A 288358-nucleotide genomic window follows, 5' to 3' on the forward strand; every position below is an offset into this window, starting at 1 on the left:
TTGTTTTGTCATGTTGGCCCTAATAATCTCCCATACATTTTAGCCTAAACTATTGTTTTTTTTATGTTGGCCTTAATAATCCCCCCCCCCCCCCCCCCATACATTTTTTAGCCTAATCCATTGTTTTTCATGTTGGCCCTAATAATCTTCCATACATTTTATCCTTTTTTATGTTGTCCCTAATATGTTCAATACATTTTTAGAGTAAAACTTTTGTTTTTCATGTTGGCTCTAATGTTCTTCAATACATTTTAGCCTAAACCTTTGTTTATCATATTGGCGTTACTGATCTTCAATACATTTTAAGTCTATTTTTTTTTTTAAACTTTGGCCGTAAAATCTTCCATACATTTTTGCCGTAACCCTTTGTTTTGTCATGTTGGCCCTTATAATTTCCCATACATTTTAGCCTAAACCACTGTTTTGTCATGTTGGCCTTAATAACTTCCCATACATTTTAGCCTAAACCATTGTTTTGTCATGTTGGCCTTAATAACTTCCCATACATTTTAGCCTAAACCATTGTTTTTCATGTTGACCCAGTAATCTTTCATACATTTTATACTTTTTTTTAATGTTGTCCCTAATAATCTTCTATACATTTTTAGACTAGACTTTTGTTTTTCATGTTGGCTCTAATGATCTTCAGCACATTTTTAGCCTAAACCTTTGTTTTTCGTGTTGGCCTTACTAATCTTCAACACATTTTAAGTCTAGTTTTTCCAAAACACTGGCCCTAATAATCTTCCATACATTTTGGCCTAACCCTTTGTTTTGTCATGTTGGCCCTAATAATCTCCCATACATTTTAGCCTAAACCATTGTTTTTTTTATTATTATTTGGCCTTAATACCCCCCCCCCCCCCCCCCCCAATACATTTTTTAGCCTAATCCATTGTTTTTCATGTTGGCCCTTATGATCTTCAGCACATTTTTAGCCTAAACCTTTGTTTTTCATGTTGGCCTTACTGATCTTCAACACAGTTTAAGTCTAGCTTTTCTAAACACTGGCCCTAATAATCTTCCATACATTTTGGCCTAACCCTTTGTTTTGTCATGTTGGCCCTAATAATCTCCCATACATTTTAGCCTAAACTATTGTTTTTTTTATGTTGGCCTTAATAATCCCCCCTCCCCCCCCCATACATTTTTTTTAGCCTAATCCATTGTTTTTCATGTTGGCCCTAATAATCTTCCATACATTTTATCCTTTTTTTTATGTTGTCCCTAATATGTTCAATACATTTTTAGAATAAAACTTTTGTTTTTCATGTTGGCTCTAATGTTCTTCAATACATTTTAGCCTAAACCTTTGTTTATCATATTGGCGTTACTGATCTTCAATACATTTTAAGTCTATTTTTTTTTTAAACTTTGGCCGTAAAATCTTCCATACATTTTTGGCGTAACCCTTTGTTTTGTCATGTTGGCCCTTATAATTTCCCATACATTTTAGCCTAAACCACTGTTTTGTCATGTTGGCTGTAATAATTTCTCATACATTTTTAGGCTGAACCATTGCTTTGCCATGTTGACTATAATAATCTCCCATACACATTTAGCCTAAACCACTGTTTTTCATGTCGGCCCTAATAATATCCCATACATTTTTATCCTAAACCATTGTTTTTCATGTTGGTCCTGATAATCTTCCATACATTTTTAGCCTAAACCACTGTTTTTTATGTTGGCCCTAATAATATCCCATACATTTTTATCCTAAACCATTGTTTTTCATGTTGGTCCTGATAATCTCCCATACATTTTAGCCTAAACTATTGTTTTTTTTATGTTGGCCTTAATAATCCCCCCCCCCCCCCCCCCCCCATACATTTTTTAGCCTAATCCATTGTTTTTCATGTTGGCCCTAATAATCTTCCATACATTTTATCCTTTTTTTATGTTGTCCCTAATATGTTCAATACATTTTTAGAGTAAAACTTTTGTTTTTCATGTTGGCTCTAATGTTCTTCAATACATTTTAGCCTAAACCTTTGTTTATCATATTGGCGTTACTGATCTTCAATACATTTTAAGTCTATTTTTTTTTTTTAAACTTTGGCCGTAAAATCTTCCATACATTTTTGCCGTAACCCTTTGTTTTGTCATGTTGGCCCTTATAATTTCCCATACATTTTAGCCTAAACCACTGTTTTGTCATGTTGGCCTTAATAACTTCCCATACATTTTTAGCCTAAACCATTGTTTTGTCATGTTGGCCTTAATAACTTCCCATACATTTTAGCCTAAACCATTGTTTTTCATGTTGACCCAGTAATCTTTCATACATTTTATACTTTTTTTTAATGTTGTCCCTAATAATCTTCTATACATTTTTAGACTAGACTTTTGTTTTTCATGTTGGCTCTAATGATCTTCAGCACATTTTTAGCCTAAACCTTTGTTTTTCGTGTTGGCCTTACTAATCTTCAACACATTTTAAGTCTAGTTTTTCCAAAACACTGGCCCTAATAATCTTCCATACATTTTGGCCTAACCCTTTGTTTTGTCATGTTGGCCCTAATAATCTCCCATACATTTTAGCCTAAACCATTGTTTTTTTTATTATTATTTTGGCCTTAATACCCCCCCCCCCCCCCCCCCCAATACATTTTTTAGCCTAATCCATTGTTTTTCATGTTGGCCCTTATGATCTTCAGCACATTTTTAGCCTAAACCTTTGTTTTTCATGTTGGCCTTACTGATCTTCAACACAGTTTAAGTCTAGCTTTTCTAAACACTGGCCCTAATAATCTTCCATACATTTTGGCCTAACCCTTTGTTTTGTCATGTTGGCCCTAATAATCTCCCATACATTTTAGCCTAAACTATTGTTTTTTTTATGTTGGCCTTAATAATCCCCCCTCCCCCCCCCCATACATTTTTTTTAGCCTAATCCATTGTTTTTCATGTTGGCCCTAATAATCTTCCATACATTTTATCCTTTTTTTTATGTTGTCCCTAATATGTTCAATACATTTTTAGAATAAAACTTTTGTTTTTCATGTTGGCTCTAATGTTCTTCAATACATTTTAGCCTAAACCTTTGTTTATCATATTGGCGTTACTGATCTTCAATACATTTTAAGTCTATTTTTTTTTTTAAACTTTGGCCGTAAAATCTTCCATACATTTTTGGCGTAACCCTTTGTTTTGTCATGTTGGCCCTTATAATTTCCCATACATTTTAGCCTAAACCACTGTTTTGTCATGTTGGCTGTAATAATTTCTCATACATTTTTAGGCTGAACCATTGCTTTGCCATGTTGACTATAATAATCTCCCATACACATTTAGCCTAAACCACTGTTTTTCATGTCGGCCCTAATAATATCCCATACATTTTTATCCTAAACCATTGTTTTTCATGTTGGTCCTGATAATCTTCCATACATTTTTAGCCTAAACCACTGTTTTTTATGTTGGCCCTAATAATCTCCCACACATTTTTTAGCCAAACCATTGTTTTGTCACATTGGTCCTGATAATCTTCCATACATTTTTAGCCTAAACCATTGTTTTGTCATGTTGGCCCTAATAATCTCCCATACATTTTTTTCCCTAAACCACTGTTTTTCATGTTGGCCCTAATAATCTTCCATACATTTTTAGCTTGCACATCTATTTATTTATTTATTTATCTTTATATTGGCCCTAATAATCTTCCATACAAACGACGGAGAGTTAGTAACTCTCGGCGGCCCAGCTCGACGGAACCAGAATGGTCTGTTGTGCGTAACTTGACGCTGGCGCTGAGGACGCAGAGGAGGGAGCCGTGGCTATTTAAAGAGGGTCATCCAGTCACGGATAAATATCAGAGGGTCCACGGCGCTGACTAACCGTCTGTAAATGGTCTTCATCGTGCACGCAGACTGCTTATTGTTTATTAATCCGGACTGAGGCCGCGTCGTTACGCACTGCTGTCACAGATCCATCGACCAGAACCATCCAGCTACCGTCTAAAGGGACTGATTTTCCTCTTTATCACCCCCTTCCCCTGACGGAAAATCCTGAAAGAAATGGGTAAAGATTACTATAAAACATTGGGCATCTCCAAAGGTGCCACAGACGAGGACATCAAAAAAGCTTACAAAAAGCAGGCGCTGAAATGGCATCCGGACAAAAACAAATCTGCGGCCGCCGAAGAGAAATTTAAGGAAATCGCCGAGGCGTATGAAGTCCTCAGTGATCCGAAGAAAAGAGAAATCTATGATCAGTACGGAGAGGAAGGTAATGTGATGTGTGTGACGTTATACAGCCGTGAAAACAGTTGGCTTTAATGTGCGCGCGCGATGCATCCAATACGGCGGTTTCATCTTTTATCTGTGACATCAGATTTGCAGTCCACATTTTAAATCCAGGCCTTTATCCTACCATTCACACGACAGTATTCAGCAAACATTGGAAATTGTGATTGGAAAAAAAAAAAAAAAGGTTTTGTGGCTAATTGTGACGATGAAAAGACCCCTTTTAATCGGTTACACCTACAGCAGCTGAAGAAACTGGATTATTTTTTCAGGACTGAAATTGTGGATGGGCAGCACCTGCAATAAAACAATTTCAAGGATTTTTTTTAAAACACCAAACACAACGTAAAACCTAGTCTTACCATTGGCAAAATACATAGGCGGCTCTAGGTTGGGGCTTGGTGGGGTTGTAGCCATCAATTTCTATTTAATCCACTAGATGGCGGATGCAGCCTATGAGCTGTTGCCAGGCAGCCGCCATCTTGCTTAGCATCATTGTGTATCCTCAGTCATTAGATTAAATAGAAATCAATGATGCACTGACTTAAACTTAGGTTGAAGTGATCTGAAAATGCTGTTTTGTGTAGCGTTCAAGTGCTGTGACAAGCTGACAGAGGAGTAGCAGCTGGTTAAATAAAGCTTTCATATGTGTGTATTATATGTAATATAAATGATGTAGGGAAATGACTAAAATCGCTGTAAAAAGGTTGGAAAACTAGTAATTTTTTGTGTGGATTTGTATTCTGTAAAGTAGTGACTTCAGTTTTACTGACTGAATGCTTTAGATGGTAGATAGATAAATAAATTTACTTGTGTGAGGCACCTTGAGGCAACTTTGTTGTGATTTGGTGCTATATAAATGAAAATAAATTGAAATTGAAAAAATAAATATTGCACCATTCGTTTAATGATTCAGTTAGAAGTTTCAATCAATCAATCAATCAATCAATCAACAACTTTATTAATCCCACAAGGGGCAATTTCATTTGAGCAGTTTAAGAAAAAATAAAATAACAATATATAACAACAATAAAACTAATAAAAACAAATAAAACAGACTTAAGAAGTTAAAATGAATAGCAAGAATAAATAAATAAATAAAAACATGGCAGACCTACAGAGCATTTAAAAGATGAATTGCACTTCACTTTCATAAGGCTCAATTTATCCCTTTTGAATTAGCTTCGGGTTTTTTATTCACATCAGGTTTTCCATGCTGCAATATTCTGTAAGAGCAAATTTATAAAAAGGAAATGTCTTTTCTCTCAATTTGGTGGGTTAACTTGGTCCAGAAATTATTGTATAATCTTACTTTCACCCTGGCTGGTGTGGCTGTTTTATTTTATTTACGAGGTCTGTCCATAAAGTATCGTACCTTTTTATTTTTTTCAAAAACTATATGGATTTCATTCATATGTTTTTACGTCAGACATGCTTGAACCCTCGTGCGCATGCGTGAGTTTTGTCTATCTCGGCTTTCAGTGCTTACCAGTCGAGTGAGTATAAAAGAACTTGTGGAGAGCTGGACATGTCCCAACTTGTCCTCTAACACTCCGAAACGGAGGTGTTCCTTTGTATCGCTTCATCAGCGAATCCAGACCAATGCTTTGCACACTTCCAGAAGTCTTGCACACAGCAGAATTGCAGCATGGCCCAAGCCCAAATCCAGAATATATCCAGTACACATACTGTTATTATTATCTCCCTGCTGGCCATTAGGCCAAAAGGGGGTATAAAAAGTACTCAGAGAGTGTGTGTCTGTATCTGGGCACTCACACTTACTTGTGCCCATGATAGCACCAAATTTGACCTGGACATCCTAAATGAGTGTATCTCAGATGAGATTAAATATGAATATGACCAGGTTTCACCAAGAGCCCATAAGTCAATGCAGTGGTATACGGGGGATTGTCGGTGCATGAGTGTGTGCTCCTGTATGCTAGCGTGATTTAAAACTTATTGTTGCCTTGTCAAACTACCTATTCTGGGAATGAGACCCTGATAAAATGAGAAAGGGGAGGATAGCATTCCAATATTCAGATACTGAATCATGCAGGTGAGCCATTCCAGATTTTTGATAACCTGTTGTCTACGTTTTTAGTGCAAAAACAAATTGGATACCCAATTTGGGCCCAAAATTTGGTGTAATTGTTGGTAAACATGATGGTAAAGAACATGGGATAAATTGTGATCCACAAATTGTGAATAATTGGATTTAATTGGTGCAGATTAGAAGTAATATTCAGTTACACTTGTATGTAAGTGGATGTAAAATGGTAGGTAACATGAATTTTGGCAACTATTTAAAAAAACTCTGGCTCATTTTCTTCAATTTTGCAGTCTGGATGGAAATTGGGGCCAAAAACCAGCAATCAAGAGACCACCCTAAGTGGCAACATCCTTCCAAAGACTTAGTTTTTGCTACAAACAGATATGATTTTGAGTACCTCTGTGATAATTATACTTGGGACAACATATGTTCATTCATGTCATCCCTACACAAAGGCTGTAACTTCAATGTCAAAAATATGGGTGCGGTACTGTATTGCAAAAGGTAAAAACAAAACAAAACATGCAGAAATGGAAGAATAACAAATGGTACTTTTTCACTTCTTGTGTCAATCTCTTTTTACAGTCACGAGTCAATTTTGTATTTTTGTCTCTCGGTCAGACAAACATGCTCACAAACCTTCACCAATAGATTTGTTGGTTTATTCTTATTTGTGTCATTCTGGTAGCTGTGCATATTGTTTCAGAAGCACCATCTTTCTAATCCATACTGGCTCCATTTGTTCATAACACTCAAAGGCTCTTTTATCTGTTTGAACTAAAAATGAGTGTTAAAGAAGACAAGCTTCTCTCCAGTTTATGCTGCACACTCTTAGTTGTGTCGTTTCTCAATTATTCTGCGTTTAAAATTTGCGCATTTTCCAGATTTGTGTGTGCCTTGTGATTCATTCTATTTTTTAAGCAACACGATTGTGAGTTAATGTGTATTGCACATAAAAATTAAACAGTCATGTAGTAAACACTTGAAATTATTTTAAAATGCATATTTGCACATTTACTACAACTTTTGTAGCTCAACTTTAAATAGTCGTACCCTCATGTAGCCCCACTAAGAAAAAAAACAAAAAACTTCTGGCCACTGTCTATTTGAGCGATTGCATCTCTATTTTTTTTAACTATTTTTTGCTGTTTTTTTGTTTTACTATGTCTTTTATTTGTTTTATTGCCCGTTGCAATTTTATTGTTATTTTGAATTTATTTTTTTGATTTGGGGTAACTTGGTGCCCATTTTTCTATTATGTACAGCACTTTGGTCGACTGCTGTTTTTTTAAACGTGCTTTTGAAATAAAGGTTGAGTTGAGTTGTGTTGCTTTGAGTCCATAAGGATGTTTGAAAACAATAGCTCTTTGTACCTTCTGGATAAGAATCGTTTGTGTGTGTACAGGTCTCAGATGTTCTCCCTTGCTGTTTTTATATTTTTGTGTGATCAAACATCTTGTGACAGCAAGCGTCAGTAAACATTGCCACCATCTGCAGAGTTTGCTTCATTTCCAATTCCATCCTTTTGACATACTGATAATCAGTAAAATCACCTCAGAGTCTTTGGTTGGAATAAAAACCTGCAGACTCACCCATGACACACGATTATTCCACCCCAGACTGAGCCGAACATATCACAGCTTCCATCACGAACATAAAACTCTCCAACTGCTGCTGATGATGTTAGAATGACTGATGACTCATGTCTCTCACCCATCAGGTCTCAAGGGAGGAAGCGGGCCCACTGCTGACGGACAGGGCAGTACCTTCACCTACACCTTCCATGGGGACCCTCATGCCACTTTCGCCACTTTCTTCGGTGGTGCAAACCCCTTTGATATGTTTTTTGGGCGCAAGGCCAGCGGAAGAGATGATGATGACATGGAGGTGGATGGAAATGATCCCTTCAGCGCTTTCACCAACTTCAACTTAAACGGTTTCCCTCGGGAGGGACACATTGGCCTCGGAGGGCAGCAGCGACGGAAGCAGGACCCGCCAATTATCCATGAACTGAGGGTCACCCTGGAGGAGGTCTTCCACGGGTGCACCAAGAGAATGAAAATCTCTCGCAAAAGGCTTAATCCTGATGGCAGGACCATGCGCACCGAGGATAAGATTCTTACGATCGAGATCAAGCGAGGCTGGAAGGAAGGAACCAAAATCACCTTTCCCCGTGAGGGGGATGAGTCACCCAATACCATTCCTGCTGATATTATTTTCGTCATAAAGGACAAGCCACACCCACACTTTAGGCGAGAGGGCTCCAACATTGTGTATCCTGTGCGTGTAAGCTTACGACAGGTGAGGTATTTTCTGTTTTGAGCATCAGTGTGGAGTAATATTTACAGTGTCTCACATGGATTTGTCATCGATTCAGAACGGGCACAAATTTAGCTGAGTGTCGCTTTAAATACTCTGATCCTCAGTATCCCTAAAAAATGGCCTTCCCTGTTAAATACAATGAGCATAGTATTGGAAAAAAAAAACATTTAGCTGAGTACTTATGTAATGTGGATCATCAACATTGAGAAACAAGAGCTGGATCTCAGGGAAGGCAGTGGCCGCCCACGTACACACGGTGCAAGATGTACTTATGTGGTTCCTCCTACTCTCCTCGGCACACAGTGATAGATCTCACTGCCTCATCTCTACACATAGTATGAAATCAACACCAGATCTACATGGTAGGAGTGAAATCACATTTAAGTCTCTTTTTCTACAGAGAGAAGAGGTAAAACTCACCAGCTGTCTTACAACCTCCCCACCCCCCAAAACGTTTACTATAAAATTATCTTGTGATTGTATTCAAGTACCTCTTAAATTGTCTGTGGCTTCCACACCTTCATTCAAAGGTGTCAAATCCTGACGTTTCTATGGTTACTGACACCTTTATTGTAAATTGTCAAAATTTTTGGAGTTCTATTCAAACTGGGTGTCGCCGACCGAAGGGTCACCCCTAAAAATCGGTCCGCCCTGCCTTCACTGCGAATGCGTCATTCCAGAGCTCAGCAGTGTCATTTCTGAGCGTCACCAGTGTTTCACTGATTAACACCTCATTTCTGCTTAAAACCTCACTCCAGTCGTCATCTATCTCAGCAACAGATATCTGAAGCTTTTGTACAACAATCATTTCCACATAAATTCAGCATTAGTGGACCGATCAGAGCGCACAGCAGCTGCTGCGGCACCAACATCATTTCAGAGCGTCAATAACGACTTGTCAGTTATTGCCTTGTTGTCTGGTTAAAACTGACTTTAGAATGATTTAAGAGGTTTTACCTTGTCATCTGATGGTTAATACACACATTAACCCATTTGATCACTTTGGGTGTAAAGAGTCACTCTCAGACGTGCTGCTGTGGTCCGAAATGACGCATGCGCAGTGATGGCAGGGTGGACCGATTTTTAGTGGGGGGGTGGGGGCGCATTCAGAGCATTCGGTCTGTGACACCCGGATCTCAAGATGTAAGGCTTCATCATCTGCCTGTCTGATTTGTCCCTTTGTGTCACTTTTGTCTTGCTTCTCCCTATGTGTTTTTCTGTCTTGTTGACACACGTGTCTCTTATGTTGTCATCAGTACACGAGTATAGAAAAAGAAGAAGAAGGGCCTTGTCATTGGTACATACACACATACAACCCCAATTCCAATGAAGCTGGGACATTGTGTAAAATGTAAATAAAAACAGAATACAATAATTTGCAAATCCTCTTCAACCTATATTCAATTGAATATACCACAAAGACAAGATATTTAATGTTCAAACTGATAAACTTTATTGTTTTTGTGCACATATTTGCTCATTTTGAAATGGTTGCCTGCAACACGTTTCAAAAAAGCTGGGACAGTGGTATGTTTACCACTGTGTTACATCACCAACGCTCAAAGAACACCTGTTTGGAACATTCTACAGTTGAACAGGTTAATTGGAAACAGGTGAGTGTCATGATTGGGTTTAAAAGGAGCATCCCCAAAAGGCTCAGCCATTCGCAAGCAAAGATGGGGCGAGGATCACCACTTTGTGAACAACTGTATGAAAAAATAGCCCAGCAGTTTACGAACAATGGTTCTCAACATTCATTTGAAAGGAATTTAGGGATTCCATCATCTACAGTCCATAATATAATCAGAAGATTCAGAGAATCTGGAGAACTTTCTGCACGTAAGCAGCAAGGCCAAAAACCAACATTAAATGCCCGTGAGCTTCGATCCTTCAGGCGGCACTGCATTAAAAACTGACATTGTGTAAAGGATCTTACTGCGTGGACTCAGGAACACTTTAGAAAACCATTGTCAGTTAACACAGTTTGTCGCTACATCTACAAGTGCAAGTTAAACTCTACCATGCAAAGTGAAAGCCATACATCAACAACATCCAGAAACGCCGCCGCCTTCTCTGAGCCCAAGCTCATTTGATATGGACAGACGCAAAGTGGAAAAGTGTGCTGTGGTCTGATGAGTCCACATTTCAAATTGTTTTTGGAAATCATGGATGTCGTGTCCTCTGGACAAAAGAGGAAAAAGACCATCCAGATTGTTACCAGCGCAAAGTTCAAAACCCAGCATCTGTGATGGTATGTCGGTGTGTTATTGCCCATGGCATGGACAACTTACACATCTGACCAATTTTATTCACTTTATACATGCTTCCCTTAGGCAGTATTATTAGACGGTATTGCTTAAATTTTCATTGTTACGCAGATGATACCCAGCTTTATCTATCCATGAAGCCAGAGGACACACACCAATTAGTTAAACTGCAGGAATGTCTTACAGACATAAAGACATGGATGACCTCTAATTTCCTGCTTTTAATTTCAGATAAAACTGAAGTTATTTTACTTGGCCCCACAAATCTTAGAAACATGGTGTCTAACCAGATCCTTACTCTGGATGGCATTACCCTGACCTCTAGTAATACTGTGAGAAATCTTGGAGTCATTTTTGATCAGGATATGTCCTTCAATGCGCATATTAAGCAAATATGTAGGACTGCTTTTTTGCATTTGCGCAATATCTCTAAAATTAGAAAGGTCTTGTCTCAGAGTGATGCTGAAAAACTAATTCATGCATTTATTTCCTCTAGGCTGGACTATTGTAATTCATTATTATCAGGTTGTCCTAAAAGTTCCCTGAAAAGCCTTCAGTTAAATCAAAATGCTGCAGCTACAGTACTGACGGTGACTAGAAGGAGAGAGCATATCTCACCCATATTGGCCTCTCTTCATTGGCTTCCTGTTAATTCTAGAATAGAATTTAAAATTCTTCTTCTTACTTATAAGGTTTTGAATAATCAGGTCCCATCTTATCTTAGGGACCTCATAGTACCATATCACCCCAATAGAGTGCTTCGCTCTCAGACTGCAGGCTTACTTGTAGTTCCTAGGGTTTTTAAGAGTAGAATGGGAGGCAGAGCCTTCAGCTTTCAGGCTCCTCTCCTGTGGAACCAGCTCCCAATTCGGATCAGGGAGACAGACACCCTCTCTACTTTTAAGATTAGGCTTAAAACTTTCCTTTTTGCTAAAGCTTATAGTTAGGGCTGGATCAGGTGACCCTGAACCAGCCTTTAGTTATGCTGCTATAGACTTAGACTGCTGGGGGGTTCCCATGATGCACTGAGTGTTTCTTTCTCTTTTTGCTCTGTATGCACCATTTTGCATTTAATCATTAATGATTGATCTCTGCTCTTTTCCACAGCATGTCTTTTTCCTGATTCTCTCCCCTCAGCCCGAACCAGTCCCAGCAGAAGACTGCCCCTCCCTGAGCCTGGTTCTGCTGGAGGTTTCTTCCTGTTAAAAGGGAGTTTTTCCTTCCCACTGTCGCCAAATGCTTGCTCACAGGGGGTCGTTTTGGCCGTTGGGGTTTTTCTGTAATTGTTGTATGGCTTTTGCCTTACAATATAAAGCGCCTTGGGGCAACTGTTAGTTGTGATCTGTCGCTATATAAATAAAATTGATTTGATTTGACTTGATCTGTGATGGTACCATCAATGCTGAAAGGTACATCCAGGTTTTGGAGCAACACATGCTGCCATCCAAGCAATGTATTTTTCTGGGACGTCCCTGCTTATTTCAGCAAGACAATGCCAAGCCACATTCTGCGCATGTTACAACAGTGTGGCTTCATAGTAAAAGAGTGTGGGTACTAGACTGGCCCGCCTGCAGTCCAGACCTGTCGCCATTGAAAATGTGCACCGCAAAATACAACAACAGAGACCCCGGACTGTTGAACAACTGAAGTCGTACATCAAGCAAGAATGGAAAAGATTTCCACCTGCAAAGCTTCAACAGTTAGTGTCAAAAACAATAAAGTTTATCAGTTTGAACATTTAATAACTTGTCTTTGTGGTGTATTGAATATAGGTTGAAGAGGATTTGCAAATCATTATATTCTGTTTTTATTTACATTTTACACAATACATACATACATATTGTAAAAAGCAATGTGATTGTTAAGACTACTTTTATATTCATCATCATACAAAATATTGCAATGATAGTGAAAGAAATGTAAGTTATAATTGTTCACCAGTGCTTACATGAGGGGGAAAAAAAATTCTGTTAGGTTCCATTAGGTCCTTGTGTAATGTGTACTCTAGCTTTCACAGGCTTGGCACCTTGGTGGCCACAATTAGAATGGAAATGCGGTCAAAGTTGAACTCATCTGAGATTTTAGTGAGGTGACATTGCGTTCTAAGTTTCACTGTGATACATGAAGTCTTTGCCAAGATATCGGATGCACAAGATATCAGAGACTCTGTCCCCTGTGTGGGCATGTCTCAAAGGCCACAGACTGGCTCAGAAGGTGTGTCTTACACAGAAAACATCTATGACATATGTCACCAAGATCAAAAACGAGCTGTTTCAGGCTTAAATTTTGTTTAGAATTGTGGAGATCCTATATGTGCAGTTGTAGGTGTGTGGAACTTTGAGGAAGTTTAACATGAAGTGACAATAATTTTTAAATGTAAATTGTCCATGAAACCAGATTTTGCATCCGATGACACCTTTAACACTTGATAGAAGCAAAAGTACAGATGGTGAATTACAAACACAACACAGACAAATATAGTTTTGGGGTTATGACATGAGGAGACCACCATATACACCTGCTTTTATTTATGTTAATATTTTGAAATTCATAGAAAAAAACATTACAAATTAAAAGAACGTTGCATTATTCTGAATAAACGAACAGAACCATCACCTTTTTACTGCACTCAATCTGCTGTTGTCCCGGTTCATTGACATTATGCACCTCTGATTCCCACTGTCATTTCTCTGCAGTCGCTGTGTGGATGTTCGGTTACTGTGTCAACGATAGATGGTAAGATGTGCAACATGAAGATTACGGATGTCATCAAACCTGGGATGAGACAGACAGTTGCTGGCCAGGGTCTGCCTTTCCCTAAAAACCCTGAGCAGAGAGGTGATCTGGTGGTGGAGTTTGATGTAAATTTTCCTGAGACATTGCCCAGTAATGCCAAGGACGTCCTGAAACGTCACTTACCCATCTAGGACGACGGACATGAGCAGAGAGGCGTGATAACTGCACGTCACCCTCATTTCCAAACGCACTCACACCAGAACAGTAACTGACATTTGACAGATGGATCCCCTTCTAAAGAATGTGCAATTTCTATTTTTGACCTATTTGGTGTTTTATTTCATTTTATAACACGCATGCTGCCAAGCTTCTACAAATACAAGTGAAAGGCTGATGAGATAGCTGATTTCTGAAAGTACATAAGTATGAAAGAACATTTTTATTTGTTGGGCTTTGCCACAATCTCTTTAACTTTATGTTTGTTGTACTTGAACACCTCGACAGTGAAGGGAGCCAAAAAAAAAAAAACTCTCTTTAGAACAGCGCACTGTCTCCTGCACATACTTAGATTTGAAAAGGTCTTTCATTACAGAAATTTGTTATTTAGATATTTTGATCTATGATTATTTTGCTATGAGAAAATACAAGCTTTAGTTTGTTGGCTGTGTTAAACATTTGTGTATAGCTTATTTCAACGGTTAGTACGTTTCCTGAACCAGCTGAAATCGTGGACAATCGTGCATTTTAGAAAATTACATGTGATGGCATTAAAACTTGAAGTTTGAAATAAATATTTCCACATGAATTGACCTTTTGATGTTTTGGTCCTGCACAAGCATTTAGCAAATCATCCTACATAATACTACAGTATTTGATGTTCATTTGGTGTGTGCATTTTTTCCCCCCACTACTTCTCTGAGGTGCTTGGGCCAGTTTCCAACAAACATATGTGGATAATGGTCATCCCCAGAATTGTCCTTAAAAAAAACTATAAGGGCTATTTTTAATTATTTTTACAGATAGTTTTTTTTTTTTTTTTTTTTGACAAGTCAGAGGATAACTACAATGAACATTTCCAATCACTAAATATATCTTGGACTTAATTTACATAATTCATTAAGAAATATAAACAGTATGGTACTGTATGCTAAATCTGCCCAGAGTAGGTGGTTCTCAAAAACTGTGACTGTGCAAGAAGAATACAAGTGAGGGAAGCCACCAACACAACCAAACAACTCTGAAGGATTTACTGGCTTCTGCAACTGTGACTGGAGAAACCATGCATGGTGGAACTTTTGGCATCACCAACAATACAGATTCATGTTGGAGTAGCAGAGAGGGATCCTCTTAAAAAGAAAATGTGAAATTTCAACCACAGTTTGCCAGAAAGCGCAAGAGGTTCAAGCTCAGATTTGATGTTTTCATGCACTCAAAAAAAAGAAAAAAAAAAAAAACATCATTGGATAAAATTTAGTTATACATATAGTAGAGAAGCTTGAATCTTCAACTGGACTGGGTTGCTTGATGCGAGGACGTTTCGCTTCAAATCGCAGAAGCATCCTCAGCTAAAATTCTTGCTCTGGTAGTCTGACATCTGTCTTGACCCTTGTAGAGAAGAACAAACAGAAGCCACAAAAGCTGGAGTTTTAAACCTAACCAGACCCCTCCTACCGAGAGGCAGACTGCTATTGGCTAGTGACTAAACAATTGCTTTAATTAGCACCTAATGCCTCCTTCACCCATCTCTCAAACCAAGGAGGCATTGTATGTGAAACAGTTGAAACCCAGCCTTAACTGGGGAGGGGGTATGAGATACACTTTGTCCCCTGTTTACAATGGGGTACTCAGGTCAAAGCAGTTTCAGTCTTTTGTTCATGGTAACGAGTCATTCACGTCATCAGGAGAGCAGTCAGGAAAGGCGTCAGTCCCATCGTTAAGAGGGATGGCTACCCTGTCATTAGGAGGGTGCTAACTAGAGCACAATAGGTGCTAATTAAAGCAATTGTTTAGTCACTAGCCAATAGCAGGCTGCCTCTCGGTAGGAGTTGTCTGATTAGGTTTAAAACTCCAGCTTTTGTGGCTTCTGTTTGTTCTTCTCTACAAGGGTCAAGACAGAAGTCAGACTACCAGAGCAAGAATTTTAGCTGAGGAAGCTTCTGCGATTTGAAGCGAAATGTCCTCGCGTCAAGCAACCCAGTCCAGTCGAAGATTCAAGCTTCTCTACTATGGAAACCACCTGGACAACTGAGAGCCTACACAGAAACAGTTATACATATGCATATTTACAGGCTGGAAATTACACCCAAATTTGAATTGAGTTCATCCAAATGAGTGTTTTTTTTTTTTTTTTTTTTTTTTTTTTTTTTTTTTAGTGCGCATGGCAAAATTATTTTACAAAATTTTACCAAAATTGTGTACCGTACTCCAAATATTTGGTGTGTGACCTTGATTATTTTTTCAAAATCAAATCTCTTTGTCTGACCCTTAATCCTTCCAGCAAGCGTGCTCCAAATCAGACCATAACTCCTTGAATTATTGTGTTCACATGCACACACACATAGGACAAAAAAAAAAAAAAAAAAAAAAAGTCCTCCTACATGCGTTTTCACAGTGTGCAGGTGTAAATATAGCCTTCTGGTCTCAGCTGTTGAATATCAGCTGCCAACACAGAGGCATTTGTTTGTTCCCACCAGGGGACGCCACATCGCTCATCACAGCTGAGAGGCCTGCAGAGGTAAAAGTGCATGCTTGACAAAGAGGATCACTTAGTTACCAACATTTGGACTTATTTCAGATGTTAACTGCAGGGGGAATTCCATTTAAAAATATGGCTTACAGACAAAAAAAAAAAAAAAAAAAAAAAAAAGGTATTTATCTCAATAGATGCATCAATCTTATAAATTTTTCAGTTATAAACAAATTACTGTTCATATTATTTGCAGAAACACTGGCGCAGCCCACTGGTTGCACCTTTTGTTCACTATGCCTAAAAATACTTCTGTCCACATTCATGTCCACATGATAAAACCATGTGTTAGTGATCAGTGCAAATGATGAATCACAATTAACCAGGTTGAGTGGAGGGTAAACACAGCTGCTGCACACAGCCTGATGCAGCTTACCGGGGTCACGTACAAAATTCTGGGGCAGAAAAATCATAGCATGTGATACAACAGTGTTCGGACCTGACTTTTGATCACTGTTATGTTTTTCTGGATGCCAGTATTTGCCAGCATGAAGACGACAACTTGCTGAAGTTCACGGCTTAGACACATTCGATACTGCTGCGAGTGTGTCATTTTGTTTGACATTTGTCTGTGTGTGTGTGACCTGATGCTGTTGCTTGCACATAACCTTTTTTATTTTTTTCATGCTCAGTGTGTCATGGTTTAAAAACAGACTAACCATTTAAGCCTCTTATATTTAGTGAGTGTAATTAACATATAAGTAATAATAGCACCCATGGGCATGTTGACAGTAATAGCTCTGGTCCCAGTGACCTTCATCTTCCTCAGGTTGACCTTGCCAAGGCAATACTGGAATCCACCTAAATGTGTGCCACATTTGGTCCAAATTGGACTGAAAATCCACGAGAGAGATATACTTTATTGATCTCACAGTGGAGAAATTACGTTTACACTTCAGTTACCTCAGACAGCAATTAGTCCACAATTATTACTTGTTTACCGTAATAATGGCACACATCAGAATTAAAGACAACACATACACATTTGACATTGTTTATGTGCACTAAGTTTGAAGAAGTCCGTTATCCGAATTGAGGCAAGTGGGTGAAGGCCACGCAGCAACGCTGAGATGCGCTGTCGTCGGCTTGGGGGGAGTAATGGGGGCTGCAGCTAAAACTGCACCGCCCCCGCAGAAGGGGAAAGGAGTGACGTGAGCAGACGCCAGAGTGGGGAGTGTTGATGGGGGATAGGAGGGGGTGGTGGGAGGGAATGGAGCATGCTTCAGTCCTGTGAAAAGTAGTTTGTCTTTGTGAGTTGAGATAAGAAACAGCCAAATGATCCCCAGGCTGAAGAAATTCCTCTGGAGGAAAAACAGTCGGGCAATTTGACCTTCAGGCATGATAAGCCTGTAGTGCTATGGTTTGAGCAGTGAAAAACACTTTTTAACAGTTCCACTTGAACAACCAAATCCCAATTATGAATTAAGAATATTCCCAATTATGAATTAACAATATTCACTGCCCTCTGAAATCTTCAACTGCAAGGCACGCATCTGCTCCAAGATGTCCTCCAATTTGCGTCTGATTTCAAGAGTCATCGCAGTCTGAGAATGCATTGCCTTGCCAACCTCGTTAATCATGATGGACAAGCGAGGGGCCGTGGTTCTTGATGCCGCCGTCTTGCCAATTTTCTGGTAGATCAGGGCAGCACATAAGCCAAAAAGTACCAGCCCTGCTACCATAAGACCAAAAATGAATAAATCCTCAACTTACTCAATGGAGAAAGGCACCAAGCATGCCACACGCCAGGAACTCCAGGAGTCGAGAACATAGCCCGCAGGATACGTTCCATCCGGGCAGGTAGGATCCCCCAGTGCTGACCTTCTTGTACAAAAAAATGGTGTCAATAGCGTTCAGAGACCAGCTGATCAATTCCATGGTTAATCCAATAGTAGTCCAATAGATACAGTATCCAATATAATTTGAGGAATTCACAGTCTGGTGAAGTAGGGACATGAAGGTTAAAGCAGAGAACAGAGATAAGGGAGAGTGGAGGAGATGACTTCAGCCCAGCGATTGACATTTGGTAAATTTGGCTTTGCTCGGGCAATTCTAGAACCCACCTACATATGTGTGCCAGGTTTATTGACATTGGAGTGAAAATGATAATGATTTTGACCTTTGACCCCAATGACCTTGACCTTTACCATAACAAAACACCTCAAGGGCAATTCTGGGGTCAACCTACATACACACAGCATGTTTGTCAGAAACTGGCCCAAGTACCTCAGAAGAGTAGTGGAACAAACAAACAAAAAACAGAAATAAATGCTTCAACACAGTTTAGGCTTATTTATAGTCAGTAATTAGTCAGGCTAAATGTGGGAAGATGGTCAAAGTTGGGCATTGTTATGTTTTACTGGCTTCTTAGTTCAAAGCATGGCCTTTAAAAATATACTGTACATACAGTGCTGTCAAAACATTTGTGCCCACATTCACGGTAAAAATTATCAGGGTGATTCAACTCAAAAACTTAATTGCTGCTTTAAAAACACATGTAAATTCAATTTCTAGAAAAGCTTAAATGAACATTTAAAAAAAAAACATACCACGTTTAATGTGTTATCTGAATAATTGTTTTACAGCCATGCTCCCTGGTGGCGTGTGTGCAGGTGCACTGAAGACAAACTGCTGCCCTCCTGAGCCCGGGTTCGACCCAGTGCGCGTGCGCCGCGCAGCACGCCGGGAGAAAAACAGAGTGGCTATTGTTAGCAGGTAGTGTCAGAGTTTATCTCACACTCGCCTCCTACCTGTTGAATATTTACTCAATTAATTTGCAAACGGGGGCCGAGTCACTGTCCAAGAACAAAGTCAAACCTCCTCAGCAGTCGGCAGGTGCGGAAAAGGAAAGACGGCGCGTGAGCAGCGGAAGAAAAGAAGGAAGTGAAATTAGGGGAAAAAAACAGGACCGCCGCGGTGCCAGGAACTCAACAGGTTAGCTACTTCGATGTTTTAATAGAAGCTCGGACTTTTCTACAGCAAAAGAAACGAAGGCCCCCCCCCCCAAAAAAAAAGAAAAAAAAAATGCCGTTGGGACCATGGAGAAAGAAAAACAAATCAACGAAGGAGCATTTGGTAGAAAACGAGGAAGTAAGCGGCGGACCAGCTGGGATTTTAGGTAAATCCCCCGTGAACGGCGCGGGGCTGCCGCCTCCACCTGCCAACCTGCGGCCCAAGCTGGTGTTCCACACGCAACTGGCCCACGGAAGCCCCACCGGCAGGATCGAGGGATTTACCAACGTCAAGGAACTGTACGCCAAAATAGCTGAGGCTTTCAATATGAGCCCACCGGAGGTAAGATTTCACCTGCTGTGTGGCATAAAATAACACTTTAAACCGCTACAGCTTCGTTGGACTCAAAATAAGTGACGTTTATGAGGTCATACCTGCGTTAAATAACTATTCTGCTAATCAGCCCACAGTAAAGGCTTGTTTGAGTTAGATAACAGAGTAACAAATGGCTGTTCCGGGAGATCAGCCCAAGTGAACCATAATTGTCTTGTGTTCAAGCCTGGGGGTGCTTGTAAAGACACGCCCTGCAGCTTGCACACATTTACCTGCGTGGTTCGGACTACGTCACGCGTGTACATGATCATCATTTACTCATTTGTTCATACTCATGTCATTTCATTCGTTTCTCATCCACATAAACACACATCATGAGCAAAAAGGAGCAGAAGGAAGATAAATCTTGTATTTTCAGTTCCTTGTAACAAAAATAAAAAACAAAATAAATAAATAGAGACAGAAATCCACTTGTCACTTCAATTTCATCCCCCAACGCCGCTCCCTTATCAAGCCACCAAACATCATCAACATCAACATGATTATCCTACATTTCAACATCCACATTCACACATCAGCAGCTGTATTCATTTTTCTTCTAGTTTACTGTATTCTCTCATAATTTCATCTTTATACATTGTTGAACTTGTGAACATTTGTACAACATTTAATTTCTTGAGTCAGTGCATTCCAAAGCTTAACTCCATATACAGAGGGACATTTTTGTTTCGTAGTAGTTCGTGAGTACGTAATCTGAAAGTTATATTTTCCTCTATGGCAAATCGCCTGTGTAACAAAACTGAGTAAATTTCGGACCTCCTCTTGTAAAATACCATGCTTTGCTTTCCACATAATAAGTGCAATTTTTGAGTCAACAATATCTTTAAATTTTAACTGATTGGTTGCAATAAACAGATTGTTAGTATGCTCTCTGTATCCTTTTTTTTAAGGTTGGTGGACTGGGTCCCTGTGTGAATTTTATTTATCCCTCTTTCTCTGCGATTCAGCAGATGCATTTTAGCTGGATGTTGAACATGCAAGCCTCGCAGTCACTTTTTAAATTGTTGTTATTTTTTTATTTAAGTTACCGTGTTTGTGAAGCGTTGCGTGTTGCCTAAAACCGCGAAAATTAAAAAGCGAAACACTCAGTGCGAGTCTGAGCAAAACACAGAAGAGTTGACTTCTTTCAGAGACTGTTTGTCAGTGTGGCCAGGGACGGAGCTGTGACTCGCCTGGTGTGAGGGGAGTGCTGATCCTCTCACACCAGGCAGAGAGAGGCAGCAGCTGGCTGCTGCGTGAATAGCCACTCCTCACATAGAGTGGAGAGCAGCCAGCGGAAGAAACATTTTTTTAAATTTTATTTTAAATGTGCAGTAAGTCTATTTCAGATGATCAGCATGGACCGTCTTTCTCCTAAAAGGCTTTATTTTACTCTGTTTGTCTTGTTGGAAAGCTGTAGCTTTTGTGGTAAATTCATTTGCGCTTACATGGCTCATGCGCATGCTCTAATCTTCTTCTGTTTTTTTTCTGGGGACATTACTGCGCCACACACAGGCCTGGCATATGTAGTACAACGTTAAACGAATCTTCGAGGCACAGAATTTGCCTCAAACATTTTTTGTAATCAAATTATTCGAGTTACTCAACTAATCATTTCAGCCCTAAACCTGACTGATGGCCACATTCTGCACCCACCCAGTAGACATCCAAACTCTATGTCTTCAGGACTTCTGTGTAGGGTGATGTAGTGTTGATAAAGTAGTTGAAAATGTGTGGATATTGCACATCTGGCTTCCACTCAGAATTGATAAAACTGGTGAACTTCTGAGGGAAATATTGTAGGGATCCACGTTGTTTCTCTGTGTTTTCTGTAACTACCTCTTCTGATATTTAGGATCGAGTGCTTTAGCTTTAGCTATATTGGACAAATTAGCTTGGCTGTCCATGACGATCCAGCATCAGCTATGATATGGTGTACACGGAGCTTGCCGTCCAGTATGACTACGTAAACAAAACTGCATGTTGGGTCTGACATTACTGCAGACCATCTATAGGCAGTCCAGCTCCTTATCCACTCAGCTACCTGCATTACATTGTTTCAGTAAAACCAAGCGGTAAGCTTTGATTGTCTCAGATGATGCCTAACTGGAAAAGAAGAAAAAGTTGCAGTTCCTTGACTGGCCACCTGAGGCTGCCTCCAATACGGAGCATATTCCCATAGGAGACCATGTTAAAAAGTTTAGAGCAGAAATAAACATGTTTGCAGCTTAGTACAAAAGCTGTTTTGGTCTCTATGGATAGTTTTCTCTCCCATGACAACTGTAAGATACTTAAGATATTTTAAGCCATAAAGTTCTGTGCAGTTTGAGGTGTGTTCACTTTGAGTGATAGTGGCTGAGCCCAGCATCTCCGCCTCTCGTACTGTCCGACTGTAACTCAAAGTCACCTAGCTGGAGGCTGTGTCTTTGGAGTATTTTATTGCAAACAGCAGGAATAATGTGGCTGCGTTAATGTCAGGACTTGCCTTACCTCTCATATTTTATCCAATATATGGACTGCTGTGTGTCATAGGGTCCCCTGTACATACGTAGGTTCACTGCATTGCACTGCATCCCAAACTATCACCGGTAATGATGGCACTGTGGGGTTTTGTGCTGTTCTGTTTATTCTTTTTTTTTATTTTATTCTGTTTTTATTTTTACGTGTTAAGTGTTGTGTTGGTATTGACCTGCACTGTGGGTAGGGATGGGACCGTTCCGATACCGACGTAATTCATGTCTTGGAAAATACCGATCCAACCCGCGACACTTTCCGATACCGGAGAAGAGCCACTGTGACGCCTCTCAACTGCTGTTGTTTGCTCTCTGCTTGTTTACTGCTGAGTGAGAGGAGGGGAGAGGGGGGAGGTTTTCTGAAGACCGACTATTTGAGAGAGCTCTCTTCCACAGTGTTCTAGTTGTGGTTAGCGGCAAATTTCTGCTTGGCTCTCGGGTTCAAATTATGTGTTTGTTGAGCACGGATTTTCCGAAAAATTAACTGAATGGTTGCTGAAAATGTGTGCTAAAAAGTTAGCTGCTTCACTGTCTCGAGGCTGTAAAACGCTATGAAAAGCCAGCTGAGCTCAGCGTGCAGCTGAGGAGAGGCCGAACAGACATTAAAAGGTATTGTGCTGAAAGGGAAAAAGTCTCCATTGAAATCCTGCACAAGCGTTTATGACGATACATCTATTTTACTGTTGAAAGGCTTCGTGTTACCAAAAAGTTCGAAGTTTGCGCAGCATGAAAACCGCTGTTTTTGAGAGGAAGAAAGAGAGAGAGAGCGAAAGAGAGAAAGCAAGTGAGAGAGACAGAGAGAAAGAGAGAGAGACAGGCAGAGAGAGAGAGTGCTGTCTTTTTCTCTTTAAGTCTATTAAAAATAAGGCTATAAAAGTCTATAAAAACAAAAGTACTTAATTCTTTCACCAAAACATCAAATCTAGGCTTTCATCTTAGATGCACCTTCTGGCAAATTGTAGCTGAACTTTCAGGTCTCCTTTTTAAGAAAATCCTCATATAAAATCAGCAATAATGATGATAATAATAATAATATTAAAACAACCAGAGCTCTGGTATCAGATCGGGAAAGTATCGGTATTGGCAGATATCCAAATTCAGTTATCGGAATCAGATCAGAAGTGAAAAATTGTGGATCGGTGCATCCCTAGCTCTGGGTAGTTGACCTGCGTTCAGGAGTTCCTGTTCTCCAAATGTACACGAATCATTCAAGCCAGCTTCGTACCACATTCTGGGTATTCAAATGCCATTCGTACTCGGCTGTATAAATGTCTGTCCTATAGGAATGCAGCTTGAATTCTGTTTGCTTTTCCACGTCGTGTGATGCATACGACATTCGTGCTCTAGTCTGACGGGGCCCTTAAGAAGGAAGATGCAAACCTGCATCTCTGCAAGGCTATGTCTGAGGATCCTTGAGATGCAGTGATTTATATTTTTTCTGTCCACTTCAGGTGAGCTGTTCTATTATTGTTGTAGAGCGGGAACAGCAGAAGATCTACTGCACCTTACCAGGGTAAAGAGAGTGTGTGCGTAGTTTTGATCACTCAGAGCGTATGTGGAAACATTAAAAAGATAGTTACAGTGTATGTATTGTTAGTTGTTGAACTCAGCAGCTATTGCCACAGGAACTTTCTCACATCCGGTTCACTCAAATCTAACCTGATAACTGTCCCAGAGGATCAGCTCTGCCCAGGGCTTCCTCCCCCGACAAACATCACGATACCTCACTGTGAAGCTCAAGCTGACTGTATGCAACAAAACACGTCAAATTAAGAATATCAGATTTCTCCCAAAATGTTTTAGGAAAATCCCACAATTGAGGATATAGAGAAACGCACACACATAAATGCATACATACATGCATACAAAGTATTGGAACACTTGGTATTTCACACATTTGAATTTGTTTATGCCTTTTCAAATACAAAAATAACGCAATGCTAAAATACCTTCAGCCGTATGAGCATTGTGTTGTGTATAATTTGCAGTTGTTTAAGTAATTACTAGGTTCCAAAAACTGAGTTTGGAGCTAGCAACCAGACTTGACATGCCAGACATGATGTGCAGCTCGACTCTGATTGGCTGTCACCCCCGCCACTCAAAAACTAAACTGAACGCTAACGTCTGCTAAACGTCTTTGAAATGACTTCAGAGGTATTATTAGGTTCTAAAAGAGCGTTATCAATTTTAGAAGTGTTTATTTCTCACTAGCTTTTACATAGTATATGACAAACAGGTTATATTTACACACAAACGAAATGGAGTTCCCACCTAGCTAGCAGCATGTGACGTCACCACGCTAACGTCTGCGAGATCATGCCATAAAATTAGGTACAGAATGCAACTTTTTAACCTCTTAAACTATGTCAAGTTTAGCCATCTTCGAAATGTTCCCCGTGAATTTGAAGACTGTGGTAGTAATAGGACTGGACGGACGGACGGACAGACAGACAGACACCAGGTCTTCGCAATACCTGATGGCCATATGTTGGCCTCGTGTAAAAGGAAATTTCTAAAATTAGCTTGCTTAAACTCAAACTGAAAGCAAATCTTTACAGTTTGATACAAGTTAATTAAAAATATAAAAGCCAAGATGGTTGCATAAGTAATAGAATGCTTTGGTATAATACCTGTGAATAATCAGTTTTATATAACGGCTGAGTGGATTCTTGTCATTTCATTGGTGCTTGTATGTCACATGACATGGATTAATTCATCCCATTTGTGTTGCATTGCATTCAGAGTGCAGTTTGGTTCCATTTAGAGTGCAAATTTGGTTCCATACATTTGGTACCATTGCACTCTCACGTGCACATGCACGACCTCGTGCACGCGCGCACATGTGATCACGCATACGTGTGCACATCCTCATGCGCGCACGTACGCGCACACATGCTCGTGCGCACGCATACTCGTGCACGATCACATCGCTAACACGTGCTCGAGTACATGCGCGCCTGCTCGTGCGTGCGTGCACGCACACACCAAACCAATCCTGGTTGTTGGCAGGAAGAGGACTCATTTCTGACGTGATTTTTTTAAATTTTTTTTATTTTTTGCTGCACTGAGGACGTATACAATCTTATTTTTGTTGTTCACACACACACAAGCGCCGACCAGGTTGCGTGTGTGTGCGCACGCGCGCGGGGGACACAACTCTCTGTAAATGCACCTTGAGACATAATTTGAGCTAACTGACACTGCTAATTCTTGTAAGATACAGACACACACACACACACACACACACAAAATAAATCCACTGTGCTGCCTGTTAGCAGAAAGACAAAGAAAACCTGGACTCATTTCTGACGTGACTTTTTTTTTGCTGCACTGAAGAGGTACAGCTGGACCGAGCGACATGATGATTTGATTGAGTTAACTGACGCTGCTACACACACACACACACACACACACACACACACACACACACACACAAAATCCACTCCCCTGTAAGCCGTCTGGATGCATGAAGAGCTGCTAACATGAAACGCTGATGTGATTTTTGGCAGGACTTTGGAAGAACTACACAGTCCTTTTTTTTTTTTTTTTTTTTTTTTTTTTTTTTTTAATGGAAGTCCGAAGTCAGTGCACAGCATCACTGGACTACACGTCACAGTGGAACACCAAAATGTAAGTCCCTTTTCTATTGTTTATAAATTAATAAAATATCAAATGACAATGATCTATTTTAGCCATTATATAAAACAAATAATGAATGTTTTTACATTCTTTCAATGGTACGAATATAATGGTATATAATGGAATATAATGGTACGAACATACCATTCAGCGAGGCGAAGCTGAGTTGAATGGTATGTTCCAGCTTTCACCTCATGAAATATTCGTACCATTGAACTCATAAACATTCATTATTTGTATATTATTGCCAGTTTTCTTCAGGCAACTTGGGATGGATACATGAACATTTCCAAGTCACTGAATATGTCTTGGATTTTATTTATATCAGTTATGAAGAAATGCAAACAGTGTCATATTTATATTTTTAATTAATTCATAACAAGTTGTTTAGATTTGCTTTCAGTTTGAGTTTAAAGAAGATAATTTTAGAAATTTTTGTTTTTTTGTATTTGAAATGGCATAAACAAAATAAATGTGTGAAATACCAAGTGTTTCAGTACTTTTGGAGGGTACTGCACATACATACGTACGTCTCTCTCTAGTTGGTGAAACCCATCCTGACCAGGTCCGCATAATCACGGGTACACCTCATCAAAAGTCTATAACTGTATTTATATATATATATATATATATATATATATATATATATATATGCAGGATCATTTCAGAATTGACCTGTCTTATGCTGGCAAAGAATGTAATTACTACAATGTATTTCTGTAACATTTTGAATAAAATGTGGGGAGTTTGGTGAATTTAAAGGCTTTTATCACAATAGGGGTTACCACTGTCACTATCATTATGGTATTAATTACTGGTAATAGCAGTAATCATGTTCACAGCTGAGCAGAAGCTTCCAAACTTAACCATAGAGGAGCAATGTCATTATACTAACTTTAGATTGTGACATCCCTGTAAATGAAGCGGGGGAATAATACGTAGATAAGCAGGGATAAAAACCATAACTGTGGCTGTTTGTACTGCTCAGTAAATTATGTAATTATTGTGGTTGTGCTTGGTTTGCTCTTGCTTATAATTAGTTCTGCATTTCCTTTCACACAGACATTATGTTGTGATTTATTAGCATTGGATTCACTGTATGTTGTTTTATGCCTTAATTATACACCAAAGTTACACCAACAGTCAGAATCAGTTGCTTTCTTTAGAAAATACGACTGAGTGAATTAGGATTTCTCTTCTTGATCTTGATGCATAACATGAAATTTTGAAAGGTCTTACAGGCAAACATTAAGCAGACATACAGTTATTTCAGATCTGTATATACCTATTAGTTGACTGTGGCAGACGGTATTCCCCAAGAAATATGCAACATGGGCCTTTTTGTGTTCAATCTGTGGAGGTCAAAGTTTGTTTATTGGCCTGAAGTTGTCAAGTTTAAGGTGTGGCACTGTGACTGTGCTGCATGTCCACCTCTTCCAGTGAGCATGCTCCCTGCTCACCTGAAATGTGATCATTTGCTTAGATTTTGAATATCTAGATTGGAGTTGTCTTTCAGAGGCACGTGTCTTTTGCAAGGACAGTCTAGTAGGCATTTTGTGTTTGCAGCCAGACATTTAATAATTTAATGAGTGGGCAACAGTCACTGAGGTCTCAAGATGTCCTGTTATTGCTCTCTGCTACGTTTTATGCATTTTATAATTTTATACCAAATGAAATTCTGTGATACCTCTTAATTGGGCAGCGCAGTGTCATTTGAGGGTGGGTGCTAAAGGGTTAAAATATCATGCATATGACACAGTCTTCCTACATGTGGGGACAGCCCTCTCTGAGGTTTTGGGCAAATTACATGGCAAACAAAGTGAAAATGCAAAGAAAAAGTGACATTGCGGTGGAAAGTGGACATATGTTACGTTTTTTTATGACCTGGAGCTCAAACATGTCAAGGCGTTGTGCAGGCGAGAGAACCCAGCTCCGGTGAGCTGTGTATGTTGACACTTACCGACACAACCTCTCTCATTTGCCTTGTCTTCCCTTCTCCACTGGGAGCCGAAAAAAAACTGCACTTTTTGCGACTGCTTTTGTGATTGCAGCCGAAAACAAAACAGTACACCATTTACCTGTGTTAAGTTCGGCTGTGTTTGTATTGTGCAACGGGAGGATGTCCCCAGAAGTAGTCAAATCCCACGATATCACGCAGGGATTCACATTAGACTGTGGTGCCCTATTGTGCCTCACTTCTTTTTTGGACAAGATGAGCAGTGGTATTATAGATTATTTATTTTTGCAGGATGTAGTCTATGTATCGTGGACATTTTAGGCAGAGCAGCATCTTCAGGCACTTCATTGACAACAACAGGACTTTCCTTCCAAGATTTTGAAAGTCCTGATTATTGAATGTACTAATGAATGAGAGAAGAGAAAGTTTTTCCACATTGCCTATAATCATTACACATAGGCCATTTGATAACTGTAATAAGAGACTGTAGTCTCATTTGAACCATCCGTGATATCGGGGGAATTGACCACTTACAGGGGCCTCCATTTAATATGCACAGCATAACTTCATATGGATAAATGGTGTACTGTTTAGTTTTGGTGCAATCACCGAAGCAGTTGCGAAGTTTTTTTTTTTTTCGTTTCCTGGTGAAGAAGAAAAGGCGAGGAGGTGGGAGACGTGTCGGTAAGTGTTAGCCTACATAGCTAACCAGAGTAGCTGCGTTCTCTCGCCTGCAAAACTGCCTCAACACGTTTGTGCGCCGGATCATAAACAAACCCAACACATGTCCACTTTCCCACCGCATCGTCCCTTTTCTTTGCATTTTCACTTTGTTTGTGTGTAATTTGCCCAAAACCCCATTGAAAATGCCGTGGTTTGTACTCCAGAAGTAGAGAAAATACATGAGATGCATCATATTTCACCCCTTTAGCGCTCGCCGCCAAACAAGACTGCGCTGCCCTATTCTGCCACCTGATCTGGGCAAAACCTGATAGACTTATTGTTACATTGCAGTGTTTATAAATACCAGCTTTTACTGAGATGTGCTATGGCTGTGTGGTACGATTTTGTCACACTGTTATGGCAAAGCACTAGAGAGGCAGTGGTGTGGTTTGTGTTGACTTCAGGAAGGCCACATGATGTACACCAGTATGAGAGGAGTTCATGCTCTCCCAAACAATTTTTATTTATTCATTTTTTTATATGTCTGATCACCAACAAGCAGTGATGGCTGGGTGGCAGCCAGACTTAGATTTTGAAAATGAAAGAAACTGATAAACTTACTAGCAGGGTTCTCCTTAAGATTTGTAATGGCGTTAGGTCTTCCACCATTCAGAAGATTCAGACGGCTTTCGGTGGCTTTTTAGTTGAGTGAGTATCCGAGAAATTGTGGAGAGCTGGGCATGTCACAACATGTCCCGTGAGACTTCCAACACGGACTTGCTTTTGTTCTCCGCCATTGCGGCTTCGTCCCGACGTGCGAATGCCTCCGCACGTCTTTCATTACAAAATCTCCTGTAACAGTGCAATCTGATGAAAAATGGCTGATGTCCACCTTTTCTGCCATTTCTCTGGTAGTCACACGACGTCCCGGATCAACAAAGCCTTCACTTTGGAAATGATCTGGTCATTCCAGCCTGTCGATGGCCGCTCGAAGCGCAGCGCGCCCTCAGCCGCTGTGGGCCGTCTTTAATCCGGTTGTAATGCTCCTTAATCTGTGTGATGCCCATAGGATTTTCACCAAAAGCCATCTGAATTAATGGTTTCCACCTGGCTGTCTCACACAGTTTCTTGAAAAATTTGATGCAGCGCTACTCCAGCCATTCAGACATTTTCCTGACAATGAAAAGCCGACGAGAGGGGTGGACCAGTGCTCACTCAAAGCCTGCCCACAGGCGAATGACGCAACCAACAGGCGTGAAAAAACTCACGCATGCGCACGAAGGTTCAAGCTTGGCTGATGAAACGCACATGATTCAAATCCATATAGTTTTTGCAAAAAATAAAAAGGTCCGATACTTTTCTAACAGACCTCGTAAACTGCAAAACCACACGTTGAGAGAGACAGAATATGTTTCAGCTTTGGAAGCATTCAGACAAAATAATTTCTTCAGGGTTGTGGGGAGTTGTGACCATATTAAGTAAGTTTTAGTTTGTAACCACTGTTAACCAATTATCAGAATTAGTGAAGTTTTGCACATAGGTGCATCAAGGTTCTCCAAAAGGATTTTACTCATTACCTTACAGTCAGATTTGTTCCTGGGGTGTGGCCAAATCATGGTTACTTGAGTGCTCAATGTTTATTGATCAGAGGTAGGGATGAAGTCCCCGGTGAAGTCTCAAGTCAGCTTGGAAACAATTGGTGGTCATTTTTACTTGAGACCTGGATTGGGACTTGCTGATTCATGACTTGAGAGTGACTTGATGGTGACTTCGTCCCACCTCTGTTAATGATATAGTATAATGGACTGAAAAACCTGACACTGTCACATTGAGTTTTTCCGCATGCTTGACTGCTTAAAGGAACCAAAGTTTGCTTGATTTATTTCAGTCAGTCTTTCACAGTGATGTTCCTGTATTCCCAGTTAACATGCTAACATCTCTGTAAGATGTCTTGTCAGTCACCTAAGAGGTATTATCTGGTTACATGAGCATTTTTGTAGTGTTTGTTTATTGCTAACTTTTACTGAATGTGTGAGGTAGCACTGCCAGTCATATCACATTTATACAGAAATATTGCTGTTTCCGAGCATATTTCAACATCTTGGATTATTTTGTTTCAGCAAGCAACCAGCTGACATCACACAGCTTTCACGCAGATTGGTAGTTGTCGTGTCGCGTCACTCAGCATTTACATCAAATAGATTTCTCTTTTTGGCCCCACCTAGCTGGCGGCATAGCGACCATTGTCTTGTTGCAAAACGCCCACTATGATTGAAAATGAATGACAACTCTAATCTTTGCCTCTGTTGCTTGTAGCTAATCTGATCATAGTCATCATAGTAGTCGATGGGTTTTATTTATTTCAACATACACATGCAAAAATATTTGTTACTATAATTTGAGGGCACCATTTGTTGAGTTTAAAGCAGTGTTTCATTGAGATAAATAGATACGTTATTGCAAGGAAAATAATTTTTCTATATAAATATTTCCCCACACGAGTTTATAACCTGAAAGTCAAATTCAACACTATCAATGAGTGTGTCATGCCGCAGGAACAACCCCAGTTCAGTTTTATTCTGGTTTGAGTGGTTATTTGTTACCAGTAGCAAGGCACCAAAAAGTGTTGTTGGGTGATTCTTAGACTACGGGCACTTATTATGTCCTTTGATCATATTGTATGAAAAACAGGAAAAAGGGGAAATTTCACACTTTTATAGTTACCTTTAGAATGAAAGTGTGTTAAGAAATTTGTTCTAGTAGTCTGTGATGACTTTTTCACCTTTTTTCAGCATCATTATATGCAAATATTGCCGTTTTGTGCTTGTCCCACACCCAGACTTTTGATCTTCAATGATAAAAATGAATGGTAAAGAAACATTTTTTCTAATGTTTTAAAATATCTCTGAATAAAATATCAGTAAAATAATCAAAACATAATTGGGGTATTCAGTGTCATACAACTGTTGTGATTTTTTTAAACAAAATGTAGTTGTCCCACACTATTGCCGTAATTTCCACCACAACACTGTAATGTCCCTTTAAACAGTTTGTATGAAAGATTGTTTGGGTAGTTTCTATGGAGATAAACAGTGACATCAGAGCACATGTATATAGCGCCAAATCACAAACAGTTGCCCCAAGGTGCTTTATATTGTAAGGCAATGGTGTGGTGGAAATTACATTTACAAGGCCAATAGTGCCCATAGTTAAAGAATCACCCTGTTACGGCCCTGTGTCACACGGGTTATTAGAGGTCTGTTTCCAGCAGTCTCTGAAGATTCATGGGATGTAGACAAAGCAACTGTGAATAAAAAGAGCAAGCTTAGTTTTGCAATTACCTGTATGCACCTTAGAACAATATTTGACCTGTAGTTCTCTCCCTTAATGGGCATGTGTCTCTCAGTCTAGTCAACACAATTAAAAAAAAACAAAAAACAGTTCTATATCAAATTAAAAATCATTGCTATCAAGTTTTTAACTTGTGCAGGCCCCGATGTAGCTGATAAAAATAATTCAGAGTACGTCTTAAAAATACAAGGTAGATCCATAGCCATTTCGATCCAAAATTGTGACATTACCTTGGGGATGGACTTTAGCTACCTGAAGGTCAGAATGTGGCCAGTTGCAGTTAACTTCATACTGGGACTTACACCAGTATGTACAGTCCATCTGGGTTGCTTTTGTATACAAATGTAATATGACTTTCAAATCAAATTCTTGTATTTTGCCAGTCAGCTTGTTTCCGCCTCCTTTATAACCAGCTGTGTATTCAGGAAAAAAAAACATTGAATACATATAAATAAGATTGAATAAGCAAAGTAGGAATAAATGCATAACCCGAACGACACCTGAATTTGCTGATTTTACTCCTCCTGTGTTTGTACACAGTTGTGTGGTGCTGCTCCCTTACCACACAGCTCTATATGTAAACAATCCATTATCTCCTTTCAATACTTCCAAATTGTACGAGCTCCACATGACAGTCGGTAAACATCCGATCCCCATCATCATGTTTGTATTGCTTGATTCTGTCAGTTGTCCATCTACAGACAATGATCCGTCACTAACACATGCACGTCACTAACGCAAATGGCTAGGAGACGATCCCATGTCCACATCACAGCTTTCCCATTAAGATCGCAAACAAACCCATCTACCGTCACCACTCGCCATCGCTTGCTCTCCAACTCTTTGTGGTCACACACATAAACACAGTGACAAACTTGTGTGGCTTTGTCTGTGAAACTCACCCACTCCCGGCATAGCTTGGCGTAGCGTGGGAGAGACGATGTTTCATTTCTGTGATAGCGTCACAAACACAGCCCATTCCACGCTTTCGGGAGAGGAAACATGCTGTGTTAGAGTTCTGCTGCCCACAAGACATGCCTTGACATGTCCTTCTTTAGATCTGTTTTTTGAAGCCAATTTTCCCATTATGCTTGTTGCGTTTCTGCAGTCTTTCTTGAAGGTATGTTAAACAAAACAAAAAAATGCTGTCACTTTTCCCCTCAAAATCTTGTCCTTGGGAAAACTGTGCACCTAATAGTCATCATGACTGGTGTTGCTCGATCATCCCACAACACACCTGCTCACCGTTTCGATGTATTCGATGTGAAATTCCACTAAAAACACCTAATTCCAACTGTAAAAATTTGCTTTCTTCCCATATGTTCCAATACACCTGCCAAAATGGTTCTGGAGGGAGGTCCCAACAGTGACTTCATGCAGATATACATTTCCTGCAGGCTTACAGTTCTAGCTGTTTCAAAACAACAGATGAAATAAAGCTAAATTCTCTATGTTTGACTTAATATCTCAATGCATATGGGACCAAAAATAAAACACAATGCACCAATATTTTCATAATTCTTTGTGTTTTGAATACTCAGCTCATTTGACATTTAATTAACCACTGATATGCACTTAAAAAACAATCTTGTCTGAGAGCTGTCAGCAGACACTCTGCCTCTGAAGTTGCAGAAAAACGTTAAGTGTTTTAACAACAGCCCCTCACAGCACCAATTTCTATTATATTTGCATTATTTTTCCGGGTCTTGACACACATCCTGTTGTCATTCTGAAGAATTTTTTGTTTGCAGACAGGTGAATGATTACATTAATTACATTAATGAAACATTAATTGAGTGATTCAAACACAACCATGCCTCAGTATACACAGTTCACATCAGCATTCCTAGACCTCCCCATGAATTCCTCACACAGAAGTCAGATACTGTAGATTCAAATTTGCACTGTAGAACATTGTGATGTTAAAGTTTTAAACATGTTTAAAAATTTGTGACATCAGAATAACTGTTGAGCCAAAAAGTGAATAATCCCATTTATTTGGTGTAGATGGGGTAATCTTCTATAAAAGCTGACAAGCAGGTATGGTATGCAGTAATCAGGACCTGCTGCTCTGTGAGCAGAAGCCTCCTTCTGATCCTCCTCTGTAACATGAAACCCATGAAAAGCATGTAGTGTTCTTCAACAGAAGACATTTTTGAGATTTTTAACAGCGAAATTATAGTTTTTTGGAAAACTGTGGGGAGGAAAACTCAGAAGTAGTTTTTTTGTGCATGCTGGCATGCACAAAAACAATTGTACTATGGGAACTGTATGTAATCTGGTGGATGGGGCAATAATTGGTTCCGATTCTATGTAAGTGGATAAAAAATAGTAGGTAATGGCAAAAAAAATCTGTGAATTTTGGCTACAATTTTAAAAACAGGCCTGTGTTCCGCAATTGTGAAACCAGGACATAAATATAATTTATTTTGGCTTCTCCCCTTTTCACTGTGTCACAATAGCAGATATGGTATGGAGCTGCATCCCAGAGCTGCCAACTGTCCCGCATTGTGTGATATTTACTCCTGTGTCCCGCATCAGTGTGTGTGGGACGCCCATTAATCCCGCAGTTGTGTGGATCCAAACATGCTCCCGGACCTCCCTATTTACGCTTCATGCCGTTGGCGCTTGCGGCCACGCGTGGGTGTCCCGCATTAGTACATTCAAATGTTGGCAGGTATGGCATGTTGATGTGGCAAAAGTTTTGATCTAGAGTGAAACAAAGGCAAAGCTGAGGGGACTTAATATACGCTTGATGCCCTTGGTGACGCAACTCAGCGTTACATGGAGAATGGGCATTTACAGTCATTATGTATGTTTAAAAAATGCCAACATAGTTTGTAGTTGTGTTATCAGACAGCTGTGCTAAAAAAAATGGCAATGGGAGACAGCCCTTATTTGCAGAATTGCAGGGTCCTGGTGACCTTAAAGGTAGCTTTTGCTTGTTTTAAAGTGAAGCATTGTTCCATAATTAGCTCTGCACTGGGAGGTGATGAACAGATTGCAGTTCTCTTCTTCGGCTGTTTTTGTTGTGGTTATTAAGGTTTTGCTCAGTATGGTGTGGGAAGCCGGAGGTGTCATGTCTGTTCCTGTTAGTTGGGGTGCCATCAGATAGATGGGTGCTGCTGTACGTGATGCTGCTAACTGCATGCTGGTGACACATGGTGCTGTGAAGGTGCTGTGGCTGTCAGCTCAGCAGGAGACAAGTGCTGAGCATGGCAGAGAAGCTGTGGAGTAAAGGCAGCAGCCTTGGTAATGGGTGTAGGTGTTGGGTGCTAATTCTCCCACTTGGACACCCTTTTGTGGGAGGAGACGGTGTTGTGTTATGGAATAAAAAGATGAAAGCAGAACAATCTATTCAAATACAATACGCTACATCCTTGCTGCTGACATCAGTTCCTCTTATGCTCTTTTAGATTCTCCTTTTGTCTTCCATCTCTAGTTGTCGTCTTTTTTTTTTTATTCTGGTAACCCAAGGCAACTAACTGCCTGTTGCAAAGACAAATGGAAAGGCTAAATGTGATGGGCTTCAATCCCAGTCCCTGATTGGACATGAAGGTCTTCTGGCTGGTAAACTAGTGCACATTACACTCCATCTGCCATACAGCCTGGAAGTTAGTCAGTAAATCCAAACTTTTTTTTTTTGTTTAAGTCAGACTAGCAAGCTGATCCTGCAGGAAGCTGGTTCCAGTACTTGTTGGATAGACGCTTATCTGAGTGGACTTTGTATAACTTAAAAGGTTTTAAAGTAAAATGTATTAACCTTGTTATGCTGTATTCAGGTGTGGTAGAGTGGAATAAATAATTTACCATCACCTCTTCCTGCTGTTTACTGTCTAGTCCCTGTTTTAAAGTGTTTTTAAATCAGGCAACTTGTGTATAATATTCACCATGTTCACGCTCCCCTGCCAAAACATTATAGCCACACATAAATGAAGCCAGATTTGAACATTTCTGGATTCACCAGTCTGGTCTTGCCTTAGCTTCACGTGTGTCTACTGATGCCTCCATGGAGTGGAAGAGGGTGTAACTGAAGTAAAAATGTTGCTCCCCAATGATTGCTGCATTTAGCATACTGACGCAGTGCTCTGCTATCTGCATTTTTATTTTTGAAACCAGCTCTGTTTTCACTCTGACTAAACAGGACTTATATTTTTAATTGTGTGAAGATGGAGGCTCAATTTTCCATGTGCTGCCCACGTAACAGAACTAACTCTTTTATTCCCATTTCTAATATGAATCAGGATATTATTAGTAGTATTATTGTCATAGTTGTGTTTTAATATGATCATATGTCGTGTATGCTTCTCCACAGATTCTGTTCTGCACTCTGAACACACACAAGATTGACATGGACAAGCTGCTGGGTGGCCAAATCGGACTTGAAGATTTTATCTTTGCCCACATTAAAGGAATCAAAAAGGAGGTGGAGGTGTTCAAATCTGAGGATGCTCTGGGTCTCACAATCACTGATAATGGTGCAGGCTGCGCTTTTATAAAGGTGAGCGGGGGGGAAGGGATCACCTCACTGTGAACACATATATTATACAGTCTGCGCAAAATATGGTTTGGAAGACAAATGCAATAATTCCACAGAAGAAAGAGGCCTCCAGGTGTGTTTGTTTTGCTTTGGTAATTCTACTTGTGTACCAAAACTGTAGTTTGTTTATTTTGCTCCCACCCCCAAATTTGGTAATAAGAAAATACCAAAAATATCAGTCATTTCAGTAATTTGTTGGTACTGGCGTAAACATTTAACTAGGAGACTGGGCACTATGGAATTTTTCTGAAAATGTAGTTTGCCTTTTTTTCTTCTTCCTACGTTAGTGGGTCTAAGGAAATCGAAATTTTAATATCTAACATTTTTTAACAAAAATCAAATGAGATTTTGTTTTTAAATGCCAAAAAATACCCTTGTTTGCTTTGTAGGCCTACTGATCATTATGTGCCAGCAAAATCTAGCTAAGTTGCATTTTGCTTATTTATATTTTTTCATAAATATTACTTATTTATGAATTCTTTTCACTTCAAATTTTAGGTTTTTGCTGGTGGACTGTAATATCGTCAAAGTCTTTTTCTGTTTTTTTGTTTTGCAAAATTGAAAATTTTTAGTCTTTTGCTTGATCTTTCTTGTTTTTAGTATGACCTAAGCAGTTGGTCACCCTTCTGAGTATGGTCTGCTTGAGATTTCATCCTCAAAAAATGCCAGAGGGAGTTTTCCTTACCACTGTTGCCTTTGTTCTTGCTCAGCGGAGTTGGTAAAGGTGGACCTTCCCCTTGTGAAGCCTAGCACAGCAGTCATAGGGGGTGAGTCGGGGTACACCGTGTACAGGATGACAGTCTATTGCAGGGACACATATAGACAGACTTAAACATTCACATCTGTGGTCAATTTAAAGTCACCAATCCACCTAACCTGCATGTCTTTGGAAGTGTGAGGAAGCTGGGGCACCTGGAGGGAACCTACGCAAACATGGGGGGGGGAGAAGGTTGGGGCATGCAATCTCCGCACAGAAAGGACCATATGGAAAGCAATCCCAGGACCTTCTTGCCATGAGTTAACCATGCTAACCACTAAGCCAACATGTTGGTCCCTGCAAAGGATATTCAGTAAAAACAAACAATTTTTTTTCAGATATTATTTTGACAGTTTATGCAAAAATTGCAACACTTTTATTTTTCTGGGTCTCAGGAGGATATCCCGTAATTTCCGGACTATAAGCCGCTACTTTGAACACTGCGGCTTAAACAATGATGTGGCTAATTTCTGGGTTTTTATAGGCTTTCTCATAAGTCAAAATACGTCAATTGATGCTGTCCATTGATTGGCTGAAAGCTGCGGTTCTCATGCGACGTAAATTCACACACAGAGTAAATATAAGGTATTACCTGTTCGTTTTAGTGAATTCATTATACTTTAATTCCTTGTCGTGCCTGAATAAAAGTCTCTCTCCGGCACTTTGTGCCAGAGTTGCTCTGTTAGATCAGTCAGCAGAGCCTTCTCATCCCCCCTTCCCCACCGGGTCGCTGTCTTTGCGGCACAAGTTGAAAAAGTCACAGCACCTCATTAACGTCTCATTTACCACAGACTCCAGGTGATCCTGACTGCACACGATGAAATTATCTCATGATCCACAAAAAAAAAAAAAAAAAAGTTTAAATTTCTCAGTTCTCTGTGTGGAGCAGAAACACCGCGCGACACAGAGCGCGTCAATATTTACATGTAACACCTTCAGGGAAAAAAAGCATTTATGGTACATATTTAATTAAAAGTTAAAAAAATCTTTCTAACATCTTTCTGAGTAAGTATCTCATGTTACAACGTGGAGACCTGTGGCTTATAGACAAGTGCAGCCTATTTATGTACATTTTTTTTGTCTTTTTAAAATTGGTGGGTGCAACTTATATTCAGGTGCGCTCTATAGTCTGGGAATTACGGTAAATTGAATTATTAAATCTTGCTAAAATGTTTGTGTAATACAGTATAGCACTTGGAAAGATATATTTTAGTATAAGAGGTTCAAGGTTGGTTGGTTTGGAGTTAAAGTTCTTGGTCCAAGCAAGTGTTTTATTGACCAGTTTCATAATTGGACAATTTTGTTAAATATTAAATTGATATGAAAGTAACCCCCTCCCCCCTCAAAAAATGCTGTTCCGGGTTACTGTATAATTTATTAAAAATTCTGAAGTTGTGATAGACCTTTTGAAATAATATACCATATGGAGCCTCAGGACAAGGATCTCATAACACTTTCCTTACAGAAGCTTGTAAGGAAGCTTAAATTTAAAATAGGTTAAGCGTAAATTTGGTAAGATTGTAATTCACGTTGGCAGTAATGACACCCGGTTACGCCAATCGGAGGTCACTAAAATTAACATTGAATCGGTGTGTAACTTTGCAAAAACAATGTCGGACTCTGTAGTTTTCTCTGGGCCCCTCCCCAATCGGACCGGGAGTGACAAGTTTAGCCGCATGTTCTCCTTGAATTGCTGGCTGTCTGAGTGGTGTCCAAAAAATGAGGTGGGCTTCATAGATAATTGGCAAAGCTTCTGGGGAAAACCTGATCTTGTTAGGAAAGACGGCATCCATCCCACTTTGGATGGAGCAGCTCTCATCTCTAGAAATCTGGCCAATTTTATTAAATCCTCCAAACCGTGACTACCCAGGGTTGGGACCAGGAAGCAGAGTTGTAGTCTTACACACCTCTCTGCAGCTTCTCTCCCCCTGCCATCCCCTCATTACCCCATCCCCGTAGAGACGGTGCCTGCTCCCAGACCACCAACAACCAGTAAAAATCTATTTAAGCATAAAAATTCAAAAAGAAAAAATAATATAGCACCTTCAACTGCACCACAGACTAAAACAGTTAAATGTGGTCTATTAAACATTAGGTCTCTCTCTTCTAAGTCCCTGTTAGTAAATGATATAATAATTGATCAACATATTGATTTATTCTGCCTTACAGAAACCTGGTTACAGCAGGATGAATATGTTAGTTTAAATGAGTCAACACCCCCGAGTCACACTAACTGCCAGAACGCTCGTAGCACGGGCCGAGGCGGAGGATTAGCAGCAATCTTCCACTCCAGCTTATTAATTAATCAAAAACCCAGACAGAGCTTTAATTCATTTGAAAGCTTGACTCTTAGTCTTGTCCATCCAAATTGGAAGTCCCAAAAACCAGTTTTATTTGTTGTTATCTATTGTCCACCTGGTCGTTACTGTGAGTTTCTCTGTGAATTTTCGGACCTTTTGTCTGACTTAGTGCTTAGCTCAGATAAGATAATTATAGTGGGCGATTTTAACATCCACACAGATGCTGAGAATGACAGCCTCAACACTGCATTTAATCTATTGTTAGACTCGATTGGCTTTGCTCAAAATATAAATGAGTCCACCCACCACTTTAATCATACCTTAGATCTTGTTCTGACTTATGGTATGGAAATTGAAGACTTAACAGTATTCCCTGAAAACTCCCTTCTGTCTGATCATTTCTGAATAACATTTACATTTACTCTGATGGACTACCCAGCAGTGGGGAATAAGTTTCATTACAGTAGAAGTCTTTCAGAAAGCGCTGTAACTAGGTTTAAGGATATGATTCCTTCTTTATGTTCTTCAATCCCATATACCAACACAGTGCAGAGTAGCTACCTAAACTCTGTGAGTGAGATAGATTATCTCGTCAAAAGTTTTACATCCTCATTGAGGACAACTTTGGATGCTGTAGCTCCTCTGAAAAAGAGAGCCTTAAATCAGAAATGCCTGACTCCGTGGTATAACTCACAAACTCGCAGCTTAAAGCAGATAACCCGTAAGTTGGAGAGGAAGTGGCATCTCACTCATTTAGAAGATCTTCACTTAGCCTGGAAAAAGAGTCTGTTGCTCTATAAAAAAGCCCTTCGTAAAGCTAGGACATTTTACTACTCATCACTTATTGAAGAAAATAAGAACAACCCCAGGTTTCTTTTCAGCACTGTAGCCAGGCTGACAAAGAGCCAGAGCTCTATTGAGCGGAGTATTCCTTTAACTTTAACTAGTAATGACTTCATGACTTTCTTTGCTAATAAAATTTTAACTGTTAGAGAAAAAATTACTCATAACCATCCCAAAGACATATCGTTCTCTTTGGCTGCTTTCAGTGATGCCGGTATTTGGTTAGACTCTTTCTCTCCGATTGTTCTGTCTGAGTTTTTTCATTAGTTACTTCCTCCAAACCATCAACATGTCTATTAGACCCCATTCCTACCAGGCTGCTCAAGGAAGCCCTACCATTAATTAATGCTTCGATCTTAAATATGATCAATCTATCTTTATTAGTTGGCTGTGTACCACAGGCTTTTAAGGTGGCAGTAATTAAACCATTACTTAAAAAGCCATCACTTGACCCAGCTATATTAGCTAATTATAGGCCAATCTCCAACCTTCCTTTTCTCTGAAAAATTCTTGAAAGGGTAGTTGTAAAACAGCTAACTGATCATCTGCAGAGGAATGGTCTATTTGAACAGTTTCAGTCAGGTTTTAGAATTCATCATAGTACAGAAACAGCATTAGTGAAGTTTACAAATGCTCTTCTTTTGGCCTCAGACAGTGGACTCATCTCTGTGCTTGTCCTGTTAGACCTCAGTGCTGCTTTTGATACTGTTGACCATAAAATTTTATTACAGAGATTAGAGCATGCCATAGGTATTGAAGGCACTGCGCTGCGGTGGTTTGAATCATATTTATCTAATAGATTACAATTTGTTCATGTAAATGGGGAATCTTCTTCACAGACTAAGGTTAATTATGGAGTTCCACAAGGTTCTGTGCTAGGACCAATTTTATTCACTTTATACATGCTTCCCTTAAGCAGTATTATTAGACAGCATTGCTTAAATTTTCATTGTTACGCAGATGATACCCAGCTCTATCTATCCATGAAGCCAGAGGACACACACCAATTAGCTAAACTGCAGGATTGTCTTACAGACATAAAGACGTGGATGACCTCTAATTTCCTGCTTTTAAACTCAGATAAAACTGAAGTTATTTTACTTGGCCCCACAAATCTTAGAAACATGGTGTCTAACCAGATCCTTACTCTGGATGGCATTACCCTGACCTCTAGTAATACTGTGAGAAATCTTGGAGCCATTTTTGATCAGGATATGTCCTTCAATGCGCATATTAAGCAAATATGTAGGACTGCTTTTTTGCATTTGCGCAATATCTCTAAAATTAGAAAGGTCTTGTCTCAGAGTGATGCTGAAAAACTAATTCATGCATTTATTTCCTCTAGGCTGTACTATTGTAATTCATTATTATCAGGTTGTCCTAAAAGTTCCCTGAAAAGCCTTCAGTTAATTCAAAATGCTGCAGCAGCTAGAGTACTGACAGGGACTAGAAGGAGAGAGCATATTTCACCCATATCGGCCTCTCTTCATTGGCTTCCTGTTAATTCTAGAATAGAATTTAAAATTCTTCTTCTTACTTATAAGGTTTTGAATAATCAGGTCCCATCTTATCTTAGGGACCTCATAGTACCATATCACCCCAATAGAGTGCTTCACTCTGACTGCAGGCTTACTTGTAGTTCCTAGGGTTTTTAAGAGTAGAATGGGAGGCAGAGCCTTCAGCTTTCAGGCTCCTCTCCTGTGGAACCGGCTCCCAATTCGGATCAGGGAGACAGACACCCTCTCTACTTTTAAGATTAGGCTTAAAACCTTCCTTTTTGCTAAAGCTTATAGTTAGGGCTCGATCAGGTGACCCTGAACCATCCCTTAGTTATGCTGCTATAGACTTAGACTGCTGGGGGGTTCCCATGATGCACTGAGTGTTTTTCTCTTTTTGCTCTGTATGCACCACTCTGCATTTAATCATTAGTGATTGATCTCTGCTCCCCTCCACAGCATGTCTTTTTCCTGGTTCTCTCCCTCAGCCCCAACCAGTCCCAGCAGAAGACTGCCGCTCCCTGAGCCTGGTTCTGCTGGAGGTTTCTTCCTGTTAAAAGGGAGTTTTTCCTTCCCACTGTCGCCAAGTGCTTGCTCACAGGGGGTCGTTTTGACCGTTGGGGTTTTTCCGTAATTATTGTATGGTTTTGCCTTACAATATAAAGCGCCTTGGGGCAACTGTTTGTTGTGATTTGGCGCTATATAAATAAAATTGATTTGATTTTGATTTGATTTAAATGTACTCATTCACTCACTAACTTACAGTTAGTGTGTGTGTGGATGTCATGCTCATTGTCGAGTTCCATACAGTATAAAATTAAATAGTTGTTCATTCTACTGATGGAGATTGGGCTGCAGCATTTCTTGCATGAACATGCTATACTGACAAAGTGCTCACGTATGCCATCCTGTGATGATCAAGCAGCACTGCATGCTGCACAAGTGCACCGATGTAGTTTTCACAATAGCTTGACGACACTGGCCATTGTTTTCTGATTCATGCAATGGAGAAACCAAACAAACTGCTGTAACTTTTAAAATTTCTTCACAACTTTAAAAATTTCCAGAAAGAACTACAGTACTCCAGCAAAATTACACCTTTCTATGACATATGGACTTTTTTTTTCATATTACACATGGTCAGTTATGGGTTCTTCAGGGGTTTCATGTATTGTTTCATGCTGACAGCAGCACAGCAGTGATGTATATCGCCAGACAAGGCTGAGTGAAGTCTGACTTTATGCAAAGTGAAGACTGAATGCAGAGGTACCAAACAAGTCCATCAGTAGATTTATTTCGAACTTGGGAGAACACTCTGTGTCAAATGTTCTCTTTCTTCGAACGGTATGCTACACAGAGTGGATGTTCTGCCACACAGATAGCCCTGCATTCTTCTGTATGGATTTCCCACAGCTGTTCTGATTATTATTCCCCTCCCCTATTTCCTCAGTTATTTTGTCATGTTCAAGATAAATTCAGCAAATCTTTTCCCATGCTGCATAACAACACAAGGCTTAGATTTCAGAAATGCGCAAGTTATTTCATTAAGAAGCCTATCTGCTGGTTGATTACCCATAATACTATTTACTATGTGGCTCAAAAGCCACATTGAAGAGCAGCAATGCTGTAGTGTTCACTGGTCTTTAAGAAGAGATGTTTATTTTTGAATAATGTTTATCATAGTGTCAGCTCAGTATACTTTAAGGGAGGTCACATGACACATACCTTTTCCATCAAATCCTGGCTGCAGTAAAGTGATATAAAATTCTCATGCTACTCTGAGAATTGTGGCTATTGCTTATAGAGTGCACATGCTTTTAATAAAGTGCATATAAAAAGTTTTTTGTTTTTTCTCCCCTTCTAGCTGCCACCTTATCGTGATGGGGGAGTTTGCGTACCCGGATGATCCTAGGAGCTATGTTGTCGGGGGCTTTGTGCTCCCTGTAGGGTCTCCCAAGGCAAACAGGTCCTAGGTGACAGGTCAGACTAAGGGCAGTTCAGAACCTCCATTACCAGTAAAAAATCAAGGACTGAGATGTCGCCCAGTATGGCAGAGCCGGGGCCCCACCCTGGAGCCAGGCCTGGGGTTGGGGCTCGCGCGCGAGCGCCTGGTGGTCGGGCCTTAGCCCATGGGCCCGGCCGGGCTCAGCCCGAAAGAGCGACGTGGGCTCGCCCTCCTGTGGGTTCACCACCTGCAGAGGGGGCCATGGGGGTCGGGTGCAGAGAGGATCGGGTGGCCTGGCGGCCCGGTCCATGCTCACAGCCCGTGGCTGTTGGGATGTGGAATGTCACCTCGCTGGGGGGGGAAGGAGCCTGAGCTTGTGCGGGAGGTTGAGAGATACCGACTAGAGATAGTCGGGCTCACCTCCACGCACAGCTTGGGCTCTGGTACCCAACTCCTGGAGAGGGGCTGGACGCTTCATTTTTCAGGCGTTGCCCACGGGGAGAGGCGGAGAGCTGGGGTCGCATTGCTTATTGCTCCCCAGCTCAGTCGCCATGTGTTGGAGTTCACTCCGGTGAACGAGAGGGTCGCGTCCCTGCGCCTTCGGGTCGGGGACAGGTCTCTCACCGTTGTCTCGGCCTACAGGCCAAGCAGCAGTGCAGAGTACCCGACCTTCCTGGAGTCCCTGGGAGGGCTACTAGATAGCGCTGCGACTGGAGACTCCATTGTTCTCCTGGGGGATTTCAACGCCCACGTGGGCGGCAACAGTGAGACCTGGAGGGGGGTGATCGGGAAGCACGGCCTCCCCGGTCTGAACCCGAGTGGTGTTCAGTTGTTGGACTTCTGTGCTAGTCACAGTTTGTCCATCACGAACACCATGTTCGAGCACAAGGGTGTCCATAAGTGCACGTGGCACCAGGACACCCTGAGCCGGAGGTCGATGATCGACTTTGTAGTCGTATCATCTGACATTCGGCCACGTGTCTCGGACACTCGAGTGAAGAGAGGGGCCGAGCTGTCGACCAATCACCACCTGGTGGTGAGTTGGATCCGCTGGGAGGGAGGAAGCCAGTCAGACCTGGCAGGCCCAAATGTATTGTGAGGGTCTGCTGGGAATGACTGGTGGAACCCTCTGTCAGCGAGGTCTTCAACTCCCACCTCCGGGAGAGCTTCTCCCAGATCCCGGGGGAGGTTGGAGACATGGAGTCCGAGTGGACCATGTTCTCCACCTCCATTGTCGATGCGGCCGCTCGTAGCTGTGGTCACAAGGTCTCAGTTGCCTGTCGCGGCGGCAATCCCCGAACCCGGTGGTGGACACCGGAAGTAAGGGATGCCGTCAAGCTGAAGGAGGAGTCCTACTTACCTTTGTTGGTAGGTGGGACCCCCAGAAGCAGCTGACTATCGGTTGGCCTCGAAGAGATTCTGGCAAACCGTCCGACGCCTCGGGAGGCGGAAGCAGCTCTCCACCAGCACTGTTTATGGTGCGGGTGGGGAGCTGTTGACCCTGACTGGAGATGTTGCCGGGTGGTGAAGGAGTACTTCGAGGATCTCCTCAATCCCATCGTCGCGTCTTCCGAGGAGGGGGCAGAGACTGGGGACTCAGAGGCGGACTCATCCATTACCCAGGCCGAAGTCACCGAGGTGGTTAGAGAGCTCCTCGGTGGCAAGGCTCCTGGGGTGGATGAAACCCGTCCTGAGTACCTTGGGTCTCTGGATGTTGTGGGACTGTCTTGGCTGACACGCCTCTGCAACATCGCGTGGCGATCGGGGACAGTGCCTCTGAATTGGCAGACCGGGGTGGTGGTCCCTCTGTTTAAGAAGGGGGACCGGAGGGTGTGTTACAACTATTGGGGGATCACACTCCTCAGCCTCCCCGGTAAGGTCTATTCCAGAGTACTGGAGAGGAGAATTCGACCGATGGTCGAACCTTGGATTCAGGAGGAGCAGTGTGGTTTTCGTCCTGGTCGCGGCACACTGGACCAGCTCTACACACTCCATCGGGTGCTCAAGGGTTCATGGGAGTTCGCCCAACCAATCCACATGTGTTTTGTGGATCTGGAGAAGGCATTCGACCATGTCCCTCGGGGCACCCTGTGGGGAATGCTTCCGGAGTACGGGGACCGGGGTCCTTTGCTAAGGGTTATCCGGTCCCTGTACGACCGCAGCAGGAGCTTGGTTCGCATTGCCGGTAGTAAGTCAAGCCTGTTTCCAGTGCACGTTGGCCTCCACCAGGGCTGCCCTTTGTCACCGGTTCTGTTCATTATTTTTATGGACAGAATTTCTAGGCGCAGCCAGGGTGTAGAGGGGGTCTGGTTTGGGAACCACAGAATCTCGTCTCTGCTGTTTGCGGACGATGTGGTTCTGTTAGCTTTGTCAAATCAGGACCTTCAGCGTGCACTGGGGCGGTTTGCAGCTGAGTGTGAAGCGTCCGGGATGAAAATCAGCACCTCCAAATCCGAGGCCATGGTTCTCGACCGGAAAAAGGTGCTTTGCCCTCTTCAGGTCGGTGGAGTGTCCTTGCCTCAAGTGGAGGAGTTTAAGTATCTCGGGGTCTAGTTCACGAGTGAGGGACGGATGGAGCGTGAGATCGATAGACAGATCGGTGCAGCATCTGCAGTGATGCGGTCGCTGTATCGGACCGTCGTGGTGAAGAGAGAGCTGAGTAGGGGGGCAAAGCTCTCGATTTACCGATCGATCTACGTTCCGATCCTCACAGATGGTCATGAGATTTGGCTCATGACCGAAAGAATGAGATCGCGAGTACAAGCGGCCGAGATGAGTTTCCTCCGCAGGGTGGCTGGGCGCTCCCTTAGAGATAGGGTGAGGAGCTCATTCACTCGGGAGGAGCTCGGAGTCGAGCCGCTGCTCCTCCACGTCGAAAGGAGTCAGTTGAGGTGGCTCGGGCATCTTTTCCGGGTGCCCCCTGGATGCCTCGCTGGAGAGGTGTTCCGGGCACGTCCCATTGGGAGGAGGCCCCGGGGAAGACCCAGGACACGCTGGAGGGACTACATCTCTCGGCTGGCTTGGGAACGCTTTGGGGTTCCCCTGGAGGAGCTGGGGGAGGTGTGTGTGGATCGGGAGGTCTGGGCGGCTTTGCTTGAGCTGCTGCCCCCGCGACCCGACTCCGGATCAAGCGGAAGAAAATGGATGGATGGATGGATAAAAAGTTTTTAAACTTTGGTAGTCTTAAACATTTCAGTGTGTCTAAGCAGTTTTTATTAATGTATAATTTTATGTTCTGCTTAGTCACATTGTTTCGTTACATTGGACTCATAACCAAGTTAATTTTTTACACTTGCTCTGCTTTGTGTTTTTAATCATGTTATGCTGAGTCCTTCAGTGTAATAATGTTCTGTTACTTCTTTCATTTCATGGCAGCGAATAAAGGAGGGCAGCGTTGCGGACGGAGTGAAGTTGATCTGCGTTGGCGACCACATAGAGTGCATTAATGGACGTAACGTTGTCGGGACGCGGCATTATGAGGTTGCCCGCATGCTTAAAGAGCTTCCTAAAGATACACCATTCACCCTCAAGCTCATTGAACCTATGAAGGCCTTTGGTGAGTGAGAAGCAATATACACAATCATGAAATTAGTTACAGTCGCTGACAGCTTTGTTAATAAATTACACAATGTAGCTGTTTGACACAGAACAACTAATTCACCTTCAGAATCCTCTCACTGGGTGTGTTTGGAGTGAAAAATATTCCTTTTTCAGCAGGAGAAGATCACAGACTGGAACTCTGTATTATTGAACTTCTTTAGCATTTCTCTCTTTTCTGACTCAGAAATGCTCGAGCCCAGATCAAAGGGTGCCAAACCCACCAATGACAACAGGATTGGCACAGGGAGAGAGACTTTGAGACTTCGCTCCAAGGGCCCCGCTACGGTTGAGGAGGAGGTACTTTATCTGTATATGGGTCTGCACTGATGTCATCAAACCACGTCCTAATATGGTATACCTCCATGTTGAATGGATAACTTATATCCTTATATAAGGATATCCTTAGTCTGGATGGCATTACCCTGACCTCTAATAATACTGTGAGTAATCTTGGAGTCATTTTTGATCAGGATATGTCATTCAAAGCGCATATTAAACAAATATGTAGGACTGCTTTTTTGCATTTATGCAATGTCTCTAAAATTAGAAAGGTCTTGTCTCAGAGTGATGCTGAAAAACTAATTCATGCATTTATTTCCTCTAGGCTGGACTATTGTAATTCATTATTATCAGGTTGTCCTAAAAGTTCCCTGAAAAGCCTTCAGTTAATTCAAAATGCTGCAGCTAGAGTACTAACGGGGACTAGAAGGAGAGAGCATATCTCACCCATATTGGCCTCTCTTCATTGGCTTCCTGTTAATTCTAGAATAGAATTTAAAATTCTTCTTCTTACTTATAAGGTTTTGAATAATCAGGTCCCATCTTATCTTAGGGACCTCATAGTACCATATCACCCCAATAGAGCGCTTCGCTCTCAGACTGCAGGCTTACTTGTAGTTCCTAGGGTTTGTAAGAGTAGAATGGGAGGCAGAGCCTTCAGCTTTCAGGCTCCTCTCCTGTGGAACCAGTTCCCAATTCAGATCAGGGAGACAGACACCCTCTCTACTTTTAAGATTAGGCTTAAAACTTTCCTTTTTGCTAAAGCTTATAGTTAGGGCTCGATCAGGTGATCCTGAACCATCCCTTAGTTATGCTGCTATAGACTTAGACTGCTGGGGGGTTCCCATGATGCACTGAGTGTTTCTTTCTCTTTTTGCTCTGTATGCACCACTCTGCATTTAATCATTAGTGATTGATCTCTGCTCCCCTCCACAGCATGTCTTTTTCCTGGTTCTCTCCCTCAGCCCCAACCAGTCCCGGCAGGGGACTGCCCCTCCCTGGGCCTGGTTCTGCTGGAGGTTTCTTCCTGTTAGGGGGGGGTTTCCTTCCCACTGTCGCCGGGTGCTTGCTCACGTTTTGACCGTTGGGGTTTTTACGTAATTATTGTATGGCCTTGCCTTACAATATAAGGCGCCTTGGGGCAACTGTTTGTTGTGGTTTGGCGCTATATAAATAAAATTGATTGATTGATTGATTGATAACAGCTGAAAGAAATCAGTTGTTTAGAGCAGCTGAATGTTCCAAAATTCCACAACCTAAGAGCAAAATTCTTTTTTGTGGAGAAGTCAGTGGAGGATAGGTATATGACGAACATTGTGTGGACTGGCCTTCGGAACCTGTATTTTTTTATTTTTATTTTTTGCAGATGTTTTCGGAGCTGCATATATGTCCCTGATATTCAGAACCCGGACATCTACAACAATTTTGTCAAGGATACACATACTTCATTGCGGTGTCCGTGAAAAAGATCATCATAACACATGTTTCAGATCATCACAACAAAGGGGAGTTGATTTGTGCACAGTTTTTTTTTTTTTTTTTTAAATGGCAGCAATAAAAATAATGCGCATCCACAGCACACGTGTTAGTTTATGTTGGTCCTCCTGCTTAGCAACGCATGCAGGTAAAATACATGATAAATATTTTTCACACCAAATTAACTTTTCTTTAATGATGTCATTGTTTTGTCACAAATGCACGAGTTTTTGCGTTTTCCGACGTTCATTCACAAAACACTGGGTCGGCTTTAACAGTCATTAAACAGCTTCACGGAACTGATTGATGGCATTTTTTCTGCTTGAGTTTGAAACAGTTTGATTCCTGTTCTCACACGTGGACTGTCCCGTTGTACACATTGTGAGATCCGACGCAGGTAGTTCGGCTTTAATGATCGTTAATAAAACCGGTGCGAGGACAGGTTTAAAACAGTATTAAAGCCGTTTGATTTGTGATGATTTCAGTTTGAGTCTAAAACTGTTTGGTTCCTGTTCTCACAATGTGGACTGTCCCACTGTCCACATTGTGAGAGCTGACAACACAGTTTATGGACAAGTGAACTCAACTGCTGTTGCTTTGTTTACCATCCACCATGCCACTATACTGCTGGCTTTGGGGTTTGACTACGTCGCGTGCACACCCCCGATTATGCATAGTAGAGTAGATCTTTACTGATATTGAAATGTTATTTGTTGCACATACCAAGATAAACATGGCAAAGCACAAATGTATGAATGTACTTCTGCAGATGGTACAAACCCATTCACTCAAACCATATGGACTATTTCCCACATCAGAAATAAAACAAGCAGCAGTAGCCTTGGTGGCCACCATACATCGGCTTTGGAAATGAAAGAAACTGACTTATTTCAAGCGACATGTTACTTCAAAACCTAACATATTGAAAGGGAGAGAGAAGAAGGATCTGCTTTGGCTACATTCATGCACAATCTTTTCTGCAGGGTTATGTGGATTTGTGACCATCTTATTTAAGTTTTAGAATCTTACTACTATTAAACAGTCTGGAAATAACGGGTTATTTTGCTGGTTTAGTAGGTTTCTGTGTAGAAACTGTCTTTCTCTCACTTTCTCACCCATTAACTCCATTCTACACTTAACAACCTCCCTAGTGCTCTGTTTTATAGATAAATTCATACAAAATCCTTTCTGCAGGGTTGTGGGTGGACTGTTATTTAAGTTTTAGAGTGCATCCACTGGGACTTGATCTCAACAAATCTGTTGTAAAACCCCCACATAAGCATGTGTTTCACATTAAAATTTCTCAGGATGGAGGATCATGATTTCCATAATCAAATGATGAATTGGTCAAGTGACTAAGATTACAACTCACTTCATACCCTAAATTAAAGATTATGTCACTGTTTTTTTTTTTGTGGCACCACTTTATTTTGTTTTTCAAATGATTTAAAATGTTATGCTAGTGTTCTTGGTACATTTGGATAGAAAACACCATTTTGCACACATTGGTACATTTTCTTTCAAATGTGTATAATTTCAAATATTGCATAATGCACGCTTGAAGCACCACATTCTGTGGTGCAAAAACACTACAGAATTTGGTTGCTTGGCTGCAAAGACATCATTAAAAATGTTTAAGATCAGCGACTAACACTTTAAATTGTTTCTGTTTTAAAGCCAACAGAATTTGAGGAGAAAGCAATAAAGAAAGTGGATGATCTCCTGGAGAGCTACATGGGCATCAGGGACACTGAACTTGGTGAGGCAAAATTTCTATGAGGGAGTTTAATCTCCAGCACTACTAATTTAAGTTAATCAGAACTATACTACTGTAAGACTGTTACAATATGGTATAAATGTGATCCTAGTCTTTTGAGAACACCTGCCAAAATAAACAGTCATTTATAGTGTTATTTGGATTTGAAGTCTTCTACATATTTTGGCCTGTTTCCACTGCAGGAATTCTGCAGGTATCCATATCCGCTGATGTAGATTTTTGCTATTCTCCTCAAGAATTCAAATCCTTGGTGAACCGCCTCGTCTGTTAATCTGTCGCCTTTTCTCTCCATTACGGTTATTTTGCTAGTTTCTGTTTATTTTAACTTTCACAAATGCCACTTGGTGTTGTTGTCACCTTCCCATGTGTGCGTTTGACTAGTAAGCATCGAGCCCCACCCAGCGTCGCTTCACCGCTGTCAGAAGTACACATCTTGCAGGAGGAACTTTCCTGACCCTGAATGAAGGATCCACAAACTCACATTTCAGAGGGGTCACTGCAGTGGAGACAAGTGGAGCCCACAAGTTCCTGCGGTGGAAACAGGCTTTTTTGGTCAAGTCTAGGCTTTCATAGTGATTTCAGTAAGCGATAGTTGTATAATGAAAATGCTAAGGTCATAGGAAAAGTTTAATGTAGAAATCGGAAATCTTCACACTTGCAAAATGTCAAGTGATGTCACTGCTTTTCCCTCTCTAGCTGCTTCGATGGTAGAGGTTGGCCGTGACAAAAAGAACCCAGATGAGTTTGCCATGGCACTGGACGAGACCCTTGGAGACTTCGCCTTTCCGGATGAGTTTGTTTTTGATGTTTGGGGGGCAATAGGTGACGCCAAGCATGGAAGATTCTAGTTTTTCCTCCTCAAAACACACACACACACACACACACACACACACACACACACACACACACACACACACACACACACACACACACACCTCAACACTTACTGTACTCAGAAGCCAATGGGACAAACTTTGCCAGCATAAATGGCTTTGGCAGAAGTGTTCTTATTGTCACACTACTCTTTTAAGTGCAACTTTACACTTGAATGGTCTTAATAAGGTTAAGTAAAATGGGTGTACCACCATTTTGGTGCAGTTTTCCAAAGATACCCCCTGGAGCACAGTTCCTAAATGTAGACCTGCCTTTAATTCCAGATAGTCTCTGAACTATTTGTAACATTATCTTAGTGTAGTTGCGTCTTACGGGAGCGCGCTCCATCAGGACAGCAAAACTAGTTTACATGTCTCTTTAATGGTACGTTCACACCTCTGAAAAGGCAACATATTTTTAGAATCACATTTTACAGCTGTGTACATTCCTCACACAGGTTTTTATAGGAGTTTGATGTGTTAGGGTGCTGCTGTTTTTATCGCAGCAGCATTGTGTAATTAGTATAATTGTAAAGATTGTAGCAATATTTCAAACACGTTGTTTTTTTTCCCCCCGATGACCTCATGTTTTAGGAAAAATCTTACTTTTGGCCACAGTCATGTTGTTGGTGTGTGTTCACTTTGTATGTGTGCTCTTACACTTTCAACCTGGGTCTCAATTCCATTCATTAATGGCTGGATTTTACAGCCAAGATAGCAATACGTACAGCAGACTTTTATCATTAAAGAACTTTATCTATGTTGATGGCACACATTCAGACGCCCAATCCCAACTGTCCCCTGAACGGACTCACAGACTTTAAAGTGCATTCCAACTAGGTGTGTGGGCTTACGGCTATCTGTCCATTTTCTTTACCCAATTACTCCAAATAAGGGTCACGGGGAGACTGGAGCCTATCCCAGCAGTCATGGGGTGTGAGGAGGGGTGCACCCTGGACAGAACGCCAGTCTGTTGCAGGGCCACATACAGCCAGACAAACACATTCACACCTACAGTCAATTTAAAGTTTCCAATTCACCTAACCTGCATGTCTTTGGATGTGGGAGGAAGCCGGAGCACCCGGAGGGAACCCATACAAACACGGGGAGAGCATGCAGACTCCACACCGAAAGGGCGGGAAGCAATTCCATGACCTTCTTGCTGTGAGGCAACAGTGCTAACCACCAATCCACTGTGCCGTCTTAGGGCTATCCCACTGTCAAATTGCACGGGCTCTCACACAGACATTTTATGCACTTTTCCCATAAGTTGGCATTTTTGCAGACTTTTGAGTTCATAGTATGACCTTAAACACAGGGTTACTTGGGGAAGCCTGGAAATGTAAAAAGTTAAACAACTTCATACTGCACAGGGCAACATGCCTGAATCTAAAAAGAAATAATGGTTTAAGATCTTAAACATGAAAAAACATGAAGTTAAAGGAATAGAAGCATATGCTATATTTTTCAACACGATTCCATTGTTGATCACATTAAATTTTTTTTTCCTGTTGATACTGTGACGAGACAAGCGCCTAAAACATGTTCAAATCAGGTAAAATGTTATGGAAGTAAAACGAGCAAACACATAAAATGAAGAAAAACATAATTTCCCCCTACTATGATGGTACATCATTGTGTATGCTTTCCATCCATTTGATTGTAGTTTTACCAGACTTTGTGGGGTTTTTATGCTTGTCAAACATACTGTAAATGAAATAGGTATGAATGAGATGTATGTAGTCACAATCTTATAGCCTCTGTGTTTTACATAACTACATAAGATTTATGTATTTATCATAAATTAAATGTTTCAAATTCATACTAACCAGTTCAACTGATGTCTCCTTCATATTAAGTTTAATAGTTTGTTAAAACGTCAGTCCATATGGATACATCCTATTCTTCTTTATACTGTTTTGAATCTTTGCAGCATCTTGCACTCTTTCCAGGTGATGGCATTAAAGTCTGTAAGGGTTCAGGAGTCATGGCTTAGGTGGACTGTTGGGATTGAGACAACATTCATTAGAAGTCTCAGTATGTCAGGAATTTCTGTATTTTGTAATTAAATCCTATGCTGTAGAATTTTTATTTTACAGACAGCCTGAAAGTCCTTTACTTAAGGTGCCTTTTTAAGACTGCTGGTTTAATGGTATCACTTACAATCCAAATGTCTAAACATGTGTATAATGTAACTATTTAAATCACTGTCAGACTCACTTAACTTGTGACTTGAATAATCATGTCAGCAATCATTGTAAACTAGTTGAAGAGCAATTCTCAGCAGTTACATGTTTGTACTGTAAGGGACCAATGTTGGTAATATAATAAACTTTATATTCTGATATTACTACTGTGTAAGGTATGCCTCAGACTCACAATTAAACAAGTCAATACAACAAACTTTATTTGCACATTTGGCTGTGTACATGTATAAAATACAGAAAGAATTTTTCATTCCTCACCCTTAAACAAAGGCCACTAAGAAAAGAAAAATAATAGAATACAAACAGTAGCATAAGTATCAATACAATGGCAGGATTAAATGAATATTAATTTTGCAGAGTGTGATAAGGACACTCTGTAAATCAAGTACAGAGCTGATCTCAGTGCAGTGTTAAGTACGATGTCATCTGCGTATTGTACAGAGCATCTCTGGAAGCACAACACTGTAGATATGGCAACATCTTTACCATCATGTACTGTATTGCAGTATTTTATTAGTGCTGACTAAAAATATTTTTATATAAATGCAGTAATAGTACTTTAAGAATACATTCTATGTTTGTAGGTATCTTCAAATACACTGCAAAATATCACATGGCTTTTTTCAAAACAAAACCTTTCAGGTTTTTGACTTATTTTGTGTCTTAAATTCAGTACTATTGTTATTTAACAGTGTAGAACATATTGCTGTTAATGTGGCTAGTTGGAGTTGTACCGTTAGATCTAAACATTTGGACACTTAGAAAGGTTAGTGTTGCCATTTATCACAGCATACAGAATTGGAAGTTGAGGGGCGTGCACTCACACACAGTGCTGTAATTCATACTTTCATCTGATTTGGATGCAGTTACCCTACATTTTAAAGCTCACTGTCTACACTACAAGCAGACATGCAATCAACTTTCCAAACTTAGTTTACTGACCAGTGGGGGGGTGGAGGAGATGGCGCACGAGAACGTTTATACAGATAACATGAGGGTGCCTGAGACTTCTGCACAGTACTGCGTGTACATACACACATGCAGACCTAACAGTGTTTTATTTACAGGCAGTAAATGGCATTTAATCGACAGAAGATTGAACTTATAACTTGTCAAAGGATGACAGGAAAAGTCTGAAACTTAAACATGTGCCAGTATTAAAATGTGTACTGGATGGAAAAGGAGCACCAGTGCCTGTAACGCTTCATTTCATCAGAGACGTGTACGCCCTCTGTCAGGGTGCGCCAAACAATGAAGCAGGTTGTTGTGGGTTTTACAGTAGTGGAAATGTAGCCCTTTCAGCCTGATGTCCAACTTCTGTTCCTCACAGCTCATCTCCGGTGTGATGCTGCTTGAAAGCATCTCCTGTAAGCTTCTCCTGTGCCTCCTTCATGCCAGATACAACTGAGGTGAAAAGATTAAGTTTAGAGCGGCTGTTAGAAAAGTGGTAGACTTGTCAAAATGGAGGGCTTTTTGTCTATTGTGAAACAGTCACTGTTGTTACCGTGTTCTGCATTGCTGTAGAAGTACTTAAAGTTGGGATTTCCATTTTTATTGATGATTTCTGGGTGGACTTTACCACTGGGGTCTGTGGGAGGAGTTGATACATGTTTAACTCTTAATTTAAATCCAGACAACATTGTAACATGCAGAGCAGCAATTTAAATGGAAACCCAGCGCTTGATATATGATGGGATTACTGCACATGGACAGAAGTGGGTGACACCGGCTTCAGTGAGTCAAGGTCCTATCTACCACGTGTTCCATCCACCTGCTAAACCAGCTGATTCTAATTTGTTCAACTTTTTAGGCTGTAGATGAGCCAGTTGATGAACTCGCACCTGTTGTGGGTGCATAGAAAAAAGCAAATACATGGTAGTACTTTTACTCACTGAAACTGAGGTTACGCACCTTGACACATGGTCTACCTACTCAAAAAAAAAAAACAAAAAAAACAAAAAACAAACTTTAATAAGAAATTGTTTATGCAGAGAAATTATTGTACTTCTGAAAAGCTGCGAATCCCTGTTTAATGGTATTTCGTTTTCAGTCTGGTTTCTGCCTGTGTATTTCTGGCCCACATTTGAGATGCACCAGCGTTAACTTGTTTGTGCTCTCTGGTCACACAAGGAGTAGTTTACCACCAATTTTTTTTTTTTTTTTTTTTTTAAGTGCGACTACATTGGTATATCAGCACACTGATGCTGGGACAAGTTGGCTGCCGATTCCATTTAAACACAGCTCAGTACAACTGCCGTCACGTTAATCAGGTGTTGCCACTGTGCAAATGGTCAGTCCAAAGGAATCCCAAGAAGTGTTTACATGAACTTTCTGCATACCAAGGAAAAGAATCCTGGGAATGTAACTGCCATCAGGCTTGAAGGCTTCTTCCTTTGGCTCCTCCTCATCCTGTTCAAATGAGAATCAATGACCTACAAGCCTCTAATTTTACCAACACACTGCTAACTTTGGTTATTGAAAGATAATAAAAGTATAGTGTAAAAGAAAATAAATTGCATAAATTTAACACATTTGCAAAATACAAAGATAATAAAAGTATAGTGTAAAAGAAAATTGCATAAATTTAACACATTTGCAAAATACAGTCACATTTTACATACCTCTAAGTTGACCATGACAAAGTTGTGTGCAAGTTCAGAAATTTCCTTGGAATCTGCAAATTGAGGCTTCAGAGCTGGACAAGAGGAAAGTGTTATTTGCATCCTTCCTCCACACATAAATGACATCACAGTCACACAACTGAGCGTGATTCTTTAAAATTAAACCAACCACAGTATCCTGACCTCTGCTATGGACTGATTGGTGCAGAGTTTTGCTAATGTGTTAAGATCAGAAGCATACAAAATTGAAGATGTAACAGGAAACTGTTTGGAAAAAATCTAGTTGGGTAACTAGTTTCAGCCTTTCAAATGAAGTTGCCCTTAGACAATGCATGCAAGTTGACAATCTAATTTTGACAACCAATGTATAATCTCCCACCAAATGTTTGAAAGCAGTTGAATTTTAACAAGTTGTACAACAAATAAAAGAATTCTTAGAATTTAGAGGTAAATCTCAATGCAGTCACACAGTAGGTACAAAAGCCTGGTTGAACCCTGACACCCAGTTGTGTATTGTGTTTAATGAAAAACAATGCTACATTCATTATGGATAATGGCTCCATTTCATGTCAACCAAAATATTCTGTGATTCTTTTCATTTTATAATAAATTGCAGTCATTTTCATTTGATGCCTCAAGATAAACGGGGATCCACATAATCAAATTCGGGTGAATGAAAAGTCAATGCAATTGACAATTCTTTATTTTACTAATTTACTAATCAGACAAGCGTTCGAAGCACTTATTTATGAAAGATTTTAACAACACAGTATTTGTTTCGAGTACTTTTTTTTTTAGTAAGTATGAAAAGCTGCTTTACACAAGTACAGCAGGCGGTTCTGTAGTTTAGGTTTTAACACCAAGTGTTTGTGCTTCCCAGCTGTAAATGGGTACCAGCCTTGGCTGTGGAACTGGTGTCCCATCAAGGGACAGTACCATCCATACCCCATTAATGTTTCTGCAATGTAGAAACATATTTAAGAAGAGTCTCAGAACACAGCACACATATTACGCTGCAAGGACAAGCAGGAGCTGCATGCAGTGTTGCACAGATTCCCCCCTGGCTGATGCAGAGCTGTGTGGAGAGGGGAGGTAATGTATGTGCAAAAGACTTAAGTTATGTTTTCCCTCCAAATTTTACTCACAACGCCCCATAATAACAACATGAAAAGGTTTTGTTTTTTTTCCCCTTTCAGAAATTTTTGCATATATATATAAACAAACCACAACAACAACAAAAAAAACCTAAGAAATCACATCAGGGTTCTCACCAGCGCAGTTGAGTGTAGGAGGCCCCTACATTGTGATTCAACCAGCGTGGGAGAGGGGGGTCTTTTTTTTTTAAGGACACGTTGCATGTTATTTAATGTCCCAGTTAGCAACACAAAGTATTCATGATTGTAAGTCTATCTGCACACATAATTAGTGGTCGCTGATATATTTTATCCCTCTTTCTCAGCAATTCAGCAGATGGATTTCCGCTGGAGGTTTAACAAGTCTTGCAGTCACCGTGTTTGTGAAGTTTTGTGTGTTTCCAAAAAAGCGAAAGTTAAAAAGCGAAACAGTCTGCAAGCAGTGTTGCCACAGTTACTTTGAAAAAGTAATCCAATTACTGATTACTCCTTGAAAAAGTAACTTAGTTACTTTACTGATTACTCAATTGTAAAAGTAACTAAGTTAGATTACTAGTTACTTTTTTAGTTACTTTCCCCAGCTGCCGACAACAACCCACGTCAACATGACAATGATACCTGTTTTGCCAAAACTCACTTTATAGTCATCCTTTCTTGACTTCAATGAAAACAAATACTTGTTTTATAAAAAGTAAAATAAAGACCTCTTTCTTGACCTCATATTTAACTGTTGACAGCACTGTAACAGTAAAACTTGCAATTTCAAACCTACATTGTTTATAAATGTAACTATTAAATTCTAACATTTAAATTCTCTAAACATTTTACTTGTCGAAATTATTATTATTTTAAGCAGTATTAGTAGTTGTAGTAAAAAATGGCTTCAAAACTGGACCTTTAATCTAGGGGTGTTGTGGGGGGCACATCCTTGCCCCACGCCCCCATTCCATCTGGATTCGCCCCTGCTTTGGCGTTTGAGCACAAAGAATGGATAACATTTATTTATGCAGAAAACATGACCAGATTTACAGGTAAGAAAGTTTTATTGCGTTTTCACATCATGTGGTCCTCAGAAAGAGAGTTTAGGTGCATTTGAGTGGAAAACAGTGTTAGTTGTTGACGCGTCGCGGAGGATCAGCTGTTTTTAACGAGACGATACAGAGCGGCTCAGCTCAGAATTCTAAATAAAGGAGGGAAAAAAGTATAAAAATGTCTTTGCAAAGCTCAGTGCAGGTGTGCTGATCACCGCGCTTTAAGAGGTGAGGACGAGTCGAGCAGCTGCAAAAAAAAAAAACGCGGATGAAAAGCTCACAGCTCGCTGAAAGTGGGCAGTTCAGTCAAACCCCGACCTCCTGCCCACGGACCAAGTTTAATGCTGCTATCGACCCACAATGAAAAATAATAACGCACAGTGACATGGAGAAGTAACTTTAATCTGATTACTGATTTGGAAAGATTAACGCGTTAGATTACTCGTTACTAAAAAAAAAAGTGGTCAGATTAGAGTAACTAAGTAACGCGTTACCGGCATCACTGTCTGCAAGTCATAACCACAAGATTCATGAGCAAAAAGCAGAATTGATGGACTTCACCCTGCTGTGAGGAGCTTTTTTCAGTGACTGTTTTTCAGTGACCTGAAGGGGCTCGCCTGCCCACAGAGCCACACCAGTCGGTCAGGCAAAGAGAAAGCAGCCACTGTGATCAAGCAGACACACGCTGTCCGAAATTCTCTACTTTGACATGTACACACACCCAGTTTGAGCAATGGAGCTTCTGCAAATTTGTCTGAGGTGAGTATGTAATCTGACATTAGTGCTGTGCTGAAGTTTGTCAGCAGAGCAACGACTTCTACTGCAGTTGTTCTGCACACCTTGCAGTAGCATTCGTGTTTCTGTATGGTTGTGGCAAAATGCACATTGATATCCCATCATTGTGTAGCAAGTGGCCAGCTTTAGACGCTCGCCTGCTTCACTCTACGGGATCTGGCGATAAGTACCGTTCCAATGGGCCTCTAGGTCTGTAGAGGAGTTACTTCTACTTTTTTCTTATATACGTATTTTTTAAATACTAAAGAAAACGCACACTTCAGGCTTATTCAACAAACAAACAATAGGTGTGTTTTACATATCCTGAAGGTGAACCCTTTCAGCTGCTTACTGGAAACAAATTTAGTAGAGGATCTAGCTGAGACATGTATGCACATCATTTAGGAGAGGATAACTCAACTGTTCTAGACTAATATGACCCCAATGAACAACTTAGGATATGTGCCAAAATCTATCCGGGATGAACAGCCCGAAAATGACCACACCTTCTTTTGTCCTTAGCATTACTACACAGAAACCTTACACTCTTCTATGACCTTTCTAAACAGGTACTGGTTCTTCTGAACATGCTGAGTGCCTTGGAAAATCTGTAGCTGCTGCAGTTTAGAAAATACAGCTGTATTGGGAAATAACACTTGGGACGATAAAGGGCGTGGTCATTTTTGGACTGTTCGTCCAAGATAGGGATTTTGGCACATATCCAAAGTTGTTCACTGATTTGACTTTTTTTGTTTTTATCCTTAGCAGGTAATTGTGCCACCAGAAAACCATCCTAGTCAAACAATATAGGAGTAAGATGTCATTTTACCTTTGCAGGCTCCACACCAAGTCTTGTGGATGATGACCATAACTGGCAGTCCACTGTGAAAGAAAACATCTGTGATCATCAAAAAACAAACATGTTCTTGGAGAAAACATGACTGTGCAAGATACTCGGTAGTCTGCTAATGCTGCGTTCGATGGTACTTGGAACTCGAGGGTGGGTGGGGGTGAGAGCTAACTTGGAAAAGTGCAATAGAACGGCCATTCAAGTCTGATTTCTAAGTTGGCTCTATGAAGACCGGTTTTCTCACCTGATGTCACAGCAATGTGGCACAGTGGCAAACAGAATAGCCCTTTGGTTAATTTTTACTTGCATGTTGCGTTTAATGGTGAGTTTATGCAATAAATGTATGATGGGTCTTGACTTCAGTTGTGGACCTTGGTGTTGCTCTCAGTATGTGGGTGGTTTGCATACTTGTGACAATAACCCCTCCCAAGATGGAGAACAAAAATTACAGAAAGGAGCTCAATGTCCTTTTCCAAACAGATGCAGTGGAACACATTTAGGCAGACTTCTGGCTTGTAACTGAACATAGAATAAGGGAATGTTAAGTTTTTTGGTTTTTTTACATTTGGCCATATGGTTGCACAAAAAAAAAAAAAAAAGCTCAGCAGAAACACCTGAAGTATTTGTTGGAGTTCAGCTTTGTGTACTCACCTGGCCTCTGCTTCTTTTTTGCCGTCCTCCAGCGTCCTCCAGTGGATGTTATCACCAAATCCTGTGGGTGAGACAAATTTGAGAGGACAGCAGCACTGAGCAGGTCGCGTTAGATTTCTTTAAGGTGTGGCTGCCCTAAATACACAAGGGACTGTTTGGAAACTGAACCTCTGACAACTGAATATCCACGTACACGGAAATATGACTCAGGTGCATGCATCACCTGGAACCAAAGGCTTGTTTGTCAATAAATAAACCAATACACACCTTCAAGCAGCCATACATTCATACACAAACATACAAATTTTATTAAAATATTAAAGATGTTTTCCTCTTTGGCTACAGAAATCATCTTACAGTTATGGTTAATAGTCTGTATGGTCACTGGCTCACATGCACAGTGACGTGTGCACAGCTAACTGGTTACTTGAGTGTCTGTTATGGAGCGGCTATAAATTTCGGCTACAATTAAATAGGCTTGATACCAGATTACCAATGTATTGTAGTTTAAGGTTTTAGGTTTAAGGTTGGAATTGGGATAAAATTTTTCTGAAATCCATAAAAAGTTTGCAAACATGGAAAATATTTAAAATTCCAGACCATTCATTGGTTGGTCTATTTCTTTAAGTACAGTATTTCACTGTGGCAGAATTACAATATGGTCTGGGTATAAATCCAGAATATTTCTGATTGATAATGTGCTGAACACGTGCACAGCTGGACGCACCAGAACAATAGTTGGTCTGTAATACAAACAAAAACAATTAATGTGATGTTACTAACGTTTGATTACCATTGACCTTTCACTTTTCGAGATCCTGGTCTTTCATGGCCGATCGAAGTCCTTAAATAATTAACATAATTAATAATCTTTTATAGTTGACTCATTTAACAGTTTAAGTAATTTATCAAGCAGGAAAAAACTCTGGTCCTTCCAGCTTCAACTATGAGGATTATTTTTTTTTTGTCATGTCATTAATTGAAATCATTTTATGGATTAGTCAATTACTTAGTAGCTCAATGATTTAGTCGACAGACTAATCAATAACGGAAAAACAACAGAGATGGGACAGTTTGAAGAGCTGATGGAGCTGAACAGGATTACGGATCCAGGATCAGCGACCGGCTGAACTCACCTCTGCTGCTGGCCGCAGTAACAACCTCTTCAAAACACAACAAAGAAAACCACAGCTGCAAAAACGAAAACATCACAACATTAACAACAAACAGTTTCATTGTGTCTGGCCTTTTCGTGCAGCCACAGATAGCAGGTGGTGGCGATGATTGATCGTCAAACAGCGACCCGGAACTGGGAAAATGAGAATGACGCGTCCACGCTTCACAATAAAAGTCCCGGAAGGCTGAAAACAGTTAATGAATAAAGAACTAAATTACAAGTTCTCACAACTACCTCTTTAACAATATATATTCTAGACAACACCCACGTTTTCTAGCATCATGAGAAAACAAAAAGCAACAACAAAAAAATTTACTCCGCCATACTAGCCCAAATTTAATTACATTAAATGGATTGTTATTTAATCGTCGAATGATGGTAGGCATGTTGTTTGAAAACTTCTACTTTTATTTCTGAATGACAAACATCACGAGAGGCGGCAGTCCCTTTGGTAAACGTTATAATAATTTTATTATTATGTAGTGCTATTTGTGTTTGCTGAAACAGGTCAGCTCAATCAAATACAACTGAGATTTCACAGTTAAAAAAAAAAATGAGAGAGCCTTTATGTAAATTCTAACTCAAAATAGCTTTACTTTATTAGGGTGATGGCATCTTTCCCCATTAATTATAGTTATTCATTTTGAAAAAGAGAGGAACTAAACGTTTTGAAGTACATTTAATAATAAATAAACAAATAAATAATTAAATACTTGGAATACTTGGTCGTTTTCCATTTCCGGGGCTGTCCCATTAATCTACTTCGTATGACATCACATCCATGTAACCGCGTGTTCCTTGCCTTAAGTAAAGTTACACAACAGAATTCCGACCGACAGGAAATACGCAATAAATGTGTTTCAAATTAATGCTACATTCAGAAACAGCGCACCAATTACACCTCATAAAAACGATATTTTGCTGATAGAAGTCTACTTTAATGTATATTATTTCATAAATTTTACTTCCGCTGAAAACGTTTGGGGTTTACGCTTGGGTGATTATTTAGCAGTTTTATTTTGGAATTCACTGCTAAAGTAGAGTTGTGTTGCTTCATTTTTGGTGCATGTTTTAGCACTGCTCATAGCTGCTGCCTGCTACAGCTTCATTAGTGGCGTGAAACACTTCAAGGGTGAGGAATTAATTCTTTATTAAATATAAACGTTGAATTGATTCAGTTGTGTTCGCGAAGCTGTTTTGTCGTTTATTTCGTAGTTAACGTCACCGAGTCATTCTACCAAAAAAGATAAGTCATTCTGCCGTGTTTCTGTAGCCATTTTGATTTTTTCCACATTATGCTAATACTAGCTGTTAGCCTTTTAGTTGTCAGCTTCATAAGCCCAGTGTCACACGAAAATTGGACAGACATTTTATTTTAAAATGTTTTTCTTGGTGAATTCCTTGACTCTTTGTTGATGCTAGGTGCCTGCTAGGCTCAGTGCTAACGTGAGGCGTTCACAACTGTTGGAGATAAAGTTCCTGTGATGCATTCAGTACATGAAGTCAAAGATGTCCTCTATATTAATTATTTAATCATAGTATGGTTTGTCAAATAATTTACTTCAGCTCTGTATTTTTCTTTTATTTGCTGTTATGTGAATTATATGCATAGGATGATTGTTGCTGTTGGTTTCCTTTCTGTTACTTATTTGGTCAATAAAATATCAGAAAATTACAGTGACTGGCTAACTGGCTATCTTTCCAGCTGCTGAAACAACAATAGTCTGTTTTTCTAGCTGCTGTCATGTGACCACATTTACAGTGGTCATGCTATCATGATGGAAAAATGACCTATGTAATATAAAGTAACTTTAACCTAAAAGACTGGAAAACTGCACCAACAACACTGTGTGATGCTATTGCCAGCAGAACTCAAACTGAAGTCACGTGATGGCAGCTAATATCTGACAATATATACAATGCTTGGAAAAATACGAGGGCTGTCCATAAAGTATAGGTCCTTTTTATTTTTTTTCAAAAACTATATGCATTTCATTCATATGTTTTTACGTCAGTCATGCTTGAACCCTCGTGCGCATGCGTAAGTTTTTCCATGCCTGTCGGTGACATCATTCGCCTGTGAGCACTCCTTGTGGGAGGAGTCGTCCAGCCCCTCGTCGGAATTCCTTTGTCTGAGAAGTTGCTGAGAGACTGGCGCTTTGTTTGATCAAATTTTTTTCTAAACCTGTGAGACACATCGAAGTGGACATGGTTCGAAAAATTAATCTGGTTTTCAGTGAAAATTTTAACGGCTGATGAGAGATTTTGAGGTGATACTGTCGCTTTAAGGACTTCCCACGGTGCGAGACGTCGCTTAGCGCTCTCAGGCGGCGTCATCAGCCTGTTTCAAGCTGAAAACCTCCACATTTCAGGCTCTATTGATCCAGGACGTCGTGAGAGAACAGAGAAGTTTCAGAAGAAGTCGGTTTCAGCATTTTATCCGGATATTCCACTGTTAAAGGAGATTTTTTTTTAATGAAAGACCCGTCCGCGCGTCGGGACGCAGCCGGCGCGGTGCGGCGGCACAGGAACAACACCTCCGTGTTGATAACCATTTGTAAAATCCAGGCGGCTTTTGATGGCTTTCAGTGGAGTGAGTATATGAGAAATTGTTTAACAGCTGGACATGTTCCAACTTGTCCTTAAGGCTTCCAACAGAGGTGTTTTTCCTGCGGACCCGTCCGCACGTCTTTCATTAAAAAAATCTCCTTTAACAGTGGAATATCCGGATAAAATGCTGAAACCGACTTCTTCTGAAACTTCTCTGTTCTCCCACGACGTCCTGGATCAATAGAACCTGAAATGTGGAGGTTTTCAGCTTGAAACAGGCTGATGACGCTGCCTGAGAGCGATGCGCGACGTCTTGCACCGTGGGAAGTCCTTAAAGCGACAGTATCACCTCAAAATCTCTCATCAGCCGTTAAAATTTTCACTGAAAACCAGCTTAATTTTTCGAACCATGTCCACTTCGATGTGTCTCACAGGTTTAGAAAATAATTTGATCAAACAAAGCGCCAGTCTCAGCAACTTCTCAGACAAAGGAATTCCGACGAGGGGCTGGACGACTCCTCCCACAAGGAGTGCTCACAGGCGAATGACTTCACCGACAGGCGTGGAAAAACTCACGCATGCGCACGAGGGTTCAAGCATGTCTGATGTAAAAACATATGAATGAAATCCATATAGTTTTTGGAAAAAATAAAAAGGACCTATACTTTATGGACAGACCTCGTAGATGTTACTCTCTACCCACAGTGCAATAGTCTGCCATCTTGACAGGCTAGCCAAAGTGTAGATACATCTGTCACATAGGCTGACACGCTCTTATCTACATGCTCAGTTATGGTGGATACTTGTGCAGTGTGGGATTTTTGCAAACCAGTCGAATGTCGGAAATACGAGCTGAGGGTATTATGTTATGCTGAAGGGCATCACTCATCTTGGAAGGCAGGCTGAAGAGTTGTCGAGGGAGCGAAGAAGAGTGTGGCTAGCCAGAATAAACCATCAGGATTTCGAACCTTGATCCAATCAACGTCACTACAAAGTCTGTTATGACCACTTCGTGACTGGTCCGTGCATTTTAAAATAGTACACAGGAATAGTTGTCACCGTTTAATTCAGTTTGTATACAGTGGTCTTTTATATCAACGTAAATATTATATTGTGTAATCAGAAGCAGTATGAGTGACTCAAAGGACAACGTGAGGAAAAAAAAGTCCAAAGCAGAGCTTGCTCTGCGAGATCTGAAAAAGGAAAAGATGGTAGTGCTGAGCTGGATCTGACATATGATATAGTGCAGATTCCTGTATTGATGACTCGTTGCCGACAACAGAAGCCATTGGTGCAGCTGCACACATTGACCTGGAGAATGTAGAAGAGACAGAGAATGCAGGCAGAGCTTCAACAGCTCGCCACAAAAAAAAAAAAAATGTGGAGTTGAAAGAAAAGTTCAACTTGTCAAGATAACACACTGAAGCAATCCCTTCTACAGATTCTCCATACTTTTTTTTTATTCCACTGTGTCACTCTCACAATCATGATGAATTGAGCTGTTCTCACTTTGTCTCTCACTTCGCTGACTAATAGCAATGAAGGCTTAACTGTCGAGATGGCCAACTGCGAGGGTTTGTGGGTAATTCAGGACCTGATGAAGAATAGTCTGTAGACTGAGCCTAATTGTTTCAACATCCCGGAAAGATAGCCACTACAATACCTTAGTGTCTTATTTTGGCCAACCATCAGTGGAATGTATAAAGTGATATAAAATGACAAATCCTCTTAGAACTAAAGAAAGTTCGATTATTTATTAAAAAAAAAAAAATCACTGTTGGGGCATAACATGCAGATTGTCTTTTTATTTTCCCTCACAGAATTATGAATCAAGAGAAGCTTGCCAAACTTCAGGCACAAGTCCGAATAGGTGGAAAGGTACTTTCAGTGTTTGATGTAAACCTCTCTTTCATGTATTTTCCCACTGTTGTTTGGTGAGTTTGTAATAAGAAGTTTGATGTGTTCCAAATTTGTCAGGTCGTTCCCCCTGACCTCAGCATTCTCTTTATGGGTGAAAGCTTTGACTCATTCATCTGTGGCCTCTTTGGCTTTGTTCCCATTTGACTGAGGGTTTCTTTCTTTTCAAAATTGCACACTAGATGGCAGAATTTGTTCTTTTGCAGTGCTAATGTCAGGAGACTTCCAGTACCTTTGCAGATTGCTCCACAGTGTCATGCTAAGATGGATACATTTATTTTTATTGCATTATTGTTAAGTAAAAGAGTAAATATACAGTCTTAAAATTTTACTTTCGTAAAAGCAATTGTGGTACACCATGAGTGTTTTTTTTAATCTCAGTGCCAATATTTGGAAAACAGTGACCGATTATGATGCTGATATATATTGCATCTGATAAAATGACATTTTAATAATAAGCATGACATTTTTATTTAAATGAACATTTATTTAACACTATTATTGTCTGCAGTCTTCTTATTGCTTATGTAGATCTGCACTCTGCAATGCTTCTGTTTTAAAGATTGTATCGCCTAAATAAATGCCCAAAGGTGATTTTTAAAAAAGCAAACCTAAAAAGGAAGTTCACACACTTCCTAAAAATGAATGTTCCTGTTTGGCTGTTATAATGACCTCTGTGATAATACATTTGCCATAGCTGACTAACACCCATTTAATCTGCTGTTGTTAGGTCACTGATTGTATAAGAAGTAGAATTTGTGCAACGTTGCTTTAGTCTACTGAAAAAATGCCATTTAATTGGCCCGATTGTTCAGCTAACCACTGAATCTGCTGACTGCTGAAAAGCAAATTGAACTTTTAAAATGCTTAAAGGTTGCTGTGGAATGGGCAGCTGCAAACCAGCAGTCTGCAGGTTTTCCTTCAAAGGTATGACCTCAGTAGGTGATATCACTAATCAGTCCCCCCAGTTTTTCAGCGGCATTTATCAGTGATATCACCTGCTGAGGTGATAGTTTGTAATGAAAAGCTGCATAGGGAGTTAAATTTGTCTCATTAATACCTGCAAATTCAGAGTGTGATGTATAAATATTCCTTGATTTTTACATGTGTTTTGCGATCCACAAACACAAATTTCTGATTTGTAACTTGTTGGTTTTTACAAATAAATGTGTATTTGTAAACAATTTTTTTCATTTGGGGAAAAAAAGGCATTTGCAAAACTGAAAATTCTGTTTTTGAAGCGTGATTCAGCATTAGTGGATCAGCGATCACACGCATCATTTTCATCATTATCATTTTGCACTACCTTCTTGGCACAGTTGCGGAATTTTGAGACATTCTAAGCACAAAATTGCACAGATTCACAAATATGTAGCTCGCTATTCACACTGCCATCCAGTTTCTGCGTCACTATCTGGCTTTTCGAGACCCACTAAACAAGTAGGAAATCATCTTGGATTTCTGCCAGGAAAAAACCTTTGACCTTGAAAATTGAATCTGTTCTTGCCTATCAGGATATGAATCCTCTGTAAAATTTTCATAACGATATATGAAAAATTGTGGATTACAGGCTGTTCACAAACGGGTGAAAACATAACCTCTGCCCAGCTTCGTTGGCAGAGGTAAAAATAGCTTATGATGTCTAGTAATTAATAAACAATGTGCCCAAGATGGGGTGCAGAATGTGTGTGATTGAAGTTAAATAACGTCTGATATGACTTATGATATTATACAACCCCTGGCAAAAATTATGGAATCACCGGCCTCGGAGGATGTTCATTCAGTTGTTTAATTTTGTAGAAAAAAGCAGATCACAGACATGACACAAAACTAAAGTCATTTCAAATGGCAACTTTCTGGCTTTAAGAAACAGTATAAGAAATCAGGAAAAGAAATTGTGGCAGTCAGTAACGGTTACTTTTTTAGACCAAGCAGAGGAAAAAAAATATGGACTCACTCAATTCTGAGGAATAAATTATGGAATCACCCTGTAAATTTTCATCCTCAAAACTAACACCTGCATCAAATCAGATCTGCTCGTTAGTCTGCATCTAAAAAGGAGTGATCACACCTTGGAGAGCTGTTGTACCAAGTGGACTGACATGAATCATGGCTCCAACACGAGAGATGTCAATTGAAACAAAGGAGAGGATTATCAAACTCTTAAAAGAGGGTAAATCATCACACAATGTTGCAAAAGATGTTGGTTGTTCACAGTCAGCTGTGTCTAAACTCTGAACCAAATACAAACATGGGAAGGTTGTTAAAGGCAAACATACTGGTAGACCAAGGAAGACATCAAAGCGTCAAGACAGAAAACTTAAAGCAATATGTCTCAAAAATCGAAAATGCACAACAAAACAAATGAGGAACGAATGGGAGGAAACTGGAGTCAATGTCTGTGACCGAACTGTAAGAAATCGCCTAAAGGAAATGGGATTTACATACAGAAAAGCTAAACGAAAGCCATCATTAACACCTAAACAGAAAAAAACAAGGTTACAATGGGCTAAGGCAGTGATTCTCAACCGGGTAGGGTGCCGTGATCGATCGTCAGGGGTGCCGTGGGCAATTACCAAATATCACCATTATCGGGTGTATATGCTGTAATAGTGTGGCAGATGATGTAATGCTCTTTTATTCCAGTAGATGGCAGCAAAGCGCTGTACTGTAGTATAATAGACATACTTGCGCACATAGCGTTGTGCGTCTCCATGGTTATGGGTTGCTGACTACAGCGTGAATCTCAGCTGCTCACGGCGCATTGGTCCTCTGGGGAAGGAGAAACCACGTTGGCTGTGGAGGTGTGCGGGGAAGGCGGCCTGACCTCCGTTGATGTCACCGTGGTCAGACTTGGGCCTTCTCGCTCACAACTGGGTTCGCTGAAGGCAGCCTCTGCGCTCCGTGAATATTAGAGTGGCAGATTATTGTGAATAAAAGTGTCGACACGTCTAAAAAAAAAAAAAAAAACACTTGATTAGGGCTGTCACAATTATTACAATATTCGTCAATCGCGATTATTTTTCATATTCGCGATTACCGTGAATTATTTATTTTATCCACAAAGCATAAAACGACTCAGAATCTGACATTGTGCTGCAGCCTCGCTCTTGTCTTAAGGCGGGACAATAACATGGAGGCTGAAGAGCGATCCGTCCTGCCGTTTGGAAGACGGCCGATTAAAACAGTGACCGTGTTCTTCAAAAGCCGTCTAAAATGCGGAGTTGTCGGGGTGTGTGTGTGTGTGTGCACGCGCGCAGTCAACAGGCTGCAGACTGCAAGGGAGGGGGTGCGTGAGGGAGATTCCTGAATGCAGGCGCGACACATTACAGTCTGAGAACCATCAGTGCGCAGCGAGCGCGGAACAGAGAGAGGATTTTAACCCAAGTGAACATATTAAAAAAAAAAAAAAAAACGTGAAGCTGCTTTTACTTCTCTCTGAACTTTCTCTAAAGGTGTGATTCTGCCGTTACCATCCTGTTCACACCATGTGCGCGTCGTATGCTGAATTTGAGATCATGAGATGAAATAAACGGTCAAATATCTTTAAAAACATATTTAAAAAATGAGAATATATGAATGAACTGAGCCACAAAAAAAAAAAAAAAACAAACCCTGACATGGAGAAGCTGTGGTGATGTTCAGATGCACAGATCACAAAAAGCAGGTGAGAACTCTGAACTTTAACAGCTGTTCCTTTCCAAAGGTATTTATTTGTTCAATATGGGCTTAATGCAGTGTTTAAGCACAAAACGTGACTGATGAGGAGAAACAGTTGCAGAAATGCAACAGAAACAACCACAAATCAGAAAAAGTTGGGACTGTATGTAAAATGAAGATAAAAATAAAAATGTTGCACTATTCCCAGTTTCTCCACTCACAGAAGCCAAACGTTCTTCCAGAGTTGTGTAATTATACTACAATAGTAGAATATAAAGAAGTGAAAAAAAATAGACAATATATTTGTCAATCACAATTATTTGTCTGACAATTAATCGTCTCCAGAAATTCCTAATTGTGACAGCCCCACTTGAGATCAGAGCGCAAAATGCTTGAGGGTTTTCGAAATGCGGTGTTTTCTGTATCGATTTTCTATTGCGATAATTGGGTTTTGCGCAAAACCAGAGGTAATAGAATTATAATATTATTTTGGTTGGTGGTGTGCCGCAGGATTTTGTAAATATAAAAAGGGTGCCGCGGCTCAAAAAAGGTTGAAAATCACTGGGCTAAGGAAAAGCAATCGTGGACTGTGGATGACTGGATGAAAGTCATATTCAGTGATGAATCTCGAATCTGCATTGGGCAAGGTGATGATGCTGGAAGTTTTGTTTGGTGCCGTTCCAATGAGATTTATAAAGATGACTGCCTGAAGAGAATGTAAATTTCCACAGTCATTGATATGGGGCTGCATGTCAGGTAAAGGCACTGGGGAGATGGCTGTCATTACATCATCAATAAATAAACAAGTTGACGATATTTTGGACACTTTTCTTATCCCATCAATTGAAAGGATGTTTGGGGATGATGAAATCATTTTTCAAGATGATAATGCATCTTGCCATAGAGCAAAAACTGTGAAAACATTCCTTGCAAAAAGACACATAGGGTCAATGTCATTGCCTGCAAATAGTCCGGATCTTAATCCAATTGAAAATCTTTGGTGGAAGTTGAAGAAAATGGTCCATGACAAGGCACCAACCTTCAAAGCTGATCTGGCAACAGCAATCAGAGAAAGTTGGAGCCAGATTGACGAAGAGTACTGTTTGTCACTCATTAAGTCCATGCCTCAGAGACTCCAAGCTGTTATAAAAGCCAGAGGTGGTGCAACAAAATACTAGTGATGTGTTGGAGCGTTCTTTTGTTTTTCATGATTCCATAATTTTTTTCCTCAGAATTGAGTGATTCTATATTTTTTTCCCTCTGCTTGGTCTAAAAAAGTAACCGTTACTGACTGCCACAATTTTTTTTCCCTGATTTCTTATAGTGTTTCTTAAAGCCAGAAAGTTGCCATTTGAAATGACTTTAGTTTTGTGTCATGTCTGTGATCTGCTTTTTTTCTACAAAATTAAACAACTGAATGAACATCCTCCGAGGCCGGTGATTCCATAATTTTTGCCAGGGATTGTGTACACAACAAAAATATAAACGCAACACTTTTGGTTTTGCTCTCATTTTGTATGAGATGAACTCAAAGATCTAAAACTTTTTCCACATACACAATATCACCATTTCCCTCAAATATTGTTCACAAACCAGTCTAAATCTGTGATAGTGAGCACTTCTCCTTTGCTGAGATAATCCATCCCACCTCACAGGTGTGCCATACCAAGATGCTGATTAGACACCATGATTAGTGCACAGGTGTGCCTTAGACTGTCCACAATAAAAGGCTACTCTGAAAGGTGCAGTTTTGTTTTATTGGGGTGGGGGGGATACCAGTCTGGTGTGACCACCATTTGCCTCATGCAGTGCAACACATCTCCTTCGCATAGAGTTGATCATGTTGTCAATTGTGGCCTGTGGAATGTTGGTCCACTCCTCTTCAATGGCTGTGCGAAGTTGCTGGATATTAGCAGGAACTGGTACACGCTGTCGTATACGCCGATCCAGAGCATCCCAAACATGCTCAATGGGTGACATGTCCGGTGAGTATGCCGGCCATGCAAGAACTGGGACATTTTCAGCTTCCAAGAATTGTGTACAGATCCTTGCAACATGGGGCCGTGCATTATCCTGCTGCAACATGAGGTGATGTTCTTGGATGTATGGCACAACAGTGGGCCTCAGGATCTCGTCACGGTATCTCTGTGCATTCAAAATGCCATCAATAAAATGCACCTGTGTTCTTCATCCATAACAGACGCCTGCCCGTACCATAACCCCACCGCCACCATGGGCCACTCGATCCACAACATTGATATCAGAAAACCACGACGCCACACACGCTGTCTGCTATCTGCCCTGGACAGTGTGAACTGGGATTCATCCGTGAAGAGAACACCTCTCCAACGTGCCAAACGCCAGCGAATGTGAGCATTTGCCCACTCAAGTCGGTTACGACGACTAACTGGAGTCAGGTCGAGACCCCGATGAGGACGACGAGCATGCAGATGAGCTTCCCTGAGACGGTTTCTGACAGTTTGTGCAGAAATTCTTTGGTTATGCAAACCGATTGTTTCAGCAGCTGTCCGAGTGGCTGGTCTCAGACGATCTTGGAGGTGAACATGCTGGATGTGGAGGTCCTGGGCTGGTGTGGTTACTGCGGTTGTGAGGCTGGTTGGATGTACTGCCAAATTCTCTGAAACGCCTTTGGAGACGGCTTATGGTAGAGAAATGAACATTCAATACATGAGCAACAGCTCTGGTTGACATTCCTGCTTTCAGCATGCCAATTGCACGCTCCCTCAAATCTTGCGACATCTGTGGCATTGTGCTGTGATAACACTGCACCTTTCAGAGTGGCCTTTTATTGTGGGCAGTCTAAGGCACGCCTGTGCACTAATCATGGTGTCTAATCAGCATCTTGATATGGCACACCTGTGAGGTGGGATGGATTATCTCAGCAAAGGAGAAGTGCTCACTATCACAGATTTAGACTGGTTTGTGAACAATATTTGAGGGAAATGGTGATATTGTGTATGTGGAAAAAGTTTTAGATCTTTGAGATACAAAATGGGAGCAAAACCAAGAGTGTTGCGTTTATATTTTTGTTGAGTGTATATGTGTGTATATACACACACACACACACACACATTAAATCATCTCATTCTTTCTTGGCATTAGGGAACAGCCCGCAGGAAGAAAAAGGTTGTTCACAAAACTGCGACGGCAGATGACAAAAAACTCCAGGGCTCATTGAAGAAACTGGCAGTGAACAACATCGCAGGGATAGAAGAGGTAAGGACACTCCAAAATCCCAAAGAGAGTCAATGCCACGTTTATTTATCTTTTAAAGATCTGATCCTTTTCTCTTTCAGAAGGAAACATAAAAGAAAGAACTATAGCAGTTGTCTAGTTTTATTTTTAGAGCAGCTTTATTCAGCAGGTTGGTGACAAAGAGAACAAGGCACGCACACACAAAAAAGACATCAAATCAGGTGGTTAAATACCTGCTTGGTACAGAAACATACTTTATTCTTGTGCGTTAAAGCTGCAGTAGGATTTAGGTTTGTTAGCAGAAATGAAATATAGCATTGAGGTCATTAGTGTATAATTACTTGCAACAATGAATTGATGTTTTCAAAAGCTTAGAATAACCCTTTCATATTTATGTGGGAGTGGGCTCCCCCTTTTCAGTTGACCAAAAGGGACGTACTTGCTCTGTCTTTTGCATTTTCGCAGCATGGTTATAAGACTAAAGAGAAAAGAAGGGTAATCAGTGGTTTCTCACTTACGCTGTTCACTGGTTGCTAGTGCAGGCTAACAAGTTTGAGAGCTCTTATTTTTATGAAAAGAAGGATAATACATATTGCTTCTCAAGGCAAGGGAGCATGAATCCCTGTCATTGAAGAAGTGGTGGTATGATCAGTAGCATGAAAATTCAGTAAGGTATGTCTTTTATAATACATTCCAATTCTAAGGTAGAACTACTAGTGTATACTAAGGTGTGTATATATATATATATATATATATATATATAAAAAAGAAGAGTAGAATAGTGTAGAGCCACTTAGGTGTCTGGTCTTGAGAACCCATGTTTAACTTTGTGCCTATATTAAGGTATTGCTATCATCTCTGTTTTAGTTGATGTCTTTGAGGATTAGGATGTTAGGTTTTAGTTTTTATGAAATGCATAAGAAGTGTGGAATTCTTAAATGCTTCTACTTCCAGACCACAGCTTTTGCACACTTCAGGGAGTCTTATGCAGTCGCCTAATTCCGATATGGTCAAGGAACAACGTATCTGGAGTTATACCCGTTTTATGATGTTTTTTCTTTTTTATATTTTATTGTTTGCTGTACTGCATGCTCAACATCAGTGATGAAGAAACTGGTCTGAATTATCTTTGCAGACTGATGATGAAGCCATATGTTAGAAAAGAATGAACCAAGTTTGTATTTCTTCAGAGTTTGTTGTAGCACGATAACTAACACTAAGATGCAGATGATTAGAAAGTCAGTTGAAATTTATTTTGCTGCTATTTTGAATGGTTGCTAAATTGTTGACACTTCCGGGGGGATGCTGCTGTTACTCATTGATTTCTACTGAAAATAATTTTTCGAAAAAGGACCTGCCACAGACAAAACAATCAACACACAGGAGTGCAGTCCTCAGAGACCTGATTGCTAGCAATGTTTTAACATGACAAGTTTCAATTTACATTACTCTGGGTAAATGCATCATCTGTTACTTAAACTGACTTTGCTTTACTAATTGCTGACGTAAGTATACGGTACATCTGGAAAGTTTTCACAGCACTTCACTTTTTCCACATTTTATGTTACACCCTTATCCCAACTGGAGTACATTTTTTTTCTCTCAAAATTCTGTTCACAGCACCCTATAATGACAACATGAAAAGTTTTTTTTTTTCAATTTTTTGCAAATTTATAAAAAAAAAAAAAACTAAAATTACGTGTACATAAGTATTCACACCCTTTGCTCAATACTTTGTTGATGCACCTTTGGCAGCAATTACAACCTCAGGTCTTATTGAATATGATGTCACAAGCTTGGCACATCTATCTTTGGGCAGTTTTGCCAATTCCTCTTTGCAGCACCTCTCAAGCTCCATCTGGTTAGAGGTGGAGCATCGTTGCACAGCCATTTTCAGATCTCTCCAGAGATGTTCAGTCAGATTCAGGTCTGGGCTCTGGCTGGGCCACTCAAGGACATTCACGGAGTTGTCTTGAAGCCACTCCTTTGATGTCTTGCCTGTGTGCTTAGGATCATTGTCCTGCTGGAAGATGAACCATTACTCTAGTCTGAGGTCAAGAGCGCTCTGGAGCAGGCTTTACTCTAGGATGTCTCTGTACATTGCTGCATTCATCTTTCCCTCAATCGTGACTAGTCTCCCAGTTCCTGCCGCTGAAAACATCCCCACAGCTTGATGCTGCCACCAGCATACTTCACTGTAGGGATGGTGCCTGGTTTCCTCCAAACATGACGCCTGGCATTCACGCCAAAGAGTTCTATTTTTGGTTCATCAGACCAGAGAATTTTGTTTCTCATGGTCTGAGAGTCCTTCAGGTGCCTTTTGGCAAACTCCAGGTGGGCTGCCATGTGCCTTTTACTAAGGCGTGACTTTCGTCTGACCACTCTACCATACGGGCCTGATTGGTTGATTGCTGCAGAGATGGTTGTCCATCTGGAATGCTGGAGCTCTGACAGTGACCATCAGATTCTTGGTTACCTCCCTGACTAAGGCCCTTTCCCCTGATTGCTTAGTTTAGATGGGCAGCCAGCTCTAAGATGAGTTCTGGTGGATGCCAACTTCTTCCATTTACGGATGATGGAGGCCACTGTGCTCATTGGGACCTCCAAAGCAACAGAAATGTTTCTGTACCCTTCTTCAGATGTGTGCCTGGAGACAGTCCTGTCTGAGGTCTACAGGGAATTCCTTTGACTTCACATCATCATTATGGGGTATTGTGTGTAGAACTTTGAGGAAAAAATGAAGGCTGTAACCAAAAAAATTAGAAAAAGTGAAGTGCTGTGAATACTTTGCAGATGCACAGCAGCGGTGGAGCCTCTAAACTGAGCTGCTTTAACATGTATATTTTGCGTCTTAGGTCAATATGATAAAAGATGATGGGACGGTGATCCACTTCAACAACCCGAAGGTACAGGCATCTCTGTCTGCCAACACCTTTGCCATCACTGGCCACGCTGAGACCAAGCAGCTGACAGAGATGCTGCCGGGGATCCTGAGCCAGCTGGGAGCTGACAGCCTCAGCAGTCTGCGCAAGCTGGCCGAGCACTTCCCAAGGCAGTGTGGGTACACACACACACACACACACACAAAATGGTGTAAACAGCTGTAAAGTTGGGGTTCCTCATTTCAGGTCCGATCACAGTTACCGTTTGTGCTTTAGGAAATGACGCTGCCTTTTGCGTTTTGGCATCAGTTTTAGCTACCAGCTTTCCTCAGAAATGTTCAGCAGTACAAGAAAATTTCAGCAAGGAAGCAGTGCCTAAACAACGTCTTTAAAATAAGTATTTGGTGGAAAAATTAACACATGCAATCATAAACAGAACCCTTGAGTGAACCCTTCTAGATGTTTTGCTGGATTTTTCATTCATGGTGGTTTTTTGTTTATTATATTGCAGCAATGGAAATGAAAACCGTCAAGGAGGATAATGTAGAAGAGGAGGATGATGATGTACCAGGTATGACTGCATGTGCAGACTTTGCTCTCATCTGTGCCAGTAGTTTTATCTTATTTTTGGTCACCTTTGTTTGAAAAACAATCAGATTGTCTTTTAAAATGTTAACAAATCAAGATTTTTTGTGGAATTTACAAAAGAACATCACTTGCTTTTCATCCTTCAGAAATCATCAGCATCACTTTTATCACATGGCGCAGGTCAGCTTAAGTAACAAAGCCTTGATGATGTTGTGTTTTTCTGTTTCTCAGATCTCGTGGAGAACTTTGATGAGGCCTCAAAGAATGAAGCAAACTGACAAATCCTTTATCTTCTCCAGCCGTTTTTACCTGTTGTGGACTCGCAAAAGGCATTTTTTTCCTTGTGAGGGAAACGGTTGTTTAAGGTGTGCAGCAGCATCATCATCTGCAACAGCACAAACCTTTTTGGTTTATTCTGCCGCAACACGCAGATACAGTAGATTCTGATTTCAGTAGGTTTAAATATCGTGAACCCACCTCGAGAGATCAGAATCTGTACAACTCTCAGCACCCAAAGGACTCTACTGCTTTATAAATAAGCTTTCGACATGCATAATTATGGCTAGTATTTAACAGATTGTTTATTAAATGACAATAAAAGCAACTGAAGCCTTCACCAAACATAGTGGTGATCATAAATTTAATAAGGTTTTTTTTTTTTTTTCTGGCTAGTGATTCTTTCCTTTATTACTTGACTTTTTTTTCAGTGTCGGCCCTGGAAGCATATCTGATAATGGAAATCCAAAAAGAACAAAATGGCAGTATTTTATTTTCATATAATTTTGCTGTGATGGACAGTTAGAGTTAGTGGGTGCAAACTTTACATGTGAAGTATTTGTCATTGTTGCTCATTTTATAAATGGAATAAACACAGTAACAACTAATGCATTTACTTGGCTGCTTCCTTTGTTACTTTGATTTTCATAGATATGAAGAAATGGTTACCTTTAATTATGCTGAAAAAGGAACATTATTTTCCCCCTTTTTGTTTTGTATGATAGATGTTAATTTGATATCAACCAGTCTGTTGTCTCATAACGTTAATGCAGATTCAATTGGCTGAAAGAGAATCTGATTTCAAAGATGTAGTCTGCTTTGTTTTTTTTGTTTTTTTTTTTTTTTGGGGGGGGGGGGGGGGGGTCATTAAAAGGGATTTTATTGAGCACCACTATAATTGTATTCATAGTGAATCCTTTATTTTAAAACTAATTTGACATCACTAAATGATTTATAATTTTAACTTGTGGATTGAAATACAACAGATCACCATGACACTCTGTGGTGACATTATAGTTGGTGGTTGGGGAAGGTTTTGGGCTGCAGCATAGCAAACTCGTCTGCATCAGCATTGTGCTACTGAAAAAAAAAAAAAACAGTAGACCTTCATTTGTGGCTGAAACTGCCAAAAGTAAAATTTAAGCAGAAAAAAAGCTGTGGACACAGATGGGTGACTGGATATTTGTGTTGTGAACTGGATAAAATCTTGACAAATTTCACTCGAAGGTTTTGCTGGATATCTGCTGGACAAGTGAAACAACACAGGTCTGCTGTGTCAGGAGTAACATTACAGTTGCAACATTGGTACTTTGTTTTCCAAAATGACTTAGTGGGGAGAAGGTTGTACATATGGTCCAAAGTGAACTTTGAAGCAGTTTGCACATGCATATCCTGCTTTTGTGTTTCTGCAGAATCTTAAAACTATATGATCTCACAAAAATAAGTACGAGCGATGAAATAAGGTGTAATTTTGCACACCACATAAAGGTACTTTGTAGTAATTCGTTGTTGATATCCAACATCAAACTTTTCAAGAGAATGCATTTCGCACTGATAATATAGCATATTTATGTTTGCCACCAATCTCAAAATACTCTTCAAACATCCCCCCACCCCCCATAATTTTCTTAACTGGGAGGCAGAGAGTGATCTTTTATTTGCACAATCCCTGCTTCATGAATATCAGGCTTTACATCATTAACCCATCTTTATGACACCACTTAGTTATTTAGGGGCATTAAGTTTTCACCCTGTCCATCCAGGTGGGCAATTCCATGAAAAATCAGACATGACCTGGCAAAAATATATCTAATAGATTCTGAAAAAGGTGTAACTTAGTTATAAACCCCCACTTTACAAATTGAATTCATTAGGAAATATCCCATTCACACGTGAATTTTGAGTGTGGAATGATAGTTCAATTGTTTGGTTATTTATTTTTTTTTTTTTTTTGCGCCAGATTTTTATTTGATTTTGGTTTGACAAATGTTCTTATTGCATGTATCTCTAGAAAGATCGGCCATATAGGGGGAGTGTAAACCATTTTCTCAGATTTCCTAAAACCTTTTAAACTAAGAAAGGCATAAGAGGATGTAACTTGATGTCAAAACTGTCAATAATTGGATTATTTTGTTTTTTCCTATGCAAATCAGGGAAATATTTCAGAAAGTGTCTTTTTAATCTGCAAGTCACGTTAATGAATTAACCCTGAAACCAGTGCTCCCAAATGCTTCAGTATTTGTTCTTTACTGCAGTCAGTATATTAGCAAGCCTACTCCCTCTATATACCTGAAGTTCAAAATCATGATTCATTAATTTTCATAGAATTTTGAAGTAATGTTTGAGGAAATTATCATGTCCTTTTCTTGAAACATCTTTCACACTCAACTTTGTTTTGGTAAAAAAAAAACAAAAAAAACACACACAGAAGCATCACTGGATATCTTTTTTCCCCTGCCTTAATATCTCAAGACCTTAACTGTGCCCACACACAAGATTAGGGACTTACAGCTTCAACTTTTCGTGGGAGACTGGTTAAAATGTCTCAAACTCCTTACAAATGTAACACCCATACTGCAAAATAAGTCTGATGGAAACCATTTATTGTTTATGTATTGCATATCCTTTTGAAAATGGGGGTAGGGTACACCACATACCGATTCTAAAGCAGCAATGTTTCACTATATACAAATAGATCATATACTATCTTGACAGCACCTATAGAAATAATTTCCAGACTTTTATCACCTCTACTATTAAACCACTAGAGCTCTTGGTGAGATTCTATTGTAACTGCATTAATAGTAAATGTCCACCAGGTGGAAACATTGCTCCATTTAAAGAACCTAGAATACAGGCTACTGTGGGACATGATCACAAACCTGTTGCTTACAGTAGTAGATGCATCAATTTAACATAGGCCAGGCTTTGCTTTGCTCCTTAACTAGATTTCAACACTGGACAACTTTGTAGAAAATCAAAGCCTGCACCTCACACACAATGGCAGCTTTTCATTGTGCATTCACTAACATACTGCATATATATATATATATATATATATATATAAAGTAGCTGTGTTGCCTCGGTTATGTAAAAAGGAAGCAGGTGAGGTGCATTTGGCACATCACTGCATAAGGTCCCGTTTTGGTGACGCTGTGCTGCAGCAGCAGCGGATCAGTGAGTTGCTGTCACTCCCCCTGAATCTGACAATGATCAGCGGGATCGATGCCATTTTGGAATTAAAACTTCATACAGCAGGGCAGGACACAGATGCAGATCCATCCGAGGGGTGGTTTGAGCCAAAATGTCCCTTCAGGGCATCTGCGGCTGGATAGTAGCATAAACCGGTGAACCTTTTGCCTTTGTAAAGTTAGGTGGCACGCGCAAGCACAAACCGGAAACTGACAAACAAAAGTAATATTTTTAAAAATTGACTGGTTTTTGTTAAAAAAAAAAAAAACGCATCTAAAAATGGTTTTAAATAGATCTGTGATCTCGTCCTAGTTTTAAAATGCAAAGGATAGCTATATAATCACCAGGATTACCTTTAATTTGAAACGATTTGGCAGAAGGTATGCATTTGTTTTGTCTGTCTTGGCGATCCTGATTCCCCCCAAATATTAAACCTTGGGGAAGAAGGAATAGTGTCGCACAACTACGTCAGACTCTGGATTGTACTTTTCTGGCGCCGTGTGAGTAGCTGTGACTAAAAAAAAAAAAAAAAAAAAAAAAAAAAAAAAAAAAAAAAAAAAATTAGCTTTCAAATGCGATTAATTGTTTAATAATGACGGACACCCACAGGCAGCTCTAACTGTACGTAACGATGAGGATTCCGCCGGTGAGTCACTGGATTTGTCATCAAATTTAGCAAACATGAATTGCCGTTGTAGCGGCGACATTAAATTTAAGTGAAGAATGTATGTTGTGACAGGAGCTAGCTAGATGTTGGAGACGTGCAGGATTTTCTCATAAAGGTCCTCAGTAGCTAAACACTGCGACTAATGTATAAAACATCAGTTTAGCTGGGCACAAACTATTATTTTTTAAATTTCTGTTCATGAACTGCCTAGTTTTGGTTTGTATGTATATTGTATAAGCTGTAAAACTGGTCGTTACCCACAAAATCTTATCGACTCCGTGACTGTGTGATCGTCCACCGGAGGAGCGACTCGCTGCGGTCACTCGGAGCACGAACAGCTGCTGCACCGCGGGAGCTAACAGTCAGCTAGCTGCTGTCCGGTGCCCTCCACTACACTGCTGCTAATCTTTGTTGTCTTGAAAAAAAGAATAAGAAAAAAAGTGCCTTTTTTCCCTTTAGATTTTGCCCAGGTGACTGAGAGGGATAGGTTTAGGAAAGTTATGCACGGCCTTTGGCTGGCTGCTGTAGTGTGGAGGGTGAATTTAAGCTAGCAGCTCAGCTAGTCATCAACTTAATTCAAGTTAGATTACAAAGAAATCTCAGCTGTTGTTTTTTTTTTCTGAGGCGTCACAGACGATTTTTTTTCTCCACTCCATTTGTTTACCCTGTCAACCGCTGAGTAATCGTCATGTGAATGTGATGATTTTTGGCCTGCAGGCATAATGAAAGCTATGGTCATCTGTCTGCCTGCTCATGGGTTGATTTGTGAGTTGTTTTTTTGTTTGTTTTATTTTTATTGGTTTGTAGGCCTCAGTCAGGTTGTGCAGGTGATTTTGTGAAGAAACAGCAGAAACTTGCTTTTTGTAGCTGTACATTGATTTGCCGGTTATGGAAAGAAACACTGCTCCGGAGTGTCTCGCCCTTATTTATGTTTATGCATCATTGTGTAGTGGTAGGACATGAACCAAGAAAGAAGTCATTAAGTACCTATAATGTTTGATGCAAACATTTCTTGGGTCAGGCATTATAAGGTTAAACCTTTGTGTAGATTCCCTCGAGTTCTGTGTTGCACACCTGTCAATCCTTCACATGCATTAAACACGGGCATAGATTTGTTAAAGTAAAATTGCAAAGATCTTTATGCATGTGTGCTCAAGATTAATGGTGCAGGCTTCAGAAAAATGGTGACATGTTCATGTTCAATACTTTTTTTTTTACCAGGTGCGAGGTGCACCTGGTTGTGGCCGCTTTATGGTGTAATGATGGTCTTTCCACTTCCGGATTATGGCTCCAACAGTGCTCACTGGAACATTCAGAAGTTTAGAAACTCTGCTGTAACCAATGCCATCGGTACGTTTTGCAACAGTAAGGTTGCGAAGATCTAGAGAGAGCTCTTTGTTTTATCCATCTTGAGATGTTTCTTGTGTGACAAATTAGTAATGAGACACCTTTTTATAGGCCATCACTTGAAACTGAACCAGGTGATATTAATTTGCACTGACAAGGGGCAGGATTGCTTTCATATTACTGATAGATTTCAGCTGGTGTCTTGGCTTTCCATGCCTTTTTGCACCTCCCTTTCTTCAGGTGTTAAAAACTTTTTTCCTGCATCACTTCACATTATTACACATAACTTCATTTGTGTACTTGTTTGTTTTGGTTTCTATATATATATATATATATATATATATATATATATATATATATATATATATATATATATATATACGTGTGTGTGTGCTACCATCGACATTAACGCCTGTCCGATTGTCCGGGACAAGTGTAAAATGTGATCGGACAAGCAACAGCTCTAAATCGTTGTCCGACCGGACAAGTGGCATTTTTTGGGGGGGGGTTTAAAATGTTCAAATTCTTCTTGCACCTTGCGAGAAAGCGTCTTCGGTTTTTCCTGCCACTCTCCACGCAGCGGACAATCGGAAAACATGATAACACAGGTTCTCCCCAGACAATGGAACAACGGCGCCACGCCACAGTGTTCTGACAGCGCCGTCACATGCTGCACTGCTATCAGGTAGTTTTTCTAAAATACAGCCAGCCTGTTTGTGCTGCTCTGGCTGCTCCCCACTCCTCCGCAGACAGAGAGCCGAGCAGCGCTGCAGCGGGAAAAAACTGTCTTCAGATAAAACGAGCTCCTTCTGCTTGCATAGCTCCAGAAATTCATTTATAGGCTTTATTTTACAGTTGAAAGCCTTCATGTTTCCAAAGTTTGCTCAAATACGGTGTGAGAGTGAAGAGACTCTCGAGAGGGGAGGGGGAGAGAGGGAGGGGAGAGAGAGAGGGGACAGAGAGGGGAAAGGGGACAGAGAGAGAGGGGGGGGGGGGGGGGGAGAGAGAAAAAGAGGGAGAGAGAAAGAGGAGGGAGAGAGAAAGAGGAGGGAGAGAGAAAAGAGGGAGAGAGAAAAGAGGGAGAGAAAAAAGAGGGAGAGAAAAAGAGAGGAGGGAGAAAAAGAGGGAGAGAAAAAGAGAGGAGGGAGAAAAAGAGAGGAGGGAGAAAAAGAGGGAGAGAAAAAGAGAGGAGGGAGAAAAAGAGGGAGAGAAAAAAGAGGGAGAGAGAAAAAGAGAGGAGGGAGAAAAAGAGGGAGAGAAAAAAGAGGGAGAGAGAAAAAGAGAGGAGCGAGAGAGAAAAAGAGAGGAGGGAGAGAGGAGGGAGAGAGAAAGAGAGGAGGGAGAGAGGAGGGAGAGAGAAAGAGAGGAGAGAGAGATGAGGGAGAGAGAAAAAGAGAGGAGGGAGAGAGGAGGGAGGGAGAGGGGAGAGGAGGGAGAGAGGAGGGAGAGAAAAAGAGAGGGGGGGAGAGGAGGGAGAGAGAAAAAGAGAGGAGGGAGAGGAGGGAGAGAAAGGGGAGAGAGAAAAAGAGGAGAGAGAGATGAGGGAGAGAGAAAAAGAGAGGAGAGAGAGAGGAGGGAGGGAGAGGGAGAGAGGAGGGAGAGAAAAAGAGAGGGGGGGAGAGGAGGGAGGGAGAGGGAGAGAGGAGGGAGAGAAAAAGAGAGGGGGGGAGAGGAGGGAGAGAGAAAAAGAGAGGAGGGAGAGAAAGGGGAGAGAGAAAAAGAGAGGAGAGAGAGAAAGAGGAGAGAGAGAGGGAGGGAAGGAGGAGGAGGAAAAAGTGTTATTAGATGTAAAAAAGCAGCGAAACAATTTTAATAAACGATCATCTTCACCACACAGCCTCGGTGAAACACTGATTCAAAAGTGTGAAAAACTGATTCAAAGTTTTTTTTCATCCAGGATTCATCTTTAAAAGAGCAGATTTACTCCTTCTTCCAGAATTATTTTTTCATTTTCTTTTTATTATTGTTTTTTATGCACCAATGAGACCAGATCAAATTACTTGTATGTGAGAACTTACTTGGCAATAACTTTGATTCTGATTTGACAGTCAAATCAGTCCAGATTTAGCTGTTGTTCAACAAGACCATTAGGGGTTTTTATTTATATACAACCCCTGGCAAAAATTATGGAATCCCCGGCCTCGGAGGATGTTCATTCAGTTGTTTAATTTTGTAGAAAAAAAGCAGGTCACAGACATGACACAAAACTAAAGTAATTTCAAATGGCAACTTTCTGGCTTTAAGAAACACTATACGAAATCAGGAAAAAAAATTGTGGCAGTCAGTAACGGTTACTTTTTTAGACCAAGCAGAGGGGAAAAAATATGGAATCACTCAATTCTGAGGAAGAAATTATGGAATCATGAAAAACAAAAGAACGCTCCAACACATCACTAGTATTTTGTTGCACGACCTCTGGCTTTTATAACAGCTTGCTGTCTCTGAGGCATGGACTTAATGAGTGACAAACAGTACTCTTCATCAATCTGGCTCCAACTTTGTCTGATTGCTGTTGCCAGATCAGCTTTGCAGGTTGGAGCCTTGTCATGGACCATTTTCTTCAACTTCCACCAAAGATTTTCAATTGGATTAAGATCCGGACTATTTGCAGGCCATGACATTGACCCCATGTGTCTTTTTGCAAGGAATGTTTTCACAGTTTTTGCTCTATGGCAAGATGCACTATCATCTTGAAAAATGATTTCATCATCCCAAAACATCCTTTCAATTGATGGGATAAGAAAAGTGTCCAAAATATCAACGTAAACTTGTGCATTTATTGATGATGTAATGACAGCCATCTCCCCAGTGCCTTTACCTGACATGCAGCCCCATATTATCAATGACTGTGGAAATTTACATGTTCTCTTCAGGCAGTCATCTTTATAAATCTCATTGGAACGGCACTAAACAAAAGTTCCAGCATCATCACCTTGCCCAATGCAGATTCGAGATTCATCACTGAATATGACTTTCATCCAGTCATCCACAGTCCACGATTGCTTTTCCTTAGCCCATTGTAACCTTGTTTTTTTTCTGTTTAGGTGTTAATGATGGCTTTCATTTAGCTTTTCTGTATGTAAATCCCATTTCTTTTAGGCGGTTTCTTACAGTGCGGTCACAGACCTTGACTCAAGTTTCCTCCCATTCGTTCCTCATTTGTTTTGTTGTGCATTTTCGATTTTTGAGACATATTGCTTTAAGTTTTCTGTCTTGACGCTTTGATGTCTTCCTTGGTCTACCAGTATGTTTGCCTTTAACAACCTTCCCATGTTGTTTGTATTTGGTCCAGACTTTAGACACAGCTGACTGTCAACAACCAACATCTTTTGCAACATTGCGTGATGATTTACCCTCTTAAGAGTTTGATAATCCTCTCCTTTGTTTCAATTGACATCTCTAGTGTTGGAGCCATGATTCATGTCAGTCCACTTGGTGCAACAGCTCTCCAAGGTGTGATCACTCCTTTTTAGATGCAGACTAACGAGCAGATCTGATTTGATGCAGGTTTTAGTTTTGGTGATGAAAATTTACAGGGTGATGCCATAATTTATTCCTCAGAATTGAGTGAGTCCATATTTTTTTCCCTCTGCTTGGTCTAAAAAAGTAACCGTTACTGACTGCCACAATTTTTTTTTCTTGATTTCTTATAGTGTTTCTTAAAGCCAGAAAGTTGCCATTTGAAATGACTTTAGTTTTGTGTCATGTCTGTGATCTGCTTTTTTCTATAAAATTAAACAACTGAATGAACAGCCTCCAAGGCCGGTGATTCCATAATTTTTGCCAGGGGTTGTGTGTGTGTGTGTGTGTGTGTGTGTGTGTGTGTGTGTGTGTGTGTGTGTGTGTGTGTGTGTGTGTGTATGTATATATATACACACTCAACAAAAATATAAATGCAACACTTTTGGTTTTGCTCCCATTTTGTATGAGATGAACTCAAAGATCTAAAACTTTTTCCACATACACAATATCACCATTTCCCTCAAATATTGTTCACAAACCAGTCTAAATCTGTGATAGTGAGCACTTCTCCTTTGCTGAGATAATCCATCCCACCTCACAGGTGTGCCATATCAAGATGCTGATTAGACACCATGATTAGTGCACAGGTGTGCCTTAGACTGTCCACAATAAAAGGCCACTCTGAAAGGTGCAGTTTTGTTTTATTGGGGGCGGGGATACCAGTCAGTATCTGGTGTGACCACCATTTGCCTCATGCAGTGCAACACATCTCCTTTGCATAGAGTTGATCAGGTTGTCAATTGTGGCCTGTGGAATGTTGGTCCACTCCTCTTCAATGGCTGTGCGAAGTTGCTGGATATTGGCAGGAACTAGTACACGCTGTCATATACGCCGGTCCAGAGCATCCCAAACATGCTCAATGGGTGACATGTCCGGTGAGTATGCTGGCCATGCAAGAACTGGGACATTTTCAGCTTCCAAGAATTGTGTACAGATCCTTGCAGCATTATCCTGCTGCAACATGAGGTGATGTTCTTGGATGTATGGCACAACAGTGGGCCTCAGGATCTCGTCACGGTATCTCTGTGCATTCAAAATGCCATCAATAAAATGCATCTGTGTTCTTCGTCCATAACAGATGCCTGCCCATACCATAACCCCACCGCCACCATGGGCCACTCGATCCACAACATTGACATCAGAAAACCGCTCACCCACACGACGCCACAAACGCTGTCTGTCATCTGCCCTGAACAGTGTGAACCGGGATTCATCCGTGAAGAGAACACCTCTCCAACGTGCCAAACGCCTCGAATTGGAGTCAGGTCGAGACCCCGGTGAGGACGACGAGCATGCAGATGAGCTTCCCTGAGACGGTTTCTGACAGTTTGTGCAGAAATTCTTTGGTTATGCAAACCGATTGTTTCAGCTGCTGTCTGACTGGCTGGTCTCAGACGATCTTGGAGGTGAACATGCTGGATGTGGAGGTCCTGGGCTGGTGTGGTTACACGTGGTCTGCGGTTGTGAGGCTGGTTGGATGTACTGCCAAATTCTCTGAAACGCCTTTGGAGACGGCTTATGGTAGAGAAATGAACATTCAATACACGAGCAACAGCTCTGGTTGACGTTCCTGCTGTCAGCATGCCAATTGCACGCTCCCTCAAATCTTACAACATCTGTGGCATTGTGCTGTGTGATAAAACTGCACCTTTCAGAGTGGCCTTTTATTGTGGACAGTCTAAGGCACACCTGTGCACTAATCATGGTGTCTAATCAGCATCTTGATATGGCACACCTGTGAGGTGGGATGGATAATCTCAGCAAAGGAGAAGTGCTCACTATCACAGATTTAGACTGGTTTGTGAACAATATTTGAGGGAAATGGTGATATTGTGTATGTGGAAAAAGTTTTAGATCTTTGAGTTCATCTCATACAAAATGGGAGCAAAACCAAAAGTGTTGCGTTTATATTTTTGTTGTGTGTGTGTATGTATATGTATATATATATATATATATATATATTTTTATAAGTATGCAATTCCACTGAAAAATTTAGAAAAAAAGCTAAACTGTCAACGTGGCAGTAAAAAAAACTGCCTAGACTCTTACTGGACTAAAGGTACAGTGTGTCATTTTTTTTTAAAGAAGAGAACAAATGTTATGTCCATCAAATATTAATGTGTTTTTAAACTTTTCAATGTCATTTATTTTCTTAACATAGACAGAAAAATACAAAAAAGAACTTTGATATTACGACATAAGTGTAAATTTTTTTTGTCTGTTATTCTTGCTTTCAATGCATCTAAAACTAAAACCAGTCAAAATGACTCGCAATGCGCACCTCCTCGGGCGATAATTGCCAACAGCACCGCTATACTAAAAATTTCTGGGGAGAACCCTGTATCATGTGTGCACGAGACCGCTGTATGGAGTGTGCGTTTATAGCATCTTCTTCTAAGATGCTGTGGCAGGAAACATTAGATAATGAACATCACATTGATCAACACGCCTTTTGAAGAATATATTGAACAGAACGTCTTTTCTAAAACCTCCGAAACCGGGCCACATACCAGGGAAAACACCAGTCAAATGCAAAGCATCAACCCCTGCAAGTGTAGAAGCTTTAAAGAAGATGTATGAAGAGAAAGGAAGAGAGAGGAGGTTTGTGAGTAGCTGAACACAGGATTATCCATGGCTGGGGCACAAGGAAGAGGACAACACAATATACTGCCATGTCTGTCGGGATTTTCCTTCAGTTGCGAACCAGTACGTCATTTTTAAATGTTGAAATAAAATAATTTGATTTGCTTTATAAAATACATACTGCAAATGATCATGCATTGAACAGTGATGAATTCAGAAAACGTACAGGAGAGAAGCAGATGCATATTGGCATTTACCAATTATTTTAATTTTCCCCAATTATGAACAATCGCAGGAGAGAAACATTATGAGCTATGTCTTGGTTAACGGATTAAAAGGCTAGAGGCTATGCATGCAATATGCAATAAAATGTATTTTTTGGAAATTCAATTTTACCACCCACACAGGAGAGAAGCAATTTATGAAAGTGTGTAATTTCAGTACTTCCACAGTAGCATGCCCCCAGACACCCCTAGGTAACACGCGCCATTGGCGTATGTATCGCGTGCCTTTGGCACGCTTCACACAGCTCGTGCCTGCGGCACTCGCTTCTCCGGACAGCCAGCTTTTCTATAGGACAAGTAAACCGCCAGGGTTAGAGGTTCAAATCCCAGCCTGACTGGAAAATCACTAAGGGCCCTTGGGCAAGGTCTTTAATCCCCTATTGCTCCTGGTGTGTAGTGAGCTCCTTGTACAGCAGCACCCTCACATCGGGTGAATGTGAGGCGTTATTTGTAAAGCGCTTTGAGCGTCTGATGCAGATGGAAAAGCGCTATATAAATGCAGTCCATTTACTGTGGCTGTGCATAACACACACACACACACACACGGTCAGCCTTGTATATTAGATTGTCCCAGTCCCAACTTTTTTGGAATTTTACAGGAATGGATCTACGAGGTTTGTTAGAAAAGTATCCGACCTTTTTATTTTTTTCAAAAACCATATGGATTTGAATCACGTGTGATTGCATCAGCCAAGCTTGAACCTTCGTGCGCATGCGTGAGTTTTTTCACGCCTGTCGGTTGCGTCATTCGCCTGTGAGCAGGCTTTGTGTGAGCAGTGGTCAACCCCTCTCGTCGGATTTTTATTGCGAATAAATGTCTGAACGATTTGGAGCTTTGCTGCATCAATTTTTTCCAGAAACTGTGAGAGACCTCCAGGTGGACACCATTTGGAAAATTCAAATGGCTTTCAGGGACGATTTTATGGGGATTACACAGAATAAGGAATGCTCCAGCCGGTTTAAAGACCGCCCACAGCTGCTGAGAGCGCGCCGATCGACAGGCTCAAACCCCGCTGAAACAACCAGATCATTTCCAACGTGAAGGCTTTGTTGATCCGGGACGTCGTCTGTCTTCCACAGAAATGGCAGGAGACGTGGACATCAGTACTTTTTCGGCACATTCCACTGTTACAGGAGTTTGTTTTTTTTTCATGGAAAGAAAAGCGGACAATGCGCTACAGAGCCGCTCATGGCACAAAACCACCTCCGTGTTGGTCTCACAGGACGGCTTTGAGATGGCTTTCAGACGGCTGTCGGTGGGTTTTCAGTAGTGTGACTAACCGAGAAATTGTGGATGAGCCTGGACATGCCAGAACATGTCCTGTGAGGCTTCATCACGGCGTTGCTTTGCGCCATGCAGCTCCACCGCGACGCACAGAATTCCTCCGCACGTCTGTCTCAATGTGCCGAAAAAGTGCTGATGTCCACGTCTTCCGCAATTCCTGTGCTAGTCAGAGGACGTCCCGGATAAAACACAGCGTCCAGTTTGGAAATTAATTGCACATTCCACTGTTACAGGAGTTTTTGTCATGGAAAGAGGAGCGGAGGAATTCCGCGCGTCGGGACGGAGCTGCATGGCGCAAAGCAACGCCATGATGAAGCCTCACAGGACATGTTCTGGCATGTCCAGGCTCATCCACAATTTCTCGGATAGTCACACGACTGAAAACCCACCGACAGCCGTCTGAAAGCCATCTCAAAGCCGTCCTGTGAGACCAACACGGAGGTGGTTTTGTCTCGCGCCATGAACGGCTCCGTGGCGCATCCGTCTGCTTTTCTTTCCATGAAAAAAACTCCTGTAACAGTGGAATGTGCCGAAAAAGTACTGATGTCCACGTCTCCTGCCATTTTTGTGTAAGTCAGACGACGTCCCGGATCAACAAAGCCTTCACGTTGGAAATGATCTGGTTGTTTCAGCGGGGTTTGAGCCTGTTGATCGGCGCTCGGAGCGCTCTCAGCAGCTGTGGGCGGTCTTTAAACCGGCTGGAGCACTCCTTAATCTGTGTAATCCCCATAAAATCGTCCCTCAAAGCCATTTGAATATTCCGAATGGTTACCACCTGGAGGTTTCTCACAGTTTCTGGAAAAAATTGATACAGTAAAGCTCCAAATCGTTCAGACATTTTATTCGCAATAAAAATCAGATGAGAGCGGTGGACCACTGCTCACACAAAGCCTGCTTACAGGCGAATGACGCAACCGACGGGTGTGAAAAAACTCACGCATGCGCACGAAGGTTCAAGCTTGGCTGATGCAATCACACGTGATTCAAATTCATATGGTTTTTGAAAAAAATAGAAAGGTCGGATACTTTTCTAACAGACCTCGTACATGAACAAATACAATGAAATTGAGCACTCAAAACATGAAATATCTTTGGTTGATATTGTCTCCAATGAAATATAAGTCAAAGTAAATGTATGAGTCACTGTTTGTCATGGTTTGTTTCTTGTTTTGTTTAATTATTTAATAAGTGAGTTACTTGGTTCAACTTTCAAATAAGTCTTGGTTTACATTGCTCGACTCACATCATTTTGCTGTGCTGTGTTTGAGAAAGCAGAAGACCACCATCTCTGCTCTCCCTGTAACACAGCACTGCTGAGAAGAAGTAAATCCTATAGACCCTGCGGGTTATTTGTTCTGGTGCTTATCTCCAGATTATGTAGCATGAAAAGGGCGAGAGTCTGCGTCCCCCAGGTTGCGACACCAGTCTGACACAGGCTCCTTCCCCAGGCTAGGCCGGTCCCCATTTATAGCTGGTTGGAATGACACCATGCAAATTAAGTGTTTTGTCCAAGGATGTAGGACTGTTAAGAAATATTCACATTTCACAAGTTGAACCCTCTCACCTCTGCGCTTCCATTAATGATGCCTCATAAAATTTGTTAAAGTAGCAAATTGTGCTCTCTTATGCAAAATACATTTGGTTCTTGAATTTGATGTCTTTGAAACTCCTTGAATTTGATGTTAAGCAGGGCATGGGCGTCTGGATTCAATCACTTTTATCCCCTCAAATCATGGAAGTTAAACTCATCAAACACTTGTGGGTGCCATTTTCACATAAGTCGTGTCCTGTGTTTTTATTCATGGGCCTTGGGCTTGAGTTCTGCATGTGCAAACTGCAATTAGCCTTATCAAAGAAACCAGGCCACTCGGAGAGCACATAACAGTACCTATGCCAAAGGAGTAATAATGGAAAATGCCATTATGAGCTGAATATTCATTTCACTACCCTAAGATGCAGCTGGGAATTTGGCATTACATCCAACTGGCCTCACAATTTGTAACTACGCCAGTTCCGGACAACTGCATCTGGCTCCTTTTGTCTGAGAGACTGTACAATAATCATGCTCTTTATTCAGCATCTTGATATACTATTCCTGCCAGGTGGCTGGATTATCCTAGCGCAGTTGAAGTGTTCACTAATTTATTTCAACAAATTTGTAAACACAATTTGAGAGAAACAGGCCTTCTGTATGTATAGCGCAAACCTTCGATCTTTTACTTTAACTCATTAAACATACAAAAGTGTTGCATCTATATTTTATTCAATTCAATTCAATTTTATTTATATAGCGCCAAATCACAACAAACAGTTGCCCCAAGGCGCTTTATATTGTAAGGCAAGGCCATACAATAATTACGTAAAAACCCCAATGGTCAAAACGACCCCCTGTGAGCAAGCACTTGGCGACAGTGGGAAGGAAAAATTTTAGAGTGTAAATGATGAGTTTTGAAAGATCCAAAACTGGTAAGGAATTTGTTGATATATTTTGTTCTTCTTTCTTCTCAAATATTAAATTTCTTATATATGCGTATAAGAAAACTCACATGGAAGAGGTAAAACAACTCCCAGTCAGAACATTAAAGAAATATGCAAACTATATAATGGTGTCATACCTTTGCAATGATGTTGTTAGAAAGTAATGTCGGTCCATTCTTAAAGACGGGAAGTGATCAATAGTACTTTCCTGTGTTCACCCTGAGGAGGTAGTGTCTGAAGTATGTAAATATGGATATGGATCTAAAAATGTTGCCTTTTCAGATGTGTGGCTGCCTTCCTGGGAAAGTTGGAGCACAAGATCTACATAAGATGTTGTACATAAGATGTACAACAAAGTAAAAGTCACAACCATCTTAAGAAGGTAAAAAATATATAGGGCTCGAAGCTAAAAGTAGGTTGGTGAATTTTAAGCTTCACTTCTAAGTAAGTGTCGCAGACCGAACGGTCCCCCCAAAAATCGGTCCCCCCCTAATGACTCGGTTCACAGATTAACACCTCGTTTCTGCTTCAACCTGCACATCAGTCATCATCTGTCTCAGCAACAGATATCTGAAGCTTTTGTACAACAATCATTTCCACATAAATTCAGTATTATTTCATTACAAAAGGTGGCGGAAGCGATCAGAGCGCCGGCGGCTAAACGAGGTGCTAGCTGATGCGTTTACTGCGCATCGGGCATTTCAAAGCGTCACGGCATTTCGCTTAGTTTCTGCTTAAAACAACTTTGTTTCTGCTTAAAACTGACTTTAGAATGATTTAAGAGGTTTTACCTTTATCATCTGATGGCTAATAATCCCATTAATCCATTTGATTGCTTTGGGTGAAGAGACGCCGTCTCAGATGTGCTGCTGTGGTCTGAAATGACGTGCAGATGCAAAAGGTGGACCGATTTTTAGGGGCGGACTGTTCGGTCTGCGACACCGGATTAAAAGATGGATTTGATTAACATCTACCTGCATACCCTCCATGAAACATTACGGTAAATCCAAGTGTCTGCCAATGGAGGCTTCCAAAGGTAAGACATAAGGGTTTGGGCTGCAGCTCTTTTTATTTATGTGATTAATCAATTGAATGGTTTGTATTTAAACTCTCTCAAAAGCATTAAAAGCACAATGCGATGCATTCAGAGACATGTTTCCTCTGATTTGGCAAAAGCCTGTATGTGCAGTGATGTTGATAGTCACAGCGTGTTTTGTGACGTTTGTGAAATTAGTTGGTTAAATTATGCTTTCTTGAGATTTTTCAGATCCACAATTTTCTGTCAGTGGCACATCATCTGAAGCATATGTCTCTCCTTTAAAGCATCTTCCAAAGTTTGCTTGTCTAAAAATAAGATTTCTTTACCCACTTTGACTACAGATGCATTATTCAAAGTCTCTGCAGAGTAATTAAATCTTAATCAGCACTGGTGTACTTGTCTCTCTGTGTGCATTTGTCCACATGTGGATGAGTGTACACTGCTCCCAGTCCACTGGAGCTTTACACACTCGCATAGCACAAGAGATTATGACGTCTTGCATTGAGTGCTGAGGGGAATCTCTTTATTCCTAAAGGGTAAAAGGCTGCAAGGAGCTGCTAGGAGATACACAGTGTTGTTAGCAAAAAATGATAGAATTTTGTATGATGTTGCTCTTGTTCAGTTATGATCATTGATGCTGATTTACTGATTAATATAATTCTTTTAATGCCATATTATTAAAGAATTGGTGTGTATTTGGGGAATAGGGGCTCTTACAACATCTGAGTACATTTCACTCCCTCTATAATATTTACAACCACTAAAAACATGCATGCTCAGATTTTATTTATCAGTTGCTGTGCAGTAAACTTTGCACAAGCAATGCATGCAAGTCAGAATAGCAGCAGACCTGGCAAATATAACCTGAACCATGTCAAAGTGCTATACAAAAGGAACGTCAAGATTAGATTTCTTAAGTATTGGTTTAATCACTGCAGATTTGAAACATTTAGGAACAGATCCAGAGGTTAATTGCAAATTAATAATAAACTTATAAAATACAAATTTTATATATATATATATATATATATATATATATATATATATATATATATATATATATATATATATATATATATATATATATATATATATATAATAAATAAATTATAAATAGTAAAATTAATAGTAAACTCCGCGGACGTTTGAGCCAGCCGACCACCATGTTTGTACTCCTCATAGAAGCTGTGTGATGATGTGTGCAATGTGAGTGTCCAATCAGGAATTGGTTCACCTACACATGGTTTTCCAGTATCCAGTGGATGAGATACTTCACTATTTGTTGTGAATGTTGTTATGATTGAATATGGCTCTTGTAATTGATGCATAAAGAGCAATAAAACGCACAGACCAATTTGTATATATTGTTCAAAATGTGCATTTGTTGTTAGAACCTTTATTTTTTACATTCTTTTGTACAAGACTCCCAAATAACTTTATAAAGTGTCAAAATAGTTGTTTATTATAGTTTGCTGTGTGTTTTGAATAAATGTGTGTGAAAATTATTTTCTGCTTTATTTTTTTCTTATTTCTGATTGTAAACCTTTATTACTTATAAAACACCACTATAGCATATATACTCAACAAAAATATAAACGCAACACTTTTGGTTTTGCTCCCATTTTGTATGAGATGAACTCAAAGATCTAAAATTTTTTCCACATACACAATATCACCATTTCCCTCAAATATTGTTCACAAACCAGTCTAAATCTGTGATAGTGAGCACTTCTCCTTTGCTGAGATAATCCATCCCACCTCACAGGTGTGCCATATCAAGATGCTGATTAGACACCATGATTAGTGCACAGGTGTGCCTTAGACTGCCCACAATAAAAGGCCACTCTGAAAGGTGCAGTTTTGTTTTATTGGGGGGGGGGGGATACCAGTCTGTATCTGGTGTGACCACCATTTGCCTCATGCAGTGCAACACATCTCCTTCGCATCATCCATGAAGAGAACACCTCTCCAACGTGCCAAACGCCAGCGAATGTGAGCATTTGCCCACTCAAGTCGGTTACGACGATGAACTAGAGTCAGGTTGAGACCCCGATGAGGACGATGAGCATGCAGATGAGCTTCCCTGAGACGGTTTCTGACAGTTTGTGCAGAAATTCTTTGGTTATGCAAACCGATTGTTCCAGCAGCTGTCCGAGTGGCTGGTCTCAGACGATCTTGGAGGTGAACATGCTGGATGTGGAGGTCCTGGGCTGGTGTGGTTACATGTGGGCTGCGGTTGTGAGGCTGGTTGGATGTACTGCCAAATTCTCTGAAACGCCTTTGGAGACATTCAATACACGAGCAACAGCTCTGGTTGACATTCCTGCTGTCAGCATGCCAATTGCACGCTCCCTCAAATCTTGCAACATCTGTGGCATTGTGCTGTGTGATAAAACTGCACCTTTCAGAGTGGCCTTTTATTGTGGACAGTCTAAGGCACACCTGTGCACTAATCATGGTGTCTAATCAGCATCTTGGTATGGCACACCTGTGAGGTGGGATGGATTATCTCAGCAAAGGAGAAGTGCTCACTATAACAGATTTCGACTGGTTTGTGAACAATATTTGAGGGAAATGGTGATATTGTGTATGTGGAAAAATTTTTAGATCTTTGAGTTCATCTCATACAAAATGGGAGCAAAACCAAAAGTGTTGCGTTTATATTTTTGTTGAGTGTATATTCTGAAAGTACAGGTTGTCCTGAAAAAAAAAAGGCATACTACTTGACTGTGGGATGCAGGGTGAGCTTTTAACAGCAATAATAAAAAAATTAAGCCAGGCGAGTGAACTGTCCAAAAAAATGCCCTCGGACCCCAGAGGGTTAAACAGTTTTGTTGGTATGGGATCAAATAAGCAGGTTGTGCCTTTTGTAGATGTTACAAGTTTCGTCAGCATGCCTAGTGAGATACTATAAAATTCTGTAAATTGAGGTAATACCTCAATAATGGCACCTACCTCAATAGCAGGGTGTAGTGGCTGGGTTAAGGCATGCTGGGATATGTTTAATTTAATGTGGTCTGTTTTCTTCTCAAAGTAATCCAAGAAATCCTGTGCTGTAAAAGGAGAGCGACTTACAGGTGGTTGTCCACAAATAAGGGCCCCTTCACACATAACACGAAAGATGCAGAAACCGGCGGAAAATCTGTGACCCAAACACGAAATGGGGAACATGAACCATCGTGCATGTGCACAAACATAGTGCGAGCAGCTGGTACGTGTTGCACCACATCGCGTCGCTGATGTGGAGAAAAATAAAATAACCAGCTGTATCATTAGTGAATATCACTGGGTTGATATAAATAATAATAAAAGGGGAGGCAATACAGAACTCTGCAGTTAAATAAAAATAAATGCTACTCATGGGAGTCGAACCTGCAATTTACAAAAAGCTCTGATTGCCAGACGGAAACTTTACCACTGTGCTACAATCAGTGTCTTATAACAGGAGCATAAAATGGATAAAAATCAACAAGGAGACGATGTATTTTTCCAAAAATAAAAAAAGAGAAAATGTGCCATAATAACTGCCAAAGTGACGTTTGTTATGGAGTATTTTTGGTGATACGTGACTGAAAGTGGCGCTGTTGGCTTGTCATATTGTCATAGTCCTGTGATGTGTGTGTTCTGCCGGACACACGTGATATTCAGATCGCCTGCTGCGTGATCTGATGGTCCTTTTCACATGGAGTAGCCTGACGATTACTGTTACTGAAATTGTTTGTCTCACTGTGAAGTCCTATGCTTCACAGCTTGTGCTGACGTCATGTCCATGGTTGCATCTTAAACTAAGCAGAAAATGTGTTGACTCTGCTTCTTTGTCCCAGGCCTTCGCTCTGCGGAATATTTGGTCTCTGGTGTAATCCGTGGCTGCTCTTGTCCTTATGAGAATGACCCTGGCGATCAGCCTTGTTGTTGCTCATTTTCAGCCACAAATATATAAACACACATACACAGCACCACTGTGTCTGTGCTGCAAGGTCTCTCCATCAGTAACGACAAGCCGCAGGCTTACTGTGTGCATTTTCAGGCATCGGCTTTTAACCTTCATGACTGGTTTGTCGAGCTTAAATGGATAATGGCTGTCCATGATAACATACATAAAAAACAAAACAAAACCTGGAGCTTATGATATGTGGCTCATCATGATCCAGTTGTAATGACACTTATTATGATATGACACGTACTGTGATACTTTGTAATTTACTGCAATTTTAAAGAGTTGAGAATACAACTTGTGGTCTATTTACATTACATTATACCGATAATTCTGCAGACAGATTGATTCAGATCAGTTTCATTTGAAATTTGTAGTCCAGTTTTGTAATATACTGTATCACTTAACACAGTGAAAATGTAATACGTCATATGAAGATGAAGTGCAAATATTGTTTTATGACCAAGTCAAGCCCAACCAATATAGATTTTTTTTTTTTTTTTTAAATGGGGGGGGGGGGTTCGATATTAGGAAGTGGGGAAAAAATTTACGATAGATATTTATGTGAATCATAAAAACAACAGTTTGATTCAGATCAGATGTTTTTTGTGCCAGGTATTGGATATATATATATACTGCCAAAAAAAAGACGTACAGTTATTGAGGATGCACCGATCTACACTTTTTTCACTTCCGATCCAGTCCTGATACCTGAATTTGGATATCTGCCAGTACCTATACTATTTTGATACCAAAGCTCTGTTTGATTTAATATTATCATTATTGTTGATTTTCTATGAGGAAATTTTGTATCCCCACTTATACAGTTTGAAGTGGTATGGAGGAGGATTTTCTTTATTAGCATGCACTCTTGCACTCTTAAAATTTGTTCAAAACAGCCAACAGAAACATGGGATCACAAGCCACATTGACACGCATGAATTTGATCCCCGCACTGGCACACAGTGTTGCGTACCGAGTAAACTCGTCGTAAACTGTGTGAGGCCCTGCACGCAATGACACGCAGTGTTTGCGAATAGGTTGTGAAGTGCGTGTATAATATTCCACCTTCTATTGTCTCTCTATTTTATGTTGATCTTTAAATATTCCAGTAACATGTTTTATAAATTAAAAGGTAATCAGAGAAAAATACAGTGGGGGGGGGGCTATATCCATTCTGTCTTAGGCTATTTTAAACCCTAGGGTGTAAACCAGGCTAGGCCATTTTACACCCTGGGGTTTAAACTGGGCTAGGCCAAATTAAACTTGGGTTTATTCTGGTGGTGGGTTAATCTGGGCTGCTACACCAGCTCCACTTATGGAGACAGTTTAAAGTCATTTCTGCATGTTGTTGGTGTTAAAAAAGTTTAATAATTTAACATTCAGTCAACATTACTCTAAGTGTCCTAGCTTTACTACTGAAATGCTGCACTCACTGGAATTGATGAGCCATATTACACCAAAAAATGTTTACTTGAACTTAAAAAAAAAAAAAAACATTCAGGAACAGCTTGGGTGGCTTTAATGTGCTTGCAATATGCTCTGTGCAAGTGTAATATTTTAGAACATGCAAATATCAAGTGTGGATTCTGTATCAGCAGATACTCTGTTTTAAATGAATTGGCTTGAGATCTGAGTACAAAAAACAAACCTGATGGGACATGCTGAATCATCTCTCAACTTAAATGGACATAAATAAAAATAAACAAAACGGTGTTTCGCTTTGAAGTTATTAATTCAGACTGGATTCTATCGTTCTAACTTGACTCGGCAGAGCCGCGCAGCGTTTGGAACTGTGTTAACAGAACGGAGGACGATTCTCGTTTCTTTCTCGCAACAAGACAGGACTCCCAGTTAGTAACTTTAATCCGCACAAAAGTGGCTCACGATTTCACATATTCAGGGATGAAAGTGGTGAAAAACAAAAAAACCTGAAACCCAAAATCCTCCCCCCCCCCCCCCCCCCAACACCACATACACGAAAATGTTTGAATTCTAGAAGCTCTGAAATGCAATCTGGGACTGTTCCAGACAATAAACTGCAGTGAGTGCAGCATCCATTTTGGTGAGAAAAAAAAAAACAACTTTCCTTGTTCAAATTCATTCCAGTAGTATTCTGCTCTTACTAGGATGCAGCAGTTTTCTAACTTGGCAGATAGTTCTGGAGGAAATCACTGAATAAATTAACACATTGAAAACATGGTTTGACCGAAACAAACTGTTATTAAACTTAAATAAGACAGGGATGAAATGGAGGTGTAAGAGTCACTAGGTGTTTACAGGAAACACTTATTTATTTCTGTATGTGTGTATTTATTTATGTATGTTCATTGTTAGTTGGTTTTATATTTTCTGTTGTTTTTATTCAGGTTCTTTTTGTCTCTTTCTCTAAAATTATATTTAGATTAGTTATTATTACTATTATTGTTGTGCTTGCTATTATTATTAATATATAAACAAAAATAAATTGAAAAAATATTACAATTTGTAATACATTTGACTCTTTTACGACAACAAACGCTTGACAGCTGCAACTGCTTAATGCTAACATTAACATTGAAAATGCCATAGACATGCTAAAGTGTTAGCATCGGTCCCATTTTTAAGTTATAAAATACATCAAAAGGCAGCATGTTTTAACACAACAGTTGGGAAGCAGCTCTTTACTGCATTTTCTCCCCCTTGCTGTTAAGGTGTGGGCTTTGAGTTCTTGCCAGACTGGGTGAAGTAAGAGCCGAGAGAAACCTGCTGAGAATTACGCCACCTGGGACTGCTGAAGAGGACCTCTTTGCAGGTGAGGACTAAAGAATGTGTATCATTATGGCAAATGAAGAGAAAATATTCACAACAAAGTATTTAAAATATCAAGTGAAATGCTGGCACAGGTATATTAAACTTATATAGCCTAGTGTAATATTGAATTGCACATTCACCCATCAAAAGAAATGTGCTGTTTCATAATTTTTGCAGAATTATTGGTGCTTGTGAATTTTGAAATCAAGTACATAAAGTGCATCCAGAAAGTATTCACAGTGCTTCACGTTTTTCCACATTTTGTGATGTTACAGCCTTATTACATAATGAAGTAAATTTATTTCTGTTGGGTATTTTCTCCTCCAAACATTCTTTAAACATGGTGTCAAGAAACACCAGTGAGACAGAAAGTCAAATTAATCACGCGCGGAGTGCAGTCCAGGCTGTACACCAAGGCTACACTAAAGTCTGGCCTGTGCTCCCGCTCTTTTTATTAGAGATGCCCTCATTACATCATAAAACTTGTCCTAAGGGGGGGGGGGACAACGCGAGACAAGTTTCTTCCCGTAACATAAACACATACGTCAATAAGCACAGCTGTAAGGAAAAACAGTTTCTTTCTTTTACTCTTATCGTCGGAGGTCAGCACATCTCGTTCGTCTGTTGCAGTTATCAGCTGTTGTGCATCTGCCTGGAGTGTCCTGGTCTTCACACTAAGCATCACATCACAACAGTCAAAACAACCTTCAGGTCTATTACTCCCAGTTCATGACTGACCCCGTCATGCTTCACTCCCAGTCGTTAGCGGCTACAAAAACAAGTTGTATAATAATAATAAGTACATCCAGCTCTTCATTCCCAGTTCAGATTGACCCCAGCATGCTAAAACAAGGTTGAATAACACGTACATTCTCAGGGTTAGTGCAAACAGCACAACACCGTTCTCATGAGAAAGAAGACAAAGGTCCAAATGTTTAACAGTGATAACATATATACAAAATCTTTAACATTCCCCTCCTGTTTATCGCCTGTTAAACATACAGTAGTAGTTATCACCTAGCTTAGCACTTCTTTTTGAGATTTTCACTAAGAGGTTCATCATGGTATGTTCTATAGGCTTACACCCCAGAGGTGATGTCATCATTGTCACCATCATCGGCGTCTGGGTCATCATACTTCCATTGGTCTGGGTACAGGTCATGGGAGTCATCGTCCTCCTCGGTGTCGTCTTGCCCCAGGAGTGGATATGATGCTGGTCCCCCTCCTGGTCCTGGACTTATTGCTGTGGTTATCATTCTATTTACAAGGCCTCGGAGACATGGAATACAACAACATCCACACAATGTTAGAATTGCAGCAAATACTGCTATAGACACTAATAGTGAAGAAATCAAAGACCTCCATCTTCCCATCCCTTCCAGCCACCAATCCCAGCCTTCGGTGTTTACTCCACTGTGCTCTTTCATCTTCCTGTTCAACGTCCTCAGCCCGTCAGTGGCTTGAGTGAGACTGCCGTCTGCAGCCGTGTTGTTGGGAATGAATGTGCAGCATTGTTCTCCGAACATGGCACAAACACCTCCTTTCTCCGCCAACAACATATCCAGAGCAATACGATTCTGGAAGGCCATAAGGGACGTGGCTTCTAACTGAATGGACAGCCTTAAATCCTTCCTCAGTCCAATTTCCTAATTTCTGTACATTGTAGTGGATGTAGTTTATTCTGTCCATGTTTTTATTAATTGAACACCACCAACAGATGGAAGATTCGAATCCAGCTGCTATTTGATCAACCAGTTTATACTCGTCAGGCACTCCTCTGGGGACTCCTATTGCGTCAATATATGTTGGATTTCCTACTCCTTTCCACTCTCTTTTTACTCTATGTCTGGCTATGCCTTTCTGCCAATCTTCAGGAATAAGAGAGGCTGCATATGTCGTAACGTCTTCAGGGGTCATGGGTATGGCTTTAACTGGTAACAATAATGATATTAATGCACAATAACCTGACACATTTCGTGGCAGTCTGTCAAAGATTCTGTTATCACCACACCACCACCATACGTCACTCCTCCCGACAGGTTTGAATGTGGGAGTACTACGGACCACATTCTTACACCAGGCAGTGTGGCTTAAGCTACCCAAAGTCTTACTTGTCCCTGTCAAGTGTACACATGTATGGTTAGCATGCCCAAGTTTGCTTGAAAATAAAGGTTTGATCTTAGTCAATTTGGTCAATGGATAGATCTTGTCCCACTTAGAACAATTGTTGTTTGCTGCAATGTATGTCTGTGTCATAACAGTCAGCAGACAGTCTTTGGGTAATGCTGCCGGTATCACCTGTAATATAGGTCTGGGTCCCATACATACAACACAGTCCTTCTTTGCTGCTAGTCCTGCTTGTTCTGCCATTAAAAGCCAATTGTTATTTTGTCCACTAATTCCTGTAGTTACTAGGAACCAGTCATCTGCCTTCATGTCTTTTGTGCCTTGTACAGACATCCCCTTTGCTTGTATGGACACCCCCTTTGACGTACTTAATTCTGTCAATATTGGTAGCTGTACTCTATCTGTTTCACAGAGGAAAAAATGGAAATACGGATCTTTTCCTGGTTTGTATACCCAAAGGAGGAACAACCAACAGTCTCCCTCTATATCAGGTGGGAATATGGTTCCTTTTTCTGTGGTATTCACCACTATAGACAGCTTATCATCTGTTTGATACAATTTGAGAATTTGACTCTGGTACTTAGCCCACTCGGTTTGTGCCCATCTTGGTGTCCATCTACTCCATTCATCGGCTACCAACGTTTCCCATCTCTTATCTTGTTGATCATTGGTCATATACCATGAGAAACTATTTCCGTAATTAGTCCCTCTGTCACCATCCCCACCATCCCATATTCCATGGGTAAGAGCACTATATGGTACAGAGATGACCACAGAAGCTTTTCTAGGAATGCAGGCTTGTATACCAAATCGGTACGCATTGTTCCTATCACAGCTATGTACTGTGGCATTTATTATTGGACTGGGGTCTTCATTACTTCTTTTTGGTCTCTGCAATCTGCGGAGGTGATCCTTATTATCATGTCCCGTGCTTATGGCTTTTAATAATAAGCCCAATCCAAAAAAGAAAAGTAGCATAACAAGGACTGTCCATGGGGTCCAGAAACCCTCGTTCTTTTGTTTTTTTTCTTTCGCCATTTCTGCACACTACAGCACACCTATGTTCAGAACAGTGGCTTCTTAATGTCTTCTGCTAGCTTTCGTGTCTAACCTGGATCTTAACACCAAGCTCACACACTATTACTAGTCTTGTCCTACTGTTCTTACTGTTTGTCTGTGTCTGCAGAAATGACTTTCTTACAGTGAGTTAAATGAATCCATGTACTTCTTTCCCCAATTTTCAAGGCTGTGGGTGTTGTGAGTAGTACTTGATGGGGCCCTTCCCATTTAGGTGAATGCCAGTGTTTTCTCTTGATGCTTCTTATCAACACCCAGTCTCCAGGTACCACTTTAGGGTCCTCCTGTGGAGAAATGGGATCATCAGTGTTTGGAACTCTCCCTCGTTGTCCTTCTAACATTTTTCTCATGTAATCCACCAAATTGGCTTCCTCAGGTACATCCCAAATTTGCCCATAATATGGCAATCGATATTTTCTGCCAAACAATGTTTCATACGGTGTCAACCCCATGGTACTAGTTATGTTTATATACATTTTTACCAAATCTACACAATGTGTCCATGGTCTGCCTGTTTCCTCCATTGTCTTTCTAAGTCTGTTTTTTACTGTTCCATTCATCCTTTCCACTAATCCGGCGCTTTGTGGATGATAAGCACAATGATTTTTGAGATTGACCTGTAGCGCTTCTCCTACGTATTGCACTATTGTATTAACAAAATGCGCTCCATTATCTGAATAGACTGTTTCTGGTATTCCAAATCGTGGAATGATGTCTTTGCATAATGCCTTAGCCACTGTAAGTGCATCTGCATGTTTTGTAGGGAACAATTCTACCCATTTTGAGAAGGCATCAATTATGACTAAACAAAATTCCTTCCCTTCATGTTTACTCAGCTGTATATAATCCATATGAATCACTTGAAAGGGATATTGTGGTGTTGGAAATTTGCCTCTTTGGGGTCTCAAATTGCCTTGTGAGTTGTGTTTTGCACATATCATGCATGCTCTACAATGCTGTTTTGCATATGCATCGAACCCATAAAGACAAAAAATAGATTGCAATTGCGATATCATACCCCCTGATGAGACATGCGTCACGCCATGGCTCATAATAGCTGCCCATTTAAACACATTTTTTGGCAATATGGGTTTCTTTTGTGGTCATACGTACAAATCATTTGCATACGTAGCTCCTTTATTTATCCACATCTGTTTTTCTCTTTCAGTTGCCTGCTGTTGCATGTCAGCAAGCAGTGTATGACCTAAATGCAAATATGGAGTAGTTTCCTGTACAACAAAAATAGAAGAAGCTGCTGCTGCCTCTTTTGCTGCTCTGTCAGCAAAATCATTTCCTTTTGAAATACTGTCAGAGCCTTTGGTGTGAGCCGCACATTTGCATATAGCAATTTGTTTAGGCAATTTCACAGCCTTCAGTAGTGCAGTTAGGAGTGTGGCATGAGTCACTGGCTTTCCAGATGATGTCACCATTCCACGCTCTTCCCACAGTTTTGCAAACACATGCACTGTGCTGAAAGTGTACTGGCTGTCTGTATAAATTGTTACAGCCGTACCTTTAAACAGATAGCAAGCTGCAGTTAAAGCAACTAATTCAGCTGCTTGTGCTGAAAATGACGATGGCAATGAAGCAGAATCCAATACTTCTGAATTTGTGACAACAGCATATCCAGATTGTGTTTGTCCGTAAGCGTTTTTAGTGGAAGAACCATCCACATACACAATTGTACTGTTTGGGATGGGTGTGTCCTGGAGGTCTGGGCGTGCTTTCGTACAGACCGTAGCTACATCAAGACAATTGTGCGGCTCACCATCCTCAGGTAAAGGTATCAATGTGGATGGATTCAATGTTGTACAGCGCTCTACCGTAAGATGTGGTTGTGATAATAGCAAGGACATACACGAAAGATGTCTTGCTGGGGACAAAAGGCTCATGTTTGTCTGCAACAGAAGTGCAGAAACTGCATGTGGAACTTTCAGTGTCAACTGATGGAATAGAACAACATTACTGCTACTTTGAACAGCCATAGAGGCTGCAATAACAGCTTGTACGCATGGTGGTAGAGCACTTGCCACTGCATCCAATTTAGATGAGTAGTAGGCAACTGGCCTCAATTTTGAGCCATACACTTGAACCAAAACACTAGTCATGAACTTATTCTTACAATCAACTGTTTGAATGAATGGTTTACTATAATCTGGTACTGCCAAAACTGTGGATGACACTAATGTTTGTTTTACTTTTACAAAAGCTTCCTCAGCTTCTTTGTTCCATTCCAACACGGTTGACATTGAAATATCATCCTTGTACATCAAATCAGAAAGTGGACTAGTCAATTCTGCATAGCAGGGAATCCATGCCCTGCAGTAATTAGTCAGTCCAAGAAATGACATCATCTGCTTTTTGGTTTGTGGTTTTGGAGCGTGCAAAATTGCTTCCTTCCTGTCAGACAGGATCGTGCGCCCTGTGGCTGATAATTCATGTCCTAAATATTTTACTTTATCCCTACACAACTGAACTTTGTTTTTACTCACTTTGTGGCCATTATCAAATAAGAAACATAATAATGCTACTGTGTCAGTTATGCAATTTTCTCGTGTGTCAGAGGCAATCAAGATGTCATCAACATACACCAATAGTTGGCTATCTGCCGGTGGAACGAAATTGGCTAAACATGCTGACATGACTTGAGAATAAATAGTTGGACTCTCTGCGTAACCCTGCGGTAATCTGGTGAATGTATATCGTTGTCCTTTAAAGGTAAAAGCAAACCAGAATTGACTATCTGGGTGTACTGGCACAGAGAAAAATGCATTACTTATGTCAATTACTGAGAAACTATTAGAATTTGGTCTCAGCGAATTTAACAAGGTGTGTGGATCTGGGACACATGGTGCTCTTTTAATCACAGCAGCATTTACTGCCTGCAGATCTTGAATCATTCTCCACCCCACTGAGGGCGGAGCCTTTTTCACAGGAAATATGGGTGTGTTACATGGTGAATCTGGACATGGCACTATTACTCCTGCTGTTAATAAATTCTCTATTACTGGCCTGATTCCTTCAATTGCATCAGGTTTCAGTGGATACTGTCTTACACATGGTCTGTATTCTGTTTTTGGTCTTATAACTACAGGTTGTGCATTTTTTATCAGTCCTACGTCTGAAGGACCTGTTGTCCACAATCCTGATGGTACCGAAGAGAGAAAATCATCTTCTTCAGGACTCAACTGAAACACTCAGGATTGTGAAGTGGACACATCAATGTGTGTTCCAGCTGTCAGCACCAATGAGACATTAACTGGCACTTTATACAATTTAGTTGATGGACTGAACTCCGTTCGTGGTCCAACTCTGCTCCAATCAGTAGCTGACAAAGCTGTTATGACTGTCAGTCCCAATTCTTGCCATTCTGTCAAATATGGCTTACAAAGTGACACATGCAAAGGCATACCTGTGAATCTCAATTTTAAAATGTCTTCAGTGGCACCTGTCACTGTTATGACAGCTGTTGAGTTGCCATCATGAATCAAATCGGTCATTGTCAGCTTCACAGGTGAAACGTTTTTCAATTTGTTTTCATAGTCACCATCCGGACCTGGAGGATCTTTATGCCACATTGTGACATGCAGGTCAGGTGGTGACATCTTTTGTTCAGGATTTTTTAGTAGGGCTGTCGCTTGCAAGACGACATCTTTACCCCATCCTGCAGCATCTTCTTCTGAAATGTCAAATGTATAGTAATAGTGGAATGTGGGGTCATCGCTTTCTTCTCTTACCATGTTAACGCCTCCTGTGCGTTCAACAACTAATTTCCCTTGTTCCACAATTATGGACAAGCCCAATGCAGTCAATCCGTCTCGTCCTAAAAGGTTAACTGGACATTGTGGCATGTTCAACACTGACATAGTACATGTCAGGCCAAATGGATCTGTCAACGTTATGGGTTTAGTGATAGGGACGTCTGATGTTTGTCCATTTGCAGAGCGAACCCTAAAGATTTCGTTGCTTAATTGATGGACAGGTATGTTGTCATTACATGTGGTTCTACATGCTCCTGTATCACAAAGGAATGTCACTGGTCGTCCATTTACCAACAAAGTCACTTCTGGTTTTGGTACCGGATTTCCCAGTAAGGCACACAGATCCATATCACAATCAGACTGCCTATCTGATGTGGAATCATGGATTATGGATTCTAGTCATTGTGGATACTGTGGCTGCGGAGGATTATTCCGTTGTGGAATTCCTCCTGCTGCTCCCTCAGTAGGTGGATTCTTACAATTTCTATACATATGTCCCTCTCTTCCACAGTTCCAACAAATCAGGGGACCACGTGGTGGCCCTCCCTGTCTGTGCTGCTGTTGTGGTTGCCATGGTCCTTGACGTTGTGGCTGTCCACCTTGTCTATTTTGCCATGGCTTTTGGGGGCGTTTGCACTGCTTCTGCTGTCTTAAGTTACCCTGTTGGTAACATATTTCATCATCTCCGTGTGCTACATACACTCCTTTGTTGCTGTTCCCTGTCTTTTTCTGCTTTAAGACTCCTTCTGCATGACAGCAGTGTGTATGTGTTTCTTCCAATGTGCCTGTAGGCAATCCAATCCAATGTTTCTGTATCCAAGCTTTTATATCCTTATTGGAATGTTGGATCAGAGCGTTTTTCAATTGTTGTTCATACACTGGTGTTCCTGGCAATATGCCACTATGGACCCTAAATACACTCTCAAATCTGCATCTAAACTCTGTCCATGGTTCTCCTTCTTTCTGTGTTGTCCTGGTAATTTCAGTATAATTTATCTTTGGTCCTAACACACCTTTTGCACGTGTAATCATAGCTTCCACTCTTGTTTTCAAGACTGGATCATCATGTGGCAACGGTACGCCATCCTGGTCTGCAGGATTCCAGTCTCCACGTATCTGACTCCATTTAGGGCCACATGCTTTCATCCACACCTGTTGGACTTCAGGTCCATTAAGGTGGTAAGAATTTCTAATGTTTTCTATATCCTGCATAAATCCCTCAATATCGACATGTGGCGATGGTATCATGTCGACTGCTGCTTTGATATCATCAGCATTCCATGTTCGATATACGAGCATGGTTGATCGATGTCCTGCTGTTCCTGCACGAGGATTTGGTACTTCTATCATAGGATAGGCACCTCCCTGGTCACTGTGTCCCACCATGGGAGGGGCTGTAGGCACTTTCGCTTGACTGCGTGTTTGTGGTTTTTCTGGTTTTTCACTTTTTACCTTAGGTTTTACTGCCAAATCATACTGTGGTGGCGGTACATCGTCATCCTCTGGTAGAGGAGATAAAGGTGTTGTTGTCACCGACGATCCAGCCGGCGGTGGTTGTTGAGGCTGTTCTGGTTCTCTGTGCTGAATTATCACATCTTCTTCTGCCTTACCTACAGCTTTCTTTTTCCTTGCTTTCTCTAATCGTCGCTTCTCTGCTCCCTTCTGTCTGTTCTCTGCTTCCTCCTCCCAAAATGCCACTAAATCTGCCCCTACTTTCTGCATCTTTTTCTCATCACCTTTATGTTCCTGTTCTAACTCCTTCTTTAGCTTCTGTATACTGATCAGGTTCAGTCGTCCGTCAAAGTCATGTTTATTTATCCAGGTCTCCAATTTCTTTGTTGCTTTTGGATTTTTTGCTTCCATAAATTTCCAGTCGTCAGTTGATAAATTTTCCTTCTTTTTAGACGTCTTACCCCCCATTTTTATTATCTCTTGTTATAATTTGGACTTCAGACGGGGGCACACCTAGGGTGTTCTAAATCTGAAGTTTTCACACTTTCTTTGGACGTGACAATTAATTTGCCGTCGTGTGGTTGATTCCTTTCACCTCCCCGTAGGAAGCGGAATCACTTGCCTTCGCATCCACACACACGGTTGTCACTAACGTTGTCCAAAGTATTGCACTTTCACACAGTTATTTACACTTACACAAAACACTATTTACACATAGAAACACTTTTAATAATCGTACGCGTATTCTTAGGCCCGGGGAGCTCGCCCTCCCGTGAAATTTAACTAATGTCCTGCATTAGGGGACTCCGCCGTCCCTGCCAAATTTAACTGCTTTTTTACAGTGCACGTATTTCTACCCGGGATTTTCTTTACGTATTAAAACAGAGGAGTCCGTACCCTCCTTCCGGAATTTAACTACGGGCGTCCCTCGCAACCGTAGAGGAGTCCGCCCTCCTCGCGGATTTTAACTGCTTTGCATTAACAGACGATTCCACGCCATCGCTTACGGAGTTTAACTGTTTTATGTGATCACTTTTATCCCCTACCGGTACGCGTATATAAACAGAGGAGTCCGCACCCTCCTTACAGAGTTTAACTGTGTTTCATTAACAGACGATTCTGTATCATCGCTTGCGGAATTTAACTGTTTATGTGATCTGATCACCACTCACTCAGTACTGTTTACTCACTGACTCGACTTCCTGTCTGTCTTCTTCGGGAAAATCTCGTCAACCAGACGATGCCAACGGTGGTCGACAATTGCAGACACGATCAATCGATCGGACCTTGGCCAAGGATTTACGTCTGGACTTGGCGACCTCCGCCGGACACCTCCGGTGTTGTTGAGATCCCGGACGTAGCCCCCAGTCAATGTTGGGTATTTTCTCCTCCAAACATTCTTAAAACCTTTTATAAGACAAACAGAGTCAAGAAACACCAGTGAGACAGAAAGTCAAATTAATCACGCGCGGAGTGCAGTCCAGGCTGTACACCAAGGCTACACTAAAGTCTGGCCTGTGCTCCCGCTCTTTTTATTAGAGATGCCCTCATTACATCATAAAACTTGTCCTAAGGGGGGACAACGCGAGACAAGTTTCTTCCCGTAACATAAACACATACGTCAATAAGCACAGCTGTAAGGAAAAACAGTTTCTTTCTTTTACTCTTATCGTCGGAGGTCAGCACATCTCGTTCGTCTGTTGCAGTTATCAGCTGTTGTGCATCTGCCTGGAGTGTCCTGGTCTTCACACTAAGCATCACATCACAACAGTCAAAACAACCTTCAGGTCTATTACTCCCAGTTCATGACTGACCCCGTCATGCTTCACTCCCAGTCGTTAGCGGCTACAAAAACAAGTTGTATAATAATAATAAGTACATCCAGCTCTTCATTCCCAGTTCAGATTGACCCCAGCATGCTAAAACAAGGTTGAATAACACGTACATTCTCAGGGTTAGTGCAAACAACACAACACCGTTCTCATGAGAAAGAAGACAAAGGTCCAAATGTTTAACAGTGATAACATATATACAAAATCTTTAACAATTTCCCCCCCTCAAAATTCTACTCACAACACCCCATAATGACATGAAATTTTTTTACAGGGGCTAGAGACAAGTAGTTACCTATGCTGCCAGCTGGTGTGTCCAAAATACACGAGAAGTCCATTTTATGCAAATATTGAGTGATGTGCTGCAACTACCAATCTGAGTGAAGGCATAGTGATATGTTGGTTGGTTTTATAATAAAGTTCATATTTAACTAAATTATTAAATTTTTAATGATATGAGATAGGAACTTCCTTTTTTTTTTTTTTTTTTTTTTTTTTTTTTTTTCTGCAAAGTAAAGTCCGTGGACTTTCGAGCCAGCCGTCCACCATGTTACAACGTAGAAGCTGTGTGATTGCGTGTGCAATGTGAGCAATCGGAATTGCTCCACTGTCACATGGTTTTCCAATATCCAATCGTAGGGCAGAGCAGTCGCACATGGTAGGCCAAAGATTGTTAGGAGCAACGATGCGTTACTCTTTGGTATGTGAATGCTGTTTGAATAGCCCTCTGGCTGCTGGCTCCATGCGTAAAAGCGCAGCGTTGCGCATACGAATGGGGGGAGGGGTGTTAACAGGGCCTCAGACTGTGAAGATACGTTGTTTACAGTGCAGGAACACCTTCCAAGAGGGAGTCAAACTCCATGGAAGTAAAAATTTTGTGTTGTAAGCCTTTGTATAATAGCAGAAAGAAATTGCTTTGAGATGTGGCATAAAGACAAACAAAACGCATAGACCATTATGTATATATTGTTCAAAATGTGCATTTGTGTTTATTGTTAGAACCTTTATTTTGTACGTTCTTTTGTACAAGATCTCAAACCACCTTTATAAAGTGTTAAAATCGTTGTTTATTGTAGTTTGGTGTGTATTTTGAATAAATGTGTGTGAAAATTTATTTTCCGCTTTACTTTTTCCTTTCTTATTTCTGATTGTAAACCTTTATGTAAGCCTGCTGAGTCTCGGATTGTACAGAAGTGGTCTGCAGAGACTGAGGCGACACTTAGACTGTTTCAGCACAACTGTGTGGTCCGAACTCTGTGACCCTCACAAGGAGGACATAAACGCCATGACAGAATGCATCACGGACTACATCAACTTTTGCTTTGAAAACACCATACCTACCCGGACAGTGCGGTGTTTTTCGAACAACAAACCATGGATTAACCCTGATATAAAGACTCTGCTGAAGGAGAAGAAGAGAGCCTTTAAGTTAGGGAACCGAGAGGCTCTGAAGAATATACAGAGAGAACTGAGGAGGGAAATTCGCAAGGCTCAGACCACCTACAAGAGGAAGTTGGAGGAGCAGCTCCAACACCAGAACATCCGGGGGGTGTGGAGCAGCTTGAAGACCATCTCTGGGTTCAAACCCCCTCCCAAACAGGTGGAAGGTGACCATCAATGGGCAAACGACCTCAACAAGCACTTCCTGAGGTTCGACACAACTCCTCCTCCTCCCCCTGCTCTGTCTTCTGTGCCTCTGCCCAGTATCCCCCCTCCCTCTACTTACACTTGCTCACACCGCCGCCTCTGACTGCTCCATTCCCAATACACATCCTGGCACCAGCCAGACCTCCTCCCCCTCCTCCACCCCTATCCTTCCCCCCCACCTGCTCTCTTCACGGCAGATCAGGTCAGGAGTCAGCTGAAGAGGCTAAAGAGCAAAAAGGCAGCAGGCCCAGACCAGATTAGCCCGAGGCTCCTCAAATCCTGCGCAGATGAGCTGTGTGGGGTCATGGAGCGGGTCTTCAACCTGAGTCTGAAGCTGAGGACGGTGACACACCTCTGGAAAATGTTGTGTGGTCCCAGTGCCCAAACCACCGCACGCCAAGGACCTCAACAGCTTCAGGCCAGTGGCACTTACATCCCACCTGATGAAGACCCTAGAGCACCTCGTCCTGTGTCACCTCCGGTCCACGGTGAGCTCTGTTATGGACCCACAGCAGTTTGCTTACCAGCCTGGCATCGGAGTGGAGGACACCATCATCTCCCTGCTGCACCGCTCGCTGTCCCACCTGGAGATGCCCGGCAGCGCTGCGAGGATTCTTTTCTTTGACTTCTCCAGGCGCTTTCAACACCATCCAGCCGCGGCTCCTGAGGGACAAGCTAGTGATTGCAGGAGTGGACGAGGCTCTGGCTGAGTGGGTCCTGGACTACCTCACAAACCGGCCCCAGTTTTTGAGGACCAAGAACTGCGTGTCTGACCTCCTGACCTGCAGTGTGGGGCCCCCCAGGGGATGGTCCTCGCGCCCTTCCTCTTCACTCTTTACACTACAGACTTCAAACACAACACGGACAGCTGTGTCCTGCAGAAGTTCTCTGATGACTCCGCCCTCATTGGACTCATTATGGACGACGATGACGCAGAGTACAGAGGACTAATACAGGACTTTGTGGACTGGTGTCAGAGGAACCACCTCCTCATCAATGCGGGGAAGACCAAGGAGATGGTGGTGGACTTCACCACCTGCAGGACGTTCTGTGTGCTCTGGAGAGCAGTTTCAGTGACAGACTCATCCACCCTCGCTATGTGAGGGAGAGATTCCGCAGATCGTTTCTCCCGGCTGCTGTCAGACTGTACAATGAACAGTGCTAGTACTGTGGTAACCATAGCAACCAGGACAATAATCATGTCATTACCTGCCGTATTTATTAGGTGCAATAATTTAACTTATGGTGCAAACTCAAGTCACTTTACCTACTATATTTTAACCTGTCCATATTGTAAATATCAGAGTAACTTATCGTACATTTCACGCTGAAGTCACTTTATCTGATCACTTTTACATCCCGACAGTGTATAATATTCCATCAGTGCAGCATTGAACTGAACAATGGTTACCTTAGCTTTACCCGGCACTCAGTGCTTTTTTAGTTCTTGTTTTTTAAGAGATACTTGTTTGTTTTATTGCATGCCCTTCTGTCTATTCCTACTGTTCTATGCTGCGATGTGACACTGAAATTTCCCCATTGAGGGATGAATAAAGGCTTTTCTTATCTTATCTTATTACACTTATAAAACACCACTATAGCATATATATTCTGAAAGTACAGGTTGTCCTGAAAAAAGAGACATACCACTTGATTGTGGGATGCAAGGTGAGCTTTTAAACAGCAATAATAAAACATTTATGCCAGGCGAGTGACCTGTCCAAAAAATGCCCTCAGACCCCAGAGGGTTAAACCATAAAACATCAAGCCTCAGTGACATCTTTGTCATAACAGTTTAATGAAATATTTGAAATCATGGCCATTTTCTTATGTATGTATTGGTATCGTAATTGTATTAATTTTTTTTTCTGTAATATCGGTTTAACTCCCCCCCCCCCCGCAACAATCTATATCAGTCAGGCTCTAGTTCCAAGTTAGCGGTACTAATTTATAGATCCACCAAGTTTTGGCACCATTTCCAGCCACACATTCTGTCTATTGTTTGAATTCCCACTCTGTTGCATAGTTTGTCTATAATTTGCCCACATATTGGGTATCATATTTCTTTCTTTGGTTCCTAGCTTGTTAGCTGTGCGGTGTGCTCAGCATAGTGTTGAGCAAACACCATGTTCGGGAGGTAGACAAACTACATGTATGTATTAACTGCAGCTGTTTGTAATTTTTTACAATTTGTTTGTGACGGCAGGTGCCTATTATCCCCTCCAGCTGGTGGCAGTATGTTAAGAGGATATTACACAGGTAAAACTAAGTTGTTCTTTCAATGGATCTGGTACATCAAAGTTAACTAGGTGTTCACCAATTCCAGAATGATAGCATTTGTTTTTGACTTATCTTCTCAAGATGGCTGGAATGGATTAACTCACTCACTCATTGACATACTTGGCTGTCCCAGCACTACAGTGTTAGCACGGGTCTTATGTTCACGTAATATGGTCTTGTTTATTAATTTTGAATTATATAAAATGTCCACGCATTTCTACATGAGATGCTACAGCTTGTCAGTTTACTGCAACTTGTCAATGAAGGTTGAAGGCAGTTGACATGAACAGGCTCAGCAAGCTCATCAGTTGAGCTGGCTCTGTCCTGGGGGTTGAGCTGGTGTCTGTGGTGAAGGTGTCAGAGAGGAAGATGCTGAGGAAGCTGCTCAGCATCCAGGACAACCTCCCACCCCCTGCATGCCACACTGATGTCCTGTCAGAGCACCTTCAGTCATAGACTGAGACCACAGAATGCCACAGGAGGTCTTTCCTTCCTGTGGCAATCAGACTGTATAATTCCTCCCCCTTCTGCAGGATGAATACAACCCCAATTCCAATGAAGTTGGAACGTTGTGTAAAATGTAAATAAAAACAGAATACAATGATTTGCAAATCCTGTTCAACCTATATTCAATTGAATACACCACAAAGACAAGATATTTAATGTTCAAACTGATAAACATTTAAAAAAGCCAACCAGCGCATGTATTTTTTTACGGAAGCTTTGGAACTTTCATGTGGACACTTCTTTTATGAAAATATTCTATTCATGTTTTATTGAATCCATTTTAACCTTTTCTTACATTTGTTGGTTTGATTGTTTGTCCATCAAGCAGCGAAATCGTCTTATGGACATTGTGAAGGTGTGCTGTAAAATCACCAGAGGCTCACTTAACGATCTTAATGAAATTTTTAAGGTTAGATGTCTTAAAAAAGCTAAGGCTATTATAGCTGACCCTTCTCATCCTCTTTGGCATGAGCTTTCACTGCTCCCATCCGGCTGCCGTTATGTTGTCCCTCGGTGTAGAACTAACAGGTTTAAAAAGTCCCTGATTCCAAATGCTATTCGCTGTCTCAATGCACATTTGTAAATGTTTTAGTTGTACTGTTGTTGTGTTTGTTTGAGTTTGTAACTACTGCTGCAAACAAATTGCCCCACGGGGACAATAAAGAAACCTTGAACCTTGAAACATTATTGTTTTTGTGCAAATATGTACTCATTTTGAAATGGATGCCTGCAACACGTTTCAAAAAAGCTGGGGCAGTGGTATGTTTACCACTGTGTTACATCACCTTTCCTTCTAACAACACTCGATAAGCATTTGGGAACTGAGGACACTAAATATTGAAGCTTTGTAGATGGAATTCTTTCCCATTCTTGCTTGATGTACGACTTCAGGTGTTCAACAGTCCGAGATCTCCATTGTTGTATTTTGTGCTTCATAATGCGCCACACATTTTCAGTGGGCAACAGCTCTGGACTGCAGGCAGGCCAGTTTAGTACCCACACTCTTTTACTATGAAGCCACGCTGTTGTAACACGTGTAGAATGTGGCTTGGCATGAAGTTTGAAGTTTATTGATCACTCTAACAACCCCCACATGGGGTATGAGAGTACAGAATACAATAAATATATAAAACAATAACTGTACAATAAACATATATAGCTCACAAACAGTACACACACAGCAAAATGTAATGCAGAGTTTCAACTCTGCACCCTTAAATAAAATGGGTAAAATAAAACAAAGCAAAAGTAACTGTTAACTACTAGTAAGCCCTATGATGCATTCAAGAACACTAGTAAGTCCCTTCGCCTGCTCCCTTGTTTGCACTCGGGGTCGCCACAGCAAATCCAGGGTGGATCTGCATGTTGAATTGGCACAGGTTTTACGCCGGATGCCCTTCCTGACGCAACTCCACATTACATAGAGAAATGTGGCAGGGTTGGGATTTGAACCCGGAACCTTCTGCAATGAAACCAAGCGCATTAACTACTTGGCCACAAATAAATATAAGTTTAACCTAACCGGACGAATAACTGGTCTGCCACAATTTGTAGTAGTAGAAGTACTTGTTTGAGATAACTCTGGTTGCACGACATTACATACGAGGGCTGTCAATAAAGTATAGGTCCTTTTTATTTTTTTCAAAAACTATATGGATTTCATTCATATGTTTTTACGTCAGATATGCTTGAACCCTCGTGCGCATGCATGAATTTTTCCACGCCTGTTGGTGACGTCATTCACCTGTGAGCACTCCTTGTGGGAGGAGTCGTCCAGCCCCTCGTCGGAATTCCTTTGTCTGAGAAGTTGCTGAGAGACTGGTGCTTTGTTTGATCAAAATTTTTTCTAAACCTGTGAGGCACATCGAAGTGGACACGGTTCGAAAAATTAAGCTGGTTTTCGGTGAAAATTTTAACGGCTGATGAGAGATTTTGAGGTGATACTGTCGCTTTAAGGACTTCCCACGGTGCGAGACATCGCGCAGCGGTCCCAAGCGCCGTCGTCAGCCTGTTTCAAGCTGAAAACCTCCACATTTCAGGCTCTATTGATCCAGGACGTCGTGAGAGAACAGAGAAGTTTCAGAAGAAGTCGGTTTCAGCATTTTATCTGGATATTCCACTGTTAAAGGAGATTTTTTTTAATGAAAGACGTGCGGACGGGTCCGCGCGCCGGGACGCAGCCGGCGCGGTGCGACGGCACAGGAAAAACACCTCCGTGTTGATAACCATTTGTAAAATCCAGGCAGCTTTTGATGGCTTTCAGTGGAGTGAGTATATGAGAAATTGTTTAACAGCTGGACATGTTCCAACTTGTCCTTAAGGCTTCCAACAGACGTGTTTTTCCTGTGGCAGAGCGTCGCAGCAGCTGCGAGCCGACGCTGCAATCCGTCCGCACGTCTTTCATTAAAAAAATCTTTAACAGTGGAATATCCGGATAAAATGCTGAAACCGACTTCTTCTGAAACTTCTCTGTTCTCTCACGACGTCCTGGATCAATAGAGCTTGAAATGTGGAGATTTTCAGTTTGAAACAGGCTGACGACGGCACCTGAGAGCGCTGCGCGACGTCTCGCACCGTGGGAAGTCCTTAAAGCGACAGTATCACCTCAAAATCTCTCATCAGCCGTTAAAATTTCCACCGAAAACCAGCTTAATTTTTCGAACTGTGTCCACTTCGATGTGTCTCACAGGTTTAGAAAAAATTTTGATCAAACAAAGCGCCAGTCTCTCAGCAACTTTTTGCACAAATATTTGCACAAAAACAAAACAAAACAAAAAAATGTATCAGTTTGAACATTAAATACCTTGTCTTTGTGGTGTATTCAATTGAATATAGGTTGAAAAGGATTTGCAAATCATTGTATTCTGTTTTGTTTACATTTCACACAACATCCCAACTTCATTGGAATTTGGGTTGTACAGAATGAACAGAGCTATTCAGAGTTATGTGCAATATTGTCATATATCTTGTGCAATATAGCGTCCAGTCATTTCACATACATTTGTTGTACTTATTGTAAAAAATAAATAAAAAATTGTTGTTTTTTTTTCCTCTCTATTTCATACTAACACTTTCTGTAATTGACATTCTCACCATTGTTTACTGTGTCTGTACTCTCTGAAAATTTTTGCTTCATTATGGATTTCAACTTCTGATTACTTAAAAAAATTCTTATTTAGTCTGTTGACTTCAATTCAAACCTGAGTTAGCTTAGGTGTTATGTTTGTGGGGGAATAATTGAGAACAAATGACATTGTAGGAGGTCAGGAGTCTTGTTGCTATAGTCACCAAAAGTCTGTGACTGATTTCAATGATGCATGATGCTTTTATTCAGTCTAACCTCCTCAGGTTTTTAAATGCTAGATTTCCACGTCATTGCAAATAGGATCTGAATTGTCTGACTTTAGCTTTTTGTTCTGTATCCTTTCCTAATTTCCTTTTTGTTTTTGAAAATAAAAATGTAAATTAAGACATGATAGTGCAATCTGTCTGATGGGTGTGGTGCATCCTTTTTAAATGTCACCGTGACAATTTGTGGAGTCACAATATCTTTCCTCTGGTAACGGATCATCTTGTGTAATGTAGGTTTGAAGTAAGATGAGAAACAGAACACTTTTTTTTGGCTGTTCTCTTATCTTTCTGTAGTCTGTCATATATCCCAGTCGGAATGCTTTAAATCAAGTCCACACCTCCTTGCCATTATTCCCGTGACCTTAATCTGATCATAAGTGACATGACTGCAAGAGCGGGAAATGAAAGGTACGTCAGAGAGAGGTTATATTTGCCACTGTCCTGTGTCCAGGTTCACACATCCATCAGCAGGGTGAGGCTTCCTGACCCATGGAGAATTACTTCCAAGCCGAGGCCTTCAACCTCGACAAAGTGCTGGATGAGTTTGAGCAGAATGAAGGTGAGTTATGAGCAAACATCTTAAAAAGGGGTAGTCAGAGTAAATTGTTTGTAATAAGCGTGCATGTGTCAGACAGTTGGCCACCACCTACTGAGGTTAAGAAACCTTTACAGGTGGTGACGTAAGGTGAGCAGAAAAGGAATAAGACTATTTGCAAATCAAACTATTTATAATCTGTCTGCCTGTATGTAATTGAGGTTCTGTTTTTTTTTTTTTTGTTTGTTTGTTTGTTTTGTTTTGGGTTTTTTTTGTGTGTGTCATCTTGGATGATTCCAGAAAAACTGTCAGTCTTGTGGAGACGCACGTGTTATTGAGATGACACTGTGAGCTCAGTGTGTTTTGGCTGTGAGTGATTATCTGTGTGTCCTTTGCCAGAGATCCTGCTCGGCAGATTAACTGTGCGCATGCTTGAGACTGGTACATTACAGACTGAAACGGCTTAACATGAATTCCAGCAGAGCGAAGAAACCGGAGTACAGTAGCAATTACTCTGCATATTATTTTCTTTACTGACATTGGCTATGTGAAATAAACCTTCAGAGAATTTTCGCTGTTACAAATCACTCTGGTGTCAGCTTGACCGTTGTCTCCCAGGAGCTCAATTTATCAGATTTTCCCAGTCTGTCCACACACTGATTTCCAGCTCGGTGCCACCCTCACTTTTGCAATTTGCTCATGCCATTTTTAGCTTTTTCAATCACTGAAGAGTGTGTCACTTTGTATTAGAGCTCTGTAGTGGTTCATCTGGGAATTCCAGTCCTGATATTATGGTTCATGATCTCTTTGCGAGTTGACACCTTGATTTTCTGGCATGTCTTTAATGTTATATGAACCCTACAAGATGGCAACAAAAAGGATAAATTTGTGCATTTTCCAAGTTTTTGCTATGATCACAAACATAATTATTAGCTTTCTTCTCTTCTTTGTATGGCAGATGAGACAGATACTCCCATTCTCTCAGATGCTAAGTGGACTCAGATCTTGGCCCCACCAACTCACCTGCTGTCACTGAATCCCGCCCTGGCACACTCAGACTTGAGCCCCCAGGAGAGTCCGCTGCCCTTCAAAACCCTCCCCGACTCCTCCTCCAGTGTCTCCCTAGGGACTGACCCTAAAAGACATGCTGGCCCTGAACCTCCGTCCTGGGTGGAAGAGAGGCCTGCAGATGTCCACAGCCCACCCCTCCCCCAGCCCAACATTGGCAAACTGGTGGGCACGGATGATCTTTCACCACCTTCTGTGACACCCTGTAGAACAGTGAAAAATGGCTGCTCCTCTGACCCTGCTAGCCCACAACCTGATGGACTCTGCAAGGACACCAGTTCTAATCCAGAAAAGCAGCAGCAGGCTAACTCCCATGAGGAGCAAAGAACCATTTCAGCAGAGGTAACGGACTCTGTCAGTCATACCCACTTTACCTTTGAACTAGGATTTGGAAATGAAGAAGCTCCAGCTGAGAAAATTCTTCCAAATTTGGAACCAGCAACACAGGACAGGAACAGTGTTACTGCAGAGTCTGTTACAGCCACTTTACAGGATTTTGATCAAGAAAGACTAGCTGGAAACTTCAAAGGTGAGCAAGAAGAAAATCTGAATGATGGAAGGAGCATTCAGGCAGGTTTTGAGGCAAAGGAGAATGGAATATCTCCTGATGCAGAGACAGTGGTGGAGAGGAATAACCCAGGAGGACAGATAGACCAGCTCTGCAGGTCAGTGGTGGAGAGGAGTGACCCAGGAGGACAGATAGACCAGCTCTGCAGGTCAGTGGTGGAGAGGAGTGACCCAGGAGGACAGATAGACCAGCTCTGCAGGTCTATGGTGGAGAGGAATAACCCAGGAGGACAGATAGACCAAGTCTGCAGGTCAACAGGACTTTCTGATAGTTTAGAGCAGGAGCGCAGCAGCCTTTCTAAACTTAAAGAGAGTGAGGAGATAAAGAAGGATGAGGAGCAGGTCATTTCTCCCAGTTGCATTCCCTCCAAGGAAGACTCTGTTACTGAAGAGAAAGAAATGGAAGAGAGCAAACAGGAAAGCAGCGACGGGACAGCGGGATCAAGTAGCATTCAACCAAAACTAAATAATAATCGCCTGCAGCCAGTCAGCGTGCCCTTTGGTGGGGCACGACCAAAGCAACTGGTCAACCTCAAGCTCCAGATCCCACAGCCACTTTCTGACCAGGTACAAAATCATCTTGGCCCGTCCACCGTTAGCAAGAACAAAAACCTTGAGAACCAGAGTCGGAGAAGCACTACATTTGAAATATCACACAGTGGGGCTGATCAGACGGTGATTCGGGTCAACGGGGAAAGTGTTGTGCACTCTCCTTCCTTGAACCCCACAGAGAGCCCAGATAATGATGTCCAGGCAGGCCAGCAGGGCGCTTTATGCAGGAAACCTTCCAGTTCTCTGGGAGAGGTTGCCCCTGTGTGGGTTCCTGACTCCCAGGCTCCCATTTGTATGAAATGTGAAGCCAAGTTCACCTTCACCAAGAGGAGGCACCACTGTCGGGCCTGCGGCAAGGTCAGTAAAGTTCTGCTGGTAATTAAAAATGTCAGTCCATGTTAAAACTTCCAGAAAACAGTTTAGATTGTGACTAGGGTGATGTACCTTACATTTTAGCATGCATATTATTACTTTTTTCTGTATTTCAGTATGTTTGTTCACCCCTAATTACTAAAAATTGCTCCATTATAAACCATGGGCTCTACAGTATCTTGACCATCTATAGCAAGCGGTCTAAAACTCATACTGTCAAATGAATCTGGGCGTGCCCAATGCCATTTTTCTATTTACATGCCATGTAATCTAAGCACAAAGTAAGGCACAGGGTGCAAATTATTTATTTATCTATTTAGTTTCTCAGTTAATGACACATCTGCCCACAAAGAGCAAATCAAATCTGTTACAGGAGCAGCAACCTGCAACAACATCTCCTTCTCTGCATCCCATCAGGTGCAGACAGACCCTTCCATGGCCAACCCCATCTTGGTGCTCCCTGCTGGTGAATATAGGGAGGAGAAAAACCAGCACATAAATATGCAAATGTTACAGTTTAATATTCCCTTAGTTTTTACTTTTGTCACTTAAAATTTTTGTTTTCAGTTTGGTTTTATTTTTAGTGAGCAGAGCAATCGGAGTGCTAACGTGCATCCCTGTGTATACAAGTGGAATACATGTGCATCGGGAACCTGCCTGTGTAAAGCGTATCTGAATATTGCACCATTCAGAAAATCTTTCCACTAAACTTTAGACCAGGTTTTTACGACTGAGCAGCAGTGGTTTAGATATCACTATGCAGACAGTCAGTCAGTCATGTGACATTTCACTTAGTGAGCGCCTGCATGGCAGCACCCTGACATTGGTGTGTGTGAATGGGTGAATGTGAGGCATCATTGTAAAGCAGTTTGACTTCTAATTCAGATGGAAAAGTGCTATATAACAGCAGTCCATTTACCATTTATATGTATTACATATAGTGACCCCAAGAAGCCTGTTGGGTTTGGGCTCAAATTTCAAGGAAACTGGCGTGAACTTTGTAAAATAAAATGTTGTGAGCACAATAACCTCTTTGTTAATTGCCTGATTGTCACCAAACCTGGTATATGTGTTAGGTGTGGCACCCCCTAAAAGCCTAATGATTTTGGAGTCAAAAGGTCAAAGTCACCAAACAGCACTTTGAAAAAGCCTTCTGGAGAAGCGCATCACTTGCCAATGGCAAACTTATCAACTTTTGCCCAGGGTGCTGTCCTCATGCAGACTATCTGCTTGTTATTAGTCTGTGGGGTAATTACTTTCTGCTGCCTTAAAATGGTGATGCAGCAGCACTGTGCTGGGTGGTGCTTTGCACCGTGTGTGATGTAGAACTCATTGTGTTTTCACTAAAATTAAAATGGATGCTTGATTGTACATTTCATCAGCAATAACTGTCAGTTGTTCAAGAGGCTTAATTTTTTTTAAAAGACAAGTTGTTTTAAAATTGTTGAAAATGTGTCAGTCTAACACAGAAGACAATTTGCAAGACAATAGATTTGATCTTCACTAGAGTCTCCCATGTGCCTTTGAGCAAACTAGCTGACACTTCATGTTTTCCTGTCCAGAAAATCCTTCTGTCTCTCCACCTTGAAGCTGTATAAGAGGTGGTGCAGGAGACAAAAGTCGAACGATGCACATGCTCTCTGTTTACAGTCACATAACCCCAGATCTCTTTCAAAGTTATCATGGGTTTCTTGGTGGCTTTTCCTCACTAGTCTGCTCCTTGCATGGTCACTTGGTCTTTGAGAGCGGCCTGGTCCAGACAAATTCTTCATTTGTGACAATGAAGAATTTGTGAAGTTATTTGGATGCAGCAATTTGATAGATAAGCTCCTTTTTAGGCCATTCTGTGGATATAAATACAAGGGATGTGTAGGTAGGTTTATAGCATTTTAGCCACGTAAAACTCTAGATTCTGCAAAAAATGTTTTAAAGAGAACACTTAGTCTCTGCTACACTGGCTGATTGTGGAGCTTCTTACTTAATTTCCCATGGTAGTAAACTGACACGCACTCTGTCACTTGAGCCGGGAAGAACTAGCACTGCAGTAACGATTACACCAGCACTGTGACGCCGAATAGTGGACGCGATGAGATCCTCAGTCCACTCGACTAAAATCTGTACAAACATATTTGCAATTATGTTGAGGCTCTGAAATGAAAAGGAACCTCTGTGTAACCATTTACATGATAATGGTGTGTAATTGGAATGCTAAGTGTGGATATTTCTGGGAAAGAGCTAAAATTGTGCAAAAGATTTTCCTTGACAAAAATGCTGTTTGATGTGAATTGTTTCTTTGATTTCAAGGTTTTTTGTGCGACGTGCTGCAGTCTCAAGTGCAGGCTCGCATACATGGACAGGAAGGAGGCCCGTGTGTGTGTCACCTGTCATTCTGCTCTAACATCAGGTGAGGGTCACAGAGAAAGTGTTAATTCAGTGCAATTGAATTAAAATAAATTGTCTTTAAAATAACTGTTAATGACACAGAACAAAAGATTACTAACTAAAACACATAAGGTTGCCTGATGATGCATGTCAGAATTAAACATGTGACCTATTTAGCCTGTCACGTGACTGACGTGCAATCACCTTTCTTTAACTCGACTGAATATGTCTTCCTGTCTCTCAGCTCAATCGTGGGAGGCCCCAGTGACTGGAAGTAACCAGAGTCCGAACCCCAACAACCCAGCAGAGTATTGCTCCACCATCCCGCCGCTGCAGCAGGCACAGGCCTCTGGGGTGCTCAGTTCCCCACCTCCCACTGTCATGGTGCCTGTTGGAGTCCTTAAGCCGTCTAACTCTGAGGGTACAACCATGATCTAAATAATTGACATTTTGGGTTTTGGATGTCCAATCTAAAACCGGTGACATGGTGGATTAGTGGTTAGCACTGGTGTCTCACAGCAAGAAGGTTGTGGGATCACTGCCCGCGCTTTCTGTGTGCCGTTTGCATGTTCTCCCCGTGTCTGTGTGTGTTTCCTCCGGGTGATTCAGTGTCCTCTGACAATCAAAAACATGCTTATTTAGGATCTGCTCCTTTCTCTGCCCCTGGCCAAGGCAGCTTCTCCACATCTGGAGTTGGTCCCCTGGCGCTGGACTGTGGCTGCCCACTGCTCCTAGTGGTTGGATTGTGTCTAACTATAATTAGGATGGGTTAAATGCAGAGGACAAACTTTGTTTGTAGTTACATTGACAGATAAAGGCTATTATTAATCTGTTCTGCGACATAAAGTTTATTTTGCCTTTCAGATAGTTGAAGGGGAACTCTGGGATTTTACAACTTAGGCTCTATTTTTATGTTTTGGAGGGTCGTCTTTTCACTTGTGGAAAAAACCAAAATGCATCTGGAATATTGGTTTATAACGCAAGCACCATTACAGGCTAACCAGTTATGTATAATTATTGGATAGAGGAAGCTAAAAACACTCAGTAAACAGCTTTTTGTCACCTGCAAAAGTAAATGTGCATGTTTAATTCATTAAACTTTGTAAAATGACAGATAATAGAGTAACCACTTACTTTAGCATCACTGTCCTTCACTTGCTTTGCTCTAAACTGAGTCATTACAAGTCAATTGCCAATAACTGATGGCAACAGCGTGTGTGGGCAGGCTTATGGCATTAATTCTTTCTTTTCATAATTAGATGCATACTATCATTTTGCATTTTAAGGTATTTCAAACTTGCTCTGCTTTAAATGTGGAATTTCACGTAAGGAAGACAACGGAGGTCAAATTAAGCAGCTTGACGGCTCAAAGGAAACCCAGCATCACCCTAATCCACCCAAGTGCTCTGGTTTCTTGATATCCCCACCCACCCTCACAGTTTGAATTCCCTAAGAAAGCATAGAAAAGAGAACAAAAAACAGGTTGTGTAGTTCTACAGGTCTGGTGATTTTTCTGTCTGTGTCTTCCTCTGTGCATGCATAGTTTTCCAGATATACTTGTTGCAGCATCACTGTCATGACAATCTGGTATCATTATCACCTGTTACTGAGTCTGGTGGCTTTCCCCCCACCCCACCATGTGTACATATCAGTCCAGCCAAATTACAAGTAGAAACACACCTTCATAAATCTAGTTTTTAAAATGTCATAATATACATATCATATACTTTACAGTTTTCCTCACTGTCATCACTGATTGTTCTGGGTTTTCATTGTACTTCATTCACATTCAGGGTCCCTAACAAGAGAGCAGAGGAGGGTGTGGTTTGCCGATGGGATCCTACCGAATGGAGACGCAACAGAAACACCAAAACCTCCGACCTCTGGACCTGCTCCCTCTCAGTCTTTGGCTATATCCACATATTCAAACAAATCTTCTACTTCTGAAACTTTGGAGGTAAGCTTCTCATGAAAGGTCATTTTATCAATCACCAAACTGTGGGCACATTTGGTTGAATGGGGCCATAAAGACCCCTTTCTCTGGGGTTATTGTTGGTCTGTGGGCTGGGTCATGGACCACGGTAAACCAACAGCAAACACAGTTCGGGGAAACCTTTATCTTAGATTATAAAGTTCAGTGTGACAAAGGTTTGCCTGAAAGCCAGCATCAGTGGCTAACTTGTCAAAGACTGTTGAGCAAATTGGAAGTTTTAGTTGTGCTGTACACTGGACTCGAGCGCTAAGTCCCGAATGACTCCTTGCCTCTTGAATAAACTGATTGTTGCACTGCTTAAACAGCATAATCTCAGATGACATGCTTGATACACATTTGCAGGTCTAAAACTTGAGCATGAAATCAGGTTTACACATGACGCTACATCTGTGAAAGTAATACTAGCACGAAGCCAGTAACACGTGAAATTGAAGTGGCTGCCAAATTTTATTCAGTGTGAGATGAGTTCTGCAGTAGAAAATTCAAACTGGTGAATTACTGCTTTACACACCACTAAATTATAGAGCCCGATCATATATCGGCCGATATAAGCCCTTTTCAAAGTACTCACTATCGGCCAAAACTTTGCCGATAGAACGCCGATAATTTCTCAAACAGAGCAGTTACTGAAATAATGTTTGTGTCGCCAATATAAAATGTCCTTGCACTGTTTGTCCAGTAAATGGAGCTCTGACTCATTCAACTGAGAGCTGCTTACACCCCTGCTTAAATGTGTTCATCACCGGCCCCCGTAGTTTGCCATCACATTGCACTGATCGTCTGACAAAAGCATACAAGTAAGTTTATAAGGATGTTGTTTGTAATAACTTTGCGATTACATTCACCCCACATTTCTCCCGTTTCAGTTCAACTCAGTTTGATTAACTCAGTTTATGTAGTAATGTGTATGTGCTTCATTGCGTCGTTCACAGTTTTTATAAAGCCCACGTTGTGTAGACCTTGTTTCTAGCATGAAAAACTTTACTGCTAAGAGGTTGAAACATTTAGCTGATCAGCTGATTTATCGGCTATCGGCAAATCAGCCGATTTATTGATTATCTGCATTTTTTTCATCCAAATATCGTTATCGGCATCGGCCTCAAAAAATCCATATTGGTCGGGCTCTACTAAATTAGCACCATAAAATGCCCATTCTCATGTTTAAAAAAATAAGTGTGTCTTATAGACAGGTGTGACTTTTTCTTTTCTTCTTCATGCGGCATTTTTGGACAAATGCAACTCGTACCCCAGTACAAATAGGAAAATGGAGTAAGCTTTACATTGCCTCTCTAGTTGAGGAGAGATCCCATAGAATGTTGTTCAGACTATATTTTTGACGATTCCTAACTTTTGACTAAAAGACATCTGGAGTCATTCACCCAAGGAATGTTTCTACCATGTTTGGTTATTTTCTGGCTGGTTCCTGCCTCCTCCACTAGGGTAGAAAAGGAGGCAGACGCACACTGTCAAAACGGGCAGAAGTCTGAACATGAAACAACTGCGGTTCAAAATAAGAGAATATTGAGAAACTGGGTTTAGTATTTGCAAGTCATTGCAGATGGAGGTGACATTTACTTGAGCTAATCACATCAGCTGCAAAGGGTTTGGATGGAGTTAAGTTGTATGTGTGAGGTTTTTTTTTTGTACACTTCAACTAAGGAACCAAGGATCTCGTGGATTGCTTGGTTCACATTTGCATCTTTGCACAGTCTGTATCCTCGTGTAATGATTCTCCTTATCTCAGGCGCTAAGAACCTCATGGATATTCCTCTATTACAGGTCATTGTTGCTTATTCTTGATATCTAATCCAACACTCTACCCATCCTCTGTGCCTCCAGGCAGCACACACTCCTGTTGCCCCGGTGGGCAGCCCTGTGGGTAGCTCCCTCAGTCTCATTCCGGAGGATGGGCTTCCTCCCATCCTCATCTCCACTGGAGTCAAAGGAGGTACGGGAGGCCACATCACAGGTGCTTGCCCTCATCTTCACCACTCCACTGCCTCCTCATTGCTCCCGTGTTTGTGCTTGTATGGTTAAATGCTTTTTATTTTAATCACAGCTCAGATTTCAGCCACTCATTGCATACAAGCAAAGATGATAATCTGTCTGAGATGAATCCATTTTGCTGTGTAGTTTAAGTGAACTTTTAGTTGCCCTTTTCTCATGCAACTCCTTTATCATCTTCACCTTCCTCGTGATTCCCTCTCTTTCACCCCCTCTCATCCTCTGTTTTCCCCGCCTGTTTATCTAACTTTGCCTTGATTCCTCCGTTCTATCTTCTTCATTTGTGCCTGCCCTCAGACTATGCTGTGGAAGAGAGGCCGTCTGAGGTTGTTCTCATACAGCAGTTGGAAGAGGGAGGTCCAGATCCTCTGGTGTTTGTGCTCAATGCTAACCTGCTCGCTATGGTCAAGTTGGTCAACTGTGAGTTCACCCACTGACCATGTGGGTTTTTTTTTTTAAGAATTCCTCAGCTTTAGACCTTTGTACTCTGCTTTATATAGTTGATTGATTAACCCAGTCAAACTGATCAGCTGCTGCCCGCTGCCATGAAACCATACGCTAGACTGGAGAAGCACATTTTGATACCATTTATCATAAAATTAGAAAGAAATATTGAAAATTGGCATTCAACATAATATTGCATACATTTCCCAGAGTGCCACAGCTGAATTCTTTCATCCAGTGGAGCCTCATCTGACAGTGTGAGTGGAGATGATTAATGAAGGTTCCCTGGTTTTACTCGTAGTACTCACAAATGTATGAAATCATCCTTGACAGGACATCGTATACAGAGTGTAGTTTCACTTGAAAATACTTCACTTTTTATGTGATCATCTTAAGTTGGGACATACTGTGTTATGGTTTGTCTATTGTTTTTTTTTTTTTTTTTGTGGCAGTCATACCTTGTCCAGACCATTTCTTGTGACCCATAAAATGGATTTGAATGAAAGCGTACGCAAATATTCACTACCCAGTGCATTTAAGCACCTTTACCATAACCTTAACATACTTTACCATAACCTTAACATACTTTTCAAGATCACAGGCAGCATTTTTGTACTCATGTGGTGCTGTTGTTTTCTACTCAAGACACTGAGCTGCAAGGAGAAACATGCCTAAAGTTCTAATAATTTTGGGGGGATTTGTTAAATGATTCTGGTCCTTGTCTCCATTCTTTTAAAAATAATTGTCTTGTCAATACTTTCCCAACTTCCAGATGTCAACAGGAAATGTTGGTGTGTGACAACTAAGGGCATGCACGCTGTTGGCCAGGCGGAGGTGGTCATTCTGCTCCAGTGTCTGCCTGATGAGAAAACCATCCCTAAGGACATCTTCACCCACTTTGTGCAGCTTTACCAAGAAGCCCTCAGTGGTAAGGACACAGCCAGAAAGTGTAAGCTGAGCTCATCTTCTTCACGGGTCCTTCTTGTGGGGAGTGACTCCTCATTAGTAGTGCCGCCTCACAGTCTACAGGTGAGTCCACCTGTCTCTGTTTGGTGCTGCCAGGTAAAAGGGGAAAAAAAAGAAGAGGAGGTAGCTGTAAAGTAATGCAAGAGGAAAGAATTCCAGCTCAACTTCATGCTCCGCTGAGATGACAGGTGCACATAGTTGTCCTTTTTTTGGAAACCAGGTTGGTGTTCGCAGCTGCTGCACACTGTCTGGGCCTCATCCCGACAAATGGTCTGAACATTAGCGTCTGGCTGTCAGATGGCCTCTCTCCAGGCTGGACTCCTCGGTGCTGCTGGTCTTGCATTTTGCCTCCATATGCTGCAGAATATAAACTGCTGCTGTCTGATGACTTTGACTTCCTCCTCCCCTCAAGCAGACCCCTCCCCCCACCCTCCAAACAATATCCAAGGTAGTGGAAGACATCCAAATTGTGTAATTTCAAATTAGATATCAATCAATCAATCAATTTTTTTATATAGATATGAGATTCTTGCCTTGGGGCACTCCAACCCCTCAGCTTTCTAATACACAGACATATTAGTGGTTGTTTTAACTGTCACATAAAACAGTTGATCTGTCCCAGAGTTGATTGGTAACATGGAGCCTTGTGGGTAAAAATGAAGGTGTCGGGTAAAACCCCCTTTACACAGGGACAGGGTCTGTCCAGCAGTCCTTGTGCTGTCGTGACGCTGAAGAAATGCTCAGCTTTCACCAGGACTGTACAAGGTCCAGTCGGTATCCTCTCACAATCCGCCATGAAGTATGAAGCTACGCCTGGTTTCCGCAGAAGAGTCACCAAGCCCAGAAGATGCACAAATACCACACATGCCATGCAAAACACCTCACAGAGCACCCCATGACTGCCCAAGGGGCACGCATGACCACGGAGTTTTCGCCGCAGCAACAGCAGATCATTCACTGACAAGACCGGAGCGACGTGAGTTTGGATTTGAACTCAGGAAACAAAACGAGCAGTATTACAGCCAATGGGCATGCGATGATCAGCTGATGTCCACAGAGTTCATCAGAAAGTTTTGTGCGTGTTCAAATCTGAACAGATCAGGCAGACAGATTTGTCTTGTACTTTTCCTGTGGCTGATGGTTCATTCTGGGCTTCTGAAAGTTCCTATGTAAATTTGGCACAAGCGGACATGCAGCTTGGCTGTCACCGACAGTGCGCATCACGTCAGACAAGTATTCTGCACCCCGATTACGGTTATGATGACAACCTGTAACACTAACTAAAAACCTGTCACCTTGGAAGACAAAACAAGCTAAATATTAAATGAATCCTTTTTCTGTATGTGCACATTCAGTCTGGATTATGATATATAAATAGGTACATTAAGTTCAATGTAGACCACCACAGTTTTGTCCTTTTTTCCATCAATTATATAATCCATACTGTGACTTCACAGAACTCTGTGGAGCGCTGGTCCGGTCAGAGGAGTTCAAAGTGAGAACAGGACAGCAGTTACGCAAGTTTTCTCAGTCCCTGGAATGGTTTAAAAAAATCTCTATTTTTCATGGCTCAGGTGTTTTCCACCCATTTAAAAAGTCCAGAGAAAGGTGTCCAGTGATGTAATTTTTCTGTAGATGTAGCTGACACTGCCCATGAATGACAGAGAAATGCGCATCCACACAAGATAAATCCAAACTGACGAGTGTGAAAAATTAACCATTTAATATTTAGCTTCTCTCTCCTCCCTCACAAACAGTGAGGAAATTTGACATATATGTCAAAGCAGCAGATCTCTGGGGAAATGTGATGTCGTCTGTAGCACACAAACTCCACGTGAGGCAACAACACGCACAAGGGCCACTGAAGTGGTTACATAGAAAGGCGGATCGGGTGCGTTTTAAGCAACACAACAGAATCACACCTGCTGCCATCCTGTGTAAAGGGGCCCTAAGCGTGCACAGGAGGGAGAGTGAGGTTGGTCAAGATGACCGCTGTTAAATGAAATGTTTCTTATCCACAGAGGATTCCTCGGAGAATGGGAGCTCTGCTTTCTCTCCTCCTTCCATCTCTCTAAAGCTTCATTGCTTACTTTTTCTTTTGCTCTTCTCCCCCTCTTCATTGCTACACCTTCTGCCTCGTAGGCTTACATCTCCTGCATAACTTCTCTTTCTTTGTCTTTCCCCAAAAGGCAGTGTGTTGAGCCACCTGAGCCACTCCTTCTTCACACAGAGCTTCCTGGGCGGTAAGGAGCATGGCGGCTTCCTGTACATCAGCCCCTCCTTTCAGTCCCTACAGGATCTGCTGCTGCCAAATCCACCCTACCTGTTTGGGATCCTGATCCAAAAGTGGGAAACTCCATGGGCCAAGGTCTTCCCCATCCGCCTCATGCTCCGGCTGGGGGCAGAGTACCGATGTGAGTGAGGAGGATAATTGGGGATGACGATGCTTGCCTTTGATTGACATGTACAAATGAGTGTGCACATTCAGTTTTATTATCTGTAACAGAATTAACTAGGGATGTGAATCATACAACAACACACGATTCAATTCGATTCCGATTCTTGGGGTGACGATTCGATTCAAAGAGCTCTGAGAAATAGTTATATTACTTAAAAAATGTTTATGTTTAAGAAAATGCAGGTTTACAAGGTTAATGAAGTGATTCTAGATGTAAATTTACTTATCTGCTTTGCTCGTTCGGAGTTGGCTGGCAGTTTAGCGAAGCGCTGGTCAGTAGTTGGCAGATACTGCTGCTCCGCTTCTTTTAGCTCCGGGTGATGGCGTAGCATGTGGGCTTGCGGATTTGAAGTGTTTCCGAAGTACTTGACTTTCATTTTGCAGATTTTGTACACTGCATAAGTCATGTCAAGCTCCTTCTTATGCAGCAAATAATAAAATCCAAAAATGCGCTCAAACATTTGCCTTCAGCAAAGACGGTGCTGGCTGAATTAGCTCTTCGCCCACCATGCTAAGCTGCAGCTCATGAATGTTTGAAGCACACTGGACCCTCCCCTCGCAAGGACGCTGTAGTACGGAAGCCGTTGCCTGACAAACAGTACACGCAGCGAGTAAGCAAGAAAATGTTTTAAAAAAAAAAAAAAGCTTTTTAAAAATCGATTCTTGGACATTTTGGATCGATTCAGAATTGTAATAAATAAGAATTGCGATTCGGACGTGAATCGATTTTTTTTTTTTTTCCCAACACCCCTACAATTAACTTAGAGATGCAAAATATGTAGAAGTATTGCATAAAGCATTTAAAACCAATCTCATTAGACAAAAGTTAAAGAAGCATTGAGCATGTCTGCGTCTGTCACTGTTTTGTAATCCTGTTCCATATTTCACTTCTGTTTTCTGATTTTTCTTATTGTGGTGCCTTATTTGGCAACAAAAGTGTTTTATTGTTACCTGTGCAGCATTTCAGAGGTTCATAGCTGAAAATTTGAGACTAGTTGAATTGTTTACTGGATTTATCAAGTGATTTGCTGAACAGTAAGTCGTGAGCGCTAGCAGAACCTAAACTGAAAGTGGTGAAGAGGCAAAGCAGAATGCCTTGATTCACTGCACCCCACCCCCAATCCATGTTTTATCATTATAGTGAAATATTAAGATCCAGTTTAAGCTTTAAAGCTTATTATTAACTATCAGGAGCCTGTAGGTTTGGTTCCAGCCTCCTCACACGTCTCACAGCTTCCCAAAGGAAGCAGGATGTCTTTATATGGAATATTATCAGAGAAGCTCCTCTCATGGCCAGACCTACCAGCACAGAGCGAAGCCTGGATCTCTGCTAAGCCTCTTGCGTGCTCCCAGTATGCACATATGTACATGAACACAGCTACATACAAAAATACAAACTATTTGCATCACATTGACAGAAATCTGCCTCTTACCTTTGTGGTCTGTCAAGTAGATACTGTAGTTACGAGGTCTGTCCATAAAGTAACGGTCCTTTTTATTTTTTTTCAAAAACTATATGGATTTCATTCATATGTTTTTACGTCAGACATGCTTGAACCCTCGTGCGCATGCGTGAGTTTTTCCACGCCTGTCGGTAACGTCATTCGCCTGTGAGCACACCTTAGGAAGGAGTGGTCCCGCCTCCTCGTCGGATTTTCATTGTCTGGAAATGGCGGAATGAAAAGGACTTTTTTTCCATCAGAATTTTTTTAGAAGCTGTTAGAGACTGGCACCTGGAAACCATTCGAAAAATTTATCTGGCTTTTGGTGAAAATTTTACGGGCTTCACAGAGAATAAGGTCTGTTAGTACAGCTTTAAGGACCCGTTTAAAGACGCTCGGTGCACCGCGCTCCGAGCTGCGATGACGCGGCACAAGCCACCGGAAGAAGCTCTTCTGTCCTTCACCTGTTACCTATATTAATGGCACCTGTTGGAACGTATCTGTATAAAAGACACCTATCCACAGCCTCAAACAGTCAGACTCCAAATTCAACCATGGCCAAGACCAAAGAGCTGTCAAATGACACCAGGAAGAAAATTGTAAATGTGCACCAGGCTGGGAAGACTGAATCTACATTAGTCAATCAGGTTGGTGTGAATAAATCATCTGTGGGAGCAATTGTAAGAAAATGGAAGACATACAAGACCATTGATAATCTCCCTCGATCTGGGGCTCCATGCAAGATGTCATCCCGTGGGGTCTAAATGATCATGAGAACAGTGAACAAAAATCCTAGAACTACACGGAGGGACCTGATGAATGACCTGCAGAGAGCTGGGATCAAAGTAACAAAGGCTACACACTACGCACAGAGGGACTCAAATCTTGCATTGCCAGGCGTGTCCCCCTGCTTAAACCAGTACATGTCCAAGCCCGTCTGAAGTTTGCCAGAGAGCATATGGATGATCCAGAAGACGATTGGGAGAATATTGTGGTCAGATGAAACCAGAATAGAACATTTTGGTAAGAACTCAACTTGTGTTGGGAGGAAGAAGAATGCTGAGTTGCATTCCAAGAAAAACATACCTACTGTGAAGCATGGGGGTGGAAACATCATGCTTTGGGGCCGTTTTTCTGCAAAGGGGACAGGACGACTGATCCTTGTTAAGGGAAGAATGAACGGGGCCATGTATCATGAGATTTTAAGCCAAAATCTCCTTCCATCAGTGATGGTATTGAAGATGCAATGTGGCTGGGTCTTAATGATCCCAAACACACCGCTCGGGCAACGGAGTGGCTCTGTAAAAAGCATTTCAAGGTCCTGGAGTGGCCAAGCCAGTCTCCAGACGTCAACCCCATAGAAAATTTGTTGAGGGAGTTGAAAGTCCATGTTGCCCAGCAACAGCCCCAAAACATCACTGCTCTAGAGGAGATCTGCATGGAGGAATGGGTCAAAATACCAGCTACAGTGTGTGGAAACCTGGTGAAGACTTACAGGAAACGTTTGACCTCTGTCATTGCCAACAAAGATTATGTTGCATAGTATTGAGTTGAACTTTTATTATTGACCAGATACTTATTTTCCACCATAATTTACAAATAAATTCTTTAAAAATCCTACAAAGTGAATTCTTGGATTTTTTTATTTTTTTTATTTTTTTTTTCTCATTTTGTCTCTCACAGTTGAAGTGTACCTATGTTGAAAATTACAGCCCTCTCTCATCTTTCTAAGTAGGAGAACTTGCACAATCGGATATCTGATGAACTGAATGATGCATTATACTGGTGTATAGTAATACCAGAATGTGTCTTTAAAATGTAAATGAGACTGTTGGATGACAGTAATCTAAGGTGTGTTGTCTGCTGGAAGAAAAACACCTATTTTTCACTTGTGGATTAAGAGCATTTTTCTTAACTGCAGGCCCAGTTCATTGTGTTTGACGTTTGTGTGGGCTCCCTTCAGATCATTTGTATTTGAGTGACAAAAAAAAAAAATTGCTTGCAAAACAAAAAAATATTAAAGACCGGGATCCTCAATTACAATGTTGTGCATACTGAAACCTAAAAGATGCTACTACAATAGTAACGCATACATTGTGATTTATAAAAACAAACTAGACTTCAAAATGTTTGTGTGTGTATATATATATATATATATATATATATATATATATATATATATATATATTCATCAAACCACATGTTTAATAATCGGCATACTGTAGTAGTGGTGGGCATGACTGGATTATCGCCTTCATTTGGACAAGGTCCTGCCTGCAGCTAATGGCATAAAACAAATCATGTCCCTCCTGCAGTTATACAATAAAATGGGCCCACATTATTTTGCTCAAATTTTATGAGAGACTTTATCTTAATAAAGACAGCAACATGGTGACGTCACAGCTGCGTAAAGGATTCTGGGACAAGTGAAATGATAAATAATTGTCTAGTTACTCTGTTAATTGGATGGTTTGATGCTGGATCTTGTAGTGGAATTTCTAAGGCTTGTTGAAGTTGTGAACGTGATGTCATAATTAATACAAAACCTGCAAGTGTCATTATGAATGTTTCTGTTCAAAAGGATTTGTGGGCACCTTTGAAAATAGTGTTACCACTTACTGTATTTATTGTTTCGTTTTAGTCATTTTTTTATTATTTTATTTATTTAGCTTTTATCACAGTCTTTTACCTGTGAAGCACCTCGAGATTTGTCTTGACAGATGGGAAGCACTATACAAGCTTAATCTATTATTATCCCACTGCTGTGATCATGCACAAGGATCTTGATTACTGTTTAAGAAGCATTTCTTTTCCTGATCTTTCTCTTGGCAGCTGTGATAAGTACACTTTTCAGGCTTCATGTGTATGTTTGAATATTGATGAGGTGTTTAACATTGACTGTTTGTAGTTGAATGTGGGAGTGTAGAAGGTGGGATATGAGACAGATCCATCTTTGCGCAATTCAAAGTAGTGTGAGATTTGTGAACACAATTTTGATTGTAGGTGTGACTATGAAATGTATTTACTGTCGCTATTTTTGTCTTTTGTGCGTATGCTTTTAGCGTTAATTCTACATAATGTTTTAATAATGAGACCCCAGGGCTGGTGGACTTACTGCAGCTAAAATAACTATTTTTCTCAATAAATATATTTGTGAAAGTGCTATTGAAATTTTCACCACGTTAGCATCCACCCAAAGTAATTCACACATACAACGAAATCAAGCCATAGAGGTCCATACTTTGTGTAATAATGTGAAATGACGCAGTGAAAAAGTATTGAATGCTTGAATAAAGGGAGGTATAAAAAGGCATGGAAAGCAAAGACGCCAGCTGAAAGCTATCACTAATTACAAAGCAATCCTGCCCCTTGCCAGTGCAAATTAATATCAGCTGATTCAGTTTCAACTGATGGCCTATAAAAAGGTGTCTCATTACTAATTTGTCACACAAGAAACATCTCATGATGGATAAAACAAAGAGCTCTCTTAAGATCTTCGCAACCTTACTGTTGCAAAACATACTGATGGCAATGGTTACAGAAGGATTTCTAAACTTCTGAGTGTTCCAGTGAGCACTTTTGGGGCCATAATCTGAAAGTGGGGGAAAAAAAACATCACTATAAACCAGCCATGACCAGGTGCTCCTCATAAGATTTCTGACAGAGGAATGAAAAGAATTATCAGAAGAGTTGTCCAAGAGCCAAGGACCACTTGTGGAGAGCTTCAGAAACACCTGGACGCTCACCATGAAAGACTTCATTGCTGAAAATAAAGCATGTTGAAGCTCATTTAAATTTTGCTGCACAACATTTAGGCCTGTGCAATAGTGGGAGCATATAGTCTGGTCAGATGAGACCGAAATTGAATGCCAAAATATACACCATGTTTGGAGGTCAAATGGCACTGCGCATCACCCCAAAAACACTGCCAACGGTGAAGTTTGGAGGTGATAACATCATGGTGTGGAGCTGTTTTTTCGATATGTGGCACTGATAAACTTCATATAATTGAAGGAAGGATGAGTGAAAAAATGCACCGAGATATTCTTGATAAAAATCTGCTGCCATCTGCCAGGATGATGATGAAACAAAGGTGGACTTTTCAGCAAGACAATGATCCTAAACATACAAATAAATAAATACAGCCAAGGAAACTTAAGTTTGCTTCAGAAAATGAAAATGAAAATAAGGCTGCTAGAATCATCCAGCCAATCATCTGACTTGAATCCAATAGAAAATCTATTGAAAGAACTAAAGATCAGGGTTTATAGAAGAGGCCCCTGAACCTTTAAGATTTGTAGACTATTTGTGTGGAAGAATGAGCTAAAATCGCACCTGACCAATGCATGCCACTGGTTTCTCCATACAGCAGGCAGACGTCTGGGCTGACTCAGTGCTGAGCACAGCGAGAGCCTGAGGAGCTTAGCGGTGTGCAAACATATTCTTAAATTCAGTGAAAAATTGCGTCAAGAACTTGTCAATTTTTTTCATCTGACGGCACTTTAACAGCCACTAAAGATGTCTCTGCAAACACTGCGGCTGCTGGATTTTGCTGCATCTTATCATGGAGGCATTTTAACGACAAACTAATGGAGCCGTACAATAGGACAAAAGAGATGAGAGGGGAAAAAAAAAAAGCACCCTTGTGCCTTCACTCGCACAGTGGGACAAATAATGAATGTCATGTGACATACAGAACACCAATCAAATGACAAAGATCATAACCATCTGTTTATTAGTGTCTAATTACCTTCAAAAATGAATCGATGTGTTTTCATGAGCTTTGAATGAGCTTTTCATATCTACATGGGAGCAGGTTCCCCTCATGGAGGCTGCACCACCTTGTTGATACAGTAGCCCAAAAGGGACATACTTTCTCTGCCTTTTGCACTTTGCAGAGCAACTGGAAGTGTGAAGAAATGAGAAGAGGAATCTGTTTGCTCCCCTACAGACTGTCTGCTGGCTGCTTGTGCAGGCTAACAAGTCTGAGAACCCTAATTTTTATGAAATGGAGGATCGTGCATATTTATTATTACAGGGGAAGCCAAGGGAGCAGGAATCCCAGTTACCAAAGAAATGAAAATGTGAAGTGACACAAAATTGACAGTTTAATGCAGTGTGCAACCTTGCCACTAGATGACACTCGATCGTACACACTGTAGCTTTAATAAATCCTTTGAAAACTAAACAAGACGATGAATGATTAGAAAGTGAAAATGGTAAAAGGTTAAAGCAAAATATGAACGTGTTTGTTGGTAACAGTTGCTGTACCTTTAACAATGAAATAATGTGTGTTGCAGTTTATCCGTGCCCGCTGTTCAGTGTGCGTTTCAGAAAACCCCTCTTCGGAGAGACTGGTCACACTATCATGAATCTGCTTGCAGTAAGAACTCTCTTTTTCTCCCTGCCTCTATTTTGATTTATGTCATGCATGTGGACTTATTGTAAAGAAATGTATGACAAGTTCATTTCAAGCTACGTGTAACTTCAGTCACACCTGCTCCTAATTTCCATCATCCATATGTTGTGATTGTTCCCTGCAACGGAATACGAGTCCTGTTCCATTAAATCATGCCTCAACGTTAGCCAAATTTTATTAGTTTATCTTCATTATATGCACTTTTAATTTGGAGACAAAAGAGATGATGGTTTTATTATTATTTATTGTTTTTGAGTTGATGTTAGCAAACTGGATGGGATGGATTCTATTGTCTGTTGACCCAACCCACCACATTTTACAGGGTACATGCCCTTTCTTACTTTTTTGGGGGGGTAACTGGTGCTGTCTCTCACCCTGGTGTAGGATTTCCGTAACTACCAGTACAGTCTGCCAGTGGTTAAAGGTTTGGTTGTAGACATGGAGGTGAGGAAGACCACCATCAAGATCCCCAGTAATCGCTACAACGAGGTGAGCATTGTGCATTCGGTGTATCCATGGCAACCTCCCGTGTCAGTGTAACAGCAGAATCAAAGCAAACCTTTATTAGTCAATTCCAGTAGAAGAACAGATTCAAAATTCAGAGAATAGGGAGCTTTGTATTGCACATGGAGGGACTTTTCTTCCAGGATATTTATTTGATGCGCCGGTGGCGTAACACCGTCTGTGGGAAAAGAAATAAACCAGATTCCAATTCAAAATATGGTTGGTGATAACCACTTATTTAAAGAACTTAAAAATAGTATGGATCCAATCACAATACACATATTATATCTGTGGTTTAAATTACTAAAAAAATATAAGATCCAGAATGATGTAAAAAATATTAAAATGAGTAGCATATGATAGCGATTTCAACCTGGCAAAATATGATCAAAGGTTTATACAATGGAAAGAAAAGGGAATAACAGCCTGGTTTGTGTTAGAAAATAAAGGGGAGCTGGTGAGTTTTGAAAATCTTAGAAGACAATTTGACTTAGATTCACACGAACTCTATAGATATTTTCAAGTGAGGGACTATTATAAAAAGGAGATCAAGTTGGATCCTTCCAGGAAATTGAATATCATCCGGATCATAGCTAAAGCATATCAGGGAGTAACATAAAAATAATTTCATCATTATATCGAGGTCTGAATACCAACAACAACCATTCAACTGAATATATTAAGATAAAATGGGAGGAAGAACTTAATGTGGAAATTTTAGATGAGGATTGGCACAAAATGTGGAAGATACATCACTCATCCACTAATTCACGAATCTGGAGAGAATTTGCATGGAAGAATCTGATCCGTTTTTTATTACTCCAAAAATGAAAAGTAAACAGCTACACATACGACAGAATTGTTGGCGAGGATGTGGATCTTTTAATGTGAATCATTCTCACATTTTTGGGAAATGTCCAAAGATAACTGTATTTTGGGAAATGATGTATAAGGAGCTGCAACGGATATTGGGTTATGAGGTACCAAATACCTGTTTAGTGCTTTACCTATGTAAATTCTCAGACAAGACTGTTGCCACTGATGATGAGTATTTGATCAAAATATTGTTGGTGGCAGGCAAGAAAGCTATTGCTAGGAACTGGGGAAAGGACATACCACTAACAAAAGATCAATGGATAACAATTGTGGAAGAAATCTTTTTGATGGAAAAACTGACACACGTGCTGAGGCTACAAGAAGAACAACTGGACAGGAAGTGGAGAAAATGGACCCTTTATAAATCTCTAAACAATGACACTGGACCAGAATAATGAACCTGAAAACACCAACTTACAAGACTTTAAGAATATGATGTACTCATCAGGCAGCCTACTGTTCAATTTCTATGTTTTGGAATTTGTATTTGTCTGTTGTTGCAATAATTTGTTAATAAACATTTAAGTGACAAAACACACTCTGTGGGGGAGGTGCTTTTGAGGTCCTTGAATATCAGCACACACGTTCAGCCGGTGTAGGTGACATGTGACTAGCCGCTCAGGCACTGTGCAGTGGAACATTAGGTGCGGGCGGCTGTCTTGTACCTTCGCTGCCTCAGGGTGTGAATGAATTTCTAGCAGAAGCGACGCACACGCGGCCCCCTTTGGCCGAGAAAGTAAATTACGGCGGAGATGGTGTCGCTGACTGGTGGTAGCGTTTGGCTGCTGACGCAGTGACAGATGGGATCCCAGAAATGTGAAGTGGTAACCGTTTCACGACAGCTTGCAGAAGTCTTTAGCGCAGCAAGAGGCTGAAGTGCTCCAGATTTTCAGTCTTACTTCTGATTCTCAAAGGATTCCTTCAGAGAGATGGAGGCTGAGGATTTATTGGAATTGTGTGGGACTTTTGTGCCCTTGTCGGTGTCTTTCTCCGCAATCTGTCATCTCAGACTTTTACCCACAAGCCCACTGCAGTTTTGCTCCACACCCTCAGGGCAGTTTAATTAAACATGGATCTTCTTATTTTTGACCTTGTAGCTGATGAAGGCCATGAACAAATCCAATGAACATGTGCTGGCCATGGGGGCGTGTTTCAACGACCGGGCCGACTCTCACCTGGTGTGTGTTCAAAATGATGACGGGAACTACCAGACGCAGGCCATCAGCATCCATCAGCAGCCACGCAAAGGTGCTGACAGACCACAATAACTTCTTTTTTTTTCTTTTTTCTTTTTTTTTTTTTAATGCTTGCCCTTTTTACTGTATGTGCAGATTGTCGTCTGCTGACTCTGCGTCTCTGAAAGTCTATTTGCTGGCCAGAACTGAGCATTCATGAAAAATTACACTTGGCCCTCCTGAATGACAGCCTGCCCAGATCCTTATGCCAGTCTCTGTGTAAATGTGATTAAAGTCCAGTAATGGGCAGAGTTTCTGATTCCAGTTTAGACATTACAGTCATTTTTGCACACAGTCTCTCCATTTTTAGATGTCACAAGTAATTGGACAAACAAAAGCTAAAGATTAATACAAATAATCACTTACAGCTAGTCTCCTTTAGACAAGTCAGTTGATGGATGCATGAATGTTTCCAAGACACATCCATCACTGATTCAGAAATATAATCAGTATGGTACGGTATGGTAAAGCGCCTTGGGGCAACTGTTTGTTGTGATTTGGCGCTATATAAATAAAATTGATTTGATTTGATGGTGCGTACATATGCATTTAGCAGGTTTTTGTTTTATTTTTCAACATTTGTGTTGCACGGTTACACTAATAAGCGTCATACAACTGTTTAAAAGTACCTGCTAGCTGACTAATGAGCAAAATGGCAACGTAACGTAGTGCTGGGCGGTATGACCAAAAATGTATATCACGGTATTTTTCTAAATTATATCGGTTTCACGGTATTTGACAGTATTTTTTCTTTTCAAGCACAACTGGGTGTTTGCCTTATTTTCTAATGATTTAGAGAATAATTACTGCAATAAAATGGCTTGGAATGGTGTATTCTACTGTTATGAGGAGTGAATATTGTAGAAAAATGAATGTCCACACTAGTATTAATGAAGAGGAATCAGAATGCTTGATTGTTGTAGTCAAAATACAGACCTTTTTATTATGCAAGTTTTCCAACTTAAACATCTTTTGAAAACAATGTAAACTATGTAAACTATATGACTCATGTAACGCCAAAGTAAACTTAGTAACTCCAAAGTAACTGAAGTAAAACTTCTTTATTCCCTGAACATTCAGTAAGGAATCATCCATAAATAACATAAACAGAAAAGGTGTGCAGCTTCCTTTAACTTTACCTGCAGACGAGGAGGACGAAGCTCGTAGTTTACATTCCTGATATTCCAGGACATGTTTGCGGCTGAGGTGGTGGAGTAAATTGCTCGTGTTTCCTCCTGCTGCTACAACTTTAGCGTGACAGCATTTGCATAGTATTGTAGTTTGGTCGACGTCGGACTTTTTAAACCCAAAGTACTTCCAAACAACGGACACAGCTCCTCGTTTCTGTACAAGTTCTTCTGTTTCAGTTTCTCGTTCTGGTAAAACAGTTTCAGAACTTTCCCCCTGTTTTGCCATTATGCTCACCGCTAAACATCCATTCACTCTACACGGGCTGTACTCATGCTGCTTGTTTGGTGCAACCGCTAAACTGTCCCCACTCAAACAATGCCCTGCGGGCACGGCGTTCCACCGCTCTGCGCAACACACTCACTGGTATGGAGGTATTTCTAAAATTCATATCATAGAAAAAAAAAAAACACCAGTATTCGGTATGAACCGGTATACCGCCCAGCACTAACATAAAGATTCACCGCAGTGACATCTGAGATATCTGGAGTACACAAACATTGCATCACATTAGCATCTTAAGTGTTGTGAAACTGATCTTTTGGATCGGCTTTTGACCATCATGTTGGCTTTTGTTGTGACACTGAGGTTTTTGTTTGCCCCCCGTTTTCAGTTACCGGCGCATGCTTCTTTGTGTTCAGCGGTGCTTTGAAAGTCTCATCAGGCTACTTAGCAAAGACCAGCATCGTGGAAGGTGAGAACAAAGCTGTGGCAGTCACAGGTTTGTCTGACAAACTGCGCTGGTGCAAAGTTTGGGTGATGGATTTGTTGCCGTTGCGTTTGTTGCTAGATGGTGTAATGGTGCAGATCACAGCTGAGACGATGGATTCACTACGGCAAGCCTTGAGGGACATGAAAGACTTCACCATCACCTGTGGGAAAGCCGACCAAGAAGAGAACCAGGAGCTTGTCCATGTGCAGTGGACGGAGGACGACCACAACTTCAACAAGGGGTGAGAGAGGAAGCGAAATTCTTCATGAGCAGGAAAGACTTGAACTGATAACTTCCAAAAAGCTGTTTCCTTGAATATTTGTACATCTGTGCATCTTCAGAAGCAAAATCTGAGCAGGTGGAACGATGTGATTTGATACCACATTATAATGCAGATGAGCACAATCGGTTTTGTGATGTTTTTGCCATCTAATATAAGTGACGGCTTTCACGGCTACTTCATTAACAGCATAGACTTGAGTTTGCTTCAACAAGCAAGTTCTTTTTTTTTTTTTGAGATCTTAAACACTTTAAAACTTAGCCTTTATTCTAACAGTGCCATATAAATAAGTTGCTTGACCATTAACATCTCTTGTTTGGTTTGTCCACTTACTTTCTTCAGCTTTACGCTTGCTTTATTTTTTGTAAATTTCTTTTTCAGTGTAATCAGTCCAATCGATGGAAAGTCTATGGAGTCTATCACCAGCGTCAAGATCTTCCACGGCTCAGAATTCAAAGCAAATGGCAAAGTCATCCGTTGGACAGAGGTAACGTACACCTGACAAAGCAATCTGCTTACCATATTTTCTGAACTGTACGCCACACTGGAGTACTGGTCGCATGTGTTCATAAATGTGTCATGAAGGGCACAAAAGGCGCACCAGTCTATAAGTCACTTTTATTTTAGAACATGGTACTACTACTTCATGCAACAAGAAGCAAAATGAATTTAATTAGATCATTATTTATTTTGACCACAAACACCATTTTAGCAAGCAGAGGCTAAAGGGCTAAATAATGTTAAAATATAAGGCACAAATATCTTTAGGTAACTGTCAACACTGAACAGATGAAAACTTCAAGAAAAAGTAAGCATGTGCACATCTGCTTCACCAACTGGAATTTAACTTTTTAATTAGCCTTACTTTAGCCTAGCCATCCCCCTTGTTACAAATCCAGCTGTCCCATGAAGTGCAAACATATGGCATGCCAAATAGTATGGAAGTTATTTCCTGTCTTTATCTGGGAAGGTATAAAGGTTACTGTCGTTATTCAAGAACATGATCTTTCAGCTTGAAAGCATGATTTATTAATTTTGCTCATTCTGTATGACCCAGTACTTCATCCTCATTCTTAGCTTCATGTTTAAAGATTGTTGGCATCCAGCTTAATGGTGCATTACTGCCATGTTTTCCTCTGGACTGTGGGTCAGACAGGGTGCTTGTGGCTGAAAATGATAATGCAGTATTTTTTGAAATATACATTGCTTTGAAATATAGCAAGTTAAAAAAAATACAGAAAAGAAAAAAAACATGACTTTTAGTCCAGAAAGCATGGCATATCATTCTCATAAAGAAAAATTTGACTCAGCCTGAGGTTTGTGAAGAGAATCAGACCATGATCTCTTAAACAGTGCCCAAAATGTTATTTTGAGACATGGACATTTAGTGTCTGTAAATAAAGGGAATATGAAAGCAAAAGTATGTTACTGTCTCACAAAGTGCAGAATTAATTCTTAAATTCACCAACAGTCTTTCAGCCTTCTATACTAGGTCCTCTAAAAATCAAAAAAATTAAAGCTGCAGTGTGTAGAATTTAGGGGTGTTCATGAACAGAAACGGAGTATAGCATTCATAACCATCGGTTCCTTAGAAATAATGAGCTCTACATATCTACATGGGAGAGGGCCCCCTAATGGAGACTGCCATGTTGCACCACCATAACCATATTGATACAGTAGACCAAAGGGGACATATTTACTCTGACATTTTGTAGTGCGACCAAGACTGACGAAAAATAAGAGGAATTAGTAGTTGACCTCCTGTACTTTGTCTACTTGTTGCTAGTGACGGCTTACGTCTGAAAACCCTCCTTTCTGTCACATTGGAGATTATACATATTACACAAGAATGCAAGGGAGCATGAATCCTTGTTTTCAAAGACAAGCAGAATTGTTACTGGTGGTGTCATAAAGCAGTCTGTATTCTCATTATATAACAAAATCCAACACACTGGAGCTTTAATGGAAAGTTAGATATGTTTTGGATAAATCTGTCCAATATTGCATGAAAATGAGAGGAAAAATTCTCTTCCTATTAGTCCGAAGCATGTGTTCGATTTCCTTGTTCTGGTTGTGGTCTGAAACTCTGATACAGTCCTGGTCAGTATTATTGATTCTCTGTTCCACTCCACCATGAAGCTGTATAACTGCTGATGCAACAGACAGAAGTTGCACTTTGCAGCATTTCTCCAATTACAGCCACAGAAGCCTGTAATTCCATCAGCGTTACCTGAATGTCTTGGTGGCTTCTCTCACAAATAACTTAGTTTTTGACAACTGCCTACTACAAACAGATTTTGCATCCAGTACTATATTAGCGGAATTTTTTTCCCACAATTATTGATGTAAATAAAGTCCACGATGAGCAGTGATTTGTAAATGTTCATGTATCTATCCCCCGAATTGTCCAAAGAAAACTGGCTGTAAAAGTGATGTTTCCCATTTACTATCACATATTTGTTTTTCATTATATTGCAGCATTTTTGTCCAGTAATGCTGAATATTTTATTAACTATTCTGATAATAAAATTGGTTCATTTGTATTAATTTCTGGAAATATTTGAAAATAAGTCGTATGAGCCATTCTGAGCAGGACAATGTGTAAATCGATGATGAATCAATTATTTTTGTTGGGCTACTAGACTGAAGAATTCTCTCCAGATTCATCACAAAGACACATGAACAGACATGGGTCCCTTGCCAATGATTTTCTACTTGTATGAAATACTAGCCCATTGCCTGTGGGGATCCATAGGCTCTAGATTGGGTCGTTTTTATAAAATTAGGTAGCTGACATTTTTCAAGGGTGGCAGTAAATTCTGCAAAGTTTCTATAATAATTTGGAATGGCGTGAGACCAAAATGTAATTAACGCCCAATGTTCACTGTTGTTGCCTATTATCCATAGTTAATCCTATTAACGTTATGTTTTCACGGCGTTCATCCTTAACCCAAAATACATGAGCATACCAAATGGCAAATGTCAGCTCTTTCCAGTTTCTCCATGATTGATGACACACACACACACACACACACACACACATACACAGAACTATTACATACACATACTATTGCTCCCGGTGTGTAGTGAGCACCTTGTATGGCAGCACCCCGACATCGGGGTGAATGTGAGGCATAATCGTAAAGCGCTTTGAGCGTCTGATGCAGATGGAAAAGCGCTATATAAATGCAGTCCATTTACCATTTACAGAGGCCACTTGGCTATTAATATATAAATTAGGACCATAATAAATCCACAGAGGAGCTGTTTATAGCTGTGATTGGTTTGTCCTCAGGTGTTCTTCCTCCAGAGTGAAGACCAGCCCAATGGTCTGGGCGACCCGGCTGACCACAGCCGGCTCACAGAGAATGTGGCGCGAGCTTTCTGTATGGCGTTGTGCCCACACCTCAAACTGCTGAAGGAGGACGGCATGGCTAAGCTAGGGCTGCGGGTCACTTTGGACTCTGATCAGGTAGGACAAAGGCAGCAGACTGGTCTTTGGTCTGACAAGAGATGAGACACTAGTCTACAGTAACACCGTGAAATAAAACCATTTTACAGCAGTTTGGTTATCTGTGTATTGAGGAGAAACTTGGTACATAACAGCTCATTTTGACTCTATACGCTTTTGGGTCCAGGTGCTTCCTTTCCCACAGCCAATAGGCCCATTTCCACTGCAGGAACTCGACCTACTCTGCAGATTTCAGGAGCAGTTACAGGAACTGCCTGTTAATTGGCCGCCTCAGACAATATGTCACAACTGCACTGAAGAACCTACCAGCCTCGTACTGACGGCAAACAACTGATGTTAGTGATGGCAAAAAAAAAAAAAAAGCTGCCTTTAATGTTGGTCCGGCGCAGGTACCATGTAGTGTAAGCACTTTAATGCTACCTCACTGACACCTCAGACAATTTGGAAGTTGAGTGCATTTTTTATTCTAATTGTGCCCAGCAGGGGGCAGAATCTTGGCGGCTTTGCAAATGTGGTATGTTGACAAAGATATCATGTATCAAGGTGGCAGGGTGTCGTTTGGATGTAAACAGGATAAAATAAAGAGCTGAAGTTGTTTATGTGAAACTTCCCTGCAAAAATCGGTTTGTGTGCAGTCAGATTCCCACAAAGTCTCGCACTAAAACATCACAAGATGACGCCACAGTATAGTGGTGCTAGATGGCAGCATAATGGCGGGGCGTTGTTATTCCATTGTTTAGGGAGAACCTTTCCACTGATCATCCTTGAAATGTTTCTACAGCTTAATTGGAGTCCACCAGAGGTAAATTCCCACAGTTGACAGTGCATGTCAGAGCACAAACCAAGCATGAAGTCAAAGGAATTGTCTGTAGACCTCTGAGACAGGATTGTCTCGAGGCACAAATCTGGGGAAGAGTACAGAAACATTGCTGCTGCTTTGAAGGTCCCAATGAGCACAGTGGCCTCCATCATCTGTAAATGGAAGAAAGTCAGATCCACTAAGACTCTTCCTGGAGCTGGCTGCTCATCTAAACTGAGTGATCGGGGGGGACAAGAACCAAGGATCAAGGTAAAAGATGGAGCAGAAGGTGACCCCATTAAGACTTTGAACATGTTTGTCTGGTGCATTTCAGTTGATGGCCGAGTCTGTGAATCTTAGTCTAAGAACTCAAGAAGGTCTTCATGGATTGTGATCAAACTTGATAGTTTACAGATTATACCTTCGAGGTTTGCCTCAGCGATGCAGGTTAGGCTAAATATTCCTCGTTATTTCCAAATGAGAACACAAAAGACCTGCTTCAGTGTCTTAATTTATATATAACAAACACCAAACCAACTGAATGTTGTGGTGCATGTTAGTGGCGGCTGCGTGCTCTGTACTGACTGTGTGCACTCTGGCTTGGTTTTGGAGAATCCTTCATTAAACAATATGTGTGCCAAGAAATGGCCACTGAAAATAATAGTAAAAAAAAAACAACTAAATTGTCACAAAGCTGCACAAACTGAGTTGATTTTAGAGGTCACGTCTTTCTTGCAGGTGGGCTACCTGGCAGGAAGTAACGGCCAGCCGCTGCTGCCTCAGTACCTGAGTGATCTGGACAGTGCGCTGATCCCAGTCATCCACGGAGGGGCGTGCCAGCTGAGCGAGGGCCCGGTTGTCATGGAACTAATTTTCTACATCTTGGAGATTATCTCGTAGACAGACACTAAGAGGCGGGATGCCCCCTCCACTCTCGGGTTCAAGTTGACCTCTGCAAAGATCATAACGCTGCTCTCCTACAGCGCTTGGGTGTGGCTTTGTTACATTTCTGGACCTGGATATTTTTCTCTCTCTCTCTCTCCTGGATTTGCTGCATGAAAGTGAAGGATCCTGGGTAGTGATCCTCAGCGTGATTGACACAGACTGACTGACTCAGGTCTGACATCATTGCGTCTTTTTTTGTGTGTGTGTGTACCTACTCTGTCCAAACTCCACCCCTCCATCACTGTGGCAACCAGGTGAACTGAAGCGCAGGCTTCTGGGTAATCTCCCACAAGGCCTCTGTGTAGCACAGATGCTGTTTGTCTCCTTCCATTGCTGAGAAGTCTGAACGTGTTGTGGATTAAAGATATAAATCATTGCACAGTGCCTGCAGCAGTGATTCACTTAAAAAGAAAACAAAACAAACTGCTTCAGACCTCTGAGCTTCGTCCATCGGCTGTTTGACTTCAGTCATAAATACACTGGCATGTTTGTAGGTATTTTTATAGCCTGAACTGTTTCCACTCAGCACAAAACTGATCAGACAGCTCTGTAATTACACACTTATTACAAAGTCCAAAAGCCTTTTGATCATCAATGTAAAGTCCTGGATGAAGAAAAGGTTCCAATGCTTTATCGATGAACAGTGGTAGTTTGTAATCGCACAAGTCATCTCAATCCTTCAGTGCTTAATGTTAAAAAAATAAATAAATACAGAACCTGTCTTTTTAGTCACAGAGAAAATATGTGTAGATGTGTATATACGTGTAAAAACAAACACTGCACGAAAAGCTGCGGTAAACTGGATTCTAAGCCATTTCCAGGAGAGTAAACGTGCTGGGTTTCCACTACGTCCGAAAGGTCACTAAATCAAACTTTTTCTTCTTCCAGTTTGACAAGAAGCTGAATGTAACATGTGTCTTTTCCTGCCTTCACACACTGATGTTGTGAACATGCAGACAAATCGTATATATTGTTTGTCTTCAAAATGTTTTAAATGTTTTTGCTGATCAGTGAAGCAGCGCTCACACCCGGCTGAGTCTTCCACAGTCACAACTCTGCACAGCTCATACAGCACGAGTCGGGAACGGTCAAACGTGTTAGCTTTAAACGTGTTCATTGCCGTTCAACTCGCTTCACTTAACTCTGTCTCAGCTCAGAAGCATCCACTTTCAAGCAGAGCAAGGAACGAGTTATTCCAAACTGTCCAGGAGTGACTAAGTGTAGACTGGAGTTAACCCGCAGCTACAAGTTTGGAGTTCAGCACAACTCTTGAAGAAGTTGGTCTGGAGCGTAGCCCGAGCTGAACTGTGCTCCCAACCGTTCTAAACATGTTTACACCCGGTATGACTTCAGCTGACCTTTTTCAGATTTGTGCCGAGTTCTGCCCTCTGTTGTATACAATTGTAATGCCACTCTGGGGAGACTGCCAGACTCGTCCGGGTGTGAGAGCTGCTTAAAAACAGTCTATTCTAAACCTTGAACTCTTCTCCTTCACAAACATGGACCTGCGTGGGGAAAAAAAGAATGTATTTTTTATTATTATTTCTGTTCAAATGTGGGTGATTCTTTAACTATGGCCACTACTGGCCTTGTAAATGTAATTTCCACCACACCATTGCCTTACAATATAAAGCGCCTTGGGGCAACTGTTTGTTGTGATTTGGCGCTATACACGTGCTCTGATGTCACTGTTTATCTCCATAGAAACTACCCAAACAATCTTTCATACAAACTGTTTAAAGGGACATTACAGTGTTGTGGTGGAAATTACGGCAATAGTGTGGGACAACTACGTGTGAAATTTCCCCTTTTTTCTGTTTTACATACAATATGATCAAAGGATATAAGTGCCCGTAGTCTAAGAATCACCCATGTATAAAATCACCAAAAGTCACTATTGTGTCTCAGGATAGGAATTGAGAACAGGCTCATTCAGAATCTGTTTCAGAGTTTGCAGTCAATCGGAATCATGTGCTTCACTAATACCAATGCTGGCATGTTTTCAAACTTTGCATCCAGGAAAACAGTTGCATTGATGCTGAGAATGTCTGCTGGCCTTCATCAAGAATTGATAAGGGAATCAGGAAAATAATCTACCGGCAGAATCAGTAACTGTATCAATAGTGATTTAAGCGTTATCAATTCCCATTCCTTGTCATGTCAACACATTCTGCACAGCAGGAAGTGAAGCATTTCTCAATTAAGAGTGAAACAGCTGTTAACAATGCAGCAGGTTTTTGGACAATGTTTAAAAAAAAAAAATTCCACAATCAGCTGCGTCCACACTAAGACAATCACATCACCTCCAGAAGAGTCTATCATTGTCACAAACGGTATCAAATTCTAAATTAGACATCTAGCTGTTTATTCACTTATCTGAAATGTTTTAAAAAGGTGACTATAGCAAATTAGGGGTCAGGGGTCACCTGCTTGGGGTTAATTACTGTGATCATGCAAAAATCACTGTGTGACACACATCTTTATAAGATAGCGTCTGTTTTTGTGTGCGCGTGGTTCCTGTTGGCCTTTTTCTAACGTGCAATGTATCCCAATCAGAAACCGTGCAGTTAGTTTGAAGGTAGCAATTTTTTTTTAACTCATTTGTCAGACAGTAACACTGCATGCAAACACGAGTTCAAAACATGGATGAATGTTTGGTCATTTAGTTTGTGGGTCAGTCTCATTAACTGCTTGTGTTCACACTTTTTTAAAATTTCAACATCTGTCAACTATTTCAAAAGCCAAAAACCTTGTATGTCCTTTTTTTTCCCTTTACACTGCAAATATTAAAAGTGGTCTCTCAAAAGCCTGTAGTATATGTATAATAAAAACTTGTACAAAATCAATTTGCGTGTTTTTGTAGACTGACATTTTTTAACAGTGACATCACTAAAAGAAAACTCAAGAGAATTAAAATGAGGTGGTTTAATGTTACTTTTTGGAAAGGACAAACTGATGACATTGAAAAAATATGAAGCCTTAATTACGTGATTCTTAAGACTACGGGCACTTATGTCCTTTGATCATAGTGTATGAAAAACAAAAAAGGGGAAATTTCACACTTTTATAGTTATCTTTACAATGAAAGTGTGTTAAATTTGTTCTAGTAGTCTATGATGACTTTTAAAATATCAATAAAATATCAGTAAAATAATCAAAACATAATTGGGGTATTCAATGTCATACAACTGTTGTGATTTTTTTTTTTTTTTTTTAACAAAATGTAGTTGTCCCACACTATTGCCGTAATTTCCACCACAACACTGTAATATCCCTAAACAGTTTGTATGAAAGATTGTTTGGGTAGTTTCTATGGAGATAAACAGTGACATCAGAGCACATGTATATAGGGCCAAATCACAAACAGTTGCCCCAAGGCGCTTTATATTCTAAGGCAATGGTGTGGTGGAAATTACATTTACAAGGCCAATAGTGCCCGTAGTTAAAGAATCACCCAATTACACTGTGACATTGAGGTTTATAAACAAATCATTCAGGGGGGGGGAAAAAAAAAAAAAAAAAATCAGTGGGTAACTTTATATTATATGACGGAGTTTGAGAACTGCAGACTTCGAGAATAAAGTCGTAATATTATGAGAAAGTTGTATTTATACGAGAAGAGATAACCCTGCAGACTGCTGATTTCAGCTCTCAATGTGGCCCTAAAACACTGTTGTAATATTAAACTGCCTCGTGTTTCACTGACTTAAAAACAAAAAACTGGATAAAATAGGTAGAAAAACATGGAAATGTTGGAACCATGGTAAGTTTGGGACACTAAAGTTGCAATGTTTGAGGTAAACCTGTTGAGATTTGATTGGCTCAGAATGCTGATGGCTTCCTTGTACATCATTTGGTAAAATGCTCCACTATGTTAAAGGACAAGTTAATTACAAAAAGTGACTCATCTCCAGTTGCGTCCAGCCATCATGTCGATCATTTTGATGCTGAGGCACGACGTTTCTACAAAGACGTGATGCAGCCACAAAACCTCAGTACAAAAAAAACTATCAACTAGTTAGTTATTCTGCAACAGGAGGCAATTTGTATTTAAGGTGAATTTACCATTAACACACACTAGATAGCTGATGCATAGTATTTAATGTAAAATATATAAATATAACTATAATATAGCACACGTTTAGCTGAAAAGGCTACTGCAGTTGAAATGCTTAAAATTTCAGAAACAAATTCACCTGTGCAGTGATGGATTTCTCTCCCTAAAGCAAAAAAATAAGTAAAACCACCAACATCGGTGAGTTTGACATGCACAGACTTGTGATTCAGTGTAAACACAAAACAAAACCAAGGAAAGGTTTTTAGACTGTTTCATCACCACAGCTGGTGCGCGCATTAAAGTAAAAATAATTTTGAACAGTCGTACCTTAAATGGGGGGAGGTCCCCCAGCAGTCCTAATGACACGAGAATAATGAACCCGAAACGTCACACATATTAATCTAATGTAACCAGTTTGGCAGCAGTTCAAAGATGCAGGACTTTAACAGCAACAGTGATGACTTTGGTATTCGTGTGTGCGACTGTAAGTCGGGCAGCAGCTTCAACGCTGGACTCCTCTGACGTCAGTGGATGCCTCGTCTGGCAGTGACGCACGGGGCAACAACAATGGCCGCCTGAGTAGTTTCCTCTTGGGAGTCCCACGGGAAGCCGTCGCTTGTTGCAGGCAAATCTGCCTCCTGTATCACGCTATAATCTGCGTTCTTTCTGACCTACTGAAGTGGCTCTACATCACCTCCTGGTGGATGCCTGTGTCAAAGCAGGCATGTGTCTTCAATGTGCAAAAAATTTTTAGAGGTCAAAGGTCATTGTAGTCTGCACCAGACAGCCAGAATGTGCCGGCCTGTCCTCATCAAGTGTCAAACCCACGTCTTCAGTGTTCAATCTCCACTCAGATATTTTCTGATTGAGTGCTGGAAGACGAACAAACACACCAACAGTAAATAAAACAAACGGAAAACCTATTAATCGAATGATCTTAAAATAAGGCAACAGCTGATGAAACGAAGGAATGTTACCTGCACCCTGTGAGCTTTAACCTTGCACCAACACCTAAAGGTGAACCTTGGAGACAAAACAAACATAATTCATTTTCTTTTTTTAAATAAGGTGAAGGTTCATTTATTGTCATTCCAAGCACATAATACATGAAAGGAATGAAATTCTGTACTCAAGGCCCGGTGAAAAAAGTAAAAGGTATGCAAAATATGTACAAATAAAATACACAATAAGTTAAAAATAAAGTTAAACAGAAGAGCCAGTGTGGTGAACTGCAAAAAGTGAGTTCACATGTTCCTTGTTTTTCCTGTAAACGTACTGATGAGGGTCGACAGTGATACTGATGGTGGATTTAAGTGAGTACCTGAGCCTGGTCGAGCACCAGCCAGCGTTCTGTGCTCGTCTGCAGGTCTTGTCCACTCAGGGGTTCCCGCAGTCGGACCTTCACCTCAACACGACCGCCTGTGGGTTTGCGACCATCCATCACCTGTTGTGGGAGACGTAAGCGCATTACGAACTGAAATTGACACTTTTTAGTTTCCAGAAGACCAGATTTGATTCTTTCTCTGTCCCTTTGATTAACAAACCATACTGAAGGCCACTTAAAGGCTGCTCACCTCCACGATCTCCCTGATTTCGCTCTGTGACTCCAGTTTGTCCAGCTTCACTGTGGCCGTCCCGATCGGCTTGTCGCTCCGCAAGAATCCACTGTCAACAACAAACAGCTTCACTGTCTTTTCTTCTTTTTTTTTTTAAACCTGCAGTTAATCATGTGAAGAGACTTTGACAGTTTTTAAACATCGTGATGCAGCTATACAGCTCTTGGAGGAAACAGGAGTCGCACCTCCGTTTAATCAAGCAGCCATAAACTGCTGGTTTCGCCTTCTCTGCTCCTTCCACCACAACACTGCTCTGAATGTGTTTTTAGCTCCATTTTCTTCCGTTTAGAGCACGTCGCTAACATGCCGTCGTATTCCAAAGCTGCACCACAGCTTCAGGGTTTCCTTCCTCAGTGTTGAGCGGGCACTTACGGCTACAAATTCTAATTTTTGTTTTCACTTGCTGAAGGGGGGGGGGGGGGGGGGTGTTGTAATACGGCGGCTTTAATCTCGGTGCCTGCACACTCCGCACGTGTAAATGATGGTATCAAAGCTTACTGGGTGAGGAGCTGGCGGTGGGCCTGAGCAGCTCTGGGTGTCACTCACCCTTTGTGTAGCAGCTCCAGTTTGAGGCTTTGGAATTAACCACCCGCCTGAAGCCGCGGGTGGTTACGGTTGACTGACAAGGTGAATTTCTGGTTGTATTCTGGTGGGAACAAATCACAGAAAAAGAACTGCAGGGTTCTCAACATATAAAATTGATCACTTGACGACTCAAAAATATTATCGTAGATTTGAGAGAAAAGCCGTTTATAAAAGTAATAGCAGAAAATATAGTTCAACAAGAACGTCAGTAAAATTTTCTGATAAAATCTTCACACTTGTGATTGATGTATTTGTGTGTGTGTGTGTGTGTGTCTCTCTGACCTGGGGAGTTGGTGTTCTTGATGACAGCAGTTTTGTGTCTCTGCGATTGCTCCTGTTGGTAACAAAACAAAAATATTCAGTCTGAAATGTCGCCACAGGCTGTGTGAGCTGTGAATAACAGAAAGAAAGAGTATGAAAAGCAGACGGCGGTGTCTGAGCGCTCTCACCGCACTGGGGTAGGGGAAGTCAAACTTTATGTATGCATCCAGGTCGTTTGTTTGGATCCCTGCAGGAGGAATAGAAAGTGACATATGATGCTTTTCTATTTTTCTTCATAAAAAGAAAATGCTCAACTTCAACATGTTCTATATAGAAAATACTACAATATTTACCAGCTTTGGTGACACAGTTACCCAAATAATTTAGAAGAACTCAAATTTATAAACTCTGGACTATAATTCGCTAAAGTCCAAGTCTGTGTTAATCTGTCTGTCTGGTGAAAAACTCATACCATACCATAAACATTTCCAGTCAACAGTCATTTTTTCAGGTAACATTTAAGATCACCTGAAGATGTGCAGTAACATTTTTCAAATCAAAAATGATGTCGTTTCTTCAGCACATTATGAATCCCACTGCATAAAATGGAAACACTCAGCTCAAGGTAGGGTTGGGTCCGGTGTCAGCGTCTGGACATCACACACAATGCTAAGCTAGCACAGATCAATTATAAGACATATAGAGATTAAACTTTATTAAAATGAGGTAATTATGCTGAAACTGCAACTGGAACAAATGTGTATAATTTAGAAAGTTCAACAGAATGATTCAACAGATTACAGCCAAATTTATTGGCTGTGATCAGAATAAAATATATTTTATTCATCAGCTGATACTCCATAAATACAACGACTAAAGAAACAAACTAAAATAGTTAATTATGGTTATTTGGGAGACTCTATATACTTCACTACTCCTCCAAATGTGCTGTGCACGTGCACGTTGACCCCAACACTGCCCCTAAGTGGTTTGTTTTGGTAAAGGTCATTTGGCTCCAAGGTCAAAATACTGATTTCTCCGTCTGTTCATCTACTCCGACATGATCCTTTATCTGATTTCCACCAAACTTAATATGTGGATGAAGATCAGCCCCGGAATTATCCAAAACTAGGTTGTTTTGGCAACGCTCAAAGTTAATGGGGTCAAAGACCATAATTATGTTTTGTTTTTTTTTTACCCAGATATCCACTAAACGTGGTAGAGATATGGAGATGGTTTCTGGAATATCCCAAAGAAACAAGATAGACAACATACAGTGTGAAACAAATTGTGGCTCAGTTTTTTCCACAAACCGGTAGGTTGCTTCTTCAATACCAGTCTGTTTCTGTCACATTGCAACATACAGAAATGTATTTGAATGACTTTATTTTTGATGACTATTTATTACCACAATGAGTTTTCATACACAGTTCTTTCAAATCGTAAGATTATTAACAGAAATTTAAGACTTAAAACATTGTGAGGCCTTGATTTTACACACCAACTGACAGATTTTAGGACCTGTGGAGGAACAGAAGTACACTGATACAGCAGCAGCACGTGTATTTTATTAATGTTTTGTTAAAAAAAAAAAAAATTACCACTGGGAGCAGGAAGATTCATTCCTTTGACAATAACAACAACCATCTCTGTACTGCTCAGCTCCGGGAAAATCCTGGAAGGAGAAAAGGCAGAAATAAAATACAAACAAAAGGGAGGAAAAAAAGTGATGACTAACTTTGTTTTCCTCTCTTTGTATTTATGTGGAGAAACAAAAACCATGAAGAAAATGTGAGCAGCTGCATTTATGGTTTGAGGGGACAGAGGGAGGAATGATGTCATCATTTCATTCTCTTCCCTCACATCACGAGTGCTTCACCACATACAATCCTGACAATTATTGCAGTAGAAATGTGTCAGATTCCTCTGGTTTGAAAAACTAACATCAGGTTGTGATATTGTTTTCACTGTTGTGGAAAACCGAACATGATGTAATGTGTATCAGACTACAAAGTACACACCCGACTGAGGGACTGTGAGCATTACTAAATGAATGAATCTTCACCAATTTCTTTTCAGGTTTAAGTCTGAACTGAAACGATGATGAAAACATCTTTCCCCACCTGACAGTGTGATACTTCTCTCTTCAAAGTGGTGTTTGGGAGGAGCCAATCCCCTTGCCTGAGCCAGCTTCAGCACCTCCAGACTCTCTTACAGCTTTCTGCCATCTTCTCAAACCTACACAATCACCACAGAGATTCAGTCCAGATCATAACCACGGGCACCCCTAAAATACAAGCACTGAATGTAAAGTATTTTCTGAAATAAATGCAAATAAACCAATTGTCTATGCTGGACTTAACACACTGCAACACTTGTTGGTTGTTTTTTGCTTTTTCGACTGGTCCCACGAGTTATATTTTCAAATGATTCATTTCAAGAAATACCACATCATCATCTATGGCCACAAGTTGGCACCATCTACACCCGTTACAAGTTGATCCTGTATACTGATCTGACTGAGGTATTGTCTGATCCACACACTGGAGCACAGGGTGGTGATAATGCACCATTAAGCTGGTTGCCAATGTCAACGAAGAAAATCTGAATAAGGGGGATGTGCTGTGTATTCAAGAATGAGGTAAATCAACTCTTGTTCTCAAACTGAAAGACCACATTCTTGACTAGAGAGGGAGCAACCTTCATGTTACTCAGTGATCCACTTGTTTGTACTATGTGGGACAGCCAGAGGACAACGAACAGGACAGCTCGGCGAAACTCAGGCCAACTACAACGTTCTAAACATGTATAAAACCAACTTTAAAGTTTATTTACATTTACTTTGGTAAACACATAGTAATCATCTGTTCTGTGGTGAGAACAAAAAGTTGACTCTTGAGATCTTTGTGCTTCATAGAATAACATTAATTAGTCCGTTAGCTTTTTCACTAACAAGATGTTATCAATTAAATTATATATAAATAAATGATTAAATTAATTCTGCTTCTTGTTGCATAAACTGGTACCACCATGTTCAAAAATAAAGGCGGCTTACACGGATGCAAATTTAAAACATTTTTTTCTCATCCTACTCATCCTAGTATTACTATTTGGTCATAGTAAGTAAAAAAAAAACACACAAAAAAAAAAAAAACAGGTATCACAACATTCATAAAATATCTTAAGTTATTGAATAACACAAAAATGCTTTTATACATGCCAAATTAAAAAATACAGTCAAGCGATGCACATTAGAGTTACTGGTGCACTTTGAGCCACCTAATAAATGTCTGAGTGTTGCACCCTTTTGGGTTTTTTGGTGGACGAAGGCAAAAATGCTTTCTGGTGACAGACAATACAACACTTCAGCTCTGCATCTGTCCACACCCCATTTTTTAGACCAACATGCCCAGAGTGCAAGTGGCATCAGGACCTACAGGATGTGCCTGATGGAAATTAGAGGATCGGCCCTAAATTCATGAAAGCATGCTAATAACTACACACACCGGTTCTTTATTAGGTACACCTTGCTAGTACTGGGTTGGACACACTTTTGCCTTTAGAACTGCCTTAAGGCTTTGTGGCATAGATTCAACAAGGTGTTGTAAACAGTCTTCAGAGATGTTGGTCCACACTGACATGATAACATCACACTGTCGCCCATTCAACCAGTCTAACCATTCTCTCTGATATCAAGAAGGCATTTTCATCCACACAACTGCACTCACTGAATATCTTTATTTGGGAATGATTCTCTGTAATCCAGAGATGGTTGTGTGTGAAACTCCCCAGCAGATCAGCAGTTACCAGTCATCTGACACCAACAACCATCCACATTCAGAGTCATTTAAATTGTCTTTCTTCCCCATTTGGTGCTCAGTTTGAACATCAGCAAGTTGTCTTCAAGCCTAGATGCCTAAATGCAGGCACTTGCTGCCATGTGATTGACTGATTAACTATTTGTGTTAACAAGCAATTGAAAAAGTGTACCTAATAAAGTGGCTGGTCACTCATACCATTTATACCAGCATTTCTGTTTTGCTATATTATATACATTATATGTTGTTGTTCAATGACTTAAAAAAATGGTATAAAATATTAACTTATTAAATACCAAAAATTTGGGTCAAGGCTCTCCATGTCGTCTGACACAGTGAAGACAATTTTTGGTTCATTTGTAAGCAACATTCATCATTTCTCTTAAGTTTTAGACCGAACAGATTAAATAATAAGAAACAGTTTAATTTGCAAAGATAAACAGGTGGATGTCATAAACCTGATCATGTGGAGCCGCACTGACACAGGAACTTACTTTGTTGTCTCTTTAATGTTCCCCAGGTGTGTGAATTGCTTGGAGTAAGTCAAGCATTTCTACAGGAAAAAAAAAACAAAAACAAAAAAGAATCACCGCATCTGAAAGAATGTTTGTTTGTAATGCTGTTTTCAAACAGCATTTTGCAGAGTCAGTAACAGCATCAGAATTCATTCTGCAACTTCTAAATTACCATCAACCTGAAATTTAAGATTCATGAGAATGGAACATTTCCTGAATTAGATGGCAAGTCGAAGATGTTCTGACAAAGTAGATCTATCCATCAGGTTGGATGGGGAGCGTCGGTGCACAGCCATTTTCAGATCTCTCCAGAGGTGTTCAATCAGATTCAGGTCTGGGCTCTGGCTGGGCCACTCAAGGACATTCACAGAGTTGTCCTGAAGCCACTCCTTTGATTTTGGCTGTGTGCTTAGGGTCATTGTCCTGCTGAAAGATGAACCGTCGCCCCAGTCTGAGGTTAAGAGTGCTCTGGAGCAGATTTTCATCCAGGATGTCTCTGTATAATGCTGCACTCATCTTTCCCTCAATCTTGAAAAGTCTTCCAGCTGTGCTGCTGAAAAATATCCCACCACCATGCTTCACTGTAGGGATGGTGCCTGGTTTCCTCCAAACATGATGCCTGGCATTCACACCAAAGAGTTCAATCTTTGTCTCATCAGAATAGAGAATTTTGTTTCTCGTGATCTGAGAGTCCTTCAGGTGCCTTTTGGCAAACTCCAGGCGAGCTGCCACCTGCTTTTTATTAAGGAGTGGCTTCTGTCTGGCCACTCTACCATACAGGCCTGATTGGTGGATTGCTGCAGAGATGGTTGTCCTTCTGGAAGGTTCTATTTTCTCCACAGAGGAATGCTGGAGCTCTGACAGAGTGACCATCTGGTTCTTGATCACCTCCCTGACTAAGGGCCCTGTCCCACTGGCGTTTAGGAGGATTTGCGCATGAAATGAGGAGACAAAAGCTGAGCGTCCGCAACAAAGGTGGGTGGAAATGACAAATGTCCCGGGGTGGATCAGCGAATACATGAGGAAGAAAAGCGGCTATAACAGGGAACAGAAGCGAAGGCGAACGCGGAGGCGCCCCCAGGAGGGGCACAGCGCCGTGATGCACTCACTCCATCCTTGCCCACTCTGTCTGCATGCGCGACATACCATTTGCGACCGTGATGTGGCCGTGCTGGGCACGCGTCATATCTGTTTTGCACGCTGTCCCGGTCCGCCGCCAAGCCACGCCAACCCGTCGGTTGCGGATATCAGCGGATGACAGGGGATATGTGGCGCGTTGGTTGTGTATGTCCTGCGTATGTCTTCAGTATGTGTTCAGGCAGTGATGCGGATCTCATCCGCAGCAGGATTTTTGAGCCACTCAAAAATCCTGGCTGCGGACATGCGTGCCTCTGCGGATGATCACGGACGTGTTCGGATGGCCGCCGACTCATACAGGAATGTTACACGGTTATTGCGGTTGTTTGGCAGATGTAGGCCACTTTTGTGCGCATTCCATCCGCAAATCCTCCTAAACAACAGTGGGACAGGGCCCTAAGGCCCGTCTCCCCTGTTCGCTCAGTTTAGACAGGCGGCCAGCTCTAGGAAGAGTCCTGGTGGATCTGAACTTCTTCCATTTACGGATGATGGAAGTCACTGTGCTCACTGGGACTTTCAAGGCAGCAGCATGTTTCTGTACCCTTCCCCAGATTTTGTGCTTCAAGACAATCCTGTCTCAGAGGTCTACAGACATCAATTTCTATTTAATCTGCATCCACCACTAGATGGCGGATGCAGCCTGTGAACTGATGCCAGCAGCCGCCATCTTGGTTTGTGTTACTGTACGTCATCAGTCATTAGATTAAACAGAAATCAATGATGCGCTAACTTAAACTTGGGTTAAAGTGATCTGAAAATGCAGTTTTGTGCAGTGTTCAGGTGCTGCGTCAAGCTGACAGAGGAGTATCAGCTGGTTAAATAAAGGTTAAATCAATAAAAAATAAATAATGATAAACTGTGGAGTGAGCTTTCATAAGTGTGTATTATATATAACTGATGCGGCGAAAATGACTAAAATTGGTGAATAAAGGTTAGAAAATTATTTATTTTTTATCTCTATCTGTATTTTGTAAAGTAGTGACTTCAGTTTTACTGCCTGAATGTTTGTCGTGATAAATATTGGACCATTCGTTTAGCAATCCAATTAGAAGTTCACTTTCATAAGGCTCAATTTATCCCTTTATAATTAGCTTCGAGTTTTTTCTTCACATCAGGTTTTTCATTCCTGAGATATTCTGTAAGAGCAAATTCATAAAATGGAAATGTCTTTTGTCTCATTTGGTGGGTCAACTTGGTCCAGAAATGATTGAGTAATCATACTTTCACCCTGGCTGGCGTGACTATTTCATTTTATTTATAATATTTGATATTTTCGCTGAGAAGTGTAAAATTGGCACTGCGGGTGGGTTAAAAACAGTCTTTAATATTCATATCTTTAATATGATGCGAGTGTGTGAAGCTCTTACTTTCACCCCTGATTATTTCTCATCTTTAACTTAACTTTATAATGAATTTAATTAAGGATCAGACTAGTATCTCGTGTCGTGGCAGACATAGTGTGTTTGATGGTATTAGTTTCTATCTGGACTGGGACTAAAATTCATTCAATCATATAAATAGTCTGATTCTCTTCTGTATTTGCTGACAAACAGTGGGCTGTACAAATGTGGGACTGAGTTTGAATAAATGTAACAGCACAGAAAATGCAGATTTATGGTGAAACTCTCTGAAAACATTGATCATGCCACAATGATTTCCATTTATGTCTAGTTGTTGGACGCTAACCAAGATGGTGGCGCTCTGGCAACAGCCAGCGAATGAGCGGATCGGCTCGGTCCTCCATCTAGTGAGTAAATAGAAATTGATGTCTACAGACAATTCCTTTGACTTCATGTTTGGCTTGTGCTCTCACTGTCAACTGTGGGACCTTATATGTAGACAGGTGTGTATCTTTCCAAATCATTTCCAATCAATTGAATATACCCCAGGTGGACTCCAATGAAGCTGTAGAAGCATCTCAAAGATGATCAGTGAAAACAGGATGCACCTGAGTTCAGTCTTGAGCTTCAGGGCAAAGGCTGTGAAAACTTATAATGTGATTTCTTCTGGGGGTTTTTTAATAAATTTGCAAAAATCCTAAAAATCACATTGTCACTATAGGGTGTTGTGTGTAGAATTTTGAGGAAAAAATTAATTTCATCCATTTTGGAAGAAGGCTGTAGTTTAACAAAATATGGAAAAGTAAAGCGCTGTGAATACTTTTCGGATGCACTGTAAAACAAGCTGGTTCCATAAAGTCATCTGCAAAAGTAGCTAATAAAGATTTTGCTTCTTATAAACCTAAACAATCACCATGACACTTATTTGAGAAAGGTATTAAGAAACTGTAGGAGCGAAATGTGAGTGGAAAGTGACCACATACCTCTTGCTGCTCTTTGAGCATCTTAGCCAGTTGTGTGTAAACCTGCTCAGCTCTCTCAGACAGCTGCACGTCACTGTGGTGCACCAGGATGAAGTCCTCATCTTCATCACCAGGGGGTGACGGCACCTGCGACACAGACAAGGTCAGTTTAAAAAAAAAAAAAAAGTTAAAACTGTCTTTGAAAACTCTGGCAGTGAAACACAAATAAAGTGTCCACCGTACAATACAACAAGCTGCAGTGCTCTTGTAAATTAGACTTTAATAATAACACCTATTTAAAAAACTTTTTTCCATACTTTGTGAAAATAATGTCTGGCATTAAGCAGGGTCAGAAAACATCATCATGAAACAATTATCATCATAACCACTAGGGTGGTTCAAAAAAATAAAAGTTGGAAATCCATTACTCTCACCCCTTCATTTTATGATGCTTTGGGGAAAAAAGAAAGCCTGCCAATATTTTTGCCATACATTAATATTTAGAGGTAGCACATCATAGCTGAAGGTTGTAAATATATCAATTATCGCTGCCCAAGTGCCCGTGCAATAGGTTATCCATTATCCAGTATCTAATCACATCACTTATAAAGAGGATAGAAGTTAACCACCTGAGTGTAACTAAAGTATAATTTTATATTCAATTTAAAACTATACCTGGGTTTAAATATTTCTCACACACAACATACTTTCAAAATGTTATTTTAGGCTACAAGCTGAAAATTTTGCTTCAATTCACAGCTTCTTTTCTTTCAGATCTTTGGTGATGGTGAATCTAACATGAGATAAATGTAAAAAGAGACACTTGCTGACTTAACATGCTTAACCATTAACTGGAAACTTCAGTAAAACATGTCAGCTACTAGAAGTAGAACATTTGTATACCTTATTGGTTCCACCGACTGAAATAAAGGGAAACAAATTGCCCTCAAATGGGCAAATACTCAAGGTATTTTTCTTCAAACACACTGATTTGAAGAAAACTGTCCATGATGCTGCTGTGACCTCTATAGACATGGCAATTCCTTTTGGGGAGACAGCTAGAATCCCACTGAGGGCAAAGCAGCATCTGATCACAAAGTTAGAAAAGGTGTTCGGAAAATGGAAAACATTGAAAAAGACCAAGAATCGCAATACAGACAAGCAGAAGAAAGATGAAACAGTGTTTTGTGAATCTTTGGAGGACTTGTTTGACATGGCACATCAGGATGTCCTAACAATGATAAAGTCTGAAGATGACAGACAGTTCCTACTTGCTCAGCGAGAGAAAGGTAGAGGATGCATGACAGGCATAGATAAAATACATACTGCCAAAGAACAAAGAGCAGAACAAAGGAAAGCTGCAGAAGCAAAATACAAAGAGATACTGGAGGAGCCTGGACCATCTAATGTCTCACTACCTGACACTGTCTCCAGCCAGAGTGAAGAGAACACAGAAAGTCCAGATGAAGAATTTGTTATGCCAGTGCCACAAAAAGCCAGTAAAATTAAAGCTGTTGTAACACCAGGACTTGCAGCAGTATTGGATAGGACCAAAACAACAGACAGAAGTGCCACCTATATTCTGACTGAAACGGCAGCAAGTCTTGGTCATGATGCAAGCAACTTAAATATCATTATCATGTAAAGGATGTTCTCTTATGTTACACAGCTGTATAATTGGTTCTTGTGCTGATTCATACATTTTTGAATATTAAGTACTGCAAGGCATAAAGAATATTATTGTTTGGAGCTAGATCAAAATATATGTGGAAATATATAAAGCATAGACTTATTTAAATTTATCAATAATGAAACAGTATTTCATCAATAAAATGAAAATGCAATGTTTGATTGTTACAAAATCGTCGCTACCCCAGTATGTAGGTATTGTAGGAGCATGATACATGTACGAGAAGAACTGCATCTCACAATTCATGTTTTAGTGTTAACTATTTTATGGGATATGAAAAGATTTGATTTTCCAATGTATTGCCATAATTTCTGTCCTGACATATCAATATTAAACTGACAGAAATAATTTGGAAATATCTGGAAATGACCATACTATATGACAAAGTTATTGCGAGCAAAATCTTTAAAGGCTGTGTGCTACCAGTAAAAATTATTAGAGTTTTATGAAATTGTACAAGATGTGTTTTTATGTTAGGTATAACAAATTTAGAGGGTGAGACGAAGTTTTTTGAAAAAAAAGTTTGACCATTTTTATGGACCACCCTAATAACCACAATATTATAAAAGATCAACAAGCTGAGAATTATATTACTGTGGACCTCTATTGTGCTAATAATAGTGTAATGCGCCTGGAAAACGCCACGAGTCATATGTTGTATATTAAAAACACTATAAATATGTTGAAATGTTAGATAAATATGTATGTGTTTTTGGTGTGAAAGAGATGGGTCCAGGTTTTAGTTGGAAGCTGTGTTTGGTGATGGAGTTGTCATGGAGCAGAGCGGCTTCTGACCTTGCTGATGTCCACAGCCTTGCCACTGCGCGCTGCCTCAATCATGGGATCAAAGCCCTTGGCGGTTCGGAGGAACAACTTGGCCTGCTCCATGTCATTTTTCTGCTTGGCCTGCAGAGCTGCCTTCATGTACTGCTTCCTGCGGCCCTCCAGGAATCCCAACTCCTTACCCGCTGCAGGATGACAGATCATGGGAAGGAATAACCCGAAATAAAATGTAAATTAAACTTGCAGTAAACACAAACTGACAGAGATTAATAACTAGAAGTGGTAGAAGTCATACAATTAGCAAAAAGGTGATATTACAAACAATAGGCAAGATGATGTCATTGTTGTATTCACGTTTGATGAACCATCTTCCCACTTTAACACTGCTGATGGTTTTGGGGAAACCACAGTGGAGCGGTATAAATCCTGACTATGCCATTTAGTGCAATGCATCTGACAGAAAACTGTGTTTCTGACACAGACTTAACTAGTGCAGTCCCATAGGAAGTTTGTATTCCTATAGAAAAACTGGGGAGCTTAGCTAGGATTTTTTCATGGATGGTCATATGAGGCTGTGTTTGAAAGCGGGATGTACAAAGAGGTTGTACTTACTCTACAAAGTTTAAACAGACAAAGTGTACGTTTGTTGAAACATGGTTGACAATGAGATACAAAGACACACGCAAATACTTATTTTAAGAAAAAGTATGACATTCATCCAATACGGTCAGACTAATGTTACAATGTTAATGAAAATAAAGGTTTCAAAATAAAGGTTTTGAAAATTAATCACAAAAATTTCATAATAAAGGATATGCATATTATTGTGCCATGCACAAGCCATATCTGAAAGCTGAGGTCAATCTGACAGTCAGAGAGATATTCGAGCCACACACACACACACGTTTTTTGCTTTATAGATAGATTTTCAGCTCCGTGAAGAAAGTGTAAGAATGTCTCCACTAACAGCTAAGATGTGATCTGAAGTTACAGCCTGATATTTTAAGACAGGATGTACAATGACTAACAGTTCCTCACAGGGTGTTATGCAAGATTTGCACAAAAAAAGAGGAGAAAACAAATCACACCACAACTGAACCATCTATTTTGAAAACGTATGTGACATTTGTGGAGGAGATTCAATCAAACTTTCTAGTCCCTGCAATAATCACACAGCCTGATTTTACCTATTCAACAGAGAGCAGCAACTTCTTCAGCAGAACTGTGACATCCTCTTGTGTAGGGAGTAGAGGAGAGGATCTAATCAGTAAAATAACCCACTGATGTGATCGGCAGGAATGAAAACCTACCCCTTCCTTGTGCCTTTATGCAGTGGTGGCAGAGTTCTGGCAGTTATGAGTGTACGAGGTCTGTCCAAAAAGTATCGGACCTTTTTATTTTTTGCAAAAACCATATGGATTTGAATCACGTGTGATTGCATCAGCCAAGCTTGAACCTTTGTGCGCATGTGAGTTTTTTCACGCCTGTCGGTTGCGTCATTCGCCTGTGAGCAGGCTTTGTGTGAGCAGGGTCCACCCCTCTCGTCGGATTTTTATTGTGAATAAAATGTCTGACGATTTGGAGCTTGCTGCATCAAATTTTTCCAGAAACTGTGAGAGCCCTCCAGCTGGACACCATTCGAAAAATTTAGATGGCTTTCAGCGACGATTTTATGGGGATTACACAGATTAAGGAGTGCTCCAGCCGGTTTAAAGACTGCCCACAGCATCTGAGAGCGCAGCGCGCTCCGAGCGCCGATCGACAGGCTCACACCCCGCTCAAACAACCAGATCATTTCCAACGTGAAGGCTTTGTTGATCCGGGACGTCGTCTAACTTTCACAAAAAGGCAGAAGGCGTGTACATCAGCACTTTTTCGGCACATTGTACTGTTACAGGAGTTTTTTTCATGGAAAGAGAAGCGGCGGATTGCGCCACCATGCCGCTCATGGCGCGGGACAAAACCACCTCCGTGTTGGTCTCACAGGACGGCTTTCAGACGGCTTCCGGTTGCTTTTCAGTCGTGTGAGTATCCGAGAAATTGTGGATGAGCCTGGACATGCCCCAACATGTCCTGTGAGGCTTCATCACGGTGATGCTTTGCGCCATGCGGCTCCGCCGCAAGCGTGGAGTTCCTCCGCACGTCTGTCTCAATGTGCCGAAAAAGTGCTGATGGCCACGTCTTCCGCAATTCCTGTGCTAGTCAGACGACATACTGGATCAAGACAGCGGTCCAGTTTAGAAATGAACGGCACATTCCACCGTTACAGGAGTTTTTGTCATGGAAAGAGGAGCGGAAGAACTAGTTCTTTCGGTCATGACACAACACTCATGACCATAGGTGAGAGTAGTAACAAAGACTGACCAGTAGCTCGAGAGTTTCGCCTTTTGGGTCAGCTCCCTTTTCGTCACAACAGTACGGCAGAGCGAATGCAATACCGCCCCTGCTGCGCCGATTCTCCGGCCAAACTCACGCTCCATCGTCCCCTCACTCATGAACAAGACCCCGAGGTACTTGAATTCCTTCACTTGGGGCAAGGCCGTATTCCCTACCCGGAGTAGGCAATACATCGGTTTCCTGCTGAAAACCATGGCCTCAGATTTAGAGGTGCTGATCCTCATCCCAGCTGCTTCACACTCGACTACAAACCGATCCAGTGAGCGTTGGAGGTCACTGGCCGATAAACCCAACAGGACCACATCATCTGCAAAAAGCAGTGATGAGACCCGGGCCCACCAAACCGGAAACCCTCCTCCCCCCAACTACGCCTTGAAATAAATTCATGCAAACCTTCTGGTTAGAGGATTAGTGATTAAACTAACTTTTTGAATAACTGTGCCCATGGCACAGTTATTGCCTTTATGCAAACCAGTCTGAGAGCACTGCCTTTTCAAAGAGCTGTGAAGTAAAAGGTCTGTTCTGCAGATGGTTCTTTTGGGGGCGAACCTGTTGGTGAGAGATCTTTGCTGATGGATTTCCTGTCATCTGAAGAAGATGGAGACTTTTTTACTCCTTGAGTTTTGGTGGAAGCATCTAACAGGGGCTTTTTTGGCTCATCGGGAACAGGAGGCTTAGTCTGCAACAGCTGGAAAAATAAATAAATAATATTCATTTAATTTATAAACATTTTACATTAAAATCTCAACGTGCTACACACACAAATAAAATAAATAAATAAATAAAAACCCCTCAAAGATATAATAAAAAAGACTCCATGGACAAACAAGGCAGACGCAATGTGGCCCGGCACAGAGGAAGCCTGGGGCCCCCGTCTGGAGCCAGACCTGGAGGTAGAGCCCATCAGCAAACACCTGGTGGCTGGGCATGCCACTGAGTCCAGCTGGGCTCAGCCCAAAAAGGCAACGTGGACTTCCATCTCCACCCTTTAGGCTCACCACCTGCAGAGGGAACCGCTGGGGTTGGGCACTGGTGGTTAAGTAGGTTGCATTTGTATTCAATGCAGAGGTAAACTGGAAGCCAGTGAAGTGTCCTGAGGGTTGGCATGATGTGCTCACATCTCCACACCCTCCTCAGGATCCTGGCTGCACTGATTTGGATCCCGGTGAGGAGTGCATTACAATAGTCCAGCGTGGAGGAGACAAAGGCATGGACCAGCTTTTCAGCATCACAGAAATGGTAAATGGACTGCATTTATATAGCGCTTTTCCATCTGCATCAGAAGCTCAAAGCGCTTTACAATAATGCCTCACATTCACCCCGATGTCAGGGTGCTGCCAATCAAGGCACTCACTATACACCGGGAGGAATTACGGGATTAAGGACCTTACCCAAGGGCCCTTGGTAATTTTCTGGTCCTCAAGCCCAACGCTTAACCACTAGACCATCACCTCCCCCAAACAGAGGGAAAGGGAGAGGTGAAGTATGGCTGTGTTCCTGAGATGGAAGAATGCAATTTTACAGAGGTGTTGGAGGTGTGTATCAAATGACAAGTGAGGGTCAGACCTGACCCCTACATTTGTAACACAGGAGGAAAGGATGGTTTGACCAAAAAAAAAAAATACAGTTAATGGGGAGGAATGGAGCCAGTGGGGGGCACCGATTAAAAAAGAGAAGAGAAGCGTTGACATCAATACATGTTGTCATGATCACATCATAATGCAAACAGTCTTCATCAAAAGAAGATCAAGTGTGATAGCTCACCTCTTCTTCTTTTGTCACATCATCATTATCATCTTCATCCGCTATTTCAGCAGCATCAGTAGAGACAAGCTTATTGGCCGTCTCCAGAGCAGCAACCAATCCCTGCTCAGCTCCAGTGGCTTTCTGTCCAGGGATTGGGGGAAAGCCTGTAACGTAAAGTAAGTCCGTGGAAATACAGAACCGGAAACTTAAAAGTAAATCTACTAATATGCAGCCAAATGTACACTGGAAATTATAATCTCACCAGGAGGAACAGGGAGCTCCTCAAAGTTGACAGCTTTTCCTGCTTTGTGAACTCGGATTGCACTCTGGTATTGCTGCAGGAGAGACAATTAATGTTTTTGAAACAGCTGCACCTCCTATAATCTCAATAACTAAATTCTATTCTATTTTAGGGATGCAACATGTTTTTGAAGCTGTGGATGAAACAAATATTTTTAAAGCATATGGTGATAAAATTACCCTGTTTTAGCAAATGTAAAGACATTATTTAATCTAAATATTTTGTGTAGAATGCCTTTTTTTTTTTTTTTTTGTTTTTTTTTTTTTTTTTTTTTTTTAAATGGTCAAATGATTGCTGCTGTATTTTTCCTTTTTCTGAACCAAAACTAACCTACAAATCACATGTAAAATACATCACTTTGCAGTAAGGTGCCAATTTCTATTAATTCTACCTGTATCAGCTGATGAATAAAACAAAATGCTGTGGCTGTTTGTATGAGTTCAGTTATGAAAATTACCAGGAGAAGATGAAACATTTACCTTGGCGATGCGGTCGTGCATTCGAGCCTTGCGGTCATCTCCGCTGGCTTTGGCCTGAGTGGAAGCCTCCACGTATTTGGCTCGTCTCTGCTCGAGAGCCTCCAGCACATCCTTGGGGGCAGATGGGACAGTGGAGGCTGAAAGAGTGACAGATCATCACACAAGTGTTTTAAATTATAATTCGTAAGACTGATTTTAAGATTTTACAAATTCCAAAATCAGCGTTATTAAAAATTATAATGTGGTGCTATAATTTTGGGCATTTCATACATTTTCAGCTCCACTGCTAATATGATAACTGATGCAGATTAATCACAAATGAACATGAGGCTTTCATAGTAAGGAACTTGAAGAGTACATTATGATTTTGCCTCTGAGAATTAGCTTGCTGATGACTGTTCCTACAGGTCATTTAAGGACATGATAATGCACATTAAGTTAGAAATATTATTACTACCTGGAGCTGCTGCAATCGGTTGTTTCTGTGTGTTTTGCTCAGAGGAATCCTCCTTTACTGGCCCAGAACTTCCTTCTGCAACAAAATTTAAATCATTTTTAAAATACCTTCTATGGAAATCAAGTAAATGTAACTGATTTGACACACATATTGATAAAATTAAATATATACAGTCAAGAAAAAAAAGTTTGAAGAAGCATATGTAAACTTACTTAGGTTGTCCCCCCACCAAAATGTAACATGACATATCAGCAGCATGTTAATGTTACCTTGTGCTGGAGATGGAGGAAGGTCACTTAGATCAACAGCTTGTCCTTTCTCCAGAGCCTCAATCACTGCATCAAACCTCTGTGAGGGTGGGGGTGGGAGAAAGGGAGGAGAACACTCAAATACTGCGGTCTTTGTCATCTTCTATTTAGCTGTCATGCTTCATATGCTTATTGCAGGCAGAATGTTATTATTATTTACATGAAAGTTAAAAAAAGGATATTTCTGCAAAACCTAAAGTAACAAGTCCAGTGTTGCCACAGTTACTTTGAAAAGTTACTTTATTAGTTACTTTATACAGTTACTTTATTAGCAGCTGCCGAATGTAACTAATAAAGTAGCTAGTAATCTAACTTGGTTATTTTTAAGACTGAGTACTCAGAAAAGCAACTATTATTTACTTTGCTGATTACACAATCTTAAGAGTAACCTAGTCAGATCTTATTAGTTACATAAAGTAACTAATTACATAACTGTATAAAGTAACTTTTCAAAGTAATAGAGAAGTTTGAATCTTCGACTGGACTGGGTTGCTTGACGTGAGGACGTTTCGCTTCAAATCACAGAAGCTTCCTCAGCTAAAATTCTTGCTCTGGTAGTCTGACTTCTGTCTTGACTCTTGTAGAGAAGAATAAACCAGAAGCCAACAAAAGCTGGAGTTTTTAACCTAACCAGACCCCTCCTACCGAGAGGCCAACTGCTATAGGCTAGTGACTAAACAATAGCTCTAATTAGCACCTATTGTGCTCTAGTTAGCACTCTCCTAATGATGGGATGGAAGCCTCCCCTGATGGCTCGCATGATGACTCTCCTGATGACGTGAATGACTCATTACCATGAACAAAAGCCTGAAACTGCTTTGACCTGAGTACCCCATTGTAAACAGGGGACAAAGCGTGTCTGAGACCCGCCCCCCGGTTAAGGCTGGGTTTCAACTGTTTTACAAAGAATGCTTCCTTGACACCTCTCTCAACCATTTCTTCTCTCTGGCTAAGATTTTAACTTCCTTGTCCTCAAACGTGTGGTTAGTGTCTTTCAGGTGGAGATGAACTGCAGACTGAGGTCCACTGGCGACCTCTCTGCAGTGCTGGTATAGCCTCTTGTTTAAAGGTTGCTTAGTCTCACCTATGTAGTGTTCATTACCTATGTAGTCTTCATTGGCTTCCTGTTAATTCTAGAATAGAATTTAAAATTCTTCTTCTTACTTATAAGGTTATGAATAATCAGGTCCCATCTTATCTTAGGGACCTCATAGTACCATATCACCCCAATAGAGTGCTTCGCTCTCAGACTGCAGGCTTACTTGTAGTTCCTAGGGTTTGTAAGAGTAGAATGGTAGGCAGAGCCTTCAGCTTTCAGGCTCCTCTCCTGTGGAACCAGCTCCCAATTCAGATCAGGGAGACAGACACCCTCTCTACTTTTAAGATTAGGCTTAAAACTTTCCTTTTTGCTAAAGCTTATAGTTAGGGCTGGATCAGGTGACCCTGAACCATCCCTTAGTTATGCTGCTATAGACTTAGACTGCTGGGGGTTCCCATGATGCACTGAGTGTTTCTTTCTCTTTTTGCTCTGTATGCACCACTCTGCATTTAATCATTAGTGATTGATCTCTGCTCCCCTCCACAGCATGTCTTTTTCCTGGTTCTCTCCCTCAGCCCCAACCAGTCCCAGCAGAAGACTGCCCCTCCCCGAGCCTGGTTCTGCTGGAGGTTTCTTCCTGTTAAAAGGGAGTTTTTCCTTCCCACTGTCGCCAAGTGCTTGCTCACAGGGGGTCGTTTTGACCGTTGGGGTTTTTCTGTAATTATTGTATGGCCTTGTCTTACAATATAAAGCGCCTTGGGGCAACTGTTTGTTGTGATTTGGCGCTATATAAATAAAATTGATTTGATTTGATTACAGTTTTCCTGACATCTGATATAATACACTACATTGCTCTGTTTGTAACTAGGGATCCTGTCCTTAGGGTGAACTAATTTCTGTCTCAAGGTGTTAACTGGTTTAAAATAAACTGGGATTTTGTGCTGTCTGAAGATCCTCTGTAGTTTTTCCCCTACTCCTGCTAAATAAGGGAGAGACACTCTTCTTCTTGTCTCCGTCTCCTGTCTATCTGGTCTCTCTGTTTTCTGGGACTTCTGCACTTTGTCCAGGGACCATCGTGGGTACCCACATACTGTGAGGGCTTTCCGTACAAGTTGTTGTTCTTTAGCCCTTCCCTCTGCAGTTGTGGGCACCTGTAGGGCTCTGTGTTGAAGAGTCCTGATCACTCCGAGCTTGTGTTCAAGGGGGTGGTTTGAGCCAAAGAGAAGATATTGGTCAGTGTGAGTGGGTTTTCTGTAAACCTCTGTCTGGAGCTGCCTGTTCTCTCCAATCGTGACATCACAGTCCAAGAAGGCTAAATGGTTGTTTCTGGCATCCTCACGTGTGAACTTGATATTGGAATCCACCGAATTGATGTGTTCTGTAAAGTCCTCGACCTCCTGTTGCTTGATTTTAACCCATGTGTCATCGACATATCTGAACCAGTGACTGGGAGAGATGCCCGTGAACGATGTCAAGGCTGTCTTCTCCACTCGCTCCATGTACAGATTGGCCACAATGGGGGATACCGGAGACCCCATCGCACAACCATGGATCTGCCTGTAGTAATTCCCCCTAAACAGGAAATACGTGGTGTTAAGACAGATCTCCAAGAGTTGGCAGATGTGGTCTGGTGTGAGTTTGGTCCTTTCAGGTAGAGACACATCCTCCAGCAGTCTCTGCCTCACAGCTGAGATGGCCTCAGCGGTGGGGATGCAGGTGAACAATGAAGTCACATCAAATGACACCATAGTTCCATCTGCCTCCAGCTGCAGGTCCTTGATCTTGTTCACAAAATCTTGTGTGTTCTCCACATGGTGGTCTGAGTTACCCACTAGAGCAGCCAAAATCCACTTGAGGTGCTTGGCCAAATTGTATGTGATGGAATCTGTGCTACTTACAATAGGCCTGAGTGGCACGTCCTGTTTGTGGATTTTGGGCAGTCCATAGATGCATGGAGTGGTGTCCCCCGGGTACAGTCTGTAGTATGTCTGCCTGTCGATGAGTCCCTCTTTCTCCAGGTTTTGGAGGCAGCTAATGATTTTCTTCTTATAGCCACTCGTGGGGTCTCTCTTCAGACGTTCGTATGTACTGGAGTCACTGAGCAAGTTGCTGATCTTGGCCTCGTAGTCTGATGTGTTCAGGACCACCGTGCATCTGCCTTTATCTGCTGGCAGGATAAGGATGCTTTGGTCCTTCTGCAGTGCTGCCAAAGCTTTCTGTTCTTCTCCTGTGATGTTGGACGGAGGAGGCTTAGCACTGTTAAGCACTGCTGTGACTCTTAGTCGGATGTCCCAGCTTCTGACTCTGACAAACTGTTGTGTTTAATGGCTGACTCTACTGCAGTGATGTAATCTACTGTCGGTATATGTTTAGGGGTCACTGAGAAATTTAGTCCTTTGGTGAGCACATCCTTTTCTGTCTGTGTAAGAACCCTGTCAGACAGATTCTTTACCCAATTTTCCCTGTTGTCACTAATTTGTCTGGGTGTATCTTTAAACCTACTCCCCCTGAAAGTACGCCTTTTCTGCACTAAAAGGTTGTGAAACTTCCTGATTTGCCGCTCCTTACTTTTTAAATGCTGAGCCATTTGAATTTTAACTATGAACTTTGTGATCTTATTATGGGCCTCTTCCCCCACTAAGGTTTCTAACCTTTTGTAAAGACTATCAAGATTATTTTGGAGGTCTAAAGCCTCGGTCCCACCGAGTGAAGGAGTGAAGAAGGAGCCACGCACCCTGTTTTTTTTGGTTTCGTGAGCTATCGTGGCATTATAGTGGCTCAGAGTGGCTCTTAGAGGCATTATCTTCAGTTAACGAGGCTCCTCTCTGAGCGTGGCGCTAATTTCAAGATGTTCAAAATTTAGCAACAACAGCGTGGCGCAGTTTGTGTTCGAGTTACTGCGACGGCTTAGAGGCATTTGCGTGGTGCTTACGAGTCTGCAAAAAGTCCATTATCTGTGCGCCTGGCACCTTCGCAGGACCTGAGAGGCTATTTTTGGAGCAGCTCCTCCTCTTGCGCACACAACTGCACCTGCTCTGTGCGCTGCACTCTATATATTTTGTAGTGGATTAATCATTTTCTGCCAAACCCTGGATGTTGAAAACACTTCTAATCACTTCTGGCATCACAGAGGACTGTTTCATCTGGACACTTTTTTTCCTCTCTTTCCTGCTCCATGTGGGATGTATTTTGAGCAGCTTAAGGTAATTATTTTTAATGTTTTTTATAGCTTGATAAAACAGTTCCTTGCTATAAAATTATGTCTGTATGTTGATGTCTGTTGTATGTAAAAGTATGTTGATTTAATATCTTGTTAATGGATCACTGTGTGTGCGCACTGAGGCAAGACCTGAGAGGCTATTTTTGGAGCGGGTCTCCTCTTTGCGCACCAAATTCCACCTGCTCTGTGCGCTGGACTCTATATAAAATAATTATTTTGTAGCGGATTAATCATTTTCTGTCAAACCTTGAATGCCGAAAATACCTGTAATCACTTCTGGAATTAACGTATCACATGAGCTCCACTGTTTGTGCGCACTGAGGCAGTAGTGACTCCTCATCACGCTTCAAACGAGCATTTAGGCAGAACGCCAGCTCACAAAAGAGTGATATTTCAGTCAATATTGGACGAACACAAAGTTAAAATTTGGGTGACTGCGTGAAAGTGGATGTGTGTTTAAAGCCATGGAAGATAATAACTCCAGTGGAGCAGCTAAGAGCAGGAGCTGTGCGGACAGACTTTGAAGACATAACACAAAGTTAAAAGTTGTATCATGGTGACTTGTAAGTTGCGGAAGAAATACAGAAATATATATATTGAAAATGATCCACAGGTGTATATAATAAAACGGCCACCTGATTCTGTATGCAGAATGGCACCGCGCGCAAAAGAGCGCTTTTGCAGAAATAAACAGACGAACACAAAGTCAAAAGTGGAATCACGTTGTAAAAAAATCACGTTGGAATCACGTTTTAACTGCGTTAAAAAAAAGAAAGAAGGGACATCTTTAAATGCTGCTGTGAACCTGTGAATTGAAAACCCACACTTTGAAGGGACCAGGTGTGGGAGGGCTGGAGATTTGGACCAAACTCATGCCTAAACGTGCGCCAACATGGTGTTATCATGGCGCTATCATAGCACTACGTGGCTTAGTGTGGCTGATGCGAGCCATTCGAGGCTGTAATGACAGGTCGGTCGTGGCTCACTAGAGGCTGCTACGTGGCATATGCGGGGTACAGAGAGGCACATAGTGGCACCTTCATAGTGGATACGTGTTAAGATGAAAACGTGGGTCATTCTTCAAATAATCACCCCACACCCATGTGTGGCTCCTTCTTCAGCCTTCATTATTCGGTAGGACCGAGGCTTAATATTTTAAAATGAAGCCTTCTAATTCTAAGACCCAAAATCCTCCTAAGGTAACTGTGCTGGACCTTTTCTGCTGTGAGGCCTGCTTCTAGTGCCTTTTGCTTCATGCATTTGGGAATAACATTGTTTTGTTTGCATCTTAGGTTAAATCTTAAGTGGTTTCTAAAGTTAGCTATCTTTTTAGCAGTCCTTTCCAGCTTACGTACCAGTGCCAGGGCATCATGCCCCACAGTTGGTCGCAATGTTTCTGTGTAGGCTTTCAGTTGTCCAGGTGGTTTCCATAGTAGAGAAGTTTGAATCTTCGACTGGACTGGGTTGCTTGACGTGAGGACGTTTCGCTTCAAATCACAGAAGCTTCCTCAGCTAAAATTCTTGCTCTGGTAGTCTGACTTCTGTCTTGACTCTTGTAGAGAAGAATAAACCAGAAGCCAACAAAAGCTGGAGTTTTTAACCTAACCAGACCCCTCCTACCGAGAGGCCGACTGCTATAGGCTAGTGACTAAACAATAGCTCTAATTAGCACCTATTGTGCTCTAGTTAGCACTCTCCTAATGATGGGATGGAAGCCTCCCCTGATGACTCCCTTGACGACTCTCTTGATGACGTGAATGACTCATTACCATGAACAAAAGACTGAAACTGCTTTGATCTGAGTACCCCATTGTAAACAGGGGACAAAGCGTGTCTGAGACCCGCCCCCCGGTTAAGGCTGGGTTTCAACTGTTTTACAAAGAATGCTTCCTTGACACCTCTCTCAAACCATTTCTTCTCTCTGGCTAAGATTTTAACTTCCTTGTCCTCAAACGTGTGGTTAGTGTCTTTCAGGTGGAGATGAACTGCAGACTGAGGTCCACTGGCGCCCTCTCTGCGGTGCTGGTATAGCCTCTTGTTTAAAGGTTGCTTAGTCTCACCTATGTAGTGTTCACTACAGTTTTCCTGACATCTGATATAATACACTACATTGCTCTGTTTGTAACTAGGGATCCTGTCCTTAGGGTGTGCAAAAGTGCAGAAGTCCCAGAAAACAAAGAGACCAGATAGACAGGAGACGGACACAAGAAGAAGAGGAGTGTCTCTCCCTTATTTAGCAGGAGTAGGGGAAAAACTACAGAGGATCTTCAGACAGCACAAAATCCCAGTTTACTTTAAACCGGTTAACACCTTGAGACAGAAATTAGTTCACCCTAAGGACAGGATCCCTAGTTACAAACAGAGCAATGTAGTGTATTATATCAGATGTCAGGAAAACTGTAGTGAACACTACATAGGTGAGACTAAGCAACCTTTAAACAAGAGGCTATACCAGCACCGCAGAGAGGGCGCCAGTGGACCTCAGTATGCAGTTCATCTCCACCTGAAAGACACTAACCACACGTTTGAGGACAAGGAAGTTAAAATCTTAGCCAGAGAGAAGAAATGGTTTGAGAGAGGTGTCAAGGAAGCATTCTTTGTAAAACAGTTGAAACCCAGCCTTAACCAGGGGACGGGTCTCAGACACGCTTTAGACACGCTTTAGAGCTATTGTTTTGTCACTAGCCTATAGCAGTCGGCCTCTCGGTAGGAGGGGTCTGGTTAGGTTAAAAACTGCAGCTTTTGTTGGCTTCTGGTTTATTCTTCTCTACAAGGGTCAAGACAGAAGTCAGACTACCAGAGCAAGAATTTTAGCTGAGGAAGCTTCTGTGATTTGAAGCGAAACGTCCTCACGTCAAGCAACCCAGTCCAGTCGAAGATTCAAACTTCTCTACTATGGAAACCACCTGGACAACTGAGAGCCTACACAGAAACTTTTCAAAGTAACTGTGGCAACACTGGTCAGCACATAGCTTTATGTTATGACGAATTTATGTTCCCCCTTTAGGTACACATATACAAAAGGTTTCATTTGTGATAACCCGTTAAACACAGCATCTACTGTTACCGCCGCTGTTCAGATGTCGCCTACATTCCGGCAACAGAAACCTGCTCTGTTACAAATTATATGAATGCTGCTTACAGTTCCAGCAAATACAAGGCTGTATTTATCTCTATTCAGCATGTAGTGATATATATACATAATCTGCAAAGAGAATACTGCTGAAAAGACACCGTTTGCTTGTAGCAAAACGTGCAAATCAACAGCTATAACATATGTTAAGAGAAAGGCGATATAGATTTGTCATGCTAACATAAAGAATAACCTCATGCAGGCTGCAATAATTAAAGCACAATTAAACATCTTATGCAATTAAATACACTGATGACATACTTTCCTCTACTAGTTACGTACTCATCACATTTCCAGTTATAATACCCCCCCCCCCCACACACACACACACCATTTTAAAACAAGACATTCTAGGACATGCAAGATCAGAGATTTGAAGTTATACTCTATGTAACACATCAGCTGTATGACCATTTTCACTGCACACAAACACAAGTCTTCAAGAACTTACTTTGCTCATCCTGTAGTAAAGCTTAGCTTGCTCCACATCGCCTTGCTTCTTGGCTCTGAGAGCTGCCAGCTTGTATTCTTTCTGCCTCTCAAGCAGCATTGTCTTCGTTGAGTCACTTACTGCAAATTCACACATGCACAAATTGCACATGACACAGTGAAAGCCTGCATTCATAGTCATTCAAAAGCCATTTGTTTAAACACGATAACCACTTCAACTTCCTTGTGACTTATTTCACATGACAGTGGGTCAGTGTTCTGCATGTATGACAAAATGAAGAATCTAACTAAAAGTAATAATATTAAAGTATTACTCTTTGCCAAGTTCGCCTGCTGTACCAAACAATTCAATATGCGACCAATGAAATCTAATTTGGAGCTAAATTATTCAACAAATTAATTTGGAATATGTAAGTTTCCCGCTTGCATTCACCACTCTTACTTTGTGTGCTAACCAGTTAAACTAACCAACTGTTGGACTGATATGTGTCAGACCAGCAGGTTCCTCCTTGTGCTCTTCTGAAGAGGGGGTGCCACTGTGACAGGGCGGGGCAGAGGAGGACATATGCTCCTCTTCCTGGCTGGGTTCAATGATTTCCGGTACAGCGGGTGACAACGTGGCTTCAGATTCCCCTGGGTGATCTGAAGGAGCAGGCTCAGAAGGCGAGGGTGCAGGTGGAGAAGGTCGGGGAGGAACAGGGGGACCAGAGGCCACACTGGGAGCTCCAGTGATGACAGGTGGGGGGATCTCTGCTTCGTTCACAGGCCGGCCTTTGTTCACAGCACCCAACATGGTCTCCAGGGTCTGCACAGAACAACAAATATGGTCATCTCTGTGTGCAGCGTGAAGATACATCACACAACCTCCTACAGTAATCTAAAAAAATAAATAAATACAAGTGGTCATGTTGTTTATTATATTACTCTGAAGAACACCAATTTTCAGCAGAAGTTCACTTCAAGGAAAATCCTGACCTCATCTGCACTACTAATTTATAAAACCAAACTGCACTATATTTCACAATGTTTAACATGAAGGGAGAGTCAGAGTGCAAAACCTGTGCCTAACATGCATGACGTGTGTTCATGCAAATTCATCCTTTAATGATTCAGTGATGCCATAATATATGGTTCTGTGTGGTCATTTTTGATCAATTATGCCCAAAATTTAATAATCTTATCCTTGAGTAACAGTCAACCTTTCCATCATGTTTAATCCAAAATTTACTTCCTTGAGTTTCACCTCTCAATGTCACCCCAGGACAAAAGGTCATGTGACCAACAGAAAGGTGATATGTGACCTCTAGGTGTATCTTTCATTAATTCATTCATTGAAATAGCCCTCTTAATGTCCCCTATACACAAGCACTGAGCCAAATTTATTGTTATTATTTTTGTTTTTTACCTTTGCTTGACTTTTAACTAATTTTTCTCAGTATCAAACCAATTACTGGACTGACCTTCAAACCTTCCAACCACATTTGGTCCAAAATGGATCAAAATTCTTTGCTAACTGACATACAGAACCGAAACACTACTGCTGCACGCAGGTGTAAAAATATTCTACATTGGAACGGTAAAATCCAATAATTTCTTGTAAATAATTTACCGCTTTGACACCGGTCTGGCTCACCTTCAGGCCTCTGTCATATCTCCGGGCTTTGGAGGTCTCCCCTGCAGTCTTGGCATTTTGTGAAGCCATTTTGTACATGACTATCCTTTCCTGTAGGGTTTGTTGGAGGCTGCCAGGGGCAGGATGAACTTTTGCATCCTTCCGCTTTGACAAAACAACAGACAGATGATTGGAAAGCAGCTTGTAAATCTGTTAGGTGATTAAATTACTCAGCATGCAGAACTGTGGTTGAAGCCGGATAGGGCTGGGCACAAAATAAAATATGGTGGGAGGAGGAGGGGAGTGACAACTGCCTTCAATTTCTGCATTCAAGTAAGAAAACATTCTATTTTGCATGTATCTTCAGCAATTAAAAAGAAAAACAGTAACAAAAACACCATGAATACAAAGCATACACTAATCTGCAAGTATGCATTCATCTCTAAACCTCTCTCTGGATGTATTGTTATATGTTCAGAAAATAAAATCGGTTTGATTAACAATGAAGAATATCCAGCCAATTTCAGAAACCATAAAAAATATGAAAGAATGGGATTGAACAGCTGTGTCTGGTTACCAGCGGTGACCTAATATGTAAATTTACCGGTGTTTTGTTAAGTATTGTTAATCTGAAGGCTAGTACGATTCGGCACATAGTGTACCTGTGGTGGTGCAGATTCTGGTGTTTCAGCTGGAGAAGATTCAGCAGTGGCAGAGGATGTGGGGAAACAATTTTCAGCCTCATCAGCCTCCCCATCACCCACTACTTCCTGCAGCTCTGCCTGATGAAGACAAATACAGCAACTGATCAACAGCCAGCTTCGACTGCTAAAGATCGAGGCTCAATGGAGATCGAGCATATGAGATTGAGACAGACTTTCTTTCAGCCACTTTCCTTTGGCTTTTGTCTGGTAAAAATCATGATTTGGTTTAATATTTTCAACAGAATAAGCCCATGCAAAAGGCCACAGATTTTCATTTAACTGACTACTCATCATAAAACTGATTTTAAGGTTCACAATAAGTAAACATTGCTTTTGTAGCATTTGAGTAAATTCAAAAGCCAAACAATTATCTCCTTGATCATCATCAGCTTTTTCACACCAGTGCAGTCAGCTGCTTGAAAGGCACTGAAAAGTTATCCCTGATCTGATAAACTAGCAAATTCCCACAGTAGAGTTTATTAAAGTCCACAATACCAATACATGACTCTCGTACTTTGTTGAACATTTTGTGAGAATTCTTCTTTTAGACAGGTAGCTCAGTGGGACAAGGAGTTGTGCTTATATGGAAACCTGGATTTGATTTCTGGTCAGGCTACCTCTCTGTGCCCTTCGACCAGATGCATAATCTGCATTATCCTAGTCCATCCAGCTGTAAATGTGTACTGGCCTTGACTGGGGAAGTAGCCTGTGTTGGACCTGATGGTGATCAGTTGCAATGGAAAGATGCACTATCTCACCCTTGCTGTCCACTCTTGCTCTGTTGAATTCTATGACCTTATGCCATGTAACATGATAACTAAGCGAGACAGTTGGTCTAAAATATTTCTTTTGTTGTAAACCCCATTAGCTCAACCAATGCGTTGCAGCACTTTTTACCAAAATTAAAGTAACTTTAATGTTTGACCACAATACAAACCAAAATTGGCATATGTCACCACGTTTGCAGTTTTTATTCCATAACTCTGTAAAGTTTGGCTGTAGACAGTACAAACTGTACCTTTTCAGAATCTTTATTATCAGTCAAATAATATGGTATACTTTTCAACATAGCTGGAGCATGTTTAAATTTTGACCCCTTTGTAATCCTTAACTGGCTCTACCCGGTTATAGCCGCTACTCTGGGAAGGTTATTTTACTTTTTGTAGGCCATGGTATGACAAGGTATGTCCTATACATGCAAGGACCACGGTCCTACGCACGGGCGGTAACAGATGAGAGCGGGGGGAGCCCAGTGAACAGGAGGTCAGCTCTGTGGAAAAACAGGTTGCTGATTTCCTCCTATCTAAAGGTATAGAAATGGATTTAAATAACATTGAAGCGTGCCACCCTCTGCCCCGGAGAAATGACGGTGATAAATGAACCGTCATCATGAGATTCATCAACAGAAAACACAAAACAGCACTGTTAAAACAAGGAAGAAAACTGAAAGGGACAAACGTATTCATCAATGAACATCTCACCAAACGGAATGCCGACATCGCCAGGAAAGCACGCTTCTTGAAGAAACAGGGAAAAATCCAGCACACATGGACTTCAAACTGTAAAATATTCATCAAACTGAACGGATCACCAGAACAAGCAAAAGTCATGGCAATAAGGAACATCGAGGAGCTGGACAAATATGAACAATAGTGTTTCTTAAAGTGAGGATCTGGACAAATATGACCAATAAGGTATGAGGACACAAACACATCACAACACCATGACACAGACCAGAGGAACCTATTCATCTACTACCTATTCATCTACATCTGGAGACAAGAAGGATATAACTCAAAGGATTGCTGATCATGGAAAAGTAGAACTGAGAACATTTAAATACACAGACCACAATGTACTGGACTTGGAGCACGATATAGACCCGGACAATAATTTCTTCTCAAATATCAATGACAGTTGTTGCTATTATACAGATGAACAGTTTAATCGGATCATTAAAACGGATAACAAATTATCAATAATCCATTTCAACAGCAGAAGTCTATATGCAAACTTTAACAACATTAAAGAATATTTAAGTCAGTTTAAAAAAAATATTTAACATAATTGCTATATCAGAAACATGGATCAATGAAGATAAAGGAATGGATTTTGAACTGGATGGATATGAATTTAATTGTGTAAACAGAAAAAATAAGAGTGGAGGAGGAGTGGCTGTGTATGTGGATAAGAACATGGATTATAAAATAGTAGACAATATGACAACTGTGATTGATAACTTATTAGAATGTATAACTATTGAAATATGTGAAGAAAAAAGCAAAAATGTATTAGTCAGCTGTATATATAGAGCACCAGGATCTAGTATTGAAACATTCACTGACTGTATGGGAAAAATGTTCTCAAAAACTAATCAAAAAACTGTGTTCATTTGTGGTGACTTAAATATTGATCTGCTCAATCCAAATAAGCATAAAATAACAGATGAATTTATCAGTATAATGTACAGTATGAGTTTATATCCAAAAATCACCAGGCCAAGCAGAATTACATCCCATAGTGCCACCTTAATTGATAATATATTCAGCAATGATATTGAGAATAACACTGTGAGTGGATTATTAATCAATGACATTAGTGATCATCTACCAGTTTTCATCGTTTATAATAGAAACCATCGGCGGAATCAGCCAGAGGAGAAAATAAAATACAGGCGAGTGCGGACAGAGGAAAACATGAACACACTAAAGAAGGATTTACAGGAGCAAAACTAGGAAAAGGTATACAGTGAAAGTGATGTTGATAGTGCATATGAAACTTTTTTACAAATATTTACATCATTATATGATAAAAATTGTCCAATTAAACAAGACTACAGAAAACAAAAATCCAAGCTCGACCATGGATGACAAAAGGGTTACGAAATGCATGTAATAAGAAAATACACTGTATAGAGAATTCATAAAACTAAAGACTAAAGAGGCAGAACATAGATATAAGAAATACAAAAATAGATTAACTAATATTATACGGGTATGTAGGAAGGAATATTATAGTAACATATTATATAATAACAAAAACAATATTAAAGGAATATGGGATATATTAAATAGCATTATCAAAAATGGTAATAAAAAACAGAGTTACCCTCAGTATTTCATTGATAATAATGTCAAGAAGGAAAATAAGGATGAGGTAGTCAACGGTTTTAATAATTTTTTTGTAAATATTGGACCAAGCCTGGCAGAAAAAAATCCCGATTCCCAACCTGAGGATTGGGATAATAATCTCATAGAAAGAAATCCCTGTTCAATGTTCCTCACAGCAGTGGATGGAAATGAAATTATAGACATTGTGAATAATTGTAAATATAAACATCTACCGATTTAAATGAAATTGATATGGTGGTGGTAAAACAGGTCATTGAATGGATTGTAGAACCATTAACATACATCTGAACTTATCATTTCAAACCGGTAAATTTCCCAATCAAATGAAAATAGCTAAGGTTGTGCCGCTGTATAAGACTGGGGATAGACACCACTTCACAAATTATAGACCTGTTTCTTTGCTTCCACAATTTTCCAAATTATTAGAAAAGTTATTCAATAATAGATTAGACAAATTCATAAATAAACATAAATTACTTACTGATAGTCAATATGGATTCAGAGCACATAGTTCAACATCACTTGCATTAATAGAATCAGTTGAGGAGATTACAAACGCCATAGACCACAAATTACATTCAGTTGGAATATTTATAGACCTTAAAAAGGCTTTTGATACAATTAATCATGACATATTAATCAATAAACTTGAACAGTATGGGATTAGGGGGTTGGTGTTTGCACTGGGTGAGAAGCTACTTAAGTAACAGAAAACAGTTTGTGAAGTTGGGGGAATATACATCATCATGCTTGGACAATGCTTGTGGCGTCCCACAGGGGTCAGTATTGGGTCCAAAACTGTTTCTAATTTATATAAATGATATTGTCAATGTTTCCAAAATATTAAAATTAGTATTATTTGCAGATGACACAAGCATTTTTGTTCAGGGGGGGATTTGCAGGAGTTACTGAGGAGGATCAGTATAGAAATGGGAAAATTGAAAAATATGGTTTGACAGAATAAATTATCATTAAACTTAAGTAAAACAAATACATGTTATTTGGCTATTGTAATACAGACATACAGGTTCAGTTACAAGTCGAGGGGGTAGATATTGAAAGGGTACATGAAAATAAGTTTCTGGGGGTGATAATAGATGATAAGATAAACTGGAAGACTCATATAAAACATATACAAAGTAAACTGTCAAGAAGCATTTCAGTTCTAAACAAAGCGAACATATTCTGGACCACAACTCACTCCGCCTTCTTTACTGCTCACTGGTTTTACCATATTTACAGTACTGTGCAGAGGTATGGGGTAATACTTATAAAGGTACAACACAATCACTATCAGTAATGCAGAAAAGAGCTATAAGAATTATTCATAATACTGCTATAGAGATCATACAAATCCACTATTTTTACAATCCAAATTCTTAAAATTCACAGACTTGGTTCATTTTCAAACAGTACAAAATTGTGTATAAAGCAATAAACAATTTACTTCCAGCAAATATTAAAATATGTTTTTTAACAGATCAGGGGATTACAGTCTGAGGGGGAAATTTAATTTAAAGCATCAGTGGGCACGAACAACATTAAAAGGTTTCTGTATTTCTGTCTGTGGGGTGAGGATGTGGAACAGATTGGGAGTGGGGCTCAAGCAATGTCCAAGCATGAACCAGTTCAAACAGCGGTACAAAAATATGGTTTTTTTTGGGTATAGGGAGGAGGAAGGGTAATGAGGGTTAGGGTGTTTTTGTTTTTTGCTTCGGCTTGTAAATATATAGTATTTTGTATGTAAGTAGGTATGTGTAGGTGTATATTTATGTTTGTGTATATATATGTGTATATATGTATATGTGTATGTATGTTGATGTGTATATGTATGTGTATGTGTATATATATGTATATATATATATATATATTGATATCGGTTTAGGTGTGTAGGAATTTATGTGTATATGTGGCAAAGGGTATTACTGGTTGTGGGGAAGAAGGGGTAGGGATAAATAAGCTGATGCTTCACCCTACCCCTTTTCGGACATGTTGGGTACACAGTAGGAACTTTTTTGTTGTTGTCTTTACTGATCTATCTTGTAATTGTTGTTGTATCAAATGTTCGAAATAAACAGTTTTCATTCATTCATTCATTCATTCATTCAAGGACTATTGGTGCTTACCCCTGGATGGATTCTGTACTGGATGAGAGTCAATGGACCCCCCAGGATGTTGGACCAGTCCATCGCAGGTTATGTCCTCAGCCAAGATCAGTACCCATTTACAGACCGAGAGGATGCAGATGAAATGTAATGTGCAAGGACACAGACAGGAGGCATGACCACTAATCAAACTTAGGTCTACAAATTGTTGGAAAAGCTCTTGCCTTTGTCACTTTAGGTGGCACTGAAAAGTTGTTAGGCCCGTGGAGTAAAAATAGATTCACAATATTAGATGGCAACAGGACTGACTGACAGCTAAAAGTAATGTAGTTTCCACCAAGTTATCTCAACTCATAGTAAAATGCACTGTTTGGACTACATCAGGATTTTCCAGATCCTGGCATTTATGCAAATGTATTTAAACTAGAAGTCTGTGTAATAAGCTTCTTGTTCAGACACTTGAAATCATACTAGCCAAGAGAGAATCGTGTGACAGAAACCCTGACAAGAGAACAGACAAACACCAACCAACAGATCTTCATCTTCTTCAAGGCCATCATCATCTTCATCCTCATCTTCATCTCTCAAGCACTCGTCAGCCATTTTTGCAATGTCTTCCATGGGCAATGGTCCTATGACATTAATAAAATATTAGCAGGTTCCATTTGGTTTATATGAAACAGCAACAGCACAAACTAGTGTGAAACACATATTATTATTTTGTCCCTATATACCCTGAGTACCTGCTCTGTACATGTCCAAACCATCTCAGTCTCACCTCTCTGACTTCGTTCCAAACTGTTCGACCTGTGCTGTCCCTCTGATATGTTAACTCCCAATCCTGTCCATCCTTGAAAATCAAGGAAAATCACAGCATCTTCAGCTCTGCCTCGTGTCTTTTTGTTCGCGCCACCTCCTGTTAGCCATACAACAAAGCTGGCCTCACTACAGTCATGTAAACGTTCCCTTTCACTTTTGCAGAAACAATTTTGTCACAAATCTCTCCTGCCACTTTTCTCCACTCACTACATCCTGCCTGCACTCTCTTCTTCACCTCTCCACCACACTCTCAATTACTTTGACTGGTGGACCCCTTGATGTAATCCCACCTCCACTATGAATGCTTTCAGTCAGTTCTGTTACATTAATATGTTAAAAGGTTTCTCCCTCAGAATTTTCTCAGTATGTTAAGTACATATAAAAGATTAAAAAAAATGACTATATCATAAATAATGAACAGATTAATTCATCTTGCTGTCTATTCTTGGTGCAACATACACCCCTTTTTTGCAAGCAGCTGTCCATTTATGTTACTACATTTTCTTGCTGTTCCGCATGTCCATTTACTAATCCTACAATATTCGAGCACAAGAGCACATGAATTTTTTGTTGTGGATGTTGGAATTTGGGACGTAATGAATTGACTGCGTCCCAATTCAGTGGCTGCACGCTTCTAAGGCTGTAAATGTCCACCATTTATGTCATAAGTGGCGCAACAAGGCTGTCCCATTTCAAACACTGTTTGTGAAGCAGCCAATGTGTGCAATCTTCTTTGCCCTGAAAACAAATGATACAACAGGTGCATCCTGCATGGCTGAGACAATCCCCATGAGTCATTGCATGATTTCTCCCTCAAGACTAAACAGTTAGTTTTAATTAAAAAAAATAGAAAAAGAGAGAGAGAGGAGGACGATGCTCTCAGCATCACAACACATGCCATCCTTCAGAGAAAAGACCCTTTGTGGTCTCCAGTCTTTTTCTTTTTAAGGGATGATTCAAACAGATCTCTCCACAGTCTCCTTCTTCGAGAGAAGCAGCACAGTTATTTTGAAAAACAGTGTTTTCAATGAACCAATCCTGCCAAAAAAAAAAAACAAAAAAAAAATTTGTTATCTACAGGCTGTATGAACCCCTACAGCCCTGGATGCAGTTCCATGTCATGTAATAGACTCTTCCTCTTGATAAAATCCAACAACACTCTACATCTATCATCATGAAACATTTTGAGAAACAAAGCAGAGCACTGATCATATAACCTTCTTGTCAGGGGCAATTACAGTAAAGGTAAGGTGTCTCACCATTGAGCTGTTGACAAAACTACAAAACACCCTAGACACACTCACGCTTTGCCTTCTGCCTGTCTTTTCCTCCAACAGCAGCAGCTTTGCTCCCAGTGATCGCAGCAAGTTCAGCCTCCAAGGCCGGATCATCCAGATTCTCCTCAATCCCCATCATCATCTCCTCAGGGTCCAGGTCTATCAACAGACCCATCTGAAAGCACAGCATACAAGGTATACCTCACCCTCACCGATGACATTTACTTAACTAGTAGGAGGCTAGAGTAATGATAGTTAAGAGCCTTGCGGATGAAGCTTTTGGCTGCTGTTCTTACCTGTTTGGCTGCAGCAGCTCCCTGGGATCGAGGCTTCTTCTTTGCAAACATGCTGGTGTGGTTTGTTGTTTAACAAGGCCTTATTGGCCAGAATACATCTACAAATAAAGACCAAGAAACACAGGTATTTGCTATAAAGACGGCAGCGGTCATGTGAGCGGTTGCCAGGCGCTTCTGGATCCACAGCAACAACATTCACGTTAGCGGCTGTCACTTAGCTTAACATGTTTGTTAGCACCAAAAGTTTATTCACCAAGAAATTAACGACAGTTACCCTCTCACACTTAACGAGGACTTCGGTGATTTCATAATAACTTGCACTGCCTGTGTATTTACCTGCTTTTTCTGCACTTCGTCAGCTTGTTTTGGCAAAAACAATTAGAGTTTCGCCGTTTGACATAATGGTTTGTTTATCTGCGCGTGCGCACACGGTGGGCGCGTTTAAGGAAGTAGCGGGTTTGTTTAACCCTGGGTTTCGTCTGACAGGCTACTTAAAATAAAGTAAAGTCACTTTGTTGTTATCTTACAGCTATATTATAATCGCCAAGTGGCGTCTGTCTGCATATATGCGTGCGTGAGTGTGTATGGCTTTGATCATGGAGAAACTGGGGAGAGCTGTCATTTGCCGTTTGGTATACTTATGTATTTTGGGTCAGTGATGAACGATGTGAAAATGGAAAGTTGATAGGACTATATTTTTGGAGAAATTAGCGATATTAGCTAACAACAGTGAACAATAAATATTGTGCTGCAATGCACCATTGGAGTTCAGGGTTTTGGGGTTTTAAATGTTATTGTCATTCATGTTATTTTACCAGTGTTGTTAGTGTTATTAATTTATTGTGTTTTTGTAGTTCTGTTGGTTTAGTCAGTTTAGTTAAGTGTCATGTTGCCATTACCATGAGTGAAAAGGGTAGTGCATTTGATGCCAAGGTCTCCATTTGTGGGTGCATAAAACTAAAAGCAACTGCTTGCAGCAGAATGCAGAAAGGACAAAGGTGTGTGTGTGTGTGTGTGTGTGTGTGTGTGTGTGTGTGTGTGTGTGTGTGTGTGTGTGTGTGTGTGTGTGTGTGTGTGTGTGTGTGCTCACGCGCACATGTAACTTTGATCACAGACACACTGGGGAGATCTCACATTTGCCAACTGGTATGATTATAGATTTTTGGTCAAGGATGAACACTGCCAAAACAGAACATTGATAGGACTAATATTTTTGGAGAACTATGAATATTAGCAAACAACACTGAACAATGGGCATTGCAAATTACATTCTGGCCTCACACACCAATCCAGCAGGAGGTGGTAAATCATTGTTAAATTAAAAGTGTGTGTAAGTTCAATGTAAGTACATAATATAATTGTAAATATATTAAAATACATGGATGACACAAGAAAGTGAAAACACTTATTTCCATTGTGGCCCATTTAAAAATCAAATGAAAAAAATAGAAGTATAATAATAAAATAAAATAATGATAATACTGAAGATAATAATAATTACTTTCCACACGGTATTGACGTGATTGCAATCAACGTGCACAGTGTTCCAGATGATCAAACAAGGACAAACAACCTTTGCACATCAGACTCAAGTGTTGTTAGCAAACCAGTTTGTTGCTTGGTTAGTTTTGAATATGAATGGACATTTTCTTTTTTTTTTAATTGCATGTGCAACTTCATATGCTAGGGAGGTGGTGGCATAATGGTTTGCACATTGGACTAAGATGCCAGTGATCTGGGTTCACGTCCATATTGCAGCCAAGCTCCAAATGGCACTTCGAACAGATGTGCTGTGGAGGAGCAGGGATCCGTTTTAGGCCCCCTGCTTTTTTCCCTTTATGTAGCACCCCTTGGGAATATACTGCAGCGCTTTGGGATTCCCTTTCATTGCTATGCTGATGACACTCAATTGTACATGCCAATAACTGCTGGTAATCTCATTCACATAAAATCTTTGGAAGATTGCCTTGCATCAGTAAGAAGTTGGATGTCTAGTAACTTCCTACTTTTAAATTCTGATAAGACTGAATTTATGGCTCTTGGTCCAGCGAGGTATCTGCATCAATTTGATCAGCTAGCACTTAGCTTAGGTTCGTGTGTTATACATCATACGGATAAAGCGAGGAACCTTGGAGTAATTTTTGATCCTACGTTGTCCTTTGGTCTCCACATTAGAGACATTACGAGGACTGCTTTCTTCCATTTGCAAAATATAGCGAAGATTCATCCCATCCTGTCTATGGCTGATGCTGAGACTTTGATTCATGCATTTGTCTCTTCTAGATTGGACTATTGTAATGTATTTTCTGGCAGATTTCACTTTTAACAAGAGATTTTGTCATGGAAAGCCACGCGGAGGCTTCGCGCGTCACGACCGATTTGCTGATGGAGCGAGACAAAGGAACACCTCCATTTCGGCGTGTCATGGGACAAGTTTGGACATGCCTATCTCAGCTTTGAATGCTTACCAGTCCAGTAAGTATCAGAGAAATTGTGGAGAGCTGGGCATGAATGAAATCCATATAGTTTTTGAAAAAAATAAAAAGGACCGTTACTTTATTGACAGACCTCGTATATATACACACCTGGATTATTGCCGGGAAGTCAGACAAAGCATTCAGGGGTCAGGCAGATCTCGATGTCGAAGGAAATGGTAAAAGCCAAGTTTGGACATGCCTATCTCAGCTTTGAATGCTTACCAGTCCAGTAAGTATCAGAGAAATTGTGGAGAGCTGGGCATGTCCAAACTTGTCCCATGACACGCCGAAACGGAGGTGTTCCTTTGTCTCGCTCCATCAGCAAATCGGTCGTGAAAAGTGAAATCTGCCGGAAAATGGCTGATGTCCAGCTCTTGTGATAACCAGAGAAAGAGCACACGACGGTCTCGTATCCACAGAGCCATCAGCTTAGAAATGATCCGGTGGTTTGTGCCTCGTCGTCGCAGCTCGGAGCGCGGTGCGCCGACCGTCCTTAAAGCCATCCTTAAAGCTGTAGTAACAGTCCTTATTCTCTGTGAAGCCCGTAAAATTTTCACCGAAAGCCAGATAAATTTTTCGAATGGTTTCCAGGTGCCTGTCTCTAACAGCTTCTGAAAAAATTCTGATGGAAAAAAAGTCCTTTTCATTCCGCCATTTCCAGACAATGAAAATCCGACGAGGGGGCGGGACCACTCCTTCCCAAGGCGTGCTCACAGGCGAATGACGTAACCGACAGGCGTGGAAAAACTCACGCATGCGCACGAGGGTTCAAGCATGTCTGACGTAAAAACATATGAATGAAATCCATATAGTTTTTGAAAAAAATAAAAAGGACCGTTACTTTATTGACAGACCTCGTATACTGTACTCATCTTATTGATGGGAAAACTCATTCTGCTGGATAAAGTAGGTTCAATTACAATAAAGAGGAATATGGGAAGAATTTGTTAAAGTCTGTATATTGGTGAAGCGGACTGATATTTGCCCAGCCTGTGTGAATTCTGTGTCCAGGACCTCATTTCTGCCTTGCTGAAGTTGCTGCTGTCTGCCAACCCTTTCAGTTGACTGATGAGCCTCCCAGCCTAATTTGGCTTATTCTAAATAAGTCCTTTACTCCTTGCAATTTGTCCTCAGTGTCCTGCATTGGGGTTCCATTCAGACTGTTCATAAGTTATAACACATTCTAATATATGAAAACAAAGATTGGTGTTTTAACTGGGGGATAAGAAAACAGAATGTGGGAACAATCATTTAATTATCTTTGCAAAGTATTTCATACACAAACTAGAAGGCACTCGAGTGCACACCTCTACCAAGGCCACATGTTCCTGAATGCATAAAACTTCTTATAGATCCAAAGTCTGTTCTTGATCAAATTTAAAATAAAATCTGTCATTTTCATCTGTCCACTAAATTTCAACATCCTTTCACAGCTTTTTGAGTTTTATGTTGCTAGTTGCCAAATATTCTTCTGGATCTCAGTTCCAAAATATTTTCCAGATCACCTCCAAAGTTGAATCACTTTATTGATCTGCGCACACAATTTTATTGAAATGATTTCTATCATCTTGAATGTGATGCTGGAGATTTTCCACTGAGACATGGTCTGTACAAAATAAAACCTGAATCACTTTGTTTATTTTGATTATGTCAGTATTGTCATGGATTTTGTAAGGTTATTGTAAATCTTAGAAAAATGTAAAATAATATTTTGTCCTTTAAGCATATCATGTTTTTGGCTTTTCCTATACTAATGCTGAAAATAATGCATTCATTTTTATAAATATGATTTTGAGCATGAAAAAAAAAATCACTTAGACAAATGTAAAGTTCCAATTATTTTATACATACACACACACATATACATATATATAAAAATAATATGGACAAGGAAAAACATGGTGTCACACTGCAATATTAAAAGATTTTATTTTTAACCCTGCTCCTAATACATGCAGTGCAGCTATAATAGGGCTGCACAGATAGTAAGAGATCACATATGCAAAGCCTCTACTAACTCAAATCAAGTTTCCATTACAAAAAGAAAGTAGAATAAGAGAACAGAGCTGCTCTCTTCTCTTCTTCTACTTTCCCAGTTTATGCCTTCAACTTACAGTGTGCAGTATTTAGCGCCATCCAGTGGTGATGTTACAAATGGAATTATGTTGTCGCCGCCTTGATTTTGTTTGCAACCATTATCTATGTATAGGAGAGCAACCACTGATTCCTCTTCTTTTTTCATCAGTCTTCCAGCCACATTGAAAACTATGTAAGAACCTGTTGGGCTGCTGTATCAACATGATGGCCCCCCCCTCCCATGGAGAAATGAAAGGTTTATTCTAAGATTATAAAAACTCATCCAGCCATTGTTGTAGGCAATTATACACTAATAAAGAAATGGTTATGAATGCTATATCCCATTCTAACTTAAAACTGGAGCACCACAATTGTACAGCACAAACCACCACCAAAACTAGTTTCCAATTCCAGAAATTTTTACCTTGGAAAAAAATTTCATGGACAACATCTTGTTAGAAGTGGCTTTTCATAAGCTAAATTAGATGTGATCAAATGTTAGGAGTATGTATTTAGTTCATGCACTTGAATCAAAGTTTTTGGGGGGAAGGGGGGGGGTCAACTTTTTTGGTTTCTGGATTCTTTTTCAGATAATTTTCACAGAACATTTCATTATCTCTGCTTTGCACAGTTTGTCATTGCTTTGTGGCACTTGGTTTCTAACTGATAACTGGAAGATAGACAAACTGGCATAAAATTGGAAACTCCATCCAATTTTGGTGGTGTAGGTAAATCCATAGCAGAAAAATGAGAGTGATTGAGGCACTTTTGACAGAGATATAATTCAAAATGTACAAGTGGGCTTTTTAATATTAAATTTGAATCTCCACAAAATCCACAATCTGGATCAAATTTTGTCAGGCAATAGTGAGTGCCAGTCTGCATTTCACTTTCAAATATGAGAGTGATTGAGGCATATTTGATTCAGATGTAAAATATAAATTAAAATGGGGTTTTCAATGTTAAATTAATATGGCCACAAAATCTGTAATATGGATCAGACCCTGATCAACCTTTGTTAGTCGATAAAGTATACCATCCTACATAGCGCACTCAAATATGAAAGAAATTTTATCTTTTTTGAAAGAGTTACGAATTTTAAAAAATTTGTTCAATGTTAAAGGATAGGTTTTCCTGACTTTGAGCTGACCTTGGAAACATAACCTAAACATAACCTCCGCCCAACTCTGTTGGTGGAGGTAAAAAGTAAATCCTACTCACTGTAGCTTTAAGTTTGTATCTTTTCACCTTTTACTGCACCAGCAGCCAATGAAGAACAGTTTAGGGGAAAAAAGCAGTTCTTCTTACACAACTCTCTGTCAAACATGTGTTTTACTCCTGGTAATGGTTTTACTGGCTGTTTTCAGCTAATTAACAGAAGCTCACTTCTTCATTAGCAGATTAGCTTTTTAATTAACAGAAGCCATGAGCAGATGAATCATCTTCCACTAAATTTATATCAGCTAACTTTTACATCTGTTTTTAGGGTTTAGAAAAAAAGACAAACAAACAAAAACAAAGCATAATTCATAAAAAATAAAACAGTAGTAAGTGAGAGCTTCAGCTAAAACATTTAGCAGTTTATCAATTTAGCTCAGTCAGTTTTTCACTTGGATTAGCGGTTATCAAAGCAAATGTATAAACAGAAAGGAAAAAAGAAAAATGTTTTATTTATCCCATGACAGTAAGCAAAATATGAAATTAAATGTGATTAATAATAATATATTTCTTACATTATATCAATCCAGAGCAAGAGGTTCATAAATGAATGTTATACTGTAGACCGAGGTTTACTACAAAGTGAACCTGGATCTAGATTTGTCTGAAGTAAACAGATCTACAGCACTGGAGTTTCTGTAAAACTACAAATCCCTGTTGTTGCTGCTGAGCAATTTTGGGAAGGATGTGCCAATGGATCGGCTGTGCCGATAGACAACCAGCTCCAACATGTACTCATCCACTTTCACCATGACAGATGTCATCTTTTCAGTTGACATGAGGAAGATTATGGTGAAGAGCGCCACCTCAAACTCAGGACTAACGCCAATAAAGGCGCCGCCAACTGGTTTCAATAAGCCCTTCCAACTGAACTGTAGGTTCAGGACGTGGTCATCTTCATCAGGCTAGAAAACAATGACAGAAAATTTGAAGTTAACCATCATATATGAGATGGTTAACACAGATATCTGTGCTAACAAAGGCCACACAGAATGCTGAGACTGTCTTTACATCATGGCAACATAAAGATCTTTCATGTGGTGACACACAATGTCTTACTGTATCTTTGTTGTCCCTTGCTTTGTAGCCTTTGTAGTCAACATGGCCATGCTTTTCCTGCAGGTAGAACTGGACCCAGTTGTGAAGACCCATAACTTCCTGGCCAAATTTGGTTTCTCCAACAAAAACATGTTCGAATCCGCAGGAATCCTCACTACAGTAATTGAAGAAAATCTTTCATCTGTCAGTGCCTGATCATCACAAATCAAGTTGTTTTTGTCTAAAATAAAGACAGAAACACTGCAGAGATACAACTTGTTCAAAGACATTTCACCAGACAACCTTTCAGCTCACCACAGAGCAGTGATAGCCCAACAACCGGCCCGGCTATGAATTGGGCCAGATACTGGCCTCCATTTTGGAGAGAGATTTCCCACTCCTAAATGACCAATAGGAGAGCAGCGCTGGAATTCCCTCTCCTAAGGGCCCTGTCCCACTGGTGTTTAGGAGGATTTGCGGATGGAATGCGCACAAAAGTGGCCTACATCCGCCAAACAACCGCAATAACCGTGTAACATTCCTGTATGAGTCGGCCGCCATCCGAATACGTCCGTGATCATCCGCAGAGGCACGCATGTCCGCAGCAGGATTTTTGAGCCGCTCAAAAAGCCTGCTGCGCATGAGATCCGCATCACTGCCTGAACACATACTGAAGACATACGCAGGACATACACAACCAACGCGCCACATATCCCGTCATCTGCTGATATCCGCAACCGACGGGTTGGCGCGGCTTGGCGGCGGACCGGGACAGCGTGCAAAACAGATATGACGCGTGCCCAGCATGGCCACATCACGGTCGCAAATGGTATGTCGCGCATGCAGACAGAGTGGGCACAGATGAAGCAAGTGCATCACGGCCGCTGTGCCCCTCATGGGGGCGCCTTCGCTTCTGTTCCCTGTTATATCCGCTTTTGTTCCTCATGTGTTCGCTGATCTACCCCGGGACATTTGTCATTTCCGCCCACCTTTGTTACGGACGCTCAGCTTTTGTCTCCTCATTTCATGCGCAAATCCTCCTAAACGCCAGTGGGACAGGGCCCTAAACGACCATTAGGAGAGCGCTTACACCACATCAATGTGAGGCAGCGTCTCGCCCGCCAACCAATCACAGGATAGGAGAGAGAGGCCAGTATCTGGCCCAGTTCAGGGCTGGTTGTCACTCTAAGAGCAGTGGCTGCATGCTAGCGCCCTATGTTGGTGTTTTTAAACTCACCCTCCTCTCCGGTCTCTGTGGTAGAGGCGGAACCAGATGTCGAACAGCTGCCTCTTGAACTGCGCCTGGTCTGATGGTGACCACCCCTTTCTGACTAGATACTGGTGAGCGCACTGTGGATAACAAAGCCAAAAACACACAATGAGGTATAAATTCAACGTGGATCAAAGTGCAGAACTGCAGCATGGCGCATATAATGTACTGTCAAGTCATTACGGTGTTACAGATATTAATTTATAAAACCTAAATATGTTTCCTTTGGAATAAGCATGTTTTGCCAACCCATTAAAAAAAGTTAAAAATTACTGTGTATACAGTAAGCATTGGTTTAAAGGTTTGGTTGACTAAGAAGGAATGACACCAGATGAATAAATTTTAACATCCCTTTACCTGTCTCCAACCCTACCCAAGGTAGCAGCCAGTGGTAGAAGACGTAGAAAAGACTAGTGACCAAAACTGAAGAAATCTTGTTTGTTTGTACTAACAATATACAGACTGTGGTTCGAGTCTAGGTGTATGGTTGAGGCGACCTGTCTGTGTTCTTAGACAATACCGCATTGTCTCAGTTCACCCAGCTGTAAATGGGTACTGGCTTTGGCTAAAGAGGTAAAATGTGACAGACTGATGTCCCATCCAGGGAAAGTTGTAGATTCCACTCCACACCACAGAATCCATGGAAAAGCACCAGTGCAATCCTCACTTTCCTATTTGTCTCTATGTGCAACAAGCACCAAAGCTGTACTAAAATATAAAGGTTGCAGTTTGCAAACTGACAAACAGTGACCATTAAATATGTTATTTAGAATGACTGACTACATGTGAGCAGCTGGATGTCCAAACGGTTAAGTTACAGTAATTAAACTGGGTCCTTATTACACAATCACATCCATCCACATCAAGTTCTCATATGTACCCCGTCAGAAAATAACTTTCTAAAAAAAACTTCTTTAAACTTTTTTAATTACTGTATTATAATTGTATAAGTAACACTGGCTATGATGGCACCTTCACTTTAGAGCTGATTCCTTCTCTTACAGTTACTGCACCTTCATGACATCGGTCTCCAGGATGCTATCCAGAAAGAGATAGTTCTCCTGAAGCTCCTCTGAAGTAACAATCTCAGATACACCTGTTGATGTCTCGTAGTTGTCCAGCAATTTGATGAAATCTGTAACAGGAGGAAATGCAAAATAAAACGTAGTTAAAAAACACAGAACAGGAGAAAAACAAGTATCATAAATGCTGAGATTAGATTAGGAGAATTTACGGTCATATGTGTCTATACTCCTGAGCTTGTCTTCATCGACGTATGTGAAGAGGGGGGCCTTGGCCTTGTCTCTGGCATAGTGACTCCCCTGAGCCACGTAGCCTGCCCTCCCCTGGATAAAACACAAACACCAGTCAGCATGTTGTAACGACACGAGGAACAAAAACTCACACTGAACAAGTGGCGTTAACCTTCATTTGCATAGAAATGCATAATTCAGAATGACTACAAAATAAAATGGCACAAAGTCATCAAGATTTAGAGTAGCTCTGAAAGTATAAGTAACTAGGTAATGAGTGCACTTTTATGGTGTAATATACAAAGACAATAGGATGTAAAGTTTGACCATTTATGCTACTCCTTTGCTAAATTTGTTATGTATTTCAGGCAAAGACATTTGCTTTGTGTGTTGAGTAGTGACGGCAGTCTATTTGTTCAGAAAGAATTCTCATAACCTGACCTGGAGGGAGATGATGTAATCAGTCCCCGGCTTGAGACGGTTTGTATCCAGGTTCCAGAGTTCATTAAGTATCTCAGCGAGGTCCTGTGTGGCCCCTTTGCTGTGAAAAAGTTGAAGCAAACACTGAACATTTAGTAGTAATAGACAGAGAAGACTTGGACCGTTTAAAGACTTGAAAAGGGGTTTCTTACGTGATAATTGGAGCTTTGTGTGACACTGTAGGGTTTTTTTTTTTATCTTTTTTTTTTTTTTTACATTTTTATACTTCTGCTTATGTATATTTTATATGCTCACTGTTTTCCCAGCAGTTGCCTGATTCTTACATTTATATAAACATATTTAAACTTATACAAGAGTCAACAGGAGATGACATATCCTCCAGTCACCACAAATTAGCAATACAAAGTGTCGGTGGATCACCCAACTACTCGGTTATGCAAAATATGAATGAACTTGATCAACTGGTTCTTGAGATATCGCGCTAACAAGGGTGACAATGACAATATCCAGAATATCTCACTGTGACCTTGAAATTGATCTCAAGGTCACCGTAATCAACTGGTGTTGAGGAATCAAACAAGTACACCCTTATGCTAAATATTAATGAAATTACTCTACTGGTTTTTCAGATATCGCGCTAACAAGGGTGTCGATCACAATATCTTGAATATCTCGCTGTGACCTTGGAATTGACCCCAAGGTCACCATAATCGACTGATGTTGGGGATCACGCAAGTACGTACTTATGCTAAATATTAATTAAACTGGTCAACTGGGATATCGTACTAACAAGTGAAAACGGACAGACGGACATGCTGATCATTATAACCCCTCATATTTCATACCAAGGAGATAATAAAGTATATATATATATATATATATATATATATATATATATATATATATTTACATACATATACACACAAAAAAATTTTGACTGCACTATTGAAGCTTGTAACCTGATAGAAATTAATGAGACACTGTAAATTTTGGAAAAAAAAACAAAAAAAACGCAGTGGCTGATGTTTTTTTCTTCTTCATCAGTGGGTCAACAAAAGCCCAAACGTGGATATTCTAACTAAAATATAATCAAATGTGTGATTTATTTTCTATTTCCTGAAAGACTGCAACCAATTAACAAGCTAACAAATTGTATTTTCAAATGTAATCTGACACAAAAACAAAACTTGGGTGGTGGGGATGGTGTGCTCTGGGGTGTCTGAGCGGTATGGGTTGCCTCCCAGGTGGCTGAAGATGGCACATGCCTGGTGCCGGCAGAAGAAGGAAGCCTGTCCCTTGACTCCAGTCCTCGATCCCCATGGAAATGGTTGTGTCTGGGCAGTCCCAGGTAGGGGAGGTTGTAAACGAGTGACAGGAAGAAAAAAAAAAAAAAATGCTCAACTTCCTAATTTAACTATGCAGACTTCTAAATAGTAGAAAGACGACACTCTCCACAAAGCATGCTTAATTATGACCAGCCCCACAAACAGGAAACAGTGTGCCAATAAACTATCTTCACTGTGAAGAACAGAGAAGGGCATTTGTATCTTTTGGACAAAAAAGATGGAAATTTTCTCCACATAAAACTACAACAAATCAAAAAGTGTCACGTTAGCCTGCTTATACATAAAAATTCAAATTATATAAACTTTAAAAAGGTCGCAGTTCATCGTAAACGTGCATAAAACACTTAGGAAAACAAAGTTACTATATCTTAGTTAGTTTTCTCACAAATCTTACCTTTTAGCCATAATTTAATTCAGTCGACAAACTAAGCCTGATTTCTCACATCCTCTCAGAAAAAGTACCGTTTGTGTTTTTTTTTTTGTTTGTTTGTTTTTTTTCCTGACGCTGCTCAAACTGCCAGCCAATTAGATGGCAGGAAATCGCCAGAGCCCCGCCCCCTCTGCCATAACGGACACCTCGAAATCAGGGAGGGGGCGTCATTAATTTATATCACGGGGTTTACTGGAAGTAAAACGAGCACTTTATTCGCATGTTTTAAAACGACAGACACATATTTGTTATGACAGTTTCTAATTTGAAATTTCTTCACACTGACGACCAACACGTGAAAAGTGTGTCATTTATTTTATAATTGCTTTGATACCTCGAAGCAGCGTTACGCGCTAAAGTGCCTTTATGGAGAGAGTGACGTCAACTGAGAACATTGCGTCATTTTGGGGCCAACTGTGCTAAACTACTGAATGAACCTTTTATGTTTTCAATGTTTTTTAATCATTTAACTATATACAACAACACATCCAGGTACTAACAAAATAAATATAAAATAGTTAAGCTATCACTTTTACATAAATTTACAATTTACGATGATTTATTTAATTAATTTAAAGCCTGATTTACGCTTCTGTAACTATAACTCCGTGTCATGCAATGAAGTGGGTGACAGTTTTAACGTTCTCCGTCGCTGGATTATGCTTTATTCTGGACTAAATTGTCCCTCAACAAGCTTTTCTTTCTGCAATCATTACCTCCAATTCAAAGGTGCAAGTAGAGGAAAATGTTCATCAAACAGCGTGTGCAAAGATAAGCAATAATAATAATAATACTTGTAACAGTACAATAATAAGAAAATGAGGTCGAAATAGAATATATATATATATATATATATATATATATATATATATATATATATATATATATATATATATATATATATACATACATACAAACATGCACACACACATATACATACATGTGCATATATATATATATATATATATATATATATATATATATATATATATATATACACTATACACTAGTGTATAGTATGTAGTGTATAGTTCAGTGGCCGCCACTCAGATATTTTATTTTGAAAATATCTAGCTGACGGAAAGTGCTGTCTGGTATGTTGTTGGGCCACAATAGAAAAAAAGGTTTTTTATTCTTTGCCTTTTTGTGTTACCCTGTATTTTATGTATTTAATTAATATATTTTGTAATATTTTATGCATGTATACATTTTATACAAATAAAAATCTTTTCCGCGCGAGCGGAGGAGGCGGAGACCAGTCGGACCACCGGACAGTGACACCGGAAAGCGAAGGTTCCGCTATTACGCATGCGCATCATCACGTGGGCGTACTGCTGGTAATTTCAGTGTTTTTTTATGTTGGTTATTGTTTGTTTGGTGTGTAGTTGATTTTGTTGGGCTTTTACAGTGTTTACATAAAATCGGCCATAGCATTTAGACTTGGAGGGAACATAGCTGAAGTCTGAAGAAAGTTAGCTAGATAGCCTGCTAGCTTTGTAGCGCTACAAGTGGCAGCATGGCAGCTGTAGTTGAGCTTATTGCTGGAAGCTACGAGCAGATCGCTTTTGGTTACAAAGTGTTCCCCGACGACACAGTAAGTTGGAAGCTTTGACTGTTGAAGCTGTTGACTAATATTTCTGGGTTTTGTCATGGTGAATCTAAATGTGAACTCTCAGAAAGCTACATGTGCAGGTGAAGTCACTGCAAACAGGCTAACAAACATACAATCTGTTACATGAGGTTTTCAATCACGTGACCGATTTGCTGCAGGACAGGTGCCGTCGCCATTCTGGATTACAAGGAGGCGGACTCGTGGTAGAAAAATGAAGAGAATGTCCGGTTATTACGAGGCTTTAGATCTAAGAAAAATTTTAAATTTAAGAAAACTGAAGCAAAGTGGATGACTTCAAACACGATGCACGTCCTTAAAAATAAGGTGGCTCAAAACCATTTTTGGCCAACAAATCTAAGAGATCACAAGCAGTGAGCAGACCAAGTCAAGAGAACTGGATTACAGAGACAGATGGTCCTGATCATCTCCTCTGAAGATGATCAGGACCATCAAAACATCATTGGGGAGAATGGTTTTGGAAGAAGGATGAACAGCTGGGTGGCAGTCTTGATGTGCCAGTGTTAGTGCTCTAGCAACTTCAAATGACAAGAGAATGTCAAAGCCTTATGGCATGGACAGTTAAGTTGTAAAATGAGTCTTGTATCCCAGATGGTAGTGACCGAGTGACCGCAGCTACCAAATTCTGTGATAGCACTGAGTGCATGTTGGTCTGACACCAAGTGGTTGTGACTGAATCCAGTAACATCCTTTATGAGGATTTATGAGATGAGAGGTTTCTTGAAAAATCTCAGTGTAAAATTGTTGGTCTTTCAGTGGAACTTGTCACCATTTAAATTTTTTTGCAAAAATCTCATGAGACACTGTTTTCCATGAGATTTCATATGTTGTAGCCACAGAAAGTGAAAACAAACTTAACATGGTGCTGCTGGGTTCTGTCATAGCAAGTGCTCTCATTTGACACTTGGTGGTGATAGTAACAGTTATAGTAGTCATACTGCATCCATCCATCCATCCATCCATTTTCTTCCGCTTTATCCGGAGTCGGGTCGCGGGGGCAGCAACTCAAGCAAAGCTGCCCAGACTGCACCACATTGTTAATCTTCTTCAGGCCAGGCAAAATTATAATCTTTTTTTTTTTTTTAACACATTTGACAAACTTCATGTCTTGACAGTAGCAAGGCTCCCATTTTGACTTAAATGGGAATTGGTCGGTAATTCATGCAGATAGTTTGTCCACAGTAGGTTCTGTGATGAATGATATGTGCACAACTTAATCATCGGTCTTACCAGACAGTTTCACCGTGCAGCAAAGTACAGAAGAGTTAGGAGGGAGAGGATTAATCACTCTATGGCACATGTGGGTTCTGTCATAGCTGCTTAAGGTGGGGGCTGCTGTGCTAGTCATGCCATAGGAGTTACTGCATTTCTAGTTACAACTTAAGCCATGTTCTCACTTTTCTAGATGTACATGCTGGAGGGCTACTGTTCTATAAATAACAAAATGGTGTGTGAAGGCCATAGTTGAGACCAGTTTGATGACATTTGATGACTTGTACCATGTAGTGTACATAAAAACAACTGTAACACACCTGTAGCATACCTGTAATACAACCTCGGCATTTCCAGAAAATCTCCTGGTATTGTCACACCATGCACAACAACGTTACAATGCAAGTAATGACCTAAGTATGTCAAAGGTCACAACGGGGGAGTTAATAGAAGACCATAAGTCACTGATGGACCCCTCCCTGAGCCTGGTTCTGCTGGAGGTTTCTTCCTGTTAAAAGGGAGTTTTTCCTTCCCACTGTCGCCAAGTGCTTGCTCACAGGGGGTCGTTTTGACAGTTGGGGTTTTTACGTAATTATTGTATGGCCTTGCCTTACAATATAAAGCGCCTTGGGGCAACTGTTTGTTGTGATTTGGCGCTATATAAATAAAATTGATTGATTGATTGATTGATGGTATATCCAGCCATATCATGGACACCTCCCGGACCTTATAAGCCTTTCAAAGATGGGGTCGAGGTTTCAAATCGTGACCTTCATATCTGTGAAAGTGAGAACAAGGCTTTATTCTGCTTATGTTACAATTCTGAGTTTAATCTCCAGACACCATTAATAGCTACTTGCATGCTGTAATGATTTGTTCATGACTGAACAGACTGACTGACTGATTAACTCACTTAACCTTTCAAGTGAATGAAAAGATCTCATTCTCTTCTCTCAGATTCTTTCCACTCCATCTCCGTGCTTTGACAGGTACACTACGTGCAACTAACCACTCAACTCCCCATAAGTTGTCTGGTGTATCGTGACAGTTGCTTGTAGAAATGAGAGAGCGGGAAATCCTAATTAATTGAACATACTAATCAGAGAAAAAGGAAGTCGCAGTGACCAATGAACAGCATGTGAGATGAGACGAGAGAACGTGAACGTGTGAGATTCCTTCAGGAAGCAGTAGTGAATGTGACGACTCGTGAGCCTGCAGCAGAGTACATAAATAACTTGGAACTGTGAATTTTCCAAGAGTCTGGAATGTCTGTTTTTATTATTCTGTTCTAACTAAATAACTAAGTAAGTAAATAAATAAATTGGGTATTTCCAACAGTTGTTGGAAAGTCCTTTGACCTTCTGAGAAATACATGTACAACTTACAAGGAAAATGTAATATTAGATAAAGACTCTCATAGGCTGTGACATTTCAGCTTTTGGTCTGTATTCAGTTCCTGGGCCAGCAGTTTGAGGCCTCTAATTTAAGATGTTATGAAAAGCTTTCATCTCTGTATTCTTTCTTTTGATGTTGCTGTCACGAAGGAGTGGAAAGCCACAGCAGATTTCACACATCATGCCCATGCCGCATCCATAACAGCTGTGGCAGCCAGTGAGAGATTTGTTGTCACAGGAAGCAAAGATGAGACCATACAGCTGTATGACATGAAGAAGAAACTCGAACATGGAGCTTTGCTTCATCATGATGGTCAGTACTGCAGTTTCAGAATCAGAAGCACCTATGTCTGATTTCTATGCCATGCAGGTGTGACTCTGTAGTGTAATTTTTAGTAAAAGAAAGGTGTGCTACTGAAGAATGTATATGAATTGCCAGAAAGGACAATATTGTGTATTTGTGATGACACTGAACACATCCATCCATCCATCTTTTACCGCTTAGTCCATTTAAGGGTCGCGGGGGGCTGGAGCCTATCCCAGCAGCCATAGAGCGCGAGGCAGGGTACACCCAGGACAGGACGCAAGTCTGTCGCAGGGCCACAAACAGACAGACAACATAGACACACCCACACACACAACTATGGACAATTTAAAGATTCCAATCCACCTAACCCGCATGTCTTTGGATGTGGGAGGAAACCGGAGCACCCGGAGGAAACCCACGCAAACACGGGGAGAACATGCAAACTCCACACACAAAGGCCACGGGAATTGAACCCAAGACCTTCTCGCTGTGAGGCAACAGTGCTAACCACTAAGCCACCATGCTGCCCACACTGAACACATGTTTAACAGAAAATATGTTTTGTGAAAAATGTATGTTTTCTTTCAAAGGAAACTATAAACCAGAATTTGGAGTTAAAGGTATAATTTGAGTGAAACACTTAATTTGTGGGGGAAAAAAAAAAAAAATAATAATATTGGATTAAAAACATGGAATTTTCCAGAGGAGTAAATTTTCATGGCTCAGGATCTCTTGACCCAGAGATGAACTGACTGGCCTGGTAATTTTCCATGACTGAGGATTTTTAACACCTCCAGTCAGACGGAGCGTAAATCCACTGGCAGGGGATTTCCAGGAATTGAACTAATTTGCCTTTGTAGAATGATGTCATTAATAACTGATTTCATTGGTGTAAAAAAAAAAAAAAAAAAAAAGTGCTAGGTATAAAAAGGCCACCCATTTTGGGTAGAGTCACTGACCCCCGAAGTGTATAAAAATGCATTGTCCAGTGTAAATTCTTTGAAGCGGTCATGGTGGTGCCTGTAACGTGATCTCTGTGTGCTGCTTCCTTTTGCCTGCAAAATGAAAACTGTTGCTTTGAGACTTGAACCCTCTGATTTTTGTGGACAGCTTTTTAAGGAAATTATTTTATGATTGAGCGGTGGAAAAAACTTAAGACTGAATCTTCTTGTGTACCCAGTGTAGATTTTTTTTTTTTTTTTTTTTAATGACACCCACACAAATGAGATGGTAATTGGAGCACTGACCTTCTATACAGAAGGTTGCAGGCTCAGCTTCCAGCTGGGGCTTGTGATGCTCCCAGCTCGTCAACATTAACATCTTCATCTGAGGAGATATAAGGGGGCCAGGAAATAAATTGGTCATCTTACCTCACCATGCTGTGGTCCAGGACATGTGCTGCTCTCACAGGTGCACCACCAAATCTCAGGATTGAGCGAGACTTACCTTATGTTGCACGAATGCTACATTTTAATGCCAGAAGGCCACCGCTATAGGACAGAGCTGTTCTGATGTACAGAAACAGGTGATTTTACTTTAGCAGTTTGTGACCTGACATGCATATTCTTGTTTTGAACAGGCACAATTACCTGTCTTGAGTTTTATGGAACATCTCATTTACTGAGTGGAGGAGAAGATGGGCTCATATGCGTGTGGAGCACAAAGAAGTGGGAGTGCCTGAAATCTATTAAAGCTCACAAGTAAGCACACAGAGAATATCAGCATCTGCTTTAGTACCACAGGCAAGCTGTGTTTAAGCCATGTTCACATCGGGCGCGATGCAAGCGACAGCTTGCCATATAATCCCTATGGAAGGACGCATTGTGGCACCGCGCCGCGATGGACGCGAGTGAAGCGATTGGCGCGTTTGTGGCACGATATTGCATCACGTCATGTTGCCCTCCTCCCCAAGTTGAAAAATCTGAACTTTTTCGTCTTGTCGCGCCACAGTGACCAATCAGGGACTGAATATGTAGTGACATGGAGATGTCTGGAGTTTGACTGAGTTGAATGTGAACATGTCCTGCCTCTGGTAGCCAGTCTGTGAGCAGTACTTATGTCCCTTTTGTCCTTTATTTCACAATTATGACAGAGTTTAGGGGAAGAGCGAGCTGCAGCCCCACAGCAGGGGTAGCAGAGTTTTTTTCCTTCTCTGTATGTGCGCGCGCGAGCGAATCGTCCATGAAGATTATTTTATTTATTAACTACACAGATGTATAATAAAGCAAATGGTGACTGGTTTCTCAACACAATTATGACAGAGTTTTTGGGGGAAGAGCGAGCAGCAGCCCCGCAGCAGGGGCAGCAGTTTTTTTTTTTTTTTTTGTTTTTTCACTTGCGCGAGCGAATTGTCCGTAAAGATTTTATTTATTAACTAGACAGATGTATAATAAAACAAATGGTGACTGGTATATAAACAGAATTATGACAGAGTTTTTGGGGGAAGAGTGAGGAGCAGCCCCACAGCAGGGGCAGCGGAGTTTTTTTGTTTACATGTGCACGCGTGAATGGGACAGGTCCTCAAACTGGGTCCTGCAGAGGCGGAAGGACTGCTGAAAGCAGCCGTCATCCAGACGCAGCTCCTGCAGCAAATAATGATACTCCCCGAATTGGGAACGTCTCATGACATTTGTCAGCTTTCCACAACTCGCTCCATGTGATCAAGGTCCGTCATGTTAACTTGACTGACAACCGGAGCCGGCCAGCGGAATGGAAGCTCCTCCTATTTGATGACGCACTGGGGCGAATTTTCGCAGCGAAAGCAGAGCGACACACTGGGCAATGGTGGCGCGTCCATCGTTTCCACGGTTACTAGGCTTATATCCACCTGCATGATGAGCAATGTAGTGAATGGGGTACTGCATGTCTGGACATGTTCAAAGCTGCTGCTGTCAGTGTGGTTGGAGTAAGTATGGCTCCACATATTCCTCCCTGTTCTTTTTGGTCTGGTGAAAGTGAACGTCATCACACTTCTTTCTGCAGGTGTATATTTTGATGATCTACATTTCAAATTTCTTTAAACAGACCACTAAACACTGAATGCAGTTTTTCTATTGGTATTGATCAGTCTTGTCAGAGTCATGTAATGCTTTGGAATTACACTTTTCAGTTTAATGGTTTCTTGTAGGAAACAGGGTCAAGCCCATCACAGACTTAGATGATGCAACAAGAGAACTTCTGCTTTGCAGAACAGGCACATCACACAACATCACACTCATCATGCAGGTGGATATAACCCTAGTAAACGTGGAAAACTTGGGGAATCCACCTGGCCGATCTACGTGCAAGCATTCTGGGGTGTGTCATGAATCATATGAACGCAGTGTGTGCACACAGTTGAAATGAAATTGTCATTTCAGCACTAGAAATACATTTGCAAGTGCACAAATTAGCCATAATTGGATGCTTAAATTAACCAGGAAGGAGTTTCATAAAGAAGGACATATTTATAACACATAAAGTAGATATCAATACCTTCAAAATGGAATCAGTTTGAAGAGTTTTATTTACTGCCCACATGAGCTTTTCTTCTAATAAAATGTGACCACAAAATGTTTTTGTTTTTTTTCAGATTTCAGAGGTTTCTCCCACAATAACTGTTTACCACAGATATGCCAACGTTACATATTTCATAGCCAGTATAGCTGGCATTAAGGAGCCAAGAAATGGAAAGGCTTCTTTGAGTGTAATAGTATGCTTCAGTGTCTCAAACATGGATGCTCGCAGTAGTCAATGTAATATTTTCCATAGTTTGAGCATACATAAACTTCACAGTTTAGTGTCAATGTCTGTTGTTTGACTATAGTCCAAGTCTGGGTGTCCATAACAACTGCCACAGAAAAGTTCAGGCCTCTAAGTCCATTATTTACTGAGATATTCTTTTTTTTTTTTTTTAAACATATTTTTATTATGATTTTTTAAGATTTGAACATCAACAGAGGAACATGAACATTATAACCCCACCCGGCAACAGCAGCATCGATTTAAAAACAAACAAAAAAAAAAAAACACAGTGAGATAAATCAAAGGACATTAATAAAATAAAGTATACTCCAAAAGGGTCACAGCAGTGTATAAGATCCAGAACTTGTGTTATTAATCATGGCTCAGGGTTGTGAGATTCCAGAAAGTCCATATAGGGTCTCCATAAGTGAGCAAAGTTGTTTTTTGTTTTTTTTTTCTTTTTTAATATATATGTTAGTTTCTCTAGTGCGAGGCAGGACATCAGTTCTTTAGTCCACATTCCAATAGAAGGCACGTCCATACTTTTCCACAGTAATGCAATTATTCTTCTGGCTTGTAAAAGACCGAAATCAATAAGCAGTGATTGCCGTTGAGACACAACAAAATTCTCAGGGTGTATTCCCAACAAACATATTTTAGCCTGCAATGGAATATCTCTTTCAACTATAAGAGTGATACAGTGTAATACATTTTTCCAAAATGGGTGTATCTTTGAGCATTCCCACAAGCAATGAATTTGAGTGCCTTTTTCTTTGCATTTCACACAAGTATCAGGTACATTAGGGAATACGAGGTCTATTAGAAAAGTATCCGACCTTATTATTTTTTTCAAAAACCATATGGATTTGAATCACGTGTGATTACATCAGACATGCTTGAACCCTCGTGGGCATGCAAGAGTTTTTTCACGCCTGTCGGTTACGTCATTCGCCTGTGGGCAGTCTTTGAGTGAGGAGTGGCCCACCCTCTCGTCGATTTTTTTTTTTTGTTTAGGAATGGCTCAGAGACTGCTGCTTTGTTTGATAAAAATTTGTTCAAAAACTGTAAGGCACAACTGAGTGGACACCATTCGATAAATTCAGATGGTTTTCGGTAAAAATTTTCACGGCTGATAAGAGATTTTGGTCTGGTAGTGTCGCCGTAAGGACGGCCCACGGTGCCTGACGGCGATCTGCGCTTCGAGGCGGCAGCGTCTCGCCGTTTCAAGTTGAAAACTTCCACATTTCAGGCTCTGTTGACCTAGGAAGTCGTCAGAGAACAGAGAACTTTCAGAAGAAGTCGGCATGAGGAGTTTATTCGGACATTCCATTGTTAACGGACATTTTGTAATGAAAGAACGTGCGGGCAGAGTCGCATGTCGGGCTGGACCCGACCGCGGGGGGTCGCGACAGGAAAAACACCTCTGTTGGAAACCTTAACGGGCAAGTTGGAACATGCCCAAGCTGTTAAACAATTTCTCAGTTACTCACTTGTTGAAAGCCATCAAAAGCCGCCTGAATTTTACAAATGGTTTTCAACATGGAGGTGTTTTTCCTGTCGCGGCGCACACAGATTCGTCGAGTCTTCACGGAAACGACTCAGCGAATTTGCGCGCATGTCTTTCATTACAAAATGTCCTTAAACAGTGGAATGTCCGCATAAAGTCCTCATGCCGGCCTCTTCTGAATCTTCTCTGTTCTCTCACGACGTCCTGGGTGAATTAAGCCTTAAATTAGGATGTTTTCAGGTCGAAACAGGCCGACGACGGCGCCTGGAAGCGCTGTGCGACGTCCCGCTCCGTGGGAAGTTCTTACAGCGACAGAAACACCCCATAATCTTTCATCAGCTGTTAAACTTTTCACAGAAAACCAGCTTAATTTCTCGAATAGTGTCCACTCGGATATTCCTCACAGGTCCAGAAAAAATTTTGATAAAGCAACGCGCGCTGTCTCGAGCAGCGTGTGAAACAAAGGAATTCAGCCGAGAGGGCGGGACCACATCTAACTCAAGGCCTGCCCACAGGGAAATGACGTCACCAACGCGTGAAAAAACTCACGCATGAGGGTTCAAGCATGACTGATGTAATCGCACGTCATTCAAATCCATATAGTTTTTAAAAAAAATAAAAAGGTAGGATACTTTTCTGATAGACCTCGTATATGGTTCAACCTGCAAGGTGTGTGAGGTAGGTGCGCATTAACCACTTATATTGTAGCAGTTTCTAGTGTTGACTGACTGGGTCTGGGCCTTAAAACAGGCCCTTTACCATTCATTTTCTTGGATATCTTCCTTTAAATCACTCATCCATCTCTCCAACTTTTTAAAGGATGACTCTTTTGAATGTTGTAACAGTAAATTGTAGAACAATGATAGTTGTCTTCTGCCCTCAATTTGAGATAAAGTTAAATCCTCGACTTTAGATAATGGGGATACAGACAGTTGTTTATGTGTAGATAAAATAAAATGTTTAAGCTGGAGGTATTTGAAGAAATGCTTCCTTGGAATATCATATTTCTCACACAGTTGGTTATATGGCAACACGCTCCCTTCTGCATACAAATCCGAAATTTTAGCAACACCTTTATTGAACCACATCCTAAATCCACCATCTGATCTCCCTGTAATAAAATTGTTATTACCCCATATAGGGGCAAACTGTGATAATGCTGGTGTGTCTCCAACCTGCTTGTGTGCAGCGTACCACACCCGAATGGTATTTTGAAGAAAAGGTTTTTTTGTTTGTTTAACCAGTCTTTTAACATTTGCTGAGTATAAATAAAGTTTGACAGGAAGCCCAAATGTTGATGCCTCTTCTATTGTCACCCAAGCAGGAGGGGGAGCTACTGAAAAATAGTACATTGCTGTCCTTAACTGGGCGGCCCAATAATAAAGTTCTAGATTGGGAAGCGGAAGCCCACCTCTTTCATATGGAAGATATAATAATTTTAATTGCAGCCTGGTTCGTTTACCATTCCAGATGAAGTGATTCAGTATACTATTAATGCTGAAAAAAAAATTTTGGGTAAAGAAAGAGGGAGTGATCGAAATAGGTATAAAAACTTTGGTAAAATCAGCATTTTAATTATATTTATGCGCCCAATCATAGATATAGGCATCCTGGTCCAGCGATTTAGCATCTCCCTCACCCCGTCCACCAGGGGGTCATAATTCAAAGAAACCATCTGTTTTACATCAGGACTGATCTTAATCCTCAAATATGTAAAACCTTCTTTGGTGGCTGTGAATGGCATATCTATAGAAGGTTGCAATCTTTTGTTCTTGTTCATAAACATTATTATTATTATTTATTTCATAACCTGATATGATTCCAAATGTCTATCAAATGTAGTAGTTGGGGAATACTATCTTTTAATTTTGTCAAGAACAAAATTATATCGTCTGCGTATAAAGCTATATGATGCTCATATCCTCCAGTGGTTATACCTGTGATGCCTTTATGAGCTCTTATAGCCATGGCCAAGGGCTCTATAGCCAACACGACTAGCAGAGGTGATAATGGACACCCTTGTCTAGTAGATCGGTGGAGAGTAAATGGTTTAGAAACATTATTGTTAGTCAATATTTCGGCGGTTAGGCTTGTTACAAAAGCTTTATCCATCTCAAGGAATTAGCACTGATACCAAACCGCGGAATCACCTTAAAAAGGCACCCCCACTCAATCCTATCAAAGGCCTGACGCGCATCTAAGGATAACATGGCTGTATCATTTGATTTGTTTGTTTATATAATATGTTCAGAACACGCCGAATATTATGAAATCCATGTCTGTTCCCCACAAAACCATTTTGATCATTTACAACCAATTGGGGTAAATGAGACTCCAATCTTCTGGCCAAGGCCTTACAAAGTATTTTAATATCACAGCCCATCAAGCTAATAGGTCTAAAAGAGGAACATTCATTTGTTTGGTTTCAGGATTAAATTTATTGTTGCAAGTCTCAGAGATGAGGGGAGTATTCCCTTCATATAGGATTCCTTATACATGTCCAAAAGTGGGGCCAGAAGCTTCTCCCCAAATGCCTTGTAAAATTCAATTGGGAAGCCGTCTGGTCCTGGTGCTTTCCTGCTCGGCATGCTTTGGATGGCTTCTGCTAATTCCTTCATTGTTAGGTTGCAGTCCAGTTCCTCACGCTCATTTTCTGACAGGGTCTGAAATCTCAATTTCTCTAAAAAGGAATTGTGACAGTGTGTGTTATCTCCGCGCTCTGATGTATACAGGGTCTCATGGAAATCCCTAAAAATGCTATTAATCTCTACTGGATTTGTAGCTACACCTCCTGTTGGTGTCTTAATGCTATTGATTGCTCTATCGAACTGTCTTTTTTTTTTTTAGTCTCCAAGCCAACAGCTTACCGCATTTTTCTCCCTGATCATAATATGACTGTTTAAGCCACATTAAATTTTTTGCAACTTTTTCTGTGGATACTTTGTTATATTTGGCTCTCATAATTTGCAACTCTTTTTCTTTCTGTGGGCTGTAATTATTATATAGTTCCTGTTCCATCAGTCTAATTTGTTTCTCAATTGTCTCCAATTCTGTACGTTGTTGTTTTGCTTTGTATTTTGTAAAACTGATAATTTCCCCTCTGATATATGCTTTGAATGCCTCCTATCGAACACTTGCATCAGTGTGGTCATGATTGATATCAAAATAATTGTTAATGCGTTCTTGAGAGAATTCTATAAATTTTGTGTCTTGTAGTAATTCAACTGGAAATCTCCATCTCTTAGTGGGATAAATAAATGTGTCTATATATAAGTTTAACGATACCGCCGCATGATCACTGATGACAATGCTATCATACCAACATCCCTTAATTTTTGAGAAAAGTCCAAATGAGACCAAAAAGTAGTCAATCCGAGAGTGGGTACCACGTGTACTCGAATAGCATGATTATTCAATTTGATCTGGGTGTAATTCCCTCCATACTTCAGCCAAATTCAGATCTTTACAGGACTGCAATAGTACTTTTCTTGTTTGTGCATGGGTAGAGTCAACATTAGTAGAGCGATCCCTTGAGGGTACTAAAGCACAATTAAAGTCACCACTGAGAATGTACATACCCTGTAAGGTGGACAGAGTGAGGAAGAAGTTCTGAGAAAATGCTGGGTTGTCGTCATTTGGACCATAGACACACACCAAATTTAGTTCACATGTGGATATTTTGCCTTGGATAATGATATACCTGCCAAATTGATCATAAATAACATTAGCGGTTTGAAAAGGTAAAAATTTATGTATAAGTATCAGTACACCCCTGGCCTGACTACTATAAGGAGCACACAAGACCTGACCTGGCCATCTTTTTTTAATCTATCAATTTCTGTTGCCCTTAAATGTATTTCCTGCAGGAAAACTATTTGGGACTTGAGTTGTTTAATTCTTTTTAAGACTTGCTTCAATTTTGCTAATTCTCTCAGCCCCCTAACGTTCCAGCTAGTGATTTTTATTTCAGGCATATTGGCGATTTATTGTCATAAGTGAAGGGCCTCTCTGTTCTGCAAGTAGGCTAAGTGGATAAACAAAAGCATTGCTGGGAAAAGCCCCTTTAGCATATGTGAAGAGAGGAGGAAAAAAAAAAACCTGCATGTCGTGCCCCCCCCCCCCCCCCCCACCCACCCACACACACACACACACTTCCACAACTGAAATGTTTTAAAACCGGAACCCGGAACATTGGTCCTATCATTCCCGTCTTTAAGTGTATGAGGAACACTGATCCACATTTATATGAGGAGCAGTAAATTAGTCACATTGGGTCTTTAAGCCCATCACCAACCCTGCGCAACAAAATTATGCTTTTTATAGATCTTATAGTTCTATCCCCAGATATTAAAAGAAGGGACGGCTTTGTGCATATGTACACGCACACATACACGTAAAAGCACATATTGTAAACCGAAAAAAAAAAGAATTCACACACATATATACATACACACGTTTATACATACACATATACCTACATACATACATACGCACACCTGCACGCATACATGCAACATGCAAACCCCCATATAAAAAATAAATCAGTGAGTAAATAAATAAAATAAACCAAAAGGTGTATGTGTGTCGGTTCAATTATTCGTATCGCCAGTCCCATTAGTCCATTTCACCATTACTGTGCCTCTTGCTGGTGTTACCTGCAATCAGAGGCTGACTGTAAAGGAAAGAGTTAATTCTTGGTCTGAATTTCACGGTGAAATTCTTCTGCTTCACGCGGTGATGAAAAGAGGAGTATCTTCCCGTCATGGAACACTCATCTTGCAGGGATTTAGTTGGAATCCCCGAAATTTCCCCATCTCACTGAACAGCTTTCTGGCCGTGTTGAATTTCCGGTGCTTCCGCATCGTTTCTGCTGAAAAGTCCTGCACCAAAGTAATCTTGGCCCCATCATGTAGAATATTTTTCTGTGATGAAAGACGGTAGACCATCTCTCTGTCTTGAAATTTCCAGAAGCGTATAAGGACAGCTCTGGGCTGGTTAGACTTTGCCGGCGCCAAGGTGCAATGCGCCCGCTCCAGTACCGGTGTGTGATCCGGAGTGAGCTCCAGCCACTTCGGTAGCATTTCTCGGATAAAAATTCAGCAAAGGTTGCGTGCCTTCAGCGCCTTCCTTGAGACCGAACAAGAGCAAGTTCTTCCTTCTGCCTCGGTTCCCCAAGTCGTCGGTCTTCGTTTCCAACCATGACAGCCTTTTTACAGTTGAAGCCAACTCCAGTCGCACATTCTCAAGTTCTTCCTCAGCCGCCATCACTCGATCCTCTGTTTCTCCGATACGTTTAGTTTGCTCCGACACATCTTGTTTAACTTCAGCCATTTTGACTTCTAGAGTAGTTATAACATTGGTTACCTCACCGAGGCTAGTGTTAATACCATCCAATTTTTGTCCAAACTCGGAGCAGAGCAACTTTAGCTCTTTTAGCACATCCGCTATGTCGGCCATGATGTTAGCCTCTATTTGCTCAGGTGACTGGGCCCCTTTCTTGTTTTGAGCGGTTGATTTTCGTGCCCTGTTGAAAATATCACATTCCTTAGTTGCGTGAGATGAGGACATACTTAATGCCGCGTGGAAGGTTTAAGTTTCAAGCCACTGTCCGGGGATTAAAGGCATTTTTGTGCAGGGTTGATCAGAGCCTCGCCGTTAAGCCGCCATCTTCATCGGATCACGTGACCAACCATTTGCTGAGATATTCTACCTTGAACATGGCTCCAAAAATGACAGCCATAATTTTTGCCTAAAACAAAAGGCAGACCCCATGCACACTAAATCTCAGAAACTACTTGGCCTACAGGCCTCAAACTTCAGATTTGTTGTTCTGAATAGTCTGGGAATATTTGATTAAAATGTGAAGAAAATCTGAGACAAAGTGCATGAGGCCCTCGTTGACTTGACATGGAATGACCCATTTCAGCAACACACAATCCCATTGCAATTATTTCACACACACTGCAGTTAGGCCATAAGTTCCTCTATGATCTTGGCGTAATACTGATTCATCATATCATCATGTAGTGTGCAGCTGGCTTAAGATTTGTTTTGATTCTCTGCATTGCTTTTGCTGTTGTGATTTGTGGGGCACATAAAATGTGCATGAAGCCTTAGTGTTGTCACTTGATTTATTTTCCGTCTTTCTTGTATTTGTAAGAAATGTGGCTAACAGTGGTGCTAGGTCCTGATTTTGTTTATGATGAGCTAAAAGTGTGTGTGTGTGTGTGTGTGTGTGTGAGATTGCAAACCTCAGGAATGCTGTTGAATATTAAAGGCCAAGTAACTTGCTTAATTGTCATTTTCCTCAGAGGCCATGTCACATCTTTGTCTGTTCATCCCTCTGGAAAACTTGCTCTTTCAGTTGGAACAGATAAAACCCTCAGGTAAGCGCCACTGCATTCCTCATTTGAATAAACAAAAATCAATGAGGCAAGTGAATTTATTTACGAGGAATTAATACATTTGCATATGTTATCCTTTTAGAACGTGGAATCTAATTAATGGAAGATCAGCTTTCATCAAAAACATAAAACAGCGTGAGTTATTTATTTATTTGCATGGGATTGTTGAATGATCCCTCCCCCCTCTTTTTTCTTGAGGTGATTTTGTGTTTGTATGGTTGTAATGGCATGAACCTTTATAATCTTTTATCAGCTGCACACCTTGTCAGATGGTCTCCAGATGGTGATAAATATGTGGTGGTCCTAAACGACAAAGTCAACATCTATGATCTGGAGACGGCCTCTGTAACCGGAACAGTTTCAAATCCCAAGCGGATCTCATCCATTAAGTTCCTAAGTGTGAGTTCTCTGGGGGGGAGCTTTAATTTTAGTTGATTGTGATTGTGAAAGATGCTAGCACTCCAGCTAGCACCAGTCAAATGGGATTATCATTACATTTGCCTCTCATATTCTATAGAGGGGGTGTTGTTGAATCACATTCTACCTCTGCTAGTATATGCTAATGACTACTTTAAATATTTTAATGGAATTAAAAAGATATTTGTCATTATTATCACTTTACCGAGGCGTTGCTAGGCCGGTATCGTAGATTTACGTTGATGCTACCTGGCTATACCCGCCCGCTGTGCATAAACAAATGACGTCATAGCGCTTGTGCAGCCCAAGAACTGTCTGCGGGGGTGGGGGGGATGTACTGTCCGCAGAGGAAAAGATGAAAAGGTGAGAAGTGTGTTTTGGTCCCAATATGGATATTCCGGATGATTTTCTCATGGATAGTACGACAAGGAACAGCAGCTAAAGCAGCCAGCTTGATGAGGACGCACTACCGAATTTGGAGAGCAGCACGCGCCAGCCGACACAACAAAAGTTAAAGTGAGCCAACTTGACAGATATTCGCCCGAGTTAGACGAGGGCGAATATCGGTCATTTTGGGCGACTGGGCGTGAACGTCGGGCCTCTGAAAATGCATACCGCCCTCCAAAAGCATGTTATTGTATTATTATCAGCCCTGTTGCTAATATTGACAAATTTTCAAATAAGGTTTAGCACTGTGGCATATTTTATTTTGCATTATTGCATTTTGTTATATTGGGGAGGCGATGGTCTAGTGGTTAAGCGTTGGGGTTGAGACCTGAGGATCCTTGGTTCAAACCCCAGCCTGACCGGGATATCACTAAGGACCCTTGGGCAAGGTCCTTAATCCCCAGTTGCTTTCAGTGTGTAGTAACCGCCTTGCATGGCAGCACCCTGACATCGGTGTGCGAGTGTGTTTGTGTGAATGGGTGAATGTGAGGCGTAATTGTAAAGGTCTTTGAGCGTTTGATGCAGATGGAAAGCGCTATATAAATGCAGTTCATTTACATGTGGAATGTATTGGTAACATAAATGTGCATTTCATTTTTTGCAGTATTAAGACATAGAACATTACACATATTAAACCAGATAGGCTAAAGGAGCGGCTGGTACATTCACTGGAATACTTCAAAACAATATGTCCATGTTAAACTGTGTTAATTCAGGTCTAAAATCTTAGAAACATGTCTGCACTCAGTGCGCTTTGTGTTATCCTTTGTAAAGATTGATGGTACTGGGTTGCTATGTAGGTCACATGACTGTAATGACACGTCGTTTTCCAGAATGGAAAGAAGCAAGTCAAGAAGGGATGTGCATGTAAATAAGAAGTTTCATCACTGATCTGTAGAACGTCCCTTCTTCCTGTCCTAAACTAAATTGTGGAGGTAGGAATAAAGTCACCTTTAAGTGTAAATAATTGCAGTTATCCAATTTTCTTTCAGAGCTCCATCCTGGTTGTTGCAGGAGATGATGAAACCGTGAGGTTATATGACGTAGGAACAGAGAAATGGCTTTGTGAGTTTCAAGCTCATGAAACCAGGTAAATCCATTGTGCTTTACATGCAACAGCCCACCACACTGCGGTGCTGAGGGTCAGGAGGATGTTAGTTTGTGCTGTAACTGATGTTTACACTTTAAAAAAGTGCATTTTGAGAAGAGAACAAATATGTGGAATTTAAAATGGTGTGAAATTCTTACAAACAAACTTATGCTGTAATATCATAATATAATATGTCATTATAGAATTTAAGAATATATATAATATGGACAAACCTACATGCTTTTGGGATTTCAGGGTGAAGTCAGTTGAGAGTTTTAATATGGAGGATTATAGCGTGATTGTGACCGCCTCAAATGATGGATTCATCAAAATGTGGAAGCTGCATCTGAAAGAGGTACATCAGTACGTATTACGCACAATGATATTTATTTACCGAGTAATAAAGGTCTTCATTGGCAAATATAAGTTTACAAAAATCTTTTTGCATACAGTACAAATGTCGAGTATATTGAAGGTTTCAACAAAATGCAAGTTATGCAGATAATCCTGGAAAGCAGAGGACCAAAGACTCACAACCTCATGTTTCAGTTTTATTTTTGTGCTGTTGTCCATCAGCCGCTGGAGTCTCCAACCCTCATAGGGGAAGTGAACACAACAGCCAGACTGACTTGCCTTGCTGTGTGGAAACCATCAGTGCAACAGACGTCTGAGGGTCCATCGGCTGAAGCAACAACATCTGAAGGTGTCATCCTGCAAGCATCGCATGTTTTTAATTTATGAAATGAAATTTACTACAGTGCATCTGGAAAGTATTCACAGCACTTCACATTTTCCACATTTTATTATGTACAGTCTTTTGCAAAAATGGATGAAATTCAATTTTTTTCCCCTCAAACTTCTACACACAGTACCCCATAATGACAATGTGAAAAAGGTTTGTTTGTTTTTAGATTTTTGCAAATTTATTAAAAACTAAAAAATCACATGTACATAAGTCTTCACAGCCTTTGCCATGAAGCTCAAAATTGAACCCAGGTGCATCCTGTTTCCACTGATTATACTTGATATGTTTCTACAGCTTACTTGGAGTCCACCTGGGGTAAATTCAGTTGATTGGACATGATTTGGGAAGGTACACACATGTCTACACATAAGGTCCCACAGTTGACAGTGCATGTCAGAGCACAAACCAAGCATGAAGTCAAAGGAATTGTCTGTTCACCTCCAAGACAGGATTGTCTCAAGGCACAAATCTGGGGAAAGGTACAGAAACATTTTTGCAGCTTTGAAGGTCCCAATGAGCACAGTGGCCTCCATCATCCATAAATGGAAGAGGTTTAGATCCACTAGGAGTCTTCCTAGAGCTGGCCACCTGTCTAAACTGATCAATTGGGAGAGAAGAGCCTTAGTCAGGGACGTGACTAAGAACCCGATGGTCACTCTGTCACAGCTCCAGCATTCCTCTGTGGAGAAAGGAGAAACTTCCAGAAAGACAAGCAGCTCTGCAGCAATCCACCAATCAGGCCTGTATGGTAGAGTGGCCAGACGGAAGCCACTCCTTAGTAAAAGGCAAATGGAGCCCATCTGGAGTTTGCCAAAAGGCACCTGAAGGACTCTCAGAGCATGAGAAACAAAATTCTGTGGTCTGATGAGACGATTGAACTCTTTGGCATGAATGCCATGACACCCTGGATGAAACCATCCTCCATCAGTTCATCTTTTAGCAGGACAATTTAATTTAACCTTTATTTAACCAGGTTAGTGCCATTGAGATCAAGATCTCTTTTACAAGGGAGACCTGGACAATTATAAAGTTTCCTGCATGTCGTTAAATACGGGAGGAAATGGGAGCTCCCGGAGGAAACCCACGCAATCATGGGAAGAACATGCAAACTCCACACAGAAAGCCCACAGGTGGGAATCGATCCCATGACCTTCTTGTTGTGAGGCAGCAGTGCTAACCACTATTCCACCGTGCTGCCCAATGACCCTAAGCACACAGCCATGATATCAAAGGAGTCAGAATTGAGGGAAAGATGAATGCAGCAGTGTACAGAGACATCCTGGATGAAAACCTGCTCCAGAGTGCTCTTGACCTCAGAACAGGGCGCCAGTTCATCTTTCTGCAGGACAATGACCCTAAACACACAGCCAAGACATCAAAGGAGTGACTTCAGGACAACTCTGTGAATGTCCTTGAGTGGCCCACCCAGAGCTCAGATATGAATCTGATTGAACATATCTGGAGAGATCTGAAAATGGCTATGTACCGACGCTCCTCATCCAACCTGATGGAGCTTGAGAAGTGCTGCAAAGAGGAATGGGCAAAACTGCCCAAAGATAAGGGCAACAAGCTTGTGGCATCATATTAAAAAAAAAAACTTGAGGCTCTAACTGCTGCCAAAGGTGCATCAATAAAGTATTGAGTAAAGGGTGTGAATACTTAAGTACGTGTGATTTCTTAGTTTTTATTTTTTAATAAATTTGCAAAAGTAAAAAAAAAAAAAACGAAAAACTTTCATGCTGTTATTATGGGGTGTGGTGAGTAGAATTTTGAGTGGAAAAAATGAATTTACTCCATTTTGGAATAAGGCTGTAACATAAAATGTGGAAAAGTGAAGCGCAGTGAATACTTTCCCAATGCACGCTCAGCCTTCGGAGCCACATTGACTTGCCCCCCCCGTTGCCGTGTTCATGTAACATGGCTTCCTGTGTTCATGTAACATGGCTTCCCGTTTGCTTCTGTCCACAGAACTCGCCCTGGAGCTCCGGAAGACGAAGCGGCTTCAGTTCACAACAGAAGAAGTCATTATGGAAGATGAAAGCAAATCCAAAAAGAAGAAAAAAGATGGTGGAAAATAAAGCAGCAATAAAAGCAGCAATAAAAAATTTTAAACAGATATCTGGTCTTAATTTATATATTGTGGATTTGCACATAGTTATCAGAGGGAGGTGATAAAATCCAACTTTTAGATGGATTTTGTTTGCTACATGACAGTTTTAGTGTGTGTGTGTGTGTGTGTGTGTGTGTGTGTGTGTGTGTGTGTGTGTGTGTGTGTGTGTGTGAGAGAGAGACAGACAGACCATATAAGGGACGTATTTGTTCTGTAGTACTATTGGAGAGGCTCGAAAAGGCGTTGCCTGTTAATTTTGTTAAATAAGTTTAGTGCTTTTATTTTGAAATTCTGGAAAGTGACCTCGGAAAAGAAACATTCCAGTGTGAAAAAAGTTGCGTACCTCAAACAGATGACAGGTGGCTGCAGTGAAGTTGTATTAAGCAGTTTTATATCAGCAGCAGGCAAGTTTCCCCTCATGGCTGTAGACTGGATCGGGTTCAGTTACGCTGCTTTGGTGTCAGCTGGAGGAGTTATGGGCTATGTGAAAGCTGGTAAGAGTAACACAAGTGTAACTTTATTTAAATCATTATTAATCCCTAAAGATAACTGACGTCACTTCGATAGTAGTCCCAGCAGCTATTATAAAATTTGAAACGTCAAGATTAATGTCCCAACAATCAGGAGAGATAACGTTTGGGTTTGGACTCCATTGACCAGAATGCAACGCAGCCACAAACGCCCCCCTGTAAGCATGGAATGTATATATCGTGAGCACAGACTACGACCACGGCAGTGAAAGATGTTGGGAGGCATTATGGGATATGTAGTAAATTGTTTTATGAAACGCAATTTTCAATTTAATTAGCTTAAATGCGCCAAATCACAGCAAAGCCGTCTCAAGGTACCTTACATGAAACAATTCAACATAAAATTTAAATGAATAATTAAAAATGAATATGAAAAAATTCAAATACATGATTAAGAACAGAAGTAAAAGAATAAAACATATAAAAACTATTCATAAGAAAGAATAAAAAAGTCCACGGACTCCGACTGCTACACGGTTGCAGGAAGACTGTTCCACAGGGTGGGTGCACTATGAGAAAAGGCTCTTTGACCTGCTGACTACTTCTTCACCCTGGGAACACACAGAAGTCCCGCATCCTGTGACCGCAAAGCCCAGGCCAGCACGTACGTTCCACCAGATCAGCCAAATAAGATAGCGCCAGTCCATGAACAACCTTATAAGTCAATAACAAAACCTTAAAATCTGCTCTCACAGAGACGGAGCCAAAAGATGCCAAAATGGGTGTGATATGTTCAGACCTTCTGCTACGTGTCAGAAGTCTGGCGGCAGCGTTCTGAACCATAGCTGAAGACCCCTGATGCTGGACTGCGGTAACCCTGAAAATAGAATATTACAATAATGTAGTCTAGAAGAAACAAAACCATGAATCAGGGTCTCAACATCAGTCATAGACAGGATGGGGCAGATCCTCGCTATATTTTGCAGGTGGAAAAAAGCAGTCCTAGTAACATCCCTGATGTGGAGGTCAATAGACAATGTGGGATCAAAAATTACCCAAAGGTTCCTCATTTTGTCCATATGATGTATGACACATGAACCCAGGCCAAGCACCAGCTGGTCAAACTGATGCCGATGTCTCGCTGGACCAATAACCATCATTTCATTCTTATCAGAGTTTAAAAGTAGGAAGTTACTACACATCCAATTTCTCACTGATAGAAGACAGTCCTCCAGGGATTTTATGGGAGTGAGATTTCCCACAGTTATCAGCATGTACAACTGAGTATCATCAGCGTAACAATGAAAGGCAATCCCAAAACTCCGCAGTATACGCGGAGGGGTGTCACATACAGGGTGAAAAGCAAGGGGCCTAAAACGGATCCCTGTGGAATCCCAAATCTCATATCACCAAGGTCAGAGGTAGTGACATACAAGACACATTGAGAATGACTGGACAGCTATGACGTCAACCACACAAGGGTACTTCCAGTAATCCCAAAAAGATTATCCAACCTGTCGAGCAAAATATGATGAGAAAAAAAAAAATCACAATGTGTATATTGTGGCAATGATTGTTTATATATTGATTATTTCTACAATAGCTATAATATATTAAATACTTTCACAGTTTTGCCATAACTCTCAAACTTCTACAAATCAATATTTTTGACCAAATGAAAGTCAGTTTTCTTAAACAATTTGCTTCTCTGTAATATAAATATTACAAAGTGCTGTTGTATTGAATATGATTCTTTTTCTGATTTTGCAGTTTTAACTGTATTAATGCAGCAGATACATACTGTAATTTTATAAAGTTTGTGATTTTATTTTATTTTCATCAGTTGTACACCGGTGTTTTTAACTACCATATTTTGACTTCAGTGTTTTTATTGTGCATCTGGAGGACCACACAAATGTTTTTTTTGTGTGTTATACTCTGTGTATGCTTATATGTATTTTATTGCTAAATAAAATTGTATTCCATTTAACCAGGTTAAATCAGTTTTATGGGCGGCACCACCGCCTTAGTGGTTAGTACTGTTGCCTCCCACTGAGGAACTCCTCGGATCGCTTTCCTACTAACCTCTGGGATAAGGTCAGGCTCCCGTGACCCTTAACTGGTATAAGCGAGTATAGAGAATGAATGAAGTAATTTTTAAAACTGTTTGCCATTTTTTTGGAGCTGTTTAAAGCCTGTTTGGGAATATTTGGTTAAGAATGCATATTTAAACAGCAAGCATTTTAAACCATAATGTCTCAATAATCCTTGACTAACACACAACTGTTCTACCATGTTTAATCCACAAATTGTTCTCGTTAGACACATGACATTGACTTTTACCTTTCAAGGTCACCCAAGGACAAAGGTCACATGACCAATGGGAAGGTAATGGACACAGGACCAAAAACAGCTCCACATGCACCAACTTGTGGGGTGTAAAAATCCCAAATTATTGAAAAGGTTATTTCCTCCTCAGCACGCCAAGATTTTTCTGCAGAATGATTGATTGATTGTGCCATCTTTAATTGTATATGCTGTATCAATAAATTGTCGAAATGCAGTTGTGATCTGAGAGGAATCCTGTGTGTACTGGTATCTGATCAAGATTGAAACCTGCTGACGTTTCCGCCATAGGGAGCGTGGCGTCTCTGTGGGCAGGACTCCTCTTTGGACTGATGGCTGCACTTGGTTCTTATCTGCTTTCTCAAAATGCCAAGAATGTCTGGCTTTTACTAGGTGAGCAAGTTTCACTTGTTGGCTTGTGTCATTCCGATGTCTGCTTTTATGAACACCTCGCATTAACTGTTGACTTTAACTGAGGACATTCAGGCACCTCTGGAACATTGGCAGTTGTGATGGGGATGAGATTTATCAGCTCCTGGAAGTTCATGCCCTCTGGTTTAATGACTCTGGCAAGGTTTGTGAACGCACTTCATGTGACAATTTCAGGGATATTCAACAAAAGGCAGATCTCTGTGATTAAACTCCTGTGTGATTATTATCACATTTCAGTCCCTTGTTGACACTGTCCTAATATAAATGTTGGTTTTGCTTTTCAGTGTACTGATGTTGCTGAAGATCACCAGCGGAATGAAAAAGAAACCCAATGGGCCTTGAAATACACATCTACCTCATCAGTTAGTTTATTAAAAACAGAAAAACTGATGGGAAATTAAAGTTGCAATGCCGCATAGTGTACATTCCCCAGCTTTTTTTAAATGAACTGATTATGACTAAAACTGCAAGATCAAAAGGTAAATGTCAGTGACCTCACCTGTGTGAAGCGCTTTGAGGCAACTCTGTTGTGATTTGGCGCTATATAAATGAAAATAAATTGAAATTCAATGCCAAGGAAATAGGTAATCTTAAAATTTGTTTTGGACATTTGAGAATCTCTTACAACTTATCAGGCTCATCTTTTTGTCTCTATTTTCAACTGTGCTCTGCCATGAAAGCATATGGAGTACCATGGACTATGTCACTTACCACCCATATCTTATACTTTGTTGTGGGAAAGTGGTCACAAAAGATGTGTGTTCTCTCAATTATATTCACTCCTCAGTGATAATTCATACAAAGAACTCTCCATCACACAAGTTTGGACTAAGGACCTGGAATATTGCATTGATGGGAACCTTCTTGACTGGGACCTGCTGCATATGGTCCTCCATTGTACTTACCTCTAAAAATCCAGACCACCAGCAGATACATTTCAATTCCATTCACAGGACTTATGTCATTCCAAGGAAAGCCTATTTCATGAAACCTTTAACATGACCAAAAAGCACATTGTGCCCAGATAACCTCTTAGGTTCATTTAAGTATTTGTAGAGAGGTGAAATTTTTGTGGAGGGAATGGTATGTGCCATGATGTCTGACATTTTGGGCTTAACTGTGCCGTGTTCCCCCATACTGTTACTTTTGAGTGAGACCACCTCACTGAAATTAACAGGTGCAAAAAGACAGACCCTGTCAGGTATCACTTCAGCCAAAAAGATGCTGGCTGTCCACTGGAAAGCACCTCAAACATTCGCCAAAACTCAGTGGATCAACACATATATTGACATGTAGAAATTGAGTCAGACATAATAAAGAGAGATGATTTCTACAGTCAAACATGCACTGCGTGTCCTTTATTCACACAAAAGTAAAAACTCAAAACTTTCCAAGCACACAAACGTATATAAGGCTCGGCTTGGCTTCATACCCCGCAGGGGGCTTGATAGTCAAACACAAAGGGCCGGGCTGGCTGATTACATAAATAGCTGGTGCAAACTGTTGTCTGTGCTTAGCACAATGCAGTGAGTGATCAAAGTTTGCATACACATTATCAAGACATTTTTGGAAACAATCAATATGACAATAATCAGATGTGTGCCTTGGTTCATTAACATGCCAGGTGAGGAGCGCACTGTAACCTTGAGTGGCAGACATTTATGTGCAAACAGGTTTAACATATGCAGGTTTGGTTCATCAATGTGTAAGGCAGGAAACACAATGTTAGTAGCTGACATTTACGTGCAAACAGTTTTAACCTAGAGTGGGACATTGGTGTGGTGAATTATGTCCGAACAACACCTTGCGTGTGCACATGTGTGTGCATGCTACAGACGTCGTTAATATGGAATTATCAGTAGCAAGAATGTGTGATGCTGAAGCTAGTACCATTTCGACATGGCAAGAAATGGCCACAAAGATAAAGGAATATCTGTAACTTATGTAGATGATATTTAATATGGTCGTATCAAGGAATTGGTTCAAGATATGTCTATGATGATTACTATTAAATGCTAATGTTATCATATATCATCTTTCTATTCCACGTCCCAACAGAAGGGGCTGTGAGCGCGGACCGGGCCGCTGGGCCACCCGCCCTCGACCGCCACCCAATCCTCTCTGCACCCGACACCCATGGCCCCCTCTGCAGGTGGTGAACCCACAGGAGGGCGGGCCCACGTCGCTCTTTCGGGCTGAGCCTGGCCGGGCCCCATGGGCTAAGGCCCGACCACCAGGCGCTCACGCGCAAGCCCCAACCCCAGGCCTGGCTCCAGGGTGGGGCCCCGGCTCCGCCATACTGGGCGACATCTCGGTCCTTGATTTTTTACTGCTCATAGGAGCTTCTGACATTTTGGGCTTAACTGTGCCATGTTCCCCCAAGTGGAGGAGTTTAAGTATCTCGGGGTCTTGTTCACAAGTGAGGGACAGATGGAGCATGAGATCGACAGACGGATCGGTGCAGCATCTGCAGTGATGCGGACGCTGTATTGGACCGTCATGGTGAAGAGAGAGCTGAGTAGGGGGGCAAAGCTCTCGATTTACCGATAGATCTACGTTCCGATCCTCACCTATGGTCATGAGATTTGGCTCATGACCGAAAGAACGAGATCGCGAGTACAAGCGGCCGAGATGAGTTTCCTCCGCAGGGTGGCTGGGCACTTCCTTAGAGATAGGGTGAGGAGCTCAGAGTCAAGTTACTGCTCCTCCACGTCGAAAGGAGCCAGTTGAGCTGGCTCGGGCATCTTTTCCGGATGCCCCCTGGACGCCTCGCTGGAGAGGTGTTCCGGGCACGTCCCATCTGGAGGACGCCCCGGGGAAGACCCAGGACACGCTGGAGGGACGACGTCTCTCGGCTGGCTTGGGAACGCCTTGGGGTTCCCCCGGAGGAGCTGGGGGAGGTGTGTGTGGATTGGGAGGTCTGGGCGGCTTTGCTTGAGCTGCTGCCCCCGTGACCTGACACCGGATAAGCGGAAGAAAATGGATGGATGGATGGATGGATCTTTCTATTGGTCACATGACCTACAACCTGCAAAGGTGAAACTCAACGTCAATTTTGGAGATGTCAAAACCACACAGGACCATATGTTATGGTATCAGTGAATCACAAGAATTAATTTGCATGAATCAAAGTAACATTGTTTAATTGACAACTTTGACTGATTACTCTCTCCATCTTTTCCTCACATTTATTTATGTTGCATTTTCTGTCTTGCTAATGGACACTTCAGAAGGGGAATGAACCCACCAGCCTGGGGTTGGGGTTATGGTGTGATAGTTAAAATGACGAAAATATCTGTCGGTGCCTTCACCTGTATAATGTTAAACTGGTGGCCTAAGTTTGGTGATGTAATAAAACTAAAATATTGAGACTAAATCTGACCTGCTTTACTATCTGCACATTTTTTTTACAAGTTTGCCATCTAGTGGCTTACTTCCTATTCTGCATCTTTTGTGAAATGTGGCAAAATACAAAATGTTATGCTGAACATTATTCAGTTGTACACATCACACAGGAGCCCTTGCCAGTTAAGATTATATTCTACACCTAAACAAAACAACACTGTGTTATAGAATTGTGCATAAATTAGAAATGTGAAAAGCTAAAAACCACCATTGTACGTTTGCCTGCTTTTGAATCATGATTGTTATAACACTGAAACTGCAGGTTGTTGAGTTAACATGACCCCGTGAGGACCAGCAATGTGACCCACATGCATCCTGGGTAGATCATAAAATAAATCACCTTGATTTAAAAATCTGAATTGAAAGGCTGATACCAGTGAATATGTGTTATGTGAATTATGTATGATGGTTTCTTATTTGTTATGAGACCTTTCAAGTTGCTATGTATCATATTGAAATCTTAATTTGTATTTGATGTTTTTGAGTTTTATTGTTGAAATGTTGTAACCTTTGATGTGTGCTTTTATGTACATTTTTTGTACACTTTTATCACATAAATAAAATGAATTATGAATTTTGAGTCAGCACTAAACATGTCCCTGAAAATTGAAGTTTTTGTAATAATAAATAAATGAATATCTTTTAACGGGTGAGCAGTGTGCTTATTTAAAATAAAAAATGTTACTATTTAATAATAAATAAATAAATAAATATCTTTTAACAGGTGAGCAGTGTGTTTATTTAAAATAATACATGTTGCTATTTAATAACAACAATAACAATATTTTTTAACAGGTGAGCAGTGTGTTTATTTACAAGAATAAATGTTACTATTTAATAATAATGATAATATAATATATTTTAACAGGTGGGCAGTGTGTTTTTAAAATAAATATTACTATTTAACATAAATGTGAGGAAAAGATGGAGAGAGTAATCAAAGTTGTCAATTAAACAATGTCACTTTGATTCATGCAAATTAATTCTTGTGATTCACTGATACCATAACATATGGTCCTGTGTGGTTTTGACATCTCCAAAATGGACGTTGAGTTTCACCTTTGCAGGTTGTAGATCATGTGACCAATAGAAAGATCCATCCATCTATTTTCTTCCGCTTTATCCGGAGTCGGGTCGCGGGGGCAGCAGCTCAAGCAAAGCCGCCCAGACCTCCCGATCCACACACTCCTCTCCCACCTCCTCCGGGGGAACCCCAAGGCGTTCCCAAGCCAGCCGAGAGATGTAGTCCCCTCCAGCGTGTCCTGGGTCTTCCCCGGGGCCTCCTTCCAATGGGATGTGCCCGGAACACCTCTCCAGCGAGGCGTCCGGGGGCATCCGGAAAAGATGCCCGAGCCACCTCAACTGACTCCTTTCGACGTGGAGGAGCAGCAGCTTGACTCCGAGCTCCTCCCGAGTGACCGAGCTCCTCACCCTATCTCTAAGGGAGCGCCCAGCCACCCTGCGGAGGAAACTCATCTCGGCCGTTTGTACTCGCGATCTCGTTCTTTCGGTCATGAGCCAAATCTCATGACCATAGGTGAGGATCGGAATGTAGATCGATCGGTAAATCAAGAGCTTTGCCCCCCTACTCAGCTCTCTCTTCACCACGACGGTCCGATACAGCGACCGCATCACTGCAGATGCTGCACCGATCCGTCTATCGATCTCACGCTCCATCCGTCCCTCACTGGTGAACAAGACCCCGACATACTTAAACTCCTCCACTTGAGGTAAGGACACTCCACTGACCTGAAGAGGGCAAAGCACCTTTTTCCGGTCGAGAACCATGGCCTCGGATTTGGAGGTGCTGATTTTCATCCCAGACGCGTCACACTTGGCTGCAAACCGCCCCTGTGCGCGCTGAAGGTCCTGATTTGAGGAAGCCAACAGAACCACATCGTCCGCAAACAGCAGCGTCGAGATTCTGTGGTTCCCAAACTGGACCCCCTCTACACCCTGGCTGCGCCTAGAAATTCTGTCCATAAAAATAATGAACAGAACCGGTGACAAAGGGCAGCCCTGGTGGAGGCCAACATGCACTGGAAACAGGTTTGTCTTACTACTGGCAATGCGAACTAAGCTCCTGCTGTGGTCGTACAGGGACCGGATAGCCTTTAGCAAAGGACCCCGGACCCCGTACTCCCGGAGCACTCCCCACAGGGTGCCCCGAGGTACATGGTCGAACGCCTTCTCCAGATCCACAAAACACGTGGACTGATTGGGCGAACTCCCATGAACCCTCGAGCACCCGATGGAGTGTGTAGAGCTGGTCCAGTGTGCCGCGACCAGGACGAAAACCACACTGCTGCTCCTGAATCCGAGGTTCGACCATCGGTCGAATTCTCCTCTCCAGTACTCTGGAATACACCTTACCGGGGAGGCTGAGGAGTGTGATCCCCCTATAGTTGGAACACACCCTCCGGTCCCCCTTCTTAAACAGAGGGACCACCACCCCGGTCTGCCAATCCAGAGGCACTGTCCCCGATCGCCACGCGATGTTGCAGAGGCGTGTCAGCCAAGACAGTCCCACAACATCCAGAGACTTAAGGTACTCAGGACGGATTTCATCCACCCCAGGAGCCCTGCCACCGAGGAGCTTTCTAACCACCTCGTTGACTTCGGCCTCTGAGTCCCCAGTCTCTGCTTCTTCTTCGGAAGACGTGACGATGGGATTGAGGAGATCCTCGAAGTACTCCTTCCACCGCCCGAGAACATCCCCAGTCAGGGTCAACAGCTCCCCACCCGCACCGTAAACAGTGCTGGCAGAGAGCTGCTTCTGCCTCCTGAGGCGTCGGACGGTTTGCCAGAATCTCTTCAAGGCTGACCGATAGTCCTCCTCCATGGCCTCCCCGAACTCCTCCCAAACCCGAGTTTTTGCCTCTGCGACCACACGGGCTGTGGCACGCTTGGCCTGCCGGTACTTGTCAGCTGCCTCTGGGGTCCCACCTACCAACAAAGATAAGTAGGACTCCTTCTTCAGCTTGACGTCATCCCTTACTTCTGGTGTCCACCACCGAGTTCGGGGATTGCCGCCGCAACAGGCACCAGAGACCTTGTGACCACAGCTACGAGTGACCGCATCGACAATGGAGGTGGAGAACATGGTCCACTCGGACTACATGTCTCCATCCTCCCCCGGGATCTGGGAGAAGCTCTCCCGGAGGTGTGAGTTGAAAACCTCGCTGACAAAGGGTTCCGCCAGTCGTTCCCAGCAGACCCTCACAATATGTTTGGGCCTGCCAGGTCTGACCGGCTTCCTCCCCTCCCAGCGGATCCAACTCACCACCAGGTGGTGATCGGTCGACAGCTCTGCCCCTCTCTTCACTCGAGTGTACGAGACACGTGGCCGAAGGTCAGATGATACAACTACAAAGTCGATCATCGACCTCCGGCTCAGGGTGTCCTGGTGCCACGTGCACTTATGGACACCCTTGTGGTCGAACATGGTGTTCGTGATGGACAAACTGTGACTAGCACAGAAGTCCAACAACTGAACACCACTCGGGTTCAGATTGGGGAGGCTGTGCTTCCCGATCACCCCCCTCCAGGTCTCACTGTCGCCGCCCACGTGAGCGTTGAAATCCCCCAGGAGAACAATGGAGTCCCCAGTCCGAGCGCTATCTAGTACCCCTCCCCTATAATAAAAATAATATTGATAATGATAATAAATATCTTAACAGGTGAGCAGTCTGTTCATTTACAAGAATAAATGTTACTATTTAATAATAAATAAATATCTTTTAACAGGTAAGCAGGGTGTTTATTTAAAATAATACATGTTGCTAGTTAATAACAACAATAATAATAATATCTCTTAACAGGTGAGCAGTGTGTTTATTTACAAGAATAAATGTTACTATTTAATAATAATGATAATAATGTTTTTTAAAAGGTGGTTAGTGTGTTTTTAAAATAATATTACTATTTAATAATAATAAATATCTTTTAACATGTGAGCAGTGCGATTTTTAAATAATAAATGTTACTATTTAATAATAATAATAATAATAATAATAATCTTTTAACAGGTGAGCAGTCTGTTTATTTACAAGAATAAATGTTACCATTTAATAATAGGAAATAATAATAAATAAAACGTTTTAACAGGTGGGCGGTGTATTTTTTAAACAATAAATACTACTATTTAATAATAATAATAACGTTATTATTATTATTAAATAAATTAATAGAAACTGCTCAGATATGAAGTGTGAGGAATGAACATCATGACTCGTGTTCTGGAAATGGCCATACATATCCTCGTATATGACACGTCACGTAATACGTCTAATAACTGCGCAGGCAAATTGTTGACGGCCTGGAGTAGCGCCCAACTTGCTCAGTGCGTTTGTCTCGGCCTGTGTTTTTTTTAGTTACTTACGGTAAGGTGGACCCTCAGAAGCGTCCACTCAGGGATCAGGTGATCCACCACCAACGACACGGAGGCTCACTGGAGAAAATGCAAAATGATTTATAGCAAATGTCGGGGGATAATTCATTTGTATTTTCAGCTCCAATTTGGACATAAATCGCTAGAGGTCCAATGTAACGATGACGCGTTAGGACTGGTAGCTTAGCGGTGTTTTTATTTTATTATTATTTTTTTAATTTATGAAATATCACATTGACGGATTGGTTTCATCATGGGGCTGTGCTACAGTTTGCGTCCCCGGCTCTTCGGGGATCTGAGCGGGTCTATCTCAAACGCTACCTCGGACTCGGACCAGCCTCCGGACGCCGTCGTGCCAACCCGCTACGGGGGAGCTCGCCAAGAGGACACTGGGGACAGCGGCGGCCCGGTCCACCCCGGGGACCTGTCCAGGCTCCCGGCTGGGGAGAACCGCCGTGGAGACACCAGCACAGACGGCGTGCTTATACAAAACGGAGGCGGCGGCGGAGGAGGAGGCAGAGAAGCAGGTAGCGGTAAGGGCACAGGGAAGGACCGCGGCCGACGCTTACAGCTGCTACAAAAGACAAGCGCCCATAAGCAGAAAAACTGGGACAAACTGCTGGTTGAGGAAAAGGAGGCCGAAAAGGAGGCGAAGAAAGTCAGTAAGAACATTGACAGGGCGCTGAAGGAGCTGAAACGGGAGTATAAACAGACGCATCGACTGCTGCTGCTCGGTAGGTTTACTACCTTTTTCTACTACGGTTTTATTATGAGAAACCAAAACGTCTTCTGTTTTGCTGCGACGAGGCCTGTGCTCCTGTCACATCTGGTACTTCCTCTGCCGCTGCCAATGACAAAACAACCGAGAGCGGCGTCACACGCACATACCACATTTTAAAGTACGACTTAAAATAAAGCGCACTCAGTGGTCACTGAAATGTGTAGTATATAGTACTACTACAGTAGCGTATATTACCGTAGTTTGAGTCACATTTTGTATACTTTTTTTTAAAAGGTGTATAGTGTTCACAGACTGTATATATGTCTATTGTATATATAAACCAGCAGTGGTGGCACTACAGGTTTTAGACTTGGTGGGCTTTTACTGCTGATATTTGTGACCGACAGAGGCCACCACATTTATGAAATATAACGTAATGCTAAAATACTCTCGGCTGTATGAATATTGTCTTCTTTATAATTTACAGTTGTTTAATTCGCCCTATTGACATATCCCATAATCCCTTGCGTGCCAGAGAGTCGCTGCATTCAAACAACATAGAGAATCCACATGATGACAATTGTAAATGAATATTATACTACAAAAATGTAATTTTTTATGCTTTTCATCACATTAATAAGAAACTGCATGCATGATACCCTGAAAACTTGCTAAAACAATTATAACAAATAATCCGTGTCTGCTACGTTTAATCTGCGTGGAATTTAATAAACGCAAACTGAATTTCAGACATATTATATATATTAGTCTGGAACAAAGAGGACAAACAGTGTTATAAAGAACAATAATAAAGCTGTTAAAGAGCAAACTTCACTTTCCCCCAGAACGACATGATCAGGAAGCGAGCGTAGCTCACAGCAGCTCCCATTGAAAATAATGGAGAGACACCCTGTGATTCTCGCATGTTTACATAAAACATACGCAATAACAACGTCTATAAACCCAGAGAATATATTCATGAGAGTTTTAGGCACAATATAAAAATAGTTTTATGTTGCAATGTTAATGGTGTTGTCCATGTGGAGCGGTTAAAGCACCTCGCTCAGAGTGTCTCAGTGCAGTTCTCAATGTTACTGAGATCTCACAGCGCGGCGAACTCTCCAAAGTTTTGCGGGATTTGAAACGTCAATAGGGCAAATTGTTATCTCAGTGCAAACTATCTATCTGTCTATTTGTCCATTTATATAAAATTATTCATTTATTATTATTTACATTATTATTAAGATCTTGTTGTCTTATGTACAATTTGTACATGTTCAATCAAACCCCTTTATTTTGTCACATGATAATTTCACAAGGACCACAATGGAAATAAGTGTTTATGCGTTATTGTGTTATCAGTGTATAGTTGATACATTCACCTCTGTATGTTTATATTGATGTTGCAGAATAAACTCAATCAATCAATCATAAACAATATTTAATTTATGTTTTAACGGCATCTGCAGGAGGGCATACAGGTGCGCATACATGAGCTTTTCAAAAGGGGGGAAGTTAACTTTGACCGTGTGTGATGTGCGTACACGCTAATGTCCATGAGATGTCTTGTAAATCATTCCAGAGGTGTTATCAGGTTACAAAAACAGCATTTTAAGTTTTAGAAATGTTTATTTCTTGCTAGCTTTTATGTAATATATGAGAGACCAGCCAGTGATGTCATAGTGCCACTCTACTCTGATTGGTTCTCACCCCTAGGGTTGCGTATCGAGAACCGGTTATTTTCGGGTATCGTTAAGAATTGATTCGATCCACTGACATCAGTAGCCTTTTTGCTTAACGATTCCCTTATCGGTCATTCAGAGCGGCCATTGTTTTTGAGGGTGTTTGTCTGGAAAATGATCATTTCTCTACGTTGATTACAGCGGCTCTGTAATCAACTGCGTCTGCAGCTGGACTCCAGTTTGAAGCGTGAACCCATGAAGCAGTGCTTTGATCCGCTGGCTTGTTGGTTCTTTGATTCACTGCTGTTTAGAAGCGGCAACTCCGCTTCTTAACCTCTCTCAAAGCCATTAAAATATGTCAATCGTGAGTCTCTTTTGTCTGGATTAAAGTCACTAACTGGGACTCTTGTCTTGTTGTGAGAAAGAGACGAGAATTGTCCTCCATTCCGTTCGCACAGCTCCAAACGCTGTGTGGCTCTCTGTCGAGATAGAGTCCAGTCAGAATTAATAACTTCAAAATGAATTGCTGCTTTAAATAAAATGAGACCTCTTTCCAAACGCTGTAATACAGACAATAAACTACAATCGACTAAAGTGTTTTTTTCCTCCCAAAATGAGGCATCTTGCATTCTTTATGAATTACATCCTGACATGCAGCACAGTTGGCTGCAAGAGCTCAGCTCAGATGTATGGAAAGACATTCATGCCAATAATATCTGAAAGGAAATGCTTTTGACAAAAACTACAGATTTTGTTTATTTCTATTTATGTCCAGAGATCAAGGATCCACCATGTAGAGTGTATTATGTCTAGAGTTTAAGGATCCAGTGACCAATACACAGTCAGTACACAGATAATTCACAAGAGGTATCGATAAGGGAACCGATAAGGAATTGTATCGATAAGCGAAATCGATAGTTGTATCGATATTGATAAAATCTTATCAATACCCATCCCTACTCACCCCCCCCCCCCCCAAAAAAAGGATTTCCATGATTCATAGCATAAGAATAGGAAACAGAATGTGACTTTTTAACCTCTTAAAATCAGTCAAGGTTAGCCATCTTTAAACTTCTCCAAGTACTGTGTCCCAAGAATGTTCCATGTGAATTTGAATACCTTGGCAGTACTAGGACTGCTGAGCACAGACAGGTGGACAGACAGGTGGACAGACAGGTGGGTGGACGAACGGACGCAAGGCCTTTGCTATACCCGATGGCCATATTTTGATGACCTTGGGTAAAAAATGAAAGGCATCACTAGAGGGCTGATGCTTACCCTGCAACCTATATATACACACACACACACACACACACACACACACACACACACACACACACACACACACACACACACACACACACACACACACACACACCACTGTAAATATACATAGGCCTCTAATGTTTTTTTTTTTACTCTGTATGACTTCATCATGTATAACATCAATATTAAGTAATTCATATAAAATCAATCACAAATATTTTGCAGATATGACTTTAGATCATCCATCTAGATGGTTTAACCATGTTTTCCTTGACTTTTGACTTTTGACCAAACTACTTCAAAACTTAATCACCTCTAAATATATGTCCAAGTAATATGCATATGTTGCAGACATGAATGAGCGAAGCTCGTCAGCATCTCACCATGTCATTTAGGTCCTTCAGACTTTATTTTGAGTAAATCCTTCAAGGGAGCATTAGCATGGCAAAAAAAACCTTTCAGCTTTCAGCAGACCCCCCCGCCTTTTTAAGCATTTTCCTTATTTTGCCTTTCAGCTTCTGGAGGGGCTCTGCCCTCATAGTCCCCACCTTTTTAAGCATTTTTCTTTATTTGCCTCTCACATGCCTGGAAAAGCTCCTCGCCATCTAACCATGTCCATTAGGTCCTTCAGACTTTTTCAGTAAATGGTTCTTGGGAGCATGGGCATGACTAATGCTGCGTTCACACCGGGCGCGATGTGAGCGACAGCAGCGACAGCAGCGACAGGTTGCCATGTAATCCCTATGTAACGACGCGTTTTGGCGCCAAGTCACGCAGCGTGACGCGATGGATGCGAATGAAGCGATGCGAGTGAAGCGATTTTGAGCGATTGGCGCGTTTGTGGCGCGATATTGCGTCGCATCACGTCGCGTTGTCCTCCTCCCCAAGTTGAAAAATCTGAACTTTTTCGTCTCATCGCGTCGCGATGACCAATCAGGGACTGAATATGTAGTGACGTGGAGATGTCTGGAGTTTGACTGAAGATGTGAACATGTCCTGTATCTGGTAGCAGCCTGTGAGCAGGACTTATGTCTCTTTTGTCCTTTATTTCACAATTGTGACAGAGTTTTTGGAGCGAGCAGCAGCCCTGCAGCAGTGGAAGCGGCGTTTCTTTTTCTTTCTCTTCTACATGCTCGCGCGAGCGAATCGTCCATGGAGATTATTTTACTTATTAACTACACAGATGTATAATAAAACAAATGGTGACTGGTTTCTAAACACAATTATGACAGTTTTTTGGGAAAGAGCGAGGAGCAGCCCTGCAGCAAGCAGCGGAGTTTCTTCTTTTTTTCTATTTACGTGCGCGTGCGAGCGAATCGTCCGTGGAGATTATTTTACTTATTAACTACACAGATGTATAATAAAACAAGTGGTGACTGGTTTCTAAACACAATTATGACAGAGTTTTTGGGGGAAGAGCGAGCAGCAGCCCCACAGCAGGCAGCAGAGTTTCTTTTTTTTTTTTTTTTATTGTTTACATGTGCGCGCGTGAACGGGACAGGAGGTCCTCAAACTGGGTCCTGCAGAGGTGGAAAGACCGCTGAAAGCAGCCGTCATCCAGACGCAGCTACTGCAGCAAATAATGATACTCCCTGAATTGGGAACGTCTCATGACGTTTGTCAGCTTTCCACAACAACTCACTCCGTGTGATCAAGGTCCGTCATGTTAACTTGACTGACATCCGGAGCCGGCAAGCGGAGTGGAAGCTCCTCCTAGACGCAGCGGGGCGAATTTTCGCAGCAAAAGCAACGCGACACACCGGGCGATGGTGGTGCATCCGTCGCCATGCAACCCCCGCGGATTTGTAGCGTCTGATCACGCCCGGTGTGAACGCGGCATAAAATCTTGCAGCTCAGACCCCCCTGCCTTTTTAATAATTTTCCTTATTTTGCCCTTCAGCTTCTGGGGGGGGCTCTGCTCCCCATACTTCCCACCTTTTTAAGCATTTTTCTTTTTTGCTTTTCAGCTGACCCCCTAATTACAGCCCTCTTAACCCCCTGTCACTTTAAGCATTTTTTTATGTAGATGCAAATTAATACTCAAAGTTTTCAGCTAGTTGACAGCAGGGCTGTACGGCCAAATTACCGTATCTCAATATTGTCATGTAAATGTCACTTATATACATGTTATCCATATTCTTGAGCCGCTTAGGTGGGTAGGGAGAGTTCCCATGGGATAAAAAAGCTTTTCAACCTACCATCTCTGGTTCTCAAGACCAGGCACCTAAGTGGCTCTACTCTCTCTCTCTCTTTTTTTTTTTTTTTTTTTTTTTTAAGATATTTTGGCATACTTTAGTAAACACTAGTAGAGTTCCACCTTAGATTTGGAATGCATAATAGAAGATATACCTTACTTAATTTTCGTATCAGTATGATATACAATATGATTATGATTTGACACAAAGTGCAGCAATAGTGAAAATTAAACATTCTTAAACAAAACAGTAATAATACCACACTCATTTTGCACTCATCATAAGGTTAGGATACTGTGCCCTCCAAAAGTATTGGAACACTTGGAATTTCACACATTTTAATTTGTTTATGCCATTTTAAATACAAGAAATACAAAAAAACAATAAAAATTCCTACAATTATCTTCCTCAAACTCAGACTGAAAGCAAATCTCTAAAACTTGATAAAACCTGTAAATAATAATCAGTTTTATTGCCAGTTTTCTTTAGACAAGCCAGGGGATGGAAACATGAACATTTCCAAGTCACTGAATATGTCTTGGACTTTATTTACATAAATTATGAAGAAATACAAAAGTGTCTTTCACCAAAACATCAAATCTAGACTTTCTTTTTTTTTGTAATTTTTTTATTTTTAAGTTTTCAAATATACGAAAACAGAAGAGGAAAAAAAAAACAGAACAATAAAAAACAATGGGGAAGAGTGCTGTTACATTTGGTCAGAAAATGAATAATCAGTATTCATTGATAAAAATATTGTTCAAGTAAAGTCCGATCTTGTATATTTCACATATTCTGTCCACTTTGTCCATGTTTCGTAAAAAGAGTCTCTTTGGTTCCGAATGATGGAGGATAGTTTTTCCATCTCGTAGATATCGTGGACTATTTCTATCCATTCTTCCACAGAGGGAGGGTCTGCCTTCAACCATTTTCTTGTGATGGCTTTTTTACTTGCTATTAATAGGATTGCCAATAATTTTGTTTCATCCCTTCTCCAATTCTGAACATTTACATCTCCCAAATATAAGCATTCAAATGTAAACAACACTTTAGAGCCAAAAACATAATTTACATGATTGCAAATCTGTGACCAGTATGATTTGAGAATACTGCAATCCCAAAAAATGTGATAGTGGTTGGCCCCAGAGGAGCCACAGAGCCTCCAACATGAATCCCCACTCCCTCTGTCTTTTTTGAACAGGTGTGGTAAAGAACCTCGTAATACTCTTCCATCCAAACTCTCGCCATGTATGAGATCCTGTGGTCTTCCACTGAAGATGACAAATCTTTTCCCAACTTTCAATTGAAATATTCAGATTGCCCTCAATTTCCCATTTTTTCTTAATGTACTCTGTGTTACCTTCTTTACTTAACTGAATTGCTTTATACAAATTAGATATTATATTGTTCATAGAAATTGATTTTGTTAGGGTTAAAAAGGTGTGTATAAATCCTAATTTACTGTTTTCCCATAAGACTTTGATGTTTTGATCGAAATGTCGGATTTGTAAATATCTATAGAAGTCATCTTGACGAAGACCATTTTTTTCCTTCAGTTTTTCAAAGCTCATGAACACCCCCTTGTGGATGAAAGAGTAGTACGAAGTTAGACCCTTTGAGATCCAAGTTTTAAACCTGTTATCTTGAGTATTTGGCAAAAAGTCTGAATCATATGCTATCCATCTTAATATCCCAGAGATTTTCTCCAGTTTACAAATTTTTAGTACCCCATCCCAACATTTCAGCATAGATTCGTACATAAAATCCTTCATGGTGTTAAATTTGTTTCTTAATTTTTTTATCTGACAATATTGCCATAATTGGTATTTTTTCTGTTTCTACCCTTTCAACTTCCTTCCAACTGGCTGAGTAGGTTGGGGAACCTAAACATATCAGAGGTCTAAGTTGGGCCGCATAGTAATATTCTTGAAAGCAAGGTAGCCCGAGTCCACCTTTCTCCTTCATCAACTGTAGTGTTTTATATTTAACTCTAGCTTTTTTCTTTTGCCAAATATATTTACCCAACATTCTATCCCATTCATCAAAATATTTCTGTGATATCCAAACTGGTAAACAATGAAATAAATACAGTAATCGTGGAAGGATGTTCATTCTGATTGATTCCACACGAGAGTGCCAGCCCAAGAAGGGGACTGTGCTCCACCTCTGTAAATCTGTTTTAATTTTTGAGATTAATGGACCATAATTTGCATCAAAAAGTTTATCAAAATCTTCTATTAAAACAACTCCCAAATATTTGATGTTATTTGAGTCCCATTTCCATTTCTATGTGTTTTTTATACTTATTGGTGGCTTATAGTTTAGTTTTAACACTTGAGTTTTATTTATGTTGATTTTATATCCAGAGAGAGAACCATATTTATCCAACACCTGCATTAGTTTGGGTAGAGATTGCGAGGGCTCAGTCAAAAATATCAATATGTCGTCCGCAAAAAGGGCTAGTTTTTGTTCACCAGAGTCAACAAATCTAGGCTTTCATCTCAAATGTACTTTCTGTCAAATTGTAGCTGAACTTTCAGGTCTTTTTTTTTTTTTTTTTTTTTAAAGAAAATCCTCCTCTACACCACTTCATTAGGAAGCTGGATTTTCTATGTTTATTTAATTTATCAAGTTGTAGAGATTTGATTTCAGTTTGAGTTAAGGAAGATAATTTTAGAAAAAAATTTATTTGAAATGGAATAAACAAATTAAAATGTGTGAAATACCAAGTGTTCCAATACTTCTGAGGGCAACTGAGAAACACTGAGGAGCAGCATCTTACATCTCATATATAGTGCAGCAGATAAGAGAATATTTAGAGTGGAATTCTGCAAATGGTGATACAAGCATCAAATTCAGCACAAATAATCCATAGACATGAACGCTTTAAAAAAAAACTGATTGGCCACTTGAATTTTCAATAGGCAACCAGGTAGAGGTCAATTGAAGAATTACACAGGGGTCAAAATTAAAAGATGCTCTAATCATATAGAAAACTACACCACATTATTTGCCTGATCGTAAAGATTCCAAAAAAAGGTATAGTTTGGAAATCTGCGACTGAATGTTATGGAGTTATGAGGTAAAAGCAGCAAGAATGGTGACAAAGGTCAGTTTCAGTTTGTACAGGGGTCAAAAGTTAAAGTTACTCCATTAATTTTGCTCCAGCTGTATTTGTGCTGAATTTGATGCTTGTATCACCTTTTGAAGGATTGTTTCAGTTATGTGCTGCACTAATAAGCCAAAAGAACATGAACCAGCTGCTGTCTGTTAGCTTAAACATGTGCATATAAGACCCCCCCGAATTGAAGGAGAAATGCTGCTTTTAACAACCTGGACCTCATTTCTGGCATAAAATGCGGTCGTTTACTCACCAATATAAGTTTGGTGTGATTAGAACTCCATAGTTCAAACGACGTGTTCAGTTCACATCTGAAGCAAACATTTTTCTTCTTCTACGTAGGTGGATTAGAAGTTTTTGTGGTACACAGCACAAACTACTGGACAGGAGGAACCTAGCAGTCAATGTGACTCACTGATTTGAAAATGCAGGTCTTTCAACTAGACGTGTGGTGCCGTGACATGTCAATCATCTGTGTCCAATCAGATTTCAGGGGAGTCCAGTGAAACCCTGGCCTCCGCTCTAGCTCCACCCATGCCAGGAAGTGTTCAACATCAGACATTTCCTGTTTCACTGTGACTGAGAATTCTGCACTTCCTGTTTGAGTGTGAGCTTGCCACTGAGTTCAGGCGAGATTCCATGGGATCTCGTCTGTCAATCCAGGAAGTGTTTGACATTTGAACATTTCCTGTTTTACTATGGACTTGAATTTTGGCACTTCCTGTTTAGGATGCCCAGTACCATGAGTGATCTTTGCGACGCTTCGCTCATAATATTCCCACCTAGTTTGAAGGAAATCTGTCCAGCACCAACATGCACCAAACTATGGGTGAACCAGACCTGTGATCCGTTCATTTTGCTAATCTTAATTATTCCGGAATGCGACATTGACTACATTAGAATTTTACTACTGTGTACGACTCTTGGAACTGTGCAAAAGCCATGGTCTGGAAGTGGAAGTATTATTCAAAATTCCAAACAATTTATGTATTTTAGGAAAAATTATACCTCTACCCAAAACATTATTCTAATTCTAACCCTAAAACATAAGATATAATAATTTTCTAAGCTAAAACAGTTTTAGTGCCTTGCTTTAACACCAGAAGTTAAAAAAAAGTCCCTGGTCCACAATGTATGTGGATCACCTGTGCTATTTTGGTGAGCCTGCCCTGATTGATTTGATTGCAGAATAACCCTAACTCTAACCTTAAAGCTGGTTTACTCATAGGCCTCATCAGGAAGGCCTGGTTCAACCACAGGCCTGGTCACCCAGTTCCCACACATGCACTAATGCCATTGTCCCTGCTATAACATAAACATTTACTTGTTTGTTTGTGTCACGTATTTCCCCAGTGATCACATTAAGCGCTGATGGGAAAAGAACTTCAAGGAGTGACAGCCAGAGAGTGCACTAATAAAAGACCGCAGCGGGTCTTTATTTTTATGCAAAATAACTGAAATGCACTATGCATGAACTGAATATGTGTGTTCTTTGTTTTTGCAAGCATCTTCTTAATTTACAAGACATATTTTGATGCAACTACCTGTTGCTGAATTTCTGTACTTTTTTAAAAATTTGTACTCTTGGCCACCGTACATCTGCCCTTCAACACACCAGATCCATCTGCGTTCCATCTGTGACGACATGTCAGTGTAGCTAATAGTCACCACCATTATACAGTAGTCAATGCTCATCAGCATTGTAGTCACACATTTCAGAAGCGTTTCTTCACTCTGCCTCGCTACAAATATGCATCAAGTCTATTTTTGATGGAAGTCGATTCTGGTGCACTTCTGACTGGCTAATTGGGTAGCGCTTCCCACATGAGTATAGTCTCTCTTCTGTAGTCTTGCAAGTACCAGGAAAATTGCTAGTGTTTTCCTCCTGCTAACAGGCACTGTATGTGTAAATATAGACACAAAATAATTAGGAGGACCAATGTATTTTTAACAACTAAAACGTAGCCACCGTCTGTGATTCATGTCCTTCAATCTGGACTTTACTGTTGGCTTTGTTTGTGGACTACATCACAATAAAGTAAGAAACGACAACTGTAAACATGATTAAAATAGACAAGGAAGAAAAGCATTTAACTATGTACTTACCCATTGTAGAAGTGCAAAAATTAAGATGAAACTAGCAACACAGCAGTGCCCTACACATCTGATATGGAATCATTGGGGTTTGAAGATGCAGATAAGAAAGGTATCTGTTGCATGACATGACATCTCCCGGTGTGTTTGAGGGGTTAGCTTGGCATAACCTGACTAATTCTCAAGAATTAATCAGGAATCAGTTTATTTCCAAATTCCAAGTGGTGTTTCCAGTGGTCATGGGCCACAGTGCATTTGGACACAACTGGAAACGAGTTAAATGTTATAAAAAGTCACACTGATGTCAGTGTTTTTGGTTAATAACAGACCGTAAAGAGTCGCTCTGTCCTCTTCGTGTTGCAATATATCCCTTTTGTACATCATAAATTTAGCCTTTTTATGACTTTGAATATTACATACTTTGTTCTGCATTTTAATTTCATTAATTGTGCAGATTCAGACAGACTGATTTTACAATTTCAGTCACCTCCTGTGTGTGTGTGTGTGTGTGTGTGTGTGTGTGTGTGTGTGTGTGTGTGTGTGTGTGTGTGTGTGTGTGTGTGTGTGTGTGTGTGTGTGTGTGTGTGTGTGTGTGTGTGTGTGTTTAAATTGCTTTCTTCTGATTTGGCAAGCCGTTACTGAATGTTCCAAAAAGTGTCACTTCATTTGCTTCCAATTTGTTGATTAATCATCTATTTCTGTATCCAAAAAGATCTTCCTTTGTCTTCCTCTTCTTCAGTTCTGCCAGCCTTAGAAGGAAGATTTGTGACTATAAATGATTCTTTAGTGTGTGTGTGTGTTTTTTTTTTTTTTTAATGTGAGACTTCATGTGCACCAGCATGGTGGGAGTTCATGTTGGATTAATCAAGGCAGAATGCAGGTACAAGTATGTTATGTTTGATAATTTTCAAACATAACATACTTGCAGTGCAAAGAAGTATCTCTCTCTTTTTTGGAGTGCATGCAAACATTCTAAATTTTGTTCATTCAAGTGGATTTGGAAATTTTTCTATACAGTTTTGAGCAGTGAGGATCCAGGCCTTAGGTGAAGGCTTGGGCTGATGTTTAGTTACACCAAGTGAAGTGACATGGGACCCTGCATTTTTCTTTAGAAAAATATTCTGAAAATTGTAAGCAGTAAGCCACAAGAAATTTCTGATTTCTAAGAACTGCTACATTTTACAAAGCACCAGAAGAGCTTTTTTGCAGAAGTGAAATTAAAACACACACACACAAACAAGGTCCTTCTTGCTACACACCTTCTCTGTTCCTGCATGTTGACACAACATTGGTGCAAAACCCAGTCAGTCTTGTGCATGCCATTTACACAGCAACATGAAGAACACACATGAAATAAGTAAGGATTAAACAACGAGAAGCCGTGCATTATACGGTTTGAATGCACGATGCATTAAATCGTATGTCCAAAAGCTCCCGGCATATGTGAGAGACTCTACAGATATTATAAATAAACTATCTGAACTGCAGGAACTCTCCTCTGATATATTTCTAGCCACATTTGATGTCGAAAGCTTGTATAGGAATATTTCGCAAGAGAGGGGGATTATCACTCATTCAAGTTGAATTTCTTCGCATTTCACCAGGGAGAGTATTTTCTACAGGTTAAGGGAATAAGCATGGGGAGCAATTTTGCCCCCAGCTGTGCCAATTTATATGTGGGATATTTTGAACAACAGTATATTTTCAACGAGGACACTAATCCTTTTTATTAGAACATAATCAGGTACTATAGATATCTTGATGATGTCCTTTGCCTTTTCGCAGGGTCACAAACTAGACTATCTGAATTCATAGCCTATCTCAATACAGTGAGTCCAAATCTAAAAATTTCAGTGGAATGTGACTCTAAATGTGTACATTTTCTTGACATGTGGATTAAAATAGAGGAGGGAAAACTCCTTACCTCACTCTACCGGAAGGAGACAGACCACAATACACTCCTCCTTGCCAGTAGCTCCCACCCTAAGACTTTGAAGTATGGCCTCCCAAAAAGCCAGTTTTACAGACTAGGGATGTGAATCGTACAACAACTCAAGATTCAATTTGATTCAGATTCTTGGGGTGACGATTCGATTCAGAATTGATTTTCGATTGAAAGAGCTCTGAGAAATAGTTATATTACTTAAAAAATGTTTATGTTTAAGAAAATGCAACTTTACAAGGTTAATCAAGTGATTCTAGATGTAAATTTACTTATCAGCTTTGCTCGTTCAGAGTTGGCTGGCAGTTTAGCGAAGCGCTGGTCAGTAGTCGGCAGAGACCGCTGCTCCACTTCTTTTAGCTCCGGGTGATGGCGTAGCATGTGGGCTTGCAGATTTGAAGTGTTTCCGAAGTACTTGACTTTCATTTTGCAGATTTTGCACACTGCATAAGTCATGTCAAGCTCCTTCTTACGCAGCAAATAATTAAATCCAAAATCCGCCCAAACATTTGCCTTCAGCAAAGACGGTGCTGGCTGAATTAGCTCTTCGTATGTCATGCTAAGCTGCAGCTCACGAATGTTTGAAGCACGCCGGACCCTCCCCTTGCGGGAACGCTGTAGTACGGAAGCCGTTGCCTGACAAACAGTACACGCAGCAAGTAAGCAAGAAAATGTTTAAAAAAAAAATGCTTTTTAAAAATCGATTCTGGGACATTTTGGATCGATTCAGAATCGTAATAAAAATCGCGATTCGGACGCGAATCGATTTTTTTATTTTTTATTTTATTTTTTTTTTCCCCCCTCTGGTACCCCTATTACAGACTGAGGCGTATCTGCCATTCCACTGAAGATTTTATCGAGAATGCTGAAGATATGAAACAATGTTTTATGGTGAGGGGATAACCCTCAGCTTGTATTGAGGAAACATTCCATATAGCTCTGTCTACACCGAGAGCTGATCTGTTAAAAAGAGTGTTAAAAAGACAAGAAATTCTCTGTGTCTTGTATCACAACATATAGCCCATCTTCCTATGTGATTAAAAATACCATCAAGAAATATTGGCCTTTAATTGCAGATGACCCCGCCCTTCATAATAAATTCAAGGAGCTGCCTTTATTTGTGTGTAGACGGGGCCCTAACCTCGGAAATAAAGTGGCTAAGGCGAGTATACATACAAAACTTAAACAGACCCTTTTGGCACCATTGAAAGATGGTAATTATCCATGTGGCCACTGTGCCCAATGTAACAATACACAAAAGGCAAGGGATTTTAAACATCCCAGGACAGGTAAGAGGTTTCATCACATGTAATACCAGGAATGTGATCTGTATACTGAAATGCCCGTGTGACAAGGTTTATGTGGGGAAAAACCACACATTGTTTAAAACAAAAGATCATTGAACATAAAAGCTCAATTAGACGAGCTGATCCTAATTATCCTGTAGCCTGTCACTTTCCTGAATATACTCATACTGTCTGCTCCCTCCGCTTCCAGGGTATTGAACAAGTGAAGTTGCCCAGAGGTGGTGATATTGATAAAAGATTGTGCCAAAGAGAATTGTTCTGGATACACACCTTGGATTCACTGTACCCAGAAGGCCTAAATGTTGATGTGGACTGGAGTGTGATGTTGTGATGTTATACTATGGTTGGATATTGGAAGAATTGCAATTTATGATGACTGGATGTCTGATGTTAATGCATTTCTCTAAATCTGGGTTGGATCTATTTGTTTTTGTATTTTGATTTTTGTACTTTGATTTTGTATTTTGACTTTTGCACTGTAAATATACACTGGGGGTGCACATTGTTAATTTGCCTCCACCCCATTTAAAAAAGATATTTTTTGCCAAGTTGATGTATACCTAAAGAACTACAAACATGTTGACTGAACTACAAATTGCGGTCACACACAGGTGTATCTGCTTGACTTAATTACACTGACTGAACTTTGGGTATGAGATGAAGTGCTTTGTATGTGCTGTGCAATGCTCTGATGAAGGGCGTGTGACCAAAAGCTTGAATTATTACAAACATTTTTGCATGGATATAAGTGTGCAGAGCCTTTTTTTTAATTGGACTCCTATTTAAAATTTGTTTTGGACTGTTTTCAACCTCTTGACATTAAAGGACCAGTGATGCACACCAAAATGTCCCTTTTCTGTTGTTTATAAATTAATAAAATATCAAATGACAAGAATCTATTTTAGCCATTATATACAACAAATAATGACAGTTTTTTTTCATTTGTTCAATGGAAAGACTATTTCATACCTCATGATATACTCTTACCATTGCACTCATAAACAGTCATTATTTTTATTTGTGTGCTGGCACTTAGAGGTGGAACAATACACTAGCTCCACAGTGTGATACGTGTCATGATACACCTACCGCAATCATAAACTATATGTAGAATGGACAAACCCTTTGTGACGTCAAGCACAGGTTTTCTGAAGAGCTGGTTTGAAACTCAAATGGGGATGTTCAAAAGTCTTATCTTGGCAGTGCCTGACTCTGCCAACTTCTGGTATGTCCTGGGCAGGTTGAATGAAGCCCGAACACACATCGCCCATTCGTTGTTACAAAACAAGCTAAAGTGTCTTAGTAATGTCTGTTTTTTTTTAAAGATTGAGTGTGATTTTTTTTTTTTTTTTTTTTTTTTTTTTTTTTTTTTTATAATGTGTAGCTTAGGTGCAGGTATTATAAATTCTAACCAGCATATTGCCTCAGTCACCTTGGAGTAACAGTGGATACTAATCTTAGCACACTAACCTGTGCTAATAATATGAAAATTCACTCAACGGAAATCTTAGCGTAGAGATTTCTTAGATCATCTGTTTGTGCAATTAACCACGCACCAAGTCATATCATCTCAAATATTTATAATGCTCAGAATGAATAAACGTATTCAAATCCACAGCAACTATACCAGCCACTGCAGTCTCTGCTAGCACGGCCCTAGACACGCCTCCCTGACACACACTACCTGTCACTCAGAGTGGCCAGCCAAATAATTATTCATAAGTTTCTGACTTAAAATAGTGCTGGGCGGTATGACCAAAGACTTATATCATGGTATTTTTACCCGAGGCCAAAATATGGCCATTGGGTATTGTGAAGGCCTTGCGTCTGTCTATCTGTCTGTGTGCTCAGCATAAGTCCAGTCCTATTACTGCCAGGGTCTTAAAATTCACAGGAAACATTCTTTGTGACACTGACCTTGGACAAGTTCAAAGATTGGCTAACCTTGACCTATTTTAAGAGGTCAAAAGGTTACATTATTTTTCCTATTTTTATGCTCATACAGCCGAGGGTATTTTAGCATTGGGCTATATTTCAGAATTATGATGGTTTCATGTAAATTCTAAAAAGAGTGAATATAAAATCTCTGCTGTTGGTACGAAGGTTGTCCTTAACATCCATTTTTAAATGCTTCCTTCCTTGAAATAAATGGTGGAAAATTCCTTTCCCACAGTCTATTACTGATGGCTCTGCACGGGACTAGTATAATCTGAAATCATTTCTACAGATCATTTTACAGAAGGTAAAAAGCACTGGAATTTTTGTGAAAGCTCACTCAGTAAAAGTGACTGACGTGTTACATTCAGACTAGATAAAAATCACTCATCTCTGGTAATAATTACTTTACCCCACCTCCCCATGTAAAAGTTAATCCCATGTATGAAGCAGAAACACTCATACTCGGTTCATGTTGTAAAGTGTAGCCCTTTTAAGAGCTTATGTCTATCATTATTTAACAAAATACCTGTACTGAATCCAAACTGATAAAGTGACCTGGATTAGCTAGAATACATTCCACTGAAGTGTAACACGATTTGAAAGGTGTCCACTTTCAGAGGAACACAAACCAGCTTGGTCCTCTGGCATGTGGTGAGTTCCAGTGGAGATGAAGCAGCAGTCTTGAAGGCTGTCTGTGTGGCACCTGCATGGGTCATGCTGAGGTCCGTGAATGAACCGGGATAGTTAGCTGGTAAAATAATAGTGATGAGATGACATATAGGTGTAAGTAAACATGTGACCCCGCCTCTCGAGCAGTCACAGCTAAGTCAAGCTCCAGCGGGTATAGAAATGAATGAATGAAGATTTTTAAAGTCACATTTTTAGTCATGGGGGAGATGATCCTTGGGTACTGCTGGAATGCCTTTGTATCAAACGAGCGGTTGATAAGGAGTATAACTTGCAATGTGAACATGCGTCAGGGTTGACATATTGGCCATGTGGGGTTTTTCTCTGTGCATGATCCAGCACGCAGGTGCCTGAGTGTTGAGGACCCCAGTGGCTGGAGATGCCCAAAGAGACGTCCACTTTTCACCTGTCTGTGGCAGAGAAATGGTTACTTTAGAGATGTGGGAATGGACCGATTGTCTGCCTGGGTGTTGGCCTTCCAGAACCCAAGGCAGTTCAATGGTGCTGTGGATGTGGCGAAGTGCAGCTCCAGCATGTGCTCCCAGACTTGACTTGAGAAGCTAAATCTTCCATCCCACCACAAAAAGTGGATACTTACATGTTTGTGTTTTTATTCAAACTATTTTATTATGTTATGTGATCCTCCAAGAGTGAGTTTTAATCACAAAAGTTGCTTTAAGGGCCTTTCACACTGGGCCAACGGAGAGTTGCATAATTTGGCGCACTGACTCCGTCGAGCTTATACACGCCTATGGCAAGCTTATGCAGCTGTACGTGGCAATACGCTGAGGGTTTCAAAGGGGTCCGTGAAATGGATGTAAAGAATTAAACATGTTTAATTTTTTCACAGACTTTCGGCATAGAGCACTGGATGCAGTGCTCTACGCAACACTCCGCTACTGTATGCAAGTCTACACAACACTGCGCTACTGTACACTACTCCGCAATTGTATGCTGCCCTACGCCACTCTGGCGAGAAATTCTTTTAGGTTTTTTTTTCAGTACATACGTACCTGCATTGCGAGATTTTTTTTTTTCATCCCGCTGGACTCTACTGAACTTTGCTGGCAGTGAAGTTTCAAAACCACAGAAGAAGACGTGGGCCAAGCTTCCCCCCTGCACGCAACATACGCAGCCATTCCTGCATACTAGATATGCAGCACAGTGCAGCTCTACGCAGGCCCGGTGTGAAAGGGGCTTTAGCCTTCATTAGCTCTCAACATATACCTCCTCCCTACAGTCCCAAAAACTGCCTGAAACTATGCCAGGGGTGGGCAATCATGTGCCATGAAGGGCCGAGACACTGCAGGTTTTCCTTACTACCAATCACCTTAGCAGGTGATTTCATTAACTGCCAGGTGTTTATGCTCAGGGGAGAAGCTCATCAGCAACCCACCTGCTGAGGTGATTTGTTGCAAGGAAAACCTGCAGTGTCTCGGCCATCGCTGCCCACCCCTGCACTATGCTATAAGTGATCTTATTTTGATGTTATAGTTAATAATTCCCAGTAAGTGCAGTGGTTTTGGGAGGCCTGGGAGATATGATTGTAAGGGATCTCTAGCTGTTATCCACTGTGGAAAACAGGAGGGAATCTGTTCTTTCCATGTACTCCACGACTTCCTCTCACAGTCCAAAGACGTGGTGATTAGACGAACTGCAAGTCTAAATTGATCGTAGGTGTAAATGTGCGATTGGCTGGTTGTCTGTCTGTAGGTGTTCGCTGTGTGATATATGGGCATCTTGCCTGGAATGTACCCTGCATCTCACCCAGTGTACACTCAGCCTCCGCCCTGCAACCCTCAACAGGATAAGTGAATCTGCATAAGCAATGGACAGATGGAATTAGTAGTCTATAATGTAGTTCCGTTTTCCGCTTTCTGACTTATAAGTAAATCCATTTGTACAAATGTGATTACAGCACAACTACTTGATCACAGCACTCATCCTATGAAAATCCTGGCTGTGCTCAGTTTCGGCCACCAACTTTTATTATTCAAAATCAGCTAGAGCTTTTGCAGAGTTCTGATAATTTATGACACAGTGGAGAGATAAACTGATACTAAGGCTTAATACTCAAACTTTAGTCAAAGCCTAAAAATGGTGGCATGCTATGGGGATGGACTACTTAAATTTGACCTGTCTAACTTTAGTCCAAAGGTGTAAAATTTACATCACCCCTTTTGAGGTGGTTTAAGCTTATTAGTCCTGGTCTAAGGCCACGATGGCAGTGATTGTTCTATTTCAAGACATTGACAGGAGGCGATGCTGACGTCGGGAGAGGGTTTTTTGAGATTGCAAAAACTCTCTCAGAATGTTTGTTTGTGCTTTTTATGAACTAAATTTCGATAAATATTAACTAACCTTTTTGCAAATAACAGGAATGACATAATTTTCTGAGAAAAACTTGAAATTATATGAAATAAAATGGAAATATAAACCATATTAACAATAACCTTTGACCATGAAGGCCTGCATGTAAAATGTTCAGATTTAAGATATTTCTACAGCAGAGGAGACACTACAAGACTTAAGTTTCAACATTTTTTGTTCAGTGGTTGACCGTATGAAAATTATTGCCTCCGCCAAAGAAGAGGTTATGTTTTCACCCCTGTTTGTTTGTCTGTTTGTGCCTGTAACCCACAATTTTTCATATATCATTATGTTTTTGTTTTTTTGTTGTTTTTTTTTTTTTAGAGGATTTATATCTTGATATGCAAGAACTGATTCCATTTTCAAGTTCAAAGGTCAAAGTCAGGAAAAATCTTGGAAAATTGTAATCCCCATCCTTTAACTTTGAACGAATTTTCAAAAATTCATAACTCTGTGAAAAAGATAGAATATCTTCATAAAACATAATACTTTATTTACTCAGTTTGGCTCTTTGAAAGATTCTCGCCTTCTGCTGCTACACTGATTTTCCGCGTAATTATTTATTTATGTCATTGCTGGTTTCAGAGCTTTAATCCAGTCACCGGACAGGCTGCATGTGAATATGAACACAACCTGTGGAAAACTGGGCTCTCGAGTGCAGCTTTTCCTCAAAAGCCACATTGATAAATCAGCTGTTCACCATGTTGATCAAAACTCTGATCAAATCTAAATAAAGGCATTTTTGAATAGTTAAACCTGATTCACTTAAAGTGTGCATCCTTTCTCATTTGTGAGTTGATCAGTCAGTGGATTATCACATGAAGATGTTTTTTAAAAATACACAAACACACTGCTTCACTTTAAATACAAAATAGGTCTATTTCAGATGGTCACCGTGGACCCTCATTCTCTTAAAAGGCTTTATTTTACTCAATGTGCCACTTTGCAAAAGTTGTAACTTCTGCTGCTACGTTGAGTAGCTTCATTTCAACTACAGAGAAAAAAATTAGTAAATCACAAAAATTGTGCCATTTTCCAAGTAATTATATTCTCAATTATAGCTCATAAAAGTGCCACTTCCTCACTTACACCAGTATATACAGTCAATCTGGGCTGTTTTTGTCTCCAAATGTAATATGGCTTTAATTTGGCTTTCAAATCAAATTCTTGTATTTTCCAATCAACAAATGTCTGTCTCCACCTCTTTATAACCTGTGGTGTATTCAGAAAAAAATTAACAAAACAACACCATCACATACGTCTCCGTAAGATTGAATAATAACACTATGTAACAATTTTTTATTTTTGTTTTGTTCCTGGGTACACAGTGTGTTTTCCTAACCTGTTATGCCTTAAATAAATAGAAAGTAGCTGTTATTCCACAGAAACTTTGCTTCTGTGATCAGGACAATGATATTTTGAAATGTGTCTGTTTTCAAGAATATTCTCGATTCGCCTTCACTACTACTGAGTAGTCTTCTAGAATATTCTTTAACTGCTAGAACTGTCCAGAATTTTCTAGAAGTTTCCAGAATTATCTAGAAATTCCAAGAAACTTTTAGAACTTTCTAGAATGTTAAAAAAAATAAAATCAATGTTTGTGCTGAATGTAGTCATTTTTCCATAGACTTTAGACATAAGCAGTTCAAATATAACACTTAGAAGCCAGGAACAAAAATTGTGTTACATAGTGTAATGAAACCGTGAAAGTGTTGTCTTTGATTTCACTCCTGCTGTATTCACACACACACAGCCATGTAGAATTATTGTTCTGGTGTGAGGTGCCATCTTCATTTCAAATCAAATCAATTTTATTTATATAGTGTCAGATCACAACAAACAGTTGCCCCAAGGCGCTTTATATTGTAAGGCAAACGCCATACAATAATTACAGAAAAACCCCAACGGTCAAAACGACCCCCTGTGAACAAGCACTTGGCGACGGTGGGAAGGAAAAACTCCCTTTTAACAGAAAGAAACCTCCAGCAGAACCAGGCTCAGGGAGGGATTTCACAGAACAACTTCTCCCTGTGTCAGCCTTCTTCTCCAGACTTACACTCACACCTGGGCTCCTAGTAGCTCCTGGTAGTTTAGCTCAGCTTGGCCAATAACACAAACACTGAAGCTGGTCCACGTCACAGCTGTGCTGTTAAAAGCGGTCACTCGTTGTCGCCTTTCTGTCAGACTCTGCGATCACAGAAGTGGCTTCCGCAGCTAGACTGGCCAATGTCACTGCACATAGCATCTTAGCTAGGGATGGGTATTGATAAGATTTTATCCATATGGATACCATTATCGATTCCGCTCATCGATTCCCTTATCAATACCTCTTGTGAATTTTCTGTGTACTAAAAGTAGGCTTTACAGGTTTTCTATGTCAACATCATCTTATTGAGGCTTAAAGTAAATAAATATGAAAATGGTCACGGGATCCTTGATCTCTGGCCTCTACTGGTGGTTGGCTCTCACTGCGGTATTGTATCACTTTCTGTTCCGGAGCACAGCGGTGTTTTGCTGTATCTGTTAGCTGTTTAATCTGCGCAGTTAGATTGATCTAGTTAACTAGATAACGATTTGTTTCACAGTGTAATCTTCACGTGCCTTAACTAAAGCACTCCCTCTGCTGAATCACCTCTAAATTATTTTCTCATTATACACTTTGTGTGTTTTTAGGAATCCGCTAGCTTAGCGCAGCTACTAGCTCTTAGCCGGTTTAGCATGGTGGCTTCTCCTGTCTCTCCCACACTTTTCTGCTCTGGGTGTGAAATGTTTAGTTATTCCTCGGCCTCCTTTAGCAGTAATGGTACTTGTAATAAGTGTAGCTTATTCGTAGCTTTGGAGGCCAGGCTGGGCGAATTGGAGACTCAGCTCCGCACCTTGGAAAATCCTACAGCTAGCCAGGCCCCTGTAGTCGGTGCGGACCAAGGTAGCTTAGCCGCCATTAGTTCCCCTCCGGCAGATCCCGAGCAGTCGGGAAAGCAGGCCGACTGGGTGACTGTGAGGAGGAAGTGTAGTCCTAAACAGAAGCCCCCTGTACACCACCAACCCGTTCACATCTCTAACCGTTTTTCCCCACTCGGCGACACACCCACCGAGGATCAAACTCTGGTTATTGGCGACTCTGTTTTGAGAAATGTGAAGTTAGTGACACCAGCGACCATAGTCAGTTGTCTTCCGGGGGGCCAGAGCAGGCGACATTGAAGGAAATTTGAAACTGCTGGCTAAGGCTAAGCGTAAATTTGGTAAGATTGTAATTCACGTCGGCAGCAATGACACCCGGTTACACCAATCGGAGGTCACTAAAGTTAACATTGAATCTGTATGTAACTTTGCAAAAACAATGTCGGACTCTGTAGTTTTCTCTGGGCCCCTCCCCAATCGGACCGGGAGTGACATGTTTAGCCACATGTTCTCCTTGAATTGCTGGCTGTCTGAGTGGTGTCCAAAAAATGAGTATAAGTAATATAGCACCTTCAACTGCACCACAGACTAAAACAGTTAAATGTGGTCTATTAAACATTAGATCTCTCTCTTCTGAGTCTGAGAGTTAGTAAATGATATAATAATTGATCAACATATTGATTTATTCTGCCTTACAGAAACCTGGTTACAGCAGGATGAATATGTTAGTTTAAATAAGTCAACACCCCCGAGTCACACTAACTGCCAGAACGCTCGTAGCATGGGCCGAGGCGGAGGATTAGCAGCAATCTTCCACTCCAGCTTATTAATTAATCAAACACCCAGACAGAGCTTTAATTCATTTGAAAGCTTGACTCTTAGACTTGTCCATCCAAATTGGAAGTCCCAAAAACCAGTTTTATTTGTTGTTATCTATCGTCCACCTGGTCGTTACTGTGAGTTTCTCTGTGAATTTTCGGACCTTTTGTCTGACTTAGTGCTTAGCTCAGATAAGATAATTATAGTGGGCGATTTTAACATCCACACAGATGCTGAGAATGACAGCCTCAACACTGCATTTAATCTATTGTTAGACTCGATTGGCTTTGCTCAAAATGTAAATGAGTCCACCCACCACATTAATCATACCTTAGATCTTGTTCTGACTTATGGTATGGAAATTGAAGACTTAACAGTATTCCCTGAAAACCCCCTTCTGTCTGATCATTTCTTAATAACATTTACATTTACTCTGATGGACTACCCAGCAGTGGGGAATAAGTTTCATTACAGTAGAAATCTTTCAGAAAGCGTTGTAACTAGGTTTAAGGATATGATTCCTTCTTTATGTTCTCCAATGCCATATACCAACACAGGGCAGAGTAGCTACCTAAACTCTGTGAGTGAGATAGATTATCTGGTCAGTAGTTTTATATCCTCATTGAGGACAACTTTGGATGCTGTAGCTCCTCTGAAAAAGAGAGCCTTAAATCAGAAGTGCCTGACTCCATGGTATAACTCACAAACTCGCAGCTTAAAGCAGATAACCCGTAAGTTGGAGAGGAAATGGCGTCTCACTAATTTAGAAGATCTTCACTTAGCCTGGAAAAAGAGTCTGTTGCTCTATAAAAAAGCCCTCCGTAAAGCTAGGACATCTTACTACTCATCACTAATTGAAGAACATAAGAACAACCCCAGGTTTCTTTTCAGCACTGTAGCCAGGCTGACAAAGAGTCAGAGCTCTATTGAGCTGAGTATTCCTTTAACTTTAACTAGTAATGACTTCATGACTTTGCTGATAAAATTTTAATTATTAGAGAAAAAATTACTCATAACCATCCCAAAGACATATCGTTCTCTTTGGCTGCTTTCAGTGATGCCAGTATTTGGTTAGACTCTTTCTCTCCGATTGTTCTGTCTGAGTTATTTTCATTAGTTGCTTTCTCCAAACCATCAACATGTCTATTAGACCCCATTCCTACCAGGCTGCTCAAGGAAGCCCTACCATTAACTAATGCTTCGATCTTAAATATGATCAATCTATCTTTATTAGTTGGCTATGTACCATAGGCTTTTAAGGTGGCAGTAATTAAACCATTACTTAAAAAGCCATCACTTGACCCAGCTATCTTAGCTAATTATAGGCCAATCTCCAACCTTCCATTTCTCTCAAAAATTCTTGAAAGGGTAGTTGTAAAACAGCTAACTGATCATCTGCAGAGGAATGGTCTATTTGAAGAGTTTCAGTCAGGGTTTAGAATTCATTATAGTACAGAAACAGCATTAGTGAAGGTTACAAATGATCTTCTTATGGCCTCAGACAGTGGACTCATCTCTGTGCTTGTTCTGTTAGACCTCAGTGCTGCTTTTGATACTGTTGACCATAAAATTTTATTACAGAGATTAGAGCATTCCATAGGTATTAAAGGCACTGCGATGCGGTGGTTTGAATCATATTTATCTAATAGATTACAATTTGTTCATGTAAATGGGGAATCTTCTTCACAGACTAAGGTTAATTATGGAGTTCCACAAGGTTCTGTGCTAGGACCAATTTTATTCACTTTCACTTTAATACTGTGAGAAATCTTGGAGTCATTTTTGATCAGGATATGTCATTCAATGCGCATATTAAACAAATATGTAGGACTGCTTTTTTGCATTTGCGCAATATCTCTAAAATTAGAAAGGTCTTGTCTCAGAGTGATGCTGAAAAACTAATTCATGCATTTATTTGCTCTAGGCTGGACTATTGTAATTCATTATTATCAGGTTGTCCTAAAAGTTCCCTGAAAAGCCTTCAGTTAATTCAAAATGCTGCAGCTAGAGTATTGACGGGGACTAGAAGGAGAGAGCATATTTCACCCATATTGGCCTCTCTTCATTGGCTTCCTGTTAATTCTAGAATAGAATTTAAAATTCTTCTTTTTACTTATAAGGTTTTGAATAATCAGGTCCCATCTTATCTTAGGGACCTCATTGTACCATATCACCCCAATAGAGCGCTTCGCTCTCAGACTGCAGGCTTACTTGTAGTTCCTAGGGTTTTTAAGAGTAGAATGGGAGGCAGAGCCTTCAGCTTTCAGGCTCCTCTCCTCTGGAACCAGCTCTCAATTCAGATCAGGGAGACAGACACCCTCTCTACTTTTAAGATTAGGCTTACAACTTTCCTTTTTGCTAAAGCTTATAGTTAGGGCTGGATCAGGTGACCCTGAACCATCCCTTAGTTATGCTGCTATAGACTTAGACTGCTGGGGGGTTCCCATGATGCACTGAGTGTTTCTTTCTCTTTTTGCTCTGTATGGACCACTCTGCATTTAATCATTAATGATTGATCTCTGCTCCCCTCTACAGCATGTCTTTTTCCTGGTTCTCTCCCTCAGCCCCAACCAGTCCCAGCAGAAGACTGCCCCTCCCTGAGCCTGGTTCTGCTGGAGATTTCTTCCTGTTAAAAGGGAGTTTTTCCTTCCCACTGTCGCCAAGTGCTTGCTCACAGGGGGTCGTTTTGACCGTTGGGGTTTTTCCGTAATTATTGTATGGCTTTGCCTTACAGTATAAAGCGCCTTGGGGCAACTGTTTGTTGTGATTTGGCGCTATATAAATAAAATTGATTGATTGATAAATAGAAATAAACAAAATCTGTCATTTTTGTCAAAAGCATTTCCTTTCAGACATTATTGGCATGAATGTCTTTCCATACCTCTGAGCTGAGCTCTTGCAGCTGGCTGTGTTGCACATCAGGATGTAATTCATAATGCAGGACGTCTCATTTTGGGAGGAAAAGAACATTTTAGTTGATTGTAGTTTGTCTGTATTACAGCGTTTGGAAAGAGGTGTCATTTTATTTAAAGCGGCAATTCATTTTCATTTTGAAGTTATTATTTCTGACCGGACTCTGTCTCGGCAGAGAGCTGCGCAGCATTTGGAGCTGGGCCAACGATACGGAGGACGATTCTCGTTTCTTTCTCACAACGTGACAAGAGTCCCCAGTGACTTTAATCAACACAAAAGTGACTAGCGATTGACATATTTTAATGGCTTTGAGAGGGGTTAAGAAAGGAACTTGCTGTTTCTGGAGAGCAGCAAATCAAAGAACCAATGAGCCAGCGGATTGAAGCAAGTGCTTCATTGGTTGACTGTTCAAAGTGGAGTCGCGCTGCAGAAACGGTTGATTACAGAGCCGCTGCAGGGTCTGTAATCAACATAGAGAAATGATCATTTTCCCGACAAACACCCTCAAAAACAACGGCCGCTCTGAAAGACGGATAAGGGAATCGTTAAGCAAACAAACTGTTGATATCAGTGGATCAAATCATTTCTTAACGATACCCAAAAAGAACCAGTTCTCGATACCCAACCCTAATCTTAGCTTAGCATGGCGCAACACGACGCCATGGTGCAAACCACAAACATGGTCCATTCCACGCTGTCGGGAGAGGAAATACACTTTAAGAATTTCCTTCTGGCCACAACAAGGAAAGGATAAAATCCGTGGTTAGATCCATGTTTTGAAGACGATTTTCTTGCTGTGATCGGCTTCACTTGTGCTGTTTGTACGAGATGCACAATTAAAAACACCTCACTTTCCTCCTCAAAATATTATCTTAGGAAAATCTGTCCACCTAATAAGCAACACTAGTCATGTGACTACATCCCTGCAAAATACACATTGTAACCATTTTGATGTAGTCATTGTCAAAGCCCACAAACAAAAAATAAAACACTGATTCCACACTGTAAAAAATAAAACATTTTCCCCCATTCATTTTAGGGGCGTGACCTGAGATGATGTCACCAAAATTCATACTCCTCACAGCTTGAGGTTTCTGAGTGTTAATTAGAGGCAGGTGAAATCAAGCTAATTTCCTCATGTTTATGTTTTAATTTCTCTGGGCATATAGCACCAAAAATAAAATGAAATATCAATATTTTCATAATTCTTTATTTTAGAATAGTCAGCTCATTTGCCATTTTATTTACTAGTGATATGCACTTTAAGATTGATGTCATGTTTAGTCATCTACATTGCTAATTCCTTTCTTTTCCTTTCTGTCATGTAACCCGCCATTTAGGATTGCATGACTTTGATTTCCATATTATGTAGTTTTGTTGTTTTGGTTGTTGTGCACAATTAATTTAGTGGCATTACCTTTTATGCTTCTTATTTTAATGAGCACAAGGATGACTATCATATCTGGCCATCCCAAGCGAGTAAGATACAGGGTGTCCCAAACAAACTGCCACAAATCACTTGACTGTAATTCTGCAACGGCTAATCTGAAATCTTTTTTTTTTCCTTTTTTTTTCTTCAGACATCAAGATATATGTGAGGAATTTCTCCTGATGTAGTTTGAGACTGATCCAATGAGGATGCCGCTTACAATCGAGCAAAAAGGGAAACTGGGAAACTACTTTGAGACTAAATCGATCGTGCAAAACCAACGACAATATCAATGTCATTTTGCAGTTATGAAAGCTCCATACAGAGAGACAGTATGGAGGATTGTAAAGAAGTTTCAAACTGATAGACCTGTTCACAGTGTTAACAAAGGGAGATCTGGCCGAACCAGAATAGCGATGCACATATTGAACACTTCTTGTGAATGCCAAAACTCTTATAAACTGAGGTGAAATTAGAAAAGATCACCAGAGATAACATTCCCTGAGACTTGCTTCAAGATGACAGATATCAGTATCCAAAAGTGCATAGATTTTCTATGGCTTTATTTTTGTGGCACTTTTTTGGGATACCCTGTATAATTCTTAAGAGTTTGAACAATTTTATCTTGGACCTGGGGAAGACATGACTTTCTTTTCTTTCCTAGGTGAACCTTGTAATCACTGCTTATGTGCTATTGTATATAACATAAAACAAATATTCTGCATACTATGCATGCTTAATGTAATGTCTATGACAACAAACAAAACAGAATTATCATCACAAGTGTTATGACATTCAGAATCTTCAAAGCTTATACTTTAGGTGTGGTAAGTTTAACATTTAGAATGACTTTACATAACTAAATATATTCTTAGAATAGTTTTCATATAATTTTTTCCTGATTGCCATCCACACGCACTGTGACCATCTGACTAACATGACTGAAGTGAGTGAATGTGACAGGCCAAGCAGACCTGAAGTTAATAAAAGTATCACACAATGCTACAATACCCTCGGCCATATGAGCGTAAAAATAGGAAACAGAATGTGACCTTTTGACCTCTTAAAATAGGTCAAGGTTAGCCATAAGCAACAAGGTAAGTTTTAAAATTCAGTTAAAGTAATTTTTATTCAGTTAATTAAGGGAAGAAGAACTCAACCAGGCAACATGGTGGATTAGTGGTTAGCACTGTTGCCTCACAGCAAGAAGGTCATGAGTTTGATTCCCGCCTGTGGCCTTTTTGTGTGGAGTCTGCGTGTTCTCCCCGTGTTTGCGTGGGCTCTCTCCGGGTGCTTTGGCTTCCTCCCACATCCAAAGATGTACAGGTTAGGTGGATTGGAAACTTTAAAATTGTCTGTAGGTGTGAGTGTGGGTGTGACTGTGTTTGTCTATATGTGGCCCTGCGATAGACTGGCGTCCTGTCCAGGGTGTACCCTGCCTCACACTCTATGACTGCTGTGATAGGCTCTAGCCCCCCACAACCCTTAATTGGAGTAAGCAGTTGAAGATGAGTGAGTGGAACTCAACCCTTTTATTTGTTATTAATGTGAATTTTAGTTCCAGTGTTTAGCCTATCTTCTAGTCCATTGTTTTTCTAGTCCTAATTTCGGTGCTCGATTTGTTGTTGTGTGTATAGGTATGCAGTTGCTACTTACATTAATTATTAAGATCTTATTGTCTTTTTCATAATTTGTACTTGTTTAATTGGTATCCCAGTGCAAATATATATATATATATATATATATATATATATATATATATATATATATATATATATATATATATATATATATATATATATATATATTAATTCTACGAGGTCTATTAGAAAAGTATCCGACCTTATTATTTTTTTCAAAAACCATATGGATTTGAATCACGTGGAATTGCGTCAGACAAGCTTGAACCCTCGTGCGCATGCGTGAGTTTTTCCACGCCTGTCGGTTGCGTCATTCGCCTGTGAGCAGGCTTTGAGTGAGGAATGGTCCACCCCCTCGTCGTTGTTTCATTGCCAGGAAATGGTGGAATGATTTGGGCTTTTTTTCCATCAGAATTTTTTCAGAAACTGTTAGAGACTGGCAGCTGGAAACCATTAGAAAAATTTATCTGGCTTTCGGTGAAAATGTTACGGGCTTGGTAGAGAATAAGGAGTGTTACTGTCGCTTTAAGGACGGCCCCCAGCGGCTGTGGGGCGCGCCGCACTCCGAAGCCGCCATCGACAGGCTGAACGACCATTTCATTTCTAAACGGATGGCTGTCTGGATCCGTGACCATCGTGTGCCATTTCTCTGGTTATCACAAGAGCTGGACATCAACCATTTTCCGGCAGATTTCACTTTTAACAAGAGATTTTGTCATGGAAAGCCGAGCGGAGGCTTCGCGCGTCACGATGGATTCACTACTGGAGCGAGACAAAACCACCTCCGTTTTGGTCTCACAGGACGGCTTTGAGATGGCGTTCAGACAGCTGTCGGTGGTTTTTCCATCGAGTGATTATCTGAGAAATTGTGGATGTGCCTGGACATGCCAGAACATGTCCCGTGAGGCTTCATCACTGTGTTGCTGTGCGCCATGCGGCACCGCCACGACGCATGAAGCCTCCGCTCCTCTTTCCATGACAAAACTCCTGTAACAGTGGAATGTGCCGTTCATTTCCAAACTGGACACTGTGTTTTATCCGGTACGTCATCTGACTAGCACAGGAATTGTGCACTTTTTCGGCACATTGAGACAGACATGCGGAGGAATTCCGCGCATCGCGGCGGTGCCGCATGGCGTACAGCAATGCCGTGATGAAGCCTCACGGGACATGTTCTGGCATGTCCAGGCACATCCACAATTTCTCGGATAATCACTCGATGGAAAAACCACCGACAGCTGTCTGAACGCCATCTCAAAGCCGTCCTGTGAGACCAAAATGGAGGTGGTTTTGTCTCGCTCCAGTAGTGAATCCATCGTGACGCGCGAAGCCTCCGCTCGGCTTTCCATGACAAAATCTCTTGTTAAAAGTGAAATCTGCCGGAAAATGGTTGATGTCCAGCTCTTGTGATAACCAGAGAAATGGCACACGATGGTCACGGATCCAGACAGCCATCCATTTAGAAATGAAATGGTCGTTCAGCCTGTCGATGGCGGCTTCGGAACGCGGCGCGCCCCGTTTATTTCTCACTAGCATTTACATAATATATGAGAAACACATTAGGTTTACACAGAAAAGCAGCGGTTTCTAAGTGGATTCTGCCATGTTGGATTAGTAGCCAGAGAGAAACTAGCCAGTGACGGCACTGTACCTCTCTACTTTGACTAGCTGTCCCACCATGCTCCCACCATGTGCATGAAGTGTTGTGCGTCCAGATAACTAGGCTGTAATGCAGTCTGTCAATCTATATTTATCAATATCCAAAATCTAATTTGCCTTCATATTTGTTCAACTAAGTGTTCTATCAAATAGCAACAACACTGATAGAAATATTCTCTTCATGGTACACATAAAGGTCAGAGGTGATTTGGCAATGGATTGAGTTGAGTATTTTTTAAATATGACAATCACAATGTCGGTCACTTAAAGGTGCTTCTTCTGAATAAGATTTAACCTGACCCATACCCCGAGCAAGCACATTGGGAATAATGTTCAGAAAAAAAGACTTCCTCAGGAATTTTGATTATAGCATGGAACCTCAAGCATACCAGACTCAATGTGGTGACTGTCCTGGCACATATCCTGCACCATCCTCATATACTTCACTGCCACACCAGACTTCATTATACAATACCACACCTTTTCTTTTGGCACTCCGTCATAAACTTTAAGTCCACAAACAAACAATGCAACTCCTTCTGGCCTTCTTTACACTTCTCCATGAGCAGTCTCAGAGCAAATATTGCATCTGCAGTGCTCAGTCTGTGTAATATATAGCTATTCATACTGAAAATTATGCAAAATTCTTCTTTGAACACTGCTGGTCTTTGATGGATAAGTTGTTGGGATATGAATTACATAGTTTTCTCTGCATCTAATTTCAGACTATTACTTCCCCTTTTGTGACACCAGTTTGTGACTGACTACTATGAAATTTGTGAAGCAGCTGTTTGTTTATTTTTCAGTGTCATTGGACCATGTGTCATGTTTATTTGACCTAACAACATAAACATGTGACTGTCCATGGAATGTATGTGCAGGTTATTGCACGCATGCGTACCACCTCCCGAACCCCCATGAGGCCCACGTGGCCTCATAGGGGTTCAGGAGGTGGGCTTTCAAATGTTGAGATGTGGGCTTGACCCACAGATCCACACAGGCGATGGAGCTATCACTTCAAGTTTAACATCAAGACAACAAACTTGAGCCAAGATGTCCTTTCTTTTTTAGCACATCCACTGAATAACAGCTGTGACTCCCATCATGTCAGTATCCTATGGTGGGTAGTTCTCTCTGCCACTCTTGTGAGACACTCCAATTCTGTGTCAACAACACATCCGCCTTCCTTACAAGCCTGTCCACTCATCCAGTGTCACTTTTCTTTAGGCTGTCTCGTCAGCACACAACAGCATAAAAGAGTTTCATTTGCATAATGAGGCATGCCCACTTCATGCAGTCATCACCAAATTGTCAGATTCACCTCAGATGTGATCCACAATTACAAAAAAGTGCAATTTGGTGCCTGTATTTCAAATAAGTTTTTTTTTTTTTTTTTTTTGTGCCATTTTTCCATTTGTGCCACCCCCTAGTGACCTACATCTACCAAATTTGGCAGCCAGCCATTGCCCATTGCTATGCATCATTGTGCAAAGTGCCATGTTCATCTCAAGTAATGTTGGGAAAATATGCAAAATTTTCTGTTTCGATTGACCTATCAAGCTCATTTTAATAACTTTGGTTCCTAATGGTTCAAAGGTTCCACTTGCAAAGATGTGTTGATCGAGGTGACGGCTTGGGACAAGATCGATTTTAAAGGTTTTGCATATTTTTCAATACTGTGTAAAAATGTAAAAATAGAAATGGGTGTGGCTTATATCAGAAGATTTGTCCCACTCCACAGAATATGGGGTGTATGAATTTTGTTTGTGAGGTGAACTGTTTCAGGATTCTGGTTTAAAAAAAATTTAGAAGATACATTTTTTTTCTTCATTATAGTGCCATCTGGAGCCACAAAAATTTAAATTTTTCTGTGGCCCTACCTTGTGTTTGGTCTCTTTCAGCCCTAAACATTTTGGTATGATAGGTTGAATGATGTGAGCCATGACCACTTTTCTGATTAAAAAGCCAGTAGGCCACATCCCCTTTCAACAATCATGATGTACTTATGTATTTCAAATGAGACCTGTCCCAAGATTACCCATGTCGAATTTGGTACAATTCCGATTAGCCAATTTTGAGATAAAAACTGTAGAGACTGATGGCACCCCCTAGTGTCTAATCAAAACTGTTTTAATCAGACTCCCTCTCTGTAGTATTCGGCATCAGTCACGCACATTTTGTGCAGGTCTTAGTTACAGTTAGTACTAAGATCTGCAAGTCCTACTTCCTGTGTCACATGTTTGTAACAGGAAGTTCATCCTTTATTTCTCATGTAGGTTAAGGCCCATCGAGCTCATTTTAATAACTTAAGCTTCTGAGGAACAGTAGACTCTGTGTGTAAAGTTTGGTATTGTTCAGACTTTGCATATTTTCCTAATTTGTGAAAAAACCATCTTGGCGCAAATGGGCATGGCCTAACTCCTGAGATTCAGCTCGAGCAAGTGAACATGTCCATACTTGACTGTGCTATGTATGATTTTGGAGTTATATGCCAAAATGCATACGTGCTGCTATAGCGCCCCCAGTAGGTATATTTGTTTCAGTTTTTGTGTCTGAGTTACGGGCAGAGTTTTTATTAGTTCTGAAAACATCACCTCCACAGCTTTTATGGTTTAGGTTGCAATATTGCAATTAGTGGGGGGAAATAATAATAAGGAAAATAAATAAATAAAAGTAAGTCCCTTCAGCTGCTCCCTTGTTTGCACTCAGGGTCGCCTCAGCAAATCCATGGTGGATCTGCATGTTGATTTGCCACAGATTTTATGCCGGATGCCCGCTGCCCCTCTGGCTATGTGCCTGCACAGTCTTTGTGAGCACCAGGAGCACACATTCCAAAAGAAGGGAAAAACTCACTCATTATGGTGGAAAGCACTTTCAGTAAAAAGTTTACATCCCTTGGAAACACAATTGGTACACATTTGAACAGGCCTAAAAGCCTAAATGTTTTTAAAACCGCAGGTGCGCTGAGTCAGTACCATTTTATGAAACAGGGAGACTGCTGATGCATATTTAAGTGAAGGATTGAGTTAATGTAGTTTAAAAACATGGACTGTGGCTCTGCTGGACTCAACAGCAGCGCTGACTCCCTATTCGCTCTGCTGACACTGTGGGTATGAAGCAAAATGAGGAGAAATGCGCACTTATTTAGTGAATCGGGTTTCATTTATCCTATTCTACTTAATTAAAAAAAATCCACCTGTACTGGGCTGATTCAGATAAGATTCAGTCAGATCAGGACATCTCTAGATGTTTTCATAATGTTGTGTGGACTTATGTTAATCATAAAGTACGGATTAGTGCTTGTCCAGACAGACAACTGATGCAAATGGTGAACTTGGCGCCAGAGAATTTCTCGTTGTGTCGGACAAATGGACAACCGTTAATATCAAGCTCTGTGCTGACAACCCTCTGAAAGACAGCTTGAGGAGCTCTGTCTTACGGAATAAGTCCGTCATCAGCAGTTGACTTGTGCTACTCAGGGGTAAGCAGCGCTGCTGAATGGGTTGCACGCTAAGGTAAGCAGCTAACTATAAAAGTGGTCGTCTTAAAAAGTTTGCCACCAAGCACTTTTGACATTTTCACCCCTTTGAGTGTTTTTATTGTAATTACATGAAGTTGCCGGTGACGCCGACCGAACGGTCCCCTCTAAAAATTGGTCCGCCCTGCCTTCACTGCGCATGCGTCGAGACTGACTCTGAGATGGACTCTCTACACTCAAACCGATCAAAGGGAATAATGTGATTATTAACCATCAAATTACAAAGTAAAACCTCTTAAATCAATCTAAAGTCAGTTTTAAGCAGAAACGAGGCAATAATCAGTGAATTGCTACTGACACTCCAAAATGATGTAGGCGCAGCAGTTCGTCAGACTCAGGCGTGCTGCTGTGGTGCTCTGATCGCTTCCTCCATCTTTTATTATGAAATAATGCTGAATTTATGTGGAAATGATTGTTGTTCAAAAGCTTCAGATATCTGTCGCTGAGACAGATGATGACTGGAGTGAAGTTTTAAGCAGAAACAAGGTGATAATCGGTGAATCACTGCTGATGCTCCGAAATGACGCAGGTACGGTTAAGGCAGGGCGGACTGATTTTAAGGGGGCACCGTTTGGGCAGTGACACCAGTTAGCCTGTGACTGTGTTTGCACTCTAAAACAATATTGCAACAGTTAATTTTTTTCCCCTGAGTGAAAAGATTTACTCCAAAACACCTAAAAATTGGGTCTATGTTGAAAAAATTCCAGAGTTCTGATTTAATGAGTCTTATTGTACAAACAAACAAACAACAACAAAACAGCAAGCTACCATTTTAATATGTGTGATCACTGCTTTATGTTAAACATAAAGTCAGACAGATTTATTTTTGAGCATGGAAAAACTCTCCCACTACATGCAAAACAGCCTAGACTTGACGTTTGTCCCAGAAATACATCAGAGATCTGAGCTCCTCCTGGTGCAGTACGACACGCCCACTGAGCCACTTCACGCTCAGGGATGTCTTCTCTCCAAAGGGAGCTCGAGTGTTCCAGCAGGGACTCTTTTGGTATTTAAAGCAACAGTTTTTTTTGTCACTGAAACTGTGAGAAGGGGGGGGGGGGGGGGGGTCAAAGCATTATCTACTTTGTTACTGATATTAGGTTGGTGAAAATGTGTATATATGAGCAGATACATTGACAGGAAAGGGAAAGCAGGTGTCTATTTGGACAGGACTTTTTTTTTTACTTGAATCTGTGCTTTTTTTTTTTTTTTTTTTGCAGCTTTATGTCCTTACGTGGCTCATTCATGTTGTAATCTTATCACCGTGCCTGAGCCAGAACAACAGGCTACAGCCGTGGTGCAGATTTCAGAGAAAATATTTCTGATCCAACCCAACCATAGCCAGTTAATAATTTGTTGAAGCCACAGATTTTCACATTTTGCCAGTGTTTTCTTTGACTTTGCATCACTATTTGACATGTATTTCACTTAACAGAAAAGCCACAACTTATTTTGCAAAATTTTGTCAGAGAACCACAGATTGGAACACACAATATAGTCAGGGTTCCCCCTTCCCCTTTAAATGGAAGAACAGTGGAAGTCAGGTGAACTTTGCTTCTTGGTTTTATCATTGACCATTGCTGAACTTTACTATGAACTGCTGGCTGTTTCCACTTCAAGAGATGATCGACAGGAGGTGCTGAAGTATGAATTATCGGCTCTGAGAACAGATCCAAAACCAAATGAGTGAAAATGACCCACAGTTGAAGGATTATGTGTGTTATCTGGATTTAGCACACATTATAGTTTACTTTGCATCTGTACCCAAAAGACGCTGATTAAAGATTCTTTACAACTTTGGAAGAACTAAAATATTCTGATTCTTGCATAGGTGCTTATTTTTTTACAGTTCTGTTACATCTGAGGATGGTAATTAATTCTGAATGTTAAAGATAACGGCAGTCGTATCTCGACTTAATCATGAAGCTCACATATTTGACATATGTAAAGGACATTCAGTTTGCAGAGCCTTTGTTATATTTAAAAAATGCATCCTGATTAGTAATTTTGTCAAAAGGACATTAACATGAGATTCAACAGCATTTTGCTGTGCAGGTCCAATTCCACTCTGGAAACCATTTGGATTAGTCTTCTTAAAAAGTAAACCTAAATTATACAACTAACTAACTTTGTCCTGCATCACTGGGGCTGCAGTATGCATGCATGCAATGCTGAATCTCACCACAAGAAGGCGATGTGGGCCAATGTCTTGTGACCTTGCTTTCTAAATTAGGCAGGCAGATTTTTTTTCTTAATTGCAGAGAGAGAGAGAGAGTGTGTGTGTGTGTGTGTGTGTGTGTGTGTGTGTGTGTGTGTGTGTGTGTGTGTGTGTGTGTGTGTCGGGGTGGTGGTTGTTTCTCACAAATACAGATGATGTGACTGCTCTCATTTGCATACTGTACAACTTTGTTGCTGTCATTTTACTATACAAAGGAAGTATTTGCATCATGTTTGCATAATACATACAGTAATGACACACCTTGATATGTGCTGAATGAATAACTACAGATGTTGTTTCATGATACTGAGTGATCTGTGGACATATTATATACATACAGTATATTTTTATAGTTTTTCTGATCTACATTCAGTAGAAGAACACCTTTTTTACACCCAACCTGCAAACAAACCAATTGGTGGATTTCATTGAATGGTGGCGCGCTATATAAAGATGTGCATGTTGGAAAATGATTATGGTCTGACATCTTCAGTGGGAGATAATTGTACTTCTGTGTGTTTATTTGGTGCATCATATGATGTTACATTGTGAGTGTGATTTCTCCTTATCTGGTGGATGGCTTTCTACAAAACTACACACAATGGTAGCACACCATATGAAGATTTGCATAAAGGATGTAATTAAAGGATGAAATGGTAAAAGATAATATAAAATAAATAATTCTGATTCAACATCTTTGAGAAGAGACAATGAGAGTTTTGTGCTTTATTGATGCATTTCTTTATGTAGTTGATTTCATATGTGCAACTCCTCCTAAATTACTTAATACTTTTCAGTTAAACTTCAAACAGTTTCAGCACACCATGTGAAGATTTGCATAAATGAAAGGAATTCTGGTCCAAAGTTGTCAAGGAGAGATAATTACTATTGGTATTTCATTGACATATTATACTGTGATATCAATTCCACAAGCACAACCCCCATTAATTACTTTATACATTTCAGTGAAATTTCATGAACTGAAATTTCACTGAAATACATTTCAGTGAAGATGTGTATAAAGGAAAATAATTTCCACCAGTCATCTTCAAGGGCATGGAAGTGATATTTTGACTTTTGCTGTTTACAGTAAATCATATTCGTCAGTTGGTAAGTTTCCATTGCCCTCCAAATTGTGCATTTTGAAGTAGAAAATGGAAAATTTAAGAAAAAGTTTACAACATTTCCATAACAGTTTTTACGCTGACATGAGGTGGCTTCTCAGGTGATTCAAAAGAACTGTATCTTGAAAACTGGAATAGAAACACTTTTTCTGTTATTATATGTCACATGAAGTACAGAAAGAGTCACAAGAGATGCTAAAATACATGGCTCGGTACATATGAGCAGAGACAAAGAGCTTGTGTAAAACTGTGCGAAAAGTGTTCAAAGGCACGCGCACACACACACACACTCACACACATATCCAAAACAAATAAACACTGGGTGCTAGGCAGGTTGGACAAAATGTTCAGCAACTGACTGTTTCTGTCCATTCTAAGCATTTTATTACAAATATTTCAGATAATATGGCTTGCTGTTAGTTTGCTGTACTAACTGATCATCTAAGAATTCTGCTATTTTCGTGCTATTTGTATGTTGGCACCTTTTAGCAGGTATCAGTGACGGTTAGCGCCACTGTTACTCCACAATTACTAAGGCAATAAGTCAGGCAAACCATTTAGTGCCTGCAGCAAAGCCATCACCATCATGAAAACCACAACCTCGTCTGCAAATATGTGCGTTAATAAAACTCCTAAACCAAGGTTAGCCTCTTAGCTTGTTAGGTAAAGGTGCCTTGACACTTCCACGAATTTGATCCACGCACTGGTACGCAGTCTGCTGTGCAGGATAATAAACTTGTAAACTCATTGTAAACCATTGTAAACTGTGTGTGGCTTTGTGCAAGTGCGCAAAGAAAATTTTGAAATGTTCAAAATCTCTGTCACACATTATTTATGTGAATTTGATGTGAGCATTGCACAAACGAATAAAAAACACTGCGTGAGTGCAAGTGATTGTGTCAGCGCACCGCATCACAGCGCAGCTCATCTGAACGATTATAATCTTAGTCTGACTTAGTGCTTAGCTCAGATAAGATAATTATAGTGGGCGATTTTAACATCCACACAGATGCTGAGAATGGCAGTGTTGAGACTATTGTCTAATCTATTGTTAGACTCGATTGGCTTTGCTCAAAATGTAAATGAGTAAACCCACCACTTTAATCATACCTTAGATCTTGTTCTGACTTATGGTATGGAAATTGAAGACTTAACAGTATTCCCTGAAAAACCCCTTCTGTCTGATCATTTCTTAATAACATTTACATTTACTCTGATGGACTACCCAGCAGTGGGGAATAAGTTTCATTACAGTAGAAGTCTTTCAGAAAGCGCTGTAACTAGGTTTAAGGATATGATTCCTTCTTTATGTTCTCCAATGCCATATACCAACACAGGGCAGAGTAGCTACCTAAACTCTGTGAGTGAGATAGATTATCTGGTCAATAGTTTTATATCCTCATTGAGGACAACTTTGGATGCTGTAGCTCCTCTGAAAAAGAGAGCTTTAAATCAGAAGTGCCTGACTCCGTGGTATAACTCACAAACTCGCAGCTTAAAGCAGATAACCTGTAAGTTGGAGAGGAAATGGTGTCTCACTAATTTAGAAGATCTTCACTTAGCCTGGAAAAAGAGTCTGTTGCTCTATAAAAAAAACCTCCGTAAAGCTAGGACATCTTATTACTCATCACTAATTGAAGAAAATAAGAACAACCCCAGGTTTCTTTTCAGCACTGTAGCCAGGCTGACAAAGAGTCAGAGCTCTATTGAGTCGAGTATTCCTTTAACTTTAACTAGTAATGACTTCATGACTTTCTTTGCTAATAAAATTTTAACTATTAGAGAAAAAATTACTCATAACCATCCTAAATCAATCAATCAATCAATCAATTTTTTTTATATAGCGCCAAATCACAACAAAACAGTTGCCCCAAGGTGCTTTATATTGTAAGGCAAGGCCATACAATAATTATGTAAAACCCCAACGGTCAAAACGACCCCCTGTGAGCAAGCACTTGGCTACAGTGGGAAGGAAAAACTCCCTTTTAACAGGAAGAAACCTCCAGCAGAACCAGGCTCAGGGAGGGGCAGTCTTCTGCTGGGACTGGTTGGGGCTGAGGGAGAGAACCAGGAAAAAGACATGCTGTGGAGGGGAGCAGAGATCGATCACTAATGATTAAATGCAGAGTGGTGCATACAGAGCAAAAAGAGAAAGAAACAGTGCATCATGGGAACCCCCCAGCAGTCTACGTCTATAGCAGCATAACTAAGGGATGGTTCAGGGTCACCTGATCCAGCCCTAACTATAAGCTTTAGCAAAAAGGAAAGTTTTAAGCCTAATCTTAAAAGTAGAGAGGGTGTCTGTCTCCCTGATCTGAATTGGGAGCTGGTTCCACAGGAGAGGAGCCTGAAAGCTGAAGGCTCTGCCTCCCATTCTACTCTTACAAACCCTAGGAACTACAAGTAAGCCTGCAGTCTGAGAGTGAAGCGCTCTATTGGGGTGATATGGTACTACGAGGTCCCTAAGATAAGATGGGACCTGATTATTCAAAACCTTATAAGTAAGAAGAAGAATTTTAAATTCTATTCTAGAATTAACAGGAAGCCAATGAAGAGAGGCCAATATGGGTGAGATATGCTCTCTCCTTCCAGTCCCCGTCAGTACTCTAGCTGCAGCATTTTGAATTAACTGAAGGCTTTTCAGGGAACTTTTAGGACAACCTGATAATAATGAATTACAATAGTCCAGCCTAGAGGAAATAAATGCATGAATTAGTTTTTCAGCATCACTCTGAGACAAGACCTTTCTAATTTTAGAGATATTGCGTAAATGCAATAAAGCAGTCCTACATATTTGTTTAATATGCGCTTTGAATGACATATCCTGATCAAAAATGACTCCAAGATTTCTCACAGTATTACTAGAGGTCAGGGTAATGCCATCCAGAGTAAGGATCTGGTTAGACACCATGTTTCTAAGATTTGTGGGGCCAAGTACAATAACTTCAGTTTTATCTGAGTTTAAAAGCAGGAAATTAGAGGTCATCCATGTCTTTATGTCTGTAAGACAATCCTGCAGTTTAGCTAATTGGTGTGTGTCCTCTGGCTTCATGGATAGATAAGCTGGGTATCATCTGCGTAACAATGAAAATTTAAGCAATACCGTCTAATAATACTGCCTAAGGGAAGCATATATAAAGTGAATAAAATTGGTCCTAGCACAGAACCTTGTGGAACTCCATAATTAACTTTAGTCGTGAAGAAGATTCCCCATTTACATGAACAAATTGTAATCTATTAGACAAATATGATTCAAACCACCGCAGCGCAGTGCCTTTAATACCTATGGAATGCTCTAATCTCTGTAATAAATTTTATGGTCAACAGTATCAAAAGCAGCACTGAGGTCTAACAGAACAAGCACAGAGATGAGTCCACTGTCCGAGGCCATAAGAAGATCATTTGTAACCTTCACTAATGCTGTTTCTGTACTATGATGAATTCTAAAACCTGACTGAAACTCTTCAAATAGACCATTCCTCTGCAGATGATCAGTTAGCTGTTTTACAACTACCCTTTCAAGAATTTTTGAGAGAAAAGGAAGGTTGGAGATTGGCCTATAATTAGCTAAGATAGCTGGGTCAAGTGATGGCTTTTTAAGTAATGGTTTAATTACTGCCACCTTAAAAGCCTGTGGTACATAGCCAACTAACAAAGATAGATTGATCATATTTAAGATCGAAGCATTAAATAATGGTAGGGCTTCCTTGAGCAGCCTGGTAGGAATGGGGTCTAATAAACATGTTGATGGTTTGGATGAAGTAACTAATGAAAATAAGTCAGACAGAACAATCGGAGAGAAAGAGTCTAACCAAATACCGGCATCACTGAAAGCAGCCAAAGATAACGATACGTCTTTGGGATGGTTATGAGTAATTTTTTCTCTAATAGTTAAAATTTTGTTAGCAAAGAAAGTCATGAAGTCATTACTAGTTAAAGTTAATGGAATACTCAGCTCAATAGAGCTCTGACTCTTTGTCAGCCTGGCTACAGTGCTGAAAAGAAACCTGGGGTTGTTCTTATTTTCTTCAATTAGTGATGAGTAGAAAGATGTCCTAGCTTTACGGAGGGCTTTTTTATAGAGCAACAGACTCTTTTTCCAGGCTAAGTGAAGATCTTCTAAATTAGTGAGACGCCATTTCCTCTCCAACTTACGGGTTATCTGCTTTAAGCTACGAGTTTGTGAGTTATACCACGGAGTCAGACAATACTAAAGACATATCGTTCTCTTTGGCTGCTTTCAGTAATGCCGGTATTTGGTTAGACTCTTTCTCTCCGATTGTTCTATCTGAGTTATTTTCATTAGTTTCTTCCTCCAAACCATCAACATGTCTATTAGACCCCATTCCTACCAGGCTGCTCAAGGAAGCCCTACCATTAATTAATGCTTCGATCTTAAATATGATCAATCTATCTTTATTAGTTGGCTATGTACCACAGGCTTTTAAGGTGGCAGTAATTAAACCATTACTTAAAAAGCCATCACTTGACCCAGCTATCTTAACTAATTATAGGCCAATCTCCAACCTTCCTTTTCTCTCAAAAATTCTTGAAAGGGTAGTTGTAAAACAGCTAACTGATCATCTGCAGAGGAATGGTCTATTTGAAGAGTTTCAGTCAGGGTTTAGAATTCATCATAGCAAGAATTAATCTTCTTATGGCCTCAGCCAGTGGACTCATCTCTGTGCTTGTTCTGTTAGACCTCAGTGCTGCTTTTGATACTGTTGACCATAAAATTGTATTACAGAGATTCGAGCATGCCATAGGTATTAAAGGCACTGCGCTGTGGTGGTTTGAATCATATTCATCTAATAGATTACAATTTGTTCATGTAAATGGGGAATCTTCTTCACAGACTAAGGTTAATTATGGAGTTCCACAAGGTTCTGTGCTAGGACCAATTTTATTCACTTTATACATGCTTCCCTTAAGCAGTATTATTAGACAGCATTGCTTAAATTTTCATTGTTACGCAGATGATACCCAGCTTTATCTATCCATGAAGCCAGAGGGGACACACCAATTAGCTAAACTGCAGGATTGTCTTACAGACATAAAGACATGGATGTCCTCTAATTTCCTGCTTTTAAACACAGATAAAACTGAAGTTATTGTACTTGGCCCCACAAATCTTAGAAACATGGTGTCTAACCAGATCCTTACTCTGGATGGCATTACCCTGACCTCTAGTAATACTGTGAGAAATCTTGGAGTCATTTTTGATCAGGATATGTCATTCAATGTGCATATTAAACAAATATGTAGGACTGCTTTTTTGCATTTGCGCAATATCTCTAAAATTAGAAAGGTCTTGTCTCAGAGTGATGCTGAAGAACTAATTCATGCATTTATTTCCTCTAGGCTGGACTATTGTAATTCATTATTATCAGGTTGTCCTAAAAGTTCCCTGAAAAGCCTTCAGTTAATTAAAAATGCTGCAGCTAGAGTATTGACAGGGACTAGAAGGAGAGAGCATATTTTACCCATATTGGCCTCTCTTCATTGGCTTCCTGTTAATTCTAGAATAGAATTTAAAATTCTTCTTCTTACTTACAAGGTTTTGAATAATCAGGTCCCATCTTATCTTAGGGACCTCATTGTACCATATCACCCCAATAGAGCACTTCGCTCTCAGACTGCAGGCTTACTTGTAGTTCCTAGGTGTTTTAAGAGTAGAATGGGAGGCAGAGCCTTCAGCTTTCAGGCTCCTCTCCTCTGGAACCAGGTCCCAATTCGGATCAGGGAGACAGACACCCTCTCTACTTTTAAGATTAGGCTTAAAACTTTCCTTTTTGATAAAGCTTATAGTTAGGGCTGGATCAGGTGACCCTGAACCATCCCTTAGTTATGCTGCTATAGACTTAGACTGCTGGGGGTTCCCATGATGCAATGAGTGTTTCTTTCTCTTTTTGCTCTGTATGGACCACTCTGCATTTAATCATTAGTGATTGATCTCTGCTCCCCTCCACAGCATGTCTTTTTCCTGGTTCTCTCCCTCAGCCCCAACCAGTCCCAGCAGAAGACTTCCCCTCCCTGAGCCTGGTTCTGCTGGAGGTTTCTTCCTGTTAAAAGGGAGTTTTTCCTTCCCACTGTCACCAAGTGCTTGCTCACAGGGGGTCGTTTTGACTGTTGGGGTTTTTCCGTAATTATTGTATGGCTTTGCCTTACAATATAAAGCGCCTTGGGGCAACTGTTTGTTGTGATTTGGTGCTATATAAATAAAATTGATTTGATTTGATAATGAGATGTTAAATGTATCATAAACATACTTTTACAGCTGCTCATAAGAAGGAATAAACATGCAACTGTTTTACCAAGCCATTACAACATAAACATTACAAATAATTACCTTTTAGACTGTTCCAAATGCATTCTGCACCTCATGAAGTGCACGAGAGAGTGAGAGAAAAGCTGCAGCTGAAACGGTCCTCTGTGATGCCGGAAGCGATTAGAGGTGTTTTCATCAGCCAAACTTTGAGAGAAAATGATTAATCCGCTATGAAATAATTATATTATACGCAGCGTCCAGCGGCACAAAGCGCGGCATCCAGCTGGGAACACAGTGGGTGGCATTGTCATGACGAATTGCACGGGAGTGCCGAGCCAAAATGCGTGCAAGTGTCAAGGAACCTTAACTCTGAGATGGAGGCTGAGAAAAGCTAAGTCTGCCACTTACGAGGTCTATTAGAAAAGTATCCGACCTTATTATTTATTTCAAAAACCATATGGATTTGAATCACGTGTGATTACATCAGACATGCTTGAACCCTTGTGGGCATGCGAGAGTTTTTTTCACGCCTGTCAGTTACGTCATTCGCCTGTGGGTAGTCTTTGAGTGAGGAGTCGCCCACCCTCTCGTCGATTTTTTTCATTGTTTAGGAATGGCTCAGACTGCTGCTTTGTTTGATCAAAATTTTTTCAAAACTGTAAGGCACAACTGAGTGGACACCATTCGATAAATTCAGCTGGTTTTCGGTAAAAATTTTAACGGCTGATGAGAGATTTTGGTCTGGTAGTGTCGCCGTAAGGACGGCCCACGGCGCCTGACGGCGATCTGCGCTTCGAGGCAGCAGCGTCTCGCCGTTTCAAGTTGAAAACTTCCACATTTCAGGCTCTGTTGACCCAGTAAGTCGTCAGAGAACAGAGAACTTTCAGAAGAAGTCGGCATAGGAGTTTATTCGGACATTCCATTGTTAACGGACATTTTGTAATGAAAGAACGTGCGGGCAGAGTTGCATGTTGGGCCGGACCCGACCGCGGGGGGGTCGCGACAGGAAAAACACCTCCGTTGGAAACCTTAACGGACAAGTTGGAACATGCCCAAGCTGTTAAACAATTTCTCAGTTACTCACTTGTTGAAAGCCATCAAAAGCTGCCTGAATTTTACAAATGGTTTTCAACACGGAGGTGTTTTTCCTGTCGCGGCGCACACAGATTCACCGAGTCGTCACAGAAACGACTCGGCGAATTTGCGCGCACGTCTTTCATTAAAAAATGTCCTTAAACAGTGGAATGTCCGCATAAACTCTTCATGCCAGCCTCTTCTGAATCTTCTCTGTTCTCTCACGACGTCCTGGGTCAACAGAGCCTTAAATTAGGATGATTTCAGCTTGAAACAGGCCAACGACGGCGCCTGGAAGCGCTGCAGGACGTCCCGCTCCATGGGAAGTGCTTACAGCGACAGAAACACCCCATAATCTCTCATCAGCCGTTAAACTTTTCACCGAAAACCAGCTGAATTTCTTGAATAGTGTCCACTCGGATATTCCTCACAGGTCCAGAAAAAAATTTGATAAAGCAACGCGCGCCGTCTCGAGCAGCGTGTGAAACAAAGGAATTCAGCCGAGAGGGCGGGACTACATCTCACTCAAGGCCTGCCCACATTGAAATGACGTCACCGACGCGTGAAAAAACTCACGCATGCGCACAAGGGTTCAAGCATGATTGGTGTAATCGCATGTCAATCAAATCCATATAGTTTTTTTTTTTTTATAAAACTGCCGGTTAGTTTTATAAGATACCTCGTATGAGACTATAAGCACCTGAAAGCAGCTAACACCTGAACTCTACTAGTGTCAACTAAGTAAAACTTTGGGCGGTGGGGTTTTTCTGTAATTATTGTATGGCCTTGCCTTACAATATAAAGCGCCTTGGGGCAACTGTTTGTTGTGATTTGGCGCTATATAAATAAAATTGATTTGATAATAAAAATAACTATAAGAAGTGCTTCAGAAAATTACAGTGCTTAAAAAGTATAATAATAATAATTTAAAAATGATTGCGTCAGACAATGAGCTCTTGTTTCAAAATGGGGAATGAAACACTTGTTTTGGAAAATTATTCAGTAATCCAAAACACTTGAAACAATGCAGTAGCAACTTCGAGTGCACAATGTCACCCCCCCTCCCTTATAAAAATAAATTCTGGCTACGCTCCTGAAGGCGACTTGCCAGTTTCAGGTCAGGGCCGCCAGTAAGAAGACGGACCCAGCTCTTCTGTAAAGCAGCACAGGTTTCCACTGTTCAGCTTTTCGTTTATTCAGATAGCAAAGCAGTAAAGTAACTAAAGGTTCCTCTCCTTTTCCCCGACGGTTATAAAGTGTTGTATCGGTGCGGGCTATTCATGTTACAGTTTAACACAGGGTTGTTTTCCAGCTCCATGGTTCACGGCTACTTCCTGGTGCCACAGAGAGAGGCAGTGCTGAGTTAAAGACACAGAAATACTGATAGAGATCCAGATAGGGGGAGGAAAAAACACACACCGAGAGGAGAGAGGGGCTGGAGACGCGAGAGGAGCAGTTGACTGGATTCCCAGAAATTGAGATCCTCTCTCTCCCTCTTCGTATCCATTTTCTTTTCTTTTTCTTTTCTTTTTTTTTTTTTTTTTTTTTTTTTACCTTTTGAAAGACTCGTCGGGTTATAAACCAAGAAGCCGTTTGGATGACGACTGGCTGCGGCTAAAGCGGAATTGTAACGGGGAATATATTCCACCCTCCGACGGAGAAACCTCGAACAGATTTATTTATACATTTTTTGTTTTTTCTTTACAGTGGACTTATTCCTGTATTATTCTGTCAACAGTATCATCTCAGGTGTTCTTTTCCATTTTCACCATTTCACAAGGAAGGGTTAGGGCGACGGAAGATGGGTTGTTTGGGCAACAGCAAGACTGAAGATCAACGCATCGACGAAAAGACACAGCGAGAGGCAAATAAAAAGATAGAAAAACAATTGGAAAAGGAAAGGCAAGCATATAAAGCCACACACAGGCTTTTATTATTGGGTAAGGCCGGTTTTCTTGCTTCATTTCTTCTTCATGTGAACGCGCTCACAAATGTAGCTAATCCCTTTCATTTAGCGAACACGTAGCCCATTTGACAGCGCTTGTCATGGGGGTGGATATTGATGGGAGCGACGGTACCACCACGGATCGCATCGGAGCGTTTTCGTTTCTGCAATAAAACAGTTTTTGTTTGTTTTTTTGGAAACGCTTATTTGTGCTATTCGCTGACATTTTCTGTGCTGTTGTTTTCGAAGGTGCGGGAGAGTCCGGAAAAAGCACCATTGTGAAACAGATGAGGATTTTACACGTCAACGGCTTCAACGCGGAGTAAGTGATATTCAGTGTATAATCAGCTCCATCACGTGGTTCACTGTTTCTTCTATTTCCTCTGCATTTTTGTCCTGATGAATAAGACTGCAGAATCCAGGATGCAGGCTGTGTGTGTGGATGGATATTCTGCATACACTGCAGCGCCTGCTGGGCCCACTATCCATTGCAAAGCAGCTAATATATCTGTCCCTTTAGCTATTTTTTTTAATGTACGTTAAAGTGCTGAGTATTTGCCAGGATTTCAGTGACACGTATGCCAAATTTTGTTTTCTGCTTAACAGGAGAGGGTGTAAAGTTGTGATTGATATTGGCCCTATTGATGATTTTGTTTTGCTGCAAGGCCCTGCATGGCATCGATCTTGCCAGTAGACAGACGTAGTGCATATCAGAGTTCTGTAACTGTGTGAATACCCTGTGGATGTGTGGATTCATAGTACAGGGACATTACACAGATCTTCCTCGGTCCAGACGTTTGGAACCAAGCCAAAGTGCACCCATAGAACTTGCATCCAAACCTAGATGTGCATAGATTGTTTTTTATAAATATGGTGTATGGTATGGTGATGGTGTAGGGGTTAAAGCGTTGGGCTTGAGACCAGAGGATTCTCTGTTCAAATCCCAGCCTGACCAGAAAATCACTAAGGGCCCTTGGGCAAGGTCTTAATCGCCTAGTTGCTGCCGGTGTGTATTGAGTACCTTGTATGGCAGCACCATCACATCAGGGTGAATGTGAGGTGGTGTTTGTAAAGCACTTTGAGCGTCTGATGCAGATGGAAAAGCGCTATATAAATGCAAAAGTATCTAGAAGTTAATATGACCCGGTCTGAAATTGCTCAAAGCTAAAAGGTGAAACAGAATAACAGAACATGCACACACACACACACACACACACACACACACACACACACACACACACACACACACACACACACACACCATAGTGCAATGTAATATGCAGGATGTTAAAAAAGCAGCAACAGACAGTCTTATTATATTGATTCTGACTCTTAATTAACTCACTATCTTCAGGAAATATTGTTGAGGAAATGCAAATAATGACAGCTGAACAAGGTGTTAATTTATCTGCAAACCTGTAATCTGATCAGGAGTTTACACCTTCTCACTTCACAGGAACACACAAAGTTGCTTCTTGCCATGCATGTCTACAGATTTACACATCCTTGGATACAATAATCTAGCAATGACAATTTTACACATCATAACCTTGATGTAGATGTGGTGAAGGGATGGAGGAACCCAAAAAGTGCTGCCACATTTTGCAATCTGAAAAATTAATGGGAGAGTGAGACGGGCCATTGAATTACTATATAATTGGGATGTAAATTCAAAGTTTGAATAAGCTTTTCAAAGTTTTGATTGATCTTGTGTGAGTTTCTTCCACCCAATGGCAACCAGATGAGCGCTTATTGGATTTATGATGTAATGATGCACTTTTATCATTTGCAAATTACTCAGTCTCAAAGAACTAATTTTTATGTGAAAGAAACATTCCAAGTCTTAACTGTCAAAGATGTATGTCTGGATCCATGTTTATTTCCACAATACTATATTTTTGACTACGGCACTAAATCAAACAAGCCATTTTAATCTCTGATCCCTTTTTGCATTTCAAACCATAGCACCTCTTTATGGAAGTTCAGATGAACAGAGAAGTTCATTAGGATTTCCTGCTCTTTGTTCAGCTCATCACTCTCATCTGTTTCTATAAAGAGCTGTAGGAAGTTGGAGTGCACAAAATGAACCAAAAGTAGACTGAATGAGCTTCAAAAGAGGTGTGAACACATTAACTTATGAGCCTTATGAACAGACTATAGAAATGAATTAATCTTTTAAGTAAATAAATCTTAATGATAGATTGTACTGAATAATTAAGTTTTGTGGTAACTGCTGTGATGGAAGGCTTTGTGTTCTGTCATATGGAAGATAAGCAAGTTTATACCAGCGCCTTAAAAAAAAACCTGTTTTTGTGCCTCCAAAAATGGGAGAAAGTAAAGTGCAAGGGTGCAAGCCTAAGCTGACCACCCATGATCTCCGATCCCTTTGACACCACTGCATCAAGAACCATTATTCATCAATAGCCCATATAACTATATGGGCAAGAGATTACTTTGGGAAATCCTACAATATGACGTTACCTTCATAATGCCTCTTAGAACTTAACTATGCAAAAATAAGGCTTATGTTAACCTTGTCCAAAAAGAGAGTGGGCTCAGAGGCGTTTATGTTGGACCATCATCACACAGTGGAAACATGTTTTGTGGTCACATGACTCATTATTCCACATCTGCTTTTCAAAGAAATGGATGCTGTGTGCTCCGGACCAAAGTTGAAAAACACCATCCAGACTGTTATCAGCAATAAGTCCAAATGCTATACTCTGTCATAATATAGGTTGTGTTAGTGCCCTTGGCTAAGATAATTTACACTTCAGTGATGGCAGCATTAATATAGAAAAGTACATTGAGATTTTAGGGCAACATACACTCACTGGCCACTTTATTAGGTGCACCTGTTCAATTGCTTGTTGATACAAATGGCTAACCAGCCAATCACATGGCAGCAACTCAATGGATTTATGAAACTAGATGTGGCAAAGATGATTTGCTGAAGTTCAAACCGAACATCAGAATGGGGAAGAAAGTGACTTTGAACGTGGCATGGTTGATGGCGGCAGTCGGGCTGGTCTGAGTATTTCAGAAACTGCTGATCTACTGGGATTTTCACACACAACCATCTCTAGGGTTTACGGAGAATGGGCCAGAAAAGAGAAGATATCCAGTGAATGGCAGTTGTGTGGACAAAAATGCCTTGTTGAGGTCAGAGGAGAATGGGTAGACTGCTTGCATGGGTGACTGCATGATGCCATCATGTTAGTATGGACCACCATCTCTGAGGAATGTTTCTAACACCTTGTTAAATCTGTGCCACATAGAATTAAGGCAGGTCTGAAGGCAAAAGGGGGTCCAACTTGGTATGAGGAGAGTGTACCTAATAAAGTGGCCAGTGAATGTATACTGCCTTCACAACAACATATTTTCCAGGGACGTCGATGAATTTTTCAACAAGACAATACAAGACCACATTCTGTGTGCGCGCGCGCACACACACACACACACACACACACACACACAAAAAAAGCATTGCGGTTTAAGAAGTGAATACGGATACTGGACTGGCCTACCTGCAGTCCTGACCTATCTCCAGTAGAAAATGAGTGGAGAATTTTGAAACAAGAAATGCAGCAGTGAGGACACTGTACACTGCTTAAGATTGTGGTTGTGAGAAGAATGGGACAAAATAACACCTCAGATGCTTCATCAATTGGTATTCTCAATGCCAAAACATCTTAAGTGTTGTGAAAAGGAATGGCAACATTACAACTATTGGTATTTGATCCGATATTGACATAATTCCTGTATTGGATAACGGAGGGACAGGACCTACATACAACATACAATGCCAAGTTCTCACCACATTTTCAAATGAACATATGATGTGGTGAGTCTGCTTTGCTTCTGAATTGCCAGGGTGGCAAATATAAGAATAAATTTAAAAATTCCACTAGTACTGCTCGCAAAAACTGACTTGTCATTTTTTTTTTTGAAGAGCGGAAACTCGCGTTTGTCCTGCACTCTGAATTCCATTTTCAGTGGTGTTACGTGCAGCAGCCTTCTGTAAAAAGAGGCTCAATTACAGATACCTAAAAAAAAAAAAATACAAACAAACCTATGGATCATTGACAATGTGTTTTTAATGGGTCAAAAGTTTGGTGAAAGAGAAGAAGGCTCCGTGCATAACAGATGAACTATATTGGCTTTTTTTGCGCTGATTGCAAAGGACTTTTTACTGATCATTACTGTTTGTCATTTGTGGTTAAGTCATTTTCATGTTTATGTGACGACTTTATCTTCGACCTGCCACCTTGGCATTAATGGTGGTGCACTCTGCAAAGGGTTGGAATATTAGTTACATTTAATTTGGTTAAAGGCCGGTTGTGCCGTGGTGCGCTGCAATACCCCTCTCCTGGATTAAAGAGAAATTGACATAAATGCTCATTTTTGGCAGTGTAGGAAAAAACTTTATAAACATTACTGGCTCCACTCTTGGAATTGAATCTGCACTAATATTTAGGGGTTTTATTCTCGGCACATACTCTATTGTGTCACCGAATGTTACAAAAGTTGATTTATTGGTATTTGCATAGCCCTCGTGACAAATGCAACCAACGGGCATAAGTGAAAGCATGAACTCCTTGATGTAAGAGGTAATAATTTAAACAGTTTTTTTTATTTCATATCATATGATCATGCTGAAATAGTGCTTGACTAAAGTTCAGCCATGTGATTGCACTACCTCCCCAAAAATGACTGCATGTCTGATGTATTTACAAGTGGCCATCGGAACTTTGATAAACGGCTGAATTTCCTGAATTTTTAATCACAGAATTTGTTATTGTGTACAGTATACCTTATTCAAGAACTTCAGAATTTGTGGAACTTTGTGTTATGTTGCATTTTTTTTTTTACATGTCTCCCCTTTGTTCCTGTCCTCTTCTGTTTTGTATGCAGCAACTGTCATTGAAACTCATAACCACCTTGGTAATAAATCCTTTGTGGTCTCTTGTGGTTGATATTTCTATACCTGTTGTTTCACATGCATTCTGTCATCCTGCAGAGAAAAGAAACAGAAAATCCAAGATATTCGGAAAAACGTGAAGGATGCCATAGTGGTAAGTTTAATCTGTGGCTGCCGTATCCCATTTCACTGATTGTAAGGACTCACAAATATTTTGGTGCTTAATTCTCATTTGCTCTCTCCCCCGAACTTCTGCTTTATAGACTATAGTGTCTGCGATGAGCACTTTAATACCCCCAGTCCCGCTAGCCAATCCAGAGGACCAATTCAGAATCGAATACATCAAAGGCATTGCACCTCTTTCTGACTTTGACTATTCACAGGTAAGAGCTTCATAATGTTGACTTTGTGTTTGCACGTGTGTGAGGGTGATGGAAGGAAGAAATTGCAAGTAGAGCATGTACAGTTGTTCAAAATAACAGCAGTGTGCTTTTAAAAAAAAGTGAATAAAGCCATTCAAATGGAAGAATTTTTTTTTTTTCCAAAATCTTTAAATTGGCTTTTATTTTCACACATGCAAATGCATTGGAAACATTGCACATTCTATTCGAAATCAAAGCATGAAGAAAAATTTATACATTTATTACTTTACAGAAAGTGAAAAATAGCATTGTCTGCATTTTCTTTACAAACCAAACATTTACTGTATAAACTGAAAAAGATTTAGCTTTCCTGTGAATGACTGAACTAATATTTAGTTGTATACCCACTTTCTGAGAACTGCTTCACATCTGTGTTGCATGGAATCAGTCAATTTGTGGCACCTGTGAACAGGTATTCCAGCTCAGGATGAGCATTTTTGATGTCACCTCATGTTTTCTGTTGGATTAAGACTCCGGGATTGGGCTGGCCACTCCATAACGTTAATCTTGTTGGTCTGGGACCAAAATGTTGCTCACTTGCTGGTGTGTTTGAGGTCGTCTTGTCGAAACACATCATTTCAAGGGCATTTTCAATTCAGCATAAGACAGCATGACCTCTTCAATATTTTGATATATTCAAACTGATCCATTATCCCTGGTATGCGTTAAATCAGCCCAACACCATAGTATGAGACACATCACCATATCATGATGCTTGCCTCACTGTCTTCAGTGTACTGCAGCTTGACATCAGTTTTTGGGGGTTATCTGACAAACTATCTGCAGCTCCTAGCCCCAAAAAGAGGAATCTTGCTTTCATCCATCCACAAAATGTTGTGCCATTTCTTTTAAGGCCAGTCAGTGTATTTGGCAAATTGTAATAGCTTCAGCACCTGTTTTTTGTGTTTTCAACAATGGGACTTAGTGGGGACTTTTTGCCCATAGCTTGGCTTCGCATAGGCATCTTCTGATTGTTACAGTACTCATTGGTAGCGTTAGACCTTCTTTAATCACCTTGGAGCTGATTATTGGCTGAGCCATTCTGCCCATTCTTAGAGTGAGTGATTTGAGTGGGTGGGTTTTTTTTCTTCCACATCTGTCTGGTGTTGGTTGCCATTATAAAACATTTGACATCATTTTAGCTGTGCGGCCTATCATTTTCTGCACTTCTTCATATGTTTTCCCCTCTCCAATCAACGTTTTTGATAAAAGTACGCTGGATTCTGAATGTCTGGAATGGCCCATTGTACTTAGATTTTCAGAGAGAAATGCACTACAACCAGCATGTACAATATTTGCTGCCTTCATCCTTAAATAAGGGCTACCTGTAAGGGTGGAATAAGGGTCACAGAAAGAAAAATGCAAACACTATTTATTTATTTATTTTTGAACAGCTTAGTGTTTTTTCTTCACTTTCTGTAAAGTAATAACAAATTTGGTAAATTTTTCTTCATATTTTGATTTGGAATAGAATGTGCAGTGTTCCCAATGCACTTGCGTTTATGGAAATAAAATCTATTATAAGGATTTTGAGCTTAATCACTTTTTTAAACAGTTATTTTGAACACAATTGTATGTGCTTCCTAAAGTGGGACTGTATTTGTGTTCGTGTTAAGGGTGGCCTCCAATTGTGGTTTTTGGCCCTGATTGCCGTCTGCATTCTAAAAATGAGGTAATCGGGCCCAATTTCCACAACAGCAGTCTAAAGTTGTGTGTCATAGTATTATAAGTGATTATGCACCAAGTTACTGAGGATTACAAGCAACAGTGAACACGGGCTCATGACATGGGAGTTAATCAGCATTCTCACAATGGTACTGTGTGCAGTGTATGTGCTAATATCTGTGATGACAACAAAATGATACTACAAAGCTAAAATTTATCTGTTAATGTTTGAAAACTGTGTTCTGCTGAAGGGTGTGGCATGCCCTTCAAGGGATTATGGGTGTATATTATATTTCCAGACAAGATTTAAAGAGGTTAGCGAATGCGGAGTCCATGAACGCACTGTCCTGCACGTGCATTGCCCACTGTGCTGCAGTCTGTTGCCCTCTCTGATCAATGAAAGTGCTTTGCTCCAAAACAGAAAACAATCTGAACTGTATTAATTTTGTCCTTTAATTTTAACCTAGCATCAAAGTAACTGGACAGCCAAATTCACATTCAAGCAGAAACAGTTATTTTTCTAGATGCATTAATGAAGTAAATGCCAAAGCCATCTGTAAAATTAAAGTAAAAGATGCAAATTATCCCCTATCTGCGCCGATTATGTCTGATTATTCACTTTTGTGGATCACTCTGTGTCACAATGTGCCAATTTTTTGAACATGTTCAAAATTTTCTTGGTCGGTTATGTTCTGCAACACCACTGTTGCAACAGATTACACACTATAGCATGTCCTGATTGGCTATCCGATTGTTTATTGAGCCACAGAAGTGAGCACTCAGGAGCCAGAAATCAGCAGTGGAAGGTTTGCTTCAGGGTTGTGTTTTTTTTTTTTTTTTTTAAGAATATGATCTCTGGATGAAGTAAATCTTGGATATTGGGTAGAATTTCACTGTAACAGACAAAATGTTGTCAGACATCTTTATTTAGTTCCTTTTTTGAGAGGGAACTTCATTACCATTATTAAAGGTAAAGGCAATGGGTTTGTTTGAGAGCAGTTTAGTCTGTGCACAGTTGAGGATGCAGCGCTCTTAGATTTCTGACTGATTTTATCCCAGCTGGTTCTGACCTCACAAAATAAAGGCAGCTTTACTTTTACTGCTCTCAACTGAGTGCACAAGTCTGAGAGCATGATAGGAAATTCCTGACTTTTTTCATATTCAAGATCTGACTGGAATAGAAGTGTGAATTAAAGAAAAAATGTTTTGCAAGGATTAAACCTTGATGTTTTATCATATAAATGTATCTAATGAAGAATTATTCGTGTAACAGAATAATGCAGTGTGCTTGATGAACTTTTTTGATTTTGTTTTTTTAATTTGTGGAGCAAGCCAAAGAAATTCATTCATTCATTGGACTGTTAAGAATTTAATTTGCCTCACTTCTGTGGGTGCCTAGTAGTCAGATTTCTTAAAAAACAAACAGAATAAAAACCCCACCAGTTGTGATGAAACGTACTAGTGTTACTGATATTTTTCAGGTGGGGTGGGCAGTGTGGGTGCAGGCAAAGAACGCAGTGGTTTTCCAAATCCAGATGGGGGCTTGGAGTTGAGTTTTTTTTTTTTTTTAAGTTATTGTCAGTAACTGAAAACTGTTGTTCATATCATGATCAATATTACAACCCCAATTCCACTGAAGTTGGGATGTTATGTAAATAAAAACAAAATACAATGATTTGCAAATCCTCTTCAACCTATATTCAGTTGAGTACACCACAAAGATTTTGAAATGGATGCCTGCAACACATTAAAAAAAAAAGAAGCTGGGACACTGGTATGTTTACCACTGTGTTACATCACTTTTCCTTCAAACAACACTCAATAAGCGTTTTGGAACTGAGGATACTGTTGAAGCTTTGTAAGTGGAATTCTAATTCTTTCCTATTCTTGCTTGATGTACAACTTCAGTTGTTCAACAGTCCGGGGTCTCTGTCGTATTTTGCGCTTCATAATGCGCCACACATTTTCAATGGGCGACAGGTCTGGACTGCAGGTGGGCCAGTCTAGTACCTACACTCTTTTACTACGAAGCTACGCTGTTGTAACACGTGCAGAATGTGGCTTGGCATTGTCTTGCTG

At 40.7% G+C, this 288358-nt stretch overlaps 10 protein-coding genes and 3 long non-coding RNA genes across 18 annotated transcripts in view; 9 read left to right on the forward strand and 4 right to left on the reverse strand.

Moving 5' to 3' along the window:
* Nucleotides 1-3719: 3719 nt before the first annotated feature.
* Nucleotides 3720-13978, forward strand: dnajb4 (DnaJ heat shock protein family (Hsp40) member B4). The gene is made up of 3 exons (XM_034183385.1): nt 3720-4230; nt 8018-8598; nt 13583-13978. Exons 1-3 carry the CDS (start codon nt 4020-4022, stop codon nt 13811-13813), a joined length of 1023 nt encoding a protein of 340 aa, XP_034039276.1. The 5' UTR covers nt 3720-4019; the 3' UTR covers nt 13814-13978.
* Nucleotides 13979-19041: 5063 nt separating this feature from the next.
* gipc2 (GIPC PDZ domain containing family, member 2) lies at nt 19042-52294 on the forward strand. 2 transcript variants are annotated; one of them, XM_034183456.1, is made up of 7 exons: nt 19042-19662; nt 36131-36316; nt 47072-47252; nt 47481-47593; nt 50729-50810; nt 51525-51717; nt 51764-52294. In XM_034183456.1, the coding sequence occupies exons 1-6, from the start codon at nt 19393-19395 to the stop codon at nt 51674-51676; spliced, it is 984 nt and encodes a 327-aa protein (XP_034039347.1). In that variant the 5' UTR covers nt 19042-19392; the 3' UTR covers nt 51677-51717; nt 51764-52294. The 2 variants fall into 2 exon arrangements, with proteins under 2 accessions (XP_034039347.1, XP_034039348.1); XM_034183457.1 differs by having other exon boundaries at nt 51525-51691; nt 51738-52294.
* Nucleotides 52295-54081: 1787 nt separating this feature from the next.
* txndc12 (thioredoxin domain containing 12 (endoplasmic reticulum)) lies at nt 54082-62278 on the reverse strand. Its single transcript, XM_034183421.1, has 7 exons — nt 62104-62278; nt 60968-61028; nt 60296-60348; nt 56529-56602; nt 56247-56316; nt 55412-55495; nt 54082-55311 (listed from the first exon to the last, which is right to left on the reverse strand). Exons 1-7 carry the CDS (start codon nt 62201-62203, stop codon nt 55232-55234), a joined length of 522 nt encoding a protein of 173 aa, XP_034039312.1. The 5' UTR covers nt 62204-62278; the 3' UTR covers nt 54082-55231.
* On the forward strand, nt 58068-59787 carry LOC117522050. Its single transcript, XR_004564130.1, has 3 exons — nt 58068-58092; nt 58885-58894; nt 59206-59787. It is a non-coding gene; the product is annotated as an uncharacterized LOC117522050 (long non-coding RNA).
* Nucleotides 62279-63170: 892 nt separating the features above from the next.
* LOC117522173 (transcription factor BTF3 homolog 4-like) lies at nt 63171-77843 on the forward strand. Its single transcript, XM_034183565.1, has 6 exons — nt 63171-63276; nt 66515-66572; nt 73395-73508; nt 76343-76544; nt 76881-76940; nt 77189-77843. The coding sequence occupies exons 2-6, from the start codon at nt 66519-66521 to the stop codon at nt 77233-77235; spliced, it is 477 nt and encodes a 158-aa protein (XP_034039456.1). The 5' UTR covers nt 63171-63276; nt 66515-66518; the 3' UTR covers nt 77236-77843.
* A 2958-nt stretch (nt 77844-80801) lies between these two features.
* Nucleotides 80802-148884, forward strand: zfyve9a (zinc finger, FYVE domain containing 9a). Of its 3 annotated transcripts, none has more exons than XM_034182924.1 (20): nt 80802-81071; nt 89783-89785; nt 100258-100358; nt 118843-118950; nt 119885-121470; nt 123790-123889; nt 124112-124288; nt 125661-125824; nt 127700-127808; nt 128162-128284; nt 129081-129236; nt 131464-131688; nt 138475-138557; nt 138978-139082; nt 141071-141221; nt 143010-143090; nt 143187-143349; nt 143770-143875; nt 146684-146860; nt 148398-148884. In XM_034182924.1, exons 4-20 carry the CDS (start codon nt 118881-118883, stop codon nt 148557-148559), a joined length of 3738 nt encoding a protein of 1245 aa, XP_034038815.1. In that variant the 5' UTR covers nt 80802-81071; nt 89783-89785; nt 100258-100358; nt 118843-118880; the 3' UTR covers nt 148560-148884. The 3 variants fall into 3 exon arrangements, with proteins under 3 accessions (XP_034038815.1, XP_034038813.1, XP_034038814.1); XM_034182922.1 differs by having other exon boundaries at nt 80803-81071; nt 127700-127829; nt 148398-148883; XM_034182923.1 differs by lacking the exon at nt 89783-89785 and having other exon boundaries at nt 80803-81071; nt 127700-127829; nt 148398-148883.
* LOC117521594 lies at nt 138946-142612 on the reverse strand. The gene is made up of 2 exons (XR_004563990.1): nt 142348-142612; nt 138946-139275 (listed from the first exon to the last, which is right to left on the reverse strand). It is a non-coding gene; the product is annotated as an uncharacterized LOC117521594 (long non-coding RNA).
* Nucleotides 148885-151954: 3070 nt separating the features above from the next.
* On the reverse strand, nt 151955-188893 carry cc2d1b (coiled-coil and C2 domain containing 1B). The gene is given in 27 exon segments (XM_034183289.1): nt 151955-153533; nt 153639-153684; nt 153983-154105; nt 154236-154326; nt 154824-154923; nt 155145-155196; nt 155312-155370; nt 156725-156798; nt 157247-157262; nt 157265-157333; nt 157336-157361; nt 159436-159494; nt 162917-163042; nt 165381-165553; nt 168315-168453; nt 169530-169675; nt 169774-169846; nt 170292-170428; nt 170749-170823; nt 171018-171096; nt 178900-179018; nt 179367-179703; nt 180532-180675; nt 181173-181292; nt 186979-187082; nt 188574-188721; nt 188843-188893. Coding segments are annotated over 26 exon segments (2652 nt in total). The 3' UTR covers nt 151955-153533; nt 153639-153672.
* A 5895-nt stretch (nt 188894-194788) lies between these two features.
* Nucleotides 194789-200442, reverse strand: LOC117522452 (poly(U)-specific endoribonuclease-C-like). Of its 2 annotated transcripts, XM_034183859.1 has the most exons (9): nt 200356-200442; nt 199881-199949; nt 198616-198715; nt 198156-198267; nt 197935-198056; nt 196889-197001; nt 195673-195826; nt 195259-195518; nt 194789-195217 (listed from the first exon to the last, which is right to left on the reverse strand). In XM_034183859.1, coding segments are annotated over exons 1-9 (942 nt in total). In that variant the 5' UTR covers nt 200367-200442; the 3' UTR covers nt 194789-195216. The 2 variants fall into 2 exon arrangements, with proteins under 2 accessions (XP_034039750.1, XP_034039751.1); XM_034183860.1 differs by lacking the exon at nt 199881-199949 and having other exon boundaries at nt 194789-195518; nt 200356-200438.
* A 1279-nt stretch (nt 200443-201721) lies between these two features.
* Nucleotides 201722-221354, forward strand: pak1ip1 (PAK1 interacting protein 1). The gene is made up of 10 exons (XM_034183795.1): nt 201722-201985; nt 204778-204940; nt 206514-206634; nt 216476-216550; nt 216651-216703; nt 216822-216967; nt 218425-218522; nt 218778-218877; nt 219099-219225; nt 221236-221354. Exons 1-10 carry the CDS (start codon nt 201908-201910, stop codon nt 221343-221345), a joined length of 1071 nt encoding a protein of 356 aa, XP_034039686.1. The 5' UTR covers nt 201722-201907; the 3' UTR covers nt 221346-221354.
* Nucleotides 221355-221640: 286 nt separating this feature from the next.
* Nucleotides 221641-225018, forward strand: LOC117522623 (transmembrane protein 14C-like). The gene is made up of 4 exons (XM_034184063.1): nt 221641-221871; nt 224485-224586; nt 224680-224767; nt 224910-225018. Exons 1-4 carry the CDS (start codon nt 221730-221732, stop codon nt 224965-224967), a joined length of 390 nt encoding a protein of 129 aa, XP_034039954.1. The 5' UTR covers nt 221641-221729; the 3' UTR covers nt 224968-225018.
* Nucleotides 225019-227538: 2520 nt separating this feature from the next.
* Nucleotides 227539-228607, forward strand: LOC117522059. Its single transcript, XR_004564133.1, has 2 exons — nt 227539-228219; nt 228302-228607. It is a non-coding gene; the product is annotated as an uncharacterized LOC117522059 (long non-coding RNA).
* Nucleotides 228608-232434: 3827 nt separating this feature from the next.
* The window catches only part of gnal2 (guanine nucleotide binding protein (G protein), alpha activating activity polypeptide, olfactory type 2), a 146387-nt gene continuing 90463 nt past the window's right edge, over nt 232435-288358 (forward strand). Inside the window, exons 1-4 of one of the 2 annotated variants that reach the window (XM_034183445.1) lie at nt 232435-233154; nt 279521-279593; nt 284292-284346; nt 284456-284575. In XM_034183445.1, the coding sequence (XP_034039336.1) occupies nt 232674-233154; nt 279521-279593; nt 284292-284346; nt 284456-284575 (729 nt within the window). In that variant the 5' untranslated portion in view covers nt 232435-232673. Of the gene's footprint in view, nt 233155-278860; nt 279267-279520; nt 279594-284291; nt 284347-284455; nt 284576-288358 lie in introns of those variants that run through there. The other variant, XM_034183446.1, reaches the window with a different exon arrangement.

This window comes from Thalassophryne amazonica, chromosome 12 (assembly GCF_902500255.1).
Source record: "Thalassophryne amazonica chromosome 12, fThaAma1.1, whole genome shotgun sequence".
In the NCBI taxonomy this organism is placed as follows: Eukaryota; Metazoa; Chordata; class Actinopteri; order Batrachoidiformes; family Batrachoididae; genus Thalassophryne; species Thalassophryne amazonica.

Bases quoted from the DNA above. Each gene is read 5' to 3' on its own strand.
- gipc2 (XM_034183456.1), top strand. From the start codon at position 19,393: ATGCCGTTGGGACCATGGAGAAAGAAAAACAAATCAACGAAGGAGCAT. The intron at 36,317-47,071 runs GTGAGCGGGGGG...ATTTCATGGCAG, and splicing joins CAGGCTGCGCTTTTATAAAG to CGAATAAAGGAGGGCAGCGT. The intron at 47,594-50,728 runs GTACTTTATCTG...TCTGTTTTAAAG, and splicing joins CCGCTACGGTTGAGGAGGAG to CCAACAGAATTTGAGGAGAA.
- dnajb4 (XM_034183385.1), top strand. From the start codon at position 4,020: ATGGGTAAAGATTACTATAAAACATTGGGCATCTCCAAAGGTGCCACA. The intron at 4,231-8,017 runs GTAATGTGATGT...CTCACCCATCAG, and splicing joins TGATCAGTACGGAGAGGAAG to GTCTCAAGGGAGGAAGCGGG. The intron at 8,599-13,582 runs GTGAGGTATTTT...ATTTCTCTGCAG, and splicing joins TGCGTGTAAGCTTACGACAG to TCGCTGTGTGGATGTTCGGT.
- pak1ip1 (XM_034183795.1), top strand. From the start codon at position 201,908: ATGGCAGCTGTAGTTGAGCTTATTGCTGGAAGCTACGAGCAGATCGCT. The intron at 216,704-216,821 runs GTGAGTTATTTA...ATCTTTTATCAG, and splicing joins CATCAAAAACATAAAACAGC to CTGCACACCTTGTCAGATGG. The intron at 218,523-218,777 runs GTAAATCCATTG...TTGGGATTTCAG, and splicing joins TTTCAAGCTCATGAAACCAG to GGTGAAGTCAGTTGAGAGTT.
- LOC117522173 (XM_034183565.1), top strand. From the start codon at position 66,519: ATGAATCAAGAGAAGCTTGCCAAACTTCAGGCACAAGTCCGAATAGGT. The intron at 66,573-73,394 runs GTACTTTCAGTG...TCTTGGCATTAG, and splicing joins AAGTCCGAATAGGTGGAAAG to GGAACAGCCCGCAGGAAGAA. The intron at 76,941-77,188 runs GTATGACTGCAT...TCTGTTTCTCAG, and splicing joins GGAGGATGATGATGTACCAG to ATCTCGTGGAGAACTTTGAT.
- zfyve9a (XM_034182922.1), top strand. From the start codon at position 118,881: ATGGAGAATTACTTCCAAGCCGAGGCCTTCAACCTCGACAAAGTGCTG. The intron at 128,285-129,080 runs GTGAGTTCACCC...CCCAACTTCCAG, and splicing joins TATGGTCAAGTTGGTCAACT to ATGTCAACAGGAAATGTTGG. The intron at 146,861-148,397 runs GTAGGACAAAGG...TCTTTCTTGCAG, and splicing joins TCACTTTGGACTCTGATCAG to GTGGGCTACCTGGCAGGAAG.
- LOC117522452 (XM_034183859.1), bottom strand. The intron at 198,268-198,615 runs GTCAGGTTATGA...TGTTTTATCCAG, and splicing joins ATTACATCATCTCCCTCCAG to GGGAGGGCAGGCTACGTGGC. The intron at 195,827-196,888 runs GTGAGTTTAAAA...CAATTACTGTAG, and splicing joins CACAGAGACCGGAGAGGAGG to TGAGGATTCCTGCGGATTCG.
- LOC117522623 (XM_034184063.1), top strand. From the start codon at position 221,730: ATGACAGGTGGCTGCAGTGAAGTTGTATTAAGCAGTTTTATATCAGCA. The intron at 221,872-224,484 runs GTAAGAGTAACA...TTTCCGCCATAG, and splicing joins TATGGGCTATGTGAAAGCTG to GGAGCGTGGCGTCTCTGTGG. The intron at 224,587-224,679 runs GTGAGCAAGTTT...GAGGACATTCAG, and splicing joins GAATGTCTGGCTTTTACTAG to GCACCTCTGGAACATTGGCA.
- txndc12 (XM_034183421.1), bottom strand. From the start codon at position 62,203: ATGAAACTGTTTGTTGTTAATGTTGTGATGTTTTCGTTTTTGCAGCTG. The intron at 61,029-62,103 runs GTGAGTTCAGCC...TCTCACCCACAG, and splicing joins TACTGCGGCCAGCAGCAGAG to GATTTGGTGATAACATCCAC. The intron at 56,603-60,295 runs GTAAAATGACAT...CCTCTTGTCCAG, and splicing joins TTGGTGTGGAGCCTGCAAAG to CTCTGAAGCCTCAATTTGCA.